This window comes from Grus americana, chromosome 1 (genome assembly GCF_028858705.1).
Source record: "Grus americana isolate bGruAme1 chromosome 1, bGruAme1.mat, whole genome shotgun sequence".
NCBI classification, from domain to species: Eukaryota; Metazoa; Chordata; class Aves; order Gruiformes; family Gruidae; genus Grus; species Grus americana.
The window spans coordinates 154,007,744-154,256,955 of NC_072852.1; the positions used below are offsets into that span (position 1 = coordinate 154,007,744).

General features: G+C 41.0%; 2 protein-coding genes and 1 long non-coding RNA gene across 8 annotated transcripts; 2 read left to right on the plus strand and 1 right to left on the minus strand.

Annotated features, from left to right (window-relative positions):
• Window positions 1-1,604: 1,604 nt before the first annotated feature.
• ARHGEF7 (Rho guanine nucleotide exchange factor 7) lies at window positions 1,605-129,526 on the minus strand. Of its 5 annotated transcripts, none has more exons than XM_054836098.1 (22): window positions 129,258-129,526; window positions 114,769-114,855; window positions 78,034-78,118; window positions 73,694-73,824; window positions 70,935-71,136; window positions 60,569-60,657; window positions 53,852-53,946; window positions 53,471-53,566; window positions 45,317-45,439; window positions 35,325-35,463; window positions 34,371-34,430; window positions 33,026-33,172; window positions 31,050-31,136; window positions 27,406-27,484; window positions 25,887-26,026; window positions 25,010-25,234; window positions 22,965-23,058; window positions 20,731-20,820; window positions 17,338-17,514; window positions 8,127-8,226; window positions 7,460-7,514; window positions 1,605-4,767 (listed from the first exon to the last, which is right to left on the minus strand). In XM_054836098.1, the coding sequence occupies exons 1-22, from the start codon at window positions 129,420-129,422 to the stop codon at window positions 4,645-4,647; spliced, it is 2,589 nt and encodes an 862-aa protein (XP_054692073.1). In that variant the 5' UTR covers window positions 129,423-129,526; the 3' UTR covers window positions 1,605-4,644. The 5 variants fall into 5 exon arrangements, with proteins under 5 accessions (XP_054692073.1, XP_054692086.1, XP_054692081.1 ...); XM_054836111.1 differs by lacking the exon at window positions 129,258-129,526 and adding an exon at window positions 114,947-115,105; XM_054836106.1 differs by lacking the exon at window positions 17,338-17,514 and having other exon boundaries at window positions 129,258-129,524.
• A 44,012-nt stretch (window positions 129,527-173,538) lies between these two features.
• Window positions 173,539-212,688, plus strand: ANKRD10 (ankyrin repeat domain 10). Of its 2 annotated transcripts, none has more exons than XM_054813282.1 (6): window positions 173,539-173,915; window positions 180,158-180,310; window positions 188,562-188,653; window positions 203,624-203,859; window positions 208,012-208,107; window positions 210,990-212,688. In XM_054813282.1, exons 1-6 carry the CDS (start codon window positions 173,715-173,717, stop codon window positions 211,472-211,474), a joined length of 1,263 nt encoding a protein of 420 aa, XP_054669257.1. In that variant the 5' UTR covers window positions 173,539-173,714; the 3' UTR covers window positions 211,475-212,688. The 2 variants fall into 2 exon arrangements, with proteins under 2 accessions (XP_054669257.1, XP_054669259.1); XM_054813284.1 differs by having other exon boundaries at window positions 173,541-173,915; window positions 211,008-212,688.
• Window positions 188,660-197,187, plus strand: LOC129201683 (uncharacterized). The gene is made up of 3 exons (XR_008575463.1): window positions 188,660-189,209; window positions 191,337-191,462; window positions 197,023-197,187. It is a non-coding gene; the product is annotated as an uncharacterized LOC129201683 (long non-coding RNA).
• Window positions 212,689-249,212: the final 36,524 nt, after the last annotated feature.

Below are 249,212 nucleotides of genomic sequence, written 5' to 3' on the forward strand. Positions count from 1 at the left end.
TGGGTTTACGTGCCCAGGCGCTGGCAGCAGGGATTGTAGGGTGGCCAAGAAGATGGCGCCTGACGGAAAGCGTATTTAAGAGTGCAGCAGTGAGGAAAATCTGTGAGAAACAACCCCATGAAGGTCTGGGTCAGAGGAGGGGGACGAGGTGCTCCAGGTGCTGGAGCAGGCTCCCCTGCAGCCTATGGAGGAGATGACATGGCAGCAGGTTGCTCCCCCGCAGCCTTTAGAGGACCCAACCAGAGCAGATACCCACACGCGGAGGGTCCCGTGGAGGAGCAGGTGCCCTTAAGGAAGCTGCAGCCCATGGAGAGCCCACGCTGGAGCAGGCTTGTGGCAGGAACTACGGCCTATGGGGGACCCATGGTGGAGCAGGTTTATTCTGCAGGACTACAGCCCATGGAGAGGACCCAAACCAGAGCAGGAAAAAGAGGAGGAAGGAGCAACAGTGAGGAATTGTTATGGACAGACCACAACCCCCCGTTCCACATTCCCCTGCGCTGCTTGGGGCGGGGGGGAGGTAGGGGATTCAGGAATGACGGAGTGAAATTAAGCCTGGAAAAGGATGTGAGGAGAAGGTGGTTTCGTTTTTGTCTTTGGTCCTCACTCTGCAACTCTTTTTAATAGGCAAGAAATTATTTTTCCCAAAGTCGTCTCTTTTGCTTGTGACAGTAATTGACAAAAATCATCTCCCTGTCTTTATCCCATCCCATGAGCTTTTCCATCTTATTCTCTCCCCTCCTCCTGTTGAGGAGGAGTAAGACAGCAGCCAGCCAAGGTCAAGCTGCCACAACAAAACACACCCAGAAAGAAAATCCCCCAAACACTTCTGAATGTCTAAAGTAAACGAGGATTTCAAGTTGCAGGGAAAACCTGTCTTTACAATGATGAACCAAGAGAAAATTTGCAAAACTGAATTACTTCTGACTAAAAGTTACATCCTCTGTTCTTTTTAAGTATACCTCATAAGACAAAACCATATGTATTATTTCATATATCTAAGCTCAGTTATTAATCCCATCAAATGCCTTGTCCAAAGACTGAAGCCATCTTTTCAAACAAATGACTTGCAACACTTTCCATTACCCATCCCATCGTCCCGCATAAAGCGATACCGATGATGTTCCTATCATAAAAATCACACTTCCCATTTCATGCGGCACCAGCCAAGTAAAGTGTATGATACTCACTTATGACAAATTTAAGGCCTATTCAGATAAGTCATGCATCTAGACAAGTATTTATTTATGCAGTGATTTGATTTTCTAAAGTTTCTTGCTTTCTGCCATTATCTTCTGTCTTTGATCTCCTGCATCTCTTACGTTACCCTAGCAGGTCAGGTTGCCAAAGTGAAAGTTCCTCAGTGCCAGACAGTTAAGATCCTCCTCCTCGCCCCTCTAAACAACCCTGGCTTTGTTCTATTTTCCAGGCATCAATTTTCTATTATAAAAGACTATGAAAAGGCCCTTTCAGTACAGTATACCAACTATTAAACAGATTCCTTATACGAAAGGAACAGAAAAAAAAATTAAAGCAATTTTCCTTCTTCATCTCCTAGCCCACGTATTAGATGAAATGTAACACTTCATAGGGTAGGGGAAAAATCATGGTTTAATTACAGCAATGTAGCATAAACACTTTAGTAGTCGATACCAGGATATTATTGTGACATCTAAACTAAACTTGAGTTCTCCACAGATACTGTAAACAGACACTCTAAATTCCCTAAATGATTGGCATTAAGAAGGTTTATACAAAGGCGGTCAGTTGTTTAATCTTTAAGATGTCATGACATGGTGAGACAAACACGTGTACATCAGTAAGTACAGAGAAATGTTATGCTACATTTTGGACAGTTCAGAACTGAAAGTGCTTCACATCTATAGGATAAGAAATGGCTTCATCTCCTCATCCCTAAATGATGAGAGCAAAGAAATAACCCTTTAATAGGTTAAATAAACAGTGCCCCATTTATCCATGCTTATATAAAGTTTCGAACAATTCAGAAGGTCCGTGGTGAAATTTACAATCTATATACAGTATAACAAATTGTCAAAGAAAAAAGTTCAGCTATTCCTTGGTTCCCAAAAGCCTGAAGCTCGCTCTCTGCACTAGAGACAAAAGCTACCTACAATATTAGGTGGGTTGTGTTTTTTGTTTGGTTTGTTTTGTTTGTTTTTTTAAATTCATCATCCCAATCCACCTTGAATAAAAATCAGTCCCTAAGTCCTGGTCATATTTAACAACTGCTTAATCCCAGTGTTTAAGGCATGTTCATTAGATGTCAGTATAGGGGTACTGTCAGAAATTATAATAACCACAGGTACTAAGCATCAGCAAATTCACAAAGCAATGCCACTCTTCACAATATAATGTAAAACAAATTGTTATGATGGAAGTTGTTCCTGAGTTAAAATTTGCTAAATACAGCTAAGATTCATGTTTTCCTTTTATACTTCTTCCTCTGGAATGTCCTTTCACATATGGTTAATTGAAAATTAAAATTCAGTCTGAAAATAGCCTGAATGTCAGAAAGTAAAAATGTTAGCATAATTCTAATTATGTTGGCATTCCCAAATCTAATTTTAGCCACGATGTTATGAATTTGCAGGGTTTAGTATCACTTAGCTTTTAGCAAGAGTATTTTCTAAATATGAAGATAATTATAAATGTCAGTCCACATTTTTGTGCAACTGTTAAATTTTGGGATCAAAAATTATCACAAATTTAAAGTTCTGGGAATATATGTAACTCTGATATTGTAGATATTGTAGACTTTTTCAGGTTTTTTAATCCAGTCTGCTCCTCTAGAATTAAAGGAAGACATTTTTAAATTGTAGGAACACAAATTAAAATACCTACAAATATATTCAACTTTTTAAAAATCCGACAACTAATTGTCTATTCAGATTCTTAAGTATCCATTCCCACAGAATTGTTCCTCAAGTATGTAATCACTGACATTCTTTCCTATTTAAAAAAAAGCTGTTCTTGGCTGAGAAAAGTGGATAGCTTTAAAAATAGATTTTTCATTAGATGCAAAATGTGCATGATAATTCCTACCACCCTAATCATCCTGGCTCCAACTCATTAAAGTTCATATAAACATTTGCTCAAGTCCGAGCATTAAATTTAACAGGAGTTAAAGGACACTAGAAAATCAGGATGACAAAAGGTGTGACTCGGGTCTGCGCTATACCTGCACTTCTGACTGTCAACTGAAGAAAAACCCCTCAGAAAATCACACTGTCTGGAGTTGGATCCAAAGTTTGCTGAAAGCAATGAAACACAGTGAGCTGTAATGGGATTGGTATTTTAAGTGCTCCAACTGAAGCTCACAGTTTGCAATGATATAGCATCTCCTATTTTAAATACAGGAGAGGATTGCAGCAATTGCACCTATCAGACTAGGGAATAAATCTTCATTTATGTAATTTTGAATCTGTCAGCAGTGCAAATTATGAATTACAGTATGATAAAAAAAAAATCTCTTTTCCAGATTTGTTTCCATTTAAATCCTAGTAGGACAGAAATCAGCAACACGCTAAGAAAACAGGGTGGAAAAGGAATGATTCTGCTTCCATGGTCTGGGAATTCCAAACAGAGAGTCTGACATAGTGGTATAAAAACAAAGCTCCAAATGAAGTTTGGCCTAGCTCATGTGTCTTATGCACAAAAGTTAGCTAAAATGTAATTGTTGTGACCATAAAATATAAATAGCAACAATTTATTCACAAAATTCTGGATTAGACTGATTTTTTTTTTTGCTTTAACAAACTGTATGATCTATTAAATTATCAGCCAGCTGTATGTTTAAGCACAACAATAGAAAATGTAGTACATAAACACCTAAAAATCACAGTCATAAAAAGCAGGCAAGTACATCAGTCTTTTGGTGGCTAAAGCACAACAGATTAGTCTGCCAAACAAGTGTACGTGACTGTAAATCATGGGCATTTGTTTTGTTAAAAACTGTTTCTACTGTCAATAAACAATTTTCTGTATTTTAATACTGTCCTTAAAGAATTGTAAACTGTTTAAAAATGTATGCACAGACATAAATAACAGTAAAGGATTTAAATACAGTGGTCAATAGGAAAAATAGGTTTTTAAATCTGCATGTGTGATGAGTGGGTAATTTGGAAGAAATCCATAATTATCCATCAAGAACTCTGACCTTTCTTAGGTAAGACAGTACTGCCGTCATTTCTAACACTTGTGACCATCATAATAACAAGAGGAAAAAAATAACATATCGGCCCTGATACATCAATCACATATGCATTCAAAATTACAGATATTTACAAGAAAAATATATATTTAATTAAAAAGCCACTGAAAAACATGGACTTTTAGTCAGGTGCTGCACTTTCTGCAAAATGAGGTAATTTAGATGCAAACAAATTAAGTTTAGTAAAGTTCAGGATCCATGGTCTCCACACTTAAAGTACAGATTGCTTCAGTAAATGGCTTGACTGTTTCTATATGTTCAGAGCAAGAAATCACTAGATCCAGTTAAATCCTGTTTTGTAGTGCTCCTGATGCAACACTGACTAATGTCAGAAGGCTTCCCAGCTCAGTTTTACAACTGGTCTTTCAATAGAAAGAAAAAGGGGGGAGGAAAAAAAAAAAAGAAAAAATTAGTTATAAGTTGGTTTCATCCCAAGATGGATCATTCATGTTCTTTAGAACTTTTCTAACAAGCTTCTCCAAGTCCTTGCGAGCTCTTTGTTCTTCTTCTAATGATTTCTTCATCTTTTTGTTATCCTGTTTAATAGAGACAGAAATATTACTGGTTTGGTTTTGTTGGTTTTTTTTTTTTTTTTAACAGATCTCTTCTGACCACACATACACTGTCAATTACAAATTCTGAAGGCTCTTCTCAGTAAGACTGCTATTAGCTGTTCAAAAGCACAGACTTCTATTAAAATTTCACAAGTTACCCACAGTTACTTCACACGATGCAACACAAACCACCAAATGGAAATGGAATTATTTCCTATTTATACTTAGGGGTTCTTTTATAATGCAAGTGCTAGTAACAGATGGCCAGTAATCTTGAATTTTCCTGCTCAAATCTGATCAATGAAGAGTAGAATATATTTGTTGTTAATGGAGAAGGGAAATGGAGCAATAAGTAGAATAAATAGGCCCTCTAAGAGTCTCCTGTGATTATAACTAGTTTCACAATCTCAGAAAAGCTTCTTAAAACTTAATGCAAATTAACTTCCTTCATTAGGAAAGTAAATAGTTGAAAGGAGTATCTTGAAAACCATTATGTTCTCTGCAAAGTGTTTTGTGACTAAGTTTTAAACCACACAGATTACTACCAACAGTCTAAGAGGAGTCTGAATTTCAAGGACCACCACCGCTCTGCATGCATATTAACGAGTGAGTCAGTTCTCAATATTTAGTGTCATCAGGTAATATTGAAATACCATGAAAAACAGGACCATAAGGATGTCACTGACCAAACCACAGTGATGCTTACGTGGTTTAATCCCGTACAGGCCAAAGTGATGCTGACAACAGTGGGGAAGCAACCAGAAGATAAGCCAACATTATATTAAGGCCCCAAGACAATAGGTTTACGGGTGTTTAACAAACACAGGTCTGCAATCCAGGGGTCCCACTGGACTCCCATCGGCTGTCATTTACAGACATTTCTAGAAACAGGGCAGGATCAACAGCTGCTACCTCCTTAACTCCATTCCTTCAAGTGTGTTGAGAAACTCGGGCCAGGTTGGATGGGGCTTCGGGCAACCTGGTCTACTGGAGGGTGTCCCTGTCCATGGCAGGGGGGTTGGAACTGGATGATCTTTGAGGGCCCTTGCTACCCAAACCATTCTCTGATTCTATGACATTTCATTATTTTCTTGTAAGTACAGACTTAATTTCTTTTCCTTAACACTTATTTATTTACTGCCAATTGAGGACTCTACAATTCAAGTGTAGTGCCTGTGGAGCAACGGCTATGAATAACCTATGGAAGCTGCTACGGCTCCGAGGGATCCCAATTTGCATGGTACCACTCACCAACAGGCAGCCTGCTGTCTACACCAACCAGTGCACTATGTACTCCTAGAGAGCCGTTGTCACTTGGGACCAGCTCAGAGATTGTTTCTGCCCCTTCTCCAGTTGGCAACATCACAGCAGCAGACCAATAAATAAATGCTTCTAACCTGAGATTCCTGATATACAAGAAAATGAACTCAGGCTTTAGTAGGTCTTGGCCTTGGAAGATGCGAGATTCTGAAAAGATCATCTCTTTGGAAAGCATCAGAAAAAAAGAGCTGTTGCTTGAAGCTCAGAAGAAGGTGACCTTTTGTTTAGGGTCACAGGAATATTAGTGGGTTATTATTGCTGCTTGTATTAAGTGAATTGTATTTTTAAAAGTAACACTGTCAAATTTGCATCAAGTCTGGGATACACATGCTTTATATGTTGAAAACCGCAAAAAATTAAGTATTAAGATGCCAACTGTCCTATTTCAAGGAACATGCACCACATCCTTAAAAATACTGGGCGTGCTTACAGATAGGCAAAGAATTTGAATTCACGTTTACAGCCCAAAATCTACAGTAATTTGAATACAAATCTATTTTACACTAACACAGGAGATTTTAACTGACTTTGAGTCATAGATCTGTTAAGGTCAGTTAGCAAATTCACACATTGGAAAGTGAGGATAATTGAATGCTTTTTTCGTCTATGCATTAAGCAATGACTACACGCAGCAGCATTAACATGGTTTAAACAGGCTGTGTCCTGACAAGAAAAAGACATTTTTAAACAACTCATTTTGGATACTTAAAACATTGGCTGCTACTTCCATACCAGCAACTCAGGTGAGACCTTGCACAATTCCCCCACGCGACAAAGCAGCACCCCAAGCTAAGCTGAAGCTCTCAATAAAAAAGGCCACATGACAGACACCAAAAAGGACTCTCATCTCTGGAAATGAGAAGCTTTAAGAACTAATCCGTAAGAGGCATTCAGGTTACTGAAATACTGTTTTAATAAAGGCCTAAATAGATCCAGACTAATTTATACTACTAAAATTATACATTCCAAGAGCAAATACTATTTCACAGTCTCTATAAGCTTATTTTGCTGGCGACACAGAAGAACTGAATTTGCTTAACGCTTTCAACATTTCAAAAGTCATAACATCCAAAAATAAACAAAACATAGCTTAGTAAGTCACCTCAGAGACAGGATATTTAATGCTCTTCTCAAATGTGGGTGCTCCAAGGATAGGTGACAAGCACAATAGATGGTACTTTTTGTCAAATTGGTATGTTCTACTTTTAAAAGTGAATCTCATGCTTTGAACTCTAGTCCAAAATTTAAGTTCATTCCTGTTAAAGTGCATCAACTTACAAGCTGTATTGATTTTTATAATAAGCCTTCCATCTTTCCATTCTCTATGTTGCTATAAATGTAGCAAGTTACCAACCTGTCTTAACTCCTGTACTTCATCCTTTAATGCATATACTGTGTCAACAAGGCTTCTAAAATGAAAAAAGATCAGCTGTTACAACGGTTTTCAGAAATATATGTCTAAATCTATTATTAGACAAAACTGTTAAATGAAATGCATTGAAAAAACCAAACCCCACAGCTAACAGCTAATTTCAAACTTGTGTTAAAAAAATTGTCTCTTATCGTGAGTTATATTCAGTAAGGGAAGGACCTGTTACCAGCTTCTGTGACAGGATACACCTTTCAAGCACGTATGGACCTATACTGGTTTCTGTATTACAGCTTTCTGTATTTCATTTCCAACATACACCTTACCAAAAAACCAGAATGATGGCACACACTAACTAGAAAGATGACACCAATTTAATACCGAAATCCTACAGCACTTGGAGAAACTATTTATAAGTGAAACCTATTGCTTCTCGGCACGGAAGGAAGCAGTTGCATAGCATATACAAAGAGACCAGACTACAAGCATCTAAATGAAGGTCAACAGCACTTAAAGGACTGGCAGCATACTCCAAACAGCTCTGTTCCCTACTACAAATATACCATACACATGACTATAATGGGAGACAAGAGGAGGAAGAAGAGTGCAAAGTTTACTGTTTTAATCCATCATTCATTAAATGTTCTCTTACTTCTCTTCTATAACAGTCTGACCATTACTTTTAGTTTCTTCTACAATAATTTTTTCTTCTTCTGGAAGCAGGACTTGAGGAGCTGATTCTTTACGGGAACCTGTTGTAAAAATAAATTACATAATGAGCAACTCACAAATATTGCTGGGGCATTTTAAAGATTATTTCATTCATTGCATGATACACCTGCATGACCAAGGTATATCACTTTCCACGTCCCCCTTCCCTCCACACACACAAGCTACTGACACATTTTTTACATTTGAAACCACAGCCTTACGACAACAAAAAATTGTCTGACATTCCTATCCTGCTGCTGAAGTAAATCTTGCGTCATCGATGGGGATGCTACACTGTTCAAACAGTGCATTGACCAACGATCAGTAAAAGCTATACAAATTCACCATAGCTAACTCAAAAAAAAAAAAACCAGATGTGTTTAAGTAACAGCAATTTAAGCCTCAAGGACAGATTCTGATCTCACACTGATACAAATCCAAGAAATAATTCCAATCTAAACCAATTACTCTATCAGTAAGGAGTAGAATAGTGGTACCAAATGATAGCGTGATGGAAGAAAAAAAAGTTAAAACCCCTTTCCCCTGGAACACTATAAACAACACAATTTTGTGTGTGTGCGCGCACATATACATACACTTACAGATAGCCTCTCAGTCCTATAATAAATTCCTACCAAATAAAATACATACTTTATATTTCATGTTTTTAAAAGCACTTAATAGTTTGACAAGAAAAACTCAAAACATTGCAACATCTTCAAAACATTTTCCGCAATCATTACAGTTTATAACATCAAGATAATACACATAGATTCTAAAAAAGTAGCTCTGAAAAGAAAAATCTACAGCTCAGAGATGTGCATCCATTCATACATAAAGTATGTATTCTAGAAATGTTATTTAATTAAGCTGCAACAAATTACAAGCTTCTTTTTTTTTAAAGAACGGATGTAAATAAATGGCTGTCTAACCATTTGTTCAGAATTCGAACACAGCAGATAAGGCATTAAAGTTCTTGCATATTTTAACCAAGGTATCAATTTTAACAAAAAAGTTACACTTGCCTACCAATTCATTGTAATGAACTTTCATTAACCAGGTATGTCTTAATTCTAGTATGGTTTGAACTGATAACTAGGTACTACAGGGCGCATGCCTGTCAGGAGAAATTAGTTAGCTCTTGCTGAACAGCTGCTTTGTGGTAACAGTGCTTTTCTTTTATGGTTCATGATAAAATGTGTCATTTAAACACACAAAAACATGAAAGAAATCAACCTCATCAAAAAATACTAAATTCCCGGATGGCTGCAGTCTTGAGTTCTGAACAATGAGCCTGTAGGGATCGTAGTTTAGCAGCAGTATGTGTTAAGTTATTTAAACTATTTTAGTAAACAATGACGAACATCCTTTACTGAAGAAAATAGTTTCCTTAAGCTGACAGGAAAGATCTAATGTATCAGTACACGATGGTCAAAATTTTATGGAATAAAAATAACTGCAGATTTGAGAACAGAATCTCATCCTTGAAAGCTGTAAGTTCTTCATCTTACAGAGTGAAGAAATCTTTTAAGGGTTAATACCCATCCACTCCCACTTATTTTCCAGGGAAGGAACAACCTATAAACCAAGCACATCCAAACTCAGTATGGAGCTCAAGGGCATTTCCCTGTTTGCGCTGTCAATCTCTAATTGTAAAAAGTCGTCATCTTCAGTTCAAAAGTCGTTCATTTCAGTTAATTGGTTACTGCTCTGCTTCATTAGCCCAGGAGGTAACCCAGAACATTGAGCTAAATGTTATTTTAGGAATTAGTTGGCGGCAGCTGCTACCAGCTCACTACATTTTGGGTCTCTGTACCAATGTGGAGCACCTCAGCCCAGCGCACGCCGAGGGAGACATGGACGAAAGGGAGAGAACTGCGACATGTTTCTCGTCCCTTCAACCAAATGGAGCTGCACATTATCTCTGTATAGAGCTGCATACAATTGTCTTTGCCTGGTCAGAGTAACACAGGTCCTTGCAAAGCAGAAATAGCACGGAGCAGACAGCTTTAAGAAAAATAAAATGTCCCAGCTGTACAGTTATATACACACATGCATGTAAAACAGATGTCTACATCAGCATATCTTGACATATGTACAGCATAGCACAGTAAACACTTAATGCTACTGAGATACAGAATGAAGTTTCATTAAAACCAAAATGTTCGCCAACATTACACACACAAGGAGATCACACAGTACACATATACACACACACAATGCCAAACTGTTGCTGTGAACACTGACCTTCCTGTGCCACAAAACATTAACTACCACGGAATGTGGGACATCACAAGTTTCACTCTTGCCTTCATTGCTCTAATACCCTCCGTCATGCAACTATTATATTTGTATCTAAGAACCCTCGCTGCTCTTGCGGTTTGTACTTATGCAAAACCAAAACAAAAAAATCCACAAAAAACTAAACCAAAACAAAAAAACCCACCACCCCAAACCCCAACATTTTCTCCTTTACCTTGGTGTGCTTTTTGTGAGTTTGTCTGCGTGTTGTGGATTCTTTTTTCCCTAAATCCCACAAGCACTTGCTAAGTATCAAAGGTACAAATGCACAGCAATCTATCCTGCTCAAAGGACCCTGACATCAAATGAGCACTGCACAAGGAACATCAGACTTGATGCGTCAAGTTCTAAGGGCAAAACAAAGCTACTTCACTGTCATGCTTTTCTGCACCATTTATGCCAGATTTTATTTTTTTTTTAGGACACACTTTCTGACAATTATACATCTAGAAGGAACTTCAAGCAGTCACCTCATTACTGGCACTCAGCAATATTCCCTAAATTGCACCTTGCGCCTCCGCCAAGTTCTTTATGTCTGTTCTCTATGTGACCATTTCTCTCCAGAAAATTTTACAAGCTTTACCACATGAAGAGAGGGTTGTGTTATAGCACAGTGGGTATTTCACACAGAGTTGTACTAAAAGGACAGTCTAGGACATTCCTGCAACTTAGATATTCCTAAGCACCTCTGAGACATATTCCACATTTTCATGAAGTAGGGCAGAAGAATCAAAAGTTACTTCAGTCTGTCATGCCTCAATCCTAAGCATCCAAGTTTCACGCTGAATTTTATTACGAGACACTACTCAGTATTGTTCCAAGTCAAACAGGCCAAAATACAATGTTTAAATTGACCCCCAGCAACTCTGGCCCTAAATCACCTTGAGAAAATACAACCAAAAAGATGGAAGCCACACATCCCCCACCCCCCACCCCCAAAATCTTTACAAATCAGGGTTTCATTTTCTTTTCCTTTTTTGCGGGGTATTAGGGGAAGTAAGGTGGATGGGAGAAGAAAGGATGTTTAGCAAACCCAGACAATTACTTCAAGATTAGTAAACAAACGTTAAGGCTGAGTAGGTTGCCATAACAATGGGGAACTCCTAAATTCAGGATGCTGGAAGAATGACCCCAGTGTTTAGAAGTTTGTTTGTTGTATATTTAAGGCCAAACAACTGGCCACTGTGATCAAGATTCAACTAAGTTTCCATCAATTAAATACCATCAAGAAAAAAAAAGGTATCTATTTCTCCACTCTAGGGCTGGGAGATACTAACATTCAATAAAGAATTACAATGCTTTTTGCCAATACCATATCCTAAATTACAGGTTTCACAAATTCACCCTCCAGAGTAAAGCAAACAACAATATGGCCCACCTGGCATTCAGACCAGGGCTAGAGACCTCAACAATACCCTCTACGTAACGTGGTGCAACGCCCAAGATACAAGAACAGGCCTGTGCGGAACAGCCCCCTGCTTTTAGTTTTCAGTGTCTGATGCCCTCTCCAGCCTCATCAATCAGCCAAACCAGCAAGCAGCTCTGAGCATTTCTGGAAAAAAGGGAAAGCCGAAACCTATTTGGATATTTATGTGGCTGAAAGACATCATGACAGAAGTTCACTTTATACCTGGCTGAAACCAGCCGAACATCACTCCTAGCCCTGGGGAAGGGCCTTAACACCAAAACGGGAAGAAACTAGAGCATGGATTGAATGCCACAGAGGTTCTCAGTGATGTCAGTTTGTAAACATAACTGCACAACCCCAACCTTTTATTCATTCTCCTCCAAAGGGAGCGTGACATGTTAAACAAGACTTGATATGGTACCATGCCGGTTCCTGACAGAGGCCAGGCTTCAGAAGGAGCTGTACTGGTAATCAGTCTGGTCCTTCGTTCTGAATCATTTAGCAGACATATGTGAAAAGAGTCCAGACATTTTGCACAGATCTTAACACATCAGGCAGGAGGGAAGGAAGAAAAGAAAGGGGATGAAATTTAGATACCTTTTCACTTTAACCAGATATTAAGTCCCCACCTATGTTCAAAAACCTTGTCTGTCCAGGAACTATTTAAGCCAACAGTAAAATGGAGGTGGATATTCACATCGCCTAAAGTGGCTACCCTTACAGCCTCAGTTGAAAGCCAGCTCTCCCCAGACAATCAAGAAGAGGGTTCCTTCCTCCAGCTAGCCATTTGGAGAAGAAGGCTCAACCTAGGTACTCTACAAGAGTAGAGTGCCTTCTTCCAGCGACTATAAGGATCCCAATTAAAGCTATGGAAGTTAAACCTGCGGTGATGGTGGTTAATTTTAAAAAATGCACAGCATAATCTGAGGCTATCAGCAATGATTCTGTTGCACAGCTTTTAAGTATTGCTATTTTCTTCATTTTTGCATACCTTTATTGTGATTAGGAAAAGTAAGGAAGGGAACAAGGCACAATAAAGGTCAATAATCAGAAACAGTACTTGTAAATGTACAATTCCAGTTTTCACCAACTTTACTAGGCTCTCTCTTCATAAGCTAAGAAGCTCTTCGAAATCATTTGCTTGAGTTTCAAAGACAGAAGTGTGACTTGCCACTGAAAAACAAGTATGTGCATGCGCAACTGTTTAGATCTACCACTAGCCGTCAGTATGCACAGATGTGTACATTTCCTGGAAAAGCAAATGTTAGACAAAAAATAGGAATTATGTGTCATTTAAAACATTCAGTGTTTCATTGCATTAATTACATTTAAGATGTGAAAGTGGATGAGCAGACCCGCCAAATTAACCTTCTCTTTCTCAATGAATTTTTGATGAAGTCCTAATATGAAGAATCCTAAAAGAAGTGCTCCCAGATTCTGCATGCGTTGAGATTATAGCATTGAAAAAAATAATAAAAAAAATCCTTCATGCTACAGATCTGCCAAAGTCAAAAGGGAGCCCTTTAATATCTTCTACAGATAACAAATCAGAATCCAAACATCAGGCCAAACTTCAGTTCACTGTATTAAGGACATTCTTTTTTGCAAATTCTTGGGAGTAACAAAAAAGGTTTTGGCATGAAGTGTTTTGGCTTTTTTTTTTTTTTTAAACTAATAGTGATACACAAATAGGAAAAAAAAAAAAAACCCACAACCCACGACTCAGATGGCAGATCTATGCAGTATACAATAGAATGTTTTGACAAGTACAATGAAAATAATTAAAGTGGACCGGAACACATACAACTCCATGTGTCATATAAGAACAGAATGAAGAATCTGACAGACAGATACACTATCAGAAACTGGATGTTTCTAAGACAAAATTTGAAAAGAACTATCCCGCTAAACTTCCTATATTTCACTAACCAACACAAAAACATCCAACCAGAGGGCTCTAGGGCTAAAACTAGAGCTGATGCAGTCATAGCAAAAAACATGTGATGACCTTTTGATAGAAGTAGGTGATTACTTCGTTTGTTCTGATGAAAACATTTTTGTATGTATATCAGGTTATCATTTTATTTAAATTCACAAAAATATGAGCATCTTTTAAGTAGAAACACTTAAGATAACTCTTGTTTTAAAGAGAAAAATGTAGTATTAAATCTTGAAAATATTTAAGGTTATAGAAACAAGTATGATATTCATAAACAGGATCCACAGAAGTGGTCTTTAGATTGTTCCAATAATTCAGCCCGTGCTTTTACTGAGAATACACTAATTCAAAAAATGAAAAAGAAGAAAATAAAATCAATTAAGGGGAGAGGGAGGCAACAGAAAACCACTTGGTAGATGGCAACATCTCTGAATAATTATTTTAAAAAAAAATAAAGAGGATACAGAAGGATACATACTTCACATCACACTGAATTTCCTGCAGTTGTCAACTACATTTAACAAAGAGTACACACTTCTGTCAAAAAAGCTCTTTCACTTCAGCATTTGATTCCTCCAGGAAGAAGGGAGGGAGAGAAAGGAGGCATGGGGAGAAGAGGAAGTTAAGTGTTAAGTTACAAGTTATGCTGTCCTTTCCCCCTGTGTAATAATTAAAGTCACAGTCTAGCAAATGCAAAATTTATTTCAACTGTACATAACAGATGTCCTTTTTATATAAAACAAAACACTGAATTGATATATGCAACCACAAACAATATGCATACTGTACAGTACAATGCAACATTCAGATATACATCCATTTTGTATTTTCAAAAGGCAGTAACCTACTAAAGATGGCTTCTCCCATTCACAAATGAAGTGCACAATATATATTATTTTCTTCTATGTTTTACGTCACTATATATATACATTACCGTGTTTTGGCAAGATTATGCAAAACACCCAATTAATATTGGTTGGTTTCAATTTATGGCAAATACTAATTTATGGAAACACTGCGTAAGCCATGTGAAGAGGGGCTGACAATGGCTTGGACCTACCTTCTAATTCAGATTCTCCATCCTTCCAGTGTATTTGTAACTGTACACATATATTTTACAGAATTGCATAAACATAAGGTACTATTATTACCATGACTAAAGTTCCACAAAAATAGAAACACTGAACCTTTGGACTGAATACCACCATTTCCACATTTGTTTTTTTTTTTTTTTTTTTTTTTTTAAAAAAGCATGTTGCATTAATATTCCTGATCATTTCACGATAGCTTATGGCCTGTAACACTGAAGACACGGAATGATTTTAAATGCATGGTGATGTTAATATGAGAGATCCTAATTATGATAATAGTCAATGACTTAAATGCTACAATAATTAATGGTGGTAAACTGTCAAAGCTTTGGTGCATAGAAAGTCAATAAAATCTTCGGATCTGGATAACAAAACATTCTGTGTGATAAGGAAAGTTCAAGTGCAACAACTGTATTTCAAACTCATATTTACACTATATAACATGAAACAGACAGAAAGGAATTATCGTTTATCCAGAAAACATTATTCAACTAGAACACCACAGCTTAAGAAACAGGAAAAAAAAACAATCCATACTTTCCATATACGTTAAAAAAACAAAAACTGACTGAAAGGAAGAGGGGAGTGAAGTGGGTTACAAATGTGCTGTGGAATGGTATGGAGCACACGTACTTAACTTGTTTCCCTAAGCAACACTCCTCCACTTTGAAAAAGGTTCAACATACACAAGGTCCCAGTCATTACGTTAATATAGGACTAGTAGTAAAACGTACCCCTGAAAACCCTCCTCGGTAAGCACTGCTGCTTTTGTTAGTCACATTTTTGAACGCCAACAACAGTCAGAGAGGATAAAGTAGATGAACAAACAAGACTGAATGCAAATCTGCAGATGTGAACTGCTTTGAAATAGCTCCTCCATGCTGACCACCTTCTGGAATCATGCACATCTAGCAATTACTAACTTTCTGATCATGTAACCTGCAGAAAGGCATTGATTATCTTTTAAACAGTCTGATCAAGTTGCCAGGCAGCAGTTAGTTGCATCATGAATATTCTGAACTTGTTCATAGAGTAATATCTGAGCACTGGATAACATGCTTAGTTGAAAAGGGGTAAGGGAATTGCATCTGGGGGCCCTGGTGAAAATAAGAACTGTTTCTGTCCTTTTATCACATGCTTTTCCCTAATGCTAATGGAGATTTAGTAAACATGTCATTTTTGTTCCGATGCCGATTACATTATCCACAAGACAGACCACACGCGCTTCACCCCAGCAGTGCCCCAGGTGCAGGTTCGAGACCTTCAGCTGTGCACAGTGCGTCACAGTTCTCTGAAAAGCCAACATGACTGTAAATGAAGAGCTGCTGCTGAAAACAAACCTGCTCGTGAGAGAAGTTACAAGACACAATAAAATCCATCACGGACATGCTCCAAACAGTACAACCCAAAAGCCAAGCATTCTATTATTCAGAACTTCAAACAAGCCAATGTGATCGCAGTTGTACCTAGAGTTTCAGATGCTGAACACTCCAGCCTCCATCAGGGGAACCATTTTCATCTCGTCTTTTCAAGAGGAATGGTCAATTGAGAGTTGACAGCTGTGTATTTTAACAGGCAAGTAAACATCTAGACCCTGCTTTCTGCCACGCTACTGCATACAGTAAAGTGACAGTATGACCATAGGTAACATGAGATTATCAAAACACTGCATGTAATGAGCATGGACTGCTGGGTTTTCATGACAACTGCCAGACTCGGGGTGGGGAGAGCAGTGCAGTCCTCTGAATAAACATCTAAGCAATGAGGAAAAGACAGCAGTATAAAACCAGAAATTTTTATGGATTAGAAAATGCTCTTCCAAATAAATGGGCCAGATATGTGAATATCTGAACGATTTTGCAGCTCTTGTAGTGCTTATTTTTAAGCTGCATTTTTCTTACTCTACCAGCTTTGTATTTTGTTAGGAATATGTAGAAAATCCAACAGCTACTGCTAAGGTATTTCCATATTGCTGGCACTTGGCTCACAAACCAGTATGGTTTCAGTACAAAATACAAAAAGTGCTGTATCCAAAATAAAAAAAAAAGAAAAGAAGAAAGGACCTGTTGCTAGACTGACCAAGTCAAAAGAAAAAAAAAAAAAAGACCATTCAGAGCTACAAATTAACATCTGTCAGTTAAAAAAAACCCTCAAGAAATATCATCCTTAACAGGATATACACTTTTTAGAATGACTTATTTGTACGCGTATTGAATTGGCAATAGAGCCTTCCACCAGGTATAACTGAAGTTTCAGAAGCTCCCTCAGAAGTTGTTAAAATATCACATTAAAGAGACAAGGAACAGCAAGAAAACATCTAAGAAAAGCAGGCTGTGATACAACAAGCATTTGTTAAGAAAAAGCTCAGAAGTGCATTAGTTCTGGTGAGAGATATATGAGCAACAGCTCTTACGAGATGTAGACCCCATTCTGTAACTATGGGCTGTCCATATACTGTCATAGTCAGAGTCTTCTGAGAGGTCTGAAGGCTCCAAACGAGAAAGACTACTGCGACGACCCAAGGAGTCTAGACTTGATTGGTCATCATCAGCCAAGACGTGATTATGCATCAGGTCAGTGCCTTGCCATGCTAAGGATGTATAGGTGAAATGAAATGGTGGATGTGGATAGGCAGAGGTGGGATGAGGAGGAGAACGTAAGGAATAGCCACAACCAAACACATGAAATAAAAGCAAAAAGGTGATGGGAAGAGAAGGAAAAGAGAAAATATTGTTAAAAAGGCACCAAAGATTTTTTTCTTTTTCTTTTTTAAATTTGTTTGGGGTTTAGGTATAAGTTACACTCAGCATGTAAGAACGTTTGAACTGTTACAATACAATTTCTGAAGTGGTTTTTAAGCTTCTAGGCAGCCTCAGTTAACAATTTTGAGTAACCAAAATCTTGTTTGAAAGTAGATTTTTTGGAAGAGGGAGTTAAGTTCTTTTCAAGTATGGAGTCAGTTCTGGTCTGGGGGGATTTGACTGGGGACAGAGCAATAAACACAGTAAGCCAGCATGATCCAGCGCTGATGTGAAAAGCAACAGCTCCTTCCCCACCAAACATCTGTACCTCCACATCCTTTCCCTCCCTTGCAACGACACAGTCATTTCTACGGCTGCTTGGAGAACCAGGTCAGGGAACAGTTTCAGATGAAAACTAACCCTACAAAAGATTATTTTTTAAGCAGGTAATTTCCCCACCAGCTCACAACACAGCCACAGAAGTGCTTGTGTCACCACTGTAAAGAGGAAAATGCAGGGGAAAAAGCAAAGGTTCTCATGCAGAGCAGGGCTGCTGACTTTCTGAATCAGCTGCAACATCTTGCACCCACTCAAGGGGACTGTCAAACTACAGCTTTTCTGTGCCTGTACCCCTTGTTATTTGTTTAACCACGTAGTGAATTAACTCACAGGAAAACAGGGCCAAGAGGCTAACAGCAACAGAGTCTGGTCCATTCCAACTCCTTACACGCCTCTATCTGAATCTATCTTCCCAATTAAATACTTTAAGATGTCTAGGGTAGTTGGTCAAACATAGCTAAGGACACTTTTTTTTTTTTTTTTTTGAAGGTCTGGCAATACCCAAGGACTGAAACCATGTAAGTGGCCATGCTATGAGCCACCATACACATGATCTTGCAAAAGACTTTAAGCCTTCATTTGGAGCAGAAATGCAAAATAAACTCAGTATATAAGAAACAAGAGAAACTGAAACTCTCTTCTTTTATTTGCATGTCTCCCCAAATTAAACCCTACATCTTCCCCACCCAAACAACTGAAAAAGTTGCTTTGCTGCCTCTAATGCCACACTGCCAGTTTCCACTGGAGCCACAGCTCTGCTGAACTGACGTTGCCAAAAGCAGCACCCCTCGGGCTTTGGATTAAGGTGCAGGTAGGAGAACTGCCAAATGAGTGCTGTGAGGGAGAGGCAGAATATTAATACGGAGGTAGGAAAGAAATACGTAAAAAAAAGGGCGTACTTCACAGATGACAGGCAACTCTTTCATTCTGTTCTACACTGACTACTGTTCCCACAGAGGCAATTCCAGCATGTTTGGGTTTTTTCCCCATTTCCAAATTCAGTCTACAAACGGATCTTCTGAAACCTAGTCTTTGACAATAACACTATTCTTTCCAAACAAAGCAGCCATATGCTTAATCAATTAAAAAATTAAAGTATTTCTTGCTGCAATTAAGAGCAAATAAAAGCTGCTGATTTCTGATGTATGCAATGACACCCACAGCACTATGTATATTTCTTAAATATACATAGAAAGGAAAAAAACAGGCAAAAAAGCAACAGAAAATCATATCCATTTTATATCTGCACACACACACTACTGTGCAAGTGCAAATGTTTCCCCAACCATTTCTTGTCACATTACCCTTGGAAATAATCAAAAGATCACAGTCGACACGTTTAAGCAGCAACCACCTCATTTAATTTTGTTTGGAACAACAGTATATCTTCAGAATTTTGAACACATTCATTTCCTTTTATCCAATTAAACAGACTACTGTAATGACTGTATGGCTATAGATTAGTATTAATAAAAAATTGTGTAATAGTAGCTAATTTTATCACCTTGGAGACCTATAGTTCCTTCAAGACAGAAAAGTTAAAATGAAGGGTTTTGCTGTTGCAAAAGTTTCCACAGTCTAAAGACAAAGGCCATATTCCCATTTTATAGTACATATGAATACAAAGTAGCTGGATTTTTTTCAAGGTGGTAATAGTAAGTGAACACATATTAGGAAAAGCTAAGTTTGCAACTGTATTTTGAGACTTCTCAACTATCAGCATAAAGTGCTTTTGCTTGGAAGCGAAACAGGCACAGAGCGCTGTGGGTAGCAGTAACAGTGATTAATACTGCAAATTTAAACAGCTTTAGTGGACGAGGACTAAGTTATAACATCCACTCTTCTAGCTCCTGACAACAGCAAAACCAGCCAAGTACTTCAGGATCATTATACTGTGTTCCAAGGATCCCTGAATTCAATTGGTATTGAACAGTGCAAAAACTGTGCAAATCGGAACAAACGCAACAGCATTTTCTCCTTTCTTGTGTAAATGGAACACATGCTGGTGGACTCCCCTGCTCTGAGCAATGTTTTACTTACAATACAGAGGAACTCCACATGGCAACCTTGATTTGGATTAAATGAAGTAGGACCCCAGAGGCACGTTACAGGTTTTCAATAAGCTAGGTATTGATCTGAGAAACTAAAAATGGCTTTAAGCAACACGCAGATCTGAGAACAAATTTCTTCAGAAATTATGAGATGGGATAAAAATTTGTAATTAATACTAAAAACAGCTAGTGGTAATAAAAGAAAAGAATTGTTTATAGGTCTAGGTTACTTTTCCATAGCGGAAGTCTTTGTTGAACATAGAACAAGACAAAAATACACTCCTCCAAAATTGTGACTACTTTTTCATTTCTCCTCACTACTTACCAGCTTCTTGAAATTTATCAAAAAGCATACTGATCAACTGTCATATTCAATTCAGACACCTCTCATTCACTGGTGAAGGTTTTGTGCAATTTTAATCCATGAAAACTTTTGGGTTTCCGTTTTGGTTTTTCTGGTTGTTTTTTTAAATACTCAAAGAATTATAGTCTCTAACCATGGTCCTTGGCATCCAATATTTACACACTCAGCACTGATATTAACCCAGAAATAGGTTGTTATCATTTCTTCCAGGTCCAGCTTGCTATTTGCAAAGCCTGAGAATGTACATCTCTCTTTTTTTTTTGCAAGCTAATTTGTGTTTCAGTTAGCCATTTCAGTACTTTCTAACTTACTTGAATTTAGTGTTTGACGTGTTTTGGCACTTGTGCAATATGCTTCAATGACTTTAAGAATTTGAGCATCTTCTTCTAAAGCAGCTGTACCTAGAATCAATGGGAAAAATAGAATTTTAAACATTGTTATGTTTCATAAAGCCTTTGTAAATTACTATGTTTCAGTTGAGTCCAAAGTTCAGCCTAATCAACCCTTTAAAATGATCTTAACCATCCCATTTTAAAAATTAAACTTCAGTGAGCAAAAGTAATAGTTTAAAAAGACAAAATACTATCTTGAAATGCTTGGCAAAAAAACCCCAAAACCGGTCAGAGTAACTACCCACACATTCAAAAAATTTTCTGAGCATGTGAACTTGCACAGAACTTGTTCTGAACTGTGATCACTCTGGTTCTAAACCAAACAGCCATTAAACTGAAAACCACTGTATACTCCCATTATTATATACATATTATTTTACTATTTAATCAAAGAAATCAAGGAAAAGAATATTAATTCACAGAAAAGAGATCTTGAAAACTTTTGGATTTTGTATATATATCAGATTTACCCCTTTCAACAGCACACTATTGAAAATTAAACTCAGAATTAACAGCATAATAAATAAGTCAGTACAATTTCAATCCAGTGTGCAGCAGCAAAGATGTCACTATCACATATCTGTGAAAAGTGGAGTAATTAAACTTCTCAGACTTTAAAGTAGAAACAGCCCTACTGAAAAAAATCCAACTATTCAAGCTTAAAATGGCAAAATTTTCCTAAAGGTAGAGCTCCACAGCAAATCTTCTCCTTGGGGAATTCAGTAAAAATGCCGTCATATTGTTCACTTGCAACGGAGTGAAATTCCAATCAAACTGAAATCTAAAGGGACCTCTACCATGAGTTTAGATGGAACCAGGAGTCTATGTGTAGGGCAAGACGATGTTATTTTAGAAGCATTTTTCCTGTTTTCCTCCTTGAAGAAAAAATTAGGCTTGAAGATTTTCTGCTGCGTGAATCTGAACTGCCTTCAACATCAGAATGTAGTTGTATTCTCTGTCAGCCAATGCATCTTGTTAGTTTTTTGTGATTTGTTATCACCGGAACAAAGCCAATTGTCCAAACATTTGTCAGGATCAGGTGACAAGCTAACTGTTGAAGAAATTATCTTGGCCTGATATAGTTTCTGCACAGTTTAAGAGACACAGGTACTCCAAAGTACAGGTTCTTTCTCTTTCAAGGCAGGAAAAATAATTGGATTTTGTTGTGGCTAGAATGTAGCACCATGTAACAGTAGCAGGACAAATATTTCACTTCTGAAATGAGTATTGTGAAGGCGCTCAGTTGAAATACCTTATTTCAGTTTGTATGTTATAATGCTAATTTGACATAGCAGTTCTTAAAACATAGCCCATAAATCCCTGGGATTCCAAGGAAGGTAAGTAATAAAACCCAAACCTATCTTTCAATAAGCTTTTAAGTTTGACAGAAGCTCCTCACTGGAAAACTTTTACAGCTCCACAAGCTGGAAAAGGTTGAAGGAGCACTAACATATAACAGAAGCTTCTAATTACTGACACAAGGGGGGGGCGGGGCAGGGAGAAAAGAGATGAATACAAGAATCAGTAAATATTTCTGTAAGTAACACTGACTTAAATCCACCAAAAATCCCTTTTATTGGAAACTCTCAGACTTCAGCAGTCTAAAGCTCTGCAATTTATTCAGACACAGACACTAGCAAACGACCTTATTTCCAGGAGATCTAGATCTTAGAAAGAGTGACCATGGAAGTGGCTAGTCTTCAAACCAGCAGCAACACCCAGCTTTCCAACACCCAGCTCAGCAGAAGTTCCTACCAGGATCAGTTTAAAAACATAGCTATTAAGTATTCTGCAAGAGTGGGATAGTATCTTCAAATTGTTTATGAAATTAAAATACAGGTTTACCTTACTGAACATGGCTCTACAGTCAACCTCACTTCCCTCTGTAGCAAACAGATAGAAATAGGCACTTCACAAGCATACATCCACCGCAGTCAATTGTAAAACTCTAGAAAGCAACTAATCCCACTGTGACATAAGCACTTAAGATGACTAAAACAAACCATCCTCTAGCGATACCTACCCCTTCTCCCCTGACAGGAGAGAGGGAACCAGATGGCTTGCTTACACTGTACATCTAATTTTCACAGAATTTAAACTGATGTTAATTCCAGCCTTTGTATTATGCAGGCATTTGTTTAAGTCTCTCTTACTTTTTCTCAGTGCAAACTCTTCATCTGATGGTTTCCGTTCTGGCTTGCGTTTGGGAAGCAGCTTTTTCATGGTTTTAGGGCTTTTACTGAGATCCTGTGTGGGGAAAATAAAAATAAGAAGAGTAGAGCTTCTCTACAATATTTCAAAAGTTTAACTTCTAAGATGCATACAGGAGTTACTAACTAAAATTCAGTTTACTAATATTTTTTGGCACATCTGATTTACCTGAACTGGATGATTCCTCTCTACCCTTCCTCCAACTATACACAAAGTCAGGTATTTCATCTGTTCTGGTAACAGAAATATACAGAAAAGCTGCTGCAAAAGCATGCAGGCTGTTTGGGAGATAGAGCGAAGGGAAGAGGCAGGCATACATTAACACAGGTTTGGTTTTTCCCCCTAACTTTTGAAGGGACAACCCATTTCACTTGTATACTTAGAAGCACGTAAAAAAGGACCTAACAAGGAAGCTTGGCAGCTAGTACACTCTTTAAAGCCAGAATTTGTGAATGTTTAGGTCTGTTCTTACAAAGCTTTACAGCAAAAAAAATACAGCAACAAATACAGCATTTCTGCTCAAAACTTGGTCATGCTAATTTACAGGAACAATGCTAGGTTACAGGAACAAAAAAGAACATACTGGTCTACCCCCTTACCTTAAGGATACAAGACATCCTCTATAAAAATACAGAACAAGAAAGTAAAAACATGAATGAGCAGGACAGACCAAAGAAAATGAAGATAGGTTTTGAACATCATTGTATGCTAAACACTGTAAAGATGATTGAAATTTTACCACACTGGAGAATTTAGTGCCCTACACATGAAAACATGAAAGGAATTTAACTTAAATTACAAAGTGAGCATATAGTACAGCCAAACAGAAAAACCTCTTGTAGCAACTAAGCCTAAATACTAACCTTCCAATTGCAGATCACCTATCACTTTTTCCCTGTTGTTTAGGGGATTTACAAAAGAACAGAAAAGAAAAAAAGTCACACACACAGAGCTACGATAAAAAAACCCAACAGCCAGGGCACAGCAGGCCACAGTGTTTAGGCTACAGTTTCTAAGAAATTGCAGATTTACATGTCTGCAAAATAAAATTATTCTGTCAACATCTCATGCTTGCAGAATAAAACATTCTTAGGCATAACTGCACGATTCTTTCTGGGCCCTGTTGCTTCACACTAACTATTATCATGAGAACGCATGACAAAGATACTGAAACAGGAGATACCACCAAGCCACAGAGCATCCAATATTCTCCTCCTCACCTACATGCAGACTTCCAACACACATCTAACATTTTCTTACTATTTACAAAACCACGCAAAATGTAGTGGCAGGACCAAATTAATCTACCATCACCATCTTTTTGTGGTTAAAACCACCACATTTTATTTCTCTTGGAACAGATTCCTGTTTCATACCAGGTGCTAATTAAAATATACAACAGCATCTTAAAATCTAAGCTTTTTTTTTTTGCTAGTAGTAACATTAACCATCAGATTCTTTTGAGTACAAAAACATTACCTATATTTTGACAGTTACCATTCTTTTTTTTCCCCTGTAAATATGCTATTGTTACCTAGTAACAGTGGTAAGTACTGAGGAACCAAGAGTCAATTATACCACCAAAGCTGTTTAGAATGATTTGATACAGCATTCTGAAGCACCACAGGATCACTTATCCTAGATATTTTGCAGTGTGCTTAACACATAACTTATTTTGCAGTAAGCCTGAATGATCAACATAACAAAGGGAATTGCTAGTTTAAAAAAAAATAAATAAATCTTATTTATTAACTGGATAAGGAGTGGAAATAAATGGAAGCACTTGGGGGAGGTGGGGGAAGCTTCTCCTAACAAGCCTTATTATTTCCTCAGCTGCAAGACTAAATCCCTCTATGAAACACTGGCTGTTAAATCATCTTTATACAAAAACATTCACAAAACTGTAAAATGGTGGTCTGTAAAAAAAAGTTAAACTTCCCATTGTAGGCCTGCTACTCAGTCATATTTCTTGGCTGTTGCATCTCACCTCTTTATAACAGAGAGCTGCTGAAGGCCGTAGTGGAGGCGCAGGCCGTAAGCAGCTCAGACTCCAAGGCTTGGGGGTTTTCGGAGGTTCCAGAGGTCCCCAGTTTATTGTGGTATGTGGAGTCCCATGATGCGACGGATGAGGGAGAGTGTGGTATGCAGGAGTCAGTGGTATTGGCTTGCTGTCTGAATGCTTGCTGGAGGGTGTTACTGGATGGGAAGGAAGCTGTCAAAGACACAAAGGTGATGGGAAGGGAAAGAAAGCATATTATCATAATAAAGACATAATATCAAAGATTGGTGACAATCTCATTCACTTTCTAGAGTTTCTGTTTATTACAGCTGGCCTTTGAAAATTTTGACACTAAATTATTATTGGGGAAAAAAAGAAAAGGAGCTTAAAGAAATTCTGTCTACCGTAGACAGCATGCACTAAAGAAAGAACAACTATGAGCAGCCCTACTCCCACTTCTCTCAACCACTAGGGACAGAGCTAAATTTAGATCCATTCATATCCAACAAACCCAAAAGAAGGTACTTAAGGAAGTTGCTTCTCCACAGCCTGTCAAGTACATCACCAATTAAAACCTACTGTTCTAAGGATACTTAAAAGATGGTGATATATTACTTGGTCAAAATAGAAGAAGTAACAATAATGAATTTTCTTTTACTCAAACTATTACACCAAAATGTAAGCATTTTATTCTTTGTTGACACAATTAAAAACAGAATGACCTTTTGACCCATTAAACTACAGTCATAATGTCCAGTTCTTGTTACTAATGGCTAAAAAAATGCTTTACATAGTGGTATATTTGCCACATAACCTAATTCTGCATACACTGCTCATTCACTTCAATCCAGAAGCTATTTCTTACTGTGTGAGACGGCACAGAGTGAGGTTTAATGGTGGGATTCCCAACAGTTGTGACTTTGGTTTGCTTCTGCAGGTGATCCACCCATTCATGCAAATCTTGCTGGTTGTTACAAGACACTAGTATCCTTTCAATCATATTTCCTAGTTGACAGAAAACAGAAGATGTAGGAAACCACAGAAAAACAACTTAGTCAATCTGACATGATTATAAAGACACTCATTTCCTAAAACATTATATCCCTTAAGTACTAAGCAAAATTTTTAACCTGTACTTTCAGTACAACAGCATCTCGCTTTTCCAGGTTGTAACAGACATTTCCTCCATGTATTTGTTCTTGTGCCAAGCACAGGAGTTCTACTTTTTTCCCCACCTCTAATAATTAAACACAATGACCAGAAACAGATGTAGGAGTCAGGCTCATGTAGTAGCCTTACACTACTCCATCTTCCCAAGGAAAGCCAGCGTACGGCCTAAAATATCATTCTTGAGTCTGTAAGCTACAATATAGAAAAAATTATAAAATACAGTTCACTGATCTTCTCTCAGAAAAAGGTATAAAGTTGCTCTAAATCTAATATTAAAGCTCAGGCAAAAGTCACTTGGGAAAGCAATCTTAACTAAAGATTACTTTAATTTCTGCAGTTAACTCCATTTTAACCCATCATATTCCTCATCTGAGGTCAGCCTCATAGCTACTCAGAAGACCATGCACCATCAACAGCTTTTTCCCTCTGCCTCATAGCACTGATGTGCAATACCACCTGCCACTTGAGAGGGTCAAAATTACTTTACATTTACTGAAATGCTTGGAGGCAGAATTGATCCAGGAAATGAATGAAGATGTGAAGCTCCATCACGTGGACCCTGCTCCCACTGCCCTTTAAATCCCCCAAGGAAGTAAGGTACATGCTGAAATGAATGACTTAGACAGAAGTTACCCAAAGTATGCACAATGGCAGCCATTGTCAGCAGAGACACAAAAAGTTTCTCAGCAAAGAGGTGGACCATTTCTAGAAGAAAGTTCTTGCTTAAAGCTCTTCCAGAGTCTCTGGAAATCATTTTCTTCCAGTGAGTAGCATACTTTGAACTGCTTCATTATAAGGGACCTTCTCCAAGGCTACTGTCTCCATTCATTAAAATACAGAAATTTGGGGATGAATCCCACACAGAGACAGTTTGTTAACTGCTTAAGACAAGCAGCAAAAAACAGCTTTCAAGTGAGGTTATGAGTAGCTGCCTTACAAAATTTGTATGATCACAAGATGATTGACTCTGGAAGGGACCTCTATAGGTAATCCAGCCCCCTCCTCAAGCACAGACACCTAGAGCTGGTTCCCCAGGACTGTGGCCAGAGAGTTTTTGAGTGTCTCCAAGGTTGGAGATCTCTCCAGGCAACCTGTGCCAGTGCTTGGTCACTTTCACGATGAAAAAGCTTTTCCCTCTGTTCAGACAGAACATTTGATGTTCTAAATAGCATATCCTGGAGTAAGCAGTAAATAAAAATATTTAAGGTCAATACCTGATATTTCAAATGCATTTTTATGGTTTTCACTGTCTTCTAGCTTTGTGATAGTCATTCCTGTCATTGGCAGTTTTCCCTAAAAAAAAAAACCAAAACCCAATATAGTAACGCTGAAGTTAAATCCAACACACACAAACACATTACCGAGGAAAGAACACCATAGAATCATAGAATGGTTTGGGTTGGAAGGGACCTCAAAGACCATCTAGTCCCAACCCCCCTGCCATGGGCAGGGACACCCTCCACTAGACCAGGTTGCCCAAAGCCCCATCCAACCTGGCCTTGAACACTTCCAGGGAGGGGGCATCCACAGCTTCTCTGGGCAACCTGTTCCAGTGCCTCATCACCCTCACAGTAAAGAATTTCTTCCTAATATCTAATCTAAATCTACCCTCTTTTAGTTTAAACCCATTACGCCTTGTCCTATCACTACATACCCCTGTAAACAGTCCCTCCCCAGCTTTCTTGTAGGCCCTTCAGGTACCGGAAGCTTAAAGCTCTGAAGACAGACATACACAGTAAGTTGGCAAACATACACACACTGATGGCTTTAACCACTTAAACATCCATGCAAACACCTGATAATGGCAGTTTTTAACATGCCCAACTTCTGCAAATGACACCTGTGACTACAATGAGCCTATCCGATACCTATGCAGGTTATGAAATCCATACAAATGTAATAGTGGTCATTCATCATAGCCTCAGGTTCTTGGAACCAAGACCTTCAGCTTCATCTGTGTTAGGTGATTAGAGGCACTAGTGACTCATCTTTAAGCACATTTGTTTGCAAACTGATTACCTCTCAAAATAAGGTTTGTGGTACAAGTAGATTTAGAAAGGAAAATTTCACTAAACAAATGCATCAAGTATTTACTAAAGATTTATGTCTCTAATAGCCCCGCTAATAAATTCACTCAGAAATATCTGGGGAAAGAAAACAAAAGCAGTAAAAACACCTTTAAGTTTGTAAAGTTTCAGAACATCATATTAATTTTGCAGAAGATAACCTCTCATTTTAAACCCAGTCAAGCTGGGAAAAAAAAAAGGTCAGTTTAGGGTAACTTTCTGACCCTTTAGAAACCACAGAAGAATAAATAAGACTGAATATTGTCAGAATGAAAGAGTTTATAATAAAAAGTTGGATTTTTGGTAAAGTTCTTTAAGACAGATCCTGTATTCTCCTGCACAGAAACACTATTCAGCACATGCTGGCAAAAGTGCAAATACCATGTACTGTGGAATTTTGGCTCCAATGGAGGGGAGGAAAAAAACCCCAAAAACTTTTTTTTTTCCTTTTTCTTTCCTAATGACTGCAGAATGGACAAAGGTTTCTTAGAAGCTTGGAAACTAAAAATCACTTGATATTCTGTATGCACAGAGCACGCTCAAACCCAAGATGCCAAAGAGAAAGGAAGAGTTTTATTGCAACAGCTTCCCCACTGAAGGAAACATGGTGATGTCGTGCACTACTATGCAGCCTAAAACTGTTTTTTCTGTGTTTGCTGGTTCACAAATAACACAGCTTACAGCCACAATGAAAGAGAGGGGCAAGAACTGCAGACACAGGTGAAAAGGGAATATGGGGACACACCAAGCAAAAGACTGGTGACAGAGGACAAGGATCACCTGAGCCACATGGAGAGAAAAAGTACGAAGTCAGCAAATCACAGAGAAAAATGGAACTGAACTCATGAATCATTTCTACTCCCTTTCTGCCAACAAAATTGTGAAGCCATGGCGTGAAGTATGGTTTGTGGCCCTTGTGACTTCAGTTTACCACTGCTAAAAGTTTTCCCAATTAGCTCACGCAGCAGATATCAGCGCTATCAACCAGAACATCTGAAGCCTGCTGATAACTGGAATATTCAGAAATACAGGAAGGATGTAGTTTGGGATGCTGCCTCCAGTGGCATCATTTCCCTGGGAATGACTGAGGGCTGGACAGCAAACATTAAAAAAGGGCTGTGGCCATACTGAGCAGAAGCTGAAGACAAATGCACAGAAAATTGCTTATTTACTGAACAATGCTGTGCACCTGGGGGACAAAGCAGGAGAGAGGAAGAAGAACTAAGTGATGAATAGGAGACCAAAATTGAGCCTGACAGATTCCAATTGTTTAATTTCGTATTGTTTGTCAACACACTAAATTTCCAGTCAGTTGCCTTTGAAACCAGCATACAACGATCTCCCTTCATTGAGAATTCTGGATGTGCCACTTGAGGTACAGAGCTCATCTGCCTTTTCTAATACCTTTTTTCCATCTATGCTGGGATAAAGCACTGGCCAAAAATTCTGAAGGGCAGCACAAAGCTAAGAGAAACTTGACTGTGCGTTTGAACCACCTAATGCAACACAGTCTCAGACAAATCCAGCTACTACCATGGCAGGTAAGATACGAATCCAAACATGAATTTTGGAATTCAGTTGCTCTTAAAGTCACACAGTCTGTGACTGGATGTAGCTGATCCTGTAGGAACCCCAAATGACTACCCTTCAACATTCCTTCACAACAGACAAAGCACTGCTCAAGAGAAAGGAACAAACTCTGAGAGCCTCATTTACAGAAGTACTTAGAGCAGGAGAAATCTCGTGATGTCTGGAAACTACATAACAATAGTTGAAAAACATTTGTAAAGATTTCAGAAACTCACTGACTGTGCATTTGCTTTAAGTTCACCTCTCAGGGGTCTTTGAAACTCCACACCCTGAATGCAGGTGCTTCTGTGAAACGTGACCTAGAGCTACAAGGGAGCCAACCCAATCAGCACTCATCCTTCTGCACTCATCCCCCTGCACTCATCCAGAGCTTCTATTGCTGTAGTGGGGAAACAGGCAAGAAGTATTCAGCTGGGAGACTTGCTAGAGAGTTCAAAGACCATGTCTACCAGCAGTGAGTAGTGGATATGTGAAGTGAAACACCTGGCGCTAAGGACCTGAACACCACATTGTATGCATTTCAGGTGGTGTTACACCAGGCTAGCTCTAGGCTGTGACCATGGATTGAATGCCAGTCCACATACTTCATCTGCTCCAGTAGTTGTAGCAGATCAAGTGCACTTTCGGAGCACACATTCCAGTTCAGCTTCATCCAGAGGGAGTCCAGTCTGCAAGCCCCGAGACTACTTCTACACTGTACTCAAATATCAGTAAAAAGAGAAAACTGGAACATTTATTTCAAAAGCACTCTGCTGATTCAAAGATAAAACACTAATGTAGACATGCCTGAAGAAACAGATGGTAGCACAGCCTAACTCACACCAATGCAAGCTTAAGAGTGCTGTGTAATTTTGGTAAGGCTCAAGCAGCAGGCAGAGGAGCACTAACAAATCTGCCTGCAGAACAGCATTGTCTTCCTATGTAGATTGGAAAGGCTATCAATACTTCCTCGTTAGCTACTGCTAACAAGGTGCAAAAACCTTGCTGATAGTCACAGCTACAAAAAAAAAAAAAAAAAAAAAAAAAATCACACCCGGGCCCAGAATTTTATAAAACAGATGACCAGTTCTTATTGCAGAAACTACCCTTTATCTTTATAAATGCAGAAGTTTAATAATCCTTCCAAATTTTCTATGAAATACCATTTAGAAGAAAGCCACCCCCCAAAACATTTACACACATAAGTACATGTCTTACTGTACCTGATAGATAAACCCACTCATTCTCGGGCTGGCAGACAACATTAGCAAAATGTTAGGGAAGAGAAGAAGGTATCTTTCATTCTTTTCCTTATTAAAAAAAAAAAAAAAAGGGAAAATGAAAAAGTAAATACAAAATCACAAGCCTCCTCCCCCCTTTTTCTGTTTTATATTGCTAACTTTGATGGCAATTTTTACAGCTCCACAATTACTCCACAAGTATTTGCTCCTGCCAAAATCAACTCTCCACAGAATTAAAAAAAAAAAGTCAGAATGATATTCTATTTGAAAAGTGCTAGTAACACGTGCTTATTCTTCTTCCTGGAGAGTACAGCCTAATACTTTAAAACAGGAATTTTACAGTCTGGGTGAAACACTCATCTTGTTTAATATGATAACAACTGTTTTGCTGATTTCAGCAAAACCAAAATTACACAGTGGATATATTTCTTAATATAATTTAGATGGATGCTGTTACAGTAACATCAAGACTGTAGTCTCTCAAACTGGAGAGATCCGATTTTTGCATGATGTTGGCTTATGACCCAAAGTAGAAGAAGATAAAAGAAAAGTAATAATGCTTATATTTGCAACAAAAATACTCATTACTTTGTTCTGGTTTTAATTTGTTGGTTTCGCTTATGCAGTTGTCCTTGGTTTTTTGTTTTGAGAGTATTTTTATGGAAGGAGGAGAAGGTTTACTCATAATCTACTGCTATAGACAAACAATGAAAGCATTAAGGTATAATGTTTTAATTTTAATGACAAAACAAATATATCCATTGACAAAGCCACCATCTCAGTTTCAAGCATCTCTGCAAAACAATCCAAGTCCTTATCAAGTTTTAATGTTTCTATCAGTTTTTCAGTAAACTTTTACAAATGTCAGTATCATTAAAAAAAAAAAAACAAACCAAAACCAAAACTAAAACCAAAACCAATTGTTTTTGCACAAATGAAGCTGTTCTATATCTAGTCAAAAAGCTGCAATGATCTGCAGAAACTTCTAAAAGTCCATTCCGTCTGACATTTTAAGCTCATGATGAGAGTGGGGGGTAAGGTGGTGGTTTGTGGTGTTTTTAAGATGACAAGAAGAGACATCACTGCAGAAAATGCACTATCAGCTCTATTGAATCTTATTTATTTTAAGACCTAACAAAATATCTGAGAGAAAAATATTGGGTGACGAATTTTGAAATACTCAGTTACGTAGACACTTTTCTCTTTCTTCATATTTACAGACAACTTTGTTCTAAGGGAGGAAAATGACTGAATGAGGTTGCATTTCAAAAGCCTCCACCAAGTTCAAAGCTTCATTGATTATACAGGGGAACAACTTACAGAAAAAATAAGCCATTGATCTGTGTAACGTTTCCTTTCTGTTAGCACTTGCTTTTAAGATTATTTTAACATTATTTCTGGTAGGACAACCTTTTCTTTGTTTGTTTTTTTAAAAAAATAACCCCAGACTTTGCAGTGTCACCTTCGACTTTCTGGTGTCTCTTATTTTATTTCTCCAAAACCACTTGGTTCTCAAGCCTGTATTTCAAAATTTACTACGTAAGCAAAGTGCCCAAAACAGCAACGAAAAAGCGTGCCTCAGACATCTTTGAATATAAACTTGAAAGTTTTTGTTATTTAAAACACATCGTAATAACTGATACACAAAATGATCCTTTAACATAACTACACATGGAAAATCCTGTTTATGCACTTTGAAAATAGTCCTGCAAAATCATCTTACGATGTTTATAACTGCTATACTCGGTTACGTTTCAGTAAGTTTTACTGATGAGACCACCCATCTTCACGGAAATTTATTTCATATTTTGTAATAAAAGCCTTGTATCAGTAGAGAAAGGTTTTAGTCTAGATTAGTATCTCTGAAGCACTCTGTTTATTTCTGCTGCATAATAATTATAATTAATTTTATTCAAAATGGAAAGAAAGACTGACAGTAAAGATGAGAAGGACGTTACCTCACTTCCAGCACACTGAATCATGACCTGGGACATGTAAATCACATTGCCAAGTGTTTTAATATCCTCTCCCTCCCAACAACGGATAGCTTCTGTCAGTATTTGTAGTTCAAGTTCTTTCCGTTTCCGTACTTCTTGACATTGTGCCTAACAGAGATAGGGAAAAACACCATCTCTATCAACTCTATCAATTTGGAGCAGGTTGAAGGTAGAAATATCAGTACAGTTGTATTTACTGTTGCGCTTATAGTACACAGAAGACAGCACCTAACTTGAAGAGTTTCCATTTAGATGACTATTACCAATATTTCTTACAAAACTAGTTTTTCTAACTTCAATATTATTACTCTTCCTTTCAATACGCTGACTTCAATTACCATTTCAAATTCAGAGTCACAGCTCTGTTTCTCAAATTTCTCCTTCCTTTCCATTTTCAATTTTTGTACTTCCAACCAAAAATGACAAGGCTCAGCAAGAAACAAAGCTGTCATGAATACACGACTATATAACAAAGCATCTTACTTTAGTAAAAAGAGACACACCAACTGTGCAAACCCTGAGTGTGTATAACCTTGTGCTCCTATTTTTATTCAACATCTCCAATCTGCTCTACTAGCTATATTCCCATTAATTTGTATTTTTCTCGACAAGATTGTTTCCTCTCGTTTGTAAAGCACCCAACAGAATGGGATCCCCAAACCTCTTCTGAACACAGATAGCACTAAATTTCTGCTTTAAAAAAGAAAAACTAGAAAGTGCCAGGTTACCACCAGCACACACTCCTAACAGGAAACAGAAAACATTAAGTTTATTCTGACTGAGACTGCATTGAATACGTGCTTATTGCAGTTGAATTTTTATTTTTAAGAGACAATAACAGACATCATCCGTTCAAATTAGGCTTCCTACTCCAATTATTATTTGTATTTTCTGATATTCTCTAGCACTGTCCCCTTTATCCTCTCTCCCTCAACTCCACCGCTATTCCCCTAGAAGGAACGTACTTAAGAAAGACCTCAGAAGATATACTCAATTGTTGTAAAGAAGTCCTTCTTCAGGATACTAGTTATGCTAGCACTAGTAGGAAGGGAGACGAAGCACGAGTGAGAGGGCAGACCAAGAGGTGCAGAATGCTTGCATGGCCCTTACTTCAAGTCTATTTGCTGTAACTCCCCAGTAAATTACCATCCTTAGCTCTGCCTGCAAACAGCATCAATTTCCAGGCTTTCAAAAATTTGTTGTACAAACATTTACAAAAAGAGATATACTATTTAAAGTAGTAGAGGGGGATGAAATTAGAAAATATTCTACTTAAAATATATCATGTCTTTTTTATCACTCTTACAGAAAGATTTTTGAAGGCAGTCATGGATTTCTGAATATCTGGACGATCCGGATGATAATCCTAAAAATAATGGAGAAAACATACAATAAAAACTTTAGTTCTAGTAAAATTAATAAAATTCTTTTAGAGGCTTAACTAAAAACAAACAAACAGTTCTGTAAAACAGAAGTTGTAGACTTATCTGCTCTCTTTTCACAGCCTTATTCTTATATCAAACACTGGTGGCTTATAGTAAAAATGAAGAATCACTTACAACATTCCTACTTATGCTTAAAATAGAGCCAAGGAAGTTTTACAGGACCTAGTGGACAAGAGATTTTGAAATCCTAATAGGAAAGTGTTTATTCTAAAGAGTTTTATTTGGCATGTTAGCTTTATCACAAAAGAGATTCCTTACAGACTAGCATGTTCCGTTGTCACTGACTGACAAACCAAATTGTGTGACAAGACCCATACGCTTTCTATTTCTCTCCCTCCTTCACAGTCCAAAAATCTAACCTATAAAATGCAAAGCAGAAACCAGTAGCTCCTCAAACACCTTCGCATATGAGAAAGATCATTTTTGGACAGTGTTCAGTAGAAGTCAAAGGGACTATTTTGGTGACATGTTCGACACACTGAGGGGTCCTAAGATGAGAAGCAGCACTCCTTCTACAAGAAAACATAGCCTCAAGTGGTATGCAGGAGACACATTCAATGTCAAGTCAACCAAAGACCCTGCAAGACTGTTCTAGGAGTGAAAATTAGCTTCTCTGGCTAATTCTACTTCAAGTGTTTAGCTTTTACAGGAAGTTTTACTGCGCTAAGTTTTAAACCATTGCAGCCCATATTTTAGAAGGCTGACGGAAGAGCAAATAAATGTTATTTTGGGCCCCATCATGTTTGACATGTACCTTTAAAATAATTGTTGTCAAATCATCATTAAGCTGGAACATAAATGCTGATAAGATATACCTCCATGTGCCTTTCAAGTTCTTTGAGTAAGGTGGGGTATTTATCCAGACGCATAAAAGGTTTGCTGAGGCCCGTGGTCAGTACAAGGATCCCAGGGCTGTTGGCACCTTTCATCTCCATGAATTCTCCTAGTTCCTCACTGTGTACACAAGATATTTAAGAAAATTAAGATCAAATTACCAAGACAATTAAAGTTACATTGGAGTCTTCACTTCGTTCTTTCATCTGCAATGAATTCTGCCAATAAAACAAGAGGCCAAGTAAATCAAAAAGTAACTCGAGTACAACTTAAGTGCTGTGATCAGTTTCTGCATTAAATAAAACACAGAAGATGACATTGGCAGATTTGGGGTCCATCCAGGGAACAACAGACATAGGCTCAAACCCACCGATCTAGGCAACTGATGCTCAAAGACAGCTCCTAAATGCTAGCCCATATGAGCGAGGATTACAGAATAAAGCCATTGGCACTGTATGTTATTACTCAGCTCTTCATTCTAGTAAAATGGCGTCTGACCTTAGAGGTGGTTTACACAGGTAATACACAAGCATAAATGAATCAATGGCTTCATATTTAATCAAGTACCAATATTTTTAAGGTGTCAGGCACTAGTGGGAAGACACAGAATGTTTCAGAACCCTTTCTCCTCTCGCACTTACGTGTTTAATAACCTCATCTCACACATCCAAGGTGTTATTGCAAAGTGATCAACTAGCCAACAGCCATACAAATGGTAGCCCATAGTAGAAAAAATTACTGCGTGATCTATTCTCAAACAAGTTAGGGTTTCACTGAGGGTATACTTACACAACACACTTGTTTTGACAGAAAAGCTGCTATAAGAAATCTACGCTCATGAACTGCTGCTTCCCCCATCCAGATGGTTTTTCGTATTTCAATCATTTCCAAGAACTGGCCCAGCCCCTCAACTTTTTACCTTAATTCAGTTAAAAAAGCAGTGCGTCCTGGGAATTTCAGCTCACTTTGCTATCAAGGAAACTTAAAATAGCTACATCTTCTGCTTCTTTATAAAGCAGAGGTTTCAGAGGACTATGGTGGAGGACAAGCTTTTCTATAGTTTAAATGGCCAGGAACAAAATTAGCCCCCTCTGTGGGGAAAGAAAGGTACAGCAGCACCTGGGCTGATTTCTAAGCTTCAGAAAACACAAGCTGCAGAAGAACGTGGAATTCTGAAGACAAAATCTAAATAAAGGAAATTCAGAAAGCCACTTATTAAAAAGATAACATCATCTTCCATTCAAGCTGTGTCATTCTGGACATGTCCAGATAGGGTTGCTCACATTGAGCCCTTGTTATAGTAAATTAACCAGTTCTCAAAAAAACCCCCCCACAACAGAAAACACTATTCTTACGTGACAGTTGTATAAATTCTAGTCTAAAATATCCTCAAAGTCCTTACTTTCTACTGATTAACAGCAGTATGCCCCCAGTAAGTCAGAATCATTACTTAAATATTTTTTCCCTTCCTGGGTTACTGGCATAGTCTCATTTTTCAAAGGAAGCCTTAGCTAGCTACCAGATTCAGTATCTTTAGAAAGTGTGAAATAGTGTTAAAACATCAAACGACAATAAAAGAGGAACACTTGTATATTATGCCCACGTTAACAAAAAGGGATGGGCAAGGATCTCCAAACCTAAGGCATAGTGTTTCCACACAGAAGTGGAAGCATATCTTGATCTACTCAATTTCCCTAGGAGAAACACCCACTGATAGGACACTGCCATAATATACATGCTCAATTATATCTGAGTCATGCTATATAAAAGCATTACTTTCATTAAGACAACACAGACCTCCCTGTCTACGCCCCCCATCCCCAAGACACACACACACACTCCTTCCCATTTCAGAACAAGTGACACTTGGCTTATTAATGTCATTTGTCCAAACAGATGAAGAGAGCAGAACAAGAACATGAACCAAGGCCTTCCCATCCCACCCAAGTGCTTTACCCATCATCCCACCCAGATCTCTGTCCCCCGGCTGCTACAGCTTCCCCAAGTTCACAGAAGAGATGGTACTTTTCCATACAGTTTACTCCAATGTTTACTTGTCTTCAGATTAATTAATTGGTATTTACATACACTATATTGCTTAAATACATCCAGCACCGTTTCTGAATCGCCAGGTCCAACCTAACCTTACACCACCTCTTTTAGAGCACTTCACCCCCATTCTAACCAGGCCCAGGCACCCATGGGTGCCCATCCCTGCACCATTGCTGCTGTGCTCAACTGCAGAAAGCAGGTGAGGGGATTTCCCAGCACCTGCTTTGCATTTTAAAGATGCAAAGAGAAGGGCTGGGCACCTTTGGGAATGCCCACAGCTCCACCAGGCAGACCTTGCTATATCCCTCTCAAGCAACGTGTATCAACAACTCCAGGCCTCCTAAAAATCAGCTTGAGACATTATCAGGTTTTAGCCAAAATTAAAAATTTCCTCAGCTAAAGGGAAGCAGCTGGTTCCAGCAAGGTGGTGGGGTGGACAAACAAGGGTATAGCACCCAGTTTACACAAAGCATTTTACCAAAGCTCACCTGTGAAAGCCTATCTGTCAAGGCACTCAGTGATTTTAAATTTCAATTCACTGTTTATATGACACTGATCAAGTGTATGCTACTGCTTATTTTTGTTTCAACCATCAATTCTCCTTGTATGCACTCCCACCCATGTTAGCATCAAAGTGGGAGCACCTCTGGTACTTGATACTACCTTCAAGTAAACATTTAAACTCATTCTTTGCATTTTGTTTGCTTCAGCCAGATGCACGGCCCCTGCTGCCTAACTTTATCAACTATTCCCTTTACACATTTTATCTGCTCTTCTTCCCCATTTCAGGCAGCACAATCCATACATACATCTACACAGCTTCTCTTTTCTCCCAACGTACCAGTACTCTCCAGTATGCACCAGTTGCAAATATCACAGGGCGTTCAATTTAACATTGTTCTGAACAGCGCTGATTTTAGCCTTTAGATTGCAAAGACACAAAAATGCTCATTCCTAATTACTTCAGCCATCTGCATGCTGCTGGGTGCAGACAAATGCATTGTATAAATGGTATTTGCTGAGCTATCCATTAACACAATGCTTCCCGCCCCCCCCTTTTCTTTTTTATTTCATGCCTCTACTGTAGGGGGAACATTGGTTACCGTTTCACCCACATTCACATTTCAAATTTTCATTATCACGGTTCCATTTCTTCCTGACTTTGGCATTATGAAACAGATGTGCCAGAAAACAGGAAAAAATCCACTGTAGCCTGAATTAAAATCGACTACTTGAAAACCTGAAATAAAAACCTGATATTATCCTGTTGTCACCATCTACTCTGCGATTCCTTTAACTAAACACACCGTGGTTACACAACGTTGCAGCAGTTTCCAAGCCATTCACTGCTCTTCTGCACAAGATTGTTTATCACCTCCTTTTTACTTAATCACAGTATAGGAACCTACAGAGCAAGTCTGAACCTCAGCTCACTTGAAATGTACCCAAAGTCCTGAAAAACACGCTTAGCAATGGCATCATCAGGAAGCCTTTCACACGGAGCAGTGTTAATAGGTGTAATTAAAACCAAATGACGTAGTTTTCCTCCCAATATTCCCAAGAGGACAATGTTTTCTTTCATACACCTCCATGCTTCCCGCTGACAAGTTTTGACATGCCAGCTTGCTCAAACTCTAGGGTGAACATACAAACACTCTTTTAATACAATAGTACCCCAAATTTTGTCTGAGCAGTTCCATCATGCAGACTCCCTTAGCAGCCTACTCACACTAAACCAACCTCTGCAGCTTCGTGGATGTAAAATATCTGGCAAAATGGACGTCACTTTAGCTTAAAGCGAGCGTCCTTCATTTATTCACAAAGGACAAATACAATGCAGAACATAATGGAAAGGTTTACTTTCAACAGAAGATGGGTGTGTTAAAATACTGTTTGAATATGACAACAGTTCATAACTTTTTTTCTTTTTTTAAATTACTAGCAGCTTAAAAGTCAGTGCTGTTACCCTAAGAGCACAGCTGCTTTGCCAGAGACAATGGCTCTTTCATGTCACAGTTACAATTGATGCCTGCAAGTACCACACTCTCCTAGGCAGTATACGCTGAATAAAACTCTGGCCCAAAGCTAAGCAGTACGTTTTAAAAAAGGTATCATTCCTGAACAGGAAAAACTTTTGAACAGTGAAATCATCGACTTAGTCACAACTGCCTAAGTAGCTTTTCAGAAAGAGGCAGCTGAGATTTGAATTCACTACTTGGCGTCATTTTATAGAACAAAATGCAGAGAAGCATACAAAAGTGCTGTGCTTTGTTTATCCTGAAATCTCGAGCTGAAGAGTTCTCCCCTCTCCAGACTAGAGTTAGTTCACAGCTTGAGAAATTTTAAAGGTCACCATGAAAAGTGTCTTTAAGCACTATGAATATATTCAGATCTTTTTTTTTAGTGCAGCTGCCTCCAAAGCTGGAAATCAGACTAGGGAGAGGGAAGAAAACAAGTTTAGATGTGCCTAGAGTAACAGAAGGCAAAAAAAAAAAAAAAAAAAAAAGCCATTTAAACTCGAGGAAAGCACACCCAAGAACTAAAACATATACTTTTAAAATCACAACTTACACTTCTGAAGTGGGTCTCTGTTTGTAATAGATGGAGCACGAGCTATCACTGCTGAGGGGTCTGAGGACTGCACACAGGCACCGCATTTTGAGAGCGTTGTGGCACAACTTGGCTCAGCAACCCCTCAACCGCAGCTTTTAATTTCCTAGTGCTAAACTTCCCAGTCCAGCTCCTCTCCCGGGGACTGTTGCTTGGCGTATGACATCAGCCTGCACACTTGCAGGCTCAGGGATGCACCAAAGTGGGGGAGGCACAAAGAGTTTTCTGACTCAAGCTGATCTGTATTCCACGCTCCAATTACTCAGAGTAATTGTGATGTTTCAGCTCCACAAATTTTATCCAGACTGCTAGGTCTGTGATGCAAGTGTAGAATATGCTTGGGACATGTTATCTAAGAGAACAGAAGAATCTAGCAAAATTAATGTTTGAACAAAGATTTGTGAATAGCTTTCTTCCAGCTGAGAACTGGTTCGACACTTGCCACTTTGCAAAATTAAAAAAAAGCAGGCATATATTACTAATTTTTGGCTGTCTTTTCATCAATTGAGTTTTTCTTTTAGAAACATTTTTTCCCATTTTGTTTTAAAATAAACAAGGTGTTGTTTAAACAAAGTAAAAAAGCTTAAGAACCTCTCCCCCCAGTAATTACGTACTTAATGCTGATTACATTGGGTCTGTACTCTCCGTATTTCTTCAGAAGAGCTTTATGTCCACGGATCAGTGGGGCCTGTTAAAATTTTTTTTTCATTATGTTATCAGTGAGTTCTATACTTAAATATCTTTCCTCTTGCTATTTTGGATGCAGTCCACAAAGTCCCAGTCCTAGCTTCTGCCTCCTCTTTTTCTTTGCTGGAGGGTTTTTTTTTTTTTTCCCCCCCTTGCATTGAACTTTGTGGCTTGTGATCTTCCCCAGGTAGGTAACATCTCATGTTCCTGGGACTCCTTACTCCACTGCAATTATCCATTTCTGTACTTTGTATCCAAATGTTTGGGTTTGTTTTTTTTTTTAATTTATTTGAGGGAAATTCATTCTTTCATGCCTTAGGTTGCTCATCCTGTTTCTTCTCTTACTGGAAGGCAAACACATGTCTACGATCAAAAGCACACACAGCAATCAATGATAATTTGACTAAACACTAAGCCCTGGAGGCAGTTCTGCTCTCACCAGCTACCAAAATTCTCTCCAAAAATAACATCTACCCTTGGACTTGAACTGGGTTTCTCAAGAAAAACTAAGGGATATTAGAAACTGAAACCTCATACAATGCAGCCAAAGAGTTATGACTGTTACGGAGTAAAGTAAATAAAATAGGGATTGCATACAGTGGCACTATAGCCACAACGAGAGAAGGGAACAAGCAGAACAAGCTAAGAGGCAGTGGTGGAAACGTGCAAAACACTGATCTCTGCAAGAGCCACTACTCCGCTGTACCTGATGAGCTCCACCTCTTCAGCTCTAACCAGTGCCTTAAGCAACAACGATAGACCTAAGGAAAAATGACTGAATTCTTAAAAATTCTGGATTCGTTACACAGAAATAATTTTAATTCTGGGAAAAAAAATGCAATGGCTCTGGAACAACTCCTGAGAGAAAAAGTACCTATCAAATTTCAAGACTGTATGAAATTAGAGTTGGTACTCAATTTCTCCAACACCTGGATAAAACTTACAGTGCCACAACTGCAATCGAGACAACAATCTGTTCCCAAACCTAACAGAAAGATTTTGTTGTTGTTATTATTGTGATTATCAGAGGCAAATACAACCTCAGAAATATGCAGCTCTGGAACCTGAACTCCTGTATGGGCTATATTAGGTTTTATTCCCATTTCTGCATATTCACATCACTCAGGTCTCCAATAATATTCATTTCAATAGTTTGACTATTAATAATTAACTTAAAGAAATGAAAGATGTTTGCAGCTTTGAAGATTTGAACATGAAAAATCTCTTACCCATTAATATAATTAACCCCCTTCACCCTGACTGTGTATTTATATAAACATGCACTCTCTCTTACTTTGTACTAATTGAATATAAGCCCCCATGTTGAGGCTACATATGACCAAGAAGCAAATGAGAAAGAAGAGAAGGAAGAAACACAGGCTGGCATTCATACTGAATGGCATTTAAGAAAGAAAGGAAAAAAAATAAGAAAAACAAAAGATAGTCACATTCCAATTGAATGTCCCTTTTAAATCTCCAGCCCCATCCCAAGTACTGCTATTTAGAATCGACTTCACAAAAATGCTATTCACAAAAGAAGCCTTTGACTAGAAGTCCAAAATAATTCTGAGTAAGTTAATTACGGTCAGGTTTTATCTATGCATATGCATACATACACACATAGTCTTTAGCAGATGTCAATGACATTTTGAGGTATTGCAACACTACTCCAGGAGCACGTTTGATACTTCGGAAAATGATATATAAAAACCTCCTACGTGTAATATTCCAAACCAGATGATTGCTTACAGTTTTGACGTTACAGTGATCCAGTCGATTAAAGAAACAATACAGTTAATGCTTCAAAATGACCCCCAATTTCCTTTAAGCTGTTTTTAGTCAGCGACAGTAAAAACACAATAATAAAACCAGTATCTTTTATAGAATTAAAAACCAAAATAGAGGTGACGTTTCTGAAGTATCACCTAGAGCAATTATCTAGGAAATTTTTTTGTTTCTTTTTTGTTGGTATGGTTCCCAACAAAAGCAAGTGAACTTACTAAACTGCAACTAATGCTGTGATATAAGAGTCTGACTTAAAATGATGTGCTAGGTTTCTTGTAGAAAGGCTTTCAGAAGCACAGTTAATGCATGTGTGTTCAGTTGATGAAGTGCGCAGAATTCATGGCGAGAAATAATCTGCTGTAGACAGTAAGAATTTATGTTCCAAATCAAACCGTTCCAGACTGCTCCTTTTCCCTCTCTAAAACGCTACTGAATAGCACAGCTGTTACAAACATGACATTCAAATTCAAGAATTCAGCAAACATCTATTTCTCTGCCATATTTTTGCTGGTATTAAAGCACATGTAATGCTTTTGGACTCTCTGCTAAAACTGTAATGCAAAACCAGCCAACAAATCATCACTGTTTCTTAAAAGTCTTAAATCTCAGCCTTTGACATCTCTGAAAAATTCCAGCTCATTATTAATCCGGTATTCACTGCAGTGTAGTTGTTTCATTATTATTACAATCATGACTATCCTCAAACCTCACAGTAATTTTTTTACATTAAGGTTTACTAGAGATGCTTTTACACAATAAAAACATCTCAACTAAATAAACAAGGAGATAGTTCTGAGTATTTTCCTTTTCTTCATGCCTTCAATCAGTTTGTTATTCTTGGCAGAAAAGTCTTTTCCCCTCCCCACCTTTAAAGCAATGTAATTAAAAGCTTTCTGGCATTCTGAGAGGAAAAGTTTCAGACCTGCTTAAAGCCACCTTCTGATTTCTTCATGGCAGCTGTCTCAAGCAGAATTTTTAGTCAAGCCACTTGCTACCTACAGCAATGGTGTTGAACAAAAATGAAGGGCTTAGAATAGTAGAAGAAGGGTAATTAAAAAACCCAGCATTCACTTCTGTTGACTCATGCCTGGCAACACAACAGCATTAAAGAGAAAGCCGTTTATCACAGCTTACCTCCCCTTGAGCTATCTCTTACAAACAACACAATTGCTTTGAACCTACTTCCACATCCAAATTACTTCACTGCTCTATACTTGCATTGACTCCACCAGGATTTGATATCAAGCTGACTTTACAGACCAGAAGCTGAATTTTTCTTAGAACAACCTACACCCAAAGCAACACAGAAGAGAAGAAAAGCTACTCTTCTCCATCTGCAGAACAAATAGCTTTCCTTCCTCGCATTTTTGTCACAATTTCTCAGACATGGCTATTCCCTCTGTTTTCCAAGAGTTCTGAAAGTTATGATAATCCTTTAAAAGTATCTCCAAATCTTAAGAAATGCAGATGATCACTTTGCTATCACTCCATGTCTTCCGCCTATAGATTAAATCCCAGAAAGAGCATACAGTCACAAACAAAATCTAACCCTAAGAGTATTAAAAACCCCATAGGCGTGGATCAACTAAATATTTTACCATTTACAGAAAGTGGTACTAGAAGTAGGCCACTTGAAAGAAAACAAACAGTAAAGAGTTTCATCAGGAGGTTTTGAACATATTTTGTCTCGTTTAATTTTGTCATTGCTTCTGACAAAAAAATACCCTCTTTCTGCCTAAATTGCAATGTGAATTTGCAGCTTGATTTTTCAAATTGGTGTTGGAACATGATTGCGTGTCTTACGTACATAAGTGGTAGTTCATAGCATTTGGTAGCTAGAAGGGATTTTTTATTTATACTATTATGAGTAAAACTCACAAACATGCCACATATTGTTGCTGTTAAAACAAAATGGAAGTTCTTGGAAAATGCTAACATTATAGTATATAACTCATTTATGCTCCTCTTTGTTTAGGAACAGTTAAGAATATTCAATTACTTTGGTCCAGTACAACAAGACAAAGCAGGGAGGGGAAAAAACAGATATCCTGCTAGAATTTGTCCTATGTCTAACCTTCAAGAGAAGGTCACAGTTCTGCCGTGCACCACAAGGAAACAAAGAGCCCCAAATTAACAGCTTCTGCAGCATGCGCTCATCAGAGGGATACATAGGACAAGTTTGTGAAAGCAGATGTCTTGAATCAAATTCTGGCCTCAACCCTCTTCCCTCAAGGTGACACAGGGCATCTTCTATGCAAATTCAAGGTCGGTCCCAAAAGCTGAGCAACCCCTGTCATGTTAAGTCAGCATCCTATTTCTTACACACAGGAAATATTAATTTCGTAAACTTGAAAAGCTCACACTCCTTTCATATCACTCAGAAGTAAAGCTAAGGGTATAGCATTATAAAGTTCAGTACACACAGGCTTTTACAGGGCTAACTTACAATTCATCAATTGTCTACTAGTAATCATGTCAATTATGCCATAATTCCACAAACTTGTTTTGATCTTGACATCTTTTAAACAAAGATGTCAATCAGTATGCTTTGTTTTACATAATCAGAGTCCAGCGTGTGTTCTTTAAATGAGGAAATGCTCTCAAATAGTTGATAATACACTGCCAAAAGTGACAAGGTGGTCCTGATCACATGGAAGAACTTTGTGTTGTAGGGGGTTTTTGTCTTTTTTAAAAAAATATACTACTGCTTTTTTTCCTTAAACAAGCTCTACCATACCAAATCTGTGTCAAAAGAGACATCACAGGTTTACAACACAAGTGTATTTTATGCATAATTTTTTTGTTCTATCAGACTTAAAAGACTGCAAAGTAAACGTACCTGTGTTCTGTGAGAACATTTACTGCTGATGGATGGTTGGCACAGTATGCAAGGTATAAGCTTTTCATTTGTGGCATCAAATTTAGAAAACATCCTCCAACCCTCTGCTGAGCCTCAGACAACCTAAAAACAGAGTAATAAAGATGAAATGACTGTAATACCAACCAGACACAGAAATAAATTAAAGCCTGGAAAAGTAGTGTATGCTGGGGTTTTTTGTTTGATTTTTGTTTTTGTTTTTTTTAAATAAGATCAACAGATACATTTCTATGGTCACCAACCAGCAACCAACACCTTTCTCTTCCTTCTTTACAGCTTCAACCCTGGAACTGTTAGGCCTGATTACACCACCACAGTATAGGCAAAATATGGTACATACCTGTAAGATGGTCATTCAGCAAAACTTTTTCAAGAATAAGTGGTAATTAGCACCTGATTTTCAGTCAACATACCTATCTGTTCAGTTTACTATCCATTTATATATGCCATGCCAAATCTTAAAATTTCAGCATTCAGGATTCTTTCTCTCTACTCTACACCAGCAGAGATGATAGATCTTTTAATGAATATTTCAACCCTAAGTACCATATTAAACTCTGAAAGCATAAATAGAAGCCAGTTACAATGCAGTAACAGGCTGGTTTTACATAATTATCACTCATCTTGCTTATTAAGGACCATAAAGCACTTTTACTTGGTTTGTAACCAGGGCAAGAGTGCTGCTTTACCACCATCAGTACAGAAATACTTCCTATAACTCATACTTTCTTTGCCCTTCATGCTTGAAAACACCACATTTGCTAAGCAGTGAAGGAAAATTTCACAATTCTATTCAAAGAGCTTATTTTGTCTAGCACAAAATGGTGCTTAAATAACAGCAGCCTCAATGACTTTGGAAAAAAGATGACTCAGCAAAAGAAACAGCATTTAGAAGAAAAAGCTTGGGTCCACCAAGACTGGATGAAAGTAATCCATTCTGATCACGTTTGTCAGAGGAATATGCACACATTTATTCACACAAAGGGAGACAGAGTATGAAGAAAGATAACGTGAATATACACAATATATTTTTCAAAAGGTTTTAGCAGAAGCTGTCATTTCTAATTGCAGTAAGAAAATATCTGGAGTATACGTATCTGAACATGGCTGTGTGGCACCAGCTTAGAACTGGTACAATCAGTAGATAGTAAAAGTCTGACTTCTGATTTTGCATCTGTATAAGCAAGGGGGGAGAGAGGTGGAAACTGCAACCCTCCCAGTCTTATTCTTAGGATCTCTTTAAGCTGCATACTTCAGATGCAAATAAAAGCACACTCACATACTTTAACTTGAAAATTGTTCTAAATTTTAAACACAAACTAATGGGAGGAAGTATAGACTCTAACCAGACATGCTTCCCTACTGCTACTCTGTCACCATTCTCACTCAAAAATATCCATACTAGATTTCTTCCTATGTGAGGAAGAATAAATTGGACTAACAAGTGAATATCGTAAGAGTGCTGGAAGGCATGAAACTTTATTTTCTACAGAGCAACTCACACTTGAAGGACTAAACCTCTTCAGCACTAGGTTATATGGCCAATAGCCGATCATATAACCCACACTGAAGCTCACCAGAAAATGGGACACTAAGTTTTCAGCAGTCCTAGCCTACAAGCTTATCCCCGATGCCTTGTCTAAACCCATTGTACAACATGTGCAAGGAGATTAAATGTTTCAATTTCTCCATATATTTCCTCTCCTTGCATAAAGATTGCATCTCATAACATAAATATGCCAAGTCTTTGCTTCAGCCTGTTTGTAAGATGAGACAAACAGTGGGTTTTGTTGTTGTTCTCATCCATTTAACTGCTCTTAAAACCAGTGCTCCATGCTGCTCTAAAGCTAGATGAGTCCTAAGTACTCAACAGACGTACTGTTAGCATAAAAGGTTTCATGCTAACATTACTTCCGACAATTCTCTCTGGAAGAGTATGGTTTTTATTTAAAAATTTTATTCCTTTTTTTTAAAAGTCAAGATTTTCTGTAATTGTCCTGAACATGTGCATAAAGTCTCTAACACCAATATTTAACATATTCCCTCTGGAAAAGTGAGAGATGCTCCAGTGAACTCCAGTAGAAAAGAACTGCTCAGCTTCACAGGACAGCTGCTCCTCCAGGCAGGGATGTTCCCATGCTGCTCAAACACAGTCCTCTTGTCCCACACTCCTTGGGTTTGCTCATAGTAGTTAAAATTCAGAGTTCATCCCAAGATGATCCCAAGAAATATTCCCCCAAAGTTCAAAACAAGAAGTCTGTCTCCTGCTAAGCTGTACAGTCCCTCTGTACAATGTGGGAAGATCTACCCAATATGAAGTCAAAATTGACTGTACAGGTGTTCAAAATGCGAGGCAGGGAAACATGCTTCCTTATGACAGCTGAATCCCCAGTTAGTACATCATGCCAGATTACACTCTGATCACATCATCAGCGCTCCTTACATTAAAAGCTAGGGCCTGTATTTTATTGTCTGCATCTTTCCTTCTCTTTCAAGAGAAGTTTAAATTCTGAAATCAGAGTGGCTGCTTCTGCAGGTATTTAGGGGAAAACCAGGGGCATTCCCCAGAACACCATGGGAATGCTATTCTTACAGCCTTCCAAGCAGCATTTCCTGCCTAGCAGCTGGTCCCCTTTAATAAATTTAAGCAGGAGCTAATGATACATTCTTCAAGTAATAGATGCAGCAGAAGTCTTAAACTCTGAAGACATATTCAAGGCATATAACTCAGAATTAAATAGTAAGAGGTCCCAATAAACAGTTGCTGAAAATGGTTAAATTGCCTTTTCATGCTGTAGTGCTGGGGGAGAGTAAATTATGTCTGTTCACACCAAGCAGACATCTGTGTCTTCTCAGTCTGCTGTTCTTTAGCAGAAAGACTGACATTATTCTCTTTTACACATTGCACATGCACTGCAACTTTATACTGCATGTTCCTTGTTGAATTAAGATAATTAACAGACTTTATAGGGGGGTGGCAACTCATGCCCTTTGACTTTTCTAATCCATGCATTAATTGCAAGTGTTCTGCTATTTTTAGAAGAAAAATTAGTAAGTTATCTGTACCTCCTTCAACTGCTGAAAAAAACACAATTAAAAGCCTATCACCACATCATACAAACTTTTTAGTAATTAACGTGCTCCATAAAGAGCATAGTTACTTTACAATTTATTCTGAAGTTGTCATCCCAATATTCTTCTCATATTTGATACTTTAATTAAAAATGAATCACATATAAATAAAGTATTTATACATATATATAAATGATAACAACTCCCGTAAATAAAAAGGACAAAGACATGTTTTGATTTCATCTACAGAATCAGGGCACCGTAACAAAGCCTCTGCTGTTGTACACATGCTAGAGGCATCATCACACCAGTTCATCTAACTACCTAACAGATTATCTGCTTGTTGGAGTTATATCCGATAGCTATCAGTTCTGTTTCTCCAGACTTAAAACAGGTTCCTACCACATGAAAATTGGAGAAAAGAAAGAAAATATCTTGTTGCTCAATTACTATGCTTACTTGAAGATTCTGATCACAACCAGCAATCAGAACTGGACTAGAGCTAGACTGGCAGCCAACAGAAAAAGAGTGACATTACAGAATATCTAATTATGTCCTGCATGTTCTGAAGAAAAGTGCCTTAGTTTTGGTGTCAGTGGGCGTTACAATGTCCTGGGAAAGACTGAAAACTGTGATGAATCCAGACAAATTTAAACACAGGCTAACAGAGGCAATTTTAAAAGAAAAATAGCTAACAAAATGTAATCAGCATTGTATGGTTTCTTTTTGCAAGGAAAAGATCAGATGTCCCTAAATTTAACTTGACTCTGTGGTTACCATAAGGGTCATGCAGCAATCTCTGTCTAAATAAATATATATATATATACACACACACCCCTCTGCAGAACCTGCCACAAACTGGAAACTTTCAATTATCTGGGTGGCATTTTCTGCTCTTCCCCATCTTCTCCCAGAGAAAGATAAACCGTAGAATTTACCGCCCCTCTTTCAGCCTCTTGAAGGAGCTGAAACATCATTAAGTTTGCTATGCTTGCAGGTCAGTACAGAGAATGTCTTGAACTTAAAAAGCTGACAGCAGAGAAGATCCAGAACAAGTGAAGGTCTGCAAAAGTTACTAAGGGCTAATTGTGATTAATGACTCCAAGGGATGTGGTTTGTGAAGAAACACAAGATTAGGTATTATCTCCTGAGGCTTCACAGTCAACAGGGTTACTGAAATAAGGGGGGACACTTCACAATTTTCTGAGCTACTGTTTTCACAAATGGAGGCAGTACTCAACTTATTCACAAGCCATCAGTCTAATTTTTAATGCTCTCTTCACAACCATACCTTTCACTATTTGTCTAACCTCTCAGACAGCAGTTAATTTGCATGTTTGTTTCAGGCAATCTGAAGACACTGTGTTCAAATTTACTTAACATTGATAGCCTTATTTCTTTTCATACAATAACCAAAAGCAAGCAAGATACTGGGATAAACCTTTAACAAACCTAATTTGTATCTGCACTCCAAAACCAGAGCATAAAATATCTGTTTACACTCAAACAGAACAAGATAAAGAAAAACAACACAGTTGCTGTGACTGCAAGAGTGGGGACATGAGAGAAAGAGAGGGCAAAACCCAGCTACAGCTATTATGGGGCAAGGAGAGAAGTCTGTGATACTACCTAAAAGACAGTCAATGCCTTCAGTTTGCTACAGAGGAGATGGTGTCACTGGCTAGCCTGCGTGTCATGTCCCTCCCCTTACTGAGAAGTACAGCCATAGACTGACAGCTTCTATTCCCAGGTGAATGGAAGAATGGTTTTTTTTGAGCAAGAGACATGGGCTCGATCTCCTGCTACAAAAACACCCAAAGAGCAATACTTCAAAGAGGACAAACCTTTAGCAATACACCAGAAGAGCTTCAAGGCTGGGGGCAGAGTGGCACACAACTGAAATCAAACCACATCCAAAAAACTACTTCCCCCAAAACACAGAGTGCCCACTACAGCACTATGTGTTCTAAAAAAACCCACACAACCCAATGTTTAACAACATGAGGATTAAATAAGCCAAAGCAGTGCAGGCAAGAAGAAAAGCACCAGAAAGTTTCTGTCACTGAAGAACACGCCAGGATTTGTTAAGAGAAAACTCAAATGACAAACTGATTTGAGAAGGGTGTGGAATTCAAAAAAAACCATTCAACACTTATACCCAAGAACAGGAATTTGTCAAGCAACGTAGGCTGGCAGCACTGCAACTGGCAGGACATCAGCATTTGGTCATTCTGACAAACGTTAGAAAAAAACCACCACACTGGATACTGCAATATGAAGTGCCTGAATGATGGAGCTATAAGCTCTCTGCCAGAAATAAAGTAAAATGATAAATCTATATTCAGCCCAGGAGCTACTCTGAGTTTACAGAACAGGTTCACCAGCCAAAAAAACATGGCAAAATGACAAAAACCAAGGCAGCAGGGCAAGCATTCTTCTATATGATGGAAATTATAATGGCTTAGATTCAAAACAAGAGGAAGCTGGACGCTCAAGTCAATATGCTATGATGAAAATTAAATTGAAAATATAACTGGGCACGACCAGCATATTTATGAAATAAATAATACAAAACATTTGCAGTAACCCTTCAGTAACCCTGGGGCATCACTTCCTCTGCTCACCTACTAGCAGCCATTACATTGCTAATTTATTACACAGCAAGATTTCACTTAGCAGGAAGAAAAAAAAAAAAGACATTATGAGAAGTTGCTTTAATAGAGTTTACATTGAGGAAGGAGTTCTAAAGTTTTCTGAGCTTGAAGCTACATTATGATATCACATTAACCTACATACCAAGTTAAAACAAAGCTTGCATTAATATTTGTTTAAATGCATATGCTCTTCTACTCTTTTTTTTTTTTTTTTTAAGACCACCTTAATGAAAAGTTTTAAAAGATGACAGTCTGTTCATGCAAGGTACATAATTTCCCTAACTTCTGATTCACAGAAACAAAATCATGGTAACAAAATAATGATACAACAAAGCACAGTGACAAGAAAAGAAAGGAAACATTTAAGTATGTGGACAAACTGTCATTCTCAGGGATTTGGACACTTAACTAATCAAGTCTAACTTGCCAGAAAGAATATCCTTCTTTCTCAAACACAGCATGGAAGAAAGCCCATTTCAAGAATGTTTCCATTCCACTGCTCAACAGTCATCTGAACTACACGGTCCTCCTTTCCATTCTCTGCAGTCTAAGTTGTCCAGAGGCAGAAGAGAAGGAGAAAAGCCAGGTGGTAGGACATGGGATCCAAAGTCAGCAACACACCCAGACACACATTACTGCCTAGTGGAGACGCAGCTTATACTTTGTCATGACAAAGCTTCCTCTTCATGTGGAGCAGCTCAGAGGAAAAGAGGAGGGAGAGGTCAAAACAAGACACACCGAGCTGATCTAAAGATCACTGCTGCCAAAAGAGGTATTTTCTCCTCCGTCCAAGACATTCATTCCTTCTCACAGCTAAGTACTCCCAGCAGACCGAAACTTGTCTAAGCCCTCAGTAGCAATTCAAATGACTAACTTGGCAGAAAACAAGCAAATTTGGATTAGCAAGTTGCCTTAGCTCACCATATGGTGAGACAAAACCAGAACACAGGCAAGGAAAAGGACACAACCAAGGTTAGGAACAGGGACTCCACTTTCAGTGGAGTTTCAACACTATAAAATTGTTAAGACACTGCTAACGTGATATGGTGACCTTTCTAACACCCGCCAAGTGCTGAGGTACAAGCTGAAAAATACCCAGCTACCACTTCAAACCTACGGAAGGAGGAAAGGTATCTTTATTCCCTTCTTTCTGTGCTTCATGCTTCCTATACGTTACAGTACAGGCATAGAGGCTGCATTTTTTATTCAGACTGCTCTTTCTGCCTATCCTGCACACCTCTCCCAGCACATTTCAGCCCTGAGGAGAAGCACTTGGGGGTATTGATTGATGAGAAGCTCAACATGAGCCGGCAGTGTGCGCTTGCAGCCCAGAAAGCCAACCGTGTCCTGGGCTGCATCAAAAGAGGTGTGACCAGCAGGTCGAGGGAGGTGATCCTGCCCCTCTACTTGGCTCTTGTGAGACCCCACCTGGAGTACTGCGTCCAGCTCTGGGGGCCCCAGTACAAGACAGACATGGAGCTGTTGGAGAGAGTCCAGAGGAGGGCCATGAAGCTGATCAGAGGGCTGGAGCACCTCTCCTATGAGGACAGGCTGAGAGAGTTGGGGTTGTTCAGCCTGGAGAAAAGGAGGTGCCAGGGAGACCTAATTGCAGCTTACCAGTACCTGAAGGGGCCTACAGGAAAGCTGGGGAGGGACTGTTTATCAGGGACTGTAGTGACAGGACAAGGGGTAATGGGTTTAAGCTGAAGGAGGGTCGATTTAGATTAGATGTTAAAAAGAAATTCTTTACTGTTTAGAGTGGTGAGGCACTGGCACAGGTTGCCCAGAGAAGCTGTGGATGCCCCCTCCCTGGAAGTGTTCAAGGCCAGGCTGGATGGGGCTTTGGGCAACCTGGTGTAGTGGAGGGTGTCCCTGCCCATGGCAGGGGGGTTGGAACTGGATGATATTTCAGGTCCCTTCCAACCGAAACCATTCTATGATTTTGACGACCACCATTGTCCAGGACAGAAGAATACTAAGCACCAGCATTCTCACAGAGCATCCTTCATCCAACCTACCTACTCCTCCACTGTTCCATCACAATATAAGCTCCCTTCATTCTTTCTCTTACTTTGAGAAAAGACTTAAAATTCATGCCTCCAAAACAAAATACACCACTTCTCCACTGCTATGCAATTGCATCATGGAAACTCATAAAATTGTTTCCAAACTATATCAAAATTCCTACTTCTGCAATTGCATCCTAGGGCCAATATCTATCTGCACAAGTAATCAATGCATTATTCAAACATCTATTATTGTACTGCTGTAGCAACTATCCTTAAAGTGAGAGGAACAACATTTATCTCAAACATACATGACATGTAAAATAATAAAAAAAATATTTGCTTGTTAGAATTTTACAGTATCTGGTATGCATAGTACTTACTTGGTGCATTCTTCTAGAGACTGTACAAGCATTTGCTGGAAAGAACTTATTTCTTCCAGGTTTCCCATTAAGTATGAAGTATTTGCTGAGTTTAACCTGGAGCCAAGGTAAATAAAATGTGTTTAGGTTTGCAGTTATTTACTAATTGTGCTTTAATAAAGCCTACAACCTTAAAAGAAAATGCTTACTAGTTCTTAGATGAAGGGCCAGACTGTCTTAGTCAGCAAGCAAACTGAATAAAAGCAAGCCCTGCCTCAAGGTTCTCCCAGTCCACACAAAATATACATTAACATTGAAATTGAAGTTTGGACCACATAAACCCTCCCCAATACACAAGAGACCTCAAGCTTAATTTTAAAACACCAAAACAAACTCACATACTTTTCACTGGCTTGTAATGGTCGCAGGTAGTTTGAAAGTATTGTTTGTAGCTCCTTAGCATATTCATTTTCTGTTTCTAGTATGTTTTGTAGCACCTACAATAAATGACAGTTGCTAATTGGTATTTTTTTTAAGAGATACTTCAAAATAAAAAATCAATACCATTTTCAAAACACACTAAAATTTACTTAGCACTGGGAAAATTTAAATGAAAGTTCCTACATTAAAAAATTAAATACCAGCAAGAAAGCATTACATACTATATATTTATGAAATTCACAGGGGAGAAAACAACATTGCACACACATGATGAGTCATGCTTTAGCCACATACAAAAAGTGGTAAGCTAAAAGGAATTTCACTGCATTTAAACTTTTACTGTAAAATTTGAAAGGTATACAGTGTTCTTCCAAAGTTAGGTGTTAAGAGTCATTATTCCTCCTGTGTACTTCAAAACAGTCAAAGATTGTCAGAGGTTGGTAAAGCACATTAAAAGTTGCAAGAGAAATGAACAATTAGTGACATTTTTTCAGTCTCAATTACAACACACAGCAGCTGATCTTGCTAGCATAGCGTTTACTTAATCAGATGCGCTCTTCTATCTAGAAGGTCTTGATATTTATAAATCTGTTAATATTCAGTAATTGTCAACTTTACTTAGCAATATGATTAGCGTTATTGCATTATTTTTAAATGGAGCTGCCTAACCTTCAGCCAAGAGTGCAATAATATACACTACCATGAGAAAATTACAACAGACTCTGATGTAAAGCCAAGAATTTCTAAAATACAGCACACACTTGTTTTTTGGCCAAATATAAATCAAACAACTGGAATAACCCCAAATATGTACAAGAAAGCATTTTACTGGGCCATCTCCAAGGGAGTCTGCTTTAGGATATCCCACAATATATTCACGTCAAGTTCTACTGTGCTTCTAGCATGCAAATGATTTTTTGCCTCCAAAAGGTTAATGATGTAGCAAGAGAATCATGAGAACTAAATGTAGTTCAATGAACACAGCTGAGCTTTGAAAACTTTTTGCTATTCATTGGTCATAAGCCACACCACAAACCTTCTCATTTTGCTACATGCCATATTTGTCAAGCCTACAGTAATATCTCATTTCAGCATTTATAGTAACGACTGTAATTGAATGCATTATTCACTGTTGTAGTCAATATTCTTTCTTAGGAAATAAAAAAAGCCATTCATTTCTAAATGCAAACCTGATGAAATAACTTTAAATAGTTCAGTATGTCAATGAAGAATTCACTGTTCCTTTCATTGGTGTCATTGATTCTGCTTATTCCTTGAATGCTTCTATTCATTTGGAGACAGAGAGAGAGACACACAGAGACCACTTCTGAGTTCATTCTTTTGTTGGAAATCTGAATCCTGAACTGATGATTAAAATGTCTCCACTCTCTACTAAACACTATGACAGAAGAATGTCACAGGGAAAGTTACAGCTACTAACTAGGAAACTACAGCATAAAGTACAACATGGGCACACAAATTTTAACAAAGCTATTTTTTGGACCACTTAGACCAGGGAGGGAAAAAAGAAAGAAATTTCCATTGATCATAGCACTAATTAAACTCCACATTCACATACAAAACAAAGTCAGTCAACTGTTACAATAGAAATGTAAAAGTACTCCAGGATCCATGAGGTTCAAAACTAAATGCAAGACCAATCTTTTCCAATATGGCTCTTCCTACAAAACTGTTCCAACCCAAAGTCATTACAGAGCCGTTAGTAAGGAAAAGGAGTCTGAAAGCCAAGGACAAAAACAGTGTTCTAAAGAAGCACTGAACAGCATTAAAAGACATTCAAAGATGAAAATCAACAAACTTGGTAGAGATCTTGAAAGGCTGCATCACTTCTCGACTTTCTCAAAGAGTATTTCCATTCTTTGCTATAAAGAGCTGTTTGAAAAGCTTGAAATAAAACTAGTTTCATGTTATACACAACTCCCATTATTTTCCTCTGCTGGTTTGGATTTTTATTTGAGGATTTTCTTTGCAATACAGAGAATAAGGGATTGGAAGAAAGAGACTTAAAGGAGGGAGAAAAAAAAAGAACAGGAAAGCTTAAAAACTAGTATCAGCAACCCGATAAATAACTGGAAAAAGGAAAATAAATGCAATTGTAAATATGCTACAAAACATACTCAGAGTACTAGATACACTTATGTTGCTTTACGTTTCTCCAGCAGTTCACAGTGCTAACACATCTTTTAAAGAGAATAATTCTGCTTGCATAGCTCTAAAACATCAGTTCTGTGAATTCTCACATCCTCCCAGCTTGACTTACCTACCTCGTGGAGAAGCTACGAGGATTAAACACTCAGACTGTGCTTTGAAGCAATAAGTAGTCAGTATTGCAACTCAGTATTTTGGCACCAGAGCACACTTACATTCCTCACATCCACATCTCACCCGCACGCTCTAATAATCACCTTTCTTCCCTTTCCTGCTTTCTGCACGTTCTGGCTGCTGCAAGACCCCATGAGACCTCAAAGACCTTGTTTCCACAACTCCACCACAACATTTGCACAGATAAGACCGGGTACCCAAAGAGCAGCATTGAAGTGGCAGCTTTTGCAATCCGTTAACACTGATGAATGGCAGGCACAGACAACTGAGCTCATACAGCACAAGGTCTCTCAATAACACGGCATGGAAAATTCAAGCATGGTTAACAATTCTGTCACACAAAACCCCAGTCATTCTCCCTGAGGCAAAAACTATCACCCAAAACTGGATTTTAAATGACCTACATGAAGCTGATCGCCTTCCAAATCAGAGGGAGAAAAAGCAGATGTTACAGCTACGCTTGGGCATGATCCTGTAGCACATTCCCGCTTTATAGGAGTAGTATGGCACTCAGAAATATCGTGTACTTCAGCAAAATGGTGATCAATGTCTCATTTTCCTGGATAATGAGAATCTGAGAGATGAACCCCTTAAAACAGGCCCTTGAGAGAGGCAATGTAAAGCACCACGCAAGTATATCATATCTCAAGGGTCCTCAAAAAACTTTTATGAACTTCAGTAAACACAAACACTTCACCCAACTTCAGAAGTGTGGCCTCAAAAGGAGTGCTTATTTTCCATCACTTCTCAAACACTTAAATGAAAAATGAGGTCATCCAAATACTCATACTAAGGAGAAAGTTGTCCATTTCTTCACCTGCTTTTAGAACAGCTCCTTAATCTCAAGGCAATTGTTCTGTAAGCAGAGATAACCCAATGTTATTTTGGACAGAAAGTTTTAAATTCTCAAGGGATTAACAAGTAAGAACAAAACTCAGAGTAACACCTGCTCTGTCTTCAGGGAGTAACCTGCAATGATATGCCTGCTTCTTCAGTAACAGGTTACTAAATTACTTCTACATGAAAAATGCTTCATGTTTGATCACAAGTCTGGTTTGTACTACACACTGCCGTAGACTTGTACCATTTTATGGAGGACAAGACCTTGTAGCAGTAGTCGTTCTCTACTAACCTGCATTCCCGAGCCAGGCACAATGTAAGCATAAACCAAATGTGCTCTGTCTTCTCAGCAACACCTAGTGCAAGGTGGAGCCAATAAAGCACACAGAGACTAGAAGGTATGTCATTTGTGTTATGAACTTCAGATGGAGCTCTGTGAATCCATAAAAATAAAGAACACCTTTACAAGGGGGTGAAAAACAGAGGAAAGCAGTGAAAGCAATCTCCTCTTTATATTAAGGACCTTTCCCTTAGCATATCCCAACCCTTCTCCCAGAAAGGGAGATTAGCAGAGCCTCTCCTACCACTTTCTGAACTTCCTCTGAACTGCCCTTTCATTTTGTCCTCAGTCTGACAAATGTACCTAGAGGTGCTGCCTGCACCTGCACAAATCCTTCCCTAGGAAGGCCAGCAATAAATAATCATGAGGTTTACAGGATCTCAGCACACAGCTGTATGGGAGATAGCCACAACATAGAAATAGCAAGCAGTCCCACAGTACCAGCTCCAAATCATGCTTGGTTGTCAAGAGAGCCTTTAACATAGATTTTAATGTTGACTCTAACTCGGGCTACATCCTTTCAGCTACCAGTTGCCAAAGGTTTATTTGGAGCTGTTCTGTTTCTACCTTAGTAGGGGCTCAATTTTGCTATCAATGCAGACTGATGATAAGAATTCTAGCGCAGGGAAGTCCCATGTCTGCAGCTTACATATTAAAACAGAACAAAAACTCAGCTCAGGTTAAACTGCTTTCACTTCAATGAATGGGTTTGCTGTTTGCCTCATCTACATGTAAAAATCATTACATATTTAATAATTATTTTTAATAATTATTTTATAGTTATATTGTCAGAAGCACTTAGTATTTTTCAAAAAAATCTAGATGCTAGCTGGCCTAATTTAGGTTTTAAGGACAGCAGTAAAGTCTTACTTCTCTGAAACAAAGTGCATGCTACAGCAAAGCCCCTCATTCTTTAAACAAAAAGAATAAAATGGTGAGCTTAAAAAAATAAAGAGGGTTTTTGTCACACTGTGGAAAAATGTTAAAACAAGACAATTATCCAATTCACTGCAGACAGATTTAAGAACAGCACTCCAGGGCCAGTGCTCTAATTTACTATATATATTATCATGAACTGGTAACTTCTGTGCCCCACCCCAATATAGCATCAAGAGTTAATAAATAACTAGCAGTCAAAACAGTGGAAAACTTATTACAACAGTTTAGTGTACCAAGAAAGTTGCACCTTAACAAGATAAAAACCAACCTAATTCCAAGACTAGGTATGATGATCACCAGTTTAATTAAAAAAAAAAAAGTTAAACTACTTTAAAAGCCAGCTATGGCTATCTGCTTCCCAAAGTATATACTAGCTTGACTCTCCATTATTATGATAATAGGTTATCCAGGGAACAATTGTAAAAGGCACAGAAGCCAATGTTGATATTTTAAAATTGTATGGCCTTATATAACTTGGCTGCTTTAACTATGGTTTTACGCAAATTCAAACATTTACTTCCTATTATTTTCAGTGAAGTACACTATCACCCCCCAAAAATGGTCTGTATTGCTCCTACAAAGTAAAATATGCCACCACAAGATTCAATTCATTTTGGATGCAGTCAAACTGGAGTTTTAGTTAAGCCCAAATTAAACAGCTGCAACTCTTGCTTTTCATCATATTAAGATCTAACAGGGAAATAATAATATAAGATTATACATGAGCCATGTATTTACCACTGACTTTTGGAAAGAAAAACAAAACACCCACAAAAACCCAACCCAACAAGTAACCAAAAAAACTCACCAAAACCAACCCAAATCTAAAGGACTGGTGTTCAAGACAGCTGCCAATTTATTTTGATTAAAAATTCAGTATAGGTAGGGGTTAAACTTAAGTAAGAGCAATCTTCTGCCTAGCGAAGGAACTAAATCCTCTCTTTGCTGCGTTTGCTTCAGTTTACTGGTATTGAAAAATGTAAGTTTTAACATCAAAACAACAACAGAGAAGACATATTTGCTACTACACGCTACAGCAACTTTGAAAAAAATTACTATAAAGAGATATAGTGAAAAAAAAGAAAGTGACAACTATCCTATATTTTGTTGCTGGATGTAGCACAGTAAGATCATTACTTCCTGCAGTTTGAAGGAAGGTGTGCCTGCACAGGTACCTTCCACTGTGACTAGCAGGTATGGGATACAATAGGCAAAGAATTGCAGCCCTCCCTTTACCATGGAATTATGGCTACAGAGGCACCAGGCAAGCCAGGGGGAGGAGCAGGAGGCTGTTTCATTCTTTTCAATTATTGGAATTGATGCACAACTGCTCTGTTCTTCCAGGTGGCTGGTGTTATTAATGCCACAACCACAGAAGATGAAAGTGTAAAACAATGCTTTATGATCCCTGCTAAAAACTGACAAATAAAGTGTAAATACAATGACAGCTGCTTCAAAGAAAAGGGAAAGAAACCTTGTGGGTTTGGGTTTACACCAGCAGGGAGCAGTGGTCAACAAAACCAGGAAGATGCTCTTCACTTCCCAAGGTATCTACTGTTAGTAAATAAAGGATTCTCAAAATGGTTACAACACCAGGTTTAAAGAGAGTCTGGTATATTTCTTACATGGATCTACTACAAAGGTCTAAATACTATGTTAAGAATTCCTGAGGATATGTTAAAGGCTTACTCTGGCTGTACCACTTTTGCTGTGAAATCTATTCATCATTAAGGTAGAAGTTCCCGTAGTTAATAATTGAGTTGATTTACAAGCACAAATACAAAGAAAGAAAATTCTTTCAAAATCTTCAATCTCTTATTCAAAAAAAAAAGGACAAAAATATTCTTAATCATTTTAACATAGCAGAATTTCATTAATTCATAGAGATTGGAGAAGACTGTAGATTTGGGGGTGGGGGAGAAAAGGGAAATTAACAACTAGCAAAACAAATAAAATGAGCATAATATATTACAGAAATGCCTATTATTCACTTACTTTAGACTATAATTTTGCATCATGCTTAAGAATCCATATGTGTGATAGTCTATTAAATTAACAATGATCTTGTTTATATGAGAATTCACTAACACACCTATCTAGTTTTGACACTAAGGCTCTGACGAGATTGCCAAATTTTTTGTGCAGGTAAGCGCATTTAGTTAAATGACATTCTACTGTATATAACAGCTCACATGGAGGGAAAAAGGATCACTCACCACATTGTAATAGCTTTTGTTAATTGCAGACGTATCAAAGCCTTTAGGTGGACTCTTCAATGTACCTGATTTGGGGGAGACCGGTTTTTCTGAAATATAAGATATTTGTGTGTCAATGGGGTGCAATTTCATAGCTCAACACTAGAGGTCAAACAAACTGCTTAAAAATATTTATCATGAGATACAGTCAAAATAGTGCTTCACTGAGAAATGTACACACATTTGCTTGAAATTATTGACAAAGAATCAAAATGGTTCATATGTTGACAATGAATGAAACTCTAGCCTCAATGAAGGCAAGTAGAAAAACTCCCATTCTTTTTCCTGGAACCAGAAAGTCAGTTAATAAAATCAGCTCTTCCAAAATTATTTAAAAAACCCCAGACCATTATCACAGACTGCAATTAAAAAAAACAAACCCCAAACCCACCACACAACAGGCATTTCCAAACACTACACTCACTTTCAAATAAAAGTATTACTAAGTTTTAATATCGATTTAATGAACTTGGTAAAAGCAAGTGACCAATCAAAGGCTGAAAATACCAGAGGTGGGACATAACACTCAACGTGGCTGAAATAGTCATCAAAACACTATACAAGTAGTGGAGTGACTTACCAGATGCCTATCCCAGAAAAATCACCTTTTAAGACAAATTATCTTTTTCTGTTAATGAAGTAAAAAATAAAAATGCTTATGCACTTGAGAACAGAGTCCATCATAACAACAAATGCAATCCTTCCTACAATGCCATAGTCAATCTACCCCTCAGTAATGCATGCTGTCACTGGAAGGACAACATAAGCCTGCAAGACCAAAACAACAGTCCTGAGAGTTACCTGCACGCTGACTCCCAGAATGGAGAGGCACAGAAAACACACTCCTGAAGCCTCCCTTCCCACCTCTACCACGCCCTCTAAGTCATTCACAGAGGAGCAAAGATGAGGGGAGAGACAATCACAAGCATCATGTTGCATGCTGGAGAACCAGCAAGTACGATTTACAGCATCTCTTTCTGACCTCTCACACTTGACTTCGCACACCACTGAGAATGCTTGTGAGACTGTATGTATAGGGACATTATGGTGTTGGTTTGGGTTTTTTTATATAAGCAGGCTTGTCTAACATGCAAATTTCAAATAAGCATTTGAGGAATTTGTATCCACACAAGAAAATGGCAGATAGTAAAAAACAACAAAACAAAACACCCTCCCCCCCAAAACCCAAACAAATTAAAAAAACCCCAAAAACCACCCACAACAAAAAAAAAAACCCAAACCACCCACATCATCGAAACATACCTACTTAAAGTTTTATCTTTATTTTAAAACCAAGTTCCTGTTTCAAATACATTTTAATATAGATGAATAATTTAACTCTAGTTTACCTGATACCTCAGGCCACTATGAACAAATTACGCAAGTCTCAAATACAGACCTGCCTTTCCAGGAGAAGCCTAGTCAGCCCAGCTAAGGGCTGGCTACAGGAAATTCCCATGGACAGTAAAGCTGACCAGAGAAACACCACCATAAGCAGAGGAGAGCCTGTGTGGTACCAGCCTCTTCTGGACTCTATCCTGGGTAATTTAGTGCTCCTTCAGGCTACCCAGTTGCAGCCTCACAGATGCTGCAGGCTCAGGCGAGCTGACTACAGATGCAGAGCACTCTTTCATCTCCAGAGCCAGGAGCACCAGGCAGGCTGGCTGGACCCAAGGCTTTAGCCAGCAGCCCATAAGGAGCAGCTCAGACCCCAAAAGCACGCATGTGGTATCTTCGAGGGGATTTTCTCTGTATTGCACTGGAACTCTCCTGAAAGAAGCTATTCTAAAAATAAAACATGGTCTTAAAACTGCCAAACACAGGCAAAACCTTTCTCCTTACCATGTTCAGAGATGACAGTAAAATCCTTTCAGTTAATATCCCTCACCCACACCCCCAAGTCAGCTATAAGCTGACAGACAGCACAAAACCTGTTAGCCCCAGCAGTTACTCAGCTGGGAACACTGATGCACTCAGCCACCAGCCCTGCAGTACATACGTGCTCTGCTGTACAGCCAAGTAATTCCAAGTGACAGGGCTCCTCCCATCCCCTTAAAACAAAACCATAAATCCAAGCAGATTTGTCATTAAACACTCAATGTGAAAGAAGCACCTAAAGTCATGCTGTATGTACAGCTACTCATATATTTATATAGAATGCTATTCATGAGACAATTGCAACTTGTTTCTTCGTAGTGAATGATTAAAACGATGTAGTTTAGACATACTTGGTAATTAGCTTTCATTCTCTGTGGAAGCTCTTGACTTACGTATTTCACACAATTTAAGCGACTTTCAGGTTCACTGAATACCTAAAGGTTTATTAATCATGTCCCAAAAAGCATGAAAAGGAAAAAACAGAGTTATTTAAGGAAAAGGGTAAATACTTGTCACTCAATTTTATCCCAATACAGATGTCTGATCCTTGTCCATCTGGAGAAAGTTGACTGGTCATAGAAATCTGGCTCTTCTTCCAGCTACTTTGTTATCCCAAAGGGTGTAAAAAAAATACATCTCTTCCCCTACTTACTACTTCTCCTAAGCTGCTGAAGAAAGTGGGAGAATTTTTGCTGAAATATGTAGTCATTTATATTACCAGCTGTTCAGCTGATTCAGTTATCTATCAGAGAGACACCATCACATTCAGACTTAAAAACAGGACACAAAAAAGAATCACACATTCAAATCATTTTGCCTGAACAGCCATAATCAACATTCAGCTTTTAAAATGCAAAGGCCATTTCTATTGTAGAAACACAGAATTAGACACAGCAAATCAGTCCAGCTGTCTATCATGTCTGGTATACTGCCTCCAAGCACTGCCTTGCTTCATAAGGAGGAATAAGAAACTGTCTTGTTGCAATTAGCTTATTGCACAAAGCATTACACAGAAGAAAATCCTGATCTTGCACATACGAAATCACTTGCTTAGCATAAACAAAGATGTGTTATACATTATCATAGAATGGTTTGGGTTGGAAGGGACCTTAAAGACCATCTAGTTCCAACTCCCCGCTACAGGCAGGGACACCCTCCACTAGACGACATTGCCCAAAGCCTCATCCAACCTGGCCTTCAACACTTCCAGGGAGGGGGCATCCACAGCTTCTCTGGGCAACCTGTGCCAGTGCCTCACCACTCTCACAGTAAAGAATTTCTTTCTAACATCTAATCTAAATCGACCCTCCTTCAGCTTAAACCCATTACCCCTTGTCCTGTCACTACACTCCCTGATAAACAGTCCCTCCCCAGCTTTCCTGTAGGCCCCTTCAGGTACTGGTAAGCTGCAATTAGGTCTCCCTGGCACCTCCTTTTCTCCACACTGAACAACCCCAACTCTCTCAGCCTGTCCTCATAGGAGAGGTGCTCCAGCCCTCCGATCAGCTTCATGGCCCTCCCCTGGACTCTCTCCAACAGCTCCATGTCTGTCTTGTACTGGGGCCCCCAGAGCTGGATGCAGTACTCCAGGTGGGGTCTCACAAGAGCCAAGTAGAGGGGCAGGATCACCTCCCTCGACCTGCTGGTCACACCTCTTTTGATGCAGCCCAGGACACGGTTGGCTTTCTGGGCTGCAAGCGCACACTGCCGGCTCATGTTGAGCTTCTCATCAATCAATACCCCCAAGTCCTTCTCCTCGGGGCTGCTTTCAATCCATTCCTCGCCCAGCCTATAGTCGTGCTTGGGACTGCCCCAACCCACGTGCAGGACCTTCCACTTGGCCTTGATGAACTTCATGCAGTTCGCACGGGCCCACCTCTCCAGCCTGTCAAGGTCCCTCTGGATGGCATCCCTTCCCTCCAGCATGTCGACCACACCAGACAGCTTTCATGAGAGAACATTATCTTTCATGAGAGAACATTACACTACTTTTGCAAACATATAGTATAATTCATTGAATATTTCAAGCAGGTGTCACCCTCGCTCAGCATACTGGGAACATATAAAGGTCTTACAGGTCCACTGGTCTATAGAGTCCATAGGTTTTGGAAAATATTAGCAAAACCACAGCACCTTGCCCACTCTAACATATAAGCTCTGTTTATTAAAGCACTGGAAGAGAGTGACCCAAGCCAGACACCAAGTTTTCCCATGTGGAAAATTCTTCCCTTCTCCCTACTTTTCCCCCAGTCCCAATGTAAGTCTGTTACATTAATGCTGAAAACACAATAAAACCATGCACAGTATATGATCAAATCCAAAGCAAACAACTATCTGCTCAAGTACTGGAAGAGACCATACCCAGCTGATGACTGAAACCAAGAGGTAAGTTACCACTATCAGTTTATTTCCTGATCAAAGCATTACATTCAACTGCACCCAGCTACACTTGATAATGCTTTGAAGTGTCTTGTGGCTAGTGATTAACCAGACAGAATTCACTTAACAGATCATCTTTGGGTGGAGAGGGAGGTTGGCACAGGTTTCTTAACACTATTCTTCCAGCAAATAATTATTCTCATCAGAACCAAAACAACTCAGAGCAGCTGCTTCTGTAACTTTTCCCTAAGGAGTACGTAAGATGCCACAAACCGTCATAAAATGAAGTTATCTTATCCTTTACAAACATCTACCTAAGTGACTGTAAAAGGACAATTTACCCAATCCTTCCCAATGCTTTGTTTCATTCCATTTTCATTAATATGCAAGTATTTCTTTTACTCGCCTTCAAATTACTTGTCATTCTCACATTCCCTCCTATCTCGTCTGTCATGTTTCCAGTTAATGTCATATTCATTTTCATGCAACAGGCTGCTTCATGCTACTCCACAAAGCATTCCTCCATGACATACTTTACTAAAGCATTTCAACTCTACTGCTGCAAGATCACCACCATGTGTTTCTATTACTAGGCTACGATGTGCGTAATCTAGATGCAAAGATCTGATGCAGACTACTTCATCCTACAGTACAGGAGAAAAGATGTGCCAGTTGGGACACCAAAAGCTATGTGGTCCCTATTAGTGAAGTGCTACAAGCAAGCTCTGTCTCTCAAAACTAATGGGTTCAAGCCCAACACCAGGAAGGTAGACCTAAACTTGTTCCCGGTTCTCAAGCTGGTTCAGGCATCGCTTAACTCCACTCTGCAACAACGGCACTACCGACACTTCTTCCCTAGTAATACTCACTTGTCCCAAACTCTATTCTGTTTATGACTGTAGAGTAACACTTGACAGGAGAACAAAATACCCCTCCAAGTGCACATGGCTGGAGAGAGCAAAACTAGCTTTCTTGGTGGTTTTTGGTTTTAGTTTTGGGCTTTTTTTCCATCAAAGCTAAAAGTGTACCTGTCCTTCCCTCATGCACCACAGGAGGGGAATAGGAGATACTCTACTCTTCCACTATACACTGGCCTTCTCCTGCACTGTGATTTTTTTTTTTTTTAAATGTCTAACCAGAAGAACTATTAACACTGTAATTTTCACTGGGCCTGATACTAACAGAACTGTCAAGAAAGCAGAACACAAGAGAGGCTGGGATAGTAATGACATGATAATTTCTGTGAAGAATTAGAATAAAGTTTGTGACATATCAAATATCATCTTTCAAAGCTATATTCCCTTCTACATAATCTAATGCCATTTAAATGGATTATACTTTGATAAAACCCAGCAAGTGACTATGATTTTTTTAAAAAAATCTGATTAACATTTGACAGTAGCCAAGCAAGCGCATCCCATTCTGGCTAACCCCTATTCTCTTCACCACAAGGGAACTCTCAGAACTAAGTCTCCAAATCTCCCTGCTGTGCGAGACAGAAGCAAGCAGCAGTGTAAGAGACAAGGCTCCACCTACACCTTCACCTCACCCTGCTCTGTTTTATATAATAAAAAAAAATTAATAAGGCCACATTGTCAAGTATCTAACAAGTTCACACAATATAAATCTCTTACTCTCTGTCATGTGTAACAGTATGGCAGTCCTCTCATTTCAAAGCACCTCCTGACTAGTGATCAAAGAACATTAAAAAAGGCAAGATGTTACAGGGTTTAAAAAGGGAAATGAAAACATGCACACAGGGAGGGAGGGAGAGAAAAACAGACCATCTTTTTGATCCTTACAGTGTAGGCACATACCCGAAAAGAAACTACTCCACTTTTTTTTTTTTTCCTTTTATTTAGAAGTTTGATCATAAATACTACAATTTCAAAGAAATGCGGGGGGGGGGGGGGGGGGGGGGGCTGGGGGGACAGGATAAACAACACACATGCAAAAGCAAAATAAAAACCATCTACTGTCTCAAGCAAATTTACTTCCCGCAAATTTACAGTTGTCATCCAGCCTAGGAAAACTAAATGTGGTGCTTTGCTCAATAATTTCAGTATCTTTCCTACAACCATTCATAGCTCGTCTCATACATGTATCAGCATTCCGTGCTAATGCTAATCATTCTTGTACAGCTAAGCAAACAAGTTACAATCTCTGCTTGTGCAATATACGTAATATAGTTGATTTTGCTTTCTTAAAAGATTTTAGAAGAAACATGGGTAAAGGTAGTTCCCATTACTAAGCAGCACATCAAATTTGAGCATTCGTTTCCTTCATGGCAAGTCTTTCATACAGCCAGTATTCTGAAATCCCTCTCAGGAAAGAGAGCTACTGCTACATTATAATCTCAGATTATCTCATTTTTTCAGATTCTCCTTCAGGCTCTTTCTTCTTTTCCTTGATATCTAACTTCAGAGCAACTGTACAAGCTAAGATTACAAACATACAGTTATCTGACATTAGAGAGTATTTTAATTTAGAAAATCTATTTATCTAAAATTTAATGTCTATGAATTTTGTGAGAATTAAAACAAAAACACACATGCATAAAGAACTTCTTTCCTTTGTTCTGTTACCTAGTTTGCTGAAGTCAGGTTACAGCAGACTGAAGGGATTTATTTAATCAAACCGACCATTTCTCAGGAGCTCTCCAAATAATGATCAAAAATAACAACACTGTGTTGCGTGTACAGAATTTCTAACTAGTTGCAGTATTTTCAGCCACATTTGAGATAAGAAGGGTTGAGTCCTATTGTCGATGTCAGAACATTTTAGAGAGTATTGTGAAAAACCAATTAAATGTCCAGGATGAACATTTTGTTCATAAAGAGACTTTAACCAAGAGCAAGTATTTCAATAATCCTATTCTGATCTTTTTTTAAATCAATTCATTGTAACACTGATGGAAAACACATTTTGAATTTGAGCTTGCAAGACAGCAAGTTCTACTAACTCATTTTAAAATACATCAGAGAAAAAAAAAGCACTTTTGTGTTTTAACCTCATGCTTAAAGTATGAAGGCACTTAAATTTCTGAATTAGGAACATCTTAAAGTGAGGCATATATAGTTCCAGACTATCAACTCAAGAAGTGTCAACCAGTCTAATGAAGACTAGCAAAAAAGAACAGGAGCACAGGAGAGCAACAGAGGCTGTCAACCCATACACAGAACCCAGATGAAACTTCTGAACACCCACCAGAGCTGTCCATATAACTGCAGAGCTTTGTTTTAAATGGCACTACATTCCTGTTGCAACAAGGACAGCGGAACAAAAGAAATCCAACCTCAGGATGCAGTGGCGACGCGCTTCGATGAAGAAGGGAGGAGAATTATAGAAAAGCCCTCTCTCTAGCACCTTCAACAATACCCACAAAGCAGAAATCAGTTGAAAATAAAAATATTCATAACAAATTTCATGGAAACAACCAAGAAAAGAAAAAAGGAAAAAAAAAAGAGCAACGAAATGAGAATAATGAACTTCAAGTAAGAAGAATTCAGTAAACTTAAAAATATGGGTAAAAAAGGATTCTCGCTAGTGACAATGTAAGAAGAAAAGGCTCATAAGAATGACAAAACTCCTTTAAAAATTAGGGGCATCTTAAAGGAAGAACAGGAGAAGTAGATGCAAATTGACATGATTAAATATCACAAATACTACAGTGACCTCAAACACACAAAAAGAAGCAAAAGTAACTAGAAAATGTCAAGTCACCAGTTGAAATACAACTAACATGGACATAAGGGTAGCAGCAACAAAACATTCGATAGCATGCATACATCAAGGGGGAAAGCTGATCTGCAACTCAATACGGAAGAAGAGTTATTAACAGACATCAAGAAGCTCTTAATATGTCATGCTTCCTTCTACCACCCCCATCCTCATTATAAAAAGGTCAACTTCAGACAATTCAAACACATACCTACAAAGGCATAAAAGCAGGTTACAATTAGTGTTTTGATAAATTAAACAGTACCTGCTGTGCTGATTTGGCAGTAAGAGTAAACTAGCTATATGCATGTTTGAAACCACAGAGGACAAGTGAAGTTCCATAAAGTACTGGAAAAGGCCAAACATAGTAATTGTCTTTAAAAAGGAGGAGGAAAATAGAGAAAGCTAGAGAGCTATGGGTCAGCCTTTTTAACTTTGTAATAGTCGGTAAATGCACAGAAAACAAAGCAATGAACTCAACTTCCTGAGAAAGAGAAAAGCACGAGCATATATTCCCTTCCATAGGAGGAACTGAGCATACGAGAGAGTTCTTCAAGAATGTAAGTAGTCTTGCAGAAGCTAGAAGGAGCAAGCCCTTGTAGCCCAGGGAACATACCTGTACAGTGGAGGGAAAAGAGCTTAGCAGAAAACTTTCCTGATTGTGAGAAGTGAAATTTAAACCAGGGACTGGAAGCAGTTCATCTCAGCCCCCAGGAATCGGACAGGGTTGCAAGGACTGGCAAGAATCAAACTGCACTTGGTACTAACTTCAGTCCCACAGCTTGTTGGCTTTCCTACTTAGGAGAGTTACTTCACCCAGGTGAAGTATTCTTAAAAAAAAAAACCCACCCTAGAACAACCTTAATTTCAGTTGCTGGCAGGTTTTGGTTCTCATATGTTCACTATTAAAAGCTATTTCCGTTATTCTAGAGCCTAACTGCTGACCCAGGTTCCAGTCTTAGGAGTCAGAAGACATCAAAACTGATATAATCCAAACAAGACCTCTGCAGCAATGTTTTAAATGAGTAAGGTTTGGACAAGATAGTCATCGTGGCTGAAAGACTGCTACAACACTACAGACAAGAAAAAACAGGCTTTGGGAATTGTTTTTCAGGAAAAGCCACATCTGAGAGATCTCTGAAAAACATTAAAGCTAAGTCTTAGATCGTTACTTACATCATGACTATGCCCAAGAGGATCTAGTTGAAAGTGACAAAGTTACAGATCCAAGACTTCAGCATTCTGCAAAAACGGACTGTAGATAGCAAATCAAGGAAGAAAATAAGAGGACACAACTGGAGGAGAAAGAATAAGTTTAGAAATGGAGTTTTACCCTCACAACTTCAGTTTGCAATCATGCATCTGTACGGCTGCCTAAAAAAAAAAAAAAGGTCATGCCAATGATTTTAGCATGGCCCAAAATACATGTGTTTTGATTGCAGCTGTGACAAAGGAAAGAGTGGTAAGACCTCTCAGAACGTCCCTGGGTAGTTTTATCCTACCAGGTTTACCCCCAGTCTCTGAAAGCAAGCAGAGCGAAAGAGAGAGAGCGAAAGAGAGAGAGCGAAAGAGAGAGAGCGAAAGAGAGAGAGCGAAAGAGAGAGAGCGAAAGAGAGGAAAAAAAAAGTCCTGGTGGATTAAAAAGCAATGTTAGTTCCAATATTCAGTCACGAAGACGACATTTACAGAAGGAACTTTCATGGTATGAAGTTCAAAATAAAAAACTTTAATGAAAGAGTGAAGTCTGTATGAAGAAAAGTGGAAGGCACAGGAACAATAAACAAAAGGAAAAGTCACAAATACATGATCTTTCAAAAACTGTCTCCAACTCCTAGTAGATTTCGGTAAAATTGGGGATTTTTTCCTGCATTTATTTGCTTTTAAGTAATGGGACATGTTTAGAGATGGTTTTGGTGTAGTTTTTGTTGGTTTGGGGGGGAAGGTGGTTTTGTTTGGGTTTTGTTGTTTTTAAATACATTTGCAGGAAATCCTTCAATATTTAAACCCAAAGCACCAATTCAATGTATGTCAGCATCAGAGTCAAAATCCAGCATTCTAGGAATTCAGATCAAGGAAATCAGAGCAGCCCAACTGCAACAGACAGACAGACAAGCAAACAGAATGGGGGACTTTAGAATTAACAGTAAGCATGCAGAAAGGTCCTCGAGCACTCTATATATCAAACCGGGGTAGGGGAGTATGAGTTCCTGAGCATTAACGATTGCTGTGAATAAAAGTTCAGTAAATACAGTCAAGCTTAAACAAAAAGCATTACAGTTTTTAATTAATCAACCATCAACCTCTATTCAAAGACAGAATTTGTGCAAATATGCTCTCCTTCAAAACTCACCATTTGATTTTATTTCTCGTACGTAGTTACTTGGAAACCACCCTGTTTTGCCATTTAGAGTTCCTTCCCACCAGCCTCCTTCTTCCACTCTTGTAACATGAATAATATCTCCTTTTGAAAAAGAAAGTTCATCTTCATTTGTCTGTTGAAAATTAAATTTTGCCCTCACCACCAACTGATGGTTGCTGTTATCTGTCATGTCCTAGTAAGTGAGAACACAAAGAAAAAAGATCACGATAGAGATTTAAACAATTACTCCATGAATGAAACAGCAGTATCCATAAAATGGAAACAGCCTCTCCTCCACATACAGCACTCCCCACATGTTTTTCTCTAAGCATTTGTAAGGGATGATTTGCTATTTCCAATATTTCTGTCATTTTTAATCTATGGATTTGTATCAGTCCAGGGAGTACATTGTCTTATTACACAGCCCCTTCAAATCAGAAGAATGTGACAGAGCTAAAATGAGAATAATTCTTACTCCCCCCAAAACCCAAAATATTTTCTATATACAGTATAAATTAAAATTCCCTTTGGCAACTACAAAGAAACAACAGCTTTACATTAGAGAGGTTTTTTTCTAAAACTTTCCAGGCTGGAAGAAGGGTAGAACTGAGGTGAGTTTAATTTAATGCTGGATATAAACAGTTTGCAGCTTAAAACTTTTTTTTTTTTCTTTCCTGTAACACATCAGGTTGGAAGGTTCCACACCTGAATGTGCAAGTCTCCATGGCCTGCCAATAGAGGAAGACAGTGTTCTTCCACAAAACCTACAACACAGTTATGCAATTTACCTTGAAAAAGTACTCACAAATCATTTGCCTCAAGGTTAACACAGCTGCAAGTCTGCAGCATGTCTGACTTGCAGCTATGTGTGTGTGCATATATATGTGTGTGTATATATATATATGCTCTTATCCCCTATCACAGACATGAAGGCAGATTTTTGCTCTATTGTAACAACTAAATGTTAATAGCACCTTCTTAGAAGTCCTTCAAATTAATGATGTTCAAATCTGGCATTTTGTTCTTGGATGTCAGTTTGGATGTCTGCATCATTTAAGCATTTCATGAGAGTTAGGACAAACTTTTATGCTAAAAAAAGCTAAATAATTGGACAGCTTTAAATAATCCAAATACAATCCATTGCACTGGTACTGAGAGAACAGAACTGTAAATCATGTCTGTCTCTATCATAAGTAAGGATCAATACCTGTATTACCAAAAAAGTAACTTAGTGAGAAAGTGACGGTGTAAGCAATCCCAGTCAGCTATCCAGGTAGCAGAATTTCACCTACATGATGTCTATATAATCAAGATGATTAAAAGATGTACTACGTAATGTGACTGGGATCATATAACGTGTGAGCTTAATTCATATCCACAGCACTCATGTTATTGTATCACAACTCAATTTAACAATCAGACTTTTAGTGGCTAAGAAACTGTAGGAAAATGAGGGCAAACGCAACTTTGAAAACATGCAGAAAGCCCCAAGATACTGTAAGTCCCCATGTTCGACAATTAGATTGGCATCTTTTCAAACAAGTGCCTCTCCCTTAGTCCTCCGCTTGTGCATCATGTGCTTTCATCTGCTAGGATTGCTCAACAAGAGAAAAAGTTTTGCCTTAGTAAATGGTAGAAAGCCACAAAATCAGCAGCAACGTTGCACAGCGACATCAACTATAATCCCCTTACTCTACCAGGATGGCTCTCCAGTAGAGACAACAGAGTACAAATTTGGTGAGAACAGTTCCAAATTGATCAGCCACAGCAGCAAAACCAAACTAAGAATTTTCCAGGTTTGGCCACTAGCTCTCTCTCCCTCCTCCTCGCACTTCTCTGCCCCTTTGCAACTTTCTGCAGAGCTGCTCAGATAACCAAAGAGATAGAAAGACTTAAAAAACGGATTGCTTCAGTAATCCGGCTAACAGCTAGTCCCACAAACAGTTGCATCAGCAAAACTGAGTGGGTGGTGAACAGCAGAGTGGGAGCTGGAATTAGTGGCCTAGGGCAAGAACTTGCAAGGGCTCTGCTACCAGAGAAAACACACCAAACCACACCTAAGAAAGCTTAAGCAGAGCACCGTGTTTAAAGTTTCACATAACAATCATCACATAGTTCAAAACAGCCTCCTTCAAGCATGGAAAAAGCAGTTTACAGTAGGGATCTCAACCCTCCTAGCAAATCTTTTAGTCACTAAAAGCACCTTTCATCACAGTTAGTTTTAATACAGTACTCCATCCTGATTTCAGCTGTACTGTAAAACAACTACCCATACCACTCCGTTACCTGAAGGCTAGTTGAAGGATTCACCTTGAAACGTAACAGAAAACACGAATAACTACCAATACTGCCCACATTAAAAGTACCACCTTTGCTGAGGTTTGAGTATCCTTCAATCATCATCCCTAAACTCAGACATGGGAAAAAAAAAAAAAAAAAAAAAAAAAAGAGAGATTTTTGCCTTTGGAAAAGCAAGTCCTCATGCTGAAAAGAAATAAATCCAGGAAGATACTGTGTATGCAGACAACATGGAGTGGTAAGTGAGGAAAGAATAATTAGAAGTTCACAGAAAGCTGCATGTATTTTGGAACATCATAAGAAAAGCTACAAAAATAGACTGTCACAGGCTTGAAATACAGATGTGAAAGAGAGGAGACAGTTACTTTGCTACACTATTGTTTACTCATAAATCTTGTCAAAAGAAAAAAATAAATCACATCGCAGCATGTTTCATTTCGTCTAGGACTTACCAAACTCCGATACTGTCCCTGAAAGAGTTTTGAAGTTCTACTATGTGAAGACTGGGATCCCAGAGAATCGAAAGATTTTATCCGATGAGATGAGGGACGTGCGCATACAGAGTCACTGCCCAGCCCTATGTCTGTAGAAGGGGAAAAAAAGAAGTAAATATTAGAATTTGAGAAATCTGCACATAACTTCTGCTTACTTCAGTAAAACTCATGTGCTTAAACCAGATTCGATGTATCTGTAGTTGCTCAATAATTCAAGATTAAAAAAAATTATATTAATAAAGTGATCTGAAATCCTCAGACACCATGAGTTTCTTCCCCACACAGACAAGAAAACAATTTGAGCTGTTTAGGAAGAGGAGGGTTAGGCTTGTATTTCTCCATTCCTACTCACTACCAGTCTATTTAAAGGTAATTAACCAGCATCATTTTAGCTAGTGGCAAAGAATTTCAAATGCATAAAACTTGCTTGAAGCAAAGCCAGCCACATCTGTTTCTTAGCTCTTCCCCTACCACCACCATCTCGTTCTCAATTAAAACATTCCTTCCACTGTCTTTTCTCCTACATTCCTTTGTCTCATCCCTTTTTTGCCAACTAAGCTATTTCTTCTTTTTTAGAGGGAGGGGGAGGGATAGAAAGGAAGAGAGGAATAGAAAGGAAGAAAGCTGCTTGCTCAAAAAAAACAACTACCTCCCCCAAACCTCTCCCCTCATTCGTCTCTACTCTGAAAAGCACACCCAGTTGAGATGTTCCTGGGAAGGGAAGGGCAGGGCAGCATTAGGTGCTGTCTGGGTGCCGCTGGGGTCTCTGAGGGCTGGGAGGCACCAAGGGGGTGGCAGGGCAGGGGTCATCCCATCACCCCAACCAGGAGCCGGGCAGGTGGGGCACAGGGGCAGCCCCAGCCCTGGACATCGGGCACAGCCCTGGACGGAGCTGAGGTGCTGGCCCATCTATGTGTGGGGTGTCCTTGTGCAGATTAGCAGGCCACAGCCAGACAGTGGCCAAGCCACACCGAAAGCAGCTCCTAAGGAGCCTCATCCCAGCGCTACTGTGGGACAGGGGCTGCTCCCGGCTGCACCAGCTCCCCCAGCCCTTGCAGGCAGGGGGATGCTCCCAGGGCCCTTGCACGGGTGACATGCTACAGCAGACAAACGTCGCTCCTTCACACAAGTCATTCCTTTGCCTCATGTTTTCTCCCACATACAAGGAAATCATTCAGTGAGCATCTGAGCTTCAAGGAGCCCCAAAAACAATGCAGTATTTTCTGTCCCAAATTTAAGATGGTTTCACTAGACTACACAAGCATCCCAATTGCTCTTCTGGTTTTTATGCCTCTGTTACTCTCTTTCCTAGTAGTTTGCTTTGCCTCCAACACTCTACCTCCATTAGAGGTAGAGGCAGACAACTACAGTCTCTCAGATACTTCCAAACTAAAACAGACAGCAATTATGCAATCCTAGTTATTTTTGGTCAAAGGGAAACACACATACAGGTGCAGTTCCATGAGAAGACTGGTGAACAAAGTCTATCTGCTGTTCCACATCAAACAAAGGGAGAATTCAATTCATCTTAACTGGAAAGCCTTTCTACTTCAGCACAGCATCTAACAGCAGCTGACATGCAGGAGGACAGGGTTTTAGATGGATAATGAGCATAGAAGCGTTGACAAAGGATGCTCCAAGTCCACAGTGCTGAAGCAGAGAACACCTTCCTCAGGTGCATCTTTTTAAATGAGTCTTTGCCATCCTTCAAGAATCATTATCCTTCAAAAAACCCCTATAAATATACACTCCCTAATCAAGTAGTGCAATATTAGATTTATTCATGTTAAGTTGCATATCGTTACACATTGAAGTCATAAGATACTTCACACTTTGTGAGCCTGCTTTCCTAAAAGCATTTGAAGACCATTGTATAAACACTGGTGATTATAATGCATCACAGAAAGAACATGCATCTTTGTTTTCACAGACTGTCAGGAAATGGGACTAGGTCATGGGCTTTGTTTCTAAATCATAACTTTATGGCTAATTCTAATGCTCCCAAAAACTTTAAAGTTACCATAACCATCAGTAACTAATAGAACTGAAGGGTTATAAGTAATCTGAAGCATCTCCATGTCCAGTTCGCTATGTTTTCTATCTGCAGTCAAGCAGAATAGATACACCACAAAATCCAGCATTATACCTTGACACAGTTCACCCAGTAAAACAGGATCATGTTTAATTGTGGCAGTGTGTTCCAGCCTCTGGGCAATCCTAAAACACACCACCTAGAAACTGTTTAAGTGCAGCCTGATTCCTGAAATTTTCTAGTTCACAACAGCAGAGCTAATATACCAACACAAGAGCACCTTTTGAGGCTTGAATTAGAAACTGCATGTGTCTGAACTGAAAAGAAGAAAGATTATTACAAACAGACCACATGCAAATTGCAAGTGTTTTTACCAATAATATCGGAATACTTTCAAATGAATTTGAACTTTTGATAGACTTACAAGGCTTGCAGACCCCATATACCCGTTACAGTTTCCATTAAAATACCAAATAAACATGTTCAATGAGCTTCTCAACAGGATTACTCTAAGAAAATAATTCAACTCTGCTGCTAAAAACTGAAGAATCTTGACTGGCAACAGAATGCGTGTGTTTGACATATTAGTTTGGTAGATTTCACAGAAGCTTCATGCTTCTATCCATCCACCAAAAGATTTCCAGGGTTTGTAACACCATTTCTTCTTCTCCACCATTATCTCTGCTTCCCTATATCAGTTCCTCTGCTTTTATCTGTCTACAAACAGCAACTGGTACCTTGATCCTAAATAATTTGATGGAGTGTATATCCATAGCAGCCTTTCATCAGTCTTCATACTCATTACTCACACTTCTTCCCCTGCAGAAAGACCATCTCAGAAGGACATGTGTATACCTGAAATTCCTGTAGACCCAGATAGGGATCTGAAAGCCAGCACTAAAGTAGGGAAATAGAGTCTAAAATGCCTTCTACACAGTCACTCAATTAAACAAAACTGTTTGGAAGAACAGTTGGCCAGGCAGATTTATGCAGCTCTGCTTGCTCCTAAGAAAGAGACACCACCACAGTTCACACGTGGTTCTGATACTTGATTTCGATACCACCACCACTCCATGAAAGGGATCAGCCTGGGTCCTTTCTAAGGCCAGCTGCGATTGTGGGGTTTTGATCTCGGTATTAATCTATTGATGTCTGGACCAAACAGCCACACGTTTTCTCCCCTTTAAAGACAGCTATGGTCAGTGTACAGCAGCTTTAAAGATGTACTGAAATGGTTTACATGTGCACTTGTAGTTAAGAGGAATGGTAGTATCTTCAAGTGGCGTAAGTAGCTTCAAAGTTGTCAACAGTACTACTTCATGCCCATTCGTTAGAACTAAGAATATGGTTGTAAAACTGACTCCTGAAGGGTGTTTTCTGATGCAAGAAGAAAAAAAAGCAGCCAAAAAATATCTGTTCTAGCGGACCACAGGAGTAATATGAAAGTGGTAAGATACTTATCATATCACTAGTAAGCAAAATTACACCGATCCACCACTGACTTTTCTATCAGCTTCCTTTCCCCCCCCACCCCCAACATAAAAATTGACAAGCATGGTCCATTTTTAAATAATATCTCTCTCTCACCAGACTCCAACCTCATGGTCATTATTGGAATTTGCTGCTGACAATGTAAGTCCCCAGCATGGAGCAGCAAAAAGGGCCACCAATGTTAACTTTTCTTGATTGTCCCAGGGTCCAGCTGACACCATTCAGTACAACCTCACCCTACAATAAAGCATGGACACCTCTCACCTGTGTGCTATTTCTAGAGCTCTATCTTCCCATCAAGGAACTTGAGTTAGGTGGTTTGTGACTTCTAGCTTCCACCCAAATGAAACATGTAGATTAAGGAATCAGAGGTGCTGTCTATGCTTTTGTTACTGTCAAGAAAGGATGGTGCTGGGGAATGGGGGGGGGCGGGCAGGGAGACAACAAAAAACATTGACAACAGTGTTCAAACACAGGAATAAGAGTGGGGCAAAAGTAAACTTTTAGTATTTCAAACTGAAAAAAGAAAAGAAAAAAGAAAAAAAAGAGGCATTTTTCTAAGAATTCTTGCCAACTAAAAGGCTCAGCCTTAGCTCCAGAGCAAAGCTTCCTTCTGAAAAGGAATAGAGACACCAGAGATGTCACTGCAAAAATCATAACAAATTGCAACAAAGCATGTTCACTTTATTGTGACTATAGCAACAGGTATAAATATACATTGATGTGAGCTGAAGGTAAGGTGAGCAAGCACCAGGACACGGTAGAGCCTACTTACCTGCAGTCACTTTATTTAAAGCCACGAGAGAGCTGAGAACTTTACTGAAATTCTGTCCCTGATACAGGTCATTTGCATCAAAAGTCTGAAAACAGAAGAACATACAATAAGTTGTAGAAACAAACCTTTAAAATAAGCATTTCTATGCTATCATGCAACCATGACTGTAGAAGCTATTGCCTGAGCAAGGTGTCAAGCTTTCAGTGGCTGTCATGGACCTGTAAAAATCTGGGGGGTGTTTCCCTCTTTTTTTAAAAAACAAACAAAAAACCCCCAAACACCCTCATTTTAAAATAGAAAGAGAATATAGAAACAGCTGAGAAAAAATGAAGAACATACAAACTAAAAATACCAAGTGTCATTTAAATTACAGGAAAGTTGAATAAAACATAATTTTAAGATAAGAGCAGCTTTCCTCTGACAGTTTGGCCAAAAAAGTTACTGAGTACCACTATTCCTGGCATACTCTTCTTCTGCAGCAGCTCACAGGCACTGTACCCGATTGTTCATAAAATATTTTCAGAATGACTACAAACACTTCAAAGAGTATTACAACAATGTACATGCTATCTCTTTATTCTACAAGACACAGAGGAAAGCAGCATTCCTGAAAATTAATTAATTTTATGAAGAGTGAAGTTGCTGGATAGGTTAGATGGAGAATAAGGTTTAGGAAGGGGAGGGATGAAAGCTGGGGGTTATTTTATTTTTATTTTTTAACTGTGGGAAAGAGATCCAAACCTCAAACTATCTTGCAGAAAACACTCCAGTAACTTTCAAGTACTGGGTGATGACATTAAACATCTGGATTTTCAGGGGGGAAGAGGAGATTTAAAGAAAAAAAAAAAGAGACCATAATATTTGCCTGAGGTAATGGAAACTCATCCAAAGTCTCATGAAAATAGCTCTCCAACAGATTCTGCATAGGTTGAAAGGAGTCACAGTATTCCCTTGTGCAAGACCAGAAAGAGGACAATAAAAGATAGCTATTACAGTTGTTCCAACTGATTTAAGAAATATAAAGAGATTCAGTTTCCCGCAGCATAGCAGCTTTTATCTAAAAAGTCAACAAAAACTTGTTTATTTTCCTGATAACAGACCCATCCCACAGGCACTATCAGAAAGTCTGTACCACAGAAAGCAGCCTTCAGAGGCAGCAGCGGAAAAACCCGTATTCCCAAAGGAAAGAGAGAAAGGGACAGAGAAACACTGGTTGAATCAAAGAGAAGTGAAAATTTTCATGAAAGCTACTTAAAGTAACCACAGAAGGGACTGCCAGACCAGTTATGACTGGATATGTGATATACTGACAAAGGTAGAGCAGATTTGGGAAACATTTAATGACAGTATCTTTCGGTAAGAAGAAATCTCCCAAAGCATTCGAGGTACTTGCATATGTTAACATGCACATTCTTTCCCCTCAGAATGAGGATCATCTCTGGTCCCAACAAGCAGCAGCTCTACCTTGGCTGTATGGGTGCTGACATCTCTCAAGCTCAGGTAGCATGTATCGCTCTCTACAACTGCCTGAAAGGAGGTTGTAGCCAGGTGGGGGTTGGTCTCTTCTCCCAAGTAACAAGCAATAGGACAAGAGGAAATGGCCTCAAGTTGTGCCAGGGGAGGTTTAGATTGGATATTGGGCAAAATGGTTATCAAGCATTAGAACCAAAAGGGTTATCAAGCATTAGAACAGGCTGCTCAGGGAAGTGGTTCATTCACCATCCCTGGACGTATTTGAATTACACATAGATGTGGTGCTTAGGGACATGGTTTAGTGGTGGACGTAGCAGTGTTAGGTTAACAGTTGGACTTGATGATCTTAAAGGTCTTTTCCAACCTAAACAATTCTATGATTCTATAGAAAACAGACGCTGAATCCAGCGGTCAAAACACATACTCCAAACAGTTCTCACATAAAATAAATCAAGTAACTATTTCATCAAGTTTCACTGGGCTACAGATAATTGAAAGACTACTCTTATTTGTTTGAAGCTCTAAGGAGATAGACCAGGGAATTGCCTAGGTGTGAATTTTGTAGGGTTTTTCCTGAAATATGGGGAAGTATTTAAAAAACTATGTGCACAATAAAAGACGTTCATCAAATAAGAAATTATCTGATTTCACACAAAGAGACTAAAGATATGTTAAGCTTTATTAATAGCATAATTTATAATAGAGATGAGAAAAGATACCAATAAGGTGACACCAGAACACATAAAAGCAAAACCAGACTGGAGATAGCTTAACCATTGCTCCAATTGGGGGAAGGGAAGGAAAAAAATAAATAAATAAAATTAAGTTGTTATGGAACAAGAAAGCATCAGGAGTGTAAAATTCCTGTTGTTAGCTATATGCTTACTGTGGTAGCTTTTAAACAAGCAAACTAAAAATATGAACAGAATCACGAAACAATGGCCCTGATCCGAAAAAAAGGAAACACATGAGAAAGGTGCTTGTGCGGACACCAGAACTGGATCAAAGTACTACAGAGGAGAGAGAGATCTATTAAATAATGTTTAAGAAAAAGGTTATAAACCACAGCTTAAACTTACAAAAACTTAAAAAAAACCCCCTACCCAAAAAACCCCACTAAATCAATTTTAAGCTCACCTTCATTCTGGATTCTGATAGAGCCAAGAGCTCTCCAAGTCAGGCTAACTGCAGAACAACAGGATGCAAGGAAGCCTTGTTTCCTGCTACACTGAGACTATAGGGGATACCGAGAGTGATTTGATTGGATCATCCCAACACGTATACTACCATAAAAAAAGGCCTGTATCCAGGACACACATCCAGTCTGCTACTTGAGAGGAAACAACACAATGGGAGGATATGAGAAACATTTCCTTCCTTGCGATTTTACAAAAGCAATGCTGAGGATGGCTTCCTGTCAGTATATTCATTAGTAGCATTTGATAAAGCAGGAGGGGGACATGACACCCTCCAGAGAGGTTTTCTCCTAACTTAATAAATGTTTAAGAATAAAATAACCTAGAGAGATAAGAAGTGAGGGGGAAAAAAAGCTTAGATGCTCTAAAGTTTTGAGGCTAATTTGTTACAAACTCAACTACTTGATTATAAAACCTTGTTTCAAAAAAAAAAAAAAAATTTACAAAAAACACCCATGAATCCACAAAATCCCCACCAAACTCTCACACCCTTCTTCTGTCTTAGTGGAGGTTTGCTCATTTCACAATATATAAACTCTCTCTGACATGAGTAAAAGCACCAAGATGCTTTAAGAGGAGCTTCCATGGGACTGCCAGAGAAAAAAAGAGTCTTCTTCAGGTTTTGAGAGAAGTCTGACTTGCACGTGGACCACCATCTTCATTCTGGTATTTACAGACAGATCAGCTGCGAGAACTGACACTTTAAAACATTGCATTTTGATGTGAGGAAAAGTCTTTCAGTAACTTCCCTAGTTAATGTCACTGGATGATAAACATCCCCTCCATATAACACCCCCAATTCTGTGACTGCAAGAATCAAGGTTGAATTCTGAGATCTAAGTATCGAGCAAAGTTATTTTTATACTGCAAACTATTACCACATAACAAGGTCTGCATGCTAAATTATCTTCTATAATACTAGTATAACCCACTTCTCAAATCATGTTAGAAGCATAACGTGAATTCAAACCTGCATATGCTTACAACAGCTCTTAAAAATCTAAAAATCCAAACACTGAGGAAGATATTACCTTGGAAATATTGAGATTTGTCTTTTAAACACTATGTGACAGATGTTAAACAAGGCTTTATGGAAAAGTATTTCCAAAACACCCTTGCTTTCTAGGCAAACTCTGCAGAGACTCCACCTGTGATGAAGTTTACCCTCTTGTTCATCCACCCTTATCTTCCACCAAGACAGTCAGATAAAACATTAGTCAGGACACAAGTATAAAAACCTGTCATAAATCACATCAGATGAGGACCCAGCCAAGCCAAATCTTTTGAACAAACTATTTAAATAAAATACCTTTGTTTTTAAATTCCATAGAATTGACCACCTGCAGATATGTCTTGTATTAGCATTAACATAAAGCACAGCTACTAAACAAAGACAGACCAGGACCATATTAGGATCCTGGCACTGGTAACACTTTGCAATTTATAAATAGTTAGCTGGGAATCAATGAATGTCAAGCTTAGCAAGTTCATCCCCGTATGCCTTATCTGCCTGTTTTCCTGTTCTTTCAACATCTTTCTCACATTCTTCTGTTCTCCCCTGGATTTCACCATCTGACACATTGATATCCCAGGCAGATACTGTATTCTGGAAGCAGACCAGACCAAACTGCCTAATAACAAGGGGTCTTATGTGAGCTATAACACTACATACACACTCAAGAGGACATTGGCCTTTTCGGTCACCAAAGCCTGCTGATTGCCTACCCTGACCCACAGATTCTGATTTCCCTTTCTACACCCCCCAACAATTCCCAATATACAAGCCTGGCTTTCCATAACTATGCCTGCATTTTTTGCCCCTAGGGTTTCAATTGGCTGCAAACTTTACTGGTAACAACTTTATGACTTATTCTAGGTCACTAATGAAATGTTAAATAACATGGTCGAGTGCCCATATATCCACTATTGCAAGGTGTACATTGGATGGTTATTCCGCATTTGTAATTGTATTAGTCTATTAATTAGCCAGTTTTTTTAATTCATTCATATGAGCTGTATTGATTTTTCCACCACTGACATTTCTTAAAACACGAAATGAAATGCCTTAGAGATCCATTTCAACCACATACTGGTTATTCAACTACCAAATCCATCCTCTCATTTTAAAACCAGACTGACCTTTGCATGCATCTGTTTAAACTCCATCGCATTCCAAGTGGTCATGGTAATACATTCAGGTTACTTTAAGTCCTAAACCACTAACCCTGAGTGGATGGAGACTTCTGTTCCAACAGTGTTTATGATCTAATAGCAATAAGGAAATAAAACTAACATAGCAATGCTTGCCCCTCATATCCCTGCAACAACCAGTACCTATTGGAACTAGAAAAACATTAACTGAGGAATTACTGAAAGGAAATTAGAAAATAAGGTTGAGAGTATACCAGGTGAGAGCAGACTCAGGCATACAGTAAGCCTACAGCAGCATTCTTTTCTTCAAATCAGCTAGTTTCAAGGCCTTGGGTATCCCTCACACTGTTTTATTCCCCCCCCCCGCCCCCGCTTCTAGCCCATTAGGTCAGAAGGCAGTTATGGAAGAAATATTTTTAGATTAAGGTATTTCTCCTGATAAGGCAAGGTCTACAACTGGAGGGGGGGGGTGGAATCTGGAGTGGTTCAGCCAAGCTTCCAGACACACACTTTTTCCTCAAATGTGTCTTCTACCAATCTTAACTTGCTTGTACCCTTAAGCCACCAGAGCATTAGTAAGGCTGTATCTAATGGTCATAGTAAGAAAAGTTCATATACTGGTGAAGAGTAAAATAGAAAGGTTTTTCTTCGTATTTCCTTGCTAGACTAGTGCCTTGAATATACGCAGGTACAGTATTCCCAGGGAATATTAACATTTTAAGCATCTGACAAAAATAGATGACAGCTTTCTTTACAGCACTGCACCATAAACTGCAGCAGCTGAGGAGCTGACTTATGAGCAGCCCTGACATCTGTGCAGCACAGATAGGGCTGCTGCTGCTGCTAACCTCACCAGCCAGCCCCAAAATAAACTGTACCCCCTAGGCTGTGCATACTAAACTGGCAGGACACTTTCCAGCTCAGCTTGGTGGCCTCGGGCCCCTAGTGCAAAAGATTACGAGAACATTGGCTTGCTCACCCGGAGGAAATGAAAGGAAATGAGCAGGGTGGCTTGGCAAAGTGCAGCATGACCATGTACAACGTGTCGCTCCACCTGTTCCTAGTGCACAGGCTGTGGCATTTTTGGCCACAAGAGCAAGAATAAACAAGTGGTACGAAAAAAAAGCAACTCATGGTTAGAAATGAGTGACCTTCTTGAAAAGCACTAAGAATATCCAGCGTATTTCTACCCCTAGAGCACCTGGCAAGGGGAAGCCACAGAGACCATCCACGGTCAGGTCCACATTCCTGTGATGACACCTAATACATTCAAGCTGGAAAAAAGATCCCATAGGTAAGCCTACATGCAAAGCACAATTTTTTTCATTTATTCTCACATTAGGTCAGCTGTAAGTGGTGCTGAGTCTCATTCAGCTATTGTGCAGCAGCTGTTCCCTGTACCGTGCATTATCATCTGAAAGCTGCGGCAGTAAAAAGAGAGATAAGAGAAGCAGGGAACTATGACAACTGAGAGGAGAAGGGAAGGGGGGAGAAGAGATGATTACAAATGTTCTAGAAATCTCTATGAAGCATACTGCTACCCAAATGTAGTAATGCACAGCAAAGGGAGAGCTAAAAACATTAAGTTTATTTCAAAAATTAAGAGTAAGACAAGAACAAAAGTTTGAAAATAACTGGGAGAACAGACCTGCCGTGGAGGATTTCTGTGAGTTCACAAGAGAAATTAAAACTCAGTGGTAAAGAATAAATAAAACTTAAGAGGAGATTTGGAATAAATTTTACCTGTTCCTCAAAAGTAAAAACTTAATTGTACAAAATACACCACATCATTTAGCTTTAATTCCTACAACTAGCAATACTTTTAAGACCTAACTTGTTATCGACACAAGCAGGCACAACCAACAATAAAATGTATATGGAAGTTTGTAATGTTTGTGTGCACATGCATGTATCTAAATACACATTTACAACACAGATCTGAAGAGGACAAAGGTTAAAAAGAACCCAACTTGTTCCAGAGTCCCTGAAGATGTACTAAAGCTTTCCAGCTCCAATATTATTTTTGCCCAAACCAACTGCCTCAAAGCACTAATGATTCTGAAGAGCATTTATTTCAATTACTACTTAACGTTTTACCTAAGCCACTGCTTCAAAGTCAACATCTAAACATTGCAAAACTAAACATATACAACCTATTTTTCAGCAAAAATAGCATTAAGAAAAAAATCAAAGAAAACCAACACTACACAAAGGAATACTAAGATTCTTTCTGTTTTTAGAATGTGACACAGCAAGTTAGTATCCTCAGACGAATTCTTTAATAAGAAAGTCAAAGAATTTGGTACTTTTAACCATAAACTTCTAGTAGGAAACCAAGATGTAATTTAAAAAATAAAAAGGTTAGCACTGTCTACATTTGTATAAGCACGTAAAAAAATATAAGCCTGTTCCAAATTTGCACAGCAAAACAAGAACTATATCTATCACATCTTCATCCAAGATCACCTTCAAATTGCTCTGTAGGTTTTGAATCTTATAGATGATACCACACAGTGATAATTCTCAGCTTCCACTGCAAGAGAGACATTCAGTGGCATATAGTATTAATAGATGATTGAGTACTAAGGCTTAAGGAAGTTCACACTCCTGGAACTACAGGCAAAAATAAAAGTTGTTGTAACAAAATTACTGAAGATAAAATTTGATCAAGACACTGAAGTTAAGATGCCTTGGTACTTGTCAACACAAGGTTACACCTACTTGCTTAGCCAAAAAAAAGCAACTGCACAAGCACCTTCTAGTGCCGATGAAGAGAGGCAGCTCAGCAGGGAACGTTGGCCAGAAACATACCCCAAGGAAGATTCAGCCCAGTAAAACTCACCTCATTTTCTGCTATGTGCAGACAAGAACTATGTAAACTACTCTCCTAAAATAAATCAGGAAACACAGCTGTGGAAATCCAGGCCAAAACACATGGGGAATACTGTAAGTAAAGGAAAAAAAAAACCCAACCTCACAAAATACATGCTTGTAAATAAATACAGACAGTTCCATGAAGCAGAGTAAGCACTCAGCAATAAAAATGGTAAAACATAGTTTTTGGCTAATAAGTGCACAAGACGTCACAGACTGCCAGTACATCTGATAAACAAGGACACAGTTAAATAGCCATATGTTCTGGGGAAAACCACAAGAGAAAGGTGAAGGATATCTTACTAAACTATAACTAGCTTTTCTTTCTAAAAAGAAGAACTGAAAACTCTGCCTTCTCCCAACAGTTCCTAAGAATAAATGAACCAAAGGCATTTGAATGAGGAGTAAAAATTAGACCAAGCACTTCACTTGGCTTGAAGTACAACATCCACCTGCTTAGATGAAAGCCTGTTGTACAGAACAGCAATGATATACTCAGATGACCAAGACTAGGTGCTCAGTTAACTACAAGTTACATTAATTTCCTAAATTTACTGATGAGTTCTACTTAACTTTGTGCTCTACTAAGCCAGGCATGTACTCTAGCAATGCTCTAGAGCTGAAAGCTCAAGTCTCTGCACTGACAGAACTGCCTCACAAGAAACCAGCAAGAAGTTTCTCAAGAGTGTCACAAAGTATTTTTCTTCCTGAAAGTGATTGTGTTGTCTAACCCTGTAATGAAAAAAACATGTATGCTTCTGCGGTGCTTATCAGCATAGATTGCAATGTGTCAGTAACTTTTTGCTAAAAAGAAGGCTCCTGCTTTCATAGCCTTCCTTTGGGACACCACAGATGACAAACTTTTTCAGCACTACAGGGTGCAAGTGGACTAGAAGCTAAAATTGCCATGGGGATTGGATACAGTGCTGCAGCTAATAAAAAGGCTGGCCCAAATTTTAGAAACAAAAGCAAACAGCAGCAAAACCCACAGAACTAACAGGAGACTTTCCCAAAAGAAACAGGCTGCAGAGAAGGAAAGCAGCTTCTAGGTCCTGGGTTTTACCCCAAGAACAATGCTAACATCTACTCCAGGATTGTGCCTCTGATTCTGAGGCTAGACACTTAACGAAAGCGGTTTCTTCTTGTGTGAATAGTTCATTAAAGATCAATGTAGGAGGAGAAAGCTGGCAAAGTTAGTTTTCAGGCCCTTCTATGTGACAGATGCTGATAATTAGTTTGTCAATAACTTGCAACTACCAAAAAAAAAAAAAAAAAAAGAAAGAAATTGCAGATTTTGGTCTTCCAAATTAAAATGCCTGTAACAGCATCAACTGCTCACGTTCTGCAAGACTATAATCCCCGTTAGATGTGAACAACTGCAAGTCATGGGAGCGGCTGGTCACTTGAGTGGCCGGTCACTTGAGTGGCCATACTTTTTTTCTTTTTTTTTTTTAAATCACAGTAGATTGTAGTTTTTTGAATCTACTCCTTCATCCCACAGCTTCTGCTACTTCAGACCCCGTTGGGCACCCGTCCTTCCACCAACCCCATTCAGTACTGCTGCAACAGAGCAGCATGGAAACACAAACCTTCTTGAGTTCCAGTTGAGAAGATGTCTATCATGTCCTGAAGTACTAGGTAAAGTTCACAGGCAGATATCCACCTTCTCCTCCATAATTTATAGATAAATGTCATACTTGCAAGCAAAGTTAATGTAATGGAATCCGCAAACACTTTCCCATCTTAAAGTATAAACATACATTATGGCTCCATCATTTTCATAAATCTACAATTTCTTCCTGCTTTTCTTTTTTCCCCAGTAATAACTTAGAAGTTAGGAAAAAGTCTTAATGAAAGAGCAACACAAAAATGGCTCTGCACAAACACCAGACCGACACTTCATGCTAACTGAAATTATCGAGAGCACTGAAAATGAAAACTGACCTCAAGCAGATCACAGTCATAGCAAAAATCAAAATGACAGGACAGCAACAGTGACAGTCGCTTAAGACTACCGAAACAGGCTGCCTGACTGGCCTGGCCAGGGTCTGAAAGGAGATCTTGAACATAAACATTCAGAAACGAATCAGGTCCCAGCTGACTGGAGATTAGCAACCATGTTGCCCGCCTACAAGGGCTGGAAGGAGGATCTGGGGAACAACAGGCCTGTCAGTCTGACCTCAGTGCTGGGGAAGGTTATGGAGCAGATCACCTCAAGTGCCATCGTGCGGCATGTACAGGACAACCAGGTGATCAGGACCAGTCAGCATGGGCTTACGACAGGCAGGTCCTGCTTGACTAACCTGATCTCCTTCTATGACAAGGTGACCCGCTTAGTGGATGAGGGAAAGGCTGTGGATGTTGTCTACCTAGACTTCAGTAAAGCCTTTGACACAGCTTCCCACAACATTCTCCTGGAGAAGTTGGCTGCTCATGGCTTGGATGGGCATACGCTTTGCTGGGTAAAAACCTGGCTGGTTGGCTGGGCCCAGGGAGTTGTGGTGAATGGAGTTAAATCCAATCGGCGGCTGGTCACAAGTGGTGTTCCCCAGGGCTCATTACTGGGGCCAGTTCTCTTTAATATCTTTATCAATTATCTGGATGAGAGGATCGAGTGCACCCCCAGTAAGTTCACAGATGATACCAAGTTGTGCAGGAATGTGGATCTGCTTGAGGGCAGGAAAGCTCTGCAGAGGGGTCTGGACAGGCTGGATCAATGGGCTGAGGCCAACTGTATGAGGTTCGACAAAGCCAAGTGCTGGGTCCTGCACTTGGGTCACAACAACCCCAGGCAGCACTACAGGCTTGGGGAAGAGTGGCTGGAAAGTTGCCTGGAGGAAAAGGACCTGGGGGTGCTGGTCGACAGCTGGCTGAACATGAGCCAGCAGTGTGCCCCGGTGGCCAAGAAGGCCAACAGCATCCTGGCTTGCGTCAGGAATAGTGTGGCCAGCAGAGTAGGGGAGTGATTGTGCCCCTGAGGTGCGGCCTCACCAGAGCCGAATACGAGTTCAGTTTTGGGCCCCTCACTACAAGAAGGACACTGAGGTCCTGGAGGGTGTCCAGAGAAGGGCAATGAAGCTGGGGAAGGGTCTGGAGCACAAGTCTTGCGAGGAACGGTTGAGGGAACTGGGGTTGTTTAGCCTGGAGAAGAGGGGGCTGAGGGGAGACCTTATCGCTCTCTACAACTACCTGAAAGGAGGTTGTAGCCAGGTGGGGGTCGGTCTCTTCTCCCAAGTAACAAGTGATAGGACAAGAGGAAATGGCCTCAAGTTGTGCCAGGGGAGGCTTACATTGGATATTGGGCAAAATGTCTTCACCAAAAGGGTTGTCAATCATTGCAACAGGCTGCCCAGGGAAGTGGTTGAGTCTCCATCCCTGGAGGTATTTGAATTACACATAGATGTGGTGCTTAGCGACATGGTTTAGTGGTAGACTTGGCAGTGTTAGGTTAACAGTTGGACTTGATGATCTTAAAGGTCTTTTCCAACTAAAACAATCCTATGATTCTATGATCTCTGCACAAGGTTTTAAACTGCTGTTTGCCAATGACTGAACCCAGTAGTGATACGCTGAATTTTTTAAGAGTCAGAATAAACCAGTTCCTAAGGAAGAGGGAGTTGATATGTTCAGGAAACTTGCAACTACATTTCAAGCATTGTTCTGAAATAAAGAACTGCACATCAGCTAAACTGTGAACATCTCCATACTCTTACCTAACACAGGAAGGATGGCTTGCCATAACTGATTTCAGATGCCTTCTGTCTAGATACATATTCTGCCAACATGTCACAACTAATTTCTGAAGTATCAGCCTAGTTTCAAAAGCCATGCTGTATGGAGTGAGAAGAACTCTATATAATGAAGAAAAAAAGCTTAATTTATATCATAAAAAATTTGAAGGAAAAAAAAAGTAGGAAAATCAACTTATCTGGGTCCAAAATAGGTAGTGTTACCTGCAATCCAGCTCTCCATTTGCAAAACAGGGAAAATAGTAGCTAAATACCTGTTTAAGTCACTACCATCAAAGTATCACAGACACATAGTAAAATTGTTGAGACAGACTTTTTGTTTTAAAACAGCAGCATTCATAGACACAGACACACCCAGATCATGTCACAGAGTAAGAGCTGGGGGCAGGGAAAAGAAGTCATCCTACTGCAAAAGATTTTGTACTACATGAGGTTATCATCTGCCCTCTTAAAATAGCCTGCTGGCTGTTTTACTACACTACCACATGCTCTAACCACAACTTAAATGCTATCACATGCTCACATTTCATCTGGAACAAATGCATACAGCCAAGTGGTCAGATGATGCACAGATTCAGCATCAATGGAGAACAAACTACAGACAAAGCACGAGCCACAAGAACAGCCCCGCTGACCTCAAACACACTATTTCACCTACTGCTCATCACGGTGCTTCAGAGTCTCATTTTGTTGCATGCACACACCCTTTTTTAAATAAACATTTTAACAGAAGAAACAGGAAAATGCTTGTAGTGTTAAATATGTATTAGTAGCCGGAGGAGAAAGACTGAAGAGGAATTGGTATTTTGAGATTTCTGGCATGGGTCAGAATTTGACTGAGCACGATTAGATGCATGGAAAAACATGGCAGAGGGAAAAAGAAAGATAATTTAGAAATGCAAGAAAGAAAAGAAAAAAAAAAAAAAAAAGGAGTGCTACACCCTTCTGGTAAGAAGGGATTTATGAGAAATCTCATTTGCTTCCCAAATATACTGTGGAAAGTGCCAAAAATTAAGAATAAAGGCTTACTGAATTTCCATATAGCCTGTTGAAGTTTTCATTTAGAATCAACTGGAAAAAAGTAATTCCAAAATAGTTAGCAGAAATTAACTAACCCCCAAAACCAAGATTTCAAGTTTCAATTAGATCAAGAGTGAATTCATTTCAATACTTCTGTTTTAAAAATTCACTGAAGAGCACAAAATTGCATATACAGCCCCTGAGCTCCTCCAAGTGAATCCTTTTCGATTCATAGCTTACCGTTTTGACTTCAGTGAGTACAAATACTGTTAAAAAGGAGCCTAGGGCTGGATCTCTCCCTCTCTCTCAGGCACGTGCAATAACATGATCCAGGATCCTCCACCATTTATAAAACACATTTTGGAAAAGCAGGCACAGGACTTTACCCAGGAAGCAAGGACGAGCCTCACCACCACCTGCTTTGGTGACCACTCCTGTTGCAGGGCTGGCAGAGCTGCCTAAGCAGCAGCAGGGCAGCCGGAGGGCCCAGCATCTTTGGGCGAGGAAGATGGAAAACTGAAGCCAATTCAATGCAACAGCCTGTAACTTGAGGGCTTTCAGCAGCTGCCAGGCCAGCAGCCGAGTCATCAGGGCAAGACACATGGCACGGGTCTAGGTAAACCATTCCTGCTCAGGATTTGCAATCCCACAGAGGAGGGAAAGCTTTCAGGAGGGAGATCTCCCACACTCCTTTCTCCCACACCACCTCACACTCCTTTCACTCAAGGGGTCATTAAACTCTCACAGTAATCCAGTTCTAGCAGCTGAACTGGCAGAAAATTAATCCAGCAAGAAGTGGGAAGTTTGCTGCAAGTTTCACAGGCTAAACCAGTTCAGTACTGGACAAGATTAGGACCTGCACCAATGCGTGGGAGAGAAACATCTTGTCTGTCAAGGGAAGAAACATTCACTTGAGGTGCTGAAAAACATCACAGTCGATCAGATATTTTCCAACCGGGGAGGGACGGGGGGGGAGAGAGAAAAAACCCCACACAGTTTCGCTACAATCCAACCCCAATCTAATCATCCAGCATCATGCTGATGTTCAGTAATAAGCTTCTGTAAGAAATTAAAACTTACTGTTTATGAGAATATCTATAAAAATTTCCACATTCCAAATATTAATAAAAGATGGCCTCTAGCAGGTTACAAGCAACAACAAAAGTGAAATCAATACAAATTTTGCTTATTCATAGTAATGCCTGGGGACACAATCTGAAAGAAATAAAAATAACTTTTCCAAGAAACTAGCTATTGCAAGAATTTTATAGTTCTGATTCATCAGTCGATAGGCTACACGATGGGCTTGGGTAGACAAGCTGGCAAGGGCAGCTAGAGGTGTTACTACGAGCAACCAGGCCCAACAGTCTATCTCAAATCCTCCTTTTCTCCCAAGTATTCTCATCTCCACAATCCAGGATTCTTCTAGCCTCATGCCACCACCTTCCCCATTGCAGATGCCCTAACTTCAATGCCCTCTCGTAAACACAACTGCTCACACTCCAGCCTTCACAAAACAGAGTCCTAAATTCAGCCTGTCTCTTGCAACACATACTGCTTCACCAGCGCTGCCTGGGCCCTGATCTGGCATCCTGATCCAGAAGGCAGGTCCTGGGTTTCCACAGCAGACACTGAAGAGAGCAAGCTTCAGCCACCATCTCATCAATGGTACCCATAGGGAGACAATCCTATTCCTATCACCTCTGTGCAGCCAACCAATGCCAAGGAGTCCATGCCTGTGGTAGGTGATGCCCTGTGAGGTCAGGATTGTGTCTGTCCACAAGCACCAGAGCTTGGGACCTTCTGATGAAGACTCAGATGTGCTATCATGCGCTTTTACGAGTTATAAGAGTTCAGTGACTGGCAAAGACTGTTTCACTGTGAGCTCTTTTGCTAATGTAATTGATGCTCATGCAGCAGAACCCAGGAGTTAAAGCTGCTCATCTTGACAAGAATTTCTAACAGAGGGTCATACACTACTCCAAGAAGCATCTAGGGATGACATTTGTGGAATCAGGACAAGCAATTAAGAAAAATCAATGACAGCTTATCCAGCCCCAAAACCTGCATCTAAGAGTTGCCAATAAGGAAGCATATAGAAAGACAAATATTACGTAGTAATACTTAACCAAGATGTTCTTCCAACAGTTTGTGTCTCAGGGACTATCTGCATTTAAAGCCTTAAATGGATTTTTAGACTGCTCTAGTCACTTCTGTAACCCACGTAATTTCAACTTCTACAAAAACGCACAGAAATTATTTGCGCTGCTCAGAGTGAAGAATGACTTCCTTTCATTTGTTATGACCTTGCCAATTGCTTGCTTTTTTCTGAGTAACTCTTGGCTCCTGTGCAAGCAGAAACAAAACAACCTTCCTACCTTCTCCATGCCACCCATCACTGAGACCCTATCCACTTCAGATACTCGTCTCTTCTGTTGACAGAAAAGTCGACACATTTATCTGCAGCTCACATGGACTCCATTCCTTCCTTTTTGTGTAACAATTTCTGTTAAGTCCTGAAATGGCAGACTATTCCATTTCCTTTAAATATAGCATTTCTCCTGGGCATTGCTAAAAATATAATTCATCTCAATGCTACAACTCACAGAATAGTCAGAAAAGAGTGACCAAGCACAATATCTTTGTGATTTACCAGGACTACATGATACCTGCCAGTTCAAAGAACTCTGATACTAAATTGAAAATTTAACTATAGCGTGCAACATAGTACTTGCCACAGCCTCAGTAGTGGAGGAATGGAATGCAGCAAACATGAAAAAAGCCTTTAAAGATCAAGGAAAGAAAGAAGGGAACAGATCCAGAGAAATACATATCAGTAAAGCAAATGTCTAAGCCTGATAAATGGATAAAAGCTATAATAACAGAATTGGTGAGGTTTGCATAAATATGGAAATAAAAAAGAATATTGCTTTGGTAGAAGGAAGTAATCTTTCCAAAATGCATCTACGCTCCTCAAAGCAATTAGCTATAAACATAGGGTAGTCCAGTTAACATCGTATCTGAATATCCTTTGAAAAGATCTCTCATCAAAGGTAGTGTTTTTAAACAGAGGTAATGTAAGCTAGGAGAACTCCTCCTGAAGATCCAGAGGTGCTCAAGTAAGAAACAGCTGTATACAAACAATCGGGTTTCACTATCCCATAGGGACCTGACTTAGAACCCACACTACTCAACACAATGTGCATGCAATTTCACAAAAGGCATGAAGAGTGAATTTTCTTTGTTGAGGATACAAAATTATTCAAGGTAGTCAAAACTTAAACTCACAGCAAACAGCTACCATATGATCTGGTAGATGATCAAATGTTAGAGGGGCAGGTGAAATCCCATGCTAGCAAATGCAAAAACTACCCTCAGTCAAAATAATAAACCCAAACCTTGTCATTATATTTGTATAAAAATGAGTTCTAAATTAGCTATTCCCAAGTAAAAGACAATGGTCAGCTAACCAACTTCAGATCAAGGATCAGTCAAGTCATGAAGCCCAAGAGAAACAATACAGGAAAATCAGAAAAGACAGACGCAATAAACAGATGGCTTTTATTATTTCTGCAGTATCTCTGTAACTTAAATACAACTCTGGTCCATCACAATACTGTTAAACAAGAAAGGGTATAGAGATGTATGCTGTTTAAACCAACTGAATTAATTCAATGGTTTTCATACAAGGAAAGAGTAAATAAACTAAAGTGTTCATCTTGGAAAGACAATATGGGATGTAGCAAAGTATACTAGTGCCGTATGAAGTCATGTATAGCACAAAGAAGATCCGTAACATAAGAACAAAATCACTCACTGCCACCAGCTGCAGCAGCTGAATAAACAAAAGGAAGTTTTTATAAAATGCATAATTTAACCCTAGAACTTATTGCCATAGGATGTTGTGAAGGTAAAAAAAGATCAAAATAGCTTTGGAAAGCTAATCGGAAAAAACACACATAGAATGAGGTCCATCGAGCTAATAAACATACAATAATACAGATACCATCCCTGACTCCTCAAGAAGCTCCTCAGCTATAGACTATCATAAACTGAGAAGATTTAACAGAAGGTGTCATGCTGTATTTTCACCATTTTTTACATCTTTTCTTCTAGTCATCTATTACAGACCCTTATCTCACAGGATAACAAGGTAAACAGACCTTTGATCTGAACTTGCATAATCATCCTTAGGTCATTAAAGACCATAAAACTATTTCTACTTTTTTTTTTTAATCTCCAAAGCCAAGTTAGGCAAAAAAGGTTTGTTACGCTAACTTAGTCACTACAGAAAACCCCTTGGTAAAACACCGCTTGAGCAACAATAATAAGCCTTTATTCCCCAAATTCTCAAAACCATGCATCAGATTTTGTTTTACAACTAATACAGGATTTAAAAGCTCAGTTAAGCAATAGAATAGCCATATTGGAAGATGTAGAAATATTATCATGCCAGAAATTTGAGAAAACATTTTATCCATGTCAGTGCAACTGCACCCTGTTACCCAAAGGGACAATGCTGACTCAACACCTCCCACAGACATACCCCACACACCTCCCCAGTGTGGGATCTGGCCACAGGGTAATCAAGGGGTGAGTCAGTTCAGCTACAGAAAGCTTTCCATAAGATCAGCTCATTGAAACAACTCACTCTGCAACTGCACAGTCTGTAGATATGACACCAGGGAAGTGGCAGGACTGTGACTAAGACTGTGGATTATCGGGAGTTCCCTTCACAAAGGTAGCCTACAGCTACAGCCTTCTGCTGTAGGAAGGGAAATGTGCGACAAACCATATTCACCATTAATAGATGCAAACACAGTAATGCTAGTATCACTAAATGCACCCTTGAACATTGACAAGAACTTTGCATCACTTCAAAATTAAACAGTAATTATGTCTAGATTTAAATGATAGCAAGGAGACAAGCAAGAAGAATCAGCTCCATATATTGCTATACCAATACGTTAAAGTTATGGCATGGAACAGCAATAACATTGTTACAAAAATTTTGTGTGGTATATTAACACATGGGGTTTTCTCCCCCACACACTTAATCTTTGCTATGTAAGTACCACAAAAATCAGCCTCAGTCTAGAAGAACAAGTTACAGATTATTATACTGACCCATCTTTACAGCTGATACTCTGAAGTTGAGATACTAATGGGACTTCTGCTGGAGGCTCACGATTTTCTCCTACTCAACGTTAAGTACACTGAGTTAAGGATCAGGCTTCAAGTGTAAATGAAACCCCTACAGGGAAGCACTTAAACCTGAAACTGTCATTTACATAACACTTTAAGAAGAAAGGATACCAACCTAATCACCTGGTGCGACAGCATCCTCAGAAACACAATTCATCATAGACATCACTGCAAAGGCATAAATGGCTGTAACACTCTGGCATTTAGCATGAGTCTCAGAACAAGTCAAAGAGACCATATAGACCCTTTTCAGATTGTGATCCCCATTACAACACCCCAAAAAACCCACATGTGAAACTCCTGCTGAGGTCACTGATGCGACTGACACCAGTCTTAAGACCTCAATCTTTTAGCTGTGAGATCAGAGTAGGTATCCTGTTATTACCAGAGTCATACTGCACTGGAAACATAACTTCTACGAGAGATGAAGTCTGCAAAATATACTGCTGTATTAACATAGAAAATGCCAATGAGGCATAAAGTTCCCAACTGAATAAAAGAACTAGAAAAATAAGAGGTCATGCGTTAGAAGCAGTAACTAGGGCAGTGATGGTAAAGACCCAGCCTCAGAGGAGTTCAATACACACAAAAAAACCACCAAGGTGCTCTGCACGTGGAAAAAAGAGGCATCACATCAAGCAATGCCTGAGGTGATGACCTCTCATTTCCCTTGCTTCTTAAAGAAAAGGCACATAATGGATACTTACACCTAACCTAGCTGCAAAAGAGGGAAGCGCTTTCCTGTTCATCCATCCACACCCAAAAGATACAGCCTATGACCTAAAGATAAGAGGTTACCAGATATCGTGCTCTATCACACATCTAAAAACCCAGTGCAAATAGCGTCTTAAACCGATCAAATAAAAGCAAAGGCTTCTCTCTTGCACGTGAATGAAAACGGTGAAAGCGCTCCAAAGCCACCAAGCTCTCCAAAGCCACCAAGCTCTCATGAGAGCTGCTTGTGCACTGTGGGGTTGCTCTTGGAGCAGGGGTCAACCACCACAGTTTTTAACCCGGAATAGGACTGCAACAACACAGAACAACATGATGCAGAAAGCAATTAAAGCAAGACTTTGTTCTTAGCAAATACAATAGCTAAAAAGATGCAGATACCTCTTCAGAAGCACAAGAGCTTCCATGTGCAATACCACATTTTTTCCCCGTATCTGGAACAGTGATGATAACACTCATTTTCTGTATTGTATTTTGTACTTCTCTGGCTAATTCAAATCTCTCCTGGAAGGTCTTGGAAGGTGTATCCTCCTCCTTCCCAATCAACAAGTGTTCGAAAACTCTGACTGCTTTCCAAAGTCCTGCTGTTTCCTCTCATAAAAACAAGCAATAGCAGATGCTGCAAGCAGGAAGAAATGAAATTAAAAGAAAATATAATGGAGTAAAATGTGCCATTCTAGAACGAGATTGAAAAGTTAAGCAAATCTTTCCAACAGGATGCTCCAGAAGCATTTAGAAAACAAAGATGTGCTTTCAACAAAGCAGAATTGCTTAAAAATCTCCAGCAACATCCTCTCAAAGCTGGAGAGGGACTGTTTATCAGGGAGTGTAGTGACAGGACAAGGGGTAATGGGTTTAAGCTGAAGGAGGGTCGATTTAGATTAGATGTTAGAAAGAAATTCTTCACTGTGAGGGTGGTGAGGCACTGGAACAGGTTGCCCAGACAGGTTGTGGATGCCCCCTCCCTGGAAGTGTTCAAGGCCAGGCTGGATGGGGCTTTGGGCAGCCTGGTCTAGTGGAGGGTGTCCCTGCCCATGGCAGGGGGGTTGGAACTAGATGGTCTTTGAGGTCCCTTCCAACCCAAACCATTCTATGATTCTAAGTAACAACAGCTCTGAAAGCAAACATACATAAAGCTACTGACCCATAAAGCTACTACTAAAAAGCACTTCTCGTTTAAGAACAGACTGAAAATGTCTGTTTTGTACAATCAGTCTGTCAAGCCAAATTTGTTTTGCAAAGGCTTGTGTAAGGCTTCTAAACAGCACACCTTATTTTGTACAAAGATTGGCATGGTGACCAATACCACACACCTGGTAAAGCAACACACGTATAGTAGATACTCCTCGTATTTAGTGCCCTGCAACATAATTGGTTTTAGGGTACTCAGACAATAAATCCAGCTATGAAGATTGCTCTTAAAGCATGCAGCAAGCAGGAGCTTCCACAATACCATTTACCAGCTATAAAAGCTCTTCCTTCCAGACAGACATTCACACCATAATCTCTAACACCATCTTTTAAAATGGAGTTACTACAACTTGCTTCAAATAAAGCCATGATGTAACGTCTGGACCATACCAAAGCAATGCAAGTTCTGCTTCATGACAATTCGCCACCCTAAACTCCACAATCCTAGTGCTTTCCGAACAATTTAACCTACACAGTCCTACATAAAGCCACTGTAGCTTCTGACACAAGACTGTCTCCTTCCCGGTGTGACCTTGCTACCCCAACTGTTGGCCAAGGCATTCTGTCCAAATCTTTCAAGCCAAGAGAACAGATGAACAGCTGTGCTCTCTGCAAGCTGCTTGAGCAAGTTGTTCTCTGACTGTCAAACAAGCCACAGCTCACTGCCTCAAAAGGCAGGCTGCATCTGCTTGCATAAGTTCCCTTAGAGAGACTGTTTTAAAAAGGCAGGAAAACAAAGGAGGAGAGAGTTTCATGTTGTGAGGGGAATTTCATGTCCTTCATTAACTTGCAGGAAGGGCACCTGAGGCTTCCTCTTTAGGACTACAAAGCCTCCATATTCCACAGAAGCAAAAAGAAATGTACAAAGATGAAAAAGTTGTCTTAATATTAAAACAGGATTACTTCAAACAATCTCAATGTACCTCACTTCAAGCATCACCACAGTTACCTGAGGGTAGACACTGCCACTGAAAATATAATTATTTCATTTGGGTACTTTATATACTGAAACTATTAGTATTCAGTAGGCAGCAAGGACACTCCTTGATGAGACCTGCCTTTACTACTGCTAAGAACAGACTCAAACTTCACAGCAATTACAGGTAGCAATTAGGTGGAATTCAATCCAGCTTCAGGACTTTCAGTAGCGAAGCAAAACCAAGACCCTGTTTGAAGGGCTGAGCACTGCAGTACATCATCACCCTAACAGTTCAAGTCTCTTCAAGAAACACTAGTAGATGTCTGACAGGCTTTGTTGCAAATCAGCAGTCTGCAGAAACAGGACCTGGTAGCCCTGTCAATGCTAACACTTTCCATTATCAGATCCTTTCTTTTCTCTTAAGCTTTCCTGAACTTCAAACATTTGAACTAGTATTTTTCTTATAGTGTATGTGTTGTCCCAAAAGTGGGATCGCTTACCCGGTGTGCAGTACACCAATATGTGGACAACATATGTGCCTCATGCTTCACTTTATCATTATCAGTATTTGGTACACAACTTCCCTATCCTGTCGTTACCAGAAATGACACCAAGAAAACATGTTTGCCAGAATTCAACTTCAGGAAATCCAAACCTTGAAACAATTCAACTCCCTTTGCTTTGGAGCAAAATTTTTAAAGGCTCTCTACCCTATCAAAATTCCTTTCCAAAATACCAGAAATTGTCCCCTCGAAAAAAAAAATCCACCCAATTTTGACCAGCTCAAGGCCCTTTGGCTTTGTTTTGTTCACTTCTTCTTTAAACTAGTCTATACACACGCTTAGGGCAGACTGAGCACATCAGAGATTCACAGAGGAGTCCACTTGCAAAGCATGGAGCAGAACGCTTATTGGTGGTCTCAACACAGTTTGGACGCCAATGCCAAAAGAGGGATCCTCCAAGAGAAAGCAACTGCCCAATTCAAATGCCGTGAAACAAAAGCTAGATCCAGAACTGAGAAGCTGGAGGTGAAAGAATGACATCTTAGCCAAGACAAAGATTCACCTAGTTTTAGGAAACTGTTTTTCAGATGTCTGGGTCCATGCTTTTGTATCCCTAAAGCAACATGCATCCCATCCACCATAGGTCATCCTATGGAGAGACTTCTGTTGCTGACTATAAAAGGAAGCCTCCACAACTAACTTTAGCTGCGGCCCAGGAGACAGAGCTGAAAGTAAGGGAAGGAAAGAATAGTGTTACAGAGAACTGCAGCCTTTGGAAATCCCACTCCTCCCTAACCACGCTCTCAGCTACAAAGTTGCACCCTCTCGTTCCCACCAGTTTTTGAGTCTATCACCCCCTTCACTGTAATGAATTGATTCTGCTGAAGACTAAAGCAATCCATTTTTTTGCTGGGATAGTTCTCTGCTGTTTCAAGAGCCTGACCAGCACCAGAGCTGGTCTACAGTAAGTAGCAGGAACAGAGAGCAAAACACCCTTCTCTAAGCAGAGATGACACTGACTTACTTGTCTCTGAGACCTGGGAAACCAGGGCTAGACAGCTGATAATAGGCTAGGAATGACAGGAGGGAGGAAACAGCGACACAAATCACTTGTGAAAACGTGCAGAAAGGAAGATCAGGACTTAAAACCCAAATGGGAAAACAAAGCCAACAAGAAAGGAAGAACAGGAGAGGTGAAACAGAAACAGTTGTCACAAGCTTGGTGTAGAAGCCAAGTCATGTCATCCCTCTGCTATCAACAAATACGAAATGCAGCAGCTGAGAACATGCCCATCTCTTCTCAGCTTGGCACAAAGAAACCACCCAAGCTCACCATCACTAGCAGATACACTGATAGTTCAGGTGCAGAGGCTGAGCAGACAGACAGCAGTTCTGCTCCCACATGTCAGCATGCTGCCACAGGGAGCTCCCCCACCTTCTTCTTTTAAAATCTAGGATCACCTAAGGATTATCTGCATATTCACCATTCAATAATCAACTATTAGCATTTCCCTCAAGATCTCTGTCCCCATTCACTAGTTAGGACAAGGCTGGTCAAAGGATCAATGAAGAAGTCTTAAAAAAGGATTTGCCTGTAGGGGCATTTTCCCAGACCCCAAATCTCTCCCATCCAGGACGTAGTCCTACCCACCACATTCTATAAATTAATCAGGCAAATCATTTCACTTACCTGGATTAAAAGCAACTTTAGAAAAATGTGTCCTGGTTTGCAATTTAGTTCCCAAGTTAACTGAGTTTGCAAAACAAGGAGGCTGGTGCAGTGGTGGGCACTGCTAAACTAGCACTGCCACCAAGCCAGAAGCTCACAAAACCTACTCCTTTAGATGCCCATGTCGTTTATTACAGAAGCCAGAAGGTATGGTATGAAGCCAGCAAACTGCGTGTCTCACAGTGAAACAAGCTGACAGCTATAGCAGAGAAATTAATTTCCTCTATCTGCCACAACATTGCTACATCACTACAAAAAAGTAATCTCATTTCATTTGAGTTGATCGATTGCTTGTCTCCTCAGCTGCTCAGAAATCAAGGCTTTGAGTTAAACAAGAATTTAAATGAATTTGAGGCAGCACTGCAACTATCCTGCAACTGTGTGCCAGCCCCAGCTCCCTCCTGACCCCCACAGTGAGCCAATTCAGTGGGAAAGAGAGCAGGTTAGTAGGGTTACTTCTACCAGCCCATCTCCCTGCACCACCTCACCTCAGAGTCTGCCAAGCACCTGTGCTAGAAGAGGAAGGAAAAGGAATATGCAAGCAAGAGTGTGAGTCGCTGCAATGGGTTTAAGCTACCCTAGGACCACAACCTAGAACCTAGCTTCAGTCTGCTTTGCGGCATGTTTAGTACTCATGGCTGCAACTGAGGTCCAAGGGAGATGTGTCCGGCTACGGACACTTCAGCCTGCAGCTCAAGCACTGTGAAATCAGGATAATATCACTCCTTCATAAACAGTCTTAAAATCAAACAACAAATAAAGTGTATAAATGTCTTACACTACTGTGGAAAGCACCACAAAATATCCATGCAGAAACTAGTAATTCTGCCTCCAAATTAAGACTTAAATCGTATCCAAGAAAAGTCTGAGACCATCCAGCAAACAAAGGAAGAGTACCGAACAGCCTTCCAGCTGAAACCAGGCAAGGCTCTAACAGAAAACTGAGCAATTACCTATTATTACAATGAAATTACAGAGGGAGGCAATAAAGCTTTTTAGTTTTGGCATAACGATTTTTCTTTGGTCAAAGACTTAGTGGCATCCACAATAAAAACGCATTTGAGGAGAGCATGGTACACAAAAGTCAGTCTATGGTTGTTCTGGTCCTGAAATGCTTTCACAATACAAAGACCCCACTTACCTACTTAGCAGCTAAACTAATAGAAAAATCAATTTATTTACACCTATGCAAAACAAGCCCAAATTACACACTTTTGAGTATGTCAGTCAGGAAAAACAGCCCAGAGCATTTTAAGTTAGAATATTCTCACATTTCTATCTCAAAGAGTACTTCCTTGACATCTAAGATTTTTGGACTGTTCTAAAGGCACATCTACATTTTCTTCTGCATTTGCTGACAACAGCTATAAATAAAATTACAGTCATTCACTTAATTCTGAATTATATACTGACATTTGAAAATTAGATACTTCTAGCAAGCAATATTAACAAAAAATTAGGAGATAAGCCATCTTAATAAGCAAGTACAGGCAGGAAAGAAATCAACAAACTGACAGGCATCTTCAAAACTGCAGAGCCCTCTAAGCCAACTAATTAACTTAGGCCGTAAATAATACCTAGATGTGGTCAATTTAACTATCAGCAGTTTACAATATCAAAGTCAGCTAATTACAACAACTTCCTATCATAACAATGAAGAATTGCTCTTTCAGTTTCACTGCCAAGTACAGAAAATACTTTAGCTGTATTTGTACACGAAAGTTATCTTTTGCAAAATGTTCATGTGACACCGGGGTGAAGAACTAGCCTAAGGCCAAGGGTGTGAAAATGCATTTTCTTGTAATTTACTTTATGCTGCTCACAAGCCTGCGGGGTGGATGGATTTAAATGGCCTATTTGAATGATTGGATTAGTATATATTAACATCCTGTTCCATATTTGTAGTTCAAGCACTTTCCTAAACATTGAGTATCAATCCTGAGGAAGAAGAAGTGGGAGATTACCCTATCTCCACACATTTAAATGCTTTAACATACTTGAGAACAAAGAATTTGATCAAGTGACAGGAAATGAAGAACTATGTCGTGATTTCTGCACTGAGGCTGCTTTTAGACAAAACACGGTAATCAGTTAAAGTGTACATTTTGAAGGCACTCTATGTAGCTAATAAACATACAGAACATGCAAGAAAAAAATGTTTCAACATGTTTTGCATTGAAAACCAATTAGTTTAACAAATAGGAAGAGGTATTTGTGCCTGCTGATTTAAAACAAACTGCTTCCAGGCACCTGCTGCTAACAGATTTTAGAATTAGGAACTGTCTTAAACCTCATTTTTATTCATTAAGTGTGGGGGTGTGATAAATTCCACCCCCTCTCCCAGTCTCTTTGCTTTGTACTGACTGAATGAACTCACAACATTTGAAGAATAGACTGATCCAGCTGAACAGTAAGTAAAGGTCTATTTATTTTAGGTTGGGCTGCTGCTGCCAAAAGAGGAGGTCCTGGTCCCCTCCCTTCTGTGCTGTGTCCTTTGTGCCATAGTCACTCAACTGATCCACTCTGATCCAGTTCAGGGGGACAGTTACACTAGAAGAAAAAAAATGTAACCCACCAGAGACTGGCAGGGAAGCAGTGAACAGTTGACTGGGAGTCTGGCACTTCATCTAAAAATAAAGCAAGGGGTATTTCTGCTCATATTTCATTAGAAAAAAACATGAAACACAGCATAAACTCATCTAGATGAAGTAAAAATAATACTCAGGCAGTACATGCTTGCTGCCAGAGTTGTAAGGAAAGTCAACACAGAATTGGTGGATGCCCGGCTAAAGGTGTTTCCGTTGCAGCTCACACTAATCTAAACCAGGGTGCTGCCCCTGCAACACTGCTCCCTGACCAACCAAATCAGCCTCCCCCCTTTACACGGAGATGCTTGAGCAATTGCCCATCAATGTGATTCTCAAAAATAATTTGATTTGTTTGAAAATTAGAGCAGGATTTCTAACTCCATCCAGATGTCTGCTGAAATACATGGACCAACTCTTAACAGGTGTCCCTAATGCCCCCCTTCACCAAGCCTGGCACTCAGACCCTGCGCTGAGGCAACCTGGCTCACCATCCCATTGGCAGTGGGCTTGGGGGAAGCACAATTTTCTGTTGTTGTTGGGTTGGGTTGTTTTGATGGGTGGTTTTTTTGGGGGGTAAGGGAAAGGAGGGTTGGATTTTTTACAGATTTACTCAGCCAGGTGGCTCATGAAGGCAGCTGGCACATGTGAGAATCAGCACAAGATGAAATGGCCACGGCAGGGAGATCAGGGGAAAACAAAGGCCGGGAGCAGACCTCCTTTTGGCAGCAGCAACCAGTTAAATTGGCTCCCTTTGTCACAAGTCAATTCACCACCAGTTACCCTTACACTGAACCACCAATAATCCCACTATCAAATATTTTTGTGCTATTTCAATTGAATTTCATTTTCCTGCTTCAGAGGAAGCTGCCTAGCACACAGCTACACACGAAGCCGCTCAGCACCCCTGGAAGCTCTGCTCTGCCATGCTTAGTCGCTGCCAGGCAGGTGGGCAAAGGGAAAGTATTAAAGCATTTTAATCAGCACTCAAACTCTGCCCTGGGACACCCAGAGTCGCTGTACTTAAAATTTTTCAGAGGAAAACTTGATGGAGAAGACAAAAAAAAGAAAAAAGTGTTAGTACTTTCAGCACAGAGACCAGAGTCCTATTTAGACAAATCTCAGCACGCTTAAGTCACCCTAAAAATTGAGGACTATTTAATTTGTTCCAATACTGCAAATGCCATTAAAGAAAAATGCTCCCCATACACCCCCCTTCCATTCATCTGCTGAGTGATCTGCATGAAGGAATCAAACCAGTTAAGGCCCCTTTTTGGGGAGACAGGAAAAAAGGGAGGGATAATTTAATTAAAGCTAGGGCAATGGTTTGTTCTTCAGCAGTGCCAGCCTAAGAGGACAAGAGCTATTGCTTTTGCTGGCACTTCCAGCTAATAATCCCCTAAAATCATCATGCAAAACAGCCTAGGGGTTCTTGTGAAGCAAGAGTGGACATCACAGGAAGAAGACTTGATCAGGCAGGAATTTCACAAGATATTTAACAAGTATATATCTGGAAAAAACTATTAAGCATGTCATCACCACGTTCTCACTAACCACTGCTAGTCTTCTCTCTGATAACCACTGTAATGCCTTCCTCCTCAAGGAAAACGAGTCAGGGGTAGTGGGTAGAAAATAAAACAGTGGGGGGCAGGGAAATAAAAATTAAAAATATATATATATAAAAAAATCACTCTGCACTACCAGGAGAGGATCCACAAAGGTGGCCTTCACAAACAGGAAGTTCACTGGCTAGTAATGGCACATATTTGTTGTCAGGTTTTTATCCCCTCCTCTATTGTTTCCTTTATTATTTCACCACCTAAGGCAGTTGCACTACTACACTCTACCTTTCATAGGGCTGGTGAAGCAAGTAGCATTGAGGATTTGTATTGGAGCAGGGGCTTGGCTCAGTTTTTAATGTTTTGTTTCTAAATCGGACTCAAAGGCAACTGCTACTTCATAGTTTCTAAATATTCTACTACATTCAAAGTAGTGCAGCCAACTGGATGATGAAATAGAGCAATGCTCTATGCTGCACAAAATACACAACAGTCAAAAAACAGGAAGAAGTCTTTTGACTTCAGCTGAAGTTTAGGTGGGAGAAGGATCAATCAGGATTTCATCTGCTAAATACAAGGCTCTAGCCCCAACCCTTCAGCAAGCACAGGGTACTCTGAGAACCCCTGTCCACTGGCCCCAAAGGCAAAGAGTGCAGCTGCAGTGCTGCCCAGACAGGCAGCAACCCCAGGACAGCCCAGAAGGGATACGCACCCCTCTTCTTGCCGAGCCACCGGTGCTCAGGCTCACGTGCTTGCGCTTGGCCCACAAGATGGCACTGACAAACACTTTGCTCCCTCTTTTTTTCCTCTCTCCCTGCCTCCCTCTGACACCAGGCTCACCGCTGGCCCTGGACCGATTCAGAGAAGGACTGCCACCTACTGAAACATCACATCATCTTTCCACACAGTGACGTTCCCTCTTCACCTGCCCTCAAGTTACCTAACAGCTAGATCCTACTGGCTTCATTAGACAGGTAGGCAATGGACTGAGGCACCACGGCTGAAGGCAGTTTATTTTCAGTAACAAGAGTCTGAAGTTTTCAGCCCTACAATTTTCTCTGTTACCTAGAATTTTTCAGTATTTCCTGAAAAACCTAAGACCTAGAAAAACCTAGCAGTGTCAAAAAAACATGATGCCTCCCACGCAGGCAGACTCCAGCTTTCAGCAATACTGACAGGACCGGCCCAGCATCTGATAAGACATCTAAACACAGTTAGCTACAGCAAAATAGAGGGTTCAAGCTGAAACATGTGAGAGCTAGAGCTATCTGGATATTCAGCTGAATACAGTAAGATAAGATTAACTCCCCTTAAGGAAAAATCACCATATTCTAATATGCCTTTTCCTTTCAGTTAGAGGAAGTGAGCAAGGCCCTTTTCTCCTCTCATCAACACTATGTTGCAAAATCAAGCCTGTGAAACCTTCTCTCCACAGCAGAGTGGATATCACCTTTCCCACACCTGCCAAGACACTTACATGCAAGCAGAAGTCAGGAACAGCTGCAAAGCTGGAAGCATTCATTCAGAGCAAGTCATAGAAGACCTAGATTTGATGTTGCATCATTTTCACATAACTGAAGTGATTTATGTTGACTCTTAAGTCCCAAGTAAAATCAAAAGAAGGTTCTGCTGAGATCACAGTAAACAAAAACAGTAGCCTGTTTTGCGGAGCTGGACTCTCTTCCGTGAAGTCCTCATCTTGGGTAATCTTCAAAGCAACCATTCTGCTAGAATTCCTCCCTTGCTAAAGAGATGTAACATTGTCAGTTGTCACAAGAGGAGAAAGTTTTCCAAGTTCCTGCAGAGACAGAGCACTGATGTCTCTTACACTGCAGGATGCACATCAGCTGTGTGAGGACCTCATCAGTCCAAAAGCGTTATGTTAAAAACATGCAATGCTATGTCATTAGATCTGCAGGTACTCAAGTTTTCTTCACAGACAATACCTCCACCTACGACACAGTCTGTATAGAGGTAGTTCTTTTGCTCTTCCTCTGTCACACACAGGGTTGGGAAATTCAGCTGACACCTAATAACAAGGTAACTGTGTTCAGTATACACAAGTGTAGCTGTAGAGTGCAACCTTTATCTCCATTTCTATTTTCAGTATGTTTGCCAGCTAAAAAATTTCTTACAAGTCTTCAAAACTATTCAAGAGAAGGGGGGGGGAAGAGGGGGACTAGGGAGTCCAAGTTCAACTTCAGAAGTCATTCTTAAAAACCACAACAGCAACTAACAAGACCATAGCCATCCCCGTGAGGGAAAAAGGCAGGCAGGCCGTGACACATACACAGACCTGCCTTCTGAAATGCATTTCACTGCTCAGCACTCACCTCACAGCAGGTGCAATGCTGCCCTGATGCCATCTCCATTCCCCTCTCTCACCACCCAACCTACTGTACCTGCTGCCGCTCCTTTGTGAGGAAGGATGAAGTGGCTCACCTGCTCTCCTCCCAAGAGCTGTCTTCACACCTCACATCCCCACTACCCCTGCACAGCTTGCTTCTTGCTCAGGGCTGATCAAAAGTCCCTCCTCCCACAGCTCTCACCCTTCAGAAAGCCAGCAGATGAGCCCTTCCTCACTGTGCTTCACACCAAAGAGCTGGAGGGCAGGAGAGGGCTAAAGAAATTAGAGAGCAAGAACTCTGACAAATCAAGGGAACAGTATAAGTCAGCAAGCAGCCTCTGCATTCTTTCCCTTTTCTCTCCCTCAGGGACTCCAAAGCTCTGACCCAAACCCTCCTCCCCTCCAGCCTTCTCTACCCACCCTTTTCTCCCCATTTTCCTAGTTTCCATGCTTTCCCTCACATGATTAACCCCTCTTCTATCAAAGAAGCACTGAAACCCTTTTGTGAAAACAGTTTTCTATATTTGAGCATGAGTACAATGCTGAAATCTTCTGCGCATTCTAGATTAATAGTGCAATACATTTTAATTGCTAGATGAAGGTTCATTTTATTCTTACAATCCAAATGAATGCCACAAATGAAGCAGTTACACAGAGGCCTCTCCCAAACCACACAGCAACTCGTTCGCAAAATTACTCTGAACACATCTATACCAGATAACATTTACAGCAAAGTGTGGTGTGTCACTGCAACTTGTCTTGTACATACTGACCTCGGAAACATGATTTGGATCCATTTTGACACGCCAGACTCACCCTCATGCACGGTCCACGCAGCGAAGAATAACAGATCTGCACCTGTGGCAGATTCACTGCCAGACAGACTCTGTACATGCACACTCACTTTTTTCATTCAAAGTATCATGCCAGCGTGCAATACAAAAGAATTGGCAGGAATGAAAATATTTATGGTCCAATTCAAAATGTCTTTATTATTTTTTACTTGGGAAATATTGAATACAACCATTAAGTAGCCAAAAAATACTAGCACTTTCCCCAACCATGTTTGCTACAGTACTACTTACAAAGGCACACACTTTTAATCTACTTTTTGTTATTTTCTAGCTTTTTTTTTAAATCTTCTTAAAATTTTTCAGTATCAGGTGCTTTTGAACACTTACTCCAGTAAGGAGAAGCATTCTTCCTATTTAATGAAAGCCACGGGAATGACTGTAGTCAAGAAGCAATAACACAATACCATGCTACTGCTGATGCAAGAAGCTTGGCAGAACCACAAGAAATAAATTCTCATGGAAAGAGAAGGAAGGTTTCAGTGAGCAGGGAACAGTGTGAGGATCTGAATTGCTACCACACACATTTGTGTTTTAGACTGTGTTTTACTGGAAAGAACTATAACAGCTTCTGATACTACCGTTCCTCCGTGTCCAACACCGTATGTTCCTGCCTCTCTGTGTCACCTCCTCAGCTACCATGACACCATGCATGAATGGTATACGAGATGAAGAATTGGTTTGACCTTAAAAAAAGACTACTTTTCCACCACTCTATTTGTAAGACACTCTTAAAATAGTATTCAAAGCCTTCTCCTCAATGGAAATACAAAGAATTGGTAAACACATGAAACCTGGTCACAGTCCTAGAGCACTTGTGTATCATAAGAACCCTTCACATCATAAAAATAAACCATTCTATAAAAGTAACGTAAATAGTCAAGTAACAGCATCTTCCTGTCTTAGAAAGGTTCCCAGATGTGCTAGCATGGCCTTCCAATCATGCAAGTCAGGCTGTACTTATCTATTATATGTGATGAGCAAAACAGACCAAAAAGAAAAGACCTGAAGACAAACTGCATGAAACCCTGATTTTAAGAATTGTCATATTAACACGAAAGCAAGGACAGAAATTGGGGGAGGGGGGGCAGCAGTCATGTCTTGGAGGTCAATACGTACAAGGTGAGTTGCAGTGACACACTGCTCTTTGCTGTAAATATTATCTAGTATAGATCTGTTCAGAGCAGTTATGCAAATAATTAGAAAACGGGGGGGGGGGGGGAATACAATAGATATATCTTTAATGAAAGACCTAACTTCTTTGTACAATTTTTCCCTTTTGAAAAATCTACCAGCAAGATCTCAGACTCCAAATAAAACTTTCCAATGCGTCATCTGTCAGCAAAGAATGGTAATTTTAAAACATCAAAATAATGGAAAACATTTATAACAAAGAATCACGAAGATGTTCGGCCACAGCATTCAGCAGTGCACCTTCTGGGTTAGAAAGACATTCCGTTGGAGTAAAACCAAGATCAAATCTAAAGAAAATACTGTTCTTGATAAAGAGAGACAATAGTCTGAACAAGGGCTGAAAGGAGTAGGTGGGTGATTGAATTTCTATATCATCATCAGATTGGCCTAAAGCTCTTCAGTACTAGAATCCTAGCCATTCCCAATTCACTAACAGATGTGAGCTAAGTCCATCCATCTATGCTAGTAGCTTAACTCTACACCTTCCTTATACAAATAGGTCTTTGAGAGCCAACTTGCAAAGTACCTTTCAAAGGCCACAATAGTGGTAGGACTGTAGCCAGAATGACCTAAAGAAGCATGCAAGGCTCAGGGAAAAGGAGCGTCACCTAATAGATGAACTGCTATGGTTGGGGTGGGTGTGAGGGAAGCAGACAGACATGCAAGCTTGCTCCCAAAAGATTAGCTGGTCTAACAGAATGGCAGTGGCACCCATTGCAAACTTTTCCCCAAGGCTAGAGCTGTATTACAGACATTTGTATGTCTTGATATAATTGACAGCTCTTCAGATTTAATATCCCAAATTTGCATGCGGTGTTCTGAACCTTAAGGGCAAAACCTTCTTATGAAAGAGATTTAATAATAAACAAACAAGGGATCTTCTTAGACTGTATGAGACTGCCAGGTTTGCTTTATTTCTTCTTTGGTTAGTTTACTGTAGAAATAAAATCCTTGTTTTGGCATTGCTGCCTCTGTAATAAAATGACCATCCTGAATCACAGAGGCAAGCAGGTCTCTTGCCAGGAACCGAAAAACTTCTCAGATCTGTGGCTTGTCTATCTTTTCCCATTTGCCAGTTGCTATCATTCTGATCAGCATAAGTCAGAAATACAAAACATTTTTGAGCTCAAGAAACCTGTTAACATTAGATACTTGCAGACAAGCAGGCATTAATCTTTTATTTGATGAAAGCCAGCAGAAAAATGCTGCAAGACACTACTCAAGGAATTTGATCACATAGAGCTTGGTATTGTTCACAGGATATATTAACTGTTCTGCCCTTTAAACAACAGACACACAATTTTCTATTAACCTATTTTTGCTTATTATTCTACATTTAATTGCTCCCCAAACAAACTTCTCTGCTGTTGAACTATACAGCAATTTCACCAGGGCCTCTTTTTGGCCCTGCAAGCTGTCAAGCAGCTCTGGTCAAAGAATGAGGGAAGACTGCATTATATTCAGGAAACTGAAACTCCTTTGAAAGAACAAAATTGGAGTAACACGACACAGGTACTAGACAATCATGACAGCAAAACTTACAAGGGCTCAGATAGGAACAAGTGGTCCGTGACCATCACCTTTTCATTTTCTTCTCTTCTGCCAGACTTCCGTGGAAGATACTATATACGTACAATGATTTCCACATCAACTATACATATCCACTCATATTCTTCAAGAACAGAGTCCATCATGTACAACAACTGCCTAGGACCCTGTTTTGAAAAGCAGGTCATTCTTCTCAGAAGGAAGTATAGTTAAATGTTTTCCCACCCAAAGATAAAACTGTGAAGGAAAACAGCCTTTAAACCAAAGATGGCAAGAGCAGTAGTATACAGCGAATATCCTCTGCCCAAGGACAAAGTGCACAGTAAGTTGCAAACTGACAATGTAGGCAGCTATTCTACAGTCCCTTCTATCCACACAGACATTCATCATAGGCAATGAAGCTTCAAAGTAGAATAAACTACTCAACATTACAATTATTCTAAGCAAACACTAACAGTTTCCAGAATAGAAAAACAATATGGAGTTACAAATTCAGTTCCTGGTTGAAGTCTTAGGAACATTTTTTCATTAATCGTTCTCAGCTCTCTGTATCTGCACACAAAAAACCTGTATTAAAAAAAAATAATTAAACCAATACTCGCAGAACATTCTTCTGGTTATTTCTTCAAATTTGCTCTGCTTTACCAACCCAGATTTCATCTCACAAAGGATTGTTGCAAGCTCCAGATTAAGTACTCTTTTTGCTCTGGAACACTTAAACATCAAAAAATACTAGGGAGTGTGGGAAGGAAGCCACTGGTTTCCTCTGAGGAATAGCAATCCTTCTCATTAGAAATTTAAATATCCTTTCTGAATATCCTATTATCTTTCTAACAGACCAGACTTACTGGAAAGTAAGAGGAAGAAGAACAACAACTTTCAAACACCAGAATACTTCCAAACCAACAAAGTTTCTCACCTCCACCCCTTATTTTTAGGATAGGAAGACAACACCAATCATGTCCTCTAATAAAAGGACAGCACAGAGGAAAGCATCTCAGAGAAGCCATCTACTGCTGTGCAATTTTCCATTAACCATAGCAGTTTATCAAGTCCTCAAACATGCCATAACAAAGTCTCCAAAGCTGGAACCATACAGAGCTCCAACAAGGCAAGGAGCTCTGACACAGTTTTGTTAAAATACAATTCTCCTATTTCTAAGATGAGTTCGGATCGAGGAGCAAAAAGTGCTTGTGCAATGCTGAACCTAGGCTAACTAAATCAGTACTGTGTTTCTAACCACACTCACAAAACTACACATTGAGGAACCACCCGATCCAACTACACATAACACAGATTCAGTGTCAGGCTCAGGTGCACCCCTTGCAGAGCCATGCAAAACTCCACACTGGGAAGTACTTATTAGGAAAAGCATTACATTGGTGCACAGAACAAGGTCACATCTCCCCACACCACTCTAGAGCTTCCTCTGATACCTGTATTATCCAAATGCTTCTGCTATTTAAGGTATCACATACACATCCACCACTTTGTCAAATATTTATACTCACCATTAACTCTTGATTAGCTAATCTGCCCTCTCTGAAAATATCCCCTTCACCGCTTCCAAAGACACTCTACACACACTTTGCTCGGTACAATCTCTAAACCTGATCGCAACTGAGGAAGCATTATGTAGACGCTGCACAGATGAGCTATGGCATCTCCCCAGTTCCCACAGTGAGGAAGGCAGAGATCCACAAGGTCTGACTCACACTTTTTTAAAGAAGACGGGAGAAAGAGCCCAGGATTAGCGGATGGCCGAGAGGCCCCTGCCAGCTACTTGCTGGTTGAATCTGGGTTGCCATTCCTCTTATCTTTGGCCACAGCTAGGGGGTTGGAAAAAATAATGAGAAAACAACAGGGAACGGCCAACGTACAAGCCATAAATACACACACAAGAGGCTCTGTAAGCCCAAACATTTGTGCCCCTTCCTGCCAGCCTCTCAACTCTTCTGGTAGTTTGGGAGTAATTCCTGTTCCAACATGCTGAGCTGGAAGCTCCTGCAGCCAGTTACCTCCACATAAGAAAGGAGTTTCCGGCAATCTTGCTGAGAAGCCCCTGAGGCCAGGTTAACAATTTGACTATGCCCAAAAATATTCAGGCTCTGAGAGTAAGACCAAAATTATCTTTTCTTTTCATCATTTTTCTTCACTTTCTTGTCACTCCGAGGAAAAGAGCTGACAAAAGCTTTCCGCAACCACAAAAGGGAGACCAAATTGCAATGCTGTGACTATTCCCAGCCTGTCACAATTGCAAAAACTTCAGTGAGAGACCTGATGCAGGAAATGAGTAAAGAGGAGGGAGGGATATTAATGGTATTTTTTCCCCTTTTGCTTTAACATTTGCAATACTCAATTTATTTCTGAATTGAGATTTGAAGTGCCTTCCTCACCAATCCTCTCTAGGTCATGCATGTCTACTACTTGAATTTTAGATCAGCTCTCACACAAATGTTCAAAACACAAAAAACTTAATGCAGTCCTAGAAAAGACAAATGGAGAGCTGGCTACTTAAATGCAAAAAAAGAATGCTTGACAGAATGCAAAGTTCACCCCAGAACCTGGTTTCTGAGTATTTTAGAACTTAATTTGTTTTTTGTCTCCCAACAAATCATAGAAAATTCTCTATTTATTTGGAGGAGGGCGGGAGAAGAAAGGCAGGTAAGAATGCAAGGTCTTATTTCACAAGGAACAGCGCTAAAAGCTGTCTTAATTTCCATCTTTCCCCATGACAGAACCTAAGATTAAATGCAAGTCCTGTAAGTATCATTAATTTCACTAATGCTACTTCACTGTTTAGAGGCCTCAGGAAAGCAATCAGACTCTTTCTAATGATATTCTGCTACTGCCTGGCAAAATTACAGGCAGGACCAGAGGTACTGTAAGAACCCGAGCACTAATTAAGGCACCACTTCACTAATTTAAGTTCGGAAGCACTAGAAACCATTTTTTCCACCCAAAAAACGCCTCTAAGAACTGAGATTACAATACTTCTCACTTTCCAGTGCAGAGAAGTTGCAACCTGTTTTTAAATCGCATCGGTTCCTTCCCACGCACGCACATCAAGTAAACTTGACAGCAGCATGTACTTGCTATAGCTAAATATACTGGTAATATATGACTACCTAATTTGCAACCCTGCAAACACGTTTGGAAAAGATGGCAGTTTGCTGGGCTTTTATGTAACGTTAATTTAAACGGAAGAAACGGCACCTACCATTTTTCTTAATTAGCATTTCATTTGACTGTTACCAACTTAATTTCCATAAGCCAACTCCAGCGCTTCAGAAACAGTTTCACAAATAAATCGGATGCAATTTATACCTTTATTACCGACGATCCATTTGAACACAAAAGCAAAGGTTTTACCCGCACCGGAGCCGGACAAACCCCTCCCTCACCTCCGGCACACCGAGCCCCGGCAGCATCTGCCTGCTTGACACTGACAGAGGGCCGGGCCGCAGCCTCCCTCAGCGCTCGGTAAAGGCGAACCGAGGCCCTTACATGCCCCCTCCACGCGGTACGGCACATTCTGCACTCACGCCGCCGGCAAGCCAAGCCAAGCCATCCCACGGCGATGGACGGGAGGCCCGGCCAGGGCGCAGCCGCCACTGAGACCCATCGGTCAGCGGAGAGACCGCGGAGGTTTCCCCGTCACCCCCCCCCCCCCCCGGACCCGCAGCCAGGGGAGGGGCGCCCGCCACCATCTTGTCAGCCGCCCGCCACCGGCCGCCCCCGCGTCCCCGGGCACAAAGGGAGGGCACCGCTGCCTGCCGTGGCGCCGGGCGGGTAAAGGGACGCAGAGAAACTCCCTCCCCCATCCTCAGGGGTCGAGCCGGACACCCCCAGCTCGGGCAACCCTCCCGGCCCCGCTGGGCGCTGCCTGCCGCCGCCCCCTCGACTCACCTCCAGGCGGAGGGAGGCACCGCAGCCCCGCAGGAATTCGCGGATGTTGCTCAGGCACTCGCCCTCCGTCCGCGGCTCCGGGTACACCTGCAAGAGAAGAGGCGGACGGCTCAGCGCGGGGAGCGGCGCGGCACAGTGCAGCACAGCAGCCCCCGCCCCGCCCCGCCGCTCCCCTCACCTCCCGCTCCCTCTGCAAACGGCGGCGGCGCCGATCGCTCCCAGTGAAGGGGTTGAACCGGGAAGTAAACACGGAGCACAGGAAATGGCGTGCGAGGGCAGGGGGTGGCGGGCAGGAGCGCGGGTTGGGGTGCCCCGGCCAGGCGCGGCCCCGGGTGGCTCTGCCCCGCCGCGGGGAGGGGAAGGGAGGCGCGGCCCGGCCCTCCCGGCCCTCTCCCGCCCCCGCCCCCGCCCCGGCTGCAACCGCAGGCCCGGCCGGCGAGAAGGCGGGGAGCCCCGATGGGAGCGCTCCCAGGCCTCGCCGCTGAGGAGTCTTTAATTTTTTTTTTTAAATAATAGTACAGAGTCCCTGTGCCATTAAGGCTTCGGGCTGCAGGGTGAGGCGGTGCGGTGCCCCGGGCTGAGGGGCTGCAGGTGGGGCAGCCAGGACACAGCCCCTCCTCGGGATGGCCCGTGTCGTTTGTGGGGCTGCCAGCGCCCCCGTTGTTCTGACTTCGGTTCACCCTTAAGTATTGGGTTTCTAACAAGGAAATATATCAGAAATGCCCCATAGACCTCAGCGGAAAAATATCAGTACCCAGAGTTAATAATCTACCAATTCCAGGGGCCGATGTTAACGACCTTTGTTTATTTGTAGTGAGTTAAACAGCTGCAGTCACTTCCTACCCCAGAAGAAAAGCACCTTCATGAAGAGGAAAAGCCTGACTGAATTTAAAAAAGGAGAGCTTTTGGCAGGGTGAACATCAGGTTCACTCCAAACGTTGCATCAAGCTGAAACCAAGGTAATGCCTTCCCATATGTTCGTACGGTATCAAAGGTATTTCTGACCCTGGGGTACCACAAAAATGAACAAATACAACAGCATGACAGGCTGAACCTGGTACAAAGAAATTTAAAACACAGGTCACTATCACTTTCTAAGCACAAAATTCAGTTTTAAAAGAAAGCCACTATTTTGTAATACAAGGAATTTGGTAGTTATATGAGTTGAAGAATTTTCCTGTCCTCAAGCAAGCATATTCCCCAACCAAACTCCTCAAATTGTTTGGTACTATGATAAACCACTGTGGGTTAAGAATAACCCTTTTGCTCCACACAAAAAGAAAAAACAAACACATAAAGGGAATGCCAAAGAAGTCCTGTGTGAGTACAAGAGCCCAAAAGATGATCTCAGTAAATTCAGAAAGCATACAAATGGTGAGAGAACCCTCCTGGAAACATGAAGAGCATCATTAATATTTCCATGGAAGTTGATGCTTCTAGTATGCCCCCTTCTCCATATTCCTAATACTTATACAATAATTTCATAGTTGCAGTTTATAATTTTGTTTTCTTAAATTATTCATGTAATAACTGTTTTCAATCTCCCTTTATACTTCAGAATTCCTCAACTCTTTTTTGCACCCACAATTTCCTTGGTTGCTTCTACTTCACCAAGGCCTCTTTTCATTCTGAGAAATCTTAAAATTACTTCTGCTCTCCAAACAAGAATAACCTCTTTCAAGAAATCACAGCAAATCTAGATTTCTCTTAAAAGAAGCAAATGTCTCATAACATAATTCACATTAACACTCCTTATTCCCAAAGCCCCCACATGTTAAGTGCAGAACTCAGTCACTGTAAGAAATCCAGATATAGATACTACTAGCTCATAAGAGACTGCACAATACCTGAAACAGGCCCCCCAAAAAAGGGTAAGGAGGGACATCTGATTAGAAGAGGGTAAAAACTTCCAGTTAAAGATTAAAGAACAAAAAAAGAAAACCAAAACCCTGCAAATTGTCCTCTTTCAGGTCTGGAAGTTTAAAATACATGCCAAATACATGTCTGCGAGACCTCAGCCCTACCAGCACTCTAATGTGTGTTTCCAGTTAAAAAAAAATCTTGCCTCAAAAGAGTAAAATAAGTTATGGTAAATCTTTAGAAATGCCATTTGTTCTCCCACAAAACTAGGGCACAGACTTCAGGGGCAATGCGAGAAGCAGGCTATGTTTTCTCAGCTCTGTGGCCACAGTGGCATTTTTATCCAGCAGGAGATGGAAGCATACATAAAGATTTTAAAAATATCTTAGCATTCGTATCCTGCTGGAAATTTAAAGTGTTAATGATCCCATAAAAAGAAGAAAACCTGTTAAGTTCTTTACCTGGGAAATCTTAATGTGATTCTGGCAACCTTCCCCTACAGATGGCTGAGAAACACGAGGGACCTGAGTAACAAACTCAGCCCCCCTGACAGAATCTCAAAGTGCAATTATGTCAGCCAAGCCCATGTTAAAGTCACGCTTATGGTATATGACATCCTTTACATACAGTTATAGGAAGCTCAGGAGGGTGACCTCTCTCTCATAGATCACATTTGTAGCCTTACAGACTATTCAAAATGTAACAGAACATAAATGCAAGCAGATCACAGGCAGGTAAATTCTAGTCTGCCTGAAGGACGGCAAATACATTCAGAGAGAAAGGATAACCAAAATAAAAGTAGGGTCATACTCCAAAATTACTTGGCTTAATAAAAAGAAGATTGCATGTACATAAAGTCAATGAAATAAAGAGGTTACATCTTTTCCTCTCCAATATTTGCTTCATCCTCTTGCTTTCACAGACCAACACCGTTAGTTCATTAATAGGGGCTGTCTTCTTCCATGTCTGTACAACTTCTAGTGCAAAGAGGCCTCAGTGTCCAACTGGAACCTCTATGTGCTGTAGTAATACAAATAAAAAAGGTTCATAATAATTAGAAAAGACAAGGATTCCAGAGGGACCTAACAGATTCTTAATTAGGGACCAGGGCTCCACGACGGAATCCAAAGAGACAAGTGGAAGGTAATACACAGAGCAGCAACAGTTTAAACCTTCTTCATGGTTCAGGTACAGGTTCTGATTAAGATTTAATCTCTCAGGGAGTAGTTCTGGAAATCATGGATAGTTCAATGAGGACACTTATCTGATGCAGCGCAGCTATCAAGGAGCGGAGCACATTTTCTACCATCCAGAAAAGATGGAGAACAATGTAGGATACAAATAGATGGTACCTGGCTAAATGTTACATCCCTTTTGATCAGTTTAAATCTATGATTTCAATCAACAACAACAACGAATGCATAAAAAAGGGCAATGCTGAGACAGGCAGTATCAAGAAAAGGTACGACAGGGGTGGTCTTAGAAAAAATGAAAAAGGTTACCATTAGTGCATTTGGACAGGGAAAGTGTATGAAGAAAATAAGCAAGGAATCTGTAAAATAATGAGTTTAAAAGAAAAAAAAACCCACAATCTTTTGATTGCAATGAGTAAACATGAGAAATTAATAAAAGGGAGGAGACATCTTCAGCTATATGTATGGGAAACTAGCTGTTTGCTTGCATTTATCTGCTGAACAAGTTGACAAACTGGGTCAAAGGAGGAGAGGTATATGAAGTCTTTAAATATAAACAGGAATGTACCAGGAGGGCAATACGAAGAGATTGAATGACAGCAGGTTTACTATAGAAAAGTTAAAAAAAATCAATCATTTATCTAGCACGACATATAATATGTACAACATGATTTACTATGTAAGAAGACTATCTGAGTTACTACAAAGCAGTAACTAATGGAGAACAGGTAGCTGCAAACTAGTGGGCATGTCCAGCAGACACTTAAAAATGTCCTGATCAGTACGGCTGCCAAAGACTCGTCCCTCAAGTAGGGATACTAGGGGAAAATCTCGTGAAGAATCAAACCTGCACTGTCAAGAGCATCACAGAACAATGCAATCCCTAAGGGAGGTGCTGTAGGGACAGTGTGGATGAGGGTGCTATCCTCTGTCACAACGTGCTGGATCATTTTCCCGCACCCTGTTCATCCTGCCTGGAGCCTTTTACACGGTATCCGCCTTGCAGCAAGCAACAGTTTTCTCTCCAGGTTTCAGAACACCTTGTACACACTGAGCATTACCGCAATCTAATCAGTAAAAATACTATAAATGAACAATGCAGGAAAGTTAATGAAAGGGTCCTATTGATCCTATTCAGTCCCACAGCAGCCGTGTTTTGTGCCCAGCCCCTTTGAGTGGCTAAGGCACAACAACATCAAGGGCGACTGATCATCCGATGGAGGCAAACACCTCCTGTACAAGCACTGCAGGCTGGGGATTGTCACCGGGGTTTGTGTTCAGGGATAAAAATGAGATTAAAAAAAAATAATGAGAAGGAAGCCAAGCCATTCTCACACTAAGCTGGGCTGTGAAGCTGCAGGTGATTCACTGTCCAGCGACTCCCGCAGGTTCCTTCCTTCCCACCGCTCCCAGCTGTGTTACCTCCTGTCTGCTCCTGCACCCGTGCCCAGCAGGGCCCATCCCTTGGGGCATTCGAGTTTCCTGCTCCGTCTTCCGTCCCAGAGCACTCGCCCTCACAAACTGCACCCAGCAGGGAAGGAAAAGAAAGAGTGGCGTCACAACAGCATTCCCTGTAGCTACATGGGAGGGCATCATCTGCTTTACGGGGAAGAATCCATTGCTAGGGATGGATGGCAGGTGCGGAGCTCTGTCCATAATGAGTGAGCAGAACTGGGCTCAGAGGACTGCAGATGGAGCCCCACGCTCCTCCCAGGACAGCAGGAGTCACAGATGCACTTTAAAAGTCACATCTTCCACATCTGTAAGCGAGGAGCACCCTGCAGTTGAGCCCAACCACTTCATGGATCACACGTCTTGCTGGTGGCATCAGATAACATTAGGAGAATGCTACGTTTAAACTAAAAACACGGACCAGGATTCTCAGCAATGCACACTTTTGTTTCAAAATTAGGTGTCTTGGTGGAGCACCAGATCTTAACACGATACTGTTTTTGCAGCACTGTAGCTCTTTAGTACTTATTTTTCCCGACCTATAAAACCTGCTGCCCACAAACTCTTCAATAATAAGCCATGCAGCAGTTACTGTGTGCTAGACATCTGTATTTTGGCATGAGAAAACCCATGCTTTTACAGCAGCAGGCAGTCAGCACACATAGTATGAGCTAGATCTAGTAAAAGACTGAAGCTTTTACGAGCCATGCACTAAGGTACTCAAATTTTAAATCTCCAGGGTTCACCCAAGAATTCACACAAGGTCTGCATACAGCACAGAGGAAAGCAGGTGCCTTAAAATATGCACTAAACTTCTTATATGCTGAGAAGGATACCTGGCCTTGAAGTTAACCAAGAGCTAAGACACAGCAGAAGGCAAAAGCAAGAGTGTACCTATGTTCTTGACCCCATCTGGGATTTTAACACAGGGAGCCTTCTGCTTAGCGTCCCAAACTCCAACCATCTCCTGCACTTACAAGTGTTCTTTGAGTGTCCTTTGGAAGAACTCAACAGCGTATCCTGAGAAGTGATACGTGCCCACTTTTTATGAAATAATTTAGCATGGAGGTTCCAAACCTCTTGCCCTTGGACACCACTATTAGTGACAGCCACAGCAGCAGCTCTTCGATCCCACCGCTTCGCTCCACAGCCTTCAGCATGGCTGACCCCACACCTGACACTCTTCTGCTGCACACGCTATATCACCTCACCAGTCCCTGTACCCCATCCTTCCATCTGTCCCACCTCAGACCACATGACGCCACCTTCCAAACCAGCAACTCCAATCCCAAACTCCAATCCCACATTTAGCCCTACTCTTCTACCACAAAACCTTATCCCACCACCCTTCCTTTACTGTCCAATGGGACATACTGACTCATCAGCCACAGCTCCACGCTCCTTCAACTTCCACCCTGCTATGGCACCTGGAATCAGGAGCACTATGGTTGACTGAAGACTCCTTCAGCTCTTGGAGTTCTTCTGCTGCACATGTTCGGAAATGCTCGTCTGCTTGACCAGCCTTCATTAATAGTGACCGACATTCAAACACAGTGATGTTCTGCTTTAGCTGCTTCAGCCCCTTATTGGAAATAGCCCTCAAAAACTAAGTTTAGCTAAGTTTGCAAGGGAAATTTACAGTTTGGTTAAAATGCCAGCCGGGTCTGTGGCAGCCTTGATAAATTGGTTCTTTGAGTCTTACACATCAACTAGAGCCACGTTTTTTCTTTAATCTGCCCTGTGAAAACGATACTGTAAAACTGATACAGCTGTTTCAGCTCATCCTTTCAGATGCACACCTGTATTAAACAATGTTCAGGAAAACAGTACGTTCTTTGCAGTGGAAGTGCTGTACTTTTGTTACTTCCCTTGGACCTTGATCAAATTCCCATCAAAGTCTATAAACTGACTCCCATGAAGTGGGTACGTGACCTAGCGGTCGTCGGGACATTCCAGACGGTACCTAGTACGTGAGCTAGTACGTCGGGACATTCCAGACGGTACTTTTGTTTTCTCAAGTTTCCATTATATTTTTGTATTTCACACAAAAAACTACATTAAGACAGCATTAAGAAACTGAGAATGCCAAGCACATAAAACTTAGCAAATACAAGACTGACAGCTGCCTTTGCAACTGCAATTATGAACCACTTGCAGGCCCACCTTGTGAACTGAACTTGGCCGGAGTCCTACTGCAACACGTGCACGGGAGCGTGCATGAAGAATTTTACATATACACATAAGAGGATCTAGTTACAGCTGGAGGAGTAATCTTCTTTCCAGCGTTTCCTAAATGCTGAGAACTAATATTCCTAATTCTTGTGGTTTTGCTTATTTTCTTGCTATTTTAAAGCAAAGGAGGAAATCAGCTAGCATGCAACGGTCACCAACCCCGTGCAGTATTATCAGCCTCACGCTGCGGAGCTCCAGGGGTGCCAGCACTAAGGTTCCCACAGGAAGACGTATGCTCCTCTGAAGTCAGCGAGTGGAAAAAGCTTGGTGAAGTGCTGCTCCAGGTGTAGCAGCATTTGGGCAGCGCTTGGTGAGAACCTACCTAAAGCGGTATTTTGGGAGCTCCATTTGCTGGCGTTCCCCTGCAAAGGGAGGCTGGCAGGTAGGAATTTTGCACCCCTTCTCACGTAAACCCTGCAGCGCTTCCCGCGCAGCATCACTGTTTTGATGCAGCACGAGCTTGGGCTTCAGGAGTCCAATCACTCAGGGTTTGTTTACACTGGGAGAGCTCTGCTGCTAGATATGTTGGCATCGCTCCTCGGTGTGGATGTAACATATGCCAGAGAGGGAATTCCTCTGCCAGTCTAACGGTACCGCTTCCCCCAACGACATTAACGAAGCCAACAAAAGCACTTCTCTGTCAGCACAGCTGCACTGGAGGCTTGGGGGGGGTGTGTGTATGATTTTTCTGCTTTTTCACCCTCTCTGTGCATGAAAATATTCCGTAGGACTATCAAAGCCCTATGGTGGAGACCCCCTCCCAGGTGAGCTGCCAACATCGTCTGACAGCACTCACTGCAGAGCAGGTAAATGCAGACCTGAACGAAATGCTCTCAGACCCAAGCAGCGTTTCATGGTCCAAGAGGAGACCGGGTGCCAAAGGTCCGTCCATGGTGAGGAGCGGTGTGACAGGAACTTCGTGCAGACGAGGCCGGCCACCCCTCTGCAGTGCTAGTGGTGGGTGATGGCAGCAACCAGGTCATACTGAGAGATGTGGAGAGAAGGTGGCTTTGCTCCATGCAGTGAAGTCAGGGAGAGCGCAGGAGTGTCACGCTGGCTGAGGATCAGGGAGTGAAGCGCAGCCAGCCAAGGTGCAAGACTGACGCCGCTTCCACGCTGCCAGCTCACAGTATTTTTGCAAGCCCTGTCATGGTTGAAATGTTTTAAGGTTCCAGCTCTTCAAATCACAGCCACTGGGTAACAACTAATTAAAATTGTTATTTAAGAAGGAGGTATATTGAATTCCCCTCAGTGGTTCAAAGCCAGATTTTAAGTACATATATGTGTGTGTATATATATATAAATACACTTACATACAATTTGTAAACTTCAATTTTCAAGCCAGACTTCCAGTATTTCTAAGGCTTGAATTACAATCTTAAACATTTTCAGCTGAACGATGCGGTGCCCTCAGCCACCAGCACGCAGCAGTAACCAGGGGGAGCGTGCTGCTGGCATCCCCACAGCTCTTCCTTTTCCCCACACAGGCACAACGTTCGGAGGATGGTCCAGGTAGCAGTAGGGCACCTGAGAGCTAAGGAATTGCGTTTCTGTTGTCCACATTATGCACAGACATAGAAAGAACATACCAAGAACAAACCAAGAGCAAGACCAGCAAAACTACGTTAACTTTTTGTATTTTCTCACAAAAACAATTTAATCACCAGCAGTTTCCTTCATTTCCCCCTCTTCTCAGGGTCTGGCATGTCCTTATTTAATTCAGTGTAGACCCTTACGCATTAACAGGGTCTGCTTTTCAAGGAAAAAGACAGCAAACGCAGATACAAGCCCTCTGCTTCCTCAGCACACACAGGCAGATGGTGTTTCTCTGGATAACATCCCAGCCACCAGAATTACAGAGCCAGTGCATAGATGGGAAAAGCACGGGCATTCTCCTTCCATGCATCCATGCACCCCTGCACTCACAAGGCAACAGGAGTAAAGTGGCAAATGACAACGTGGCCAACTCTGTAACAGGACTGAACAGTGACACTTAGGAGAACAGCACGTATTGAGGAAAAAGGCACCCTAACAACTTCACTTGGGATGACTTTCGCCTGGCGCTAGGCTCGACCTTGCAGTGCTTCCGCCCTGGAGCAAAAGCATCTGCACACATGCCGGCGCTCCCCAAGCACGCAGCCACAGCAGGCACAGCTGCCCAGCACGGATTATTCTTGCCAGAAGCACAATAATCTCCTTGGGAAGCTCTACGTAAAGACTATTGCCGGGGGGAGAGAACATATGCACATTAAAATGCAGATCTTCGCTTCCTGCCTCCCAGGTCTAGTCTTATGATGACCTGCTGCTGCTGCTGTTCTAATACCAGTGTCTGCACTACCCTCCTGATGGACTTCAGGCAGCAAAGGCAGGACAGTCCTTTGGTTCAGCCCAGCAGACCTTGATAACCTCAGCAGGGCTGCAGGGGCAGAGCCATCCTGCCAGAAGAATTTCCCAAATTCAGACTGTTAGGGGGCAACCAGCGCCTGGCAACTGCTACCTTAGGAGTAACCTCTGCACCACTGGTGGGATGCTCCCCACCGTTCCTGAGCTCTGCCTGGGCTCCACAGTCAGCTCACAGCCAGCAATGCACCCTCTGCAGAGGTTATCGGGCTATAAAAATCACTGCTTGTTACTACCTCTGGCTCCCCAACACCCTCCCTTTCTTCTCCCTTTGCAAACGCTTGAAACACCACATTCGGGGCACACCTTGTCACAACATGACACTAGTAGCTGGTCCTCATACATCCGTGTGAAATCAGAGACAAGTGCAGATAAATCTCCCTTTGGCAGAGCCGTAGGGGCACAAGACCCGTGGCGAGGACCAGGCTGGGGAGACGGCTGCCACATGTGGCAGCCTGAACCCTCCTTTTGGGGACTTTGGCTCTTCTTCAGCGCTTGCGCTCACACACAGCAACTCATTTGCCTTGTGAGTCACAGAGTGCTAATTTCTTCCTAAACTACAATTCGGAACACCTCGGTTAGCCAAAGACCTCCATCATTAAAAAGAGAATTATACTAATACACCAGGTATTTATAAAAAGATCCTAATCTTTGCTCCCATCAGTCCAGATACTATCCCAAATAATAACCAAATTAATGTCGACACCGGTGCCCAATCCTCCACACGGAGAATGAAGTTTTCTTCCAGCCGTGCACCGAGTCCCAGACAGCAAGAACTTATTTTCAGCAAGGATTTATTTTCCCAGGGCCAGCCTCGCACCGCTCCTCTCGCGCCTCAGGAGATGTGGGAGCAGCGAGAGGAAGCGGCTGTGTTTTGGATCGGCCTCCCACACGCAGCAGAGCATCTTCTGGCTTGTTTAATCCTACGCTCAGTGCAACGGCTGGGGACAGTCTGTTCGACAGAGAGGGGGGCCAAGGCATGCGAGACCCATCACACTTCCCCCTCCCCTGGCTTCAAAGCGCTGAACCAGCTGCTCTCATCCCCTCCAGGAGCCCCTAACAGGGGAGGGGGGGACCGCGAAGTGCCAAATGGCCGCTGCATCGCATCCCCCGATGCGTCTTCCCTATTTTCCCTGAACGGAACAAAGCTGCCCTCAAAACGATGCTTTCTGTTGAACAGCTGACCAAAAATGAAAGTACAAACAAAACTTAATGGAGCGCGAAGCCTCATATGACAAGGAAAATTCCTGCTCCAGTTCTGATCTCTGTTTACAACGTCAAAAGTGGGTCAAACTGGTCTGCGATGGAGGAATCTGTTTGGAAAATGATCTCGGCGAGGAAAAGCATCTCCGCGGCAGACAACTGCACTGCAATGCTTCCACCGGGATCCTCTCCTCTGCCATCAAAGTAACTCAAATTTACAATGCAGGTTTGAAACCCTGTAACATGAAACCACGTCTTTTCATTCAAACACCGAGAATTCAGCAATCCCCTATCCTTTAGGGCAGATCAACTGACCAGTGTGTTTCAGTACAGATCTCTGCACTTTAAAAAACTAAGACATGGCTGGGTTTGGTCAGGGTCGGGGGAAGCTATTGTGTTTTTTGTTGGGTTTGGGGTTTTTGTGGTGTTTGGTGGGTTTTTTTAATAACTGCTCTCCGTTTTGTTCCTGTACCATGTTCAGGATAAGGTTATTGAGCCCTACCATCACGCTGCCTAACCCAACTATTTTCTTTTACCCTGTCATGTTCTCTCTCCAAATGCAAAGGAACCACAATGACATTAAATGGGAGCCCAACAATCAGAGAAACAGTCTGAAAAAACATTACTTTCCAAAGTATCTTCATTCAGAGTTCTTAGAATCTGGTGAATTTAATATCTGTCCCTTGCTGCTGTTCAAGATAGAAGATGACTGTAATGTAAACAAATTTTGCTAAAACTTCCTGACAAGAAGCTCCGTATGTTATTCTGTGCAAGGATGGTATACGAATCACAGCAATCTAAAGGAAGAACATACTAACCAGCCTTGAAACCCACTAATTTGTTTTATCGACTTAAGAAAAATCTGTTCTTTGACCTTCAAGTGCTTGATTCCTTTTATGGTCACACGACCTTTATTTATTAGAAATCTTCTACTAATTACTCTCAGGATACCCAGAGGCTTTAAAAAGCACAAAATGCCAAAAAGATGTATTATTACATTCCTGCACATATTGAATCCTGTTTCTAAACAGTTTTTGAAAGAAAGAAATGCATTTATAGCCTTTTCTAGAAAATATCTTAAAAAACAACTGATAAACATTCCTTCTTATTTATAATTTTATATTTTTTTATGTTCTCTTTGGGCTTAGTTATTACTTTGTATTTACAGAAAAATGAGCTCTGCAAGTCTTCAAAGTGTCTGCTGATGTCAGATATTTATAGGAAGTTATGATCTCAAATGATTTTAAGAACTGAAACAGTCCACATCTGTGGGACAAGCCTTGTATCTTTTAGACCTCAAAATTGTCTAGTTTGAACTGGAGGCTTTCAGGACATATAAGGAATAAAAGGGCTCATATTTCAAATGCACTCAGTATAAAAGCATGCAAGGTAAATGAACAGTAGTAGCAAAAAAGAAATTGATAAAAATAACAGAATACAGGGAAGGATGTAAATTTTGGATGTTTTTATTAGTAAAAAAAATGAAACAGAAAAACAAGGTATTATGGAAACAGCTCAGACTTATACCAGTAGCTGAGAGCATGAAAGAAGTATGTGGTATATAGCCTGAGTTCACAGAAAAAGAATAATCAAAAAGTTGGATGGGAAAATGAGTTCATGAATATCAGACACACCTATGAATTAGAAAGTGCCATGTGAAAGGCCCACAAAAATAAGTACAGTTCCCCTCACAAAAGAGCCCCTAAAAAAAAAAAAAAAAGAAAAAATTTTAAAAAGGGTTATTTCTTCCCAGACTTTAACTAAGCCAAAGCCAGAGGAGACACGCTAGGTTGGCAGGGACCTCCTGCAGCCGCCTGCCCCAGCACCGTGCTCAACGCAGGGCGAGCTCGGGGAGGTGGGAGGCTGCGAAGCACCCGCTTCCCTCCCGCCCCGGCTGCCGTCCCACCCACTGCGAACCCCGTGCCTCCCCACCATGGGGTCCCTGATAAGCCCCCCGACAGCTCCTTGCAGGCCAGGCTGGGAGCGGAGTAGGCGGTGGGGAGCTGTGCCCCTCCGCAAACACTCCTCTGGGTGTGGGTGCCGTGAAGGGACCCCCTGCCCAAACATCAGAGGTATGCGCTCTTCTGACGTGAAAAGAAAAGGGAGCCTCTCGTTCACAGTAACCGAGCCGCTCCTAGTTATACCATACACAGAAAAGCACGTTAAGTTGGGAAACGCTGTTCTAACACTTATTTCTGTCATGCTTTTTTATTTATTTCATTGTTCAGTAGAGGCCGTTTCCCAAATTGAGTTGAGGACCCCATTTTACTAGACTTGACATCTGCACAAGGGGAAGGACCTTTTCTGCCCTGAAGCTCAGGACCCAAAGCCCAAGATTTTGGAAAGGTGCTCAGAGAGGGTGCCTGGAGCGGTGCGGTGGAACGGGCTGCCAAGACCCTCCTCAGGCTTGGTGCCACCAGGCAAGAGAGCCTGGGGGCAAGGAGGCACAGGCAGAGCCTGCCCAAGTGGGTGGGCAGCTGGGGGGGGGGGTGTCCCCATGCTGAAGGGGTCCCTGCCCTCAGCCCCACGTCACACACCTCACCCCGGACACGTGGAGCAGGACGTTTACCAGCTCCGGAGCTGCAGCTTACGGCCCAGCATACTGGACAGCAGCTTGCACCTCGTGTACCACGGCCATAAAGCCACAGCATCTCGGGGGCGAGCACACGTCCTCTTCGGCTCCATCACACAAACAGCCACTTCTGGGAACATGGCGGTGGGGAAAGCTGGCGGCAGCGGCTGTGGCTTCGGCTGTCCCAGCTAGCTCCACCGGCCACTGTGGTGGACCCCGAGTTACCCACACTTGCACTGCTGCCGACACGCCAGCCCCGCTCTCATCGCTTCCATCGCCCGGTGATGGCACCGTGGGCTCCTGCGGGGTTTCTGTATCCCCATGCTGCCTCCTAATTTGATTGTGATTTTAGGAGGGCAGGAATGACCTACTACATCCAATAGAGTGGGACTCCAGGCCGGGGCCAGGACCTCCGTGCTAGAGTACAACATAGACCAGTAACAATCCCAGTTGGTGGCAAACTAAAGAACTGAAAGGAGATATCCCAGTCCAGTGCCCTACCGAGCTCAAAGCACTGGTTTTCAACTTTGTGGGTCAGCGGACTGCTTGAAAAAGAGCCACAAAAGGTAACAAAAGCCCATTGTCAGCAGGCTCCAATGCATGGAGTGGTCTGCCAGCTGCAAAAGGTCCAAAATATGGTGTTATTTTCAAGCAAGGAGTTTTCCCATCAGCATGGCAGATGACCTTCATCAATCTTCTCTTCACCACCTCGTACTGGCTCGTAAGGAAAGTTTTGCCAATACGCGGGTCACTACGTGTGCTACGTTGCTGAGCGCCAGGTGTGTTAACGACACCGACCCAAGTCTTGAGGCACGGTATCAAAAATAAACCCCCTTGCCTCTAGTTGAGCTATGACAGGAATTACGTACGCACGCATAACACATAAAAGTTACCTGACAGAGTGCATTTTCTTCAAACGCAACGCAGAATAGAGCTGTAACGTGTTTTTTCAACCCGAAAAGAATGAGATTTTTTTTTTCCACAGACTACCGAGCAGTAAAAGACCCAAATAACGCTAAAACAGCCTTCAAGAAAACTAAGCATCAAAGATGAAGATGTCCTTCAGAGGCTGGAAGGGATGAGCTGAAGCACCTCCCAAGTGAGGTGAGGCACCGACTGTTCCAGCAGTTGCGTAGACAAGTTTGCGGCCGGCTCGTAGCACGCCACAAAAGGTCCATAACGCGCCCCCCCCCCCCCCAAAAAATGCTTCTTCCCTGCACATCCAGGACTTCGATTTGGAGAGCGGAGCAATTTTTTTATGTAAAACACTTGCAAAATCGTGGCCCTGAACGGGAAAGCCCTCTTCAGCCAGGGCTGCCCGCTGCCGCTCCCCGCTCTCGCCCCGGCCCCCCCGGGCGCACGCCCGACCGGGGCTGAACCTCCCCCCGCCCCACCGCGCCCTTCACGCCCCCCACCCCGGGACCGGGGGGACCCCCCTCCCTCCCGCGCGGGCGGAGGCGGCGCGGGGGGCCCGGCGGCGGGCGAGGCCGGGTCCGGGGGCGGCGGGCCCGGCTGCACAAAGGGCGGCGGGGGGCGGCCGGGGCGGGGAGAGGAGAGGGGGGGAACCGGGCACTTACTTTGTCTATGGTGCCCGGGAGCAGGCGGTCGAGCAGGCGGCAAAGCACCACCCCGTCCTTCAGGGAGGACTGGAGGAAGCCCTCGGGGTCGGAGATGGTCTTTTTGGGCGACTCCAGCACGCCCAGGGCGATCAGCCACGTAACGGTCTGCTCCGCCGAATTCATGGCGGCGGCAGCGGGGCGGGGGTCGCGGCACCCCGCGCCTCGCGTGGGTTTTGTGTCTCCCCGGGCGGGGGCTTCAGGCGGAGGCCGGCGCCGCCCCCATGTGAATGCAGATGACGACGCCCCGGCCCCGCCGCCGCCGCCGCTACAGACACATGCAGCTGCAGTGCCGCCTCCTCCCCGCCCCCCCCCCCCCCCCGCCACCGCCGCCGCCGCCGCCGCCGCCCCATGACATCACTGGCAGCGGCGGCAGGCGGCCCCACCGCGCGGGGGCAGCGCGCCCGCGGAGACCCGCGCACCGCTCCGCACCCCTTCGCCCCGCACCGCTCCGCGGGGACCCGCACCCAGAGGGGCGGGCGGCGGCTGCCCCCTAGCGGGCGGACGGCGCCTCCGCGGGCGCGCAGCGGGACGACCGCGGCGGGAGGCAGCGCCGCAGGGAAGGAGCAGCCGGTCACCGGCGGCGGTGGCCTCCTGAGCGGGGGAGGAAAAGTTACCGAATTCCCCGGCTCCTCATTTGCATTCTCGGACAGCGCCGTCGCGCAGGGAACAAGCCCCCACGGGGCATGTGGTGCTCGGCCGAGGGCGACTGATTTCACACCGTCTCCCGCTGGGCGCACGGGCAGCGGGTTCTTGGCACGACTGGTCCCGTTGACGCGAGCTTTACGTTTCCTTGCCGAGGGAGCCTCGGCCCAGCGGCCGGATCGCTGGCTCGCCTCGGTGTGCCCCGTCCCCACCGCCACGCCTGCAGCTCGCCATGTGCCTCCCCGGCAGCTCCCACCCGCACGGCCTGCGGCACGCCGCCGTGGGAAGCCCACGTCAGAAGTCAGAAGGGCTGGGAAGGCTAACCTGAAATAAGAGCAGCGAAAGCATCCTTGTGGTTTTTATTCCGGCAAAGCCCCATTCCTCAAGACTTTGCTGGACAGAACCCTATGTGCAATCATTATTTTTTTGCTAAGACCTGGCATGGGCTCCCCAGGGCCCATCTGTCGCCATCAGGCTCCCTGATGCAGCACACATGCTGGAGAGGTGATGCCACCATGGCCTGCGCTCTCCTCCCTTCCCCTCGCACCCCACCTGACCCCCTCGAGGGGCAAAGCTGCCTTCAAGGCAGTGTTAGAGGAGTCATTGCCAGCCCAGAATTCATGTCTCTGGTCCTGCTTCCAGCCTGGCTCACCACGTCTGCCACCACTGCAGCCCCAGAGCAGCACCTCTGGTGTGGTGTTCTCCTGGTCCAGATTCCCCTCCTGGTCTGCAAGCCAGCCCGCGTGCTTCTCAGAAGGTCACAATCACAGAAGGGCAGGGGTTGGAAGGGACCTCTGGAGATCATCTAGTCCAACCCCCTGCCAGAGCAGGGTCACCCAGAGCAGGCTGCACAGGATCGTGTCCAGGTGAATTTTGAATATCTCCAGAGAAGGAGACTCCACAGCCTCTCTGGGCAGCCTATTCCAGTGCTCTGTCAGCGATGCCTTTGGATTTGAGACCAGATAATCTAATTCCAATGTTCAATCACCTTCTAATCCATAACATAAACAGATTTTCTTAAACTCTGATGCCTGAGGTGTGATACCTCATCCCAAATTTGTTAGCATCAATCATTTGAACTTTGTCTTTCCTTTTGCCCCTTCCATATATATTTTGAGCAACAGCTTCCTACCCGATAGCTGGTGAGCTATGAAGAACACAGACATGGCTATTTTTTGCCATTGGAAAGGTGTGTGGATAGCCTACCTGGAGACCTTTGAAAGAAGCTTGCCACAGGTGGGAGAACCATTTCCAAATCTTTAGAGGAAAAAAAAATGAAAGTGCCCAAAAGATTTAGGAGCATGCCAGTCTCTCCCTGGCTCCCTTCCTTCTCAGACCTTCCCTTACAAGGTATTTACTGCAGACCACCCAAATTCTCTGCACTGCTGTCTTGTTTTATCCCTTCCTCCTGCGTGCCCCAGTCCTGAGCGTTGATACCGCAAACTCGTAGGACAGACAGCTATTTGGCATCTGCACCATCCAGCCAGTGGAACCCGTGCCATGGTGGGAGTTTTGAAGTCACACAAACAGTGAAACATATAATTATTGCTAATCTGCACTCCTTCTTTGTTTCACAATTAAAGCTGTTCTGATTCTCTTCTGTCCTGACTTTGGTCCCACTTTTGTTTCTAAATCATAAACTGTTGATATCTTTATTTAAGCAGCCATTATGATAATGTTTAAGCAATCTAAACCCTTTCTGAAGGCACCAAGAGGCATGATTTTAACCAGCTTTTTCTGCAAACATTTTAAATATATGCAAAGTTGAAAATGTCATTTTGGTAGTGACTTTCAAAGGATAGACGTGGAGCACGTATGTAGGTTCAGGTAACTTGCAGGTCTTACATCTTTTTAAACAAGCAAAGACATTTTTATATTTTGATTTGTTTAATAATATCTGGACCTTTTTTTCTGAACAACGGCAAAAGAAATATTCTATGAAATACGTCAGCCAGCTTTGGCAGAAATCTAGTAGATTTAACAGCATATCATTTTCCATAAATAAAGATTAAGCAGTTGACAATTTAGTTGTCCTTTCCTAAGCTTTTGTCATCTTCTTAGGAGAAGTTACTGAGGAAACCAGGTAAGCATGAGGTAGAAGATAAATTTCTGCCACGGATTAGAAAGTGGTTGAAAGACAAAGCAGCAGGAATAAATTGCCACTTTTCAATTTGACCAAAAAGTCACCAGTAAAGATATCTCCTCTATTCTGCACTATAAATTAAATCACCAAAAGGCAATTGTACTTCTGTGGGTTTTATTTATCTTTTAGCCTGAGCAACAGGTTTTAGAGGAGAGAGAGCAAGAGAGGAAGGAACTAGGAGGCAGTGAAAGCTGCTGCTTCATTTTGGACTCTCATTTGCCATTTTTCGTTTTCAGCTGTTACTCCCTTGCCTGCCTGCCCCCGGAGCAGCGATGAGATGCTTTGGCCGGATACCCGACTCTCTGCTTTCCCGGTGCCAAACCAAGGTCAGGATTTCAATGGGGAGGAGACTAATTAAATATTGGTCCGGCTTGAACAGAAATTGCCTTGACAGTCTGTAATTAGCTATATAGGGGTCATGCTGGATCAATCACTGTGCTGGGATTCCTGTCCTACTTGTAATTATCTCTGTAGTTTTAGCCTAGGGAGGTTTACATCCCTCTGAGCAAAAACCTCACCCCAGCAAAGCAACGCTTCTGTATTAAACTCACAGATACATTTCCATGTCTAATTAAACCTACCTTTCAAAAGTATCTTGAGACTTGCAGGGGAGCTAGTCTTTTGCAGTTACTGAAACCAGCTATCACAAGTGCAGTATCACCAGCTCTCCTTGCTGTTGATTGACTGCCTGTCAGCTGAAGGTGTCAGTTAAAATCTATATGCCAAAGATGGTGTTGGTGAACTCAGGAAGACAGATCCATGAGCTGCATGGTACTGGCACAGGTGACAACAGAGAGGAAAAACACCACAACAGAGAACCAATTATTTCATTATCTTCCAAGTTGCAAAGTATTTTAATGGGCAGATGCAAAATTTCTGGTCCTGAGAAGCCTGTCAATCAAGCATAAATAAATGAGTACTGTACAGAGTGCAGCTAAAGTGCTGATGCAGAAACACAAATACGGGGCTCTTGGAGCGGGTGCTTGACAAAGGGCCGGAGCAGCGTGATGCTCAGGGCTGCAGGGCAGCGTGATGGGTGGCCAGGCAGACTTGGGCCTCTCAGATGGGGTTCACGGTATGCGGTGTGCTGAATGCAGAAACATCCAAGTCAGTCCCAAAAAGAAAGAAAAAAAAAAAAACAAAGGAAAAGGTGCTTCTAAACCTCTTTCTTTCATGTGAGCTGCAGGCACCTGAGGGAAAGCAGGGATGCTGAACATGGTTAGGGCTTTTAGCTGGGAGAGAGATGCTCCAGAGCTCAGCTCCCTCATTTATTTCCACTGGGCTATGGTTTCATATCTCTCAGACCTCTAGCCCACTTGCTCTACTACTTCCTGAGCAAGTGCCTTTAGGGTCTATTCAAAAGCAGAAATACTGTCACCATGTCTTTATTTTAAATCAGTGCAGCCTATTGACACCATGTTCTGATTGAGCTCAGAGTCCGGGCTGCTGCCAGATCCTTAGTGATCTTAGTCTCAGCAATCAAAATTTTTGTTAACATCTGCTTCATTCGATGGGGCAACTGAGACAATTCTGTGTGTTACAAGTTTTCTTACAGTCATCGGTGCTTTTGTAGCTTTTACCCTAGCTATGATCTTTAGATGGAAATATCCGCAGAGTCCTCTGGCAAGTCTTGCGATAGCCCAAAATGTAGCTCTGCTTCCGTGCTCCCGAGAGCATCAATTCAACAGCTACGCTGCCTTTGTCTCCTAAGTGCAGTTCAGGATGATGGCATTGATCCGCCACATTCTTTATACTTTCAGAAACCAATAATAATCGTTTCTGCTTTAGGCAGAGACGAATATAAAGTGATGGTCCTTGTCATGAAGGGCTTAGTCTAAATCATGGATGATAGAAGATGAAGGATAGACCTGAGAAAAGAAGAAATGAAGAAGGATAACGGGCAGCAGTGCAGTCACACGTAGGCTCTCTCCCTGGGAAAAAAAAATCTATTTTAATTGTCATTTTGAAAGTTTTATTCACACTTCATGAGGACTGAGAAAGAAATGAAGGACAAGAATTGAATGGCCAGGAATCAAAATGGCTAAAATGACTGAAAATGTTTTGAATTTAAACAAAAAAAAAAGGAGCTGAGATTTTTAGATTTTTTTTGACACACACATACTGAATGAATAATATTTGCCAAATTTTGCCTTGTATTTTATTAGGATGATATGGAGTAAGTCCTTTTCCAACATTGCAGGCTGGGCAGAAGCAAATCAGTGGTTCCCCTAGGGAAGGGCTTGGGGGAGGGGAGTTGGCAGCAAGCTACACCATTTCGGGCCAGCCACAGAGAAAGCTGTGTCCTGCAAACTGAAATATCAGCTGCAGATCCCCAGCTGGTGGAAGCTGTCACAGCTCCCTTGAAGTTGATGAAGCTGTGACAGTTTTTCAGCAGCAAGCTCTAAAACTTTTGCTCTGATTACAGAGGACTGACATGACCATCCATAAAAAGGGCAATTCGGATTCTGGGATGTATCTGATCAAGAATTTTGGGCAGAGTAAAGGTAAGAAAGAGTGTAACAGAGTCATTAGTAAAACCTCATTTGGAGTGTAGCACAGAGACTTGGACACTTGTGTTCCAGAAAAATTAAATCACACTGAAACAGAGTCATTAGAAGACTGACAGTGATCTCATGGCAGCTTGGCTTGTTTGCCCTGGCGAAACAAAGCCTGAGGAAGGGGACAGGAGGGCTGGGTAAATTGGTGGGTAAATATCACAGATAGACAAGCAAGAAACTATTTAAGCTTACAGACAATGCTAGCATAAGAACAAATGGATATAAACAGAATAAGTTTATGCTAGGAATCAGAAGAAAAGATATTTGATTCTTCTAGCCATAAAAATCTTTAATACTGATAAGAAATAGTGGGGCAAATAACCCAAGTCGTTTTAGAGAGGAGTACAATGAGTGGGTTAAAGTGATTATATGACTTGACTGCAGTAGTCTCATCCAAAAAGCAGATCCATTAGATAGGACAAGGGGTAATGGGTTGAAGCTGAAGGAGGGTCGATTTAGATTAGATGTTAGAAAGAAATTCTTTACTGTGAGGGTGGTGAGGCACTGGCACAGGTTGCCCAGAGAAGCTGTGGATGCCCCCTCCCTGGAAGTGTTCAAGGCCAGGCTGGATGGGGCTTTGGGCAACCTGGTGTAGTGGAGGGTGTCCCTGCCCATGGCAGGGGGTTGGAACTAGATGGTCTTTGAGGTCCCTTCCAACCCAAACCATTCTATGATTCTATGATTAAAACAGGTAGTAAAAATCAAAATTACAAACAATAAGACACATACAAATAATTGTTTTAACCAACTTAAATTGGGAAGACATGAAGTCAACCAAGATCCTTCTCGTTCTGAAAATTTAGAAGCTAGCTCTTTCAACTGCTGGACCTTCTTTTCTATCAGTAGTGAATTGTCAGAAAGATTGAAACAACACATCCCTTTAAATTCTTCACACCTATGATTGTGTCTCAATAATAAATAGTCTATAGCCGCTCGATTTTCTAGTGTAGCCTCTCTAATTTGAGTCATTTCAGTCCCAAGAGCTGTTAGAGCTTGTGAAGTGTAGTTTATATCCTTTACCAAGGCACAAGCAATTCTCTTTAATGTGTGGTAATTCATAGCTGCTCCGACTCCTGGTGTTAATGTAGCAGCAGCTACCATCTCACTATCACAATACAAGGTAACTTGGGATTCACAATCCTCAGGCAATTGGTGGTCAATTCTTTTTAATCTTTTTTTCAGGCTTTAGATCTTCCTTATTTAATGATAAAGGAGCTAATGTTCCTACAGAACAAGGGCCTCCAGTTATATTAGCCAGTACGTAAGTATAAGCAAGCCGTCCACAAAGTAAAAACCACCCTAGAGGTAATTTGGCATGGGCCCAAGCGTAACTCAGATTCTGGGGTTTATTACAGGTTAAAGGGGGCTGGAGGTGTGTTAAGTTTTCACATTTTGAGGTACAATTTACAAAAGTCTTCTTAACAGGTAGAATTGGGGTGTTATATTCTGACTGGCACTGCCGTAATAGTCCATATTTGAGGAAATTGTTTATAATAGGTTCCAGTCCAACCTGGGCTTCCAATTTCATAGGATACTTTTTTCACCTTACCGGTTTAGCTCCTGGCTTCAATTCTATTTTTACCAGTTTGGCCAATTTAGCTCTTCCAGGTTTCTCGGTTGCCCATACAAAAGGGGTTACAGCATCCTCTGTTTCAGAAAGAGAGTTGATTGGTACTTCTTTTTCTCCATTTTCTATTCTTTTCAGTAATTCCTGTAATACATATATTTGCGCTTCCCAGACATTATTTTGTGGAATATGAACTCTAATTTTGTTTTTATCAAAGGTTATTTGCGCCCCTAGTTTGTTAACAAATCCTTTCCCATTAGAGGTACAGGGCATTCTGGCATATATAAAAATTCATGTGCAAACATTTTATTACCAATTTTGCATTTAATCGGTTGCAATCCGAGTCCTCATTGACGGCCCTGATTAGTTCCTCTGGTATTGGGGCCTTGGCTGGGACAGGAGTCCAATTAGATTGTCCTTTTGGACACTCATTTTTCCATTGTCCCTTCTCTTAACAACAGGCACATCGATCTTTTTCTAGTGGAATTCTAGTTCTTCAGTCCCTTCCTATTCCCCGACCTCTTCCTCGTCCCCTTTGAAAACCTTGGCCTCGGGAGGAGGCCTGAGCTTGCATGAAAGCAGCTGCCAATATTGCTGCCTTTTGCTTGCTTGCTTGCAATTTCTCTTTTTCACTTTCTGTCTTTTCTACCTCTTCCCTGTTGTTATATACCTTGTATGCAATTTCAGTCATCTGGGATATTGTCATCCCAGACATTCTGTCTACTTTTTATAATTTCCTTCTTGTATCAGGTGCCAATTGTCCTACAAACAAGGTGGTAAAAGTCATTTTACTGGCCTCATCTTCAGGGTCCAAATCTGTCCATTTTCTGGCCACCTCACACAGTCGTTCATAAAAGGCAGATGCATCTTCTGTTTTACCTTGTACTACTTGATACAATTTAGCGAGATACTTTGGTCTAGATATTCCATTTTTTATCCCGTACAAAATTAGCTGTTGGTATTGCTTAATCATTAATCAACCTGTACCTGAATTCAGGTTCCAGTTTGGCTCCAGAGTTGGCATAAACCGATCAGGGCCATCCCTAGCATTCGGCCTTTCATTTTCTTCCCTTGCCTTTTGTATAACCATTCTTTTTTCTTCAGGTGTAAATAAGTTATCACTACCTCTTTCATTGCCTTCCTCTCCATTACTGACACTTTCTTTGTCTGGAGCCACTAACATCTGAATATCTTCCTCCTCCTCTTCCAGCTTCAGGCACCTTTTTCCTATACTGCAAGCAGAACAATACCTCGGTGCCTTCTTCATATATTTCATCATCATCATTACGTTTGAATCAGAAACTAACAAATTACATTTTTTTTGTGTTTCATGATCATTTCTCAACGAGAAAAATAAATCAACATACAGTACTTCATCCCATTTATCCAACCTTCTACAAAATAACATCGATTGCAAAATTGTATTATAATTCAATGATCCCTGTTCTGGCCATTTTTCCTCATCGTCCAATTTGTACTTTGGCCACCATTGAGTACAATATTCTGCCAGTTTTCTTTTTGGTAGGGGATCCCCTCCCCACTTGCCCCAGTGTTTTAAAGTACAACCTACTGGGGAACAAGGAGTTGTTACTGACTGCCGGGTGCCCACATACCTTCCCAAGAAGGCCGTTCTAAACCGAGATTTCCCATACTCCAGTCGTCACTGTCAAATGTATATGACTACCTATTAAACCTCCCACATGCATGCATATAATAACCAAGTAAGCAATATCTCTTACAGCAAGCGTTGCACCGTTGTATCGCTTACCCACTCCGGCTGGGGAGGATACTCACAGAGTCCCCGATCAAAGGGTCGGTGCGTGCTGGAGTCCGGAGAGCAGCGTCTCCCCACCAGCAGCCGGCAAGTCAATCCAGGCAAGGCGTCACGGCGGTCCCGTCACAGCAGTCCCATCTGGGTCGCCAGAAACTGTCATCCCAAAAGCGGACCCGTTACCTGGTGTGCAATTAGCCAATTCTCACACACACAGGAGACGCATTGCCTTTTTATTCAGGCATAGGTGCTCGATGGATTTCCACAAATCAAGCACGTACAATGCTGGTTTCCTCCTTATATTTATACATAAATGTTACAAGGTAGTACACTCCCAGTTACAATGACTGGCTAGTAATTTACATGTAGTTATAATACTTGCTGTGTCATTTTCTTCAATCACTGTGCCTGCGCGGAGGAAGGGTCTTCACCTGGTCAAGGGTCTTCTTGACCTGTGGGTGTGGTTTTGAGTATTATAATGAAGACAGTTCAGTTAAGGATGCCTGGACTTCAATCTTCACTGCCCAGTTGGCTGTGTGGCTGTGTAAACATCTTGATTAGATGTTCATTCAAGGTCTTAGTGTTCCAGGACTATTAGTTTACAGATGTTCCTTCAAACAATTCCCTTTGATCTTTTCCTTAGCAACCACTTAGCAACTATCTACAACATTCTTAACTATGGAGCCATTGTATATAAAACTTGATTAACTACAGAGCCATGGTTAACTTCAAATTCAATGACAGATATCAGTAGCAGGGACTGGACTTCTCCCAGGCTCCGTTCCTCAGCAGACTTCGCGTTATGCCTACCAGGATCAAAGTGGGCCAAGCATTCATCATGATGGATAAGGTTTAGTGAGAGAAGTCAAATAAGCAGAACCACAGGCAAAGCTGTTCTCTCACTCAGAGTGAATGCTAATGACACTCGTTCATTGCCGCATGGAAAATTCACTTAGTAAACTAGGTTAATGGAAGAAAATCCTCTGAGATACAGGCCTATTGGGTTGGAAGCTACACATAGTGACCCTTGGACGTATTTTGTAGAGTCCTTTTCTATTCATATTTTTCAATCCTATAAAAGTTTGCTTTTTAAACGTGCAACCATTACCAGAGTGAAGTAGTGTCCTGTTACGGTTGTGAATAGCCTGTCCTCCACTTTACTCCAAAGTCCTTGACAGTAGACAGACAGTTTTCAAGATGTTTCTGAAGTACGGGAGGATGGAAGGGCAGCACATGGGATGAGAGAGAGGAGGAGAACACAGAGACGCTGGAGGCTCTTGGTCAATGCACTGAGCAGGAGCAACAAAATGTACAACTCTCCCATCAGCATATTTATGATAACGTTTCCACACTTTGCTCCGGTAAAGAGGAAGAGGACTGAACAGGTAATTTGATGGGATTGTGTAGTGTTTGGTGAGGTTTGCAAGAGGATTCTTAGTCACTCTTGTATGAGCGGTCAACATCATACTGCCTACATCTGACAAAACTGTAAAACTGGATCGTTCCCCATTCACACGGGAAATGGCTGTCTCCCCGCCAGGTCACCCTTGTGATGGTTTGGGTGCAGGGGTTGCACCGGCCGGTACTGACAGCAGGGCATATGCCCAGGGGAGGGTTTTGGGAACTCACTCCCTTTGGCAGCTGACCAGAGCCCAGCCTGGCACCCAGCAAGGTTCCGCGTAACCTCTGTCGGCTCCATCAGGCTTTCAAGTGCTCTCCGGACTATTTTTGCAATAGTCCACGTGAGTCGATGGAGCTTTTATTTTTAGTTCTACAGTGGGATTTGTTGACTAGGTCTGTTTCCTGTGCAGTAGATATTGAAGTGCCAAGGCGATAGAAGCCTTTTAATGATCTGTCAATAAACATTACAGTCAATAAATGTTACAGCCAATAAATGTCACCATCTGCCTTACAGTTAGCATCTGCACCCTTCCAGCCCTCATGATCCCATATTTATATATAATATCCATTTAGGTTGTAGACCTTTGTATTGTCACCGGTTCACTTCAGATTAACTTCTGACACTCTCAGTCAGCAGTAAGATGTTCTCCTAGTGCTCCTTTTGAAAGAAACCAGATATTAAAGAAACTCTTCCAGCACAAGCCCTGCTGAAGGCTTACCCAGCTGTACCTCTGTAGACTAAAGGGTTTGCGCTGGTGCTGGGTAGCAAGAGGAAGCTGCTCCCTGCCCCGTCAGACAGGGCACACGTAGACGGCAGCAGCTGAAATCCTGTGCTTTGATGCAGAATCTCCGGGCACCTCTGGCTGCTCTTTTTTGCTGATCAAAACTGCAACCACCCAACGGAGACAGATTATGGTGATGGTTTTTCAGTTCAACCCCTCTGCCTTTTTTGTCTTTAAGTTCCCAGTGTTTAAGAACCCCAGTCTTGCATATTTTTCCTTGGCTTTTATAGTCTGGTTTGCAGCTATTATCACTTTCAGTGCTTTTCATTTTGACCAGATAAAACTACAAAGTAGGCTCTGATAAATTAGTAGTCACTTGACAAGCAGCTCACCAAATGAGGTCTTCCAGAGGCCTTGAATCCTAAAGACCTACAACTTTATAAAAGCCAAGGTGCACACACAGAGTCACACCTCAGTTCATTAGAAAAAGAGAAATAAGAGAGTCACTGACATGCTGGATTTCCTAGAATTCCCAAACTTAGGTGACATCATCGTTTAGCAAACAAACTGTCTATAAGGTCTGCCCTCGTAGGCCATATTTTCCTATGCCATATTCTCCTGTCATATTTCAGGTGTAATCCCACTGAAGTTATCACCCCATATAAAAATGCCCCTTGTGAGGAGAGCGCCAGGCTTTCATTACTTAGTGGCCTTGTGTTAAACCTCGTGTTTCCAACAAAGTAATGGGATATTCCTGCTTTTAAACACAGGAACTGGATTATAAAACATTGGAAGAACCCTGGGCTGAAGATTGTGTGAAATTCTTGTCTCCTTTTTCTTTGTCCATGTTTGCTATGTTCCCAATGGAGAGCTTCTGTATTCATTTAAAATATATTTTGAAAGACAGCTCCGCAGTCATTGCTTCTGCATCTTTCAGCTGGTTTCCAGAAAGCGTATTCCAGGCCCTTATCAGATATAGCTACAGAAAGGAAAGACATTATATAGGTGCTGTGGTTTAACCTGGCCGGCAGCTAAAACAACCACACAGCCGTTTGCTCTCCACACCCCCCCCTCCAGTGGGATGGGGGGAGAGAATTGGGAAAACAAAGTAAAACTTGTGGGTTGAGATAAAGACTTTAATAGGACAGAAAAGGAAGCGAATAATAACAATAATGGTAAAAGAATATACAAAACAAGTGACGCACAGCACAATTGCTTACCACCTGCAGACTACCGATGCCCGGCTAGTTCCTAAGTCACAGTCTAAACCCCAGGCCAGCTTCTCCCAAGGTATATGCTGAGCGTGTCATCATATGGTATGGAATATCCCTTTGGTCAGTTGGGGTCAGCTGTCCCGGCTGTGTCCCCTCCCAACTCCTTGTGCACCCCCAGCCTCCTCGCTGGTGGGGTGGTGTGAGGAGCAGAAAAGGCCTTGATTTTGTGTAAACATTGCCTGGCAACAACCAAATCGTCAGTGTGTTATCAACATTATTCTCATCCTAAATCCAAAGCACAGCACTGTACCAGCTGCTAGAAGAAAATTAACTCTATCCCTGCTGAAACCAGGACAATAGGTAAGATAAAATCTCTCTTTAAATTAAGCAAAATAAGTTTTTCAATGTTTACCTTGGATTTTCTAGGGCACCTTCAAAGCACTGCAGATCTCTATATATTTTCAGCATGCTATATGTGATGACTTGATGTGATGATATTTATAAGCCTGTCTTACATTAATCAGTAATTGATAGAATGGATTGACTCTGTACCTCGTTACTTTTTAATCTGAAGAGTGTTCAGTCCCAGCTCTATTAATAATCTCTATCTGATCAGTGAAACAGACCATTATAAAAGCTGTGTAAGAAAGCTTCCTTCTTTACTAATTGGACTAGACTTGGAAACCAGAGGCTTTCCTGGGAGCATTGCCTATTTTCCTCATAATTATTTGCATATTCAGTTGAAGAGCAAAACAAGTCTATAATTGTTCAGTTCAGAAATGAAAAGCTTCATATCATGTATGTCGGTCAGAAAAAAAACCATGTGCAATCGCTACATCAACGCCAAATAGTACTAAATCAGTACTACCTGCGCTAATTTAGGATTAGGAAGTGTATTAAACAATAACTTAAGAAGCAAAGGATGTTAAGGGAAGGAAACTGGCTAGAGACATTGTTTAATGTATCCTTGTTAGTACAAGGAAGAATTTTTCCACTGCTCAACATGTAAATTATATTCACTGTCTAATCACACCAATTGAGGCAATCTGAGGTAGTTTAACATTCAGAGATGTTTTGTAACCAATTTATATTTGATGTGTAACTTGCAACAGTATTGACATCAGCTTTAAATTTAATAATATGGGTTGGGCCAGACCTAAATGTGAGCCTCCCGCTTTGATGTCTGACATAACTAATGTACACAGAGATCTTCAAATGCTGCTTGGCTGTGCTGTTGTGGATTGAATGTCACAGCTTAATGCCACTGGGAAGAAACAGCACCACCAAAATAGCTTGATCTAGCTATTTAATCCTCCAAATGTATACTAGGAAATGAGACAAAGCCTTAAAAAAAAAAAAAAAAAAGAAGAAAGAAAAAGGTGGGGTGGTGATTAAAAAAAAAAAGGCTGAAATTGAGTGTAGCCCTTGAGATTCAAACCCACATTGTTTTCCCATCGTTTTGCCCCATCCAAACTCACAGGACTGTCCGGATCAGTAATGATTAGTTTAACAACATTACATTCCAGTATATACATTTGTCTACTGGTCAAGCAGTTCTTGAAAGTAGAATTATTTAATTAGTTAATGTACAAGTCAAACACCAAAGTTCACGCTCAAGCAAATTCTCACAAAGTAACTAGGAGTTTTACATGACAAAGGAGCAAGGAAAAAATTCGAAGCCCACTTCTGGCTCTTTTTCTGTCCTAAATTTCAGTACAAAACAAAGGAAAAGTACTATTTTAAACATAAAGTATGAAATATCTTTTATTCAGAAGTCATCATTGCAGCAGACGAATTTTATCTGTGGCAACTTCTGCCTGCAACTTCTGTGGATGAGAATAAACTTTTAGCTGAATTATATTTTAAAAGTAACACCCTGTTTTCTTGGGTGCAGTTTCCCAGGCTGAGGAGTTGATGGTAGAAATCTGTATAGAATTACAGATTGAGGACACAGCCTTTCACCGGGACTGCTCCGTCTCTGATTTCAAGCTCAGACAACTCAACTGATATGGCACAGATGAGGTTGAGCCACCAGAAAGCAGATCTTTCACAAATGGGTTCCCCTGTGCCAATTTCAACTTCTTGTTTGTCACATTAAAGCTGTTCAGAAGTTAACTTCAAGCTTGAGTTGTTTTCTAAACCAGCTAGGAGAAAAATGCCATCAGCCACTGTCACGCCTGTACGACTGCACTTTTTGCTCAAACCAACATAAAAATAAGCCTTTTGAACATCTTCCATACAGACATGAAGTATTTCAGGAGAAAAGACAAACATTGCTCTTTCCTGGCATTCATAACATTGTGCAATGGCAAACAAAAAGTCAGAGACACCGTCCACTGCTGCTCTTCCCTTACAAGTGGAACTGGACTCTTGACCTGCTCCAGTAAGGGAGCAGCCATCCCAGTCTGCGCTTGGCATCTGTCCAGGAAGATGCTTCCCTGTTGCTACAGAAGACAGACCGTACACCACCATACTGCGCCGTCCTGCGCTTGCACCGTCCTGCCGTGTAGAGACTGGATCCAGAGACTCGGCTGGGTACAGAAGGAGTGCACAATGATGAAAGAAACACGGGTACAGGAAGACTGTATGTTTTCCAGGCTCCTTACCTCACTCTGTTGAATATCAGTTTCATTTATCCCAAATTAAAAGTTGATGGACAGAACTCCAAGGGGAATTTTATAGGGATTCTCCTCCCTCACTCTCTCCTCTTGTTGTTAATGCATGAAGAAATAATTCACATCCAGGGAAAATTGTTTGGAATCTCTCTGGATTTTGAATATTGATGTAAATAAAGGTCAGTCTTTACACAGATGTTGCAAGAAATTATTAGTTTAACAAATGCAACATTGCGTTTGGACCAGAGTTAAAAATTTTGCTTACATAGAAAGTAAGTAATGAAAATAATAAAGTAATGAATTCTGCAATTACTTGAGATCTTTATCTATGCTCTTTCAACTGGTATCTGAGTTTCTTCAACGGCTTAAGCCTTTGAACACTCCAACTGGTGAGAATTATGAATCAAGTAGTCCCACACCATATATACTTATTTAAGCATTACATGAAAACAGTCCATAATGCATTTGGCTTAAGCATTGCTTAAGTAGCTACAGAGTGACCCCACAATTTTTATTCAGTCCTGATAAATACACTGAGATCTTTGCCTAAACAACTGTAAGAGCAGATCTTCTATAGTAGTAATGAAACATAATTAAATATGGGGTGACAAAGTTGGATAGACTTACTCACACGGAAAAGGACTTTACTCCTCAAAAAGACACAGCAGGACTATTCAAGGAGCAGCTACTATTCCATATAATAAAAAGATCAAAATTTGAGCCCAAGACATTTTTATTTAAGACTCTGTTTGTACCTTTTAATTTGCAAAGCACATGACAGATTATTTGCTTTATTTTGAAGTACATTTTAGGGGTGTATTTATTACATGGTATAGGTCTATCTGAAATATATATATATAAAATTTACAGCAAAATAACCTAATGAAGTGAGAAAGAAAAATGATGGCACAGCATGCCTGCGGGACTGCAAAGCTGGATATAATTTAGCTTCCTCTTCCGAAGGGAAAACTCAGAAAAACTAAGCAAACAAACTTTGAAATAATGCAATTTTTTGTAGTCCAATGTTGTTCTTTATTAGGTTTGTAAACACTAGCATCTCATATAAGCAAATTTAGCTTCAACAAAGGCATTTAATTGCTTACTGTAAATAACAGCTGTATATATTTTGATCACCATTTCAAGCCAAGAAAAATCTTGTTTCAAGTTAAAAGACCTAAAAATAAGATGACTGTCAAGAAATATCCACTTTTAGACCATGAACTTTGACACTGCCTTTAGTCATAAGTCTAAGAGAAAATTAAAAACCCCCTACATGCTACAACTGTATTTCCTGCAACATATGTTCATGATTGAAGTATTTCACTAGCACAGGATGTGCTCAGATGAAACGGAAACTGCCCCTCCGTAACAGCCAGCTGAACTCCCAAAATAAAGTATAGATGAGTTTGCCGACCACAGCGCCATTAAGCCTCAGCTTTCTACTCAGGCAGAGAGGTATTAATACACCGACAGCGGGAATGCTGCAAATAATCTGAATATTCAGTTAATAATATTGAAACATATTCTAGAAGAAAAATGAGGTCTGCAGACAGCTATTCCTTTAAAGGCTTTAGACGGTGCAAGCCTGCAAATGGATCCACATCCAGCATGGTCATTAGTTACCATGATCTGTTTAAAGACCGAGGCAGCGTGCAGCACTGGTAGCACAAAGGAGTGAGAAAGACTATTTGAGAAAGGTGTTCAAACAGGTGCTGAACTCCGAATAAAAGTTACATGCATGGGGGCTAAGCAAAAATATTACTCGTTCTTATAGAAAAAAAAAAAAAAAGAATAAAACTCTTAAATCCATACAGAAATTTTATCTGAGCTACATTAACCTCCTGCTGCCTTGTGTACTCAGTGTCACAAGGTAGCCAGATGGCCAAGCAAAATGAGTTTTCCTCTTGTCAGGCCGTTCTTCCCACTTGTGGGGCTACATCTGGAGTGGCGCATCCCGTCCCACGCTCCCCCGCACTGGAGACTTGCTGACAATCTGGAGCCGGTCCTTGTCGAGGGGCTGAACGAAGGACACAGCGCAAAAGGGGGGGCTGAGAAAGCTGGGCTTGCTCAGCCTGGGAAAGAGCTGGCTCCATGTACCTCAAGTAGAGGAGACCAGACCAGACGCTTAGAGTAGGCTGGACTAGAGACCTCCAGAGGTCCCTTCTGACCCAAGCTATTCCATGGTTCTGCTCCGGGATCATGTGAGGTGAAATGATCCAGGTCCGCTTTGCAGTGACAGCAGATGTTTCCCCGCTGGAAGCTGGGCATGGAAGGAGAGTACCACCAACAAGAGCTGCCTTCTAGGGCAGCCTAGTCAAATTCTCTGCCAGATGGTAGCACTGGCCGTCTAGCTAATTCAAAGCTAAATTTTTCTGAGGGGCAAGATATATAGCCCTGCTGCCCGAAGCTGTTTCCCTGGAAGGAACGACACCTGCACAAAATCATTCAGTCTGATATCCTGAAACCAGAGGCAAATGTGAGGGATGCCTACCTGCTTTTCAGCTGGACAGTATTTTTATACTGGATAGCTGAAAACAGAAATCAGTATTAAAAAAACCACCGAAATAAAGTATTTAAATTCCAATGCCTTTGCAAAAATTCTTGATGTACTGACTTTAGAAATCTTGTGTCTCTACCAGTATGAAGAAAATAATCCAGCTAAAATATAAAAGCAAGTTTTGATCATTCACTATCCAGAAGTTATTCACTGTGAACATTCTAACTTTAAGTACCTGAGGCAAAAATGAAAGAACGTTAATAAGAACACATACATGTGCTAATGAAGCTACCGATAATAGCAAGGGGAAAGCGAGAACACAAGGCAGGAACAACAGCACAATACACAAAATATATGACCTATGCGAAAGGATGGAACAAATCTTCAAATACACAGCAGGGCTATTGGAAACCAGATGGAAATAATGTGTTTTCCATGTCTGCAGTGCATGAAATGAGAAAGAACAGGTTTAAACTGCAGCAAGGCAAATTCAGACTGGACACTGGGAAATGTCTTTAGAGTTTTTCTGGGGAGGTGCTGTAACCTTAGCATTGCTAGCAATCTTTAAGAAAACATGAGACAAGTATCTGTCAGAAGTGATATATCTACACGTGTTCCTGCCTGGCGACAGGAAGATGCACTAGATAAACTCTGATGTTCTTTCAAGCCCAATGATTTCATACAGAAGCTTCTATATATCAAACACAGGAATAACAAAATACCACTAAGTCTAAATTACAGTCTAAAATACAATCTGAACTAGAATTACAGCTATAAATGAAAGATCAGGAAGTTTTAGAGAAAAATAGCTAATCTTTCCTTGTGATGGTATTTGCTAATGGAAATTTATAGTAATCACCTTGAGATTAAAAAAAACTATATAGGAATAAGCTTAAGGCATTTTATTACTTACTACTGAAAAAGCAGATGAGACAGCAGCCAGTTATCAAACAGAGCCTCCATGACTATGACTTAAGGTGTGACCTGTGTAACAGAGAATGTCAGACTAAATAATCATCACTCTCACTTCTGGTCTTAAAATGCAGGCATAAACCAGGATTGCTCTTTGGTCACCCATGACCGGCAAGACTGAAACAATCACAGTGATTGCTTATGATTTTCCAGTATGAGAGGTTGCATTTACAAGAATGGCTCTGATTTACTCTTCAAGAATTTTCAGGGAAACAAAACAAAACAGAAGAATCCCAATTTGTTAGACACAGAAAACAGCAGCCCAAAATAACACCTCTGAGTGTTAGCATGAGGCTCCGTGATTTCTTTAGCAGCATGATGTTAGGCAACCAGCATCTTTTCTTCTTTCTCTTCCTCTCAGCTATTTCAAAAGGTGACCTCATCCACGTATCACAAAAGCAGAAAAGCATCATATGCTGAGCTCACCGATGTTCTTAGCTCTGTCTCTTAACCATTACTTTTATCTTACCGGTAAGATGAGCTCGATGAATGGGAGTTAACTTCATTATACGTCTCCACCAGAAGCGGCTTCTGCTTCCTGTCACGTTCCTGGCAGTGAAAGGCTCTCCCCAACTTTAACTGCAGAGTTCAGACTGATCTGTACATACAAATTTTATTCAGGCAGTATGATTTTTATCGGTCCACGCAGACTGATTTTACACATACATGTGTCTAACAGTAGCTCAAAACAACATAGCCACTGCATTATTTTCTTAATTCTGTTGTAGTGTAATTGTCCTTCTGAATTTTAGCACAAAGGCATCTGTGCAAGCAGTTAAATATTTGAAGGCTAACCTGGAGTAAATAAATAGTAAGTAATAATAAGAAAAAAAGTTTATATAAAGTTCTTCCAAAATATCCAACCATAACTAACAATTAAATAAACCTGTTAATTGTTAATTGTAATTGTTAAAATATGGTTAATAACAAGAATAATCTTTCTCAAGACTTACAGTCAGTGGTATGTGAACAAATATAATTTAAAAATTATCAGGTAAGAAACAAGCCCATTTCACGTTGACTTTTCCCTAGCCTTTAGCTATATATATGGGAGAATACTGCACACATAAAGGCTACAGCGCAAGCAGAAATTACTCCATGCCTTTATTTGCATTTGCACAATCAGGAACAATTTTGGAAAATATAAAAGCCAGAGAGTTGTAGCAAACTCACTGAAAGAAGCAAATATGAATGATGTCTTCCCTAAGAATATCCTGTCTTACGTATAGCTACTAATTACTTTTATTTAGTTGGAAGGTAACGTGGTCTATATAAACTCTCTTAGGTGTCTTACCCAACATCAGTGCTGGACACCCAAATCAGTAAATGAAGAGAAGGCTCAGGATCAAACCCCGAGTATCACCTTTCCCTCTCTGACTCCAGTCACACGGCACGTTATTTCCTTCTCTCTTGCTGGATGCTCTCTCCCTCCTTCAGATTTATTTTACTTATCCCTCATGGGGTTTTTTCCTCTTTTTCTTTTCTCCTTATTGGTAGTTACTGTGAAAACATAAGTTTTTCTTCTCAGAGGGATTTAACTACAGGTACATAGAAATCAGTAGTTAGTACTGCCAAAACCATTTCTGTAACCAGAGTTTGGCTGAGCTCAGGATTTTAAGGGATATGCCTGCAAGGATTAAATGCCAATGAACACCTCGGCCGCTTTTTTTAAAAGATCTTTACTAGAAATTAGATGTTTGGGTTGGGAGAAAAACTTGCTATTTGGTCTGCTCTTGAAAACTAACCCGTAAGATTGGTAAAACTACCTTCTGATGTGAATGTGTGACATTGACCAAGTTAAATTTACCTTGAAATCTCCTTTTTTACAAAAAATATTAAAAGTTTTTAAAATTTTCCTTGATTTTTTAAATGAAAATACTTTGGTTTTCTCAACTTTTAAGCCAGAATCCAGGGGTATTTTTCAATCAAAAGTTTTACTTTTATGTAGTGGTCCATACCTTTTCGGGAAAGCAAATCTGCTCCGATGCATTGTCCAGTTAACCCTAGAGATACGTGGAACATTTCTTCCTTTAAAAAAAAACCAACACCAACCCTCAGGCTTTTTGTTCTCATTGTTTTTTGTTGCCATGGGCTTCCCTTCCCTTCATAATCATTAGAGGTCTCATTCTGATGTAGTGGCTTGGGCATGTTCTCAGCTGTACCTCATGTAAGGGGAGTAAATGCTTCTGGGTTTGGTCCAGTTGGGTATTTTTTATCCTTGAATTTTTTTCTGTTCTTTTATCCCTGACTTCCAGCCGTGTGGTTTCTGCCAGGGATTGCTAACTACAATCACAGAAGCTGGCTGGCCTAAACAGTCGTTCAAACAATCTCCAAAATGTAAACGCTCTCTACCAGCTAAAGGAGAAAGAAAAAAAAAAAAACAAAACCCAAACAAACCACCTGTTCTGAATGTAAATGTTAGCTCACAGGTTACGGTTTGGAAATCTCTGCCCCAGCATGCACAAACTGAATCAGCACATCCCTCAGCCGCCCTGGCCACATCTCCAGGTCTTGAGCACAGCAAGGGTCTGCCAAGTGGCTTTGTGCCAGGCCAGCTCCTCTGCAGATGGGCTGCACATCCCTGGAAGCTGTACCCAGGCAGCTGCCACAGGCTATGTCCAGTTCTGCCCCAAAGTGTTCAAACAGGCAGTGGAACTGATGTAGGGCAGAAGACTGGAAGGCAGATTTTCTGTGTAATGAAGCGATGACCAGCCAGAGAAGTGGGAACAGAGACAGCAACTGCAGTTTAAAAAAAGAAAGGTCTTGTGATTACTGGATGTGGGCTGCACACCCAGACGGGGATGCCTGAGTTTGGTTCATCTTTGAGGCTCTAGAGTGTCAGCATAAAATAATATATGATCAACAGAGTCCAAGCAGGCAACATGTATGTTTAATAAATAGCCGAAAATAATAACAAAAATTTGACAGTGTTGATAGCTGCCTATTTGGCAGCTTAGAAAAAGCATGAATGATTTTACAAATTGCTGCTCAGATACAGTGACAACATTCAGCTGTCTAGGTCACTCAGTTGGACATTTAGCCCTTTCTGCACCATCCGTCAAGAGAGTAACGTGAACCCATTACTAAACATGATCCTAAAGCATCAGCACTCCAAAAAATACACTGATCCTTGTGCTACACTTGCAGAGCTTTACATTTTATTGGAAATTAAAATGGAATTAAAAAAATCTGCAAAGTGGAGATGGATAGACACGCGGTCAAACTCAATGATTTGAAGCTACATATAAATTAGGATTTTTATCAAGCTTGCTCTTCCTCTTCTTCATGCAAGTTTCCCAGTCATGCAACACGATGCAAAATAGCAGAAAGCACATAGTCCCCTTATAGGGTAGCGACCCTTTTTAAATGGCATAATAAATTTTATACAACCTTATGACGTCCGCAGACCTGTTTAGAACTTTTTTAACTTATGTATACTTATGTCTTGGCCCTCCAAATAAATTTATAAAGTGCAAAATTTGTCCTTTTCACACAATCTTCTTGTAAAACCTACCAAGACAAATTTTGCTAGTTTGCAAAACACTCCAGAAACAGTATCAGCATCTCTATGAACTGGCAGAGTTTCATCCATGTTTGACCTAGATATAAGACTTAGCAAAACGTACAAAACCCAGCTCCCTGTCACCAGATTAAGCATAATCAAAGATAATTCTCTGGAGGAACAGCAGATAAGAAAATCCATAGTATTTACAAATCTTACTTCAAATCTTCATCGGAAATGAAACATGCTTTAAAAAAATCATGAGATTGGCTTTATAGTCATGAGATTTGAAATATGAATAAATTTGGAGTTATTTATCTGCCGTTGAGATTTTGAGCCTCTAGAGTGTGCTCCAGTCATATTTTCAAGCATTTCCTTAGGAACTGGAATGTGTAGATACTTTATTTCCAATGAAGACTGAGATGCATTCATAAAGCTAATAATTCAGAAGTTGAGGCCATCAAAGAAATGTAAAATTTAAAAAAAAAATCCTAAAATCACATGATTAGCAATACAGTAGAATATTAGAAATGTAATAGAGGAGAAAATAACCAAAGTGACAGCAGAAGGACTGGAAACGCATAAGCATTTCTGAAAAGATTAAGAAAAATTTCTTGTGGTGCCAAGGAACATAAACTCCAAAATTTAGGAGGTAAGTTAGCAGGCTATTTGGTGTAGAGTTCAGTTATCCTCTCAATAAGCATTAATAACAACAAACTGCAGCAAAAAAAGACCTTTTATGATTTTTAACACTCTATGCCTTTACAAATTCTGAACTGATTCCTCAAATATAAAGAGGATGGGCTTGCAAAAAGTTTTAGATTTGCTTTCCAGTAATTCATTCTCAGGTCCTTTTATCTGCCCTGCAAGGCTCTTCCTACACTATTTTTAACATTTTCAGGCACTTCCCTCCAATATCTAGGGCCAAAGACTTTACTCTTATTTGAGAGAAAAAAGGCTTTTTAATAATCATAGAACCACAGAACTGCCCAGGTTGGAAATGACCTTGAGAGATCACCTGGCCCAAGCTTTCGTGGGGAAAGGGAGCCTCGATGGGATTATCTAGCACCCTGTCCAGTCACATCTTGAAAACCTCCAGCAATGGGCGCTCTACCCTGACGCTGGGGAGGTTGTTCCAGTGAATGATTGTTCTCACTGTAAAATAATTTCTTTCTTATATTGAGATGAATCCTCTCCCAGTGCAATTTGTACCTGTTGCCCCTTGTTTTCTCCACATGACAACTTGTGAAGAGAGAGCCTCTGTCCTCTTTGTAGCCACCCCTTAAGTGGTGGCAGGAATACTGTGATGAGATCCCCCCTGAGCCTTCTCTTCTCCCTGGAGAAGAGACTGAACTTCTTCAGCCTTTCCTCATAGGGCAGGTTCTCCAGCCCTTTGATCATCTTCATGGCCCTCCTTGGGACCCTCTCCAGTCTGTCCACATCTTTCTTGAGTTGTGGGGACAGAACAGGACACAGTACTCCAGGTACAGCCGGGCACATGATAAGTATAGCAGGATGATCACCTCTCTATCTCTGCTTGTAATGCCCCTGCGGATGCAGCCCAGGATCCGATTTGCCTGGGTTGCTGCAGCGGCACACTGCTGACACGTGTTTGGCTTCTTGTCCACCAGGATCCCAGGTCCCTCTCAGCAAGGCTGCTCCCCAGCCGCACAGATCCTAGCCCATACTCTTTGGTTACTCTGTCCCAGGTGCAGGACTTCGCCCTTGCCTTTGTTAAACTTCATACTGTTCTTGCCAACAGGCTCTTCCAGGCTGTCCAGCTCGCTCTGTCAGATGGCTCTCCCTTCTGACATGTCCACCTCAACACCCAGTTTGGTGTCATCAGCAAACTTGGTAAGGGTGCTTTCAGTCCCACCATCCAGATCATTTATGAAGATGCTGAGCAGCATGGGGCCCACTATTGCTCCCTGGGGGACCCCACTTCTGACAGTCTTCCAGCCTGAGTAAAAACCGTTGACCACCACCCTCTGAGGGCGACCTGTTAGCCGATTTCCTACCCATCTCACAGACCACCCATCCAATCTGTATCTTGCCAGTTTGTGCAGGAGAAGGCTGTGGGAAACAGCGTTGATTGCTTCGCTGAAGTCCAACAAGAGGCTGAAGTTTTAAGAAAAATGCCAAACATTGCAATGGAATCATGAAGGTCAGCGATCCTGCATCTTCTGACCTGAGCGCTAACTCGAGACCAAACTGAGGTGAGATGGCAGTGCCTGTTGGCTCTCTCAAGTCCACCCTGAGTCCCAACTGTTCTGTTTACAAATAAGAAAGGAAAATTCTGTATTATGTATTAGGTGTGGAATGCAAATTAATCATGCCAATAATCTCCTAATTTACCCAGCAGTTCTGCAATAAGTATGTAGAATTAACCATGGTAACATGCGTAAGTACATTCAATTAATATTTGTTCATTGACATGACACATTTGCTAACTGAATGACTATGATAATTTGATAAGCTAGAAGCTTCTAAGTGAGGGAAACAGGCAGGGTCCTGTGCACACTGCTCAGTCTCAAAGATGCCCCATTTATTTTCTACGCAGATGTAAATCTGAACCCACGCATTTTAAAAATGGTTATTTTTCCTACTGTCCCCAAGTTGAAGGTATAGCACTTCAGATTCTCTTTAAGCTTTGCATGTCACACAGTCAATAAGCTTCAACAAGAATGATGAATACTCTTGCCCTCAACTTGGCCTATGCCCCAGTGTCTGAAACACTCCTATAGGTGGTAGAGGTACATTGGATTTCTCAGCGTGCACCTGCATTTGCAGCTTATGATGTGTGTGCCGTAACTACCAAAAATCAATGTAATGAGATGCCTTCTAATGACCTGGCAATAGTACAAGTTACTATCAGATTATTTTTTCTGTAACTTTAATCTATGGATTTACCTATTAAAGAAGGCAGTATTTAACTTAGGCCAGTAAATGAGGATGAAAACTCTTCCTTTCTTGCATAATATGAAAGAATAAAAATTCAAGCACCCCTTAAAAACTAGATAGGTTCAGATCTGGCAGCTGGTAATTGTTGAATTGTGAAATATGGCTCCCCAATCATAAGATATAAGTCACCCAGCCCTCACGCAGGTAACACTCCCATAGATTTGTTCTGGAGATTTACTTAAGCTCTCACTTCGGTATTCGTGTGTACACACTTTACTGTGCAAAGCCAAGCAGGCTGGAACGCAGCCAGATTTCTTCATACAGTATGGCAACACAGATTTCCTGAGGGAGAAAAACTTCTGCCCAGAGACTGACAAACTGTTCCAGATGCATAAAGCAGTTCAAAAGCACACAGGTGTGGCAGCAGGGCCAGGAGAGAATGATGAACAAGGGATGGTGAAAATATCGTGGCAGAGACACGGTCAGGAAACAAGCCCACGTGATGGTAGAACTTCAGGGTGTGTGGCAAATCGCTAACAGACTCTTGTACAGAAAAAATTACCAGGAAGTGGCATTGGCTTCCATTTTCCCATTCATACCCCGTGCAGGGCTCCCTCAGAATAGCAAACACAATGCCTCAGCTCTAAAACAGTACACAATAGCCCCATACCAGGCCTGTCGATCTTGGAGAGCCTTTAGCTTCTGCAGTCTCTTGATTAGTTCCCTGATTAGGCCTTTTTCATAGCACCAACACAAAGACGTACTTTTTCACCCAGCGAGTTAGGCTATGTCCTCCCCTTCCTTACACCCGCGGCATGTGCTTTAAATGTTAGAAAGACAAGGAGCTTGAAAACATTTCTGAAGCAAGCACCATAATTCAACGCTGTTGTGAATTTCATTATTTAAATAAAATACCATTAATAAGCAAATCTCACGTTGCTCATGAGATTCTGCATCAGCTAGCATTTAGTCAAAGTAATTTTTAGCTGGGCTAAAAGAGAACAGAAAACAGGCTGGTAAATACCAGAAAGCTGGTACTGAGTTCATGGGGCGCTTCACACTGGTACAATGTACAAAGAACCAAAAAAACTATGCTTTTATGAACCAACTAATGAGGAGTACAACTGAATGCACACTGCTAGTGAGCTCACTTGGTGATTGACCTTATAATCATCAACTATAGCAACACATGTATGCAGTCAAATAACACATCCATAGAGAATCAAGTTACAAAAAAACCAGGACATATGATTTTGGCCACTCTAAAAAATGACAGAATTTTAAATACTCAAGAATTATAGTGAAAAGTACAAGGGGGAATCGATGTAAAAGCAGGATGGAATTGGATCTAAAAAGTATAGGTGAATGACAATGCAATATATGACTTTTCAGCTCTTGGTCACCCAACCAGTCTTGGTAGTGTGTGAACATAATTATTACCTGATAGCTGTTTATTACAACTTATAAGTGAATCACCCCAACAGTTTCTAACCAATCCTCCATAGGAAGGTGCATACACTACTAAATTCTTGTTGCATTTGGTATCGTTTCTGCCAGAGCATGAACTACCTAAAGATGAACTTTCCCTTTTACCACAAAAAAGGTGATCTTCAGAAGCTGTCTGAATGCACCGATGATGCAGAATAAAGACTGGCTTTTGCCTCTGTTTTGTACAGGCTCATGCTCGAGGGCATGCAAGCACCTGTAACATTCTTCTCAGGGCATGGCAACCAACAAGCCAGTTCCTTCGTTTCCTCATCTCACATGAAAATACTCTGTCCCTCTCTGAGTTCATTAATCCCTGCCTTTGTTTTCCTTCAAAGCTAAAGTCAACTCCTTCCTTACACTCATGCAAAAAACATACAAATTCTGCAGCTGGGTTGCCTGGACTCATATAAATCTCCATGAATTTCTTAATATTATCCAGTAAATTTCTTATAAGCATTTATCACAATTTGCTATGCCTTTATCTAACACACCAGGCAAATGATTTAAACCTGCTTGATTTTTAGGTTCAGATGGGTAAGAGTTCAACAGCTATGAGCAAAGGTAGATCATGTGTAAAGTACAGACTGTGTATTAGCGAGCATTTCTAGCTGTAGGAAAATGTAGGGCAAAAGTCTTGACCTAATTTTACATATATATATATATCTCCTTGTTGCAATACACATTTCCTTGCTCAGCTACAGTAGCATAGGCCACTGCCTTTCCCCTAAAAACCTACTAAGAACTAGTCAGGTTCCTAAGCATGACCGTAAGAAGCCACACAAACTGTTCTCACACATCCATGTGATAACTTCTGTATTTTGTGAGATGGTTTTGTGACAATAAAAACATCTCTGATTCTTACAGTTGTTGGTAAATATGACAAATCCATAAGAAAACGAGTTCAATTTTCTACTAAAACACACGTGAAATTCTGCTCTAAGGCTACATATGTTTATCCGAGCAACTGTACCACAGATTTCTCCAATTTCCTGAACTAATTTTGCGAAACTCAGCTGAGCCAGAAGAACTGTGTTTTGGTCTCTTACTAGATATTCCCAATAGAAAGAAACAAAAAATGGAGTGACTCTTCTAATATGCTGATTACTTCATGATCTCCCTCTCCCCAACCCTCCCATAACTATCAGCCGCTCTAAACACCAAAGCAGCCATATGTTGATGCAGAATGTCCCTTTATTAAAAAGCTGTCCTTTCCTCTAGATTGACTGTGGGCACAGAAGTTCAGCCTAAAAAGCTCATTCGACATTTGTGTCTAGACGTACACTCTTCAACATATTCCGCATCCATAGATGGGCTTTTGGCTCTCCACACTTCTGACCATCTGTTGGGAGGGCAGGATGCCCACTGAGAAGTTAGCCAGAATCTCTGTCAGTTGCCAAAGGAAGGGGATATATAGTCCTGCGAGTGACATCTGTTTCACCAGAAGCCCTTTTCTCTCTGAACAATGTTTCTGTTTTATCTCAGCCACACTTGTTAAGAATAGCATTCAAAAGACAAACTAATGAAAAACCCTGGAAAGTATTGGAAAGGGAAGGGAAATGTAATGATGGTCAGCATAAGGGTACATTTCACAGACCTATGGAGAATTCTTTTAGTATTAAAATGACGGGACTGTTGGAAGAAAACTGTAGGTGCTCTGGCTATACAGGCAATCTCAGGGCAGATGAAGTCACCAAGGGATAAAGTGAACCACAAAGGACTCACTATAACTTAGCCCAAGACAACAGCTGGGGTCTTAAAGAGAACACTGAAGGGAAAGGCACAACTGAATGATTAGTAAGATAACGACTTTTCACGTGGATGAAAGATAGGAAAAAGAGCCAGCCATTATGTACTCTTAAAAAACTCTTATAGATTCAGTGAGACACTTGACAGTTTGTGTATGGGAGGAGGGACACCAAATGATGCAGGTTGCCTGTCTTCTGCTCGTAGCCTTAGCGCATTGAGCCAAACCGGCTAGAAGTTGAGTCCATAGCATAGAGCAAAAACTATTCAATTCACTAACATTCATGAGATTTCTGCAAGAGAACACAAAGGCTCTGACAGTTATGTTCCAAACAGACTTGAGAAGTATTACCAAAAAATGGGAAAGAGAAACGACAACAAAGGAAGAGGCACAGATCATCGAGGAGTCATTAGCACTTATAGAAATAAAGGGATTAGTATGAGTCATTGACTGTTGTTCCTGGAACGGTCAATGAAAGGAGAGGATATAATCCAACAAGACACAAAACTGGTCTCAAAGCACCATTGACTGTATTCGCTGAATCCTTTGCGCATTGAGCACATACCTCACATGTAGAAATCTACACTGTAGACATCTAAATTCAGCTCCGAGTCTAGACCTGACTCCCACTCCAAGAGCTGATTCATGATCAGAGGTGACTTGTTCTGGATGTCTGTTTCATCCAAACCTGTAGCTAGGTTAAGGTTAGGGCAGGTACTCTCACTAAAGAGCCTGCAATTGCTCTGGAGCTTCTCAGCACAGAATACAATATAACTTTTTTCCAATCCAACACCTTGACTCTTTTGGGCCATTGATAAAAGTCCCATCTCCCTTTCCCCAGAGATTTTTGGTTCTGTTGCAATCACATTTTGGTTGCAGAGCAGCTGCTGAAGTACTACCATTGGTGGACCAATGTTTTAAGGTAAGCCAAAAATGATTTGGGGTTACCTTAATATGCTTGGCTGCACATTACAGAAATTCAGCAGCTACAACATGAGCAGCTGAACCATCTCTGCACTGAGGGTGGAACACTACATGTCATGGGATGGAAAGGACAGCTGGGAGCAGTGTCACAGCTATCACTAGGTGAGCATCACCCCTTGTGCGTCAGCACCCTCACCGCTCCTGTTCTTGACATACTGCTGTTATAAACACATCATTCTGAGCAATAGGGTTTCCTATTTTACATTTGCAGCAGTACGTCATCTGTATAATAGTAACTGTAAAGTCTAGGTAACACTGTAACACATATATTGTGCAAGAATTACATCAGTATTACAAGAAAAAATCATAAAGCATCATACAAACTCTTGACAATTATGGGTTCTTTCCCATAATATAAGACACAGGGGAAAACTGAGTTACTCGCAATTAAACTGCCTGGCAGTAAAACCATGGAAATCCTGAATAAAACTGAGCTAACACTTCTAGGAAATAGTGAAGTATGTCCCAAATCTAGACTGCTGAATTAAACTTGAATAATGGAACTTATTACACAAGACCTGCCCTGGCAGAGCTCTTTAGCGTTTGGTCAGAATGGTACAAATAGGTGGCTAGAGGCGAGAAACATAAAGTTAGGCTCAAACAATCATTAGGATTTTCCTTCCTGGTTCTCATTTCCAGGAGATATCCCACTCATTTGAGAGTCTAGAACTGTGCCCATTCCCAGACTGTCTGCTAGCTACATCTCCCTTCAGAAGCTCTGCTCCTAAATTCCCTATTGGCCTGATCCCAGTGAATTTCTGAATTCATATTCCTGGTTTAGCTAAGCTTTTTGCCAAAACTGAAAAGATGGAATATACTCTTTTTTTCATCCCAAGCCCTATACATTTTGGAAAGCATGCAGATTCCCAAACAGGGTTCCAAATGCACATGGTACGTGCATAACTTTAACTTCTGAGGTCACCCACCTCAACACATTGAGTATAGAATCTTTAAAAACATCAACAGTGGCACGCATCCTTTTTTCCCCCTAGCATTTTGAATGAAAACTGAAGGTTGAACAGACATTGACAATGAACTGTGAAGTCTTTGGTCAAGGCTGAGACAGACTGGCAGGGCAGTGATTCTCAGCACTGTATTCCTGCTGCTGTCTTTGCCATTTGTGTTGTTATGCAAGGGATGAACTTGATTCCTCAGTCTGGTGCCATCAGAAAACTTATACACTAGTTCTACAAACTGATTTAGGTGGAGCACTAAAACATCTAACCTTGGATGTTTTTAAACCCAAATCAGTGCCTTGGTTCCTATATAGTGCAGCGTGGAGTGGAAGGGAAACCCAAGTCAGAGCAAGCAGTTTAAAATAGCAGATTTTCTCCTTGCCCTCCCCCAAGAGTGGATATGGATCCACTTGATCCATGTTAGTGGCAGCTGGTCAAGAGCAAACTGGATGTAGACCAGAAGATGCCACACTGTAAAACTGTTTAAATTGGAATTCAAAATAGACGCTATGCTCAGTTTGGACTGCCTGAACTAGCCAGTAGTGATGCTGGAGGAAAGAACATCACTTAGATTTTACAACATATGCACCTCTGAAATTGATGGGCCTTAATCTGAGCTCCAGTGAGGTGCTAGAATTGCTAGTAGTCACGTACATTGCTCCTTTCAAAAGGCAGCAGAAATACTTGTAGAAGAGAAGAAAAGGTGACAGTGCCGCTTTTCCTTTGGAGAACAGCTGTCACCTGGTGAGAGAGCATGAATCCACAAGTTCAAGTCACATATAATAAACATATCAGAAATACGATTTTTAAAAGTGAAAAATATTCCTGCTTGATTCTGACATACAGATGAACAAGTAATTGTTCAGGTTATGATTTACGAAACTTGAATACAAATCATAAATTGCACTGTTAAGAAAACATTAATAAATGTTACCTCATATTGCCAAAATTTCACATCATGTTACACTTGTGGAAAGCAAAGAACTATTGTTTTGTATAACTGTATGTATCACAACTGCCTGGAATTCTTTCAATACCAATTTACTTATAGCACCAAATTGGGGGGGTATTTGAGCCAAATGGCTCTTATCTACACACAGGGCTTTATTTTCCTAGCATTCCATTGAGAAAAAACAAAGCATTTTCCAAACCTACAACAGATTTATAGCTTGTACTTCTGTTTGTTCATTTTTTGCAGTGGTAATGTGCCTTATGACATTAATATATTAGAGCTTTAGTATCAAAGATTTTTCATGGTTGATATATTAGAGGAATATGTAAGCTTTTGTTTATGCATTTCTATGCCCCTGGCTTTTGAAGTAGCCGAGCACTTCAAATTATACTTTGCCTCACAAACCTTGGAGAATGACAAGAGTCCTGGCAGTTCTCCTAGACTTTATTTTCCCAATGAATATAGACCTAGGCGCAGACCCACAAAAGTTTTTAAGAAAGTAACTGCTATTTGAAGTGGATTTCAGCTGCTATCAATAGGAGCAAGAAGCCTTTGTGGATCTGGACCAGTATGCCTTATCCAGGATAACAGAAGAAATCTGTTAACAGCGGATGAACCACACCTGTTGTAATGCAGGCTGGTATCCTAACTACTTGGATATTCCTCAGCTTCTCAAATGCTTGGAAGTCAAGGCTGCTTTGCAAGTTTGGTCATCTATTTCATTACTGTGATAGGCAGACTATTATTCCCCACGTAGGGAGAAAATTATGTGTGTTTCAAAAAAGGTAATGCATTTTACACACTGAATGGTACTACCCGTCATTTTAAAACCTGGCATGGCTAAAGATTTCAGCATTAACTTTCAGGCCAACATGTGATATCAGACAGTCTCTCATGTCCTGTCTGATTGCTTAAAATAACACATTGCCATTCCTTTGGGGTTACGCAATTACTTTATGTTGATATAAATAATGGCTGTGGTTTAAGCTTCCTTGTAAGATGCTCCATAAAGCTCGCTAGGGTCTAATTTCACGAACTTCTTCAGAATGACAGCACCAAAACTAAATAAAACACATTGTCTTTTCTCCCTAAAATGTATGTGTATCTCTCAGAGAAAGTCTGGTCAATAAAAATAATATCTGCATGTTAGGATAGCAGATTTTGATGCAAGAATGTCGCTACTACAGCTAGAGTGAGAACACTGCTAGAATAAATACTACTACATAGAGAGGCTTCAGGTTAACACGCTGGTTTGCATTGCCTAAAGCTTTTTGCTTTCAGGCCACTGTTTACTCTTGGTATGTTCTGCTCAGAACTGTGTTATTTCAAAAGTGTTCTGATACGCCTAGCAGATAGAGGAAAATGTACTGAAGTTGCACATAAGGCAAGGTCTTCACAGTAACAGACTACATAGCTGAATTTGGGCTGTAACCATTTCTTCAATCCAGCCAACTAGTTATCACTGGCACAGATTTATGTAGTAAAATCACCAATCTAATTAACAAAGTATTTTAGTTTAAAGCTGTTCTGTTTATTTTGGCAAGGTCAGTAAAAATTCACTTCATTCCAATTAGATCAGAACTGGACTTAGATATTGCAGAAGAGATGGCACTGGTGAAGGAGCCTGCAAGAAATGAGGGTGTTCAATAGGCTTTTAGCAGTGTTTAGTTGTTTTAAATTATGTATATAGCATCTACTGGACACAGTCGAGAATATGCTATGCTTGTCAAGATTAAATTTAAAGATTTATAAAAAGTAAAGGGAACGAGTATTCACTTGTTAAAATATAATACCAAAGTAAAAGACAAAAAGAGACAACACTCATCTGGAGGTGAGTTCACAGGAAATATCACTGATTAATGTCCACCAGACTCTCACACTGTATATTCGGTACCATGCATACAATACCTGAAAGCTTTCCAGGGTACAAACAGAGCTCATAATCCTGCATACATGTATGAAAAGTCTCTCTGTACCAAAAGGATTTTCTTTTTAGCAAACCAGTAGTTTACTATTGAAGCAAAAGGTTTCAGTCACACAAATTAGACATTCATTCAATATGCCAAAGTGGAAAAAGAAGCAGGGAGACAAAAAGTTTCTTGTTTGGATGAATTTCCAGCTGATGCCATTACAACATTCTCTTCCAGATTCTCCTTTTAACTATTTCACAATTCAGTTTAAAAATGCTTTCCTTACTGTTTTGAATAAAACAATTTCTGATTGAAAACTCAGTGTAATCTTGATTAATAGGAACAAAAAAAAATCTATACAAAGTACAGAGGTACCTTTAAGGCTGATCTGCTATAAGCTTCCATAAACAGTGGACGGCAGTGATTTATACCTAGGGAAAATCTTACCCTACTTCTTGTTTATTAATATGGAAGTGCTGACCTAGGCAAAAAAAAAGGTATCTATGACTACAAAGTCACCTAGCAACAAGAAATTTCTGGAAGTTGAATCCAGGTAATTCTAATAAACTCACTTTGGATCTGTTGTTACATGAGGATACACTGATATTTTTCAACAGTATTCGTAGCATTTAGACATTAGAGGGAATGTAATAATTTAAAAATGGACTCTCTTCCATGCAGTCCATTTTCATATTTAATCCTCTTTTAACTTCACTACATTCCATGTTTCTTATAATGCATATTTATTCTCCTCAGAATATACTACTAGTGCCAAAATTATTGACTTTTACACTTCTTAACATCAAAGAAATTGCACAATTACATCAGTCTGGGACCTACATCTGATTTCAGTTTCAACCAAATAAATCCATGTTTTTGCAGAAACATATAAAAAAAAAAATAAGCTTTTGCTTCAAGTCCCACTCAAATATATAGAGACAGAGGTCAGGCTGTGGTTCTGGACAGCTGGAGTGGTTCTCTTCAGAGATGCACAGAGACTCATTTTTTTAAAGGAGACTTTTTGCATCCTAACAGACAGGGAAATGAGGCAGGTTACCTAAGAAACCACTGATTATTCTAATTGTTATATTTAATCCATTACCTTTCATAATCCTGCAGGTTTAAAGACTTAATTTCCTGTATAGCAGCAGATTATTTGTGTCAAAAACAATCCCATATATATTTTGTCTCCCTTATTCCAGTGCTCAGAATAATCATCACTGTCCTGCCAGCATCACTTTTGGGGGAAGATACTTTCACTCACTTGCTTTTAACTGACTTCCTAAGCAAGAATCGTCTCTTATTTCTTTCATTACAGAGATTGTGTGTCCTTTACTAGACCCAAGATAGAGAGCAGTAATTCAAATGGAATGTAAAGATCTAAGATGATGCCTGAAACAACTGAGAATCATTGTTGCTTAAATCAGTTCAAATATAAGCTTACAGAAAGATTATGTTAAAATCGTATATGGTGTGATACCTTTGACTTCCCTACTTATGTTCTCTACAAGCCTGATGTTTCATTCATGGAAACTGTTTTCTCAAATAGTGAGACATCATCTGACTTTTTGATCTTATTTAGAGCAACACTGGAAATAATTTTTTCCATTTCAAGTAAGATGACATTTTTTAAAGTCTTGGGGAGAAAAAGTAAAAATCTCAGTAAAAAGAAAAATACTTTTTAAAAAGCTTAAAAAATGAAAATCAAAATAAGCATCTTGTTTAATAATTTTAAAACATTTAATTTTTAATTCAATGTTTTGAACTATTTTAATGATTTTGAAATAAAACATCATTTTAAGGAAATCAGATTTTCATCTAAAATGTTACACTTTCAGTTTTAAAGCAAAGAAAACATTCTGGGGAAAAAAAGTTCAAACACATTTTCAGTCAAAAAGTTGGATTTTCCCCACAGTTAATTCGTATTTTCCAATTGAAAATTCAGTAAGGTCTAACTTTAGTCCAATGGCTCAAATACTTTCCCAAAATAATTTTTTACACTGTCTTCCCAAATCAGCTGTAGTAAAAACAATTACTAATCCTGTCTCTCCTTTCCTCAGACTCTACCTCCCATTCCAGCAAGAATAAGTATCAGTCTCACCTCAAAACCCCGATTTCAGACTTACATTTTCCTAGAACGGTCTTTTCTTCAAGTCCAAGGAACAGAATAAACCTCAGATGGCACATTTTGAAGTAACACTTGGCTTATCTGTTAGATGTAATATGTGAACAGATTTACTGGAAAGTATAGATTTCATACATTTTTACCTTCAGTCAATATTCTAGGCAGACAGCAAACAATCAAATGAAATTTGTAACATTTTTCTATACTTTCAACAAATGATGGCAATCCTTGGCCTTGATGTTACATTTAGCTGTGAACAACTGCACTAGATAGATGGCTGTCCAAGTTCAACTATATATAACATTATTCAGTATTACTAAGGATATAGAACTTTAAAAATTTTGACTGAAGCCTGTGTCTATACATAACTTTTGGGTTAATTAGGGTTGGTTGTTTTTTTAAAATATACTTAATTAAACTGATACAAACATCAGTGAGCTAATCTGTATAAAATAAATTTGCTGACATCTGCTCAGGATTGTGAGGATTAACTAAACTCTAAAACTGGTACATGCTATTGTGTATCAATAAAGAGGTGAAGAAATCAGACTGAATTATCATTGTTTCTCCAAGTCAAGTTTGAAGTCCAGGAGCAAAGAATGGGGATGCTTCAGTTTTGTGCCTGGAATGCACACAGTTCCCAAGGATCACATTTTAATGGAGATTATTTAAAAAAAAAAAAAAATCACTTAGCATTCATTTAGAAAGCAGTTCTACTATGAGTCACATTTCAGAGGACGTGCTGATTTCAGTTTAAAGCAGAATTTAGAGTACAGATTAGAGCTCTGAGCAAGAGCTCAGAGGACTAGCAAATATTGGGGTGGATTGACTAGCAGGGACACAGACTGAACATACCGAGTTTAATCCTGTATGACTAGATAGATGTGATATTTTAATTCTGAAGATTTGGTGGAATCAGAAATCTGATAGAATGAAAAAAACTCACTGAGTGAAAACATGTATCAGGTTAAGTTTTATTCAAAAGGTAACATTTCTAAACAAGTAGAAGAAAAATTATCACAGACATATAGATGCATCTTTTACTTCAGCTTTTCAAGGCAATATTACAGCAACATTTTATTTGCAAAAGAGACAACCACAAGATGGCTCCTTTCATATGATGCTAGCTAAAATAGAAACCCATTCTGATAACGTAGGCTGCTTAGTCTTTTCACTCCCTTTCATGAACAACTGGAACACCAGGCACCATCCTCTTTGACAAAAGAATGGTGCTACAATCACTTTATTAAATCACGGTTTGGGGAGGAGCATGCTCTTTCTTAAACAATTAAGGACTAAACCCCTCAAATACAAGCATCTAATCTCACTGCACAGGGTGCAGGTTTCAAGAACACTTGCCAGGCTCAGACACAGACATTTCACACTCTTCACCTTTCTCAAGATTTTTGTTTGTTCTCTTTGTAAAAGCATAAGGCATTTTCCCTTTTATTAAATATTTTTCCGTGGAAAGATTTCCAGATTATTGAACTGTAAAATTATTACATGATTCATTAACTCCACATCCATGTAGATGCAATCAAGCTACAGATTTGGTCATTGTTTCATTTAACATTTGAATAAATATTACATGAAGGTACTGCTTCAAGCTTCCATCCCAGTGCAAAACAAAATACTACACAGAGTAATTATGTGTTCTTAACATAAGAAAGTCTGGTTTGGTGTGAAAGGTTTGTTATGCTCAATTATATAGATTCCATGCCAGCAGCCATGAATTCCCAGGGTCGCAATGTGCAGTGCCCCATGGTAGCCTTCCTCGGGGTGCGAGAGTGCTGACATTTTTATGGTATTCTTTGTATTCCTTAACCTCTCAAAATACCTCAGAGCGCAACATAAATGACACAAACGTGTCGCTTCCCCCATCATTGAACAGCAGGCTACAACATGGCAACTACTTACCGCTGCATCTGAAAGTGGAGGAAGACAGCATCTCTAATGAAATGTCAGGATGAATTCAGGGAGTCACTGTGTGAATTATTTAAACAGGAACTTGAGCAAGACTCCTCCATACATTCATGAGCTTTATCAGATAAAAGTTATTTACTGAACACAAGCAGTCAGGAATTCAGATTTACATTCATCTTAAATGTAAAGATAAGTGAAGATATCATGAACTTTTGACACTCCTGCAATTCTGCTGAGAACTTGTGCTTTTGAAGATGAGGACATTGAAGGAGCTTTTTATTGCTGTGGTTCGGGCTCAATATTAGAGGAAAATGGGAATGGTTCGGTATTGATTTCTTACAGAACTATGTTTTTTTTACCACAATGCTGGTACTTTGTCTCTCAAGAAATGTTAATTTTCATTTAAAACTGGTAAGGAATGCGGGAAAAGAGAGAGTTTGTCGAAAAGCCAACAACTATAATGAATTCCCTTATTTTTAGGGCACTAGACCTCTCGGTTAAGCATGGCCCAGATGACTCACACGTATCAAGAAGAGAATAGTTGCATGGAGGCAGAATTGACAAAGCCTTATGATGAATAAGGTCACTCTTCCCAGGCTCATAAAAGACAGCAGCTTTACAACTGTAGTGTAACAAATCTGTTTTTATTTATTACCCACAAAATCGCGTCGATTCCTAAGCAGTGAAGTTTTTAAAAAAGGCTTCTTTATGCATGAGTAAATATTTTTCTAATGAAATCTTGGTTTGCCTTGCAACCCAACCCTAGTTTATTTAATAGCAAGATAGCTTTCTCTAGGGAAGGCAGTCAGAAATGGGGGATGGGAAAGGAGAAGTTGGCTCTGGCTACGGCGCGCAGCTGCTCTTTGCTACTAGCCTGCAATGGAGTAATACATCAGTAATTATTTGAAAGTCAGACAGATTCCCTGCTCTCCTTGCCAGACAAAACTCTGAGAACTGAGGACTGGAAAGGAGGATAAAGGACTTTCAGTTTACTGTTTTTCCACTCATGGCTTTTTTTCCATGTCAGCAGCTACTGCTGCTATTAATGTTCTGATCTTTGTGCCTTTGGAGGCCTCACACACTATGCAAACTTAATTTTAGCACTTGAGCAGTAATGCTTTTAAGTTTATTAAATTAATTTTTGCAAAATGTTTCAGCTGTTTCTGCCAATAACTTCCATCTGAAAGAATAATGTTTATTTCCTAACTGTTTTCGGAGTGATCGCAACAGAACACTGAGCCTTCACTGAAGAAAAGTGAAGATAGCAAAAAATCCAGATAAGAACAACATACTTCAAGTGGTACACCACTCAGTTAGGGTTTAATTTAACCAAAAATAAGAAGTAAACCTAATCTTCGAAGTAGTCCTTGAAAATGATGAGTCAGATTCTATTTACACTAGGAAAATGACGGAAAGTTCCCACCATTGCTAAAATAAATTCATGGCATATAAGGAAAGGCTATATTTTCATCACAGTTCACTGAGAGTTTCAGGGGAAAAAAATTATGAATCATGTTTGAGTAAGTTTGTCCTTTTGCAAAATCCCCCTCCAAGGTTTTAGATAGGAAAACAAAATGAAACACAAGCTGCTAGTACAATGCCCCACAGACCCAGAACAGATTCAGGCATAATATGGGAGACGGCCAGCAATTTTGTGACAACCTTCTCCAGAGACAGGATGTTCTAAGGGCTTCAGGACCATACAAAACATGAGGAACTCCTTATGTGACTGGGCACATCAATGCAAATTACATTTATGGAGGATTCATGTGTCAGAACGTAGATGCCCAGTGCAGCCTGAGAAGCCTCTGGACTCCCAAGACCTCTGTTGGCTCTGCGCAGGCATGGCAGAGGACCTGCGTAAACTGAAACCCTTCTGCAGTGGCAGCTGGCAACAGGGAAGAATACTCTTAGGCATCTCAAATGGCACTGGACGCGTACGTACGGGCAACTAAATAAAGCCGTAAGTGTCAACTGATGCAAGCTTGCTACACCAAGAATGGAAGGATTTGAATGAACTATGTATGCAATTAAATTCTACAGTATTTTTTTAACAAAAAACCCCCCTTTATTCTGTACAAGTCTTCAAATGCTCCATACTCAACCTGTCTGAAAAGAAAAATGGGTGAATATAATTTATTTGTATCAGAATGGCACAGAGAAGAAGCTGAGTACATTACAGTTATGCAAGCCAGAAAATTCTTTTCCACAAAACACAGCTTTAAAATAATGTATTTACTTTCTAAATTTATACTTGTTAGACTCTATTGAATATTCAAGAAGCCCTCATTTACAGACCATTTTCTTTCTCAGCCTGTAGCCAAAAGAGAACATAAAAGCAAACTTAGCTAAAATAAAACCAACCTCTTCTTCCACCCCACTTTGCCTATAAACTCCTCTGTCTTTTTCTGTTTCTTTCTTAGGGGAAATTTAGTTCTGTTAAATGCCCCAACAAAACATGAAGTTTACCTCCTTGATCTGACAGAAACAGAAACAAAGCCTCTCACTTCCCTTAAAAGACCAGGAATAGAACTGACGATGAAATTAATGCAAATACGCCTGCAAATAACTATTTTTTTTCAAATATACAAAAATGTGGGCTACTAAGTTTAGTAGGTGAACTCTTCTGAGTCATAAAAAAATCAGGAATATATTTTTTGTGTAAAGAACACTGTAAGCATACTGTTTATTGCATTCCAATAAAGAATTTCAGTGTATAGAACATATTAAATGCTAAAATCTGTCTTCATACAAACCAGAAAATGCAAAGAACCTGAGATGTTATGTATTACTGCTTCCCTTTTTTCATAAAAGGTTGTAAATTACAGTTTAACCCATGACTGTCAATTTCCTGAATTACACTAAGTGCAAACAGACCATAATAGCAGCTATGTTTGTCAGGGAAACCAAATCTATCATCTAGAAAGAGGTTAGAACCACATAACAGATGTATATTATATGCATCTGATCCTTTGAACAGAAAGATTGTCGAAAATAAAGATATTTTATTGTTCCGTATAGCAGCTAACCATGATAATGATAAAGAAGTACAAAAGAATGGATTATAACGTAATTGTAATGAAATGTTAAAGTCAAAACCAGAATTCCCATGTCCCCAGTTTCACATATGATGGCAGTTAAAGAAAACATTTTTAATTAAAATTCAATTTCTATTAAAATTAACTTATAAAGCCCATTGCTAAAATATATTAAGGAAGTCAATAGAAAAGCAGAGAATTAAAAAATACATCTTTTTTTATTTATCTGGGTAATGATTCACAATTTAAAAAATAGAGACAGCTGTGACTCCCCAAGTCACATGCCAACTACAGACTGATTAAGGAATGAGTCTCATATGGAGAGCACTGTGCTTGTCTACTTGGAACTTTTGGTGTAGATCACTAGCGAGGAAATAAAAAAGGCTGACCTCATAACGAAGAATCTAGTCACGACACTTAACATACGGGGTTCAGTTCCACGTGCAGAATTCCTGCATGGCATTCTTAAAGCCTCTTCCCTTCTCTGCATTCTGCTTCTCCCTTTCTAAAAGGAATCACAGCACTTGTCTGTCTTGCAGGGAGTGCTAGAAGATAAATGAAGACAGCATCTATATGGAAACAAGATAGACCACTGCTTTTATTTGGTATGGCAGTTTCTATATTCCAGTAAAACACACATGCAAATCTTGACTATGAATCTTCTCAAGTTCAAGAATATTTAATTCTTGTCCATGTTCACTACAATCCAGATGTTTTTAATATTTATTACTTTTAGTGGTAGTTATAAACAATATGTGAGCAACGATGTCAGTGCTTATATACAACACAGAAAGAAACAGTTTGCCTGTTTTTAACCTCAGAAACTGTATTCCTTAATACCAGGCATTCTGGTAATGACCATTTTTATAACATAAGTTATTGTTTCAGGGGTTGGAGGGAGGGGGAGTTTGCTTTAGGTTGGGTTTTTTCTTTTTTTTTTTTCAACTGTTCCATCATATAGGGCCTTCATTAATCCCAAAACGAGGCATACTGATGTAAAGTGTTAGCATCTGCCTAGCTATATATGGGGAAAAAAATCCACAAAACCCAGAAACAGAAGTGCATGTAGGATGATAAACTCTTAGAGCTCGTGAAAACAAAGTCCAGATCCAACATAAGATGAATGTTTTTGTAAGGCAAAGGATAAGGTACTCAACTAAAAGCTGTGGGAGCTGAAAGTACTCCCTCCCCTGGCCAAAGCATTTAGCTTTCCTGTGCTTCGGTGTCACCATCTATAAAAGGGCTTATTTGTAATTCATCCTCCTTTAGACATTATTCTGAGATCTATAACTTGGCAGCCTTGTAGAAACCTAAGTATTATTTTATTTTGGTGAAGATAAAATAACAGTTAGAGTATACAAATATTAGCTGCAGTAACTCCTAGTGTTGAAATTCCTCATCTGTATATTCATACCATAGTGTTATATTTTTACCTCAAAGCACTTTGATTAATTAAGCTTCTTACCACTACTCAGGACGTGATTTTATTATTCCCATTTTGCAGATAAAAAGCTAATGAAATAAGCCTCTACAGTTTAAATAACACCACAATGAAGACAACTGTTAAGGTCAAAACAGAAGTTTCTGAAAGCAAGCTTTCTATTTTTATATTCTCTGTCTTGATGCTGCTACAAAAATATAACCACATATACAGTTAATAATTTTTATGAATTTATAGTTAAATAAATAGTTCTTGATACCAGACTTGTGCTGCTTGCACTAAGTTCAGAGAGACGTGTGTTATTACTCGACTGTCCAGATCAAAACAGAACTTTGAGAACACAAGAAAGGTGTTTCATTTTGCTATAACTTTTACAGTCTAAATGCACTGTTTCTAGCTCAGGCCAACATTGTGATATTTTAAGGAAAATCTAAAGCCAAATCTCCTGTTTGCTGATGCAAAAACATTCTGGAAAGCACTTTCTCTACATGAGAGCAGTATATAATCAATATCAGTACCTTTCCACAGTGAATGAATTCCCTAATCACCTCCTTGAAGACTAAAAAATTGCCCCGTATGCTGTATGTCTAATTCCTTTTCTAAGATTTTACATACGTACAAAAAGACTGTTTGCTATGGGAAGCATATGTCAAGAGGGCATTTTATGATGGGCTGTATTCCAGGGTGCAGTTCTTTCTGCTTGCAGGTAGGTGTTTTCCTTTGTGTTGGAATCTTATCTCTGAGGATTGGATATCATACATACACAGTTTTAGCTATGCCAAAATCCAAAGAAGCCAAATAAGTGTGAGGAACGCCTATGGAACCACAATACATACTTGCTGTGAATAGTATATAAAACTATGATCAGGGACAGTTTCAGCAAAAGCTGAAAACTAACATTTACATGTTAGCCCAACAGTCCAGAGTTCCCCCTCAAAGAGTATGTGGAATTAAAAAAAGCTATTTAAAAAAACCCCATGTGCTGGTTTTGGCTGGGATAGAGTTAATGTTCTTCACAGTAGCTAGCATGGGGCTGTGTTTTGGATTTGTGCTGAAACCAGTGCTGATAACACAGGGATGTTTTTGTTACTGCTGAGCACTGCTTACACAGAGCCAAGGCCTTTTCTGCTCCTCACACCACCCCACCAGCGAGGGGGCGGGGGGTGCACAAGGAGTTGGGAGGGGACACAGCTGGGACAGCTGACCCCAGCTGACCAAAGGGATATTCCATACCTTATGGCATCATGCTCAGCATATAAGAGGCTGGGGGAAGAAGAATGAAGGGGGGGACATTCAGAGTGATGGCATTTGCCTTCCCAAGTAACAGTTAAGCGTGACGGAGCCCTGCTTTCCTGGAGATGGCTGAACCCCTGCCTGCCCATGGGAAGTGGTGAATGAATTCCTTGTCTTGCTTTGCTTGTGTGTGTGGCTTTGCTTTACCTATTAAACTGTCTTTACCTCAGCCCACGAGTTTTCTCCCTTTCACTCTTCTGATTCTCTCCCCCATTCCACTGGGGGGGAGTGAGTGAGTGACTGTCTGGGGCTTCACTGCTGGCTGAGGTTAAACCATGACAGCCCAAAACCAAAACACTACCATCTTTATACATTTAACTACTAGTTCAACCAGAAAAGTAATTTAAAAAATCAATTTAAATCAAATTATTTCAGATACTAGTTTCTACCCACCACACTAGTTTCTACCCACCCACAAAATACAGATTTCTCATGCACAAAAGCTAATCCAAAAGCAGCTATGAATGTTTTATATTTCTTAATTAGTTTTTTGCTTCCCATAAGAGAGAAAACCAGCATACCTTGAGAAACCAGAACTCCTATATTAAGAAAAAGCTATTTCACAATACCTTAATGATCAATTTAATCTGATGTTAAATAAAAGCTTTTAAAATGCCATGGTCTCTTGGTACTTTTAGCAGAAATTACTTTGCACCTTCTTTGCCCCAGAATATAATTCCTGGCTCGCATCACTCCATAGTGTATACTGAAAAAGGAATATCCCTTGATTTTCAGGGGCAAATGGATGCACTTAGATTTAAACAAACACATTACCATCAATTTAATTTTACTACTGTCAGAAAAGCAGTTCACAAATACTTTGGACAGAAAATAATTAGGGACAATCAACAAAAGTTTCCTGGTTTCTGTGGAAGCGTTACTCAAGGACTGGTTTCTAGTTGCAATTAAAAATTTGACATTGTCATTTTCATCAGTCACTTAACAAGGTTATTCTTTGGTTTGCAATTCATTCTGCCGCACAAACCCATAGTCATGTCCAAGTGCTGGTTAGCTTGAAAGCACTTAATGTGGTGTATGGAAACACCATAACTGAATATTCAGATACGAAGTCTGCAGCACAAGCAAAGAAACATATAAACAGTCCCTTTGAGTTGAGGGGGGTCTGCCCAGGTGAACAAGACTACTTGATGTCTGCAAGAGGCCTTGATGAGATATGGCTTGTTTCCATCAAATCTGCTTCCGTGTGTGCTTTTACACAAACATCCTGTCTCCTTACCCACTGCTGCTAACCGCACAGGCGCTCTGGAGAGTTAATAACCTCACTGGATAGCGTTCAGATAAACTCGGCGTGTTGAAAGCCAGCAGCACATCCTCGAGGGAGGCCGATTCCGCTACCCCTAGCAAAGGCTCGGGAACGCTCGCGAAGCTCCGTACCCCTCGGCAGAGCCCTCTCGCCAGCAGATTTCACCTGCGCGGGGAGAGAAGCGGCAACACGGACCGTTCCTCTCGCCCCGCGTCGCAGAGAGAGCCAAAAAAAAAAAACCAAAAAAACCACCGCCGCGCCGCCTGGCTTTCTCCAGCGAGCCCAGAGGCGCCGTCCCTCTCCGCCCGGCGCGCCGGGATCGAGGAGGCCGCTCCCTCCCTTCCCCGGAGGCTGCTGCCAAACCAGCCTCCTCAGGCGGCGGCAACGCTCCTCCCGCCTCGGGCAACGGAAAAAAAAACCAAACGGACCAGCCGCGGGCAGAGCGCGCGACAGCCTCCCGCCCCCTCCCCTCGCGGGCAATGGGGAGGGGGCCGCCGCCCGCTTCCCGCCGCGCCCTGCCTCGCGCCTACTCCGCCGGTGCCCCCCCATACCACAGCGCCCAGAGCGGCGCCCGGCCCCGCCCGTAAGGGCGGAGCCTCGCGCGCGGCCCCGCCCCGCTTCCTTTGTGCTCGGGCAGCCAGCGGCAGCCGCAGTCGCCGCCGCTTCCAGCCTGGACAGCGCGCTCCTGCCCGCCTGCTGCTTCTCTCTCCCCTCCTTCCTATTCCCCCTCCCCTCGCCCCTGCCGCCGCCACCCCTCTCGCCGCTTTCTCCCTGCCCGCCTTCCCGCTCGCCATGTCGCTGGGAGCCGGCCCCGAGGCGGGTTTCTCCAGCGAGGAGCTGCTGACCCTGCGCTTCCCCCTACATCGCGCCTGCCGCGATGGGGACCTGCCCGCCTTGTGCGCGCTGCTCCAGAGCTCGCCCCGCTCCGACTTGGCGGCCGAGGATTCCTTCTACGGCTGGACGCCCATCCACTGGGCCGCGCACTTCGGCAAGGTGGGGCCCGGCTCGGCCGGCGGAGCGAGGGCGGCGGCGGGGGCGGGGGGTGAAGGGGAAGGAGAAGGAGGGCGCGAGTGCCCCTCGCGCGCAACGCGGCGCCATCTTTGCCCCTTGCGCGCGCTCTGTCGGGAGGCGCCCGCCGCGCCGTCCTACCCCCCTGCCTCCCTCCTTCCCTCTCCCTGCCGCTCATTTCTCCTGAGGGGATCGGTCGGGAGGGGAGAGCCGCGGCGCTTGGCTTCTTTCCTGGCCCCGCGGTCAGAGAGGCGGGGGTGGGGCAGATCACAGGGCTGGTGGCACCTGCCGTCCCCGAATCATTCGTCTCCCTCCCTGCCGCCGGCGGCGGGAGCGGCCCCTTTTTTTCGCTGCCTTCCCGGCAAGCTGTCTGACAGGCGGCCGTGGGTCTCGCAGCCGGGCTTTGAAAAGGCGCCCGGGTCACCGGCACAGGGCGGCGGGAGCCAATGGGGAGGAGGAGGGGCAGGGGGCTCCTCCCACGCTGACCCCCTCCGGACCTCCCAGGCGGCCCGGCGGGCGCCGGCCCGCCGAGGCGAGAGGGACTGCCGGGGCGGTGACCCCCTTCCGCGCTTCCTTACTAATCCACCCTCTCGTCGCGCTTCACGCTTTGTCTGCAGAGTCTAGTCACGGTCCTTATCGTCCTCAGACCCCACGCCTTGGAGACTGCTTTGTTGTGGTGTCTGTGTTATGACTACCGACTCGTTACGAGTTCGGGAAGAAGATCCTTGTGCTTGTAAAGGGCTGCTCTGTTGCCTTCAGGTTGAAAAATAAATCGTGTTTTATACGCGCGCAGATACAATATGGAAATAACTGCGTTGGCATCGTTGCAATGCAGGAAAGATCAAAACAGAAGTAGCTACGCTGTGGTTCAGAGCTGTGCCGGGGAGGTTTAGACTGCACATTAAGAAGCATTTTTTTAACGAGAGGGTGGTCAAACACTGGAACAGGCTTCCTAGAGAGGTGGTCGGTGCCCCAAGCCTGCTAGTGTTTAAGAGGTATTTGGACAGTGCCCTTAATAACATGCTTTAACTTTTGGTCAGCCCTGAAGTGGTCAGGCAGTTAGACTAGATGATCATTGCTGGTTCCTTTTTCCAACTGAATTAGTCTATTTCTGTTCCCAAAGCCTCTGCTTTCGGTTCCTTTTGAATCTTAAGTATTAAAAAATACAGTGCTCTTTCTAAGCTAACAGGCACTGTTTGAAGCCATGCTATATGAGAATCCTAGTACCATTTTAAAAATAAATGCATTTATAATCTCCTTTGTTGGATTGACAAACTTGAAAATGGGAATTAACAGCTAGTTAGGAAATGGGCAATTTCTAAAGCACCTTTCTTCTCTGACTTATCTCTAACTTCAAGTCTTAAGATGAGTGGTATCTTAATTTCTTGATTTTATGTAGGCCTTTCCTGTTTGTAATGCAGTGAGTGTTCCAGCCTATGCAGAATTCCAGCCTAGGGGGTTGGGGTTTGTATTTTTTTTCTCATTAATTTGTCTGGGTTTGGATTTTGAGGGACTTTGTTCTCCCTCCCATTTCCAATATATTTCTATTTGTTTATTGATTGTGTGCCAGAGGAGGAAAATGAATGTACTTACGCAGTTGCCATGGTTTATAAAAGTACATTAAGAGATGGTTTCTATATGTTAAATGATCTTACCTGCAGTATTTGAGAAACATTTTAGAAACACAGCTAAGTAGTCCTTCAGTCTTTAAAAAAACCAAACAAACCCAAATCCCACAAAACCTAAAGCAGCTTTTTATCTGTTCAGAAAGAAGATAATAATCTTCTACACTCTGGAAAAACAAGTGGAGTGCCTTAAACTTTATCATGAAGTACACTTACGGAAAATGTGAAGCTACTAATTTGGCATTACACGGTCTTCTGTCTCCTTTTTCCTCTCATAAGAATTCTTCTTCAGTGCAGGCTTGCCTTTGTCTTGAAAGTGTGTGTGGTGTTTTGGTTTTTTCCTTTAAGTATCTTCAACCTTCTACTAACCATCCTAGGTTAACTGAGTTTTTGTGTATGTTCTAGTTTCTGTTGAAGAGACTCTTGCAGAAACAGCTAACAAAGGGAAGAAGTCGGTCTGCAAGATACTGTGTTTATATTTGCTGTGTTCATTCTTAAGTATCAGCAAAATTTGATACGTGTTTTTGTTGTTGCATGTAAGGAGGAAAAATCTGGCAAGTGAAATGAGACTCGCAAAGATGACATAGGCTATAAATAGGTTTTATACAACTTGGCGTGTATGTACTTTCCTAAAAGCCTTGCAACGAGGTCTAGGCAGTTTCAATTTATGAAGTTATTTGCATGTTTTATAGTCTTGTTAGGCAGTATTCCTTTCTCTGAGCCAGAGACTATACAACACACTTGAAAAAGTTACAGTAATGTAATCAGATCCAAAACCTGACTAACTTTGTGTTTGTGTGGCATAGTTATACTTTTACTTTTCACCAGTTAAGAGCAGCTATTGTTTCACTGCTATTAGGGGATGTCTTATGTTATTATTTATGGGATTTTTTTTTCCAAGTTCAGATTCATAAAAACTTCAAATGGAGAGTTCCACTTCTCAAAGTGTCAGTTTTAAAACAGTAATTATTGTCATGTTCATTGGTAGTTACTGAACAAGACACTCTTCCTCTTCACTTCTTTGTTTTTCTAGATTTTGTGGTTTTTTTCACTTGTTTGGTTTTCTTTTCCTGGAAGAAATTAAATGGCGACAGAACTTCATGGCTGTCCTGATGTAGGGCCATCAGACATGTATTGGTCCTAACTGCAGCTCTGTAGGACGCTGAAATGACAAAACTGATTTAGTTCCTTTCAGGAAGAAGCACTTGTGGAACAACTTGCATGAAGTGTTTCAGATTTCACTGCTTATAACATGTACGCATGTGCATGGACACGCGGCATCAGTTGAGAGTTGGTGAACTTCAGCAGTATAGAGATGTTTCTTTTCCTTTACCTATTACACAATTTGAATGTAAAAGAAAGCCCTCGTTATACCAAAGGACAGTACAATATCAATTTAGAATAAAGCTATGTAGCACTACGTTGTTGCATGCAGTTGTAGATGTACGCCAGTAAGCAAGTATCATCAATAATCAAGTTAGAAATGACTGCGTGAAAGAGGAAAGATAGCTTGTTTTGGGGAAATACTGGTTTAATACTAGTACCAATAAAAATGGACTAAAAATGAAAGCACAGTATTTTTCAATAGCGTACTCTGAAACATACTGGTACAGTTTGCAAGTAATAAATAAAATACCAGCAAAGTCAAGAGAAACACTGGCTGTAGTATCTACCATTTTCAAGCTGTAATATCTACAGTTTTAATGACAGCACGGGCCTCCTTTTAGAGATAGTAGAAAGTCCAAATTTACTTGCTGTGTTGAGTATCTGTAGTGGAGTTGGCTTTTTCAGGATATTCCCTGACTGCAGAGAAGTGCTCATATCCTGAAATGTAAATTAATTCCCATTAGAGTTGCTGTATTCAAATTAGAGTTAATTATATAGTGCCCTAAATTACCCTAGCATGCTGTAGATTTCTGAGAAGATGGGTCAGAATGTAAAATTGTTAATGATGTAAAAAGCTACCAGAGAGGTAGAAAACTAAGGGCTTGCATAAAAAATGAGGTCACTGTTAATTCACTTCATCTTACACTAACCTTAATTTAGTTTTTCTTTTTAACCGCTTGCATGTATATTTTAATTTTCTTTGACGGCATTTATTTGCTTGTACTCTTCTCCTACTTTTATTTTTGCCATTTGACTGTTTACATTATAGGAAGCAAAACAGTAGTAAGTACATTCTGTTTCTTTTGGAACAAAAGTAGTACAGATGAAAATGCATGTCTCTTTCTTGATATTTTGCCAGTCTTGTGGCTTGTGTGGAGGCCTGTCTTTCTTCTTCATTAAATCGGTTTAACCTCTGCTTTAGGTATAACAATACAGTGGAACATACCTTCTAAAAGGTTATTTAATGAAAGCGGGCTTGTGTGTCCTGATCTCAAGCATAAATAATCAAGTGAAGTATTGTTTTTTGTTATGTTGACTTGTCCTGTCCATGGAAGTAATTTACCTGTTTCTACCATGATGCTGGAAGAAGCAGATATTTCTGACAGCCATGATGCAGAAGACCCATACTTCAGCTTTTAATGGGATGAAGTGTTATCTTCATTGTTAAAATCCTGTAAGAGATAAGGGGGGGTGGGGGAACAAAACAAAAACATTTAACCATGAACATCTAGTCATCTTACAAAGTGAATTTAAACAGTGCAGGATGACACTGGTGAACCAGTTCCAATGTTTTTCCTCTTTCAATTGATGGGCTATAATGCCTGTCTAATTATGGAAGTTCTCTCAGCCTGTTTCTGTGCAGGAATATTATTCTTTCCTGAAGTAGCAATGCTTGTCTGAAAGTGTTTTCAAATTAATTCTATTAAAAAGGCTATTGTCTTAAATACTGGCTGAACTTTATTTTTGTTTGCAGTTATAGTAGAGGAACTTCTTGGTATAGCTGGAGTTTTTTCCATCATATCGCTTATTAATAATTACAGTGTTACAGTTATTAAGACCTAACAGCAATACTAGGTATTTTGGTAGTCTAGCATTAGAATTATAAATTTTCTTACACTAGCTTTTGTGGTGGGTCCCCATCTCCTCCCCCTGTAAAAGTACTTGTTTGCTTTTGTAAAGGTACTTTGTCTCTGGTAATGTTGAGGTTTATGGAGCTAGATTCATTAATGCTGCAGTATTTCAGTTACCCTCACCCTTCCACGTTTACTTTGTGTAATTAGCAAGTTAATGGTACATCTATGTCTAGTGTCAAGTATTACAGTCCAAAAATGTACTTTTGTATATCCTAAAGGATAGGGTTCATACGTGTTAGAACTATATGGGGGGAGGAAATAACTGCAGTTTACAATATATTTGCAAACTAATACAAAATATTTCACTACAGTAGTTGGTACTTGTATCTCTTGTATGTAGTTCATCAAGATAAGGAATTTACAGGTTAAAAAAAAGACTGACATACAGCAGTAGAGAAGAATGTTGGAATTGTGATGTTTATGCTTCTATCTGTAATCAAGCTGCTAGCTGTCTTTCTGATGCTTTTTAATTGCTCCTTTATGAACAGATTATTCTGTAGCTGTGGTATGGCTGACATTTTCTTTAACTGTGAGAAACTGAACCATAGATTTTTGTTTTATATGAACCAATGCCCTGAGTTAGTGTGGTAGTTTTTTGTTTCGCTGTCACACGTGTGTACAGTGGTGTTTGTTTTCTAACCACAAAAATTGGAAGCCTAGACTAAACTGTTTGTTTTAGCATAGTGCATTCCTTTTCCTATGAGCAAAAAGACAATGTTACTGTGTGACAGGAAAGGAGCATTTTTAAATTATTTTTTTTATACTGTTTTTGAAAGTTGAGGTCATCGTGGCTGTGGTTTGCCTAGCTTCTACAAATATGATGTTATGAACATTTTAAAATAGTAGCTGGATATCTGATACTTTCGGTTAGTATGATGGGGAAAGTAAAAGTCAGAATATAGTGTGACAAAATACTACTTTTTTTTTTTTTTTAAACAGTGTTTCTTTTATGGTATTGCCACAAACACCCAAACTATTTTTTTAACAGCTCTTTAGCTGTAGTAACAGGAAAATGGTGAAAAGAATTTATTCCTTTTATAGATTTGACATAGTATTGACAATATTAGTTTTAATTAGTAATCTGCTTGTGTCACTCTAAGAAAACATAAAGAAATTTAAAATCTTTCTTATGTTTTTCTATTTCACCTTCCTCTAAACTCTCCTGAGAGTACCTCTGTGTATCTGCTAACAATACGCTTGTTTTGGCAAACATTATCTAATAATGTCTGTTTAGTATCATGTTTGCAACTTTGCTGGATCAGAACTCTCTTTTTTTTCTTCTCCCTAACAAAAGCAAACCAAATAGCTTTTGTAGTCAGCTCTGAAGTATTTATGCCCTCTTTTTCCCCCATCCTGAAAATAAATGTTGGAATTCAGTTCTAGGGATGAGAATTAAGTACTTTTCAGGTATGGCTTATGGCCAGAGGAGGGGGAAAATCTTAATGTTCATATTCTCTCTTGTTTTGCATCCACATAAGTTTAGTGCTTTTTTTAGGTTGTATGTTAGGTTTATTTAGCATGTGCTAATTGTCATAGGAGATCTGTGTAACGTTTTTGGTTTTATTCCCTCATGTCTTTAAAGCTGGAGTGCCTAATGCAGTTAGTAAGAGCTGGAGCTTCTGTAAATGCCAGTACAACACGTTTTGCTCAAACACCAGCCCACATTGCTGCTTTTGGAGGACATCCACAGTGCCTGAATTGGTTGATTCAAGTGGGGGCCAACATAAACAAACAGGTATGGATTCATGCATATTTCATGTCTGCATATAGCTTTGAAGGAGTGTCTCTGTCCCTTTTTACTACACGTGTGATCCTTACATTCACATATAGACACATTATTTTGACATCAGCTGAAGTCAAATGACTTAATTATCAGTTATAGACTTTTTTCGTTATAGTAGAGATAGGACTAATAAATGTCCTTTAAGCCTCTAAAGGTTTGTAGAACATGTGTGTTAGGATTTAACATCTTGCTGCTGCTTGAACAAAATGGTATACTACTCTGGTGTTGGCAGCATTAGCAAATACTCTAATATTGTAATACCTCTTTAGGGGAAATTAAAAAGACTAGTGAGGAACGTCTTAACTTATTAAATATGCCAAGAATTGAAACACTCATCATTACCTACAGAACCATGAGACCTTTGTGGTACTTCATGATTTAGGCATACATCTAACTAGTAAGGTCTACCATGGTTTATTTTAAGTTGCATCTGATTGCATACTATTTTCAGGTTATTTCTAAAGCTTTTCTAGTAAATTCCTGCAAATAGATCAGAAACATGTACTTTACTAATGAAGAATGAATAGGTGATTTTTTTTTTTAAATAATTTTCCATCACTTTTTCTGTGAGTATGGATAACTATTTATTTGGTAGCAGAGATGGATTAATATAGCAAAATTCCTGTGAAGGACTGTTGTACTCTGGTACAGTAACAGAATCAAGTGCTTAAAACTATTGTGCTTTTGGAGAAAATGTTTATAGTACTGAATGGATCTATACTGGGCATACATAATGTGTGCCTTTATAACAGTACTCTATAATATTCTATGAGAGTAATTAATACTGCAGCATATACATTTACTAAAAGCTGTAGTATAGCACAGCATCTGTAAAATATCTGGTCTGTTAAAATTTGCATCATATTTTTATTAAAATATTTAATGGCCAGACCGTGTTTTATATGCAGTAGAGTTAAAGCTAAGTCTGCTGAAGAACTTGAACATTTGCATTTTTAGAGTTTGGTTCTTTTTTTTAATTATGCAAAAATAAGAAATGGGGAAGTTTGTGTTGAGTTTTCAGAAAAGAAGGCTGGTGCATTGAGAACAGCTGTGAGACACCAGGAGAATTGTAGAAACAATGAAGGTGACTGGATGCAGAGGCTATAGATCGCATCTTCTCCTTGATACCTGACAAAAGTAACTTATGCAATAAGTTATTGCTGCATAGTGCTAGCATCTTCAGAAGAGAAAATACAAGAACTATAAATGCATCTGGAGACCAGGTAAGAATGTAAAGAAATGGTCATTAGAGAGGAAACATGGCATGCACAGAATAAAGATGTACAAATATCTGCTAAATGAGAAGAGAAGAATGAATGAAAATGAATGAATGAGAAGAATGAAAGTATCCAACTATGAGGATAAAGAGAAGAACTGACCAGTGAGGTTGAAATGGAGTTGAAGAACAAGCTTGCTGTCCTGGAACATGATGAGGGGAAAAAAAAAAATCACGTATAGTGAGTGAGATTATAGCAAAGAAGAAGGTAGCAGCTAGCTTCCAAAAGAAGAGGAGAAGAGTGCAGAGAGATCTCTCCATGGGCACAGGGCAACATGCAGATGACTGTAAAGGAAAGCAGAAGGCAGTATGATGCACAGTTAAAAGTAGACAGGAAACCCATTCCAACTTAAGTGACCAAGACTAGTCAGTGACTTGGGAGTCTTTATAAATTGATGGTCTGTCACCAGAGCAAATCCAAATAGTAGATCTGTGGTCCTCCACAGGAGGAAGAGTACTGTGATTCTCAAGCTTTCAAATGAGATAGTGTTGATAGTATCCTGTAGACTTCTAAGGGCAGATCAGGTATTGACAGGGAAAGGACACTAATACAGATACTACTGAGAGTTGATGCTGTGGAAGCCTTCAGTGTTGTTAATGGTAGGCTCAAGTTACACTTGAATGTAATAACTTCTTTTTGCCCCCACAAAATATTAGTTGAACACACAAGATGAGGTATTTTGGGTTTGGTTTGACGATAAGAAGATAGTTCTGGTTAATTAAAATTGTAGTAGAAACAAAAAAGTGTCTTAAGCTTTTTGTTAGGATGCAACTGGTCAGTCACACTGGTTTCACATACACAAGCACTGAAAGCTAGACAGCATACCTTGGTGATACCTACAGCAGGAAACTCATCCCGCAGATATTTGGAATGTTTTATACATGGCTATGTAAAGCATACTGCATGCTTTGCTCTCCCCAATTCCTTCCAGCTGTTTATTGAAATTGCAGTCAAATTCTACTATTCTTGTTTGATTTGAACTGCTTAATAACTGATCTTGGTTCCTTATTTAACTTCCAAGCACTTTCAGGTGATCATGTAGGGCTTCCACCCACACTTTTGAGCTTTTGGAGCACTATTTCCTGATGTGTATTTTGTTTATTCCTTCCAGCTCGCTGACTGATGCTGTACTTCAGACAGACATAGTCACTGGCTAATGGTTGTGTGAGGACAAGTGTTACATGGACACTGGATACAAAACACATGCTGAGAAAGATCTGGGAATACTTGATATTTAAACTAGTAAAACTTTCCTTCCAAACTGACTCCTGGTCATTGGCTACAGACTAACCCATCACCTCTGGAAAAAGAAAAGGATAGCTTCTGAAAAGGAATCCACTCAAGTCTCTCAGTCTTAACGTAACGCTCCGGTACTCAGTAGAATTTGCATGCACGCTTTCTCGTATCTACCCTGAGGTATTGTATTGTAGCCCGTGCTGCCTGCCCTCAAGTTTAGGAAAACTTGAAAATGCATATGTCAGTGCGGGTGACAGTTGCCCAGGACATTTATTGGGCAGCAGCAATGAAGGACAAATGCTGAAAACTGCTTGTCCCAGCTGTACCTTGCTCCCCAAATAAGCTCTGTGAGTATATCCTGTGATGCCCAGCCCTCCTGTATAACTGTATGTGCTGGCTAGAACCATCTCTCTCTCTTTATGATCAGTGGCCAGTTCTTCCCCCCCCCCCCCCCACAGGATCACCATAAAAATTCACAAGAGAAAGGTGAAGTGTCAAGCAATGACCTACTTATTTCTACCCAGCAGTGGACTCAACAGAAAGTTCTGTTATTTTCTTTTTTTTTTTTTCTTCAGTGGGCAGTGCCTGCTAATAGTTCTTAACAATGTGACTCAAGACCTGCACTTGCCTGCCTGCCTACCTGCCTGCCCTAGTTCACTGTAACGGCGCAAAGCACTTCTTGATTAAAAAGCCTGTTACTTCATTTAAATATATTTTCCCTCTAGCCTCAGCCTATTAAATGTCCTGTTGTATGTTGCCTGTGTTGATTGGCCAAAAATCCAGTTTTGTGTGGCCTGTCTTAGAGAAGGGGTAAAAATACTGCATTCTTACAGGTGATGCTACCTTACTTTTCATCCAGCCAGTTACCATCATGTGGTAGTGATGGCAGATAGATTTAGCAAGGTTTGGCTACCCATGCTAGCAAGAACTGTAAACATGCAGATATCCTTGGTGGGGAGGAAGAAAACAGTCATTCCTTTGGTATGTTAGTTTCGTATTTTAAACAAAATTTGGACTAAATCCAGATAAAAATATTCCATCAGTTCTAATCTGTACTCAAAGTTCAGAAGGAAAAACCATCATGAATTCAAAGCATTTTTAGCAAAGAACGACAAAAACCATTTAGTGTTCTCCAGCTTCTATTTCTTGGCTTCAGATAGGGTAGGGTGCTGGGTCTAAAATCTGAACAGCTTTTGGAAATGTGATCAGCTGATAGAATTTGAAATTCAGTCAGTTAAGGAATGGAGTTAGCTTATATTTCTTGTCATGTAAAATAGTGCTTTTGTGTCTTAGATATCTATGCTAGAAGTATTTTACAAATGCATACTGTTGTGGTTTAACCCTGGTAGGCACCTAAGCACCACACAGCCACTTGCTCATCCTCCCCCACACCCCCACTGAGTTGAGGGAGAGAATCGGAAGGGAAAAGTGAGAATGCATGGGTTGAGATAAAGCCGGTTTAACAGATAAAAAGAAACAAAGAATAACCCAAGAAAATCAAGTGATGATAAAAAAAATTAAACCCACACCACAACCAAAAAATTCCGGAATTGCTCACCACTAGCTGACTGATGCCCTGTGAGACCCCAGGCGGTGACAGCCCTGGCAGCTCCACCTCTCCAGCTTTTCTTGCTGAGCATGATGTCATATGGTATGGGATACTCCTCTGGTCAGTTAGGGTCAGTGATCCCAGCTGTGTCACCTGCCAGCTTCCTGTGCACCCCCAGCCTACTCCTAGCTAAAACATTGGTGTATTATCAACACTGCTTGGTCACAAATCCAAAATGGTGTCATACCAGCTACTATGAAGAAAATTAACTCTATCCCAGCCAAAACCAGTACATGTAATTGAAAGCTTTCAGTGTAAATGTGCATGGGGTTTTTTTTGTTTTAAAAAGAAATATTTACAGGTAAGTAACTTTTTTTTTTTTAAATGACAAAGGTGTAAAGGCACCAATGGGTGAAATTAACTGAATCCTATCAAGGAACTTGGAGAACAAAATGGGAAATTTGCTCAAAGTTCAACTGAAAGCTTTTGCTAAAGCAAACAGAAATTTGAATCCCAAAAAGACAGAAGGAGAGGAAATAGAATGAAAAATGGCTTTAGACTGAACTGAAAAAATAACCACATCTAAAAGAAGCCTGGGAATAAGCAGAGAGTTTGAGAAAAATATTTAATCGGTAGAGGAAATGTCTTCTGAGGTTAAGCAGCATAGCAAGGAAATGCAAACTGATTAATCAAGCTGAGATAGATTTACTGATAAAATCTAAGCCAAAAAACCAGAAGACTTTTCAGCTGCATAAATAAGAAGAGAATAAGGAATGAAGCTAGATACTTACTCAGTAAAATGAAATAGAAGTCACAGATAATCTAGTCATGACCCCAAGCTATCCTTGTCATTGCAAAAGGGTAGTCATGTTCCTCCAAGAGAACGGAGGAAAGCATTTGACAGTAGCAATGAGTTGCAAAAAATAAATGTGCCTATAATGCTGTATTACTCTCTTTGTCATCTCTTCAGGAGCACTGTACGCAAAATACTTGGTCTACACAGAAGCAAACAAGGCTAAATTAATAAAACTTAATTGGTCTTTCTGCTCATTTATTTACAGTGTGACTTCTGGATTTTGAGATAAGTTTGGGCTGTTGGTACAATGTTATATCAGAAGGATAAATGGGACCCTGAAAAGTTCTGCTCTAGATATGAAAGGCCAGTACAAATTATTGATGTTTCCCTTCCTAGAATGTTACTACAGAAGGGATTGTATCAAACTGAAACACATAGGAGCACTGTGGACAGTTAGAAGGATTATGAGGTATTATCAAGGATAAGTAGGAATTTGTAGAGTCTGTCAAAATGAAATAACTTAGTTTGTTCCACACAGCCGAAAAAGAGATAGGGAAGAGGTGTCTTATGCGTGAAAATGTGCCAGCAATCTAGACACTGAATTACTTTCAGAAGCTTCTTGGAAAAACCTCTGTTACTGCTTTTTCTATTTGGTCCCATCCATTCCAAGTGTTGAATCAAAACATCATTGTTCTGAGGCTCATAGAGTACTTTATTTTTCTCTGTATATGCAGTACTGGATGTGTTGAAAAATAAGTAAACTTTAAAGCCATTTTTCAGTGGGAGATAATTTTTTTCCTTTCAGTCTAGCTCATAACACAGAGAGAATTTCTTCTTTGTAAAGCTAGGAGACTTATTTCAGAAACCATTTCAGTGCAAATTTATTTGGTCCCATAGGAGAACTTCAAAAGAAGGTAACATCAGTGATGACTGAATTTTAGGTGCCATAATTAAATGCTGTAAAAATCTAAATCTGTATATTCTGTCATTCACTAAGTATTTTCTCAATTCCTTAGCTTTAGAGAAGAGACACGCTTTTCTGGGCCAGTGATTGAAAGAAGCCCTTCTCAAGACATATATTCTCTTCTGAAATACTAACCCTTTTCTGGTTGCTGCTGACAGGATTGTTGGCTGCTATAAGCTTAGCTTATTGTAATGCAGTGGCGAGGAGTCCGTTTGCAAAGGTCTTTTCTCATCCTTCTAGTGTTTCCCCACAGCAATACTTCATAATTTGGTTCTCTAGATCTAATTGTGGGCAACATGCTAGGTTTATGGGGCTAGTAGAGACTTTTTGTCATCTTTGTCATGTGCATGGCTAGTTGACCTAACGTTCCCTAAATTGAACTTTATATTGAATTATTATCTTTTAGGGTTGGGATTGTAAATACTAATGCTGAACAAAAGAGGCAAATCACTTCTTTTCCACACTTTATCTCTTTAACAAAAGGGGAGGGGGGAAGAGAAACAATAACAAAGTGATGAATCGAAGATGGCTTCCATGATGAGAAAATGTACTACACTATGAAGAAAATCTTCCTGGATAAATTAGTGCCAAATGAATTTCCATGTATGATAGTTAATTAAATTGTGTCCTCTGTTAAACATATCTGTCTTCGTGTAACTTCAAGAAGAGTTATAAATAGGAGAAATTATATAAATTTCTTTGGAAAGCAGTCTTCTATTCATCAGCTATAGCCAGTCATTTTGGAAGAAGTGCTGTATGGCTCTTTTCTAATCGCTAAGGACTCCAAGGAGTTTTCTGCTCTTTTCTGTCTCCAAACTTTGTCAGCCTCAGCAATTTGCCTTAGTTTATACAAAGGTAAACTTTGTTGGGTACTATTATTGTTCCCTGCTGGGGGTGCTAGCTGGTTCACTGTTTGGCTGAATATATGTCTTAAGCACTGGTAAACTGGTTTACCTTCAGGCAGTTTGTAACCTGTTACAAAAATATTTTACCATGAAATAAAATTGGCAAGTAGAAAATAGAGAGTATGTGACACGAATCCAAAATTCATTTTCAAATTATATTTGCATGGTTTAAAAGATGTGATTTAATTTCTCAGAAACCTGGCAGACAATTTGAAATACTTGTTAACCTTCTATCTATCAAGATGGTGGTATGATCATATTTTGAATATATTCATATTTGAAATAGAGCTAAAGTGTAACCGGTAGAGTTAGGTGTGAACACTGTTGCATATGAAGACTGATGAGTCAGTAAAGGTGCTGTGTTACTTTCAATAGCTAGTTGATACTTTAATAAAAGGGATAGGGAAGCAAAAATGAGGCACATACGGTTAGAACATGTTTAATATCAGTGGAGTAGACAAGTGAAGTTTTGTCAAAAATTTGTAGAGAAAGAGAGAGGATGAGGAAGAAAGGGGAAAAAAACTTGTATTGGAAGTGTTGAGGACTGTGATAATTAAATCACCTAACAAACCAGTAACTGAACATTTACTTGCTACTTCAAGGCCATATTTCATTACAGATTCTTCTGTGTGGTTCTTGATACTTACAGTTAATTGCAAGTACTGAATTTCATCTGTAGCCTATACATCACAGTGCATAGAATTCACTTGCTTCTTGCCAGCTGCATTTGTAAAATTGCTGTAGACTCCCTGTTATCTGTGAGGATAGTTTGCAGAGAGGAGTTGCCTGAAAAGCAGTATCGTACTCCAGTATGTTTGCGCTATTGCAAGAAGATTAAATGATTGGATGAGCTGGTTAAAAATAATGGCATGTAAATGGATATAGTCAGAAAAGAAAAGCGTATAGGACGTGCGTCAATGTGTATGGCTCAGGAGAGATCTGGTCTGTCCTGTGAACTTTGGCCATACTACTGTTACAGTAGAGTAATGCGTGCATACTCCTCACCTGGTGAGTATTTATGGTGCAATACAGTATTGCGTAAGTGTGTCAGCAAGATCTGAAAGCGATATAGTCCCACAAACTTGGCCAAGCTGTTTCTGAATTCAAGATGGCTTGCTCAGCTCAACATGTTGGGAAACAGAAGTGCAAGGAAGTAAAGGTGTTAGAGTAACTTGTTACAGTAGTATGTGTTGTGGGGTTTTTTAACAAGTTTTGCTGAATATGACTCTGCTGATTGCCTAGTTATTGGGTAAGGCTTATCTTGTGAGTTAGATGCCCTTAGCGTTATTTCTTGCTAAATATCTAATGTACATGACAGCCTACTGCAAACTTTAAAATAATAGTAAAGTACCTGATGCATTTGCTAGCTAATAAATGCTGCTTTTATGTATCTGCTTTCTTAATTAAAGTAATGTAAAAATAAGATTTTAATTTTTAGAAAGATTATGCTTGACAAAATGTAGTTTGTCTTTACAGGATTATGTTGGTGAAACTCCTATTCATAAAGCAGCACGGTCTGGTAGTATGGATTCCATAAGTGCCCTTGTGGCTCATGGTGCGCAAATAGAGTAAGTGAGGTATTTTTTTTTGTTGTTGATTGTTGTGTGTTTAGCTAACTAACTTAGACCAGTAAACATAGATACTAATGTCAGAAAGAAAAGTCAAAACAGCAGACACCTGATTAAAAGACAGCTAGACATGTTGAACTGTAACAAAGCCTGAGATGTTTTGCATGTCTAGTAATAGTTTATTTTACTTAAGTGATACCAGTGTGCTACATTAGTATTGCATTTATATCTGATATATTAAAATATTTATCATGCTTCTGTCAGATGACCCCAAATTGTGCACTTTATCAAGCTTGTAGTTATTTTTTACAACAAATTTACACCTTGCACTGGTGAATAAATATAGAAAACAATGCAAAAGCAACATTATGTGCAAAATAGCATCTCACACACTCTTTCTTTGCAGTTAGTTTAATACTGTTTGTTAGTGTATTGTGTATTTGCCCTGTTAACTTTTTTCTTTAAAGGTTTATGTACTGCAAAAACATTCAGAAAATCTCACAAACTTTTGCAACTTACAGCATGGACAAAATGGATGCAGTTTTCACCTAGAAATGTTGAGTATAAGCTCTATGGCTTATAATAATGTAAATACTTTAGCAATTTGTTTTAATTAGAACTAGCCTTATTATCTTAAATGGTAACTAGTTACTGTATTTGAACCTGCAATATGAAACTTTTAAGTTGTAAGTGAAATAAGAATCATGTAGTTAATTTCTTGTTTTACCCTTTGGTTTCCATCTTACTGTTTTTGTAATGCTGCCCTGGTAAATCTACCATAAAATTTAACTCTTTCAATGGTATCATAGAGTATTCAGGAAATATAGTACCTTTTAAGTTAGTAGTAATGAACGAATTGCTTTATATGAAGAGATTGCTTCATAGAAAAATGACACTGAACTAACTTATGTAGCTGTCTCGGTTATTGACAAGTTCCTGAAATCAGTCTTAAATTTATAAATTCCCATTTTGCACTCACTTTCAGATATCTTAAGATAAACTTGGATTTAAATTTACTGTGGAATTGAGCAAACCTTAATTATCATCATCAATTAGTACATAATCTTGTGATTTTTACAAAGTATCCAATCAAAAGAGAAGTTGTAGAACTGCATAAACAATGTGAAATGAGTGACTTAAGAGTCTGATGTCAAGAAGAGGGTATGTTACATCCACAGGACTTCCAAATAAGTAGCTGAGTAACTGAGATTGGAGATGTGGCTGCAACTTTAACTCACAGAACTAAAATTTTGCTTTTTAAACATTGTATTTGCAAGCCATAAGCAAAACATTTCTATAAAACTTGGAGAGTGATACCTGCCTTTGACCAAAGCTACTTGCAGCAGAAGTAGCATGGGTTTATAACAGTTTTAGTGAACAGGAAATAATTTGAATTCTCAGTTTTCTAACTTTGAATTCCGTCTGTGTTTCAGAAGGATAGACTTGTCACAAGTTCTATAGGTAATTAAATATCAGATCCTGTCCAGGAAATGGTAAAATCAGGGATGCAAATGGAATAGGCTGGTGGAGCAACCCATGTTTAGTCATTTAGAGGATCAGAACTTGGCCCTGTCACCTGAGAGAGCTAACTATTGACTGATTGGGGTGAGGATTGGGTGGGTTTTTTTTTCCATAGAATCTAGTTTCCAGGCTCAGTATGTTACATTAGGCCAAATCCATTTATACGTTTTTGACATTGATTAATTTTGGGTTATCTGGGTCTGAAAATCAGCCCCATATCTCTAGTGGTTATGTTGATTTCCTGATTTTTGTAACACTTTGAAAATGTAGATGCTCTGAAAGTTTTGACTATTTTATGGCTTTGGTTAGAAGAAAAGGAGAGGGATTTTGTCCATATATTTGAATGCTAATATGTATATATTAACTGAAGTTATAATTGGCTATGTAGGACCAAGGCAAGAATTTTACTAAATACGGAACTAAGCACTAACTAGAACTAAAGTGCTGATCTGTACCGATAGTGAATATGGCCTTTTTAATGGGGATTAGATCTTCTAATCCATTTTTTTTCTTTATTTCTTCATACAGTTATGATATCGAAATCTAGTTACATGAAGATGCAGAGAATATCCCTTGTGACTGCAAATAGTCAAATATACTGCTTATACCTGTTATTTATAGTATACATCAAGTATTGCACCATCCCTAGTTTATTACAGAAAGTAGAACAGGGATGTTAAGATTTCATTATTACACAAACACTAGTAATCAGTAGTGTAATACTGCAAGAAATGTATTTTTAATTAATGAGCGATCATTGAAGTACTGCTGTTAAAATGGAGTAACTTGGACTAGTGTAATATTTGATATTAGTGTTCACCGTATTTCTACTTTATTCACTCCTTTGGTTATATTGGAAGCCAAAGAATATTGACAATGGTCCAGTAAGGATAAAAGTAAGAATTTTAGTTTGATTAAAATTGCCTCACTCGAATTGTTCTAGTTTACTTTATTTCAGGCTTGTTAGTCTGTTGCATTTACAGAGAAATACAGTATGTTGCAGTCTCTAAATTTCATGAAGTTGTTGCATTGTTTTCCTAATTGATGAGAGAGAATTTGGGTCTCTATTCCTGTGTAAATTTTTAATAATATTAAAAAATAATAATTGTACCCTAGTGAAAATATTTTGATTTTTTTTGTGGTATTTACCTTCTCATTTTAGCTGAAGCATATTCTGTGCACAGTATGTCCTACAGCCATAAAAATGGTTGCTCCACTAACTATGGTATTCATGGACCCTTGAAGAGGGGGAAGCAGGTGGTCACAATGTCCTCATATGAGTGAAAAGGTTTGCTGTGTAACTGACTTTTTAATGTGGATAGTACCTTTTAAAGTATCCATAATAACTGCTGGATTTTCACTAAAAAGCATAATTATGAAATTTATGTATGGTTCATTGTGTATTATTTATTTATCATGGTGACAAACAAGTGTCCACAGCTCTTTATGGAGGAAAAGCCTTTTTGGTGCCATGTTTTGTTTTGCTCTTTTACAATATTTTTTTTAAGGCTGGGTATTAATATACTTATATAGATTGCATCACAGCATATATATAAATATAAAATTCAGCTATAAACACAGGATGCTAGTGAATCAAAGAAAATAATAAGCAGGTGCAGCTGTTAATTATACTGATTTGAACTTCTGTTTCATATCCTTTTTCATGCAGTTCATTTTTGCATTGTGTTCACTTATTTCTGAATAAAAATTCTTCTGCAACTGTCATTACACAGTTGTGTATTCCTTAGTAACTGGATTTAGAGCTAGGAGAGAAGTTTCAAACACTGTGTTATACTGGGATAAAGAGAAGTGTAACTTGTGTGATGGGATGTGGCTTGGTATGTACCCATCCAATTGAACACAAGTACTTGCTTCAGAGTTTTGTTGATCAAGATGCTTGGATAGTAGCATAGGAAGGGGTTTTATTTGCCTGCTAGAAATGTTAAGGATTGGTGGAAAATTGATTTGTATACCATGAGGGGATGCTACAAGACCCCAAAGAGTTACTTTCCTTTCTAGTTTCTTGTACTCTGGTGTCCAGGTTTGGGGTGAATAACTGACATGCTGGGATAAATATACCAGCACATCTGATTCTGCCAGATGACAGATTCATATCCTGATGTTGACCTACTTTAGGCAGACACTTCAGCCACTTTCTCATTAAAGCTGTCTTGCATTCACTTGAATGTGTAAATTCACTCTTCCTATAATGCCAGAAATGTCCAATCTCTGGTATTTAGTTTTTCAGCAAAACCTTTATTCTCATTCTTTGACAGCGGCTTAATTTTAATTATTCTTTGCAAATTCTTGTATCATGAATGGTATTATGTTCTTATAAAAAAAAGCATCATTAATTTTTTTCTTCTTCACAACTGCTCTCCATCCTCCATAACAGAAATCTATCAAATGTGAATTTTTTAGTGCCTCTGGATTAGCCATTTGTGAAAGTCTTGTAATACGTTTGTTTGAAGTCTGTTTCCCATTTTAATTATGACCACTCTTGTGATATCTCAGCTTTTGTTCTCATTTGTACTTTTGAGACTTCTTGACTTTGTGAAGTTCAGTCACCTTTAGTGAAGAGACAGAAGAAGAGTGATGTGTAGATTTCACGATGACAACGCAGAAATCGGCCATTCCTTTGTGATGTAAACCCTCAGTTCCTTTTCAGTCTGGAGGGGAAACTTGCATGGCCTGTTCTCTTGAAGAGTCTCAGAGTTCAGAGATCTCCTCCATTTGTTTCTGGATTTCTTCCTGATTTCTTAAAATCTTAGAAGATACTTGCAAGTTTTTAATATTTGCTCGTTTTTCCTACCTAGCTGACTTAACTACGAAACTTTTAATGTTGAACCACAGTCCATTTCTGGTGTTAATGTAATTGTGACATGCTGTTACTGTGTCATTTTTTTTACTTTAGAAGCTGTACTGCTACCCCAATTTCAGTGTAGAAGAATCAACATCCTATTTTCTTATGGTCATTAACCTCATCTTGAGAATAATGCTTCAGGTTCTTACTGATCATTTGTCTTAGGAATAGGATTTAGGTGCTTTTTCAACAAAGTAGTTCTTATCTGTGAATTAGTATATTAATATTTATATAATCTGCTTGCTAATTTTCAAACTCAGACCACTTTGTACATGATTCTTTTTGCAAACCTCAATGCCTGCTTTCTAGATAGCAGTTAAACTGCTAGATTAATTACTGTCGTTGTGTTATTAGACAGTGCAGTATAGCTGAGGGGAAAATGTGACTGTTACTGGTTAATTGTATATAACAAGCATTTTAAGGGCCATCACTGTAGTATTCTTATAGTGACCATTGTGCAGTATGGAGCCTACAAGTGCTGGAATTTGTTCTTCCTTTCCTGCCTTATACAAAGTGATGTGTATATTTCAGTGGTGAAACTCTAATTCTCCTGCAAAATACTTACAAGTAAAGCTCACTACTTTCTTCCATGTTTGGTTTCATGCTTGATTGCCATCCTTGTAGAAGAACTTAATGTTGTTTATAGGAGGCCGTGACCATGAAGTAAGGCAGTAATTTAGATTTAGTCTCAAGGAAAGATTTGGAAATACTGAAGCAGTACATATATGCATGGATAACTGATAAAAAGTGGGAGAGGCTCAGTCTTACAGTACACTAGGATGGAAAAGGGTCATTTTCATAATTACAGCTGTTTTGAATAATTGCAGGAAGTTGAGGCAAACTCTTACCACTGAGTTCCTGTTCAGTTTGAGAGTGGATTTTTCTTAATGGGGGTGGAATAACAATAGTAGTTACTGACATCAGTTCAGAAATAGAGAAGAATGTGAGAGATTGTACTTTTTATGAATAAAGTTAAGTCCTTCATTAAAGCAATGATATTTTATGACCTTTCTGGAACGTTAAAGGAGTTCACAGGATATGGGTCAGCTTGATAGGAGAGCTTATTCATTAGTGACCAGCCTTTGTGATTTATAGCACAGCTTTTCTTCAGTCCGAAAGAGCTGGATAAAGAACATTGAAGTGTTACCAAGGGTTCTACGTGAGAATAGCTCAGATTTCTGGCAGGAAGGTTTGGATTTTTTTGTTGGGAGTGATCTGCCTTCACATATGATACTGTGCTAATAATATTCACTGTGTAGCTTCCCTTCGGATAGGTTATTTTTTTTCTGTATGATTAGCTATTACTGGCAACAGAAACCTGGGTGCAGTTAAATCAGGTGGAGAAACCAAAGTGTTATGAAGTGGAACTTGGCCAGAGCTCAAGTTAGACACCGTGGAAGAAACGGGTGCAGTATATTCCCAAATACAACAGTCTGATTAGTTCTGATCGTTTGTCCAGACATTGATGGTGGTGAGGATCTGTATGGGTGCCGTATTTGATCTGCTGACGCTTTTTGACTGGATATGTGATGAGGTATGTGTTTCCTATAACTTGTGCTGTGTTGATTTGGATTTTGTTTGCTATTCTAGTTTGTGTCTTTTCAGTAAAGTTGATCATAGTTCAACTAGTATCTTTGGACCTGGACAAAAAAGAGTAGTTATGGCATGGCCCAGAACACGTTCAAATTGGTCAGAAAAGTTTTCTAATGTATGTCATGTGCTACAGGTTACAAGATGTCCCTCATTGCATGGAGGCTTAACAAACCCTGGAAGAGCTTCAGCCAGCTATAACTCAGGGAAAATGTTACTCTTCTGTTTCAGGTTCTGTTTCCTTCTTTCTCTTTTGCTTGATGTTGCTCATACATGATAGATAAATTTTCTTTAAAATGGAGGAAAATCTAAGTTGAAAAAACTCCTTTGTGAAGCTCATTTGAAGTGGTTTTACACCCTTCAGCAGTTTCTTAATCCAAAAGATTTTCTGTCTGCTCAAGTAATATAACTTGATGCTCTTTGTCACAAAAAATAAAATTTTGTGTAGTTTGATAGTCTCCCTCTCTGTGCCTATTACAGGAAAATAATGAATCTGTCAAATGCCTTTAGTCCTTTCATTCTTGATTTCTTTTTTTTCCCTTTTGGCACAAAAATACTTTAAAAATCGTTTACCTCTTTTCTTTAGTTTTATTCCCAAGCTGTTACTGTCCATGCTTTTTGTACTGAATCTCTGGAACTTTCTTCCATGTTTGGCACATTTGGGAGAATCTTTCTTTCTTAATTTTTCTAATTCTAGGCTATCATTGGTTTTCAGTTGGTATGTTGAGGAGAAATAACGTGATTTTATTTGCTACTAGAGGCTTCTTGGCAGAATCTGTGTTGCAAGGTGGTTTTATCTTTTCAGGTCAGAGTTTGCACTGAACCTTTCCTCAATAGTCTTCCATAATGCTTTCCTCATTGTAAGCAATCTGCAATTCCTGGTCTGCTCCTAGAAACATGATAGCAGCAGCCATGATAGTTCTCATTTTCATAAAGTTGGCTGGCTAAGTAACTCTTACATTGTCTTTGGACTTAAAGTGGCTGCAGTACTGTGATGATGCTTATCTGGAATTCTTCTTTGCAAGTGATCTCGGAAATATTTATTTTCAGTTTAATAGGGAAGGTCTTTTCTGTTATGCTGTCTTGCAATCAGACTGTTGTTTTAAGAGTTACCGTAGTCTTGTATACCTTCCTTTTGTGAGTTGTGTTTAGGAATCACTTCATACGTAATTGGATATGAATTTTAAAATATTGTTGATTTCCAATACCAGGCAAAGTCAGATAGGCCTATATTGTTCAGGAAAAAATTTACTTGGAAATGTGAATCATTTCTACAAGAGATGCTGAAAATCGAAGTCTGCTGTTTGAGGTCTTTCTTAAGGCATATAAATTGGAATACTGATACAGCAATAAATCACTACCTGATGGTGATGCTTGTAGTAATTCTAATGTTGCCTACCATGGTTAATGAATTCTTTCTTCTGCCAGCATTTGCTCAGTCGTGAGTTGAAGTATCTAGGAGCTGATTATAGCTGCGTAATTTGTAGTGAACCTTGATTTTTATGTGGGAAAAAAATGGCTTCGCAAAGAGGAGCTTCCTTCTTTCCAGTATATTCACCTTGTTATGATTTTGGAGGTTGTTCTGAGAAACTCTACCATTGTTTTTAAAAGTCTAAAATAATTTCAGCTGCCACATGTTTTGTTGTGAAATAAAAACTTGGCACCAACTAGTGCTTTTGTAGATGCCCAGTATGTAACACTATCATGAATTTTTATAGCTGTCCCCAGCAGTGACACACGTCTGTTTAGTTAAGAATAATTTTCTCTTGGTATCTGAAAAAGAAAAAAACTCATGTTTGAAACTATTTCACGACTTTTGTATTTGGACACCAAAGGGTTAAAACACTTAAAGTTTAGTATTTTAAAATCATTTTGCTTTAGAAATTTTAGACTAGTATACTGATGTTTATATAGGAAACGTTTTTTCTCACTGTGGGCGTTTTAGTGTTCTGATCTTTTTTTTTTCTCTTTCTCCTTTTTGTTTTGTTTTAATCCTTGTATCTGCTAATTTTTGTATAGGAATAGTTACTAATTCTTTTGAGATACAGCCTACTAAATTTAAAGTAATTGAAGCCATGAGTTGACCGGTAATTTTAATCCATTCTATATAAATTTCAGTGAAGAACTGACAAATTGGTTTCAGGATGAAAGTAATAATGCTTTAAAGGCATAAAAGGCTTAGTATCTTGTTGTTAAGGTGGTCACATGATAATGGCTTACATATTGAATAATGTGCTACAGCACTTCATGTATGTTAATGTAACTTTTAATCTTAATGTTGCCTGCAAATATGTGATCCCTTATGATATAAGTTTCCTGTTTATGCACCATTGCCCGTTTAAATCAAACAGAAGATTCTGAAACTGTAAAAACTACACATGTCAATGTTTTACAGCTACGTAATTCGAATTGACTTGATTTTTTCAAGTAATCCTAGAAAGGGGGAGCATTCCATATAGAAACTGCTGAAACTGCCACAGGTGCTTCTCCGAAAACCTTACAGTTGTGGCATTGAATGTTCAGTATCGCTTCCTTTCTGCACACAAGGCATACTGTTGAGGTATTTGTTGCGGTGATTGGTTTTAATGCTAATCTAGGAATTCAGATATAGAATCTATAGATTTGCATGCTTTGCTTACCCTAATTTACAATTATCTACATTTTTATTTGTAAACTAACAATAGATAAGTTGAGATCAGTATTTTTTAACAGATATTACATTGATATACGAAAACTGTGGTTTATTTTCTTAGATTGTCGCATGGCATTAACAAAAACACAGTAAGCTGTAGGTGATGTAATCACTATTTAAAATTAAACATTTAGGGGATTTTTTTACATATATGAATGTTTTTTTCAAAAAGATTTACTGTTGACTTTTTGTAGCAAACATTTGTTTTGTTTTTCAAGGTATGTGACATTATAAGTGGAAGATAGTGTATTTCAAATGTATTTCTATGTTAAAGACACATAGAAATGTACTTGCTTTTTTCCTCCAATAAGTATGAAAAATATGAACAATTGAAACAAGTTAGAATCAAGGTTTTTTCCTAAGTAAATTCAATATAATTTATAATTCAATGCGAGAAGCACAAGTCTTTATCTTTTGTTTCAAAGAGTAAATTTTGTAAGTTATCTTGAAATAAATCTTTCTTAAACAAAGGTGGATATATTTAAACAATTCCAAGTTTTGTTTTTCTACTTTCTATAACTTAATCATAGTGGAAGTGTCTTGCATGTTTTTGAGAGCTTGCCTCAGATTTTTTTTCCTTCTCAAAACCAACAAATTATGGTTGGATCGAAATAATACAAACATCCTCCTGAACTAAAGCTAAACTGAAAGTTAAATTCATGTTTCTGTACCCCAGTCCTATTTGATCAGATAACATACTTGTCTCTCTTGGTTTTGAACAATTGAATTATACTCACAGCCAGCATTTTTAAAACCATTTCAGAAGAAGGGAGTATCTAAACACATGCTTCATCAGTATCCTCTTTATAGCTGCTTTAATTTGATACCAGGACTCTCAGATGAACTGGGCCTCTAAAATGGGAGTTCTGTTGATGTCAACTGGAGGGAGAAAAATAGATTAAAAAAAAAGTCTTCTTCATGCAAGATTAGTCAGTTTTGAAGACCGCCTGTGGACATGACTTGATGGAAGAAGAAAAATGTGTTATAAGAGTGTTGTTTTAAGCACTGTAGGTGTGTGAATAAATGTATATACAAAAGTCAGAGCTTTAACTCTTAATATAACAGTGCATGTTTTGAGTTTGTTTATAAAACACCTGTCACTAAAGAACAATTCAAGTGTTAAATGTCATCTGTCAAGGAACTTCAAGATCACCTACTTCTACTCATCCATATTCAGACTTTCTTCAACTTTTCTCACAGATTTTTTTCGATCTAGAATAATTTTATAATATGAAAATGTATCTTTCCAATTACATTTGTCATCTTTTGCTCTGGAGTTAGCATCTTAAACTTCTGTACTTTGAAGAAAACAGTATGTCTCTATCATTCCCAGCTCCTGGATTTTAGCCTACAACAAGGCCGAGGGTAAATAATATCATGCTTCATGATTCTAATTTGTTTCTAGTAATAACAATTACATGGAAATAGTGAATAAACTATAAAGCAAAAAAATGCCACCAAGTGAAAGAATCTTAACAGGACTCATTCATTTTTCAAACACTTGAATTGCTTTTGAAATGATGCAAGGTACGTGTTTTGTAAGCATAGAGTGAATTGTCTTTCTGACCGCTTAGCAAAACTGCATTTAGTCCTGGGCAAGGTTAAGTAAGGGTTTTTTTCTACTGTTTGTCAGTTCAAACCTTCATGTGTGTTCCTGTCTGGAGTAGGTGCCAAAAAAGGAATGATATTTTCAGAACTTTAGTTTTCAGTGTCCCTTCTTCAGTTTTTCCACTTCTTCCTGCAGCTGGACTGACCTTCAGAGATGTCTTCACTTTTTTTTTTTTTTTTTTTTTAACTGGAGAGAAAGGGAATTAAGTTTTTGGAGCACAGCTGTCTGTCTTGACAGTAACTAGGCCAGCCTTTAGTGCAATTATTTTCTAAGTCAATGAATACTATTTAATAAAAGACAGACTGATCATAAAATGCATGTAACTTTTCAAGACTTAGTCATATTAAAGAAAAGAAAATCAGACTTTCTTTAATATGACTCTCTTCCATCCTTCCACACCTTCCTTACTGGTAGCTTCTTCCTTCATAAGATCATCTTTGAAAAATACAGTCTATGTAGCTTGTTATTTGCCTAGTCTTGTTTCAAGTAGCCTACCTTAGAGAAAAACCCTGAAAAGAAACATAAGCTTGTCCTCAAGTTTGGCATCTTTGTCAGGGGAAAAACAAGCAAACAACAAAAACCAAACCCACAAAATACCAAAACACCAACACCACAAAATCTGCAGGAAATTTCCTTACTCATTTTTAAATTCTGAGTAATGCAGTTATAGAAGTAGAACTGTCATATTTGCTGTATGATTAGCATTAACAAAAGGACACCTTGCCTGAAGATTTAATAGTGTGTTCTGAGCTTCTTTGGAGCTTCCACTATTTCAGGGTGTTTTGGGTGAAAGACCAAAACTAGTACTGAAGAGATTTTTAACTTACTAAAAAAGCAGAGGATGGGTGGAAAAGATTTTTTTTTCGAGACACATGAAATTTTGAGGTATTTCTGTCCATGTTGTCCAATGGTTTACTTTTTTCCAATGCTTTTCTTTCTCAGGCCAGGTCTTGAAGTTACTTTCAGTTATAATATCCTTTACCTAGTCAAATCCTTTTTCTTTTTGTAGGCAGCTATGAGAAATGAAGTACCTTTCAAGGGATGCCTCTAATAACTGAAGTAGTTGAAAATTCACTTAAATATAGTGATTACCTCATTGAGTTTCCTGCTTGTTGATTTTTTTTTTTAAACCATGCAGTCCATGTCATATATAGTCTACTTAATGGCCAAATGCATCTTCAGCTATTATTCCTTGCCTTTTCACTTGACAGTCAGTTTACATCTAATTGCAGTTCATAACCAAGGACTGACATAGGGATTACACATTAGAGATTGAACTCTTCTTAGTCTTATGTGTAGTTGTGGCAGGGAGCCATTTCTGTTTTCATTCCTGTAATGGAGTCTGTTTAGAGAAATGGCTTTTATATGTGCTGAGCTCATGGATTAGGCTGAGGTGGCATCTTCATTTTCAGACATTGGCAGCATTTGAGGTGGACCATACATTACAGATTTAGTAGTAGATGTGTCCCCAGTTCCTTGTAACTACTGCTGTAACAGGGTCATTCCACTCCAAGTCCAGATTAGCACTTTTAAAGAACGATCTAGTAGATGTCCTAGCTTTTTAATTCTTTCAAGTACTCCAGAGTTTCTAGGACTGTGTAAGGCTGGATTTTCCTGTTATGCACTCAGAATCCTCACAGTGATTGCAGTATTTCTACATATTTTGGGAGTATATAAAACTATTCCAGTCTGGTAAAACTCTCTGATACCTGTTAAGAGCATTATCTTTCTTACTTTGTGCTTGTGGCTAATCGAATTAGCCATTTTTTTCTTGGATTACTTTCATTTTGTTATGATCTAAGTATAGCACAGCTAGCTCTTGCTGCCTTTTGTGTTCCCACTGCTGGATTTTTCCTCCTGCAGAAGGCTAGAAAAAACAGCTAAAGAACTAGATCTTTTTTATCCTTCTAGCCTATTTCTGAGAAAGTGAGACTTAAGTTTCTGTCAATTTTGTCAACTTCTCCTTTTCTCCTTTCCATTAACATTGGAATGCAAGCCAGTTTAACTGAAATTTGAAAGGATGTGAAAGTCCTAGATTAATCAAGCTTTGATTAAATTAATGGAAATTGACCACTAGATATAGAAAAGATACTCAAATTAGTGTTTCCTTTGAGAGGGAGCAGACAGAAGTGAACAGTTGTGTTCTCTTTAGTAGCAGTTGGCCAACCAGTTTCTAGAGTTGTCTAGATCCTCTAATGTCCTTTTATTTGGACATTTTTTCTCTCTCTTTTTTCATTATTAATTTTGGAACACAGAGAGTTCTCTTGAAATCAATAGGCTAAATTCAGACTCAGATTTTGAAGAGAGACATTTTTAAACTCTTAAGCAAGAATATTCAATGTACTTGAGTCCCTTGAAGACCTGTGCAGTGCTTCCAAAATGCTTCTGTAGAACAGGTACATCTTTGCTTAACTGTTAAGAGTAAACTGTTCAGGAGGAGGTGGGAAGGAGACAGATCTAAAAATATCAAAGGTCATTACACTTTAACATCTGACAAACACTAACTTAAAGTTCATTTATTTTGTTTCTGGGAAGTTTAACATGTCTTTCCCAGGGTTTGGTCATGTAGCCTTACACACTTGCATCTTAGTTTGTACATCTCTAAATACCTCTGGCAACTTAGATCGACGTTCCTTTGGGAAATGGTGACTTAACTGTAGTCTATCTTCTAGTCAATTTTTCAAAGCAGAGTTATTGTTCAATAACATTTATTAAATAATAGAATTACTCCTTGAAGTTGTATTAAATTAGGTGGTCAGTCAACACCCTATTGTTTTGGTCATTTTTATCTTTGCATAACTTTAATTTGCTCTTGTTAAGATTTCTTTTACCATCCTTTTGGAGCTTGCAAATTTAAAATGGATTTCGAAGAACTGAGCTATTCTTTTTTGACCAAAACAGATATGTTGAAATTTCTGTTTCTTAAGTTGTAGTTGCATTGTGTTATGTCCGTATGCTACGTAAGTTAGAAGTACTTAAAGAGCATTGAATGTTGGTTAGCAGGGACCTCAACAGGCCATCTAGTTCAACCTGGGAAAGGATTGACTTTTGCAGAATTTCTGAAACCATCATCTGCTCTTAAATGGGGGGGGGGGAGAGAACCCTCTGGAGATTCAGCAACCTTTATACTCTGAAACTTTCTCCTAATGCCTAACTTCAAATATCCTTTGTGTTAATCCCATTCATAGACTGTCTGCACTGGACACACAGAGCAGAATATTCTCTCTGCAGCTATCTTTTAGGTATTCAGAACTACTACATCTACTTTGAGGTTTCATTTCTTTTGACTAACTAGGTTTTTCAGTCTTGTAAAGTGTTACTTTCTACACCACTCTTGGTGGCTGCTCTCTGGATTTTCACTAGTAGTCCAAGTAAATGGTGACTTAATATATTGTAGTATGGAATGAAATTCCTCAGATCTAGCCTAATGTTCTTTCTGATTCTGTGCTATTTGGACCCATCTTCCAAATTTTCTGCAATCCAGCAGTGTCCATTTATGGAATTAGTCTTGTTGTAATAGTTTCTAAAGCCTAAAAGTCTCATTTTTATAGCAAATAAGTTGTAATGATCTAGGAAGCAAATCTGGGCTTTCTTCTTTGTTTTCTTCACGTGAACTGGAGTCAGTTGTTTTCTACTTTGTGTGAGTTTCAACAGAATCAGGTCTATTAGTCTTCTGAATTCTTATTCTTTTGGCTTGTCTGTTTCTGGATTTTTAAATAATGGACTCGTCTAAACTACTGAAGCCAAGAAACAAAAATTCAGTTTTCTGACTAGATCTGTCTGGAAAGGTGGAAAAAAACATAGGAAAGATTTATTGGCATCTTCACAATCTAGTTTTGTCATTTCTGGTCCTCTTGTCTCCACTTTTATGGACTTCCTTATGAAGTTAGCCCGTATTTCTAAGCACAGACACACTATATGTTTGTGTAAATGCACATGATAGAGCACTCTTTCAAATTAAACTTCTACATGTCCTATCTGATTTAATTTATATTCCCCTTGATGCATTAGAATATTCAAAATCCAGTGCCAGCCTCTCGTCCATGGAAAAGTCTTGGTTCAAATAACAAAGCAAGTCCCAGCACTTATGATGTCACACACTTTGAAATGAGAAACAAACCAGGGGAAAAAAAAAAAAGTATAAGCAAAGCATAACTAAGTATAGCATCTTTATCTATCTATCTTCTATAAATGTATATATTTTATTGTTAGGAAGAATAGTGATGTTGTTGTTACCTTAGAAACCAGAATGCCATGGACAATTGCCAAGTCTTGTTAAGTTTGTTTTGAGTATTTGATCTTTTGCTCAAGTTAAAGCAATAGATTGCAGAATAAACTGCAGAAGATGGTAAAATTCAAGGCTTAAATTAGTCTGAAGTTTATGTAAAGCTCAGATACTTCAGACTATTTTAGAATAAAGCGTTTTGAGAAGTTTAAATAGGAAGATGTTTTTTTTAAGGCACATAGTATATTGATTTTATTTAAAAGTGTATTGTCTCCCAAATTTTGCTTAGAAGCCAGATATATGTGCGAAAAGTTAAGTTAGTTATAAAACTAAGATTAACTAATTTCTTAATGAGAATTGATAAGTGTATGTTTTCTCTCATCACCAACAGATAGATAGTCAGTAAGGGCAGCAGCAGCAGCAAGCCAGCTTGATGAATGAGTGTAATTCAGTTTCTTTGTATTGTACAGCTTGAGAAATGCCAGTGGCCTGACAGCAGCAGACCTTGCACATACCCAGGGCTTCCAAGAATGTGCCCAGTTTCTCTTGAACCTCCAGAACTGTCACCTGAATCATTTCTATAGCAATGGCACCTTAAATGGGGTTCATCAGAATGCAGGTCCCAACCTATTCAGTGGTGGGACAAGTCGAAAGAGATCCTTTGAAGATTCGGAGTCTGCTGGAGTAAAGAAGGCTAGAACGGAAGGTGAGACCCTAGAGGTAAAAGGGATGGGGCGATGCTGTTGCCAAGAAAGGAAAATAAACATTTTAAAGCCTTTCAGAGTGGATGTTGAGTATTATTGACAAACTCATGTACATATCTAAATTATGTATTAATATAAGAAGCAGATGAAGACAGGCTGAGAGAGTTGGGATTGTTCAGCCTGGAGATGAGAAGGCTCCAGGGAGACCTTACAGCAGCCTTCCAGTACCTGAAGGGGCCTGCAAGAAAACTGGAGGGGGACTGTATTGAGGAGTGTAGTGATAGGACAAGGGGTAATGGGTTTAAGTGAAAAGAGGATAGATTTAGACTAGGTGTTCGGAAGAAATTCTGTACTGTGAGGGTGGTGAGGCACTGGCACAGGTTGCCTGGAGAAGCTGTGGATGCCCCCTCCCTGGAAGTGTTCAAGGCCAGGTTGGATGGGGCTTTGGGCAACCTGGTCTAGTGGAGGGTGTCTCTGCCCATGGCAGGGGGGTTGGGATGAGATGATCTTTGATGTCCCTTCCAACCCAAACCATTCTATGATTCTATTCCGTGCCACAAGATCCCAGTGCTCCTTTTCATCACCCTTGGTGTGTTCAGAAATTTGTTTCCAGAGGCTGCTGAAGGTACCTGATGCCAAGAATAGTACGTGGAAGAGTAGGAGCTGAAATAGGTTCTGCTCCTTCCCCAAGTTGTTATTCTTCAGGAGAGCCAAATAATGTTGCGTTAATTCACGAAGATGCCTGGATGTTGTGATGGTAATTTTCCACTTCAGGATTAATTCACAGTTCAAAAACTGTTAGATAAGATGGGTGAAAGAAATTTAATGCAAAAAGTTTTGACAGATCAAGAGGGATTATCTGTGACATTAAGTTAGCATACCTTAAGTTTCCAGGATCATGTTCCAAGGGGAAGTGATACCTTACAGGAGGATATGAGAGTAGAATGAACCTTAAGGATTTCTATTCAGCCTTGTGCAATGAGCACACTGCTTCCTCTGCCAGCAGTGACGCGATAGTACAACCTTGAAGATACTGTTTGGTGACTATGAAGAAATCTTTTTTACATCTTATAAACACCTTGAATAACACCATAGAGAATATTTTCTGCTTCCTTTCTGTTGGTCATCCCATTAAATTCTCATTAAAAAGCACACAGCATTCTGCACTCAAACCTCGTTTATTTTTCCTATGTCTAGCATCAGGAAAGGGACTTTGTAGGTCTTCATTGAAGACACTTTCTTCGTTTAAAGCTTATATTCTAACAGATGGGACATTCAGTGAGCCAAATAAAATGGGCTCAAATGGTGCTTAATTCCAGATAACAAGAGGGGAATTGAGACCAAACCCATTGTTTCTAAATATGACATGGATAACATAAATTACATCAATACTGACACTGTAGTATTTGCTTTAATACTTGCTATCCAGCCATTGTTTCAACTATACCAAGATCAGAGACCTTAGCAGGGTATTCCATAGGCAGTCACAAATGGGATGTGTTACTTCATGTAGTTGGTCTAAACTATAATTTCATGATGGAGAAGCGTGCCTATGGAATTAAATGCAAGAGTGTGTTTCAGGAATAACGTCCTTAAGTAGCTACACAGAATGAGGAAACTTGTGCAGTACACAGCTGCCCGTAACAACTATGGAAAGATGTCTTCAGTATGCTCATGTTCTGTTACCAGGACATGCTGCTTGAAGTCAGTTACGTATCTTTTGTTTTGAAGAGCTATTACTTCTGAATGTTCATAACCAGCAATCTCTCTTAGTTTCAGAAAATGGCTCCAATCTAGTCAATAGGTAGCCTTGCCCCACAACCTGTGGGAGTGGCACTGGGCTAGCTATCTTTATTCTGTATGTTGTCATGAAATAGTGGTATCTGCGGTACCTTTCAGCATGAACAGTTGGTCCAGTGGATAAGTTAGATTGAGCAAACTAAAATAGACAATGTGTTCAAGTGAATGAGATCTAAGCAATTACAGAGATGTTAGAGAAACAATCAAGAGTAGGTAAACTTTGGCATTTTTACCAGTATGACTTTTTAAGACTTTTGCAAACAAAGTCAAAAGCTTCACTGCATTTGCTTGAAGGTTTTCAGAGTAGTTAATAGATGCGTCCCAACTGCAGAAACTTAAGTTTCTAATCTGACGTGTCTGCCCTCCAAGACATCATCATCAGTAATACCTGTAGTATCAATGTAAAAAGTCTGTTGAGGTGAGAATGAATCCCTGTTCTTGAGCCGCTTTGTAAACAACAGAGCTGAGTAATGAGAGGTCATCAGTACATCTTTCTGCTTAGCTAGCCTTTTTACAAAACAAGCCAAATTTTGTGGTAATTTTGCCCTTACCAAAACCACCCTGGTCTATTGTCCTTTAAAGTCTATTTGCACAGGAGATTTCATATTTTCAGAGAGAGTGCAGGGAACCTGTGTTCACAGGGAAGAGTCAGATTTTGATGGCCATACCCCAAATTAGAGCAATTACTGCTTCGTAAGAGCCTAATTGTGACCAGGCATGGTACATGCACCTTACAAGAGCCTGTAAGCAGTAGAGTTGGAAGAAGAGAAATACATAAGCTGTGCTTCGCCCTTTGTCCTGGAATAGCTAAACTGGGCAGTGGGTGGGGGTTACTTAAGTGTAATTTTGTTTATACGCACACACGTGCATCTGCTGTTGGGTGCATAGTATTAGAAACACCTTCTGCCTCAAAATTAAGCAACACCAATACATGAGACACTGTGATACAAAGTAATTACTCTCTCAAATGTAATGCAAAAATTAGTTCCAAAGGCTGAAGCTGAACTTAACAGAAGTAAATCGATTGCCACTTTCAGAATATACACCAAATAGTTTGTAATTTTGACTTAGAAACATGAGCTGGTTTTTATGTCCCTTTTCCCGAAATCAATTCCAGAAATTTCCCCCTGCTTCCCTGGGCTGGTTGATGGAGGGTGGTGCACAGGGTCAAGGCTGATGATGATGCACACCAAGCCAAGTGGTGACATGGCTGTGTTTGTGGCAGCCCTAATCCTAGCCCCTCTGGTTCGTGGCCCTTGGCAGGGTGGTGTTTACACTGTGCCGACTGTGCTGCACACCGTGCTGACATGCTGTGCGCAGCCGGCAACTGGCTATCTGGGTATCATGAGTCTCAGCACGGTGGGTTTTACGTGTTCTGTGTGAGGTGGGGATGGAGGGCGTTGCCACGTGTACCCTTGAGTTGGCCAGTGTGAAACTGCACTCCCATATTTCTCTAGGTAACTAGAAAAAATGCCTTTCCCTCCCTGGATTAGAGTGATTTGAAGCCCACTGATCCTGGGTCTCCGTTAAGCCGTGTGATCTTTTGGCCCTGAGACACTAGCTATTGCTTAAGGTTCTTCAAAAACAAATAGTTTACGAAAATTTCTGTCGTGCCCAAGGTAACAAGAGCTGACTTGCAGTCTACTAAAGTAGCTCTTTATAATGTTAAGAGTGTGCAGTGTATATAGAGAAGTGTGTTAATGTCAGTGTGAGAGCAGTGCAGGGTCTGCTGGGACAGTACTGGAGCAGTACTTCAGGTGGTAGGTAAAAGATAGTGAAGTCAAGCCCATCTTGCTTACTAAAGCATTTCCCACAGCAGTCTAGCCACTTGACGGCTTTTCTCAGAAGAGAGATCTGTTTGTTCAGCTCTTGAAGGGATCCCTGGAGCAGTCTGGTATGAATTGGGGGTGGGTTACTGGGAACTGGCCCTTGGGAGTGAAAGAGGGAGCAGTCCAGCCTGACAGTAGACAAATGTGGGGCAGAAACTGATTTTTATCTGTCGGGCACACTAGCTGTAAATCCTGAATATGGGTAACTTAAATTGCTCTTTATTCAATTTGCTCTTTATTCAATTTGTTAGTACATCAGACTAATAATTGTTTGATATGTAGGTGCAAAGTCTGATAGGTACACTGGTAATTCTCCATTCCGAGGGATTAAAATGAATGTGCAAGTACTTAGCATTTACTTATTCTGCATTTGGAATCTCAAAGACGTGAGAAGCTTTCAGATGTGAAAAATTTACATTTCTTTGTAAAAAGCTTTTGCTTTAATAATCAAAGTCCTCATCTGTTTGTTGGCTGAGTTTTCAAGTGTGCACCAGTGACTAAACGTGACTTTTTTTTTTTAATCAGCTTACAGCTTTGATGGCTTAATACCAATGATGAATGGAGGAGTTGAGGACGATGCTGACAATATGCATGTTGATAGAGAGTTTGCTGTTGTATCAGGTGGGAGTGGACAGTTTCCTGTTAACTACAACAACATTCAAATGGTTGAAGACACCAAACAACAGGAGAGTACTTCTGTTGGACCAAAAGAAATTGAAATATACACTGTTTCTGCAATGCAAACTCCTTGTCGTTGCAAGAATCAATATGCATTTTATTTTTAATTTAAGCATAAAACTTAGTCCTATTTGCACATTGTTGTCTACAGTCTCGAAAACTATTGTATTGCTGTAACGCCCACTATATTGGGGGTTTAGTAGGTATCTAAAATTAGCTGTTTCATGCAATATATTGTAATGGTGAAAGAGAAGGTTTATTAGTAGTTTATTATTATTTCAGATAAACAGAAATCCACAATGGCTGTTTCACTTTTAACCTGAGGCTTGTATTACATTGTGCCTTGCTTTTAGTTGCTATAATTTCAGGTTAAAGGAAATTCAGAAATAATTTAAATTATTCATTTCATTGCCATTAAATAGATTAATTGCTAATAAAAAGACTTGATAGGGAAACATATCCTAGTGTTTATATAGCTTTGAAAATAATGTATGTTACAACGAAACTATATTCAAAATAGTTCAACAAATACTACAAAGAATAGTCTAGACATATACCATGTGTTCGAATTTGTGCAGACACAATGACCTAAGTGCAGGATCCTGCTATGGGGTTTTTTTATGTAAATAAAAGACTGGACATCACAGGTCTTAAACTAGTATTTGGAACTAACGTACCTTGGAAAACAGGTTTTGTGTTTTGTACAGATCTTCATGAAACAGAATGTTACTAGTATTAGTGAATATTAATGCTCTAAGTTTTTGGAGGGCTGCTTAATCAAGATGCTTTTGGTAACCCCAGGATGTGTGTAGTTTCGATTAAAACTGTCTTGGGTCAGCTTTTTTCATGCACTTTGTAGGTAAAGGCATGGAGTTACTATGATAGTGCATTATTACATTCAGAAATTAATTTCCTACTTTAATTTGTTCTGTGATAAATATGTTTTTGCTTTGTACCACAGATCAGGTTCACCAAAGGGAACGATAATTAATAGATATTTTAATATATTAGGAATATATATATATAAACACTACTTTAAAAGTAGACTGATATCTTCCAGTGATAATTACTAAGTGTTCTTATTTATGGAAAAATGATTGTCTTTCATAAATAAACTCTATTACTATAGGTGCTAATTTTTAACAAATAATAACATTCTATAATTATCACTAGAACTATTCATTACCTACTTCAGCATATTAACTAACAGTAGTGCCATTTTTATTAAATCTGATTTGGCAAAGCCAGCCTATAAGGATTTATTTTTAAACAGTTAAAATTTTGCACTTTTCAGTTAATAAACACTATATGAAATTCCTTCTGTGCGTTTTCATCACTGAAATATTAGCTTTGATGTCTTGATGGGTTTGGGGTTTTTTTTCCCACTTTCAGTAAGAATTTGTGGTTAGCAAGTTCAGCTGATGTGGTTATTTTAACTCATATAGAGACTAAACAGGAAACTCCAGTTAGTGCAAAAGTTACAAATCGAACCCATTTCTTGGCATTGTGTATTGCTGTATGTGAAGTATCAGTGTCGTAATCAATCTGTATTTCAAATAATATCCATGCAAAGGACTAATAGAGAACCAAACCTTCGGATTCTCCCTTGTCAAACAGTGGTACTCATTATCTGTCACTTAAACACGAACCCGGCGTTTTACAAATGTGGGAAGTCACCAACAGACTTACGGGCTCGAATTGGAAATACGCAGTAAATGCAATCCTATTTTGCACATAGGTTTATGCATTCATGTATACATAAACATATGTGCATGTATCCAAGGATAACAACGGAATGTAAAATCTTTAAATGTCACCATATAGTCCTGTAGTTTCTACGTTTGTCTTGCTCATCTTTACCAATATAGATGTAAATTTTAGACATCTGGTAGGCATTTTTAAGGCAGAATATATCACCCGTTTTTTGTGCTAGTACTTTGAGTACCGCTGCAAAAACAAATTTCAGACATACTGATGAAATCTGTTTATGGAAATAACAACTATTGTACTAATTACTAAATTCAAAGGAGAAATTGCTTTAAAACAGTTGTCAGTAGATTTTGCATGCACATTTTTAGAATTTTGTTTCCCATTACTAATTTTTTAGTCTTCTGTGCACTCTGCTGTTGCTGTTGTATGGCATTTTGCATGTGGATTGTACAGATGTTATTATAAACTTATTAAATACAAACCAGCCTAGTATGTTATCTAGCAAGCTGCTAGATAAATTGAAGTACTTTCTGAATAAAGGAACTTTGAAACATTTTATATTAGCACTCCAACATAACATTTCTCTATTTGACTTATTTCAGCGTATACTGTACTGTGAGAGTTACCACTAAAATGAAAATAAATAAAAAAGAGCCACAGATAAATTGCAGCTGAAAAATAAAAAAACCCCAACCCTTCACCGTCTCACAGACACTCAGTTCTTGTATGTACAGAATCCTTCATCCCAAGAGGGCATTACAGTTAAGGTGGAAAGATGCCTTTTATTCCACCTTTCAAAACACTGGCCAGAATGTTGTCTGCTACACTTACTTCATAGAATTAAATGAAAAAAATTCTGAGACGTTCACATTGTCTTTGCAAAGGTTAATATAGGCATATTTACACAAGGAACATAGATAGTTGCATTTTCAACATAAAAATCCATTCTGCAAGCTTACTGGTCAGCTCTCATCACTTTGAACTACCTATATTGTTATAAATAAAGAAAGGGTAGATTTATTTTCAAAGGTGTGTACGAAAATTGGGGTTTTTTTAAATGAGTATAGTGGAGACATTTTGATGTATTTCAATTTATTCTTAATTGTTGGTGACAGGTGTATTTCTTAATGCAGATATGAATAGCAGTAGCTCCATATTGAATGCACTGACAAATGGATGTGCCATCAATGGACATTTGGATTTCACCGCCGCACAACAGCTCAGTGGGATGGATGGCAGGCGTGAGGAGTGTTTAACATTAACACCTAACGGAATAATTCCCGGAATAACTTCTCCCAGTAGGCATCGAATTCATACCAGCAACGGCACCGAGGAACCAGAAAAAACCATGAATAATTCCACCGATATGTGTGGATCTCTACATCTGAATGGAAGCCCGAGTAGCTGTGTTTCTAACCGGCCCTCATGGGTGGAAGACCCTGGAGATACTTTGCACTACGGACACTATCATGGTTTTGGGGATACTGCTGAAAGCATCCCCGAACTTAGTAGTGTTGTTGAGCATTCCAATTCTGTCAAGGTTGAACAGAGATATGACAATACTGTCCTAGGCACAATGTATTTGTATCACGGTTCCTAGATGAATGACCTTTCTATCAAGCACGTAACTGAAATTGCTACCAAATGAAACCGGGGAGGGGGGATACAAAACCCTCACATAGCATTAAATTTGAAGATTGCAACTTATTGCTATTTTTACACTTTGTTTATATGAAAAGTAAACCTTTAATTTGACAGCCTTATACAATAGTTGTAGTTTGTTGCATGTATGGGGCTTATAGTGATAAAATAGGTGCTGTTATGATGGAATGTTTATTATTTTCATTTTTTTATTATGGAATGTTCTGGTTTTGTATTTTTTTTATTTCTAAGCTTGTGAACACTATCTTTCCCTTTTTAGAGCTGTTTTCCCTTTTATTAAAAACTATGTTTAACTGAATTTTGTGAAGAAAATGTTACATATGTGCATCACTTAGAAGTAAAGATTTTCCTTTTCCATATCTTCTGCTGAAGCTATGGTAGCAATATCAATGCCAGCTATCACTATGCAAGGTTGAAAGTGGCAATCTTCTGGAGCTTCTCTGACTTCATAGTTTGTACATTTGTTTGGTATAATTAGATGTTCACCTTTACATTTTTTGAACGAGTCGTTTAAAAAACGCAGAGACAAAATTGGAAGAAGTTACTGTTTCACTTTCTGTAGCGTAGAAGTGCTTTTTGTTGTTGTTGGGCTCTTTGCATTATAGAGTGGGAAAGTGAAGCTGCCTTTGTTCAGTTGCAGTTGGGTGTGCCTCAGGTTAGCTCTGAATTTGTGGCGGTTTTCTTTGGCTTCTCTCCTTTATATGTACGCTTGATATTTTACCATAGCTCACGGACCGGAGGCATGTTGGCACTGTTCTGCTTTGTACGCAGTTTAAAATTGCTGTTACTTGTTATAGGATTTGCCAAGTCAAAATATTTGAGTTTGACTGTCTTGGATATACACTTATTGTCCTTTTTTTTAACATACGCTTTGAAAATGTAATGTTGTGTACTCTTTGGGCTATGCTCACGGAAAATACGTTGTATTTAAAGCTTAATACACAAATCAAAATTCATATAAGTGCACTATATGAGCACTAATAATATAAGTTGCTGCTTTGTGTTATGATAAGTGAAGAGTGGGGAAGAATACGGTCAATGAGATAAGCCCTCTGAATTGTGTTGATTTTTTTGTTCCTGTTTGGTTTAAAAAGGGACCTTTACAAATTGGATTTAAAAAAAAATAAAGAAACATATTGCATTGTATCTGAATATTTTGTTTAGACTATTATTACTACTACTACTACTACTACTACTATTATTATTGGCAATCTGAGCAAGTCTTTAATAGTTTTTAAATCACATTTCTCCATAATCTTTCTGTGTGCAATTGTGGAATTTCTGGATTTTGTCAGTATATGGAAGCAAATGGGAACAGCCCAGTAAGTTGTCCTTGATTGAACTACAGAAACACATATGGGATATTCTGTGTATGAAGGTTGTATCAGTCTTGAACTCCAAAACCGGGTTAAAATACTGGCTGTCTGATTTTCATCAATATTTTAGCCTCCTTTGAACATTTTTAGGCAAAATGCTAGTGTCTACAGAGAAGTCAGGGTTTTAAATAGACTTTACATGGTTCACTGTCTACATACAAGATACTCGCAGCGTATTCAATTGAGAGTAGCACTGATGGGAAAATTGACCGGCCCTTTGGCAAATAGTCGGCCAGACCAGCAAAACCCCTCGGGGCCTTCTGGAGACAAACACACCATCGACGGAAGCTGAATCTCACCTGAGAAAAGCTGTTCCTGGCACGCGCGTAACCGCTTGCTCGTGCTTGAACAACTGCATCCGGGCCCTGTCCTTACACAGTTTAGTTCTGTGATGTAATGCCCAGAGGCACGTGCACTATTGCCGTCACACTAACGTGCGATATTAACTTAAACTTGTTGTAGCGTTTGGCTTGGGAATCTTTTTAGTATTTGCTGAGCTTGCTGCATACACTTGCTTGTGCTTCTTCAAATGAGTCAAAGCAACTCGTAGTTAAAAGAAGCACTGCCATCTTAACGTCTGCGGCTATACACTGATTCCTGAAGGATTTTCGTTGGGTAACAACGAAGTTTGTATGTGTCTGTTATGATGGTACATAATTTTAGGTATGTAATTTTAGCATGACAAGGTTTTTGAAATTTGTGTACATTTCGTTTTCATTCACTTGCTTTTCACATCTTTTCACCTAAAAGTACCTTGGAAAACAAACTCAAGGAGAGAACTTACTGCTTTATTTTAAAAAGCAATTCTACGTGCGCATGTTCAGCCACGCGCTAATGCAGGGACAGACTTTGAGGCCTGTATCTGTTGTCAGGCACCATGGAAGTTTATTATAATTATTAAATTCTTATTAAATGTAGAACACCGGTGAAGGCCATATGATGTAGACACACTGTGTGAGTTAGCTGCGTAGTTTCCTTTACAGCTAATGCTGCAAAAGATAGAAGTCTGTGACAGTGTGCCTCAGCCAAGAGCTGAGATGTATCATTTTTAAAGCATCAGATAATTATTTTCTAAGAATTCTGAGACTGCCTTTTTACAGCTGCTTTTTGAGACAATACATGTACTTACAGCAACGGCCATCTAAAGTCTTGTTTCTAAATTATTCCATACATCTTCAATAGAAGATGAAATAGGGAGTCACAGAATCACAGCATGGTTGATACCTACCCAAGTGTACGGTACTGTTACGAACCCATACCACTCTCACAGGAAAAAAGTTTCTTACGTTTAATTGGAATTTCCTGGTTTTCACTTTTGTCTTGTAATTTCAGATACATGTGAGCAATAAAACTCTAAAAGTAAGGAACCACTGCACTGCTGGTGGGGAAGGTGCTGCGTTAGTAGGCAAAGAACTGACATTATTACGTTGTCAAGCGTGGGATGAGGTCTACCAGGTGTGGCCGTCTCTTTCTGTATGTAACTACTGATGGCACAGACCTTGTTTTTAAATACCTTGCTTTTAAAATGCAGAGGACTTCCCTGGTTTTGCTGTGTTAGATCAGCTGATGTAGTTTAAGAAGCCTGGTAGGGCTCGCAGGTCGTCTTCAGGCCTGAATTAACAAAGTTTCAGATTCTGCAAACAGACAGCAGGACTGAAGCATTTTAATTACGCTGTGCTCCACAATTCCTGAAAAGGTTGCTGGGTTTTAAACACACGGAGTTAAATTCTCACAAGTTTTTTGTTTAGCAAGGGCAGTAGTATTGTAGGACTGTTTGTACTCTGGCCTTTAGTCCAAGTCTAGAATTTTCAAGGCTTTTATCAACTGAATGTTATTTTAGGTGATGCTTTGTCTTACCATTATCTTGGTTCTGGAAATGGTTCTCTGAAACTAAAGTTTACTTTCCATCTGCCTAGATTTAACTCAATAGAACCACCATGAATTTCATATGGAATACACTAACCAGGTATTCTCATCATCCTCCTGCTTATCTCTTTGGCTGAGACTCAATTTTGTGTGAAATTTCAGTTGATTTCTTTCCAGCTTATGGAGATGTTTTTGCCCTAATTCCCCCCAAATGTAGCTTCTTTCTTATTTTGTTTTCCAAAAACATCTGCAAAGTTTTGGCAGAAATATAAATAAGTACGGATTCAGGTAGTATTTTGATAACGCAAAACTTCTGACCAAGTAGTTGAAGTTTGGCAATGTTGGAAGAGGAAAAGAAGTGTTACGCAACTTCATTGTCATGGTTTAACCCCCAGCTGGCAGCAAAGCCCCATGCAGCCGCTCACTCACTCTCTGCCCCCCCCCCCCGCCCCGGCAGGATGCGGGGAGAGAGTCAGAAGAGTGAAAGTGAGAAAACTCGTGGGCTGAGATAAAGACAGTTTAATAGGTAAAGCAAAAGCCGCACACACAAGCAGAGCAAGACAAGGAATTCATTCCCCACTTCCCATGGGCAGGCAGGGGTTCAGCCATCTCCAGGAAAGCAGGGCTCCGTCACACATAACAGTGACTTGAGAAGGCAAATGCCATCACGCTGAATGTCCCCCCCTTCATTCTTCTTCCCCCAGCCCCTTATATGCTGAGCAAGACATCATATGGTATGGAATATCCCTTCAATCAGTTGGGGTCAGCTGTCCCAGCTGTGTTCCCTCCCAACTCCTTGTGCACCCCCCGCCCCCTCGCTGGTGGGGTGGTGTGAGGAGCAGAAAAGGCCTTGGCTCTGTGTAAGCAGTGCTCAGCAGTAACTAAAACATCCCTGTGTTATCAGCACTGGTTTCAGCACAAATCCAAAACACAGCTCCATGCTAGCTACTGTGAAGAACATTAACTCTATCCCAGCCAAATCCAGCACGTGCATACATGGTTAGCCTTTAATATTTTTAACAATTGATCCCCTGACTCCAGATAAAATGTTAGTCTAAACTTCTAACAGTTGTGCAAGAAGGCTACCATTTGAGATATATATATATATATATATATATATTAGATTAAGATGAGATGCTGTTCGACTTCAAGACCCAATGCTTTGGGTGAACTTTTCTGAATATTGGTCTTGCACCCGACTGTGATCAAATCCTGATCCTTGCTCACACTCGCATTCTATAAGCTACAAAAAGACTCTCTGTAAGTCTATTTTACTAAACTTCTTACTATCATCCTTCTGCAGTCTGAAATTGAACCCCAACTTAATATTTAGAGACAAGTTATAAATCATTAAGGAGCTTCCGCCATTCTGATTACAAATGTAATGCATCCAAAAGAGCTGCCTCACAAGACATCAAAGTCAGTCCTCAGCACAAAACAAACCTGGAACACAAAAGGAATCCTTGCTCTCCCATATGCTAAAGCCAACCAACCATACAAGCTTTTATCAGCAATGCACACTTTCTGAAGTACGGCCTTGCACACTTCTCTGCTTATTTTGTGTCCAACCAGTTTCTTCCAGTCAAATAAAAACTACACAATTCAAGGGGAAAAAAAGAAACAGCAGAACAAAAAAAAAAAAACCAAAAAACCCCAAACCCAAAGCTCTCTCACCAGCAGAGTACTCTGCCCATCTCGCTGATCCGTGCCGGCATAGCCGGTGCAGGACGTCCTTTAGAGCCCTTGACCTCCTGGGCACGTGGGGCATTAGCAGCAGAGGGCAGGGCAGCTGGACCCCTCCTCCCTTGCTGGTGCCACTGGATGTGACACACGCTGCAGCTTCCCACCGGCACCTTCAAATCCTGATTGATTTTCTTCTGGGTGTTTACTACCCTGGTGAAATTCTTTTTAATTGTGCTTTCCATGGGTCTATGTGACGAAAAAAAACACCTCCTCTGGCATTCTAATAAGTGAATGTACTTGGGTTTTGCCTGTAACTCAAGTATGGCTCCATGTAAAGCTACAGCTAAAATGAATTTTTTTGATGCTCCAGGGAGGGAGTCCTGGATGCCTTGGTTTGGGGGCAGGAGAGCTGGGGATGGAGCAGTGTTGCAGATTTCCTACAGGGATAAAAAGAGAGGAAGGGCAGGGGGAGCTTCCCATGCTGGGCAGCACCGAGAGCTGCAGCAATCCTGCTCCAGCAGAAGTGGTAGTGGAAGATGGCACCCTGGGAGCATCCCACCTCCCTGCTGCCACTGGCCTGCGGGACGCAGATCCACAGGGTAGAAATCTTTGAGACCCGGTCAAACCAAGGAAATAAAAAATAAAGTCTTGTGCAAGGAGGGTTTACTATTCCTGGCAACTGGTAACTACATTTCTGCTACGTTGCTTAATGACTCCCAGATATTTCACACCTCTCCTTCCGTTCCCGGAGTTTCCTGTCTCAAAGTGGTGACTGGCTATTTACAGGCAAGGATCAAAAGAGCTCTGTTTCAAAGCAGATGGTTTATTTTAAAACCATATCTGCCTGTAGTATAAAAAAACCCCCAAACCCACACTACAACAGTTCATAACAGTACCATATGCTTGGAGCACATATCCAAATTAAAAGCTTTGCCACATTCAAAATTGTACCTTCTCTATAGCACCCCCCAGAAAGCATAATGAATGTTATCTGTGGTATGAGAACAAAAACTAGGCATCCTTTCTCCCTCCAAAAAGCACAAGTTTTAATGAGTAGCTTCTCTTTGCTTCTGTGTGACTCAGCTACACATATAGGACTTGATAACCGTTTCCAAATCAGTAGGGATTAGCCTCAACTGGCTGACGTGCAAGCAGAAGAGACACACGTTTGACACTGGAGACAAGTCCCCTGGCTCAATCACTAATCTGACCGGTGTTCCACAAGGAAAATAACTGAATACCTAAAGCTGAACACGATACCACACTGTTAATGAACACTGCATAGTATTAATTATATTTCTTCTTGCTGGGCTAGAATTGTAAGTTAAAGAAGAAAAATAAGTTTGAGTTCCTCTTCCTGCAAAGGCAGGATGTAATCTTACTACAGAGGAAATACCACATTATTAATAGAGATCTTCTCTTGATGTTACCAAAAGGTCAAGCATTGCTTCTTAGTGCTAGCTGGTAGCTTGGTCTCACCAAAGACACGTGTGCTTTCCTGTGACAACCACAAACTTAGCAGTGTCTGCACTTTTTGCTGGATTTTCACAGAATCACAGAAGGGTAGGGGTTGGAAGGGACCTCTGGAGATCATCTAGTCCAACCCCCCTGCTAAAGCAGGATCACCCAGAGCAGGTTGCATAGGGTCACATCCTGGCAGGTTCTGAATATCTCCAGAGAAGGAGACTCCACAGCCTCTCTGGGCAGCCTGTTCCAGTGCTCGGTCACCCTCAGAGTACACAGGTTGTTCCTCACGTTCAGATGGAACTTCCTGTGTTCCAGTTTGTGCCCATTGCCCCTTGTCCTGTCACTGGGCACCACTGAAAAGAGTCTGGCCCCTTCCTCTAGACACCCACCCTTTAGGTATTTGTAAGCGTTGATGAGATCCCCTCTCAGTCTTCTCTTCTCCAGGCTAAACAGACCCAGCTCTCTCAGCCTTTCCTCATCAGAGAGATGCTCCAGTCCCCTCATCATCTTCATAACCCTCCGCTGGACTCTCTCCAGTAGTTCCCTGTCTTTCTTGAACTGGGGAGCCCAGAACTGGACACAGGACTCCAGGTGTGGCCTCACCAGGGCAGAGGGGGAAGGCAAGGATAACCTCCCTCGACCTACTGGCCACACTCTTCTGAATGCACCCCAGGATACCATTGGCCTTCTTGGCCACGAGGGCACGCTGCTGGCTCATGGAGAGCTCATGCCTCGCTGGAGCTTCTTACATTGCTTCAATTACTGCGTATAATTTTGTATACCTGCATCTACAAAATGGCTACTACAGTGTTAAGTTGGAGTTGGTCTTTTCACTACATGCTCAACATGTGCTCCCTGTTTCAGCCTGCAGCCCTGGTTTCCTGGTCTCTTATGCAGGACCTTGCCAAAGCATGTTGTGGCTCTGGTCCAGCCTCCACACCATCCCTGCCTTCCCCAAGGCAGCCAGGGCCGAGGGGAACTGATGGGCACCTGGGCACTGCCTGCTGTCACCTGCACTGGGACACCACCATGAGATATGCAGAGTCCAAGGAGCTGAGAAACGCTCCTGGAAGTCACTGCGCGGGGTGAGTTTTGCTCTGAAACACTAATTTTGAACTAGAGGTCACATCCTGCGCTGTTCGGTGTGAGACGCAAGGAAAGGGGCAGCGGCAGAGTGACCATCACCCCTGGCAGTGACCAGCGGCTCCCCCCAGTCCCTGGTGCCATGCCTCGCCTGCTGGGGACGATGCAGTCTGCGTGGGCACATTGGCTGCCACAGCCCCCTGTTTCTCAAGGTGTTGAGATGCTGCTCGGATCAGCACTGCACAGCCCCCAGCCAGACGTGTGCCAGCTGGAAGCTCTGCAACCAGGTTAGCATGGCACCAAGCCCAAAATAGTAAGGCCTGTTTGGTAGGTCTTCAGTACTCTGCCTGCCATGGCTTTGATAGTGTCGTGGTTTAATCCAGCCAGCGTCTAAAAGAACCACATGCCTGTTTGCTTACTCCCCCCCTACCAGTGGGATGGGGAAGAGAATCAAAAAGGAAGAAAAACCCCCAAACTTGTGAGTTGAGATAAAGACAGTTTAATAGGACAGAAAAGGATAATAATAATAACAACAATAATAATACTACTATACAAAACAAGTGATGAACAGCACAATTTCTCACCACCCGAAGCTAATGCTCAGCTAGTTCCTGATTCACCCCACCTGCTGGCCAACCCCCCAGTTATATACGGAGCATGATGTCATACGGTATGGAATATCCCTTTGGTCAGGTGGTGTCAGCTGTCCCGGCTGTGTCCCCTCCCAGCTTCTTAGGCCCCTCACAGCCTACTCGCTGGCGGGGTGGTGTGAGAAGCTGAAAAGTCCTTGACTGCTTGGCAACAACTAAAAATATCAGTGTGTTATCAACATTATTCTCATCCTAAATCCAAACCGCAGCACTGTATCAGCTGGTAGGAAGAAAATTAACTCTATCCCTGCTGAAACCAGGACAGATAGATAGAAAAAAGGCAGAACAACTGAGGGAATAGTCCCGCTGAACCCAAAGGCAGGAGAATAAGATCATCCCTTGAACTCAATTTGCAGAGTGAAAGAGCTGAGATATGCACAGGTGACCTCTTGCACAGAACAGCTGGGTAGTGTGAGACTAAAGACAGCAAACATGAATATGATTGCCCCATCCTGAAAGAAATTCAGAAAACAACCGACAAACTAACCATGCGGTAAGGGAGAAGGAGCAGAAAGGAGGCATCCTCGCTATGGGCGGCTCTTTGAGACAGAGATCCTCAAGGACCCACCAGAGCTTTTCCAGTATAGAAAGATCCAAAAATCCAGTGATGAGATGAGATCTAGTGATGAGAAATCCAGAGATTTCAGGAACCAGAAGAGGAACACAGGCCAAGCAGCAGCATGAGGTGATGAAAACACTCAGCCTGAGAATAAAATAGTAACCTCTTTGCCACAAGTGGCAGCAACAATTTTATTATTGTTAGTGAGTTTTTAAATTATTATGAATAAAATGAGCTGTCCTATAGCTGTCCTATGTCTCCTCTAAAGACTCTACTATGCAAAGCATTGAAGTATTTCAGTATAGTTGTGCTCCCAAGCTGTGTAAATGCAAATGCTGGACTCAAAATTAATTTGTACTGAATTTGAGCAATTTGTCCAAGCACCGGATAAATTCAGACATATTATATCATTACCCTGGTTCTGCTGGGAAAACCACTTAAAATTGCAAAGGGTGAAATCTGCATAAAGCAAAACTACTTTTCAATGAAGAGAAATGCTCCCAGAAATGGTATTTAATTTAATGCCATTCCAGGACAATGCTTGACACCAGTTTATGCACATGCTCTCAAACCTCAGGCATATTATTTCTGGGAGCAGTAGAAGGAGTAGCAGGGGGGAAAAAAGGCAAATGCAAAGACCAAAGTCTGCTATGACCAGCAAGATAAAACCTTTCCAGAATTAGAGCAGAGTTACATATTTCACAGTCATTTGTTTTCAAAAGTCTGAAGTCTGCACCTGGTGCAAATGACACACGGTGTCTGTTTTACCTGATACAGGTGTTGGATTTCCTTCTTGCTGAAGCAGCAAATAAATTTGCCCAATCTAAGCACAACGTGGGCTTGAGGAACTGCAAATGCTGTTTCGTGATGGCCAGGAGCAGAGGTCCATGGGGGACTGATGAGTATCAGAAGGTCTCCAAACCTCCAAGTGATCTGCCACCATGTCTGGTGCACCACTGAAGTCCCTGAAAGATACACAAAATACTGTGTATACAGTGAGTCCAAATTTTGTGAGGTCAGGATTGGAAGGTCCTTGGTGCCCTGGCAAATGTCACCCGGAAAGGGTAATGGGAAGTCAGGACCCTCACCGCCTTGTCTGGCCCTTGTGCTGGGGGTGCCCTGCGCTGGCTTGGAGGGCGTCAGAACAGGTTGGGCTTCACTCAGGTGCCCTCCTGCATCCCCCCCTCTTCATTCGTGTACGTGTCCTACCCCACGTGCCCCCTGCTAGCAGTGTGAGGAGGATACTCGGTGTGTTGCACAGGTGGATGCTTGCTGCTATCTGCACTTTCTGCAGGCGTTGCCTTCCAGCATTGCAGCATCTTCTTGGACACTCACCATCCGTACAACACTGAGGACACGGTCCCGTAATGGTGGGAGCTGCCCGGCTCCTCCTCACGAGTGGGGCCCCAGGTCATGCCAGCGAAACTTGTGAACTGAAAGTTTACATCTTCTGCGTGCCTCTTGGTCGTCCCCACGCAGCCTGCCTGGCTTCTTCGGGTGTCCTCGCCCCTTGGCCTCTCCCGTCCGCACCGTGCATTAGTCTTGCTGACACTCCCGTGGAAACACCTCTGCTCTCTCCTACCAATCCACACGACTAAAACGGTTCTCTCGTCTCCTCGTTATTCGGTTATTTTTCACTAACTTTGGTATCTCTGATGGTGATAAACGAAACCTAACCTAGCTGAGCTCCATACGAATTGCTGCCGAAAGACCATTTCCCACCTATTGGTTTGACTGTATCACCCCTTTCCCTCTCTCCTCCTCGGGCTCATTCACTACATGTCCAATACAAGAGATTTCCTATCATTTTCGAGGCCTGTCATTTACTACCAACCCCTACCACCCATCACTCAGTGCAGTCAGAACTTGCTGACTCTGCAAGGGCCATCCTGCCAGCTCCTTCACCCACTCGCTGAATTTTTAAGTGAACATCTTCATGCCTTTCCTGTGCAAGCTCCCATGCTTGGGGAAACTCCCCTTTCATGTATGCTAAGCTACTTCACTGTACTCCTTCAGATGCTCCCTTGAAAAACTGCCTTTAAAACCTAAAAAACCCCCACCTTTCCCTATTTTTTTTCGCCACTGGTGGGTTGATACTAAAACCTGTCATGTTGACCATCACTGTTTCTCTGATTTCTTGTACTGCCTGCCTGTATCCACCAGTCATCTCTTGTCCTAGATGCAGTTTACATACACTTTGAGGCAAAGACTGATTTTTTTTTAGTTGTGTGTCTAGATGATTAGCACAGTGAAATCCTAGTCTAGAGGTAGGACTTCCAGGAATGATAGCAATAACAACAACAGCAGCAACAGCACTAGTAAGTTAAGAATATAACCTAAGACTTATGTATTCCATGGTGTGATGGGACCAAAAGCTGCGGCCCATAGCAGCAGCTCCAGCATCTGGTGGCAGTAACACTGAGGTGTCATCTTCTCTCCTCCTCTTGTACACGCTCCCCATAGAAACTTATTGGAAAATATCAATTAATATGAACATTGTGGATTGGGTCCCATTGTGATTACTTGCAAGAAAAGGTTGATTTATCATACATTTAAGAACAGCCTTCCTCCACATCCTTCTCCTGTAGTATGTCAGGCTGAAAAATCTCCTTTCTTTACCTTATCTCAGGTCTTATTTTCAGACCCCCTCCTGGCTTCCCAGTCAATGTGTAGGGTTCCCCATCCATCGTTACACTATTTCTTGTCTGCAGCCACGAGTCCAGCTCTGCTCTCACCCTCCTCTGGACTCTCTATTCTGCCGCTCCCTGAGGGCATGCAGAGCATGGGCAATACCCTAAAGCTGACGGTGCAGAGGCACTGCCAAAGAGAGAGAGAGAAACCAAAACTGATTATTCCAAATTTGTTGGGGAAAAGAAACCAAAACAAAACAAGGAAAAACAATACTCAGGAAATAAATTGTGCAGCTGTGGAGGTGCAGGCTCACAGGAGGCCAGGTGGTGGGAAGGAGGTCTCAGTCCCAGCGAGGGCTGGATGTTCATTCCTTGGTGGGAGCCTAAACTCTGCAGGAAGGCTCTGGGGCGAGAAGCAGACTCCACATCCAATTTCCCACCTGAAAAGAGTTAACTGGATCAAACAGGGCTGAAACAGGGGATAGCCAGCTAAGATGTCAAAAGAGCCCTTTCAGCAGCTACTGAGCCCAAAGGCTCTTCCTTGCAAGGTGCAGCACAGCTGCTTCTCCACAGTTGCCTGTGGCAAACAGGAGATGTACCCCAGCCCTTCCTCGGGCTGCTAACGAGGAACAGTTCCTCTGCTCAGCAGAGCCAGGGGCTGCCAGGGTGGGTTTTTGTAGCAGGTCAGAAGCAAGCTCCAGTCACTCCCATAATTTCCGAGAGGCTTTCAGGCAGCTGTGCTGGTAGGGTGAAATCAAAGCACCTCCTCAAACAGTGAGGAGACTAAATTGGGAGAGGGTTGCAAGAATGGGTGTTTGACACAGAAGAAAAATGGTAAAGGACAAAAGCAAAGTGGGAAAAGTATTTAATGAGGCCCCAGCAAACACTTTACTTGAGCAGAAAGGTCTGTGCACTCCCACACAATGCCTTGCCTGCTCTGAATGGCTGGAGGTGGGTTTACTTAGGAATATTTGAAAGATTTTAATCGTTGCAGATTGCGGGAAGGGGAGCTCACCATGTGCCTTGTGTAGCGTTTAAAACGTGGGAAGTTTTTGTTTTGCAAAATACTACGTGTTGAGTGTACTGGTTGAGTTGGTCTCTGGTTGCACCTACATTTCCACTGTGCACATCAGCTCCAGTGCCCTCTTGAGAACCTTCTCCCCGAGAGTACTTTGTACTGTAAATGGGAATGGCATCACGCCAAGGAGCACGCTTTGACTGGCACAGGGGACTGCAGAGTGCTTTTTCCAAATAGTAATTTGCTATGCTTTAGAGCACATGGACTATGGGAACATATGGACCTCTCTGCACAGTTTGGATGTTAGGAAAACAAGTCTTTGTGAGGAAAGAAATAGTATTGTATCAGCAAAGAGAAAGGCGGAGTACTGTGCCAGATCTGGGAACAGAGCTATCGAATTAGGGAGCTACTGAATGAACTGCAACTACAGTGAAATGGGGAGAAAAAAAAGCAAAAGGCAGAATCTCATCAAATATAGGCTCAATAAATAAAAACAGCAGGTGTCAGTTGGGGTGCACATAAAAGCCAAATCCAGAGAGAAATGAACCGCAATTAGCTGAGGAGACTGAAGATAAAAATGTGCTTTCTATGTTAATGTCCAAAATGAGAGCAAGTGTGAACATCTATTTCCCACAGCCATCAGGAATCGGTAATGGCTCTCCATCATGGGCGCTGAAGTCAATCTGCCTAGCGCCGTGAGAGAGGAGAGACCCTGCACGCTCAACGATCTGCCTGGGGCTCGGGGCTGGGCAGGAACGGCAAACACACCGCAGCACCTCCGTCCCTGGTGCAAGCCGTAGAGACCAGGTCATACCAGCTCGGGACAGCTGGCTGAGGAAGCCTCTCTCACTTTCATAACCCTTATACGGCCCTCGTGAAAGGCTGAATCATTTTTTCTCACTGCCATGATTAAATGAGCAAAGGCAGAAGAAAGCTCCTTGGGGTTCTCCGTGGATTACTGACTGCTCTACCCATCCTCTGACAGGTGGCTGTAGTAAAGCATCAGAGAAATATTTTTGCCTGTTCAGCCAGCTACTAACTCAACTGGCTGAATTTATACATCTGCCCGAGTCCAACCATGTATCTCTTTGCTATGTTAAGTGAGGACCATGCATCGCCTCACTGCCTGAACCCCTTATTGTTATGTGGGCAGTTTAGGTCAGCCCTTATTGTAATGAATTTATGTGCATTTTTCCCCATGTTTTGCTTTTTGAATATTTAGTATTGCACATGTGGAAGGTATCGAAACAGTCACCTCAGTCCTGTGTTTATTTGCAGGAGGGACAGAGTACATGTACTGGCAGATTGCTTTGCCCTCCAGTCTTTCATGGTACACCTCTGGTGGGTCCTAGAGCAACCAGAGGCTGTACAGAATGTCTCAGCCTTAGTCCTGAGGAAGTCCTTGACCTCCAGTTCCTTCAGCTCTCCATCCATCCCTCACCTGCATCTAAAATCCTGTCCTTCTGCATGTCTTCTAATACTCCGTGAAGACAAGAGGGAGATCAATATCAGCCTGCAATGGCTAATGATGAAGCCTTCGTAGGGTTTCACTATCACGTCAGCTATTGCTGCAAATTAAACTGAATATATTTGTATCAAAATAAAGCTGGAGCTCTGACACTTGGTGCTCCCATCACTCCTGCAGCTGGGTTAGGGCAGCTGCTGGAACCAAAGGAGATGGCCCAAACAAAAGTCTGCTCGTGCAGCTCTCACATGTTATTTGGTCTGCGTACCTCTTGCTAAACCCGTGAAGAGATTTTAGTCAATTCAGAGGTAATGGAGACAAAACCCACCTTCTAAAACCTCAATATAAAGACAGAGCCTGGGATGTATTTCTGCTACCCGATGTATACATTTGTTGGAGAGAAAGTTGGATGTGAATTGAAGACTCGAAAGAAATTAAATTACTTGAGAGGGTACTGTAATTGAAAAGAAGAGAAACGTATGTGCTTGAAACAAATTTATTTACTACCATGGGAGAACTGTAATTGAAAAGAAGAGAAACTTGTAGAGCGGAGCATTTGGAATTGACTTGAGAGGGAGAGAAAGTATGGAGCTCCTGCACTCTGAAATGAATTTCTTGCTTGATTTGTAGTACCAAACTTTGGAAACATCTATACCAATTAACTTGAAAGTGTAATGCTTTGCCCTAGGGAGTCAGGCATTGCCGTGTAGGGATAGAAAAATAAGATGCTTTAAGCTTGTTCCTCAGCTCTTACACAGAGTGGAACAAGGCATTGACTAAGATATAACCGATGGCAGCCCTAGGTCTAGATTTCAGGTACAATGTCACCAAGGTTTTCTTCTCTGCAAGTGAAAGCCCACTTGTCCCTGAAATCTACCTGGGGGTAAAACTGAATATGCGTCATCCTGAAATGGCTCATGAAAACAGAACTATCTCAGAGAGCCCTATTACATGAGCAAACAACGCTGTTTGCCAGCATCTGGCTAGTACTTGATGGAGGAGATGGTTTGTCCTTCTTATACCAGAAGAAGATAAAGAGAGGGGTGTCGCTGAGCACCATAGAGACTTCTTTGTAATCAAGAATTGGGAATGTCTCTCACACCTTTCCCAACATGCAGTCCAAATGGCGACTGCTCTGCACCAGAAGGCGTGGAAAGTGTGCTGCAGCCTGCCCCAGCACTGTGGACCTTTATGAAACATCACCGTGGGACTTCAAAATGACTGACAATTCTTTCGCTGTAGTTGCCACTTGCAGCCTCTTTTGGGTATTCACTCAGTAACAAAACATGGTTCTTGGGCTGAAAACAGGTGAAAAATGGCCTTGCCACATCTGTATTTGCTGCGCTACAGATCCAGTAGCTTGGGTCACTCTGGAAAATGTCTGTGCTGGGTCTTCTCAGCTGCAAATCCTACAAACTCATGCTAGGAGCGTAGGCCTGAGCCTGATTTTTTTTTTTTGCCTCACACATCACCGAGTGCGGTAAGGAGTGTGCAGGTCACTGAAGGTTTTCATTGACACCTCTGCAGCCACAGGGCAGGTGTGATTGATTGGCCATGTAATAGGAACTTGCAAAAGGAACCAGCTGAGGATGCAGAAGAAGGAATGGATGCCTTAAACTACTTTCTCTTCCTTGCAATAGCTCTGTAGGGTAGCCATGAATCAAGTGCAGTTACAGTTTCATTTTGTCAAAAGGCTCGGGTCACTCTCAGGCTTCAGGGCTTCTTCTCATGGAATTGTGCTCCAGAATCCCATTTTTCATTAAATTTACCTTTTTTTACTGTTTACTTTTATTTCTCTGTAAGAACACAAAGAAAAAAAAAACCCACAGATGCACTGAGTCTGATTCAGGGACAGTCTTATCCAATATCATATTTTCCTCTGTATTGGGTTTGCATGGCAAGGTTTTGATAGCGGGAGGGCTACAGGGGTGGCTTCTGTGAGAAGCTGCTAGAAGCTTCCCCCATGTCCAACAGAGCCAATGCCAGCTGGCTCCAAGACAGACCTGCCGCTGGCCAAGGCCGAGCCCATCAACCATGGTGGTAATACCTCTCGGTTAACGTATTTAAGAAAGGGATAAAAAGCACCAGGAGCAATTGTAGCCAGAGAGAGGAGTGAGAAGATGCAAGAGGAACAACTCTGCAGACACCCAGGTCAGTGCAGAAGGAGGGGCAGGAGGAGCTCCAGGCGCCGGAGCAGAGATCCCCCGGCAGCCCGTGGTGAAGGCCATGGTGAGGCAGGCTGTCCCCCTGCAGCCCATGGAGGAAGGATGAGGGGGTGTAGAGATTCCACCTGCAGCCCGTGGAGGACCCCACGCCGGAGCAGGTGGAGGCACCTGAAGGAGGCTGTGGCCTGTGGGAAGCCCGCGCTGCAGCAAGCTCCTGGCAGGACCTGTGGACCTCTGGAGAGAGGAGCCCACACCAGAGCAGGTTTGCAGGCAGGACTTGTGACCCCGTGGGGGACCCCACGCTGGAGCAGTTTGCTCCTGAAGGTCTGCACCCTGTGGAAGGGACCCACACCGGAGCAGTTGGTGAAGGACTGTAGCCCGTGGGAAGGACTCACGTTGGAGAAGTTGGTGGAGGACTGTCTCCCGTGGGAGGGACCCCACGCTGGAGCAGGGGCAGAGTGTGAGGAGTCCTCCCGCTGAGGAGGAAGGAGCGGCAGAGACAATGTGTGATGAACTGACCACAACCCCCATTCCCCGTCCCCCTGTGCCGCTGCGGGGGAGGAGGGAGAGAAATCGGGAGTGAAGTGAAGCCTGGGAAGAAAGGGAGGGGTTGGGGGGAGGTGTTTTTAAGATTTGGGTTTATTTCTCATTACTCAACTCTGATTTGATTGATAATAAATTAAATTAATTTTCCCAAGTTGAGTCCGTTTTGCCCATGACGATAGTTGGTGAGTGATCTCTCCCTGTCCTCATCTCGACCCACGAGCCTTTCATTATATTTTCTCTCCCCTCTTTAGTTGAGGAGGGGAGTGACAGAGTGGCTTTGGGGGGCACCTGCCCTCCAGCCAGGGTCAACCCACCACACCCCGGACACAGCTTTCTGACTTCTGACAATTTCTAGCTAAAGGATTTAGGATCAGTGGATCATAGGATGGGATCACTGGGTAGTTCAGGCGGGAAGAGACCTCAGGAGGTCCCTCGTGCAGCCCTGCTCCAAGCAGGGCCAGCTGTGGGATCAGAGCAGGTTGCTCAGGGCTTTCCCCAGCCGGGTCTTGAAACCCCCCAAGGATGGAGCCTGCCCGACCTCCCTGGGCAGCCCGTCCCTCTGCCTGCCCCCGGCCTGCCTGTCCTCACGGGGAGAGGTTCCAGCGCCCAGCCTGAACCCCTCTCGTTTCAGTTCATGCCTGCCGTGCTCCGTTGCCCTGCCACGCACGGCTGTGACGGGCCCGGCTGTCCCCTCTCCCTGCCCTCCCCGTAGGCTCTGGGGGGCTGTGAGGTGCCCCCGAAGCCGTCTCTGCCCCGGGCTGGAGCCCCCGCTCTGCTCACAGGGACACCCTCCAGCCCTGAGCGTCACGGGGGTGAACTCGCTCCGGGTTCTCCGTGTCTTTCTGCGCTGGGGGGCACCAAACCGGCCACGGTATCCAGATGTGGTCTAACAGCGAGTGCTGGGCAGAGGGGACAACCCCTGCCCCGAGCTCCTGGCTCTGCTCCTGCTGATGCAGCCCTGGGTGCTGCTGCCCGTCTCTGCTGCCAGGGATCGCTGCCGGCTCCTGCCCAGCTCGCTGCTCCAGCCAGAGCGTGTATATGCACGCTGGTTTTCCATGGCTCTTGACTGCCTTCCCTCTGTTAGTTTGTTTCATTATTTTTGAACCTGTTTATAATTTTGACTTCTACAACATCCTTTGCCAGTGAGCTCCACAAATTCAGTATAGACTGTGTGAAAAAGTACTCCTTTTTGTTTGCTGTTCTCTGACTGCTTCATTTGGTGACTCCTGGTTCTGTGAGAAACAGTGAATAAATTTTCTTATGCAGCACACAATTTTATAGAGCTATATCATATTTCTTGTCAATCATCTGTTTTCCAAGCAGAGGAATCATATTCTGTTCAGTGCTTTTTATGAAGCAGATCTACACAGCAAATTCTAGTTATTCTCTGTACCTCTTTTTCATTTCAACTATAACCTTTTGAGATGAGATGACAGTATATGAAAAGAGGATGCATCATAAATTTATAGTGTAATGATGCACCCTGTTTTGTGCTCCTTTCTTTCCCTAGTAATTTCCAAGAGTCTCTTTCCACTTAACACTGAACTGATGTTCTCAAAGAACTGTTCACGAGCACTACCAGATCTTTCTTATGTGGTTAGAAGAAATGGAGAGCCCGTCATTACGTATAAGTACGTAGTTAAGATTGTTTTCCCCGTGTGAATTACCCTGAACATAGTAACACCAGCTTTCATCTCTGACTTTATTTCCAGTTAATCAGTACCATAAGATCCTTCTGCAACTCTCAGCAGCTGGTTTCAGTTCAGATAGCTCTGGATAATGTTGTATGACCAACAAACCCATTCACCTCATGAGGGATGCTTTTCTTCCTAGATCACTTGCAAGTATTTTGAACAATGTAGGTCACAACATAAATTTCTCCCAGACTTCACCCGTATTCCCCTTCCAGCTGCTTATTTGTACCTACTTTTATTCCCTACTCTTAAAGCAGCTCTTAAAATTTTCCTGTACCCTTGTTTCTTCAAAAATCTTGGATGGAGGGCCTTATCAAGAAGTTTTGAAATAACTGGCTTGATTAAATGCACATTAAACACACATTGATCCTTTCCTGTATGTCCTGTTCATCCATGTCTCTCCTACTTCCGTCTCTCATTAGCCTGACAACCAGACTGTCTTCCAGAAAGTCAAACTTATCGCTTCGTGATCTCCGGACTGGCCATTTTAAAGAGGTGCCACATCAGCCATCTCCACCCCACAGGGATGTGGCACCTCCGCCTCTGACGTCCTCGACTTTCCCGCCTGAGCCCCACCTATCAGTTTGATCTAGATTTTCTTCTACTGGCACATTAATCCCAGACAGATCCGTGGGCTTGTCATCTGCAAAGAAAGGGTTTGAACTCCCCCAAGGGCCTCTGTAGGGTTTTTTGCCCTCTAATTCTGAGGAATTTTTGAGGCCTGTCATGCTGTGGGTTTCCATTTAGTCTGCCAGAGCTTATCCTTTTTTGTATCACCTTCACTGGGAGATGTCTTCCATTTTCTGAGCGTTTTTATTTATTTACTTCTAGTAGTGCTCTTTACTGTTTAAAAACATGGAAGTGTAGCTTTTTGGGATTCTTTTGAGAGTCTTTTAAAATATATTTTTCCTTCCATCCTCTGATGCAGTGTCCATAAGGCATTTCAGTCCCACTTGATACTTTTGGCTGTATTTTTTAACAAGCTTTCTCACTTTTACATGATTTCTCTCCTTGAAATTAAACATTGTTGTAATGGATTTTTTTTTTTTTTTTTTAATCTTTCCATTCCTCTAATGATGTTTAAATCGAATATGATGCAGGCCTAGCGTACCATTCAAGATTAGATTGAGAATTGCATCTTTTGACTTTTCTGGTGACTTGCTGTGGCTAGCCATGCATGCACTTACGTTGTCTAACAATTGACTCTCTGCACCACGCTCCATCGTGACGGGTCCCTGTCTGCATGGCGAGCACTGAAATATATTGTGTTTTCTATCCTCCCAGCCTCTCCAATCTCACTTAGCTTTTCCAAGTCCCTATCACCATCTTGGCCAGAGGGCTGCTGGCAAAGCCTCAATGCCGTAACTCTTTCGGCTTTGACATGGCACTGTTATCCATGGGATTCCCCGCTGCCAGCTGAGACACCCCCACCCGGCTTCACCCTGGGGTATTTCCCAACACTTCCAGCACCGTTCCCCAACTGGAATGAGTTCTTGTGGAGTTGTTCCTAAACACTTTGTACCCCAAATGACGGCTGACTGAGCCCCGGTGGTGGCTCACACGCCCTCTGCGGCAGCATTTGGAGTACCACAGCGCCCATTGACAACATCCCCCCTTCCTCTCAGCATCCGAGCTGCCTGCCGTGTCCTCGCTGGGGTGGCTCCAGCTCTGCGCCCTTCCTTTCCCCTTAGTCCCTATTTCTTAAAGCCCTGCTAAAACAGGACTCTGATTATTGTAACTGTTCCTTGCCCATTTTCTTTGCAGAATTTTGTCCACTTCTGTCCTTTCTTCTCCCCATTCCCTCTCTGGGATATAAAATTTTTAATATATTCATCCCCTGAAGCCACACCACGGTAACATCTGCACTTTTCCCTGCCTCTCAGCTTTCTCCTGGCCTTTCGATTAAATTGCCCCTGGCCTGCTTTCCGCTGTGGCTTCAGGGGAACTGTTTTCTTCGGCAGGCTGCCTGCACAGCTAAAATTGAAGTGAAAGCCACAACAGCTGCTTTGCCATTACATATCAGCAGTTACAGCTTTGAATATTTCTGTGGGACACTTCTCTGGGGTGTAAGGTGCTCCTATGTATTTTATGCTCATCAGCCAAAGGACAGGTGCTTTGGAAGTACTTTAAAGAGTAACCTACAGCGCTTGTTAGGAGTGATAAGCTTGGGTCTCCCTCCCTGATGCACCCTCTAACAAACCGTACACATGGGCGTCCTGCAGCTCAGGACACTGTAGCATCTGTTTCATGTGCATCCTTCATGTGGAAAAACTGCACCGTTAAGCAACAGCTGGGAATGCTACAGGGAATGGGGATAGGGTCTAATTTATTTTAGCACCTTTTTTTTTCTTTTCTTCTTTTTTTTTTTTAAATTGCTGTTGGAATAGTTAATAAAGTAACAAGTCGTCTATCACAGCCTGCTCTGCAGCATCTGAGAAGAATATGGGTTTCTACACACTTAGAAAGAAGAGGTGCTGCTTCCCACTTGCAACCAAAGCAGTTGGTTTCCTACAGGACTGCTCCTGGTCAGCTGCTGCTCTAGAAATGCACTTTGTGTGTCCACACTGCTTGGAGCAGTCTTGCCTTGCACTTCCTTACTGATGGGATGATTTGACTGCATTGCAGCATGGGCAAAACCTCCTTTGCTGAAACGTCAGTACTCTTTAAAATGTCTCTCATGGTTAATGGCTGTGACTTAGGGGAAGAACTTCACAGCCGCACTGTCCACTGGCTTGCACTGACCTTCAGAAGATGGCCAGTCAGCATCAGAAGATGCCCACAGTATAAATCTACACCAGTTATTAGGAAACTACATGGAACCGGCCTTTTTCAAATAATGAAGGCTCCAAAGAAATATTTAGTACAAGGTTGCTTTCACGGCGATAGATGAGAAGTAGCGTTACATCAATGCAGCCCTGGTAGGAAGAGAGCTGGTAATTTCCCTTCGGGCTTTGTGTGTAGAGACGCACTGCATAAACACCTTAGGTAGGGCAAAATCTCATTTAAGCAAGCTGAACCTCAGCAAACTACAGCGTGTGCTGTCATACTGTGCCTTGACACTGCGATATCCCTTGCAGGGAAAAGTGAAGGTTCCTGCTCACTGCGTCTGCAAGGAAAAATGGTGTCATCTTCCGAGAGGGAGGAGGACCATTCATACTGCTTTGTAAGGAATCCAGTCTGCCCAGTTCTGTACTAGAAAGCACCGTGGGGAGTCTCCCACATGGCTCTCTGCAAGCAATTGAAGCATACGGCTTCGCTAGGGAAGAGAGAGGATAGCCCCTGCCTGGGACAAACCCAACATTTCTCCATAACCTACCTGAAATTAAGGTGGATCTGGTGTGTCAGTTGTGTGCCTTTCACTGTAACATTTGAGAAATGGTTTTATACATGAGGAGACATACCATCTTAACAGGGAGAAATTGTGGGGTTTAACTGAAAACCATCCAGGTAACTCACCTAGAAAGGCTCTTTAGTTAGCTGCTCACTGACACAGGCTGGAGCCGTGCAGTTATCACCCCACGGGTCACCATCCTGCCAGGTAATTCCTCTTCATGAGCGGAGCGGAGCAGGAGGGCTGAGAAAGGCAAGGGAGAGCAAAGCTGGAAATGTGGGAGCTGATGCCATGCCTCTGAGCTGTGAGACGGGCTTGCTAGAGCAAAAAGACCTCTCTGCTGTTAGCCCTAATAACCCTAACTGGTGGTGGCCCTCACACCCTTCTGCTGTGAAACCCCAAGGGGAGCACCAGTGCATTGGCTCCAAGGTGGCATTGCACACACTCTGAGCACAGAGGTGTTGCTGAAGCTCGTACTTGTGCACATGCGAGATGACCCCAGAAATGGCTGGCATCAGCCCCCCCACCTCACTCCAGCAGTGGGCTCAGAAAGATGTGTGAGAGAGCTGAGGCAGCGACCTGGGAGAGAACCCCTGACAAACGTCTGTGCAACTTCACAGTGTCATCGGTCCAAGGACAGCCGGGTCCAAGACAGGGTTAAACATGAAGAAGCACGTCACCACTAACTGGACTCTCCTGCAAGCCCACCTCCCTCATATGTCCCCTGGGAAGTCAGAATAAAGGAAGGACCACTTGCTGCTTCATGTAGGACATGTGCTGGACACAGAGACAAATGGTCCGTTTCCTCCGGCTCTTGACTCAGCACAAGGCATGGAGACCAGGTCTTCATTAGGCAGGAGCTGCAGATGTTTCCAGCCCAGAGCAAATATAGCATCCCCATCCTATGCGCATCACATACTGCTTGCTCCCGGATCTGGCTGGCGTGCAGCAGTGATCCAGCAAACACGGCTGTGGTCCATCACTGCTCTCGCATGCCCAGTGCCAGGAGGAGCACTTGAAGCACGAGGGATTTCTTGAGCTACTCTTCCTTTGGATGAAGCTACCAAGAGAATAAGGAAACTGCTCTTAGCCCCGTGCCTTTCACAGCACAGAGAGACCAGCTCACCCTCTCCTTTCTTTTTTTGCCTGTTGCTTCTCCTGCAGCCTAATCTAAGGTCTGCAGAACTTGGCTCTGAACTCAAGACAGAGATCTGCAGCTCCTTCAATTTTTATCACTTTAGTGGGAATGATTACTGTGCAAGAGGGACAAAGATCCCTTTAAATAAAAAATAGTTTTACTTTTTTGTTTACTATCCTCAAATTATGTTAGCATTGAATTTTAAAGGTCAGGGCCGGAGTAATACAACTCACCACTTAGGCCTTTGCTAGCCTATTATTGCACCAATTTCAGAAGAAGAAATCTGAAAAAATTGCTGAGGGAGATCAAGACCGGGCTGGTGATAAAAAAGTTGAAATGAAACAATGAGGCTCATTGTGATGGTGACTTTATTAGTTTTTCCACTTTCTCCTAAAGCACGCTTCTCCCACAAAACTTAAACACCGATGCTCTGCGAGAGAATGCCCTGTCAGGTCAGACATCCATGCTATCACGGTCATGTGTGGTCTGTGCAGATACTGAGGGCATCACATGAACTGGGGGAATAGAAACGTGTCAAAAGTCAGGCATTTTAGAGTGCATAAGAGGCAAATTTTCATGCAGCTCACAAAAAAGGTTCCTATTGTCTCTGGGAAGATAAACCAAAAAGTGCTGCCCCAGAAGGCTCCTTCTGTATGTGTGAATTGTAAAATGCTAGGAAGTCAGCTGATGGTTGCAAATTACTTGACTCTTGAGAGAAGGGGTAAATAGATGAGGAAAAACTGGCAGATCAAGGACTCTCTACTCAAGCAGCTCACATTTAAAAGAATACTTCATTAGTATTTTCACATAGTCAGAAGAAGTGGCGTAGTGAATGCCTAAGCATCGGCACAATACGGAGGTGCTCTACATTTGTAGAGCAACGTACTTTGGCACTTTGAGAGCAACCATAAAATGTACACGTGCAAACAGGAATAAAAAAGGTGAGAACAGGATCCCTTGCTAAAAAAGATGTTGTTTGAAGTAAAGCATTACCACGCAGGGAGAACAGCAAAAGAGAAGAAAACAGCTAAAACACAGGATGAGTGGCAGGTACAGTCTTTTGTAAGCGGGCTAACACTTTACACTTGCTTATCATTTTACTTTGGTCAAATAAACCTGGTTTATTTCCATTTTGCGTCTTGTCTAGTAATAAAGTGATCTCATAGTGAGCCAGGAGATGGTGATGTTCCTCACAGAAAGAGCAAACTGCCGAACGGGATGGCTTGGGACAAACCAGCAGTGTATAAGGTTCAGCACGTGTGTTGGAGGACGTCAAGCGCAGGGATGCATGCTCTCGTAAGTCATCTGACAAGTGTAAGAGCTAGTAATATCAGGTGATAGCCAAGGGAGAAATATTTCCTCTAACAGCCTCTTTGGCAAAAAATCCGCTGCTTTTCCACGGCTGAGAAGATGTTCAATGCTCAATGAAATAATAAATAAGTGAAGGACACAAGAGGTGGGAGCCCTGGTAACACATGGAAGAGTTCGCTGCTTGAACCTGGGTGTGCGTTGCCTTCACCCACAAGTTCTGTGCACCCTCTGCCCAGGCTTTGGCTAGCAAAGAAGTCCTGGCAGACAGCCCTGCGGCCCTTGCAAGCGTCTCTGATGGAGAGTGACTTGCCAGGGAGGGTTTTGTGATTTAAAGAGATCGTCTATTACCTCCTTGACTCTAATCAGGTTGATTTATACCACCGAAGGATTTGGACCATGTACATCTCTGAAAAGTGTTTGTTATACCTCTGATTTGATGATGGTTAATAACCTGACCTTGCTGACCTTGATATCCACCCTACGGACCGTGATGTATTCAAAGCACTTTCCTCAAGCACTTTCCTTTGGTTTGGGGGATTTTTGGTAGCTATTTTTGAAGTCTTGATAGATGGCTGAAATATCACGGCTTTGGATTTTCCTGCCTTATGTCAGACAGCTTTTGCACTCCAGTGCTAACAAATTACTACACCGTCACTTCTGAACCTCAGCTTCACAAATATGACATATTAGACAAAATCAAAACCGTGTAACAACTGCTGAAGATGGATTCATGTTACTATATTAGTGTCACGTAATTCTTTCTAGGTCAACTTTGAATGGCATTTGTGCATTTGTAATGTAGGAACGGCTGGCTAAAAATGAAGTCCTGGACTTTTAAGTGGCTTGGCACAGCCTTCTGGGCCTGAATGTCAAGTCTAGCTAAATACGTCCTCAGGGATCGGATTTGAGTTTTCAGTCTTCAAAAACACGTTGTGGTATCAACATCCCTTATGCCTTTGTTTCCGGGGGAATTTTGAATGATCATGCTTCATGATATTTTGTGTGGTATTTTACCTCCTAAAAGTTTCTGAAGAGGTAATTCCATCAAAAGCAACATCCTTGTTGGTTGGGGGGGGGGGCTGTGTGTTATTTTATTTTTTGTTTTGTTACCTTTGAACCTTACGCTGTGCTTGTTCACTGTGTGTGGACCATACTGCAAAGCACCATAGAATCCATTCAATATCTGGTTCAAACGCTAACTTTGAAACTCCATCCAATCTATTCAGACTCAAAAATCTTATTAATTCATTCTCATTTTCAGATCCTAAATACATTTGGGTATATTTTATCAGACCATTTCTTCGGTGACACTGGGATGGATGGAATTACCTGATTTACTCCTTGGGAATTGCAAACATACTGTATCACATTTCTGAATACCACCATTCATTATGAAATGCTCTGAACTAGCGGCACTAGAAAACTAATTACTATGCTGTGATTCTAGGTGTGTTACATCAGTCTTAATAATTACATGCTTGATTTAAGATTAACATATTATGAAACATGCTTGTATTAAGATACAGTTTGTAGCAAATGAGGCATCAAATATAACAACACTTCCCTCCACAATGTTAGAAGGCTAATCTTTTCTCCTTTTCCTACGTGGCATACTAAATCACCATCTTCATTACTTCGGTGCTGAAGTTTTCCAATGTTGTTGGAAAGTCAGAGGGCAGCAGGGTTGCATAAAGAAATGAGTAGATTGAATGGAATAGATAGCAACAGTATGAGTTAATTCAGCAAGAATGACTCTTCATGTAAGAAAGGATATGCCAGTGCCTGAATAGGTTTAGCCTGGATTAAAAATGAAATAGCTGGGTTGCTCTCTCTTTTCAATGGGATCCCTGAACAGAAGGCTATTTTACTTACAAGAATTAAAATGAACCATAGTTCAGAGTCTCGGCATTAAGATAAGTACTTTTCAGAGCTGTACAACTCTGCTTATGCATCCCTTTTGTTTGGAGAAGAGTTTTTCTTTTTGCACGACTGGGTTTGTAATAGCAAATATCACCATCTTGCCAAAAGGGAGGGCTCGAAATTCTCCCTTGAATTTCTCCTGCGAGCATGGGCACCCAGCACCCACGCGCAGCACACGGCGTGATGAAGTGTCTGTCACCCCAAAGGCTCTTCCCTTCGCTGTGGAGAGGTGGCACCCGAGAAGCACAGGGCAGAGAGCTGAGCTGCCGTCTGCGGCTGAAGCTTGACGTCCAGCTGAGCCAGCAGAGCTGAGAAGAGCTGGTCCCACTTCTCCTGCTGCTGGCCACACCATCCCACCACCTCTCTTGCACCTTTTCAGATCCTCTCCTCTGCCCATTTACCTACTGAAATGGGAAACCTACCTGCTGCTTTTGCTCAGAGAGAAGCCCGATGCATGGCATACCTAGCAGAGGTGGTGGTGTGAACTTTCGCCAGGGGCTGGGGTGGGAACCGTCTCCTTTTGGCAACAGCAAGCCGCTGCGTTGGCGCTCGCCATCTTATGAAACCTTACCCCAAGACAGCTGCAAAAGGAGGAACAGCACAAACGGGAACCTGGAAAGGAGAAGGCAAAGCAGCTTCTTCCACCTCAGCCTGACTTTTCCTAAGCAACAGTCGTTTTTGGGAAGCTGGTGAGAAGAGAAGAGTAGCGACAACAGCAGCAATGGACACAGGTGCCTGATCAAGGTGTAGCACGAAGACAAAGAGGCAGATTGAAGCCCTGCGTGCCATCTCTACTGGCGTGTCTTTTCAAAAAGAAGCCATTTGGATCCAGGAGTGAAATATAGCTTTCCATATGGAGAGGGAAGCACAAAGACAAGTCCTTTGGGTGACCAAGAGCTCGTCAGACTACCCAGGACAGCATCCCTGCTGCAAGGGCCGTGTGTGGATGCTTGGTCATCTCCTTCCCGGCTCGTAGGCTGCAGACTTTTGGTATTCTGGAAAACAGCCCATGGGACACCCACGACTGTGAGGGCAATGGCACGGGCAGGTCTGGGGCCGGTTCCCAAACCGCTCTGCAGGAAGTTACATTGCTCCTGTGTAACGCCTGCTACTCTGTCGTGGAAACTTTAGCCCACGAAGAAAGCAAAACAGGGCTTTCTATTAAAGTAGCCTTTGACAACCTGCTTTCCATCAGAAAAAGGAGAACGGCTTTACAGTTCCTTTTCCCAGACAAGTTAAGCAGCTGGAAAAGGTTTGACTAGAGGAAGCAGCTTGGTTTTTGCTTAAAGCGTATGTGCTGGGCGCAACTGCATGAATTTCACCCAGGATTCAGGGTCTGGTCGGTCACAAGGTTACGGTTAAGGGACAAAACCTCAGTCAGATTTAGAAATCCCTTAAGACCTAAGGGATACTGGCAGCAGCTTTAGTCCTACTCCTTTACTCTAATCCCACTGATATTTCTTCAGTTGATATTGATCCATTTAAGATGTATAAAGCAAATAACTGTATTTAACAGCCCTAGTTGTGAGCAGTCAAAGAGCTCTTAAAAAAAATCTTAGAATGTGACTCTACAATGTCTACCTTCAGGCAGGAATCCCATTAATAATTTAAGATGTCTGTATGCAATTGAACAGTAATGGTAATTTTCAGCTACAAGGGATCAATCTAAAAGGATATTCCAGTTCTCTGTATACTCTGGAAACAGTGCTTCCCTGGGTAAATGCCATCTGTATATACAGTGAGCTCTGAAAAATTGAAGCCATTTTTCTCTATGGTTCATTTATAAAGCTTTCTTGAATCCTAGGAAAAGCCCTCCTAACGTGACCCACAGCTTGCATGCGTATTGCTTGCCTTTGCATGGCCAGCAGAGCTGCCGCCGCCTTGCCCTGTACGTCTGACGCCTCTCAAGTGTCCAAAGCCTCAGAAATACGGGGTGCTGGCTTCAGCGTGCCTTCCTGAGGAGCCATATCCACCCAGAGCTGGGTCATGTGCCGGGTCCAACCCAGGGGACAGTTACGCATCGCACATCGAAGGTTCAAAAGTGCAGTTTACGTGTCAGACAACACGCTGTTTCTGCAAGAAAACATCTTTCAGGAGGATGCCTGGCCACCGACCTGGTTGCACAGTGGGATCTGAGGGGACAAATCCGTGGATGGCCATGCCTGCGTGGTCAGCACCTGTGTGGGACAGACCTCCACTGGAAGCATGGTGCTGCCTCCCCACTGCTGCCTGCCTGTGCTCTCGGGTTTGGCCACCACGCATGGCAAGCCTCTCAGCTGGGCAGCAGCCACAGCAGGACAAGTCACTCGTCAAGGATCTGCCGATGGTTGTTTTGGTTAATGATGTGCGCGGGGGGGAGAGGCGGGAGAAGCTCTCAAAGGCCCTTTATAAGGCCACAGCTGTGCTGGGTGTGCAGAGACGTAGGTAACGCGTGCCAGCCTGGTAGCCCTCGTGGGGAGGACTGGTCGCGTAGGTACGGAAAACGCTTCATGGAGCCAAGGGTGTAAACCTCTGCAAAAAGTATTTTCAGGAAGGGCAACAATCGAGAAATCAAGTAAGGAAAATATGAGTGCAAATAAATCCCACAAGAAAGTAACAGCTGTAAAAACACCCAGCCCGGGCAGTGCCCGCCGGCCAGCCACGCAGGCGGAGCAGAATGTGCCACCGCAGGGTGCCAGTGGCAGCTCTCCTGCTGCAGAGCAAAACAGGGCACTGCTTTGTCCGGAGGCTCCTAAAATCTCTGTCGATGTGTCTTCCCAGCAGGTGGACAGTGCAACCCTTGAGGTGCTGTAAATAAAATGCCGTAACACCCCCTCTGGAAGGAGTACACCATGAACTAAGTCCCTGTCTAAGGTCTCGGCCGGCTGCCTCTGGCTGGAGGATGGTGCCTGTCCCTGCCTTCGTCCTCCTTCACATGCTGCTGGTCGCTTTCCATGCTGGCTGTGCTTACCGGTGGCCTTAGAGCCGTGGAAATTTTACCAGATGTGGTCGGCACTGAAACAACAAAAACCAGCCTGACAGACAAGGCTAACGGGAGGAAAAATAAAAAAAATCTGTTTTTACTGGATTTCTCTGAATTCAGCCTCCTTCAACAAAGATTATGATAACTAATTAAGCAGAGCACACTAACAATGCTCACATTTGGAAGTGTGGTTTCTCGATGGAAGAGGAAATTAAATAGGATGCGATCAGAGAGCTGCAGACAAAGAGAAAATGAGGTCAGTCCAAACCAGTAGGTTTTCATCAGAGAATAGATGAATAGATTAGGTAATTTATTTTGTTGTACCTAGAACATTAGTGTTGCGTAGTACTACAATTTGCATTTCTAGTAAAAGCATCCGATGTACCATCCCTGAGGATTTCATTTCCCTCCTGCCCTCAGCCCTTTCTTTGCTCGGGAGCCAAGGGTGCATGACTGACTTAAACCCTTCCAACAAGCAGAGTTCTTTCAGGTGATGCCGAAACGCCTGAAACATCCCCCCCAAAGCAAGGGAAGGGTGGTGGGAAGGACAGCAAGGAAAGAGAGATTGTGGAGTCTCCTTCTCTGGAGATATTCAAAACACACACAATCCTGTGCAGCCTGCTCTGGGTGACCCTGCTCTAGCAGGGGGGTTGGACTAGATGATCTCCAGAGGTCCCTTCCAACCCCTGCCCTTCTGTGATTCTGTGAAAGGGAGGTGGGAGTCTGGTGGCCGGAGTCTCTGTGGGAACTGCGAGTCTGGCTGAGGTACGTTGGCCCAGGCAGCCAGACACTGTCCTGCCGTCAGGGCTCAAGGCTGCGTCCTTGTGGGGCTTGGTGCCTGCACACACACGCGCACACGCACACGTGTGCACAAGCTTACAGCCCAGCCGTCAGAGCCTGCTCCCCCTCCAGCGAGGCAGAGCCCCCCTGTGCCAAGTGTCCAAAGCAAAGGTAGATGTTCACTGCCCAGGGTTGTGAAGGTGGAAGGATGCCAGGGCTCAGCAAGCTGAGAAGCAAAATAAGGACAGGAATCATAGAATCATTTAGGTTGGAAAACATCCATAAGATCATCGAGTCCACCGAGGAGGTGCAAGCTGGACCTGGTGACTGGGCACAGCAAAGGCACTGGTGGCTTTGGTACAATTGGTCATAACCTCTGGCATCTCAGAGCCACCCTGGCAAAATTTCTGGAAGACATTTGAGCCAGCAAAGGAGCTTTAGATGAGAACAGAGACTTGTGCTGGTTGGTTGCTGGCAGGTGTGATCCCAGCTCTAAGAGGCACAGCTCTGCCCTGACTATTCTGTGAAACGACATCCCCAAGCTCAAAACTGCTCTTGGGAATGGAGGTCTCCAGGCAAAGGTCTTTTTCACATCACTCTGCTGTATAAGAACTGGGAAGCATATTGAAAAGTGGTACCTTGAACTGACGGTACCTTTTTCTTGCCTACTGTTGGCAGGGTCCCCAGGGCGGTCAGAGACATGAAGCAACTGGCCACGGAAGCAAGAATCAGGCTCTGTCCTGTCATGCCTCTTCAGCACGAGCAAACAGCAGGACTGCATCTCAGCAGTCGTGGTCAAACACCAAACACCTGCCCGCGTGCAAGCAGGGGGATTGAAAAAAATGCCAATGATTAAAAGTAACGCTGGGGGAAATACCTCAGTCCATGAATTCTGCACAGCACAAATCAGGGAATTTAATCCAGTAATTCCTGCTTCACCTTCTCCTTGTACCAAAATTGCAGCAGGCTTTCAAGCTGGGCACCTGGCTCTGAATGCTCTTCTCGGGCAGGGGCTCTCCTTCTCCTATGGGCTGAAGGAACAAAATCATAAACAGGAATATGAGAAAATTATTGCCTCAGCAATAACCTCCCCATAACCAAGCTAGTGGGAAGGAATCGTGTACAAAAAAGAATCTGTAGTTGGAGATAACAGTTACCAATAAAAACTTCAGGCCATTTCACTGAAGCTGTATATTATCCATGGAATTTACTGAATTTATTTTAATTTAGCAACTTCCCCAGGAATATGAATGAGGCATATAAAAGGCTCTAGAAGAGGAGTAATAACAGCGAAGATACAGAGGTGTCCGAGTAGGGACTGGCAACTCAAGCTTGAGGCAAGATCATAAATAACTGAAGATTGGAGCCCAACAGGGTGTGCATTCCCCCCGGTGCCTCGTGCCGCAGCGTTGCTGCTCACAGGAGAGCCTGGCCGCTGCTGCATGAGGAGGACAGACGATAGCTGCCTGCACCGGGCCGGCTGGGCAGCACGCGTGGAGAAAACTGTCCCCATGCTGAGGGAGAGGGCATCGTTCCCCAGGGCTGCCGGCCAACCCTTTCCACAAGTGTCCTGCTTGCTAAACAGTGTTTTAAATTGAAAATATATATAGATATTTTAGCCAAACCTCAAGATAAAGGGAAAAAGTAACAACAGTCCCGTTTAAAAATATGTTGGCTGCCGAAACATAAACTGCCTTCTGCTCTGCCCTCCTCTGAAAGCGCTGCAAGTTCCCAGCTTGCTCCATCCACGGCCTCCCATCAACTTGCTGCGCCACCCTGAACACATCGACACCACCTCTGTGCTTCAGCCTTCACTTTTACACAGAGATGGGGAAGGAGAAACTTATTTTTCCAGACCACCCAGAAGTTTTCAGGTAATACGTTGCTGGTCTTTAATAACAGGCATTGATATTTTTCAACTGTTCTAAAAATAGTGGATTTCACTTGCCTTAACACCACTGTTATTTTTTAAATTTTAATTTCCTAGCACATTGCAGAGGAAGAAAGAGGTAGAGGCATGAGAGAAGCTGCTTGAGCAGAGCTGGACCAAGAACACTGATATTCAAAGAGGGACCTGACTGTTCAGACAAACCCCCGCCCGTACACTTTTCATTAAAGCGCTCCTCCTACTACTGCCTGTTTGCTGAATTGCTTATTTCTAAGAAAGGAAAAACTTATGTAATATCTAGTTCAGCCCAAAAAAAGTTGTACAAACAATTTATGGAGATTCACCAGTAGTTCAAGCCCAATGGGTTGGGGATTGTGAACTTGCAGATTGCTGTTGCTTTGCGGGCGCAGAGGGAGCCGGGGAGAACTGAATGGGGGAATTAAGGGAAGAGACGTGGTAGATTGCTCTCTTTCCAGCCCGTCCCCGCACCCCAGCCTGAAAATTAAAGATGTGGTTCATAAGGGACTACAGGTTACTTCAAGATACCCTATTGCATGGGTCAAAAGCCAGGTGAGCTGTGCCTTCCACGCGGCGGGACAGGGATGGGGAGCGGGAGCCAGAGGAGCCCTATTTTAAGGATTAAGGTTGCCACCAGGCCTCGGGACAACTTCTCCATGTCTAATGTTTCTGCAAAGGGCTCTGGCTCAACAGCTTGCTGGTGCTTCAGATGTACCACAAAGCAAAATTTCACTTTTGAAGCAAAGTGTCCTCTATGGCATGGAAAGCTGGTTTGCAGTTCCACAGCTTACCAGCCACAGTGCCCAGCTGAACCAGCTGACAGCACGCGCCCACATCTGGGCCGGCGGCTATCCCAGGTTGCAGAGGTCCCATATGACGCCAACATCCTGGTGGTGCTACAGCTACCGGCTTTTACCTCCTTATTTTGTGCCTCAGGTATCACAGCTCAGGTAAAGATCAGTAGGTAGTGCTTTGCCTACACAGTGCCCTGTGGTGAGCACAGAAAAGGGGCTGGGAATCAGCTCTGGCAAGCTGTTTAAATAATATTTTCCTGCTGATGCCTCTCTCCACAGCTGCTGCATCCATATGAAGCTAGCATGGACGAAAGGTGCAGTTCACTAAAGCAACCGGACTGCAGGGAACGATGGTACCGGCAGCAGCCAGCAGCCTCCGGAGCTCGCGACCCCAGAGAAGATCCAAGTGAGCGCTCGGAAACGTGCAGCATCCGCAGCTCCACCTTTCTAAAGCGGGGTGGAGACAAACCCTAAGGAAAAGAGGGAAGGATAATCCTTGGGGCTGCAGGCACTGCAGTACGGCTGGAGCCTCTCACCATCCAGAGGGTGTTCTCTGTTGCGATTAAAGGATATAAGGACCGCTCCTTAACTGGTACAAAAGAGCTTCTCCTGTGTGGCAGACGTGTACCGCAGAGGCTTGGATAAAGGCTGAAATTAGCAGGGTTTGCCCAGGCTGCTCTGACAGCCCTGTTGCAGCATCCTTCTACAACTTTCCACTCGTAGAGACCTTTTTTCTTTTTTTCATCTCCCTTTCTTTCCCTCTCTTTCTCTACCACTAGCTGCTAGCTGTCTCTTTTATTTCATAGCTTCCCTAAGGCTGAGTGAGATGTAACCCTTGCAGGTCTCATTCCTGCACACTGGGGAGGCGAGACAACCCTGGCTACTAGTGCCTTGCCTTTGCTCTCCCGCCAAAAGGATCAGCTCATCATCTGCAAAATAAACACAAGGTCTGCTGGGGCAGTGACAAGGCAACATGTAATAGGGCTTCTACTCTGCGCACTCAGCGTCACCACGACTCACCTAGGCTTACTCATCTGGCTCCTGCAAAGGAGAGCGTGGGTGGCCCCACGGGGTGGCCAAAAGCTTTTCCCTTCGGGCATCTCCAGGCTCTCTCCTAACTTTGCGTATGAATGGGGATTTCCATGGGCCCAGTATAGACTGCAGGCAAGTCCGGTGTTAGCAGAGGTCTAACCTTGAGCTGCAAACTGCAGGGAAAACTGCAGCGGAGGGGTGGCTGTCGTTCCTTGGATGGTGTCGTGGGGAAAGGAGTGGGGATGCCTGAGCACGGTGGCTCAGGGGGGTCAGTGTCTGGTCTTTCACGGTAGGAAATCTAGGTCTTGGATCACAACACAGTGATAACCGGAGAGGTTTTGATGCCAATACTGGAAGTTAATCTGATGTGAGGCAAGTGAACGTAAACAGATCTTTATTCTAGTGGTAACAGGACACAGAAGCAGAGACAAGGTTTTTGATACGAATGTCTCAAGGTATCTGTCTGCCTTGACTTCGATCTTCACTTCCGCCCTTTTGTAAATACTTAGATTTTTAAATTGCTACCATCCTATTACATTCATATGTTTAACGTTTTAACTAGCAATTCCAACTTACAGACACCAATTTATTTTCCTTGTTGGTATATTTAGCAATTGTCTTATACTTTCCCCATGGTACGATTGGCAAATCTGCACTTCCATGGCAAATGGCAAGCCATTCCATAGTGACAGAGGGAATCATACGGAGTAATTTAATGTGTCCTATCCCATAAAAGCCTGGCAACATTTGCCTCATGGGAACCTTGGGAAAAATCAAGACCCGCTATAATAAAATGAATTCCCAGTTGTACTGGATCTTGTGAAAACAAGACTTACTGACTTATTTTAAGTAAGTAAGCTTATCATGTAAAACATATTTGAAATTCCTACTGGCTTTGGTAAAAGCTGTGGGGATTCATCTGACAGCAGAATTGGGCACAGAAGGATGGGAAGGATGGTACGGACTGGGAGATAAGACACCATGCAGGTAGATAGTCAGAGATGGGAGATATGAAATCAGTGGGAATTGTGCTTACGCATATGAATGACAGTTTAGTCCCAATTCCCAGTCTTCTACAGCAGCACCTGTTCTTTGGGTTCATTCACGTTTGTCTTCGCTCTTGTTTCTTACAGTAGGCTCCCAGTATACGCGATAGAAGTGGTTGGTCTTGCTTTGGGCTAAATAAATTCAGAAGCTGCAGAAAGAGCTCTCTATTAGCATAAAGCAGACAAAATGGGTAAACTGTGATTTCACAGGCATGCTACAATGATCAAGAAAAACACCCTCTGGGGCTGGGCAGGCCCCCGTGGCCCTCTGGAGCACCCTGCCCCGTGCAGGCACATGCACCGAGGCAATGACATCCCATAGATGTCTCTTGGACTGAGTTCGGCTCTGTAGGAAAAGGTCCCTTTCTCCCCAGAGCCTAGAACATCGATGTAGTTTGGGTAGGTGCGGTACTGCTGCTGTGCCCAGCTGCACGCCTCCGGGCATCACAGTGGCAGCAGACACGACCACACCGGCTTCACGCCTTGCACAGAGGACAAGGTGGCAGAGGCACCAGCTCCTGATCCACTATACAGGCCTGTGCACAATTTTATGCTGTTTTTCTCCTATCCTTTTCACCAAAAACTTCATCTTCCTTTCCGATATATATGGTATCTTCCCTGCAAATCTCCTGTTGCCTGAGTTACAGAATACATAGAAAGAAAATTGCAGTTAGGAAAACATCACTTAACCCTCCCCCACCCAAGTTCCATGTTGCTCCGGTCGCATGGATGGCTAAGTTCAGACAATCTCATTGCTAGAGAAGTTTATTTAAGAATCTCAGAATTGCGGAGTGTTTCAGCATCAAACTTTTTCCTACCACTGCAAGCATTTCAAACAGCTCTGTTCACATCCAGGTGCTAAAGTAGCAATAAAAACCCCCCAGCAGTCAAAAATAGATGTCAGGTTTTGAATTTGTCTAAAATTGATCGGAAACAAGATGTGGGGAGCTGGGAACTTACCTGAGGCACAGCAAAAACAAAACATAAATCTTCAGATAAAAAATATAATCCAGGGACTCCCTTCTCCTGCACCTTGATTAAGGAAAAGGTTTAGGAAAGCTGGTGATATATGTTCATCCATTTGTATTTGACAGAAAAGAAATCACCACGGATTACCTTTTTCCAAGGAAAAAAAAAAAATCACCCTGCAAGACCCCAGAGCTGTAAACTTGTGTCAGGATCAGTTAAAGATGGGTTAATAGGGTTACTCTGCTTATTTACTTTTTCTTTATAGTGCTGATCCCCACAGATGAAGCGAGAGGCTTGTCTCCGATGCTTCAATGGATTCTTATATTTGAAATAAGGGTTAGCAGGTGTTTCCCTGTGGACTTCTGGAGAGCTGTATGAATTCAGCTGTCCTTGCTGAATAGCACAAGGTTCCTGTTGGCCCCCCACTCCAGCCTGTCTAGGTCCCTCCGGATGGCAGGCCCAGCAAAGAGCCTATTGACTGGTACCACCATCCCAGTTTGGTGCCACTGCCAACCTTGACAACAGAGTCCTTGTGCTGGTTTTGACTGGGGTAGAGATAGTTTTCTTCATAGTAGCTAGGATGGGACTGTGTTTTGGATTTGTGCTGAAAACAGTGTTGATAACACAGGGATGTTTTAGTTACTGCTGAGCAGTGCTTACACAGAGCCAAGGCCTTTTCTGCTCCTCACACCACCCCACCAGCGAGGAGGCTGGGGGTGCACAAGGAGTTGGGAGGGGACACGGCCAGGACAGCTGACCCCAACGGACCAAAGGGATATCACATACCATATGATGTCATGCTCAGCATATACAGCTGGGGGAAGAAGAAGGAAAGAGAGGACGTTCGGAGTGATGGCATTTGCCTTCCCAAGTAACAGTTACGCGTGACGGAGCCCTGCTTTCCTGGAGATGGCTGAACCCCTGCCTGCCCATGGGAAGTGGGGAATGAATTCCTTGTCTTGCTCTGCTTGTGCATGCGGCTCTTGCTTTACTTATTAAACTGTCTTTACCTCAGCCCATGAGTTTTCTCACTTTCACTCTTCCAGTTCTCTCCCCCATCCCGCTGGGTGGGGAAGCAAACGAGCAGCTGCATGGGGCTTCGCTGCCAGCTGGGATTAAACCATGACAGCCCTTCACCACTTCCTCCAGTTCACCAATAATGATGTTAAACAGGACAGGTCACAGGACAGACCTGCAGTACTTGCTACTAGCTCCCAGGAAGAAGGTGTATGACCCATTAACCACGACTCTCTGAGCCCAACCATCCGAAGAGTTGCTTACCTGTTTACTTGTCCATCCAGACTACAAATTCCCAGTTTAGATGTATCAATATTATGGGAGACAACGTTGAAAGCCTTGCTAAAGTTGAAGTGAACAGCATCCATCTCATTAAAGTTGAAGGAAATGAGATCCAGTGCTCTCCCCTCATTCACAAATCCAGTCATTTTATCACAGAAGGCAAACAGGCTGCTCAGGTATGATTTGCCCTTGGTAAAGCCATGCTGAAGGCGCTCTCATTCACCTTCATGTGCCCAGAAATGTGGTCCATGGGAACTCACTCCATGATTTTCCCAGGGTTTGACGTGAGGCTGACTTACCTATAGTTCCCTCGATTGTCCTTTTTGTCTTTTTTTAAAGCTGATCATATCATAGAATCATAGAATTGTTTAGGTTGGAAAAGACCTTTAAGATCATCAAGTCCAACCGTTAACCTAACACTGCTATGTCCACCGCTAAACCATGTCGCTAAGCACCACATCTACGCATCTTTTAAATCTCTCCAGGGATGGTGACTCAACCACTCCCCTGGGCAGCCTGTTCAAGTACTTGACAACCCTTTCAGTGAAGAAATTCTTCCTAACATCCAATCTAAACCTCCCCTGGCACAACTTGAGGCCATTTTCTCTTGTCCTAGCATTTGTTACATGGGAGAAGAGACCAACCCCCCACCTGGCTACAACCTCCTTTCAGGTAGTTGTAGAGAGCGATAAGGTCTCCCCTCAGCCTCCTCTTCTCCAGGCTAAACAACCCCAGCTCCCTCAGCCGCTCCTCACAAGACTTGTGCTCCAGACCCTTCCCCAGCTTTGTTGCCCTTCTCTGGACACGCTCCAGCACCTCAGTGTCCTTCTTGTAGTGAGGGGCCCAAAACTGAACACAGCACTCGAGGTGCGGCCTCACCAGTGCCGAGTACAGGGGGACGATCACTTCCCTACTCCTGCTGGCCACACTGTTTCTGACACAAGCCAGGATGCTGTTGGCCTTCTTGGCCACCTGGGCACGCTGCT

Coding starts and splice junctions, on each gene's coding strand:
- ARHGEF7 (XM_054836098.1), bottom strand. CDS start 129,422: ATGAATTCGGCGGAGCAGACCGTTACGTGGCTGATCGCCCTGGGCGTG. Junction 78,119..114,768: donor GTGCCTCCCTCCGCCTGGAG/GTGAGTCGAGGG, acceptor TTCTGTTTTCAG/ACTTTTGATGCAAATGACCT. Junction 31,137..33,025: donor TTCAGTGTGCTGGAAGTGAG/GTAACGTCCTTC, acceptor TTTTTTAATAAG/GAAAAGAATGAAAGATACCT.
- ANKRD10 (XM_054813282.1), top strand. CDS start 173,715: ATGTCGCTGGGAGCCGGCCCCGAGGCGGGTTTCTCCAGCGAGGAGCTG. Junction 188,654..203,623: donor GCTCATGGTGCGCAAATAGA/GTAAGTGAGGTA, acceptor TGTATTGTACAG/CTTGAGAAATGCCAGTGGCC. Junction 203,860..208,011: donor AAAGAAGGCTAGAACGGAAG/GTGAGACCCTAG, acceptor TTTTTTAATCAG/CTTACAGCTTTGATGGCTTA.